This window comes from Nyctereutes procyonoides, unplaced genomic scaffold (assembly GCF_905146905.1).
Source record: "Nyctereutes procyonoides isolate TBG_1078 unplaced genomic scaffold, NYPRO_anot_genome, whole genome shotgun sequence".
NCBI classification, from domain to species: domain Eukaryota; kingdom Metazoa; phylum Chordata; class Mammalia; order Carnivora; family Canidae; genus Nyctereutes; species Nyctereutes procyonoides.
Window position 1 is genome coordinate 11,973,456 of NW_026575142.1, and position 262,117 is coordinate 12,235,572.

Sequence of the window (262,117 nt, forward strand, 5' to 3'; positions counted from 1 at the left end):
TTCCCAAACCAGGCAGACATTTATGTATCTGTACCTAACCTTGGAATGGAATGCTCATTTTGATAGAGAAGGTAAGCAGCTAGCAGTCCTCTGTTAAAAAAAGCTGGCTCTGATTTCACAGATCTCAAAATCGGTCATCCTCATGTTAGCTGACTATGTGGCAGCTAATGAGAAAAACAAATCGCTTTTACTTTCTACGAAAGACATTTGCATTTAGAACTTTTTTTTGACTCGTAAAAGGTTTATAAAGCATCCACTGAAACCATTCCACCTGCATTTTTCACCTAAAAGGGTCTCTATGAAATCTTACAGTAAATTTAATAACCCTCTTCAATAAACATGAGCTTTTATGAGTATGACATATCTAAATATGAGAATGGGAATAAAATCTGCATCAGTAATATTTTCAGTGGGGTAATATCCTACATATTAAGGGGGCGGAAGGCATGTACAGAGCAGAGTCCTGCATAAGAAAAAAAATAAATCTGCAAGTTTAAGAAAGCAACTGGTCAATGAACACTTGGGTGACTCATTAAGTTAAATGTGAAATGTCCTGATGTGTACAATATGGAGCTTCGTGATACTCGAACATTAATTAGCATCTTTCATTTTCAGCAAATGCACATTATAGAAATAACTTCAGAAATGGCCTTCAGGAATCACTCATACTGGCTTTTTCAGGAAAGAGGCCTTCACATGAAGTGTTTCCACATCCCCATCGCCTCTGCGGGGAACTTATGCTCTGGTGAGCTGCTGACACGAGCTCCACTGCCACACTAGCATCTCATAGCTCCTTTCACCAGGTAAGCTACCAAATTAGGCATGAGACTGGGACCCTTGTTTCTCCTCTTGCTGGTATGGATCAGTAAGGAAGACAGGAAAATGCTAGTGACTTTTTTATAGCTGCTATATAACAAGAGAATGAAATGTCACAACCCTGGAAACTGCACCTTTCTTAGTCCTATCAAAGCTCATCTAGCTCCCGCTGATGCTGAGACTTGCCCCTCACCTTCAACTTTGCCTTGTCAGCGAGTAGCAATTTAAAATTCAGCAATGCAGAGCGGTCCAAAAAGTCAAGACATCCTGACGAGGATTCAGTAGTTACTGGACATCCGCATGAGCTAAGGGCTTGGGCAAACCTTCAGAGAAGCCCAACCTTACCGTCTGGTTCCCATAGTCAGACCTGCTCTTCAGAAGTTGTATGTAATTGTTTCCTTGATAATTAATTCACACTTCTAACACCCCAAGGGATCGTGTTCTCAAGTACGATGACCATTTTTATACAAGTTTTTTTTTCAAATATTTAAATCATAACTTTTTAAAACCAAGATTTGCCTGTTTAAATTAAGGTTTGCTTTATAGTAGGATAGATAGACCGAGATTGATGAAACTCAAACAAAACCCCAGGTTCTCATTTGAGTCCTTATTTCTAGCTCCTCTTCCCCTCTCATATTTTTTTAACCAGAATTTCTAGCCAGAACCAAATGAAGGAAAGATGTCCAACAGCCCAAAAAGCTCTGCTTCCTCTGTTTTCTGAGTTCAAACTTCCTTTTTCAAATCATGAGATAATAAAGGCCAAAAAGCAGAAGGATTGTGAGTGGAAGAGCCAGAGGTCAAATAAGACCTCAGAAGGAAATAATTCAATTATGCTTTCACCTCTGCACCACGCTCATCCTTAACTCTCACTGCCCTGGACTCCACATCTCAGGACACAAGAGCACTCAGGAACCAAAGAAGGACCTTCTCCTTCCATTTTTTCATCTTCTATCAAGAACTTCAGACTAGAACCATCAGAATTGCCTGGCCAGCCTGCCCCTCCTGCTCAAGTTCCTTGTCCATGCATGAACCTCCTCCCCAGCTCTTGTTCGCCATATTGGTCACCTAAGGGGCTTGGAGGCAAGGGAACCTGAGTTTCATAGGATGCTCAGACAAAGCAGAGTTAGGCACTCTCAGAATGCCCAGGCCCTACCCTAAAATCTTCCCCGTAGCCCACCCCTGCACACATGTAAATAAATAAATAAAGCCCTTGCTGCAGACATAACCAATAGAAAGAAGGAAGATAAAAATTATCTTATAAAAAAGAAGACATTTTTCTTTTTTTTTTAAGATTTTGTTTATTTGAGATAACACAAGCAGTAGGAGGGGCAGAAGGAGGGGAGAAGTAGACTCCCCACTGAGCAGGGAGCCCTATGTGGGGGTGGATCCCAGGACCCTGAGATCATGACCTGAGCTGAAGGCAGATGCTTAACCAGTTGAGCCACCCAGGTGCCCCTCATCTCCTGCTTTTAAGAAAAAGAAGGAAGAGCCCTCCCTGCCCCAGCAAAAATAGACTAACCACCTCTTAAAACCAATGAGATCCTGCCACAACTTAAAACTCTTGTCCTTCTCCAATGAACTTTTGTTCAAAGCAACCCTCCCCAGTTTCCTCCTCTCCTCTAACAGGAAGTCCCTCTCCTTTGTTCTTAGGGTTTGCCTATGGATCACCATAGTTTGCTTGCCCCAAATTGCCCTTCCTCTGTTATTCCTGAACAAATTGATTTTGCAAGTAAAATAACTATTTTACTTTTAAAGTTGACAAGAGCAGCAACAAAGTAACAATTGGTCCAAAGGCTGACAAAGAAAACAGAAATGAATGAAAAAGGACCTCCAGTTAATCAACAAAATTAATCAAGTTAATGGACCAAAATAGATCGTTGTTCCTAAATAGCCAAAAAGTAGCGAAGCAGTACTTAAGCTTGATTTTAAAACTTATTTGTAGGGCTTTCAGACATGACTGCTGCCCACAGAGCACTGGAGGGTATCTGCTGGGATCCTTGCCAACCTGGACCACAAACCCAATCTCAGTGCCAGAGAGCTCCCAATGATCATTAAGACTTTTTCTAAGGCCTGCGTAGCTATGCCTACTAAATGTTCTATTCCCAAGAATCAATGAAGCCTACTGCTCCAAAAAACTGAATTTTAAAAGTACCAAATAAAATGAATGGGCTGATGATACAGAGAAAAGAAAACATTTAAGGATGAGCACAGAACACTGAGCTTCATCCTATACAGGGGAGGGGAGAGGGAAAGGTCGGTAAATATAGCATACAAATAATAGTTCTTGCAAATCATCTCCTAATTAATCCTCATCCAGACAAAATGTATTAGTTTAACCTTTTCATTCTGGGTTTCTCACAATATTTACAAACCACTGTCTCTCAACAGGAATGGGAAACACACCCATTCTGGAAGCTTTGGGACCAAGTGTATTCCTAGACGTGCTCCTGCAAGATGGGGTAAGAGGGTGCCTGCCCCTCTTCCTGCTGAGAACAGTGGCATCTGATCATACCATCAGAAACCACAATCCTATCACTTAGGACTATGGTCTGCATCTTCATTGCCAGAGTTACATGCACTTCATGGCAAAGGGTCTCAGGTTTTGTTTTGTTTTCAAATAACAGTAATATAATTTATCCTTCTCAAACAATGGAGCTGACCTCAATTAAAAAAAAAAAAAAAAAACAGGTCTCACTTAGATCCTGAATGAATAAAGAACATTCCAGAAAGTACCCAGAACTTTCAAAGCAGTATTCCAAATACATCATTTCTCAAGATAAGTATATTGATAATCAACTTAAGGCTTTGAAAAGCTCAATTTGGAAATGATGTAAGCAAGTGCAGCGCCTATGGCCTACCTAACACTATTACTGGAAAAGCCTATCCTGCTGAACTGACCCCACTCACTGTGAACCAGAATTACGGAAAATAAAGAAGTAGCCAGAGATTTTGCATCACATTTCCATGGTTCCAGATCCACTCCAGCCGGTATACAGGGGGCGGTGGTAGGGAGGAGAGAGGCTTAGGCAGCAGCCAGATTATCATCAAATGACCTGAAGAATTACAATGAATAACATTTATTAAATGCCTTCTGTGTGCCAGACACTTTTAAGTACATTATACTTTTAATCTGTTTAGCCTGCATGACAACCCATCAAGGTTTGTGCTGTTGCTATGCCAGTATTTAGATGAGGAAACTGAGGCACAGCAAGCTTCCATAATTCTCCTAAAGTCACACAGCTAGGGAAACTGGATTCCTCCAGAGCAGAGTTGATATTTCATTCACCACTATATCAAGTCAATACCTAATTGGTGTAGTTTGTAAAATGTGAGTTTGTTGAAAAAATCAGGCTGAATTGAACAGTTCAAAGAAGGGAGAGATCACCTGGGCCTACAGAAGGGAAAGGGGATCCTGGCCAACTATGCTATGAGCAAGAAGTGCGGTTTCCTACTCCTGGCCAGTATTTAGGGTTGCACATTTCTTAGATAGCCTTGAGTCTAGAGGTCAGCATGCTGGAGGTGCACATAAGCCTCCATCTCCTCTTGATAGTGCCCTTTCTTGAATGGCAGGTAACAATTACAAGTATTAAGCAATGTGTCCCGCTGCTGTGGATTTATGTATATTTAATTCAACAAAACAAAAATTTAATTCAACAAATAGTTATTGAGCATTTGAGCAAGGTGCTGCACTAGAGGCCACAGGTGACAAGACACTTGTTCCTGCCCAGCCAGAGCTTAAAATAGAAAGAAAAATGAACAGCTCCAACACCCCAGATACTTGTCCGGGTGGGACCCTGCACTTGATCCACATGTGGCAGACTGGATTCCAACCACACTTCCCACACACCTTCCCCCGAAGAGGAAGAAAAGGCTCCATGTGGCAGACCTTGGCACTGGAGAAGCCATGCAGATTAACAGGGAGCTGGCCAGAAGCCTGGGGTAGGAATTACAAATTACCCCAATTACCAACGTGCCTGTTGCCAGAGCTGAAGACTTTTGGACTCAGATTTCTACGGTGCGAGAGGCACCGGGACTCATGTCAACTTTCCGGTCACGCAACAGTGAAAAAGAGAAAAAACACGTCCATGCTGAAAGCCTTTTACAACAGCACAAGGCTGCAGCCATGGTTTGGAGAATTAGACCCTGTTACAGCAAATTGCTGCTGGGGCAATACACCACCCATTACTGGAGAAGCTCCCGCTACTCAAGGAACCCAAGAGGGCACTGAATTCTCACTTGAGGAAAGCTAATTTGAGAGGACAAAGAGAGGCAAGGTTATCAGCTGTCCTTGGGGAACAAATCAGAGCATCAAAGCTGGAATTGGAGAATGGTTCTGATTTGCAGAGGTCTCTGCCTCCTGTGGTCAGATTCTCAAAAAAAGCAGAGCCCTGAGAGAAAGAAGTAGGTTCACTCAGCTCTGGTTAAGGCTACCCCCTAGAACAAACCAGGGGCCAGACATAGGGGCAACACCCACCAGTGTGCCCTCAGGATAGGGTCAGGTCCCACGCAGGACAGATGAGAGTCCACGAGACCTAGCAGGTTACAGGTATCCTGTGCAAAACCAGAAGCATACATGCCTTCCGAGGACTGTGACGTGAAAGCCCTGATCTGTTTTGATGGAGAAGGAGGCATAGAAGTCTCAGTCCCTAATACCCCTGCCTAGAAGCCAGTGACACAGCCCTCGGCCCTCCATGAACCACTGAGAATGCCTTCTGATGAAGGGAAGGTCGTGCCTGCCCCTGGGGGTGGAAGAGGCTCAGCATGTGACTCCTGACAGTAGAAGAAAAGTGACAGCCTCTCCTAATACCTGAGATGACAAGCAGAGCCAGGAAGAAATACCCTCCAAAAGGGTCTCCAAGTTTTAAAAAGTCCTGCCCAGTCCCTTGGCATAAAGAAATACGAGTGAGCTGTGGATGTCACAAACAATTCTTGGCTTCTGTGGTACGATGGGGATAGATAATCTGGTCTTTATCCCCGGTTCCTGGCAGACAGTTTCTAAAACCTTTGGAATATCTGGGATGATAAGAGTTTCTTTTGTGTCCTGGAGATTGAATTAATCACCAATGACCAATGATTTAATCAATCATACCTACCTAATGAAACCTCCGTAAAAACCCCTAAGCCACAGAGTAGAAAGAGTTCTGGGTTGGTGAGCACTTGGAGGTGCTGGGGGTGGGGAGATGCCCCTAGAGAGGGCATGGAAGCTCCTCACCCCTTCTACACACCTTGCCGTATGTAGGTCTTCCATCTAGATGTTCCAGAGTTGTATATTTTTCCATAAATCAGTAATAGTAGGTAAAGCACTTTTCCTGAGTTCTTATAGAACTGTTGGAGCAAAGTATCAAACCCAGAGGGGGGTGGTGAGAATTCTTTGATGTACAGCCAGTCAATCAGAAGTTCAGGTGGCAGCCTGGGACCTGGGATCTGGGACTGGCTGAGGTGGGGCAGTCCAGGACTGAGCCCTTAACCCATGGGCTACCTCTAGGCAGTTAGCATCAGAACTGAATAAAATGGTAAAACACCTGATTGGTGTCCACAGAAGAACTGGAGAATTGCTTGGTGTGGAAAATATCCCATATTTTTGTTGTCAGAAGTGGCGTGAGTACAAACAGCTCAGCTCAGGATCTCCTCTTGCATATGCTTTAGAACATTTGCATAATAAATTAGCCAGAATGGAAATCTTGTTCTCATAGGAGAATATAAAAAGATGGTGAAAATGTCATCCTCTTAACAACTACTGAACAAGTCAGAGAAAGAGGCACCTATGTTGCAAATTTCCTGACAAGATTGCTTGGAACAGAAGCTGCTGGGCCCCTCTTCCCCAAACCCTTGGGACTGTTCTAAAAACAGAGGACATAGGTGTTGCTCAAGAGAAGTAGAGGAAAGATGAGAGAAGGAAGCTCAGAAGCAGTGGGGCACTGGATGACAGGAGGTAAAAGCACCAAGAGCTTTGTGAGGTGTTGATTTGGGAAGCGATTAAACTGGCCAAGGCTTTGAAGCAGCCAATGCACTCAAATGCAAGAGCCAGAGACAGAAGGATGGAGCTAGAAAGGGATGTTTGTGGGGAAGGGTGTTCTGTAAAACACAGAAATCCTGGGAGGGCAAAGGGGAAGGTGGCTGAGCCATAGATGTGAAGCCCCCAGCGCCAGGGAAGCCTTAGGCTTTCAGGGTGACCCATGCCTTTGTCTCCTCCTTGCTCACAGGGATGCTGCACGCACCCCCACCTCCCTCATTCCCTTTGCCCTTAGTACTTCCACTCTCTCACACTCTCCCTTCCCATTGTCCAGCTCACTGTCCCAGCCCAGTCAAAGCTAGTTCACAGCCTCTCATTCCCAAACATTCTCCTTTTTTTAAGAGAAGCCATTCACAGAGTCATCCAGATTTCCTGCTCTTGTTAGAGAATTTCTTCATAGGCATTCAAAGAGTACACGAATAAAGTCACTTTGCTCTATTCCAGCCAACTGACAATACCACACACCACACAAACAGCCTGGTCTACGATGCAACCTACCCACACAGGAGGATGTTCTGGTTTTGCAGTTAGTGTACATACTGAGCAGAGTAATTTAAAATAAAGAATTGGATGACTACATCTTAAAATTTGTCATTGTTAAAGAATTAAAGTGATTGGATAAGTGGACAGGACAAATGCATGCAAGATAATATTGACAGCATGTTGACGAATCAAACACCCAATCATCTTACCTGCCACGAGTGAGAATTTGGTTAAACATTTTGATGATGTACAGAATAGCTCATGGAGGGATTTGTTCCCAGGTAATTGGCAGGAACTGCAGCTCATTAAATTAGCTCTCATCTGACATGCCAAATGATACTCACAGTTGATCCGTTAGATCATCAGCAAGCAATTGTTTATCTCTCCTATAAGCCAGGATGACAAATAAGCAATTTTAGCCAAAAGGGTTAAGGCCAGTGCCAATCATTATTCACACAGCAATTTAACTGATTCTGTGGCAATCAATACCATGCGTTGAAAATGCAATACAGCAGTTTTTTCCACATCGTGGGACCCTTTATGTGAAAATTCTACCAGAATATAAACAAACAAAATACTAAATAAAGACAGGTCTCAAATGTAGTATTTGTCATCTGATTTTAAGGGAGTGGAGGAATCACTGAACCTGGAGGCATTTACCTTGGATGGTCGCATATAACCGAGCAGGTACACGAAGAGAGCTCCCACCCAGATTATTGGGGTAACCAGTAGAGAATCATGAAAGGCTGCAGGAGAGAAATGGCAGAGGCTGGTTTAATGCCTATGCCAAGCTTATCAGCCTCATCAGAAAACCTGGGATAATGATGGATAAAGCAGCTCCCAATGGCTACTTTTCCCTCTCCCTTTCCATGCACTTGAAATCAAGGTGTCCACTGGAGATTAGCTCAGGGAGGCTTCTGCACCACCACCATGTCTTCTTCAATTTGCTGAATGCCGTGGCTGCCTCTTGTCCCATAATAGATGCTATTTCCTTTTCTGACCAATCGTTCCCATCTTGCCTAAGGCTCTGACATTATGGCAAGAGTCTAAGCTGTTGGGACAGCATCTCCCCTCATGGAACAAATAACCAGAATAGAAAGGGTAACAAGGAAAGCTACTACAAATGAGGAGTTTAAAACCTCAGAACCGCAGCTTAGAAACTCAGTCATCACCATGCCACTTAGTGAGATAAGCACTAAGTGGGAATAAAAGCACTAAGATGGCTCAGTCCCAAGTCTCGATTTCCCTCTCACTGGAACATGCAGACTCGTACCTAGTTTGGGAATTATTTGGGTTTTTTGCTTCTTCTTCTTCTTACCTTGACTGAGAGTTGTGATCACTTAGCTACTTCACTCCTCATCTCCTATGGGACATTCAAGAAGCAGAAATTCAAGCCAACAACAGCCTCCTCAAATGTGGCCTGTACTGATAAAATATGCAGAGGAAAAGAGGATTAAAGCTGTTGGCTAATATGAGGTTTTAGGGGTGCTTCACTATTCCCATCCCCCGTGTTTTTTTTCCTTGTCCTCCCAATCAAGATAATCAAAATTTGATCATAAATCTTAGTTAAGAGCCCTCCTTATGTATCATATGTTCCAATAATTACTGTGCTAATCAAAAGCCCTGAGGAGAAAGTGGTACGATAGGTCTTTAAAGCAATATATGTAATTAATGTGGCCATAATATATATAATCTACATTCATAATTAAAATAATAAATACTATACACAGGGCTCTTTCTCTGGGATCTTGTCAGACACTCAATGACAAAGGCCTGTACTGAGTCCGTGGTAATGGTGCTATAGGAAAAAGCATGGGGACTCGCCAGATTCTCATCACAGGGAGAAGTTAGAGTGAGAGAGGGATAAAGTCAAAATCACCCCCAAGTCTCTGACCTACATAACTGAGTGGATGAGGCATCAAGATGGTCTGAGACAGGTTAGGGAGAGAAGTTTAGAGTATATTGAGTTTAAGATGCCAGTAGGACTTTCAGGTGGAGAGATCTAATAATCAGTTAAATATTTGGGCCTAGAGTTCAAGAGAGTTGCATAAGCTGGAAGGGCAGACTGGGAAGCTGGCAATACGTGGTTAATGCTGGAGCCATTAGCAGTGCATAAGATCTGAAGGGGGAGGCACATAAAGATAGAACAGGGCAAAAAGCGAACCTCTGCAGGCACTACATTTAAGGAGCCAACCAGGGAAAGCAGTCATCTGAAGGAGGCTGAAATGGGACCAGAAACTGGTGTTGGGGAAACCTCCAGAATCATCTAGAGATTTCATGACTTTCTGGGGAAAAAAATGTCAGGCCCCCTACCATTAATAAATATGTATCAATATGCAACATAATCAGACCTCAGCTACCCCATCCCCATCAATGGCCCCCTTTCTGTCCCTTCCTCTGCAAAAACCAAAGAAAGCATTTCAAAAATGGATGATCATGGTCTTTTTGTTTTTTTATCATTTTCTTATTCGTTTATTTTTTTTTAATAAATTAATTTTTATTGGTGGGATGATCATGGTCTTATGTTTCCATGAGTCAAATAAGAAAAAGAAAAAAATTCCACTGATTTTGGAAAAAAGGAAATTATTAGAAAACTCAAAGAATTCATTTCCAGGAAATAATGAAAATGAAACCCTAACTGCAACAGGCTTGGAAGTTAGAAGGAGAAGAGGAGGAGAAAGCAAAGTAGAGGGAGAGGTTTTTGTTCTTTCTGTTTTTCAGATTAAAGATCGAAGCATGTAGCATGTATATGGCCTTTGGGGAAGGTACAGGTGGGGTGGTTTCTTTTAGAAATAAATGACAGGGGCAGCCCCAGTGGTGCAGCGGTTTAGCGCCACCTGCAACCCAGGTCGTGATCCTGGAGACCTGGGATCGAGTCCCACGTCGGGCTCCCTGCAGGGAGCCTACTTCTCCCTCTGCCTGTGTCTCTGCCTCTCTCTCTCTCTCGCTCTGTATCTCTCATGAGTAAATAAAATAAAATCTTAAAAAAAAAAAGAAAAAGAAATCAGAGATCAGAGAGAGAGAGAGAAATTGAGATTTTCAAAAAAACCATTAGAAGGGGAGCAAAAGCAATGGATTAACCCTGGAAGGGAGAAGGCTACCTCTTCATGAGCACCTCCAGGCAAGTAAATATGATTGATAGAACCATACGGCAGCAGGAGAGGAGTTGTCCATGCTGTGAGGATTGGGAAAGAGAGAGTGAACCTGGGAGGATACAGATACTGCCTCGTGTTTCAAAGGGGCCTATTCATGTGGGGAATCCTACATCTACAACAACACCAAAGCAGGCAACTGCACAAGTACTACAGGTTGGGACGCAGGAGCAGAGATGACATGTGGTCAGGCTGAGTCACATCGGGGATTCACAAAGCCTATTTTGTAAAAGGACATGGCCCCACGAAAGAATATTAGCAAGAGAGAAGTGAACTGTCTAATAGGCAGGGCTGCTATCAGTCTTGCTACTGTTTCTTCTTTGCCTGAGACACGTCCTTGGGAGCTAGAGCTTAAGCAAGTTCCCTTTCTCTGTAAGTTGCTGCCAATGATACTTGCCACCTCTTATGCAAACGTGGTTCTCTTCTCTTCACATTCCCTCTCCACATGCCATCAACTCTCTTCTGTGTTCCAATGGTGAGGAGGATTATATGGACCACCATGGCTTTTTGACAGGCTACCAGGCTACAATGTACAACCAGAAAAAGTCTCCCCCACTGTGTAGAAATCATTGACTAGAACACTTCCTGTGTCACACCACCAAGCATCCCTCTGGCTGCAGCCACCTGGGTTTTACTGTCGAACTGTTTCAATTCCACTCTGTGTGGGCCAGACTCACAAACAGGAGCAGACCATCGATTGAGCCCTTAACAAATGTCTAATGGGTTCTCAGCCTAGTGCTAACAGTGGGATTAGCAAGGGAGCTTACAGAGACTGATTATTTCCTCATAGGCTTGGCCATAATCCAGCCTTCACCTGACTCTCTCCTCACCCAGCAACCTTTGAATACATTCAGTTTCTCAAGTATCTTAATAAGAAAAGATAATAATGAACACAAAATCAACTACTTAAAGGGCAGCCCCCTTCAAGTGAAATAATAAATTGGCATTGTGGTTTATGCATAATTTTTTAAGCGTAGCATCACAGCCATTTATTAAAGCTATGACATGACACTGGATATCTCCTTTTTCTCTTCCTTTCTCCCACAGTTGGACATTTGGGAGCCCTGCATCTTGGTCATAGACTGGAGATGAATACTTCTGAGCTCTGACATGGGAGAGAGCTATCCCTGTCCAAAGGCTGTGTGCATGGAAATGGTTTGAGGAGGTAATAAGGGGAGGGCATGTATTCTTTTTTTTTAAAAAGGTTTTATTTGTTTATTCATGTGACACAGAGAGAGGCAAAGACATAGGCAGAGGGAGAAGCAGCCTCCCTGTGGGGAGCCCAATGTGGGACTCGATCCCAGGACCCCAGGATCACTACCTGAGCTGAAGGCAGATGCTCAATCACAGAGCTACCCTGGCACCTGGGGAGGGCCTGCATTCTGAAAAGATAGCCCAGGAACACAGCAAATGAAAAATCCAAAGAGAATATCCAATGAATAGCTTATAGTTAGGCAGAGAGAGAAAATCAAATATGAAGGAAAAAAGGCAGAATATGGGTATTCTAGACAGGAGAAGAGGAGAAGAGACGAAACCCAAAACATAGCTCAAAGCCAATGAGAGGACAGCTTCTGGACCTTTCCTTTCAATAAGTTACCTGTAGTTTGGGTCATGGGATGCAAGGGTCATGTAAAGCAAGCAAGAAGGCAGCCTAGTTATCACATGTTTTACTTATGTATATTATCTATAATATTTACAACCCTAAAATGTAAAAAAAAAAAAGAATAAAACTCTTACCTATTTCCACTGTAGAAATGATAAAATTGAAGATAACCATTTAAGTAAGTGGCAGAGGCATGATTGATATTCACATCATCTGTCTGCCTTCAATAATACTGTGCTCTTACCACAATGCCAAGCTAACCATGGCTTCCTTAAAGCGCATCAGTCATCAGTATATGAAAAATTCTCTATATACTGAAACCTGTCCGTGTATCTGTAAACCTGAAAAGTTTAGCACCATACCCCAAATGGCTGTTATTCCACACAGACACCCTCTGCCTTTGAGGCATAGCCATATGGGGACATCTCTGCTATCAAGCAAACTCCAGTGGCTTTTCTAGGTACATCACCATGTTTTCACTGACCACCACAAGTGCAGAAACCCTGGCTTAGGACAACATATAAATAAGTTCAAAGCCAGGAGAGCTCATTTAAACCATTAACTTCAATTTGATCTGTAATATAGGCTGCTTCTCTAATTTTTACTTCTGATAAGGTGTGAATGAATCAGTATCAATACATCCCCAATAGTAGAAAATAAATCAAGAGAAATGCCAAATAAGCAGTGGTAGATAACAATCGTCTTTCTGTAGAGTAAAATATTTTACAATTATTATGCATTATTATCAGTTATTAATATGTATTACTGCCTAATTCATTAGGGTGGAAAAACTAATCAGAGCTCATTGGAAAGTATACTGGCAAAAACAAAAAAATCTTTGTCTTCCCTTGGTATTAACTAACAACTAATTTTGGTAAAGATCCTGGCTTTATTTTTTTTAAGATTTTATTATTTATTCATGAGAAACAGGGAGAGAGAGGCAGAGACACAGGCAGAGGGAGAAGCAAGCCCCACGCAGGGAGCTAGATGTGGGACTCGATCCCGGGTCTGCAGGATCACGCCCTGGGCAGAAGGCAGCGCTAAACTGCTGAGCTGCCGGGGCTGCCCAAGATCCTGGCTTTAAATGGGAAAGAAATTTGGTCTGTGAAAGTTATTCAATAAAAGATTATGAAGTTAAGGGATAATTCTGCAATTTGAAACCAACAGTCAATGTTATATATAATTATGAAACATTAGAGCATTTCTTATTGACAGCCAGTAGAGAACCACTAAAAGTTCTTAAGAAATATGATAGAGAATTCAAAATTTATGCCTTAATCATTTGAATTTTGCAGTAGCATCAAGTACGAATGAAAATAGAGAGAGGACTATGGAGGCAAGGATGCCAATTATGAATTTAAGTGTTGAGATTTCTGGGTAAGAATATAGAGGTCTTTCCTACAAACACCCCTCAGCCCCACCTCATGAGAACTACTACTATGACCTCAAAATATAAAACAACAGATAAAATAAGAAGAGAAAAAATCTTTAAAAGACATTGTTACCCTGAAAATCAGGCTAAATATCTCCATGGATGAGAAACAAGAGGCAAACTAAACTCATGGCGAGATATGAAGACAGAACATTTCCCAGGAGCAGAAGAGGACCAGGTCTGGGGTGGGGGGCTGCCCCCCACCCCCCTGCCCCGGCCAGGAGCATAGCCTGAAGCCCTGAGTCTGCAGTGTTTCCTCAGAACAACACCGTAAGCTGTTCATATCATGTGAGATCTGGTTCTGGACTCATCTCCAGAAGACAGCTACAAAATAATTAAACAGGAAAGGATGAGCTCAGGAAGAAAACAAACACAAATAAAATCCAGATATTTCCACCCAAAATGCATTTGCAAATGAAAACTTCAAAGGCCATAAAGAAAATTCACTCCACCAAAAACAATCAACAAACTCAAAGCACAAAAGAACTTGCTTTTGTTTTGGGAATGGAAATAATGGAGCATCTAAAAAATAAAACAAACATTTAAGAGCCTCAGAAATGTTCTATTTTAAAACAAGAGGACGTGGGCAGCCCCGGTGGCTCAGCGGTTTAGCACTGCCTTTAGTTCAGGGCGTGATCCTGGAGACCCGGGATGGAGTCCCACATTGGGCTCCCTGCACGGAGCCTGCTTCTCCCTCTGCCTGTGTCTCTGCCTCTCTCTCTGTGTCTCTCATGAATAAATAAAATCTTAAAAAATAAAATAAAATAAAGCAACAGGACATTATAAAATAAAAAAACGAGGTATCATTCAAGTACAAGGATATTTTTTAGAGATTTATTAGACATCCTGGAAATGAATATATCTGTTGCAATTTTATAAAACCCCTCAACAGGTGGGTAAATTCAACTAGTCTAGTCAAAAACTAGATAAAAGGGAACCCTGAGTGGCGCAGCAGTTTAGCGCCTGCCTTTGGCCCAGGGCGCGATCCTGGAGACCCGGGATCGAATCCCACGTCGGGCTCCCGGTGCTTGGAGCCTGCTTCTCCCTCTGCCTGTGTCTCTGCCTCTCTCTCTCTCTCTCTCTCTCTCTGTGACTATCATAAATAAATAAAAATTTAAAAAAAACTAGATAAAACTAGTGCAACAGCAGTTGAGGCTAGAAGTTGACAAATGCCCAGGGTGAGGTAATGGTGACAGGAACGTAAAAAAGAAAAAAACATTCAGAAAACAGAAATAACTAGGCTACATTGCTGTGGGGTGGTAGCTATTAAGATTTAATTCTGTCTCACCACCGAAATAGCCAAAGATCAACTGTGATGATGACCATTTAAAATTCTATTTGTGGGATCCCTGGGTGGCACAGCGGTTTGGCGCCTGCCTTTGGCCCAGGGCGCGATTCTGGAGACCCCGGATCAAATCCCACCTCAGGCTCCCAGTGCATGGAGCTTGCTTCTCCCTCTGCCTGTGTCTCTGCCTCTCTCTCTCCCTCTCTCTCTCGGTGACTATCATAAAAAATAAAAATAAAAATAAAAATAAATTGAAATTCTATTTGTGGAGCTCTGTTAATGCTGCTGGAATGCAGAAGGGGGTAAATAGTTGAGGATGAAGTCCTCAGTTCTGTCCATCACCCACCATCTAAAATAAAGTGGGTTTACAATAAAATACCATTCATATCTGTAACAATAAGAAACCTCTTTTTGAAGTTTTATTTAAGTAATCTCTACACCCAGTGTGGAGCTCAAACTCATGACCCTGAGATTAAGAGTCACCTGCTCTTTCAACTGATCCAGCCAGCTACTCCAAGAAATCTTTAAGGATCAAGTAAGTTCATCAGAACTCTCCTGATTATCTGATTGTTTTCTGCTTCAGTCTGATTAAGTAAATCTACAAATAGTTTGTCATAAGATATTTATTATCTATTTATACATGTATTATATCATATGTATTTATTACATAGATATTACTCTTATTTTCTTATAAAGTTTTTTAAAATATCCATTATGTCAATAAATTGATTACAGAGTGATGAGGGTTGAGACAATAAAAATTCCTAAAAAAAAAAAAACCTTAATAAAATTACACTTTATTTGAAAAGTGAAATTTTTCAGTAAGGATGTGATAGAAAATAAATTTATAATATTATGTTAAGACAAAATTTTAAAATAAGGTTGAATTACCCTGAAAAAACAATGTAACACATGATCTTAAAGAGAAACATTTTGCCAGGTCTACCACTAACAGTGTTTTTGCTGACCACCAACTCAACCTGATGCATACCCGGGGCACTCAGACTTTAGTCTCTAATATTATTATTTACTACAAAGAATCAAAGCCCCTTTCGGGGTGATGATTCTACATTCTGAGGCAGGAGAAAATCAGGACAGGCTTGGACCGTCCTGTTGCCGCCAGTCAGTAATTAGGGATGTTCTCAAGGGCATCAGAAACTGTGCTGAAAAGATAGAAGGGACAGTTTTCAAAGGCTCCCTGGCTGGTGCCCCCACTGAGTGTCAACCCAGAGGGTTCTCTGACTCTTACCAGGGAACTTTTTAGGGAGGGTTATCTGTACGGCCCGCCAAAGGACCCATCAAGGCATCCATGGCACCCGGACAACAGAGCCAGCATTTGGATGGCTGACCAATTACAGAGGAAGAGCAAGAACCAGTGGGAAGGACAGGATCAGCCTTGTTATGTGCATGCATGGGAATAGCAACTACAGTAAAGACTCTGAGTACTGGAGCTACAAGGAAATGGTTTTGGTCTCTTGTTCCTCCTTTGCCCCTACACCAGAGTAGTAAGAACATGCAACACACACACCCAAGCTGCTGGCATCCCAAAGCTAATCTGTACTGAAGGAAGATGAATGCTTAAGATGAAATAGGAGATTAAACTTTTTTAATTAAAGGGACTAAATTTTAATAACCAGAATGAGACTCTTTTAATAATTAAAAGTGATTGAGAAAGTTGAGAATCAGTGGGAGCTGTTATCAACGCAGCTCACTGTGCAGAAAATAGAAAGATAAAGCCCAGTATAGTAGTGATCAGAGTACGGAGCATCGTGATAGCAGTTTATATCTCAACAAATTGAAATTCTTGAATCATACCCCTTAAGATGTGTAATTTGAACACAAACACTAAGAAAGTGGAATAAAAGAAATTCACCTCCAGACACAAAAAAATCCTGGGACAACACATAAAATATAGCCCATTATTTAATAGCCCTTTATATTTAATAGTCATTTTTAGACAGTTTTGGTTTTTTTGTTTGTTTGTTTGTTTTTTAGTGAAAGCAGCTAATTGTGTCCTGTACTATTTCAAATAAATTGTTTACTATGGAGACTGTAACCTATTTTAAAAACATATGCAAAGTATCTTCATCTACAGTTAAGATAATAAGCAGAAATTAAAGTGTATACCCACACACTTAGCTCATAGAATAAAAATACCAGTCACTTTCCTATGTACCTGTGTCAATACATTCCGTCCTCTCACCCCCAACCTCAAAATGGCTAGGGCCAATAACTTATCTTAAAATATTGCCTTAGACATGTCCAGTTCTACTCAGTGTTGTACTGGTCCATTTCACTTTCTGAACAATGTGCTGAAACTCCATCACATGTGCTCCTTTAATTACAGAACATGGGTAGTAGCGCCCTAGCTCTATTTTAACATTAATTGTAATACTATGATTTTTCATTTGTTGCATCTTTCCACGGCATTTTGAGCCTTGATAAATCATAATTGACATAAATTAACCTCATATGATTAATGCAGACTTGCTGTTGAAAGTAAATGCGTAATTAGAATTTTTATACTAAATACAGATACACATTGTAAGCTCTTTGGAAATGTATTTCAAAATGCATATTGGCAGCAGGGTGGATGTTTGAATTTTACAGATATAAATGCAACCTTTAACTATGAGAAATTACCACAAAGTTTATGTATTGGATATATAATTAATAGACACATTTAAAATACTGTACTTGGAAAAAGCTTAATGCCTTGAGGGAAAAGGCACTAAAGGATTAAGCTGTGACTTGGTAGAAAAACTTGAAAAAGAAGAATGAAGGCTCCTGATTCAAGTGGTTCTCTCTACTCTGATAGATTGGCTAAGCCACAGAGCACCGGCCTTGGAGAGTCTGGTTTGATTTTTAAGTCTCTTGTTTATAACGTGGAAGCCTGAGCAAGACACATACCTGCCTCAAGCCTTGGTTTCAGTGCTTTTATAGGGGTCAAAAAGATGCCAGCACCCAGAATCATAAGAAAGGATTATCGTCATAATCACTGTATATAATATAGTCCCCCCTTGCATCTTAGCTACCAAAAGGTTTCTCAGGATAAAGAAAACTTAAGTCTGGAAAACTGTAGCCATGTATTAAACACTATACAGCAGGTATTGGGCCAAACTCTTTATGTGTGTCACCTCATTTGTCCCTTTACCACACCAGTGTTATCCCCATTTTACAGTTCAGGAAATCAAGATCCAAAAAGGGGAGTAACTTGTTTACAGAGTCACCCAGCTGGTAACCAGCGGGTGGACACCTGGGTTGACTCCATCTTCATGAACATCGGTACAGTTTTACCAGCCCCACTCATCATATGCAAACTCTTCATTCGTTATTAAGAACAAAATACTCAGTGCATTTAAACCTAGAAAGAATCCAGTCTATTCGAGGCATAGTCAGTCCCCTTGCTAAGCTACCACCCCCAGCAATGAGCAGGGTGGCCCGGACGGAGTCACCATCCCACTGGCTAGGCTCCCAGCCTCAGGGGTGGGAGCTCTCCTTCTTGTTCACCGCAGAGTCCCCTGGCAGATGGCAATGCTCATTGGGTAAATATGTCATGTTATAGCTGAATTCCTGGAAAACATGCACCATTGAAGAAAAATTCCTCTCTGGCTAGTCTTCATATTACTAACAGAAGAAGTGAAGTCTGGATGATGAGATGGAGCAGAATGTACTAGGCCCCCCCGCTGGCCCGGGAGCCTCAGAATGGAGGCATCCCGCAGCCGCCTCGGCTCAGCAGCCCGCATCTCCCACATGAAGACACGCCACAGGGAAGGGATCGATGAAGGGCCTCCTCCTCCGGGAGCCAAGGACATGGGCAAGAGAAGGAGCAATGAGAGAAGCCATTTGTCTTCCCCGTCCTAAGTGACCGGTGCTGCAATGGACTCTGTGCCCTGGGACGCGCAGGGGAAAAAATGTTCATTGCAGAGCCCAGATGCCAAAGTGAAGAAGGAATCGAGTACTTCCAGCCACCACATCTGGCTTTTTGGCCGGCTTTCCACTGTGCCGTGCTGATTCCCCCTGCACCTGCTGCTTAACTGTCTCACTAGTTACCGACGAACTAAGTTTTACCCACTTTGACCACACACTGCTCAGAACTTGGATAAACGTGCCACCGTTACATCGCTTTTCAAGCCACTGTAAGCCTTTCCATAGAAATCAATATCAAAACACTTTTAGCTGTAGGAGTTGAAAAAAAAGAAATTCTCTATTCTGGACTACTAGCAGCTAAGTACCCTGATCACGTACACATTAATGATTTTGAAAATCGAGATAAAACTCTATCTTGTCCTAAAGTAAGCACTCTCTTCCTGTAAATGAGCACAGGGTTCAAATGGTTAATCCAGTGGCTGTACAGTTAGGTAGGCCCTTAGGAAATTTAATCTACAAGGAGACTTCGTTAAAACACTCACCTTTAGCAGAGCTTTTTTTGCACATCAGAATAGTGAGATACATTTCATGGCTTTTCCCCTACACATTTTTATGCTGCACCTTTCAGCAAAAGCTTTTACAATGATATTAAACATTAACTCTGTATGGGTTAATCCCAAGACACAGCATCAGCCTTAAGGTTAATAGTCCTTTTAATTAAAGGATAAGTCAGTTATTGAACACAGAAGCTAATCACAAAAGGATTACCACTGAAAATGAACATAGTCTGTGCAATTAGTCTGATAATTAAGACTTAAGTACTGGACAGAGATCAAAGTGCTTGTAATATGCAATAAAGTTCCTAGAGTTGTAAGGATATTCAAAATGTTAGCTTGTGCTTTATTGCACCTTCCATTTATCGTGGACCCATGATAGCAGCAAACACATTTCCCCAGTGGATGTCAGCATGGGTAACTGCAACAGCTGTTACTACATAAGCCTGGTGTTTCTCACAATATGATTACTCTGTCAACGACGGCTGTAAAAGGTGGCATCTGCATTCATCAAACAGAGTTATCAATAAATGTAAAACCATACAACAATTAGAGATCTCAAAGGAAGAACAAATCCAACCAGAAAAAAAAATGTCAACCACACTCTTTAATTACGAAGATTGTTAATCAATAAAATGCCTTCATAACTTTTAGTTAAAATTTTATTTGAGCTGGATGTTTGGAGAATCTGATTCTTTGTTTTCATTACATTTAACAGTTGCTCTACAAAAATCCTCATGGCATCTGTGAGCGGCAGTCCCTTGGGGGACACTTTATATCTGTAATTGCATATTGTCACCTACAGAGGGTGTTAAGAATCCTTGTTAAATATAAAGGAAATAGTTAGGAGACATCTCACAGTAGCCATTATTATGGAGCAAATTACTAGGTAGAGCAATCCAGAAGCTGTCAAGAAAGGTTAGCAAAAAGGGGTGTGAGGAAATCAACCATTCAGCAATTCATCATGAACCAAAACTAGGTCTAAAATAAAACCGGCAAAAAGGTATTGGTTTTATGAAGTAAAAACATTGCCTTTGTTTATAGCAATGAATAAAGATTATAAGAGGCTACTGATGAAGAATGAAAAGATGAAATGATAAGAGACAAGTCAAGTTCTTTAATCACACTGATACTCAGGCAAGATATAAAGAGAACAAGTTAGAATTCCAAAGCTTTGTGCTGTTTACTTTATCTTTAATTTGCATTCATATTAAGATTCTGTGTCATTTATGTATCACCGGCCCCAGAGGTTGCCTGGTCAATTCCCATACCTTCATGTCAGTCACTTCAAGCTGAATATAGGCAGCTATGAATGTTTTTAAATGGTCTCTTTTTTTTATTTATAAGAAAAGAAAATTGATCTTGAATTTTTTTTCTCAGTTGAGTTTCCACTAGGATCTCATTGGCCCCTCAGTTCTGACTTATATAAATAAATGAGGTTGACTACTGCTTATTCCATTGCTGAAATCATTAGCAATCTTTCCTTTCACACCTTGGAATGCTGATAGGATATAGAGTTCGGGGCTCAGAGGTTCACTCTGGGCTTTCCTTCCTTAATCTCAGCTTGGTTTCCTGGATTCCCATATGAGTAAGAATGATTGTGAACCACAGCCAACCAATTCAACCCAGCGCCCTAGATGGCTGCCATCTCTAATTCAGAGATCAAAGCAGATAGAATGCACCTTCTGTAGGGGCCAAGAGCAGCCTGCCCCAAAATGGGCCACTTTGGCCAGACGATTATTTTGAGTTAAAAGCAATCAAAACTCAGCAGATTTAGGAAAAGCTCTTTACCTCCCCCACACCTGCCTAAATATACATTAGAAAAGACAGCCTGGCCCAAGAAGAGAGCTCTTCAAAGAGATTCCTTTTTACCTATGAAGCTGATCATTACAACAGGGCAACCTTTGTTTTCCAAACATCTCCTCTCACCTTCCTGCTAATGGCCTTCCTCCCCTTTATATCTCCAGACCCCTACCTCTCTTCTGAGCTCAGGATGATGACCTGTATACCTCATTTTGCTTGTCTTTGGAGATTCATGTCTGTATGGATTTCCCATACACAGGAGATTAAATTTTTTTTTCTCCTGTCAATCTATCTCAGGTAAATTTAATTCTAGGTCCAGATAGAAGAATCTTGGACAGAGAAAATTTTCTTCCTCCCCAATATTTCCATGTCTTTCTTCTCTCAGTAAAAGTTTAAGTGTAATCATCAGAGCACTGCTTGAAAGGTTGGTTGTGACCAACAGGTCCCCAGCCCAACTTTGGTTCCAGCCATTGAAAAGAAAAAACTTTGTAACTGGGGTGCAGGGGTGCAAGAGCACCTGGCCCCAGGGATCCCAGCCAGACCAAAATCAGCCACGTACTGCTGACAGAATTGAAAGACAGGGAGATGAGTGAGTGGTGGTGAAACAAGAAAGGAATTTATTTTAGCAAGACCAGCACTAGGGAGACAGCAGACTAACATCTAAAAGGCTATCTCCAAAGTTTAAAGAAACTTCTAGGTTTGTATAACGAAAATGGGAGGAGCACCTGGGTAGCTCAGTCAGTTAAGCATCTGCCTTCAGCTCAGGTCACTATCTGAGGGTCCTGAGATTGAGCCCCTGCTCTCTGCTCAGCGGGGATCCTGCTTCTCCCTCTCCCTCTGCCCCTCCCCCCAGCTCGTGTGTGCTCTCTCTCTTTCTCTCTCTCTCTCTCACTGTCTGTATCTAATAAATAAATCTTAAAAAAAAAAATGTGAGACATAGATTTGTGAGTATGTGCAGGTGGCCAGCAAAGGTCAGCTCGGTCATTGTCTTGGGGTCAATCACATTGGGTCTTGCTAGTGACCTTATTGCTTGAGGGTAGTTTTGGTTCCCATTGGGAAGTTTTGGTTGCAGAGCCTTTTGCCTGAGTTAAGAGATAAGCTGGAAAGAAGAACCTAATGACTTAGAAAGTACAGACTGAGGTCATGAGGGAGGTAGTTGAAGTCCTCTCTCACTATGATTACACTCATCATGAAATCAGAGTCACATCTTAGAGAAAGAAGAGGAAAATAATAGTACTTCATACTTAAATAATGCTTACCAGATGTCAGACACTGTTCTGAGTCTTTATAGATATTAACTCACTTAATCCTCAAAAAAACCCTAGGAAGGCAATTATTATTATCACACCAAGAGGTTAGGTCACTCGCCCATGTCACCTAGCACATAAGTGATGGAGCTGGAACTATGAATCCAGCTGTCTGGCTTCAGAGTCTATGTCCTTAATCTCGGTCTATACTGCTTTTTTAAAAAATAGCACTTAAAAAATAAAAATCAATAAAAAACAATAAATAATTTAAATTTTGTTTAAATTACCAAAATGTTCAAAAAATAAATACAAAAGAAAACAGCTCTGACTGGTCATCTGCTTTCAAGTTTATGCCTAATGTTTTATTTCTGTGTGCACAATTCTGCAATGTGAATTTTACAGATGAGGAAATTAAGACTCAAAGAGGAGAACTAAACCTGCCCAAAGTCACACAGTAAGCAATAATGTCCAGATTCAAGGTCAGTTCAGTTAGACTCTAAAAATCCATATTACTTTCCATGTTGTTGGAGTAAGATAATCACTGGATTTTAATTCTTCAAACATTCAATGATGAACAGGAGAGAGGGCTAGGGTGCCTTGCTGGCAAGAACATGAGACTCTTGATCCTGGACTAGTGAGTTCGATCCCCATGTTGAGTGTAGAGCTTACTTTTAAAAAAGAAAAAAGGGAAAAAAGGAAAGAAAAGTTTTTTTAGATGAGTAAGCTTTAAAGACACCTGTGTGGCTCAGTCCGTAAAGCATCTGACTCTTGGTTTCTGCTCAGGTCATGATCTGAGTCGAGAGATGGAGCCCCACATCCAGCTCCACACTCAGCCCAGAGTCTGCTTCAAATTCTCACTCCCTCTCTCTCTACCCCTCCCATCCATGCTCTCTCTCTCTCTCTCAAATAAACAAATAAATCTTTAGGGGAGGAAAAATAAAGATGTTCCCCAGGGCAGGAAGGATTGCCTTCAACCCTGACAGAAGACCCTGTTTCCACCGTTCTCAGGGATGAGTATTAGGGTGTAGCATTCATGGTGACATGTGCTCCTCCCTACCAGATTAGTAAAACAAAACAGGCAAGAAACAGGGATTTGCAAACAAGCAACCCAGGATGGGGAGGAGGCAGTGGGGGTAGGTGGGGAAGGCTGATGAAGTGAGAATATCAGGGTCTGCTGCACATCCGTAAAACCACAATACCTGTTCCCTCTCTCTCAAAGCTTGGAGATAGTGCCTCACACTCTCCCTAAACAACGGTCTCAGTAAGCATTTTCAACCTGACCGTGACTGCACTTCCCCATCTTTTTCTCCTGTAGCATTTGATTTTTTTCCTGTTTTTTACTCCTGTTATTCTCAGGCGTTAGATTTTCTTTTCCCCCTCATGTAGCCCACACTCTGGGCTGGGCAGCGACTTTGTGTAAGTTCACAAAAATGTGAGTTTCAGGGTTCACAGTAGGACCCTTGTTTTCTTTCCCAATGCTTAGCATGGCCGAGTGTGTCCTAGGCAGCAGTCAGAAACATCAATGGAAATGATACATGTTTATGAAAAATGCTTTGGGCATACTTTGAATTTTGTTCATACCTATAAACAAACCAGGGAGATACCCGGCACAAGTAATTTTAACCACTTAATCTCACCCATTGCATATAAATAGTAGTCATATTTGAACACCAAAGAGATGTTTCAAACCTTAAATGATATGTAAAAAGCACTGCAGACCCCCGAGTGTTATTTAATTTCTACATTTTGAGATGATTGAAAATGAACATGATTGAAATATGAAAGTCATATTTTTTAAAACTTTCATTTTGCAAAGGTTAATTGACAAGTAGTTTGAGCAGAGGGAATGAGCTGCAAGTAAGTTTCCAATTACCAGAACTGGGACATGGACTTGGGAGAATGTATGAAATATATAAATCTTGAAATGCTAACAGAACATCCATTTACTGGGCTGAGGAACGAGCAGCATAGATTTGAAGACATTATGGCTCACTTTATAAAGCTATAACTATCTATATAAAGATAAAATAAAATAAATATCTTGATTTTAATGTCAGAAAGAAATTCTTTAAAAATTTTCCATAGGAACCATCAATGACTAGTAAAACAAGACTCTTTTTTTCTATTAATGAAAACATTTGGGTACAGTAGCATGCCTGTGAATCTCTATATATTCATATATAGACACAGATATGTAAATTCACTGCCAAATAGATTAGCAAAATGCTAGTAGTGTGGCAATCTGGGGGAGAGTCTATCTTGTTGCAATTTTTAAATTTCTCAATCCATCAGTTAAATGTCGATTCAGGGCACAGACTCATATTTCCTTGTCAAATAAATTATGTCTTACATCAAAGACCACACAGATTCCTACTTAACAAAACAGGAGAATGTCTGAATAGACCATAAATGTGAAATATGAAAGAGAGCAAAATGAGACAGCCAATAAAATAAAAGATTTGTTAGTCAGCTAAAAACTATCTACAAAATGGTACTACCGACAATCAGAACTGGTGATTAAAGAAATATTCTTTAAAGCTGATGCTAATTTTTTTTTCCATGAGAAATGAGTTCTGGTGATAATGCAGAATGGTAAAATTGCTATGCATAAAAAGTTTTTAATTAGATAGCAAAGACTGTGATGGTGCATGTATCTTTTCTGCGCGGAAATTGAAACACCATGTACACATAACAGGAGAAAAGACCAAGAAATGTGCCAGGTCTTTAAGAAATAAGCCAGGTACTAAGTTATTATATAGTTGTAAACTCATGCGTCAATAATATTTGTTTTATCAACTTGACATTATTCCCTTTCAAAGTAATTTATAGCAATTAATTCTTATTTATAGATATGCTTTCTACTCTGGTTTCCACCCTCACCCCCAAAAGATGGTGTTGAAAAACCTGTTCCCATCTTGGAGCCACAACTAAAGATGTTATTTGGTGCAATGATTTTGGTAAACTAAATTGTCAGCAGTCCTTAGGTTGGAACTACCTTGAAATTCGACAGACTGTAATGAATTATAAGATAAATACATTATTTTTAACTTTTCTTTAAAAGGACTTCACTACGATACTGAATTTCTTAGATAAGCCTGACTTCCAAAGGATTTCAGAGGATTTGGCTTAACACTAAAATGAGGTAATGCAAAGAAAGTGCTTGCCACAGTGCCTAGCACGTGGGAAGCGCTCAAGGAAGTAGGAGCTCTATATAATTGAATGGACTCAATACATATTTCCAAGAAATTAGAGTCTTTTTTGTTCAGGGCTCCATCATGTATGGGTTCGCGTGCTAGAGCAAACCCATACATGGGTTTAATTTCTTAAAGTCCTGGAGGCTGGAAGTCAAAGATCTAGGTGTTAGCAAGATTGGTTTCTCCTGAGGCCTCCGTGTGCTTGGATCGTAGGTGGCCATTTCCCAGTCGTGTCCTCACATCATCTTTCCTCTTCGCACTGGCATCCCTGGTGTCTCTGTGTGGTCTTCTCTCTTGTAAGGACATCAGTCAGGTTGAATTGAGACTGATGCTAAAAGCCTCATTTTAACTTCATTGCCACTTTAAAGGCACTATCTCCAAATCCAGTCATATTCTGAGGCCCCTGAGGGTTAGGGGTTCAAGGTATGAATTTGTAGAGGATGCAGTTCTGTCCATAACAACACAATAAGATGAAGTATAAGCACCTCCCAACACTGGAGGAGCTGTTGGGATCCAAAGTGCCCAGAAGATGGGAAATCTAACAAGCAAGTATGGAGCAGAACGGCTGGGGAGGGTGGTGGCCCAGCACCTGCTCTGCACCTTCTTCTTGTCCTGGTACCATTTGCCTCCTCTCCTGCACCAGCGTCTGTGCAGCTTTGCATTTCTTCTACATCAACATCAAAGCATCTGAGCCCTGAGTCAGATGTTGGTTTCCTTAAATTAATACTTGATGAAAATGAGTAAAAGGCTTAGTCTTTGAAGAACCTCCTCCCCCTACCAGAGAGCCTAGATCTGCCTAGAGAAGCTCTGGTTAATTGAATAAGGGCTAAGGGGGTGAGTAGGGAAGATCCCCCACCACGGTTTAAACCACTTGCTCAGGATTCTTTATTGTCCCCCACTTGCTTCCTTCCTTTTTTTTTTTTGCAGGTGACTCTGTGCTCCCTGGATGAAGAAAAACCAAGTTATGGGGTGAAGAGGGGGTGGTTATTCCAAATAAGAACTAGGGGGCAGTGAGACAGCCAGTGGGAAAGTGAAAAGGGAAAGGGGAGGTCAGAGAGTGCCCTCTATTTAAAGGGACCTGAAGAAACTTGAAAAACAGATACTTGTCTTAGCACAAGCAGTGTTCTTTTATCCTTATTGTTTCATCCCATGCAAATGATAACTGCAATTTATGAGACCCTATTAATGTGCTATTCAGGAAAGAGTCTTCTTTCCTTCACAGGATGTTAGCATGAAGAAACAGTGTCATGGCATAAAATCATTTCCGTAGAATATGTAATTAGCTAGAGCGGAACCTTAAGGGAAGGGAGGAAAGATACCTCTCTTCCCTGTTTCCCTTCTCTCCAAGTTACAGGGAGGAGGGGGCTTGAATCTGAGAGTGTCTGTAATTTAAGCCCTGGGATAATGCCTAGTACAGTGCTCTACACTGTGTTCAATAAATAGATGTTGTCAACTGACAACCCCATTGTAGAGGAACATTTGTTTCTTTAGCCAAATTCACTGTATCTGCAGAGTTCCATTGTTCTTTGGGGCTCTCTCTTCCTTAAAATGATGGATTGCCAAGTAATAAAAATGTTTTCACCTTTATCTCCTCTACTCTCACCCCCTTTACTTCTTCTTTTATTGCCAGGCTCTGTGTCAGGTGATCCGTCCACCCATCTCTCATTGGCTTCCTGGTACCCAGCAGCTCAGAGCCATTCTGGTTTTAAAACTTTGGCAAATTTTTCATTATAATTGTTGAGGTTTGTCGGTTAGAGGAAATGTGGATTGTGTTTTAATTGTTCAGAAATAATAGCATTCTGACTGGCATGAGCCAGGAAAGTCTCCCCTGAGCAAAGACGCCCCAGCTGTGAAAAATTAAGAGGCAAACTAAGCCATAAAACCAGGAAGCTGAGAGGGGTAGAGCAGCCTAACACCAAGGGGTTACCATCTTTTTTTCCTAAATCGAAAGAGGTTATTTAGTCTTTTAAAACACTTTAGAGGGATCCCTGGGTGGCGCAGCGGTTTGGCGCCTGCCTTTGGCCCAGGGCGCGATCCTGGAGCCCCGGGATCGAATCCCATGTCGGGCTCCCGGTGCATGGAGCCTGCTTCTCCCTCTGCCTGTGTCTCTGCCTCTCTCTCTCTCTCTCTCTCTCTCTCTCTCTCTGTGTGTGTGTGTGTGTGTGACTATCATAAATAAATAAAAATTAAAAAAAAAATAAAACACTTTAGAAAATTAATGGTTTGGGTAAATAATGTTTTTTATCCAAAAAGAAAATGAGTGGTTTCCTCTTATCTCTCTATATACTATCAATTATCCTGGAGCTCTCTGTGACCCACATTTCTCTCCATCTACCAGTCAGAACCTAAATTCCATGCAACACCTGAGGAAAAGGCACTCACCCAAAGAATCACAAGTTGACATTTGTCTTCTCTGCATAATCACAGGTAGTGTGAATATGTTTCAGGCTAGTACCAGAGAGATACTGCACAGAAAGTTTTTTGAAGAACTTTGCAGCTCAGAATCTAATTTAATTAATGAAATGGGACCTATGTGATCATGGCATAAATATACCACATCTTCTTTATTCATTCACCTGCTGCTGAACACTTAGGTTGCTCTCTTATCTTGGTTATTGTAAAGCGCCTCACTTCATAAAACCTGAGAATTGAGGTCCAGACTTGGTGGAGAAAGGCTCAGAGAAGAGCTGCAGGATAATGGTCCTCACATGCCTGGATCATCACCGGATGCTTCCTGTCGGTGAGTTACACAGAATAAAACTGTGTAAACAGTGTGGAGTGGCTTGCTCCATTCTTCACTCTAAAGTGCCTTCTTAGTCTGGAGACTTTACTGACCCTTCACCACCTTCTAATAATAATGGTGCAGTTAACATTAGGGGTACATATATCTTTTCAAATTAGTGTCTTTGTTTCCTTCAGGTAATTCCCAAAAGGAGAGTTACTGGATCATATGGTATTTCTATTTTTAATTTTTTTTAAGTTTTTTTGAAGAACCTCCACACTGTTTTCCAAAGTGGCCACAGCAATTTATATTCCCACCAACAGTGCACAAGTGTTCCCTTTTCTCCACATCCTTACCAAAACCTGTTACTTCTTGTCTTTTTTATTTTATCCATTCTGACACTTGTGAAGGACGATGTGGTGTTGATTTGTATTTCCCTAATGATGAGTGACATTGAGCATCTTTTCATACATCTGTTAGCCATCTCTGTGTCTTGTTTGGGAAAATGTCTATTCAGATCCTCTACCCATTTTTTTAAAAGATTTTATTTATTTATTCATGAGAGACACCGAGAGAGGAAGAGACACAGGCAGAGGGAGAAGCAGGCTCCATGCAGGGAGCCCGACGTGAGACTCCATCCTGGGTCTCCAGGATCACGCCCTGGACTGAAGGCAGCGGCGCTAAACCGCTGAGCCACCCAGGCTGCCCCCTCTACCCATTTTTAAATCAGATTTTCTTTGTGCGTGTGGTGTTTAGTTGTATGAGTTTTTATATATTTTGGATATTAACCCTTTTCAGAAGTATTTGCAAATTTCTCCCATTTAGTAGGCTGCCTTTTTGTTTTATTGATGGTTTCCTTCGCCGTGCAAAAGTCTTTTTGGTTTGATGTAGAGCCATTATTTTTGTTCTTGTTTCTCTTGCCTGGAAGATAAATTTCCAAAAATAATATTGCTAAGGTTGATGGTCAGCATATTACTGTCTATGTTTTCTTTTAAGAGTTTTATAGTTTCACATCTCACATTTAGGTCTTTAATTCATTTTGAGTTTGTTTTTGTGGATGGTGTATGAAAGTGGTCGGATTTCGTTCCTTTGCATGTAGCAGTCTGGTTTTCCTAATTTATTGAAGAGACTATCTTTTCCCCATTGTATGTTCTTGCCTCTCTTGTCATGGATTAACTGATGGTATAAGTATGGGTTTGCTTCTGGGCTCTATATTTTGTTTCATCGATTTATGTGTCTATTTTCTGTGCCAATACCATACTGTTTGATCACCATAGCTTTGTATGATAGTTTGAAATCTGGGATTATGATACCTCCAGCTTTGTTCTTAAGATTGCTTTGGCTATTCATGATCTTTGATGGTCCCATAAAACTTTAGTATTATTCTAGTTCTGTGGGGATTGCAATGAATCTGTAGATTGCTTTGGGTAGTCTGGACATTTTAACAATATTAATTTTTCCAATCCATGAACATAGTATATTTCTCCATTTTTTTCATATTGTCTTCGGTTACTTTCATCAATGTCTTACAGTTTTCAGAGTCCATGTCTTTCACCTCCTTAGTTAAATTTATTCCTGGGCATTTTATTCTTTTTGATACAATTGTACATAGAATTGTTTAATTATTTTGTTTGCTAGTTTGTTGTTTAGTGTATAGAAACACAACGGATTTCTGTATGTTAATCTTGTATCTTGAAACTGTACTGAATTAATTTATTCTAATATATTTTGGGTGATATCTTTAGGGTTTTCTATGTGTACTATCACGTCATCTGCAAATAGTGACTGTTATTTCTTTCTTACCACTTTGGATGCCTTTTCTGTTTGATTGTATTGCTATGGCTAGGACTTCCAGTACTATGTTGAATAAAAGTAGTGAGAGTGAGATATCTTTGTCTTGTTCCTGATCTTAGAAAAAAAGCTTTGAGCTTTTCTTTTTTCTATTGAATATGCTATAACTATGGATTAATTATATTAACATTACTTTTTTAACAGTAATTCTACATTAAGTAAATGAAAATTTGGTTACCTTATTTGTAAAAGTATTGAAGCCTATTCTTGGAAACTCATTGGATGTAAAATGTCCTGAAATCAATATGTTATGAATATTTTGGCAGCAAAATTTAAGAATTCAATGTGCAAATTCTTACTTCCTACACCAGTGAGAAGGATTTACAATTTTATCTGACTAAAAAACAAGGTGATAGGTGATCCCTTTGGAGGATGAGGCAGCACATAAATAAAACAAAATAAATAGGTTATGAAGACTTCTAAAGAAACTTTAATTTAATAAAATAAGGTTTCAACTTTTTCCCTTTACAAATATTTAGTAAGAAATATGACTTGTGTGTCTTTTATTTCTAACAATCTATCTGCAGACTTTTTAGCATTACTTACAAAGAAAACCCACAAAAGAAGAAACTAAGTGGCTGACATTACATTGTCTTGGCAGTTATCTCTGATAAAGTGTTTAAGTGAGCTAAGCTACTATTTATTTTGAAAGCTTCAGTAAACACCTATCTTTGAAAAACTGAAAGCTTCAGGGAACACACATGTAACTTGAGGTGAGTTACATTTAAAAAGATGGAGAAGAGAGGAGGGCCTGAGTCAAGACCAGTCATCATAGAGTGTGAGCTTCAGAGCTGCAAGGGCTAGAGGAAATGCCTCTCCTTTTCCTGGGCTCCACCAACCCGGTGCTCACTGACACCTCTGTCCTAGCACACAGCTTGCTAAAGTCCAGCGACCTTTATTCTACTACTAGAGGAGCTCCTTGAGGAGAGATATCTTATTTCTTCTGTTATACAGCTGTCTAACGTGTCTTTTCAAACACATTCAGTAAACTGTGGATGAATAAATAACATGGCTCAATACTTTCTTGTTACAGACAACAAAAAAGAGATCAACAAAAAGACAATGACTTGTGTTAGAGTCACACAGTTGATTAGGATGGTGACTGGTATGGGGCTCTTGGGTGGCTCAGTCAGTTAAGCCTCTGCCTTCAGTTCAGGTCATGTTCCCAGGATCCTGGGATCAAGCCCCACATCTGGCTCTCTCCTCAATGGGAAGCATGCTTCTTCCTCTCCATCTGCCACTCCCTCTCCTAGTGCTCTGTTACTTGCTCTCTTTGTCAAGTAAATAAATATTTTTTAAAATATTTTTTTTAATGGGGACCAGATAAAAACACAGATCTTTCAAAATTCATGCTGTGGAAATCTTAACCAGGAAGTTGAATCAAAAGTAGGCCCAAAGTGCAGAAAATGGGTTGAATGTAGGTTGTGGCTCATGATAACTGATTGATTTATATAGCTTTTAATGAAGACATTGCCCTTAATATTATCAACATAATCTATTATCTTACTCCATGGAGATAACTAGCATGGAAGTCCAGTGATTTAGAGCATGGTGGATTTGAATTCCAGGTGGGACACTAGCTGTGTGGTTTTGCTAAATTCCTTGGTCTGATCTTCAGATCCATGCTCTCTGTAATGTGGATTGGAAAGTAGCTACCTCTTTGTTGTTCCAAGGAACAAACAGATAATACATATTTAAGAGCATAGAGCACAGGGTGTATCACATGCTTATCAACACAGCAGTAATTTGAAGTGCTTTGTAGGGATTCATTAAACCCTTGAATGAATGAATGAATGAATGAATGAACCCTTGAATGAATGAGAAAAAATGAGAAAAACATTCAAAATTTATTTAAAACCTGTATACCTGGGGCACCTGGGTGGCTCAGTGGTTGAACGTCTGCCTTTGGCTCAGATCCTGATCCTGGGGTCCTGGGATTAAGTCCCACATTGTGCTCCCCGTGGGCAACCTACTTCTCCCTCTGCCTCTCTCTGTGTGTCTCTCATGAATAAATAAATAGGGGATCCCTAGGTGGCGCAGCGGTTTGGCGCCTGCCTTTGGCCCAGGGCGCGATCCTGGAGACCCGGGATCGAATCCCATATCGGGCTCCCGGTGCATGGAGCCTGCTTCTCCCTCTGCCTATGTCTCTGCCTCTCTCTCTTTCTCTTTCTGTGACTATCATAAATAAATAAAAATTTAAAAAAAGTTGACATTTAAAAAAAAAAGAATAAATAAATAAATAAAATCTTTTTTTTATTGGTGTTCAATTTGCCAACATATAGCATATCCCCCAGTGCTCATCCTGTCAAGTGCCCCCCTCAGTGCCCATCACCCACACCCTGTCCCCCCACCCACCTCCCTTTCCACTATCCCTTGTTCTTTTCCCAATTAGGAGTATCTCATGTTCTGTCCCCCTCACTGATATTTCCCACTCATTTTCTCTCCTTTCCCCTTTAATCCCTTTCACTATTTTTTATATTCCCATATGAGTGAAACCGTATAATGATGTCCTTCTCCGATTGACTTTACTTCACTCAGCATAATACCCTCCAGTTCCATCCACATTGAAGCAAATGGTAGATATTTGTCGTTTCTAATGGCTCAGTAATATCCCATTGTATACATAGACCACATCTTGGCTATTGTGGACATTGCTGCTATAAACATTGGGGTGCAGGTGTTTCAGTTTTTCACTGCATCCGTATCTTTGGGGTAAATCCCCAGCAGTGCAATTACTGGGTCATAGGGTAGCTCTATTTTTAACTCTTTGAGGAACCTCCACAGTTTTCCAGAGTGGCTGTCCCAGTTCACATTCCCACCAACAGTGCAAGAGGGTTCCCCTTTCTCCACATCCTCTCCAACATTGTTGTTTCCTATCTTGTTAATTTTCCCCATTCTCACTGGTGTGAGGTGGTATCTCATTGTGGTTTTGATTTGTATTTTCCTGATGGCAAGTGATGCAGAGCATTTTCTCATGTGCTTGTTGGCCAAAATAAATAAAATCTTAAAAAAAAAACAAAAAAACAAACATGTAGGGATCCCTGGGTGGCTCAGCGGTTTAGTGCCTGCCTTTGGCCCAGGGCACAATCCTGGAGTCCTGGGATCAAGTCCTACATAGGACTCCCAGCATGCAGCCTGCTTCTCTCTCCTCCTGTGTCTCTGCCTCTCTCTCTCTCTCTCTCTCTCTCTGTCTATCATGAATAAATAAATAAATCTTTTTTAAAAAGTATACCTATTAATATAAATCTTAAAACATAGTTCATGCACATTTATATTTTTAAATAACTTCCATAGGTACAGTATATTACAGAAAGGGAAACAGTTCTGGAAAAAAGTACAAAACATTAAGATGGTTGTTTTGGGGTAGAGTAATTTTTATCTGTATTTGCATATATTTTCTACAATAAGCATGAATTAATTGTATAAAATAAATTTATTTTTAAGTATGAATATTTGGTTTTATCTGGCTTCAAATCATATTTAAGTCCTAAGATTACTGTACTTTCACACGTGAGCTACTGATAATGTCAAAGTTATTGGGATTTTCCTCCCAAATGCTGCTGAGGTTTTTGTTTTTCATTATTTTTATAGTGATTGATTCTACCTAATACCATGTGTCAGGTACTATTCCAAGTGCTTTATAAATATCAACTTAAGAAACAGCAATAATACCTTATTTGGGGAGAAAAGTATCTAGGGTAAAGGCAAGACAGACCTGGATTAAAATCTTTTTAAAGGACAGTCTAAATTCGGTCTTTTAAAACCAGATTAATGAAAAATGCAGGGCAAATACAAAATTCCTGCAAGCTATTCTATTCATATGTGCAGAGTAGCCACAAAAAAAGATCTAGTTAAGTATATTCTGTTAAGAGATTAATAATGATTTTCTAAATAATTTGGACATGGCTTTATAAGGCATTATTTCACAGGATCACCAAAAATTATGTAAACTACATAATAGGCACCTAACATAGCCTATGTTTTTCTCTAACCTAAGCTACAAATTGCTGTTCTCTAAGTGAAATTCAAGTACATAATTACAAATGTAATAATAAGATTGAAAAGTAGTTCTCATTATCTCCCCATCTTACTCTTCTCTGCAAGCACAAGGTCCCCATGAAGCCAGCAGGCAAGACTGGGTAGCTGTGAGGTCACAGAGGGGGCACAGCGGTGGGTAAGCCTCGAGCTGGTAGTCAACATGATATACCTCTAGAATCCGTATAATCACCCTGAATAACACAGGCACATCATGGTAATATATGATGAGCTATCATTTTCCCTTGCTGTTCCTTATGTAGCCGTGATGACCATAACTCAACAACAAATTTGTCATAGAACCTTCAGAGAAGGGGGGGAAGAATCAACGAGCTTGCATACGTCTGTTCTGGGAACATATGATTTTGTTCTAATATAAATCCAGATATATTCACAACCGTATTTGCTTCATGTGTAGAAATGGCTACTCTTAAATATCAGTGTTCCAAAGGCACCAAATGTGCCACTGCTGTCACCTAAATGTCAAGCAACAGAAAGGAGGCCTTGCCAGAGGAAGGCTGAAAACCTCTTAGCAACAGGGAGAACCATCATGAATCTCCCTGAGCTGGGCGTTGGGCGCTGCAGAAAAGCCAGTGGCCGCCGCCCCACCTGGGAGAGGTTAACTGCTTTCCAACCAGCTCCAATATTCATCTAATGCCAGAAGATGAGTTCATGTTTGAAGTTTTAAACCCTAAGCATTTTGATTGAGGAAACAACAGAGCCAGCCGCCTTTTTTCCTAATGCTCCCTGGGCGGGCGCTGGGAGGAGACCTATGCTGGCAGGGGCCGAGGGCTGCACTGGTAGCGGTTTTCACATGGAAAAGAAGGCAGCAGAGAATTATAAAACCACTTCATCCTGGCGGTAAAACAAAGGAGCTCTTCCAATGCCATATGAAAAAGCAGAAGGCCTGAGAGGATTTTTCTGAAATTTCTTTAGAAATCTCATGGACACCTGCTAGAAGATGTGTCAAAGTTCAAAGATCTCTGAGTCTGCAGAAGGGAGGGGCTCTGGAAGAAAACAACACTGATAAATAGAAAGAAAGCTGAATGGGTGTTTAGAATTCACCATACCTGATACCGACCCCTGTCATCCCATTACTGACGAGGGAACAGAGGTCCCGGGGCACCTGAGTGGCTCATTCGGTTAAGTGTCTGCCTTTGGCTCAGGTAATAATTCTGGGGTCCTGGGATCAAGCCCCACATCAGGCTCGCTCAGCAGAGAGTCTGCTTCTCTTTCTCCCTCTGCCCCTCCCCCTGCTTGTGCTCTGTCTCTGTCTCTCAAATAAAATCGTTAAAAAAAAAAAAGAGAAGAAAGAAAGAAAGAAAAGGAAACAGAGGTCCAGAAGAAGGACAGTGAGCTTTGGGCAGAGCCAGGATTAGGGACCTACTGGGTTTCTGTTGTAGCTTCCAGGACTCAACCTACAGACTCCTCCCTCAGTGTTGTACAATGGGCTGCATTACAATAGGGAAGGAACTGGAAGCCACTGGAAGTTTGAGCAAAGAAATGACCTGGTCCTCTCTGTGTTTTAGAAGACTGATTGGGTAGTCCCTATGTAAACTGGATTAAAAAATCAGCATTAGTACAGTATCACCTTAGTCCAGGTAGATGGGAACAGGAACCGAGGGAATAGGGTGGAAGGGGCAAGGTGTACATGCTCTTTTAAACCTGCCTGTCTTGTCTGCAGACCACAGGAAACCAGAACCAGTCATAGGCGCGGTCCCTGACGTAGTGCCTCATGCTTTATAGAAAGGACACTGTGTCTGCTGTGAAATGAACAGGTGAATCAAAGAGGTAGAAAAGACAGGAATCGCTGACTGACTGGATAAAAGGAAGGAAGAGAGTCAAAGATTACCTCTAAGTTTGTGGGTTCCATAGCTAAGAGAATGTTATGGAAGTGGGAGGAGAAATTGGTAACAGGAGCATCAGGGAGAAAATGGAGTATTGGGGCTACCCAAGATGGACCTGGACAAGGCTTCTTGAACTGCTGACCTAGAAGTGATTGGTGAAGCCCTAGGATAGATGAGAGTGCCCTGGAATGACAGAAGCAGACAAGGGCTGAAGCTGTCCGGGGGTCAGTCTGCACCTACAGGGTGACCCAGCTATGGTTTTTAAGACTCCTTGTTCTCCACACATGGTTGATAGAACAATGGTGTTGGCCACTGGCAACAACAAGACAATCTATCTTCAGACCTGAACTCAATGTCCATGTGAGATCTTCAAACAAGAAGACCCAAATGTGTGCTTATGGTACAATAAAAAAAAAAAATTTCAGCTTGAACTTTGAGCTTGTCCAGAAGTTTACAATCAAAAAAAACCTTAAAAAGTTTCTATTTTAGAATTTGTAGGGGCTCCTGGGTGGCTCAGTTGGTTAAGCATCTGCCTTCAGCTCAGGTTATAATCTCAGGGTCCTGGGAATTGAGCCCCACGTGGGGCTCCCTGCTCAGCAGGGAGTCTGCTTCTCCCTCTCCCTCTGCCACCCCCCCCATGCTCTCTCTCTCTCAGATAAATAAGATTTTTAGAAAAAAATTGTATAAATTTTTAGTCTCATGGTGAAGAAATGTTTAAATTTTGGAATATATGCCAGATTCAGGGGATGAGGGAGCATGATAATCTTCTCAATGATTGGACCAGGTGGCAGATGGGCCTTGACACCCCACTCCCCGCCACCCCACACACACATGCACCTCTAGGAATAGTTGTACGTATGCATTCTCTCTGGGGAGCCGTGGGGTGTAGTCACCTACACATGCATGCTGTGCCTGCTGTGGCCTCAATACTCTCTTCAGGGGTACCCTACAGCTTTTCTGCAACTTCCATCCACCTGCCTAATGAAACAGAGGCCAGACTTTTGAAATGGGCCTTTTATAATCGTGGTTATTACTTTCTAAGGTAGTAAAATCCTAGAACCATAAATATCAAAATTCAAAGACTGTTATATTTGAACACAGCCTTAGAAATGAGCTAGTTAAATCCCCTTGAGGAAACAGAACCAAGTCTGATCTTCCCTCTAAGGATAGAAGCGCTAGGTTTTTAGCCACAGCTGACAGTCTAGGATCTGAGGCTGAAAGTGAGGTTGAATGTGGACCTGGTCCTCCTGCTGGAGAATGTGCAGTCAAGAGGATGGCATGGGGCAAAGGAGCTTGAGAACCACACTCTCACAGTTGTCAGACACAAGAGCAAAGTTTCCAAATAGGAGCTGGGTCCTGGAGAAGGAGAGAGGGTAACTGGACAGTCAGTGGGGTACGGGGAGGTAAGGATAGTGCTTACAGACTCTTGTGGGTGAGGCCTTCTCCTCACATTAACCTGGGTCTGCCATGAGGACTGTCCTTTGAAGATAGATTTCCCCAACACCCTTATGGTCCTAGAGCTAATTCCCATCACTGATGGAAATAAGAGTTTTAGCATAAAGAGGGAAGAATACAGTAAGATCACAAGTATTAGGTTAAGCATATGGAACTATGTAATTATCATGAAGAATAGTATATTTATTTGCCAAAAAGAAAGTTGAATGTATCAACTTGTGCAGGATATATAAAGGTACCTAGCTCTCTTTTTTTCTATTTGCTCACTGACCTCTCTATCCACCTATGTTTTAAAAAAAAGTATTCATGCATTCATTAGTTCACTATTTACTCAACAAATATGTATTGTTTGCCTAATGTGTGATGGACACTAGGTATACATATATTTTCACAAAATTGCCTGGAGTTTTTGAAGAATAATATCAATCTACTAGCATAAATTCAGCCCATGGGACTCCTGGGTGGCTCAGTGGTTGAGCCTCTCTGCCTTCGGCTCAGGTCGTGATCCTGGGTCCTGGGATCGAGTCCTGCATCGGGCTCCACTGGGGAGCCTGCTTCTCCTTCTGCCTGTGTCTCTGCCTCTCTTTCTGTGTATCTCTCATGAATAAATAAATAAAATCTTTTAAAAACTAAGTGAATAAATTTAGCACATTCCAGCATTTACCCTTTCTAAAAGCAGCTCTACTTTCATGGGAGAGGAGTCACTTTACCTAAGCTGAGAGTATCTGTTCTTTGGGGGGAAAAGCCCAAAATAAAAAGCCTTCCATTGCTATATCACAGGCATTTCCTGGATAGTCTTCCTTCAAGTAAGCAACAATTTCTAATCTGCCCCTTAGGAATATTCAAAAATAGTCCCCCTCCCCCCAGCTTATCTTTGCTGCCCACAGGAGTTGTTCGTAATATCTCTATTTTTGCTGTTCAGTTTGCTTGCATTTTGACATTATTTAGGGTTTATACCATTAAATCTTCCCAGCCTTTATCCATACCAACTTCTTTCAACACTTAGCTAACCTGTGGATGGTGATGGGACATTAACTTATTCTCCACATGATCTCTACTACGGTGAGCAGCCAGTATTTTCTGCAAAAGGCATTTTCTCCAAACTGAAAGGAGAAGAAAGCTACCTCCAGCTTCCTGTGGGCCAAGTCCCCACGGAATTCTGGGAGGGAGAAAAAGGTTAATTGTGAACAGGTTCATGCATGTGTCACTTACAGCTCACCACTGGATCCCTTCAGTCTCACACCCTTTCAGCGGTAGCTTTAACACACTGAGACCAGACAGGAGTTTTTATTGCTCTCTTCAATAAGACACAGGGTGAGTTTAAAGAAGGCAATCTTTAAGATTTATCCCTGTGTTCTGGAATAAACGTTCAGTAATTCCTTTAATCCATGTTGCCATCTCCCCTGGCCTTTTGCTTCACTTTGGTCTTTTAACATCTCACCTTACTTTAATAGCAATTATCCAAATCCATATACTAATTCAATCTAACAAGAACGCTAGTAGCATGAACTTTGTATGGGCAAGGCAAGGCACTGGACCAGGCACTTATATTACACTTCATAATGATAATTGGATAGATTTTTTTCATAAGGAATTAGAGTCTTATAACATCCCTTAACACTTGTTGAAGCAGTAGGCATGAACTTGCAAATGTATGCTAGAAATAACATAAACTTAGTGAACAGAATCTGTAGAGGTAAAAGCCAGATTTTAAATAGAAGTATTTGGTCCCAAACTTCTTTATGTTTTTATCTATCCATCCATCTACCCATCTATCTCCACAGCAGTGTATATCTGTACATATATGCTTAAATATGCTTAGCTTTTTTTCTGAGAATTGTCATTGATTTTTCTACTTCAAAAGGCCCTACACATGCTCCATTTCTAGGACATTTTGGATTAGGGCAACAACATAACATTTCTTGAAATTTCACAAAATCTTTTATACCTATCCTCTTTTGAAATAAGTGTCAAAGAAATCTGAACATTTTGATACCTGAAAACAATGTGACTCTCTACCATCCTCAAAGTAAGTCGACAGAATCATTAGTCCTTATTTAAAAGCTTATCCAAAACCTAGGACCTCTACACATCATGTGGTTCATTCTACATCTGAAGTAATAGCCATCTTTAAAATCATACACTTAGTATAATTTTACAGCTCGAAGGCTTTTTAGCAATCCATTAGTTCATTATTTCTGAAAATTCCCTCCAAAAAAAAAATTCATGTACTTCAACTTGTTAATAGGTGTTTAGGGAAGTGGTTTCTGTGTTCAAATAAAGTTTGAAATGTCCTCTCTGGAGGTTCACAGCGCACGTTAGCATATTAAAGGCCTGGCGGACTTTTGTTTAAAAAAAAAAAAAACCTACTGATGGAAGGGGGTGGGGCTTTCATATTTTATTCTCTATATACTTATTACCTTATATAAAAATATATGGCATGCTAACTGAGAAAGAAATGAAGATCTAGATCTCAGAGGAAGTGGCGAAAGAGAAGAGAAATAGGGAAAGATTTGATCCAGTCCTGGTAGAGGACTGGCATTTAAGGATTAAGAGGTATGTCTGAAGAGCTCTGGTATAAAGTTTTGTAATGCGAGGTGCAGTATATCCCTTGCTGGTGTCCTTAAGAATCACATTATTGGGGCACCGGGGTGGCTCAATGGTTGAGCACCTGCCTTTGTCTCAGGTCATGATCCCAGGGTCCTGGGATCCAGTCCCATGTCGGGCTCCCTGCAGGGAGCCTGCTTCTCCCTCTGCCTGTGTCTCTGCCTCTCTCTGTGTCTCTCATGAATACATAAATAAAATCTTTAAAAAGAAGAAGAATCGCATTACTTGTCAGAGCAAGAGAATGAAGGAAGGAAAGGAAAGAGGGAGGGTGAGAAGAAGGAAGGGAAGGAGAGGAGGCAGGATAGAAGCATAGAGAAAGAGAGAAAGGAACTGTTTTAACTTTGTAAAGCCTTGTGTTTCCAAAACTGATCTGACTATAGAACTCTTTATGCAAAGAGTATCCATGAACGTTAGTGATGTGCTGGCAAATGTTTAAGGACTTTTGGGAAAGGGAGGGGCCTGATTTGTAGCATTTACCTGTTTCCATGATGTAAATTCTCACCATGGTCAATTTCAAGCTGCCAACATGGCATCCACCATTTCCCAAGCTTTGGGCCCCAGCATGGGACACTAGTGTTCCTTGGGACAGAGTTTGGAGATGCTGAGTTGGTGTACCTTCTTTCCTTCCCCCACCTCTCGCCTATAAATATACGCCTTAAAAATGAGCAGGGTAAAGCCTAGAGAGGTTATATGACTGTCGAAATTACACAGCTAATCATTTTTATTGGTATCTAAACTCTAATTTCTACACTCAGTGATGATTCCATGCTAGCTACGTAAAATTTTAACTATGTAAACAGGAAGTGCAGTACCATAGAGCCCACTGAGAAGGAAGACCCTTGCCTCAGAGATAGGACTTAAAAGTTTTCTGGGGCTCAGCTCCTCTGCTTGTTAGATCGTATAATTTGGATAATATGTGTGTATTACCAATACTTCCTAATTGTAATAAAACATGCAGGCTCATTTCTTCATAAATATTTTGAAATCCTTAGTCAAAAGAGGCTATATAACCATTTAAATGTTATTTTGAAGTCATTCATGTTTCATTCAAGTCTTGAAATCTTGTAGATCTGCCTGTCAAACTAGAGATTACTCTCCAAGATCGGAGGAAATACCCTACTTAGAGACCAAGGAAAAGTTACCTCTCATTTATCTGAGTATTTTTGTTGTTCAAACTTTTCCTCTCAAACCACAGTTCAGTTAATATATTTCTACTTGCCAAAGAAGGGTTTGTTGAGGTAAATGCTGTTAAAATACAGAATTATTTTTGATATATATTTACACATATTTATAAATAAATTTGATATTGTTTGTGGAAGGTGCTGCTACTTCCTTGGACTCAAAGATGAGAATACAAATTTGCTTGTATTGAGAATCATTATCCTTTGTGGCAGAGACATCCCTGTAAGCCCTTCTGTGAAAGGATTTGTTATGTAAATCCCAGGGTCTTCTCTGACTGGCTTTCACCAATCTTAGACAAGTCTCTTAAAACCTTAATTTCCTTATTATAAAAAGAATGGCATGATAGTAATCTAAACTTTATGGGGTAGCTGGTCTCAACTACAGAGATTTTGGGAAGTGATCATTAAGTCTGTGAATTTCACTTTGACTTTTGGCCGTTTTACAACATTTTGACTCTTTCCCAAAAAGCTTAGTGAGAAAAAGAAGTAGAACTAAAATTTGTTTCCTTTATCTGTGGATTGAAATCATTCAGATTCTGCTTGTGTCTCATTAGAGATGGGTGCCAAGAGTTGATGACAGTGAATCGTTGATATCTTGTAAATATAATAATGGATTTGTGTTGCCACTATATTTACTTAATAAGCAGCATCAATAAAAGGACAATTTTATAAACAAAGGCTTTACAAAATCCAATAAGCCACAGATACAAGATAAAAAGAAAAGAAGAAGTTTAATCAATAGCGGAAGGAATTAAAGGGTAAATGGAGCTGCCTGCTGATTGGGACACTTTCCTGGGTACCTCTGGCTGAACTGCTTTTTACACCCCCAAACAATGGAAATAATTAACATTCTTCTAAAATCCCTTCCAAAATGATGAATTTCTAATTTTTCAAAGAGTCTAATGAAATTCTGCAAACTTTCAGAGTTTTTAACTTGAAACCTTCCTCTATCTTCAAGTTTTTCTGTGGTTGCAGAATGATTGGTTCCTTAAACAATGCATATGAATCATTCAAGAAGACAATTTCCTGAGAGTTACATACATTACCTATTCCTAATACCTAAGGAATATTCTGAACAAGGTAGGTAACTGCAAGTGCCAATGAGTCCTCCTAGGATTGGTATTCTGTGATATTCATTGCTCCTTCCAAGTGAACTTAAGTTTGTCCAGCAGCTCCTGAGTGCAACTATTTTATGCGATTCTGGGGAAAATCCTGAAAATTATATGAAGATGAAGAAGAATTGTAATTAATATTTAAATAGAATTTTGCTATTTACCTAGTATTCTTCCCCATGTTGTCCCATTTAATCCTCACAGCCACCATAAGGTGTATTCCCATCTTATGGATAAAGGAGTTGAGGTTTTAAGAATTTGCCTTCTCCAGGTCAGTGGAAGCCTATGGGGGAAGTTTGGGACTCAAATACCAAATTCTGTGCACTTTCCACTATAGCACGTTAACTCTTAGAAATGAGCTCCACTTTTGCTTGTACTGTTCATTACTAATGTCAGTCAGTCCCCAATCCCAGGGAACCAGCAAAGGTCAAGTAAATATGTTATCTCTGCATATTAACAATAGGGCTCTGGGGCACGTGGGTGGCTTAGTCGCTAAGGCTATGTGTCTGCTTTCAGCTCAGGTCAAGATCCCAGGGTCCTGGAATCAAGCCCTGCATCAGGCTCCCTGCTTTTCCCTCTCTCTCTGCCCCTCCCTACTATCTCCCCTCCCCACTTTCGTTCTCTCTCTCTCTCTCTCTCAAATAAATAAATAAAATCTTTTAAAAACAAACAAACAAACACAATAGGGCTCTGACCTCCAGAGTCAGTAGTAATGAGGCCATATAGCAGAGAGCACTTCCTCTATAATCCGACGGTACAAGGTTGAAATTCTGGCTCCGATACTTAGCTGGGCAAGTTTCCCAATATCATAGAAGCTCAGTTTCCTCATCTGTACAATGGGGATAATGATAGCACCTATTTTATGGCATTGTTGTGAGGATTAAATGGGGTTAAATACAAAGAGCGCTTAGCATGTAGTAAGCACTGACTAAACACTAGTTTAAAAGAAATAGAGTTGTGTGGCTGTATGTTCCCCTTTGTTGACTAAAGGAATCCAGCAGACTTAAAATTTTGCCCATTCAGTGAAGGTAACAAATTGAAGACATATGAAAATGCCATTGTCAGTACCATCTCTAATATCAAAAACACTTCTGGTAAATAGTACTAGAGTATTAGAAAGTATAGAGTGGAAATTATATGGAAATAAAAATATGTATAAACTTCAATACATGAGATTTGAATTTAAACATAGGATCTCTAAGACTCCGGGCCAAAAATTCTATGACTCTATGATAATTTGGTACTAGTTATTTGTATGAGTTTACTGAAGATAATTCCTCAGTTTAGTTATCTCAGTTTTTTTTTTCTTTTAATGTCTTTTTTTTTCTTTTAATGTCTTAACATATACCTCGCCTAGTCAAGGCACACACAGAATGTCCACATAAGGCCCATCACTTGGGGCTTAACTGCTCACTCCTGTCTGCAGAAATGTAAAGGCCACCCCAGGCCACCAACTTAATTATATCCAGGATGCGCACCAGAGGTGAAAAGCCTCCTAGAACTGTTTTTCAATCATCATCTCTCCAACTGAGCCGGACCAGTGACACTAAAACCAGCAATTAAAAGCCTCGAGTTTAGAAATACATTCAGTTTCCCAAGTCCCCAAATGGCAAAGGTTAAGTGAATTATGTGGAGATAATTCGCCAAGGTCCCAAGGGAGGGTTCTGCTAACTTCAGATCGCTGGCCGTTTTGGTCTTATTTTTCCCTTCCAAACTGATCTGCTTCTTGCAGTGGTGCTGCCAATGTAAATATCAGAAAAATAAGAATAGTTGCAGATAGAGAAAATTAAAAAAACTTTCAATATGTTTTCTTGGGGGAAGCCATGTGATTAGCCCATTTAGCATGTTTGTAACACGGAAGGTTTTCTTCCTTTAGCTAATTTTCAAGAATAAATGTGAGTCAATTTACACTCACCTCATATTAAAAACATTTGAGATCTTTACTGTGTTGCTTTGCTACTTAAATTGGAGCATGTCGCCGGGGATCTTACTGTGGGAGACCATAATGGGACCCGCAACTCTCCTCCAGGCTGAATTAGAACCACCCATTACACCTCGAGTTGTGTGGTAACACCTCCACAGTGTTTCCAATTAACTTTGTAAGTTTTTAATCAGTGACCAATGCATCTTTGTAAATTCAATTTACCTTTTATTGCACCACTATAAAGCGTCTTGCAGCATTCCGGTACTTTGTGAACATTTTACTTGCTACTGACATAAGACAGCTATTGGACCTACAACAAAGGCTAAGCTTTATGAGTTACCTGAATTAGGATGGAGGTGAAGTAATTAAACCCCAAAGAGCAAGACGGGGGGAAACAGCTATGCCTTCACAATCCACACACACCAATACACAGGCAGGAACTCCCAAAGCAACTCAGAAGCTGAAACATTTGAGATTAAATCCCCAGGAACTCCCTTCTTTTATTATGAATTTTAACTCCTAATATGTTGACAGAAGTACATAAGTGAAAGGCTCAGGCACATTTTATTATTAAATCTATACTGCTATTTGTTTTTTCTTTAATCAGATTCAAATGCATCCTGTTAAAGAGCCATGGGTGATTAGATCATAAATCTGAATGACCTTGAAGATGATGAAGGAAATGCTTCTCTGTAAAGCGATCATCATGCTGCCAGCTTCATCAGTTACACATTTTTACAGGTGCAGAGAAAATGTTCAATTTCAGAGAGCCTGCAAGAATCACTCAGAATAAAATATTACTTTATAAGATCTCCAGATAATAAAGCAGATGAACTAATTGCACTACTGAAAAATACGCTATATAGTTTTTTGGTTTCTATTTTTGCTCCTAAAATAAGAAAATGGCAAAAAAAAAATTAGAGGAAGGATTAATATAATTCCTTGACCTCAAATATAGCTACTCTAGGATCCCAGCTTAGGTTTTGTTGTGTTTGAATATTACTAATGACACATTAACTCATTGCCCCTCACTGCAAATTATTAACTAATTGTGCATAATATGGTCATGAGACATATCTTTTGTTACATATTTAATCAAAAGTCTGCATTTTTATAAAGGCAGCAAATTTATGGATGACATTTATGGTTTTTTCCTTAAGTACTGAAGAATTCTTTTGTCTTATTTTTAGATTTATCACTCAACCATGAGACATTTGACATTCAAGACGTAGATCTGCATCTTGCTATTATCACATTGAAAATATTGTAAATGTTGTAATTTGTCAGAAGTTTTTTAGACACTGACATTATTCCTGTTCACTAATTGATTCATTTATTCATCAATTTATTTATTCATTAAATGCCTAATACCTACCTAAGATAAATAGTGCCTAAAAATGTGACCCTTCTCCTGCAGACCAAGGATTATAAATGCAAGAAAAATTTCAGACCCACATACACTTAATGTGTTGCTTATTTAGACTTTATTTGCTTTTCAGGTGTCTTTAAAAATCAGCCATGACCTAAAACTTCTCATTGAATCTGTACATTGTTACCATTTCTAAACCATGGGCTTGGCTTTCTTTGACCTTTTCTGAAGGGCATACTCTTTAAATACGGTTTTGATTCTTCTGTATCATAGATGATTTTGATAGCTTATGAATTCTTCATAATACATATACAAACCAGTCAAAATACAGCTTTGATTTCATTACCCTATTTTTTCCCATTCTTTATTATGTGCATTAAAGAAATAAGAAAATGCTTGACAGGTTACTATATAGCTACTTTAGAATGTAGGAATTAGATGTGAAAAGCACCCTTTTAAATTGCTGTACACCAATCATTAGTTTCTCACCATTTCTGCTGTGTGCTCAAAAATATATGACCAAAAAATATATATATATATGACCAGATACAGAAGAGGAGTTTCAACAGATAGTATTGAGTTTATGTTTTTACCCCACAGTATGATCTTTACCCAATCGAAGTAACATTCCAACAGCAGGGCTGCAACTGGAGGACAAATGGGCCCTGGCATGGCAGTCACATGATGGGGAAGCTTTCAAGGGGTTACTAAACTTTACCCCTCTTTGGCCTACCCCTAACAAAATCAGCCATGGGATGTTCAAAGGGGTGAAGAGAGAGATGTGGCTACCCAGAACTCAGGCCTTCATGATCATTTCCCAAGACATTCATCTGACACCCCAGAGTGACATCAGAACTTGCCTCAAAGATGAGGCACATCAGAGGTTAGACTGAAAAGCTTTGGAGAAGTGCCTTGGTATAGTGACTAAGCTACAAAAGGCTGCCACTAGTTAAGAGCTTGAAATATGCAGGCATGGAGTTTGTCACATCCACCCCCACATGGTGGATGGGGAAGCAGAGGCTTAGGAATTGATCAAGAGCTAACAAAACTTTGGAACTGGAATGCATACCCATGTTGCCTATGAATTTCAGGGCTATGGATGGTACTGCAGACAGTAAGAGTACCCATGCTCTTAACCACTGTGCCACCTCGCCCATCAGATGCCAGAATGTCATGCTATCTCTGAAGCCTAAATCCTCATTCTTTAAAATTTTAAATCTATGAATTATACCTTGAGTAACAAAATTTACATCCCAGAAACCCACCCTGATGCAAAAGCTGAATTATTACTATATTCTAGTGCTATTTCCTTTTACTTAATGCTGCCAGCTATGCCTGATGGAGACACTGTTGTACAGATACGTTGGAATTAAAGATCCCCTCTGGAATAGCAAGAGTCTGCCCTATTTTATTGCAAAACGTGGCTCTATTTTAGAAAAGTAGACTAATTGTCTTGCCTCCCACCCCCCCACCCAGCCATCACTGGATCGTTTCCATTTAAACCATCTTATAGCCAAAGCCACTTTATATCATTTAGGTTTAGCCCTTTAAATAAAAGGCTTCTAATATCTCTTGCATATGAAGGATTTTAGGGTATTGTATATGATATGCAAACTGTTTGCATTAAAATCTAAAACAAGATTTGTATATATTCCGTGTTATTTGGCCACATAGAACTCCAGCTCTTGAAGTAATTAGGGATCATTGGAAATTAGCATTTTGGATCCTACTCAGGGAGCATTTTAAAGATCAATGAACATCGGAGGCTTCCAAATTCCACATTCCGCATTCCACCCTCTCCACACCCAAAAGAAAGAAAGATTAAAAACAAATTCCTCGGGTATTGTCAGTTGTTCTCAGGCATTCTCCGCACACCCGCTCGCGGGATTGGCCGCAACAGCTCAATCAATAGTGAAGAGTAATGTAATCATTGCCGCCGCGTTTTCTGTAATTCCTCATTGTGGTAGCAACAGCATTTCAATAATATTCAGAGAGACTATTTATGGTGCTTAAGGTAAGAGGTTTGTGCCATGTGTAGAATATCAAAAAATTCAGTGCTAATATTTAACCCCTAATGAGAAACATTCTTAAGGAAAGAAACAGTTCAGCACTTCTTTTAATTCCTCTGTGCCGGGCAATAGTCAGAGGACACTGAGCCACAGGGCATTTGAATGGGAAAAATAGTACGTGATGACCATTAATTAATCGAGGACCAGCTGAATACAATATAGCATACCCCCACCATTAGAGATTACATGGCTGATAAATGAAAAATGAGGACGCCCACTATATACTGATACAAAAACTTCTCCAAGATATTTTTGTCTGCAAAGCACAACACTATCCTCCCGGATAGTGTATACAGGAGGCTATCTTTTATGTGTAAAGGAGAAAAATTAAGGATATACATATGTATTTACTTCTTTATAAATAAGGAAACTAAAAGCTGTATCTAAAACTGATAACATTTTTCATCTGGGTGTGTGTGTGGGGTTGGGGGTACTGGGGTGGATGAAAGACAGGAATGAGTAGAAGATGCTTATATATATTCATATATATGATTTTAAACATGTGAATAATTATTTGAGAAATTAAAAGTTGTATAAGTGGTATATGTATTATCAGCAGGGAATGAGTTTAATAAATATGGTATATTCATAGAGTGGAATATTATGTGGCCATAAAACAGGATAAGGAAGCTTTCTATCTACTGATTTAGAAAGATCCCTAGATGCATTATTGTGTTTAAAAGGAAATCCATATACAGAATAATGTCCTTAATATGCTACCATTTTTGTGGAAGGAGGATGAGTATTTGCTTGCATGTGATTAATTAGCTCTGAAGGTACACACAGGAAATAAATAGCGGTGATTGGTTGTGTGAGGGGAAACAACTGTGTGGTGTGACTTGAGGTTGGGAGACTCTTCATCGAATAGCCTTTCTATGCTTTTCTCTTCACCACTTGAATATATTATCTTTTTGTGATAATAAAATTCAGGCATTTATTTTTTAAATTGTAGTATTTAACTACAATTACTGCTTTTTCCTGAAGAAAGAAAAGAATTAATTAATAAATTTATCTTGGAATTAGAGAAAAGAAAACCAAGCTCTAATTCATCAAACTATCTCATTTGACAGACTACTAATCTAACCACTACCAAAGTACTAATATTTCTCCTCACTTTTCTCTATACTAATTTGACTGGAGTGTACTATCTTTGATTCAAATGTACCTTAATAAAATTAACTGGATTCATTTTTTTTCTAGACATGTAAATAAATGTCAGGCTTGTCTCCCATCCATCCCACCTCCCATTCCAGGAAGGGAGGACTAAATGGATTGAGACTGTGTAATTTAAATTTTACCTGGCTCATTATCACTTTCAAATAATTTATGCATTTTAAGCAGCTGCTTTTCTTCTCCTTATGTGTCAATCATGCAAATTAGCAACCCCTCAATGAAACTAGCCTATAATAAATCAATTTTTAAACTAAGTATTTCACAGGGTTATCTTTCCCTGTACAGATTTTAACAGCTGTAAAACACCAGCACTTCCAATTGGAAAGTCATGGAGAGATCATGAGCTTATAGTTAAACAAATCTGGGGTTTAATCTTGACTCTGACATTTATAAACTACATATCCTTGGACAAATCATTTAACCTCTTTAATCCTCAGTCTTCCTTATCTGTAAAATGGGAATGAGAAGGCCTATTCCCAGGGCTGTCATTTAAAAAGGCACATTAAATTGTTTAGTAGAATGCCTGATAGTAGAGTGGCCAATAGTCTTGGTTTGCCTGGGACTCTTTCCTTCAGTACTGCAAGTCCTACCCACTGGGAAACCCCTCAGTCCAGGGCAGATCTGGACAGCTCACCCAGTTGGTACAAAAGGAATATTCATTGTGAATTAAAATCTTGAGTGCACAGAGTAGGGAGGGCAATAGCACCCATAGTAGGTTGTTTTGTTTCTTGGGGAACTTCTGAGAGGAGGATACAAAAAGTCAGCTCTGAAACTTTTAGACAACAGAAGCACAAGATAGGCAAGGAAAGGTGAGTAGTGACTTGGGAGCCAGACGGCCTGAGTTTTATTTAGTTCTGGTTCTGGTTGAAGACCAACAGTGTGGCTTCAGTGCTACTGGGCTTTGGGTTCATCAGCTGTAAATGAGAACTTTAAACCAGCTCTTTCTTAGCTCTAAAAGTCTATTTTAGGAATAGTCAGAAATGCTCACGCGCTAGGAAAATATCTGAACATCAAAAGGCGATGGAAAAGCTCAATGTTCCTTGTCTTCGTCAGCCCCTCCCATGCTATGAGCGTGTATCAAGCATTGTCTACTATGTTGAGAACTTTCTGCTGGATAGGAACAAGGTGAATAAGATCCAGCCCCTGACCTACACTCACATAGGACCAAGTGAGCATTATTTTTACCTACTAGAATCTGAAGAATCTCTGGCAAGAAGTTGGTAACCAGGGTCTAAAGGTTAGGTAAAACAGGAATGGGCTGTAGATGGCAAGATACTGAGGGCAGAGGCAACAGTCTGAATGGAGGGGGAATGCTAGTAGGCTGGAATCCTAGTGCAGACTGTGGAGATAGGTCATGAGGTTTGCTGAGAGCAGAGAGTAAATACTCCAGAGAGCTGCTCTAGTAAAAGAGGGTCTTTGCAATACCACCCACTGCCAAGTGAGAAAGGAAATGGAGGCCTTGGGTAATGAGGAGGAGGAGAAAGAGATGAAAATCTAAAGTGGAACCAGAGCAAGGCCAAGGGAAGGTTTCTTTAGAAAAGAGGGGACATGGTTGCAAATACTTGACAAATTTGCAGCAGAGAGAACATATGTAGAAAAGTTCACTTTGGAAAGGAGCCGGGGGTTTTCTTCTTTCCTCATTTGGGCACGGGAATAAAAGAATACTCCAGAGAAGCCAAGCGGTGGTAGAATGGGTTTCCTGGCCTCAATCAACAGAATAAAATACCAGTCAATGCCACCATGCTAACCCTTTTAGTTGATTTAACTATCACCTCAATATGGTGAATTATCTTCGTGGGTACAGAACAAGGACAGTGGTGTTCAATTAACAGGATAATGTATTGGTTAACTGAAGGTTTATTGAAGGTTTCAAATAGAAATTATGCCTTTTTCCAACTAATGTTTTTTTGGATTTTATAAAAATCTATTGATCTATTCTCCTCTCCTGGCAATTAAAGCATAAAGGTGGGCAGCCTGGGTGGCTCAACAGTTTAGCGCCACCTTCCACCCAGGACGTGGTCCTGGAGGCCCAGGATCAAGTCCCACATCGGGCTTCCTGCATGGTGCCTGCTTCTCCCTCTGCCTGTGTCTCTGCCCCCCCCCCTCCCTCTCTCTCTCTCTCTCTGTGTCTCCCATGAATAAATAAATAAAATCTTTATTTAAAAAAAAGCATAAAGGTGGACTTAAAGATAGGACTTATTGGATTTTAATTTAAAAATTGTTAATTATAAAAAATACAAAGAGGAAAAATTCTCACATACCCCCCCAATCCAAATATTACTAATATTTTGGGGCCAGTATTTCCTCCTAGTTTTTTTCTAGGCATTTTTATTGTTATGGTATTATGCAAATTGTTAACATATATCACAGTGGGTCTTTTTTCACTTAACCAAAAAACCAAGAATTTTCTCATATTACTGCAAACTCTTACAAGAATTTGCTTACACTCATCATTTTAATATCTGTATTCCATGATAAGACTATACCATAAATTATCCAGCTACCCCTCTATTTGGACATTTGGGTTGTTTCTAATTTTTCACTATTATATGTAATGCAACAGCACACAACTGTATAAAGAAAAGAGATTTTCTAATTTATTTAGGATTATTTTCTTTACCTTGATTTCCCAGGAATAAATTTTTTGACCTCTTTTTTTTAGTATAGTTTACATATCATGGAAGTCACTCATTTAAAGGATACAGTTTTTTTTTCATATATTCACAAATATGTGCAACCATTACCACAGCCAGTTTTAGAGCATTTTTATTGCCCCCAAAAGAAATCCTATACTGTTTAGCTATCACCTCCCTACTCCTCACCCAACACCCACCTCTTACCAGCCCTAGGCGACCACTACTCTATTCTCTATCTGTATAGATTTCCCTGTTCTGGACATTCCATATGAATGGAATCATGTACTATGTGGTCTTTTACAACTGTCTTCTTTTACTTAGCATAATGTTTCCTTTTATAGCTGAGTAATATTCCATTATATGGATATACCACATTTTGTTTATCCATTCCTATAGTTAATGGACAATTGGGTTGTTTCCACTTTGAGCTACTGTGAGTAATGCCGCTATAAGCATTTGTGTACACATTTCTGCGTGTACCTATGCTTTCATTCTTTAGTGTATATACCTAGGAATGGAATTGCTAGATCATAGGTCTACATCACAGAAATATAGGTCACAGAAATATAAATTCCTGCCCAAGAGAGTTAAGATACATGTAAGTCTCTTAATATGTATCTCCAAGTTGCTTTTCAAAAAGCTTTGAATTAAGTTTAACTCTATGATTGAAGATCTTACTGTTATTCATGGTCGGTTCTCAGGAGTAATGATGTCCCAAAATAACAGCCTAGGACAGTGTTGTCCAATAAAAATATCATAAAACTCATTAGGTAATTTAAAATCTTCTAGTAGAAACATTTTTTTAAAAAGTAACAAGAAACAGGGGAGTGTGGGTGGTACAGTCAGTTAAGCATCTATCTGACTCTTGATTTCAGCTCAGGTCATGATCTCAGAGCCATGCGATTGAACCTCACCTCGGGTTCTGTGCTGAGCACCAAGCCTGCTTGGGTTTCTCTCTGCCTCTCCTTCTGCCTCTCCCCTTGCACACTCACATGCTCTCTCTCTTTCTCTCTCAAATAAGTCTTTAAAAAAGTAATAAGTGAAATTAATTTTAATAATATATTTTATTGAACTCAATATATCCAAAATATATCTTTTCAAACTATATATTTAAAAATTATTGCTAAGGTTTTTTTTCTTCTTTATTCACATTCAGTTTCTGAAATCTAACATGTGTTTTACACTTTACATCTCCATTTGTTTTTGTTTCTGGTTTGTTTTTGTTTTGTTTTGTTTTGAAATTTTATTTATTCATGAGAGACACAGAGAGGCAGAGATGCAGGCTCCCCACAAGGAGCCAGATGCAGGATTCAATCCTGAAACCAGGGTTCATGCCCTGAGACAAAGGCAGATGCTCAGTCTCTGAGCCACCCAGGCGTCCCTCACATCTCCATTTGAACTAGGCACATTTCCAGTGCTCAGTAGCCAGGTGTGGCTTAGTGGCTACTGTATGGAATAGCACAGGTCTAGGAATTTGGCTATCTTCTTTGGAAGGTGGCAGGCAGTTACTTTAAAAATATATCCTCATTTATGTCCCTTTGTTACCTTACTCTTTTTAATAAAAATGAAGCAGAAACAAAATTTAACTGACTAAAAATGCCTCCTAGATAAAAGAATGGCTCACTAAATACTGTTTTACTGCTTCATATTTCTACCTGTTGAGTAACAATGTATAATGGGTGAAAAAAAAAAAAAAGACAACTTTAAACGATACACTCCTTTATTCCAGCTTACTTGAACAGATCCTGGGGCTATTTTTGTTTCTAGAATCTACATTATGTTACTGAATGCTAAACACTGGTGCTAACATTCTCCTAAATTAATAAAAATTTCTTTTGTTGAGTCTTTAATGATGAAATGAACAGGAAAGAAGAAAAGCAAGAAATAGATTTGACTGTGCTATACTGATGAAAACCATGTTTTTCAAATTATTCTCACAATAAAAAGTATTTGATCTGAAATCCTATATAATCCCAGGATGCAACAATCCTTCTCTGTTGTATGGCAACTTCCTGCCATGCATAATTATTTTCCAAAAGCGTATCAGGTCAGAAATGAAGCAGAGAATGGGGGAAAGAGTCCATAGTGATCTTAGGCAGATTTTATTTTACTAGTAGGAATCAGTTGGATAGTTATTACCACCTGGCACTGCTAATGAGTCTAGTTGGGAAAACAAAGCAGCAAAGCATTCCACAGCAGACTGCACCGTGGTCCAGTTCTGGGGAGTCTTTTGGGGTCTGTTGAGCATCTGAAGATACATTTGAAGGTGTTTTGGCTGTTATAAAAATCAAATTCTTCATTCTTCAGTTTTAAAAGAAACCTTTTGCTTAGAAAGAATTATCAGTTGTGATTCATTGGTGCTTCTATAACCTAAATATCTTACTGTATTTATAAAATAACTTCTTATACCTCAAATATATCTTATACATTAAAAACAATTTATTTATAATAGTCTTGGAGGAAGTAGACCATCTCTTTCAAGAAAGTATTTCCACTACTAATTCAAATGGCCTCTAAGGAGCCTAAATAAAGAGACCCTATATTGTAGTCATTCAGTGCAGGAAGTCTGATGTCAGAGTCCTAGATTCAAATATGAGCTCCATTTACTATCCAAGTTATTTTTCTGTGCATAAGAGCCCCCTCCTGAAAATAGGAATAATGACAGCTATATTAAGGTTGAAGTGACATAATGTATAAATGGCACTTAACAGAAAGGCCATCACTTCTCTTTATTGTGGGTTTTAGGGGGGATTATTGATTTCATATACATCTTATGGATTCTAAGATATCACAGCAGAATAGAGAATAGCAAATAAAAAGTCAGGGAATATCAAAGAATCAAGCACCGATTATTATAGTATAAAATTGCTATGCTGTATTGAAGAAAGCATGGCTATTCCCCAGGCTGTGAGAACTAAGGAAAAGAGGACTGGAGCAATGGGCAGGGGAAGTAGTGGGAAACATGAACTTATTTACCAAGAAGATGTTTTACTAACACACTCCATATGTTGTTAACTAATTCACTACATATTTACTGAGCACTAAGTGTATGCAAAATACTATGCTTGGTATTGAGGTTACAAATATGAGATATGCCACCTGCCTTCCGTAATCTTTTTTTTTTTTTAATTTTATTTATTTATTCATGACAGACAGAGAGAGAGACACAGGCAAAGGGAGAAGCAGGCTAGGTTCAGGGGATCCCGGGTCTCCAGGATCACACCCCGGGCTGAAGGCAGCGCTAAACCTCTGGGCCACAGGGGCTGCCCTGCCTTCAGTAATCTTAAAGCCCAACAGAGTGTTGTCTTTATGACTGTATGTACCACCTTACCTTGTAGGTCGTCGCTGGCTTGTCAGCCCTGGCCTCTTGGTTATGAGCAGCAATGCTTTCTTATTCACATCTGTACCTCTGCATTGTTCACAGTGGCTGGCTCATAATAACTACTCAATAAACATTTGCTGAAGTGACTTCCTTAGCAAGAAGGAATCAATCATTATTGGATTTCCAGCTGTAATAGATAAACTCTTTGAAGGCAGAGACCCATGCTTGTAAATGTCCTCATTCTAAGAAAGGTGGGATTTTGATAGTAGTTACACCACTATTAAAGCATCATCATTAAAATGAGAGTCACTATGTAATATCATATTGCCAACAGGTTTCTTTAGTCACAAGTACAGAAAATACACAATTGCATTGCACTGTCATATCTAATCAAGGGAAATAAAGCAATAAAAATGTGCTCTGATATGTTTTTTTTTTTCTTGAAGTCTGGAAAATCTTTTATTTTTCAATGAGAGAACTGTAAATAAGCTTTTTGTTGAATCATAAATGCTGGGATTTCATCATTATTTTCCACTCAGATTACTTTATTCTTCTTTTTAAAATAAAATTTAGGGCAGCCCAGGTGGCTCAGCAGTTTAGCACCATCTTCAGCCCAGGGCGTGATCCTGGAGACCCAGGATCGAGTCCCACATCGGGCTCCCTGCATGGAGCCTGCTTCTCCCTCTGCCTGTGTCTCTGCCTCTCTCTCTCTCTGTGTCTCTATGAATAAATAACTAAAATATTTTTTAAAAATTTAGACAATGAAACACAAAGGAGGAAAGACAGATTATATCATATGTGTGTGTTCCAATTCTCATGTGAAAATAATGTAGTCAATGAGAACCATTCATAATACTGTTGCTGTGTATTTGATAAAATTATATTTTGAGGAGTACATCCTTTCTGATGCCCTGTGAAGTAAATTGTGCATTAGGATATTATTAACTTTGTTAGATTGTGCAAGTTTACAGCGATGTTTTGATGGGGTAAGTGGAGGCAAATTATAGATATTCCTAGTCTAATGAAGCTCATTATGATTGGCAGTCTGGAATCGAATGGTAATCTACAGCCGAATACAAACATGATGACTTTCCATTAATCTGTGATGGGTTTTTATTTCTTTATTATGAGCTAAATGTGTAAATTCAAAAGAATTAACAAAGCCATCTTGGCACGATTTAATTCTCAGGCTCCCTCTGCTGGTAGTAAAAGACAAATTTACAGAGAACTTAAGAATGAGAGTAGTATCACTATTTCCACAATTTTGCCTTTTACAGTAAAGCAAAATTTATTGTTAGGCACTTATGTAATAAAACCAAGTTTTTTGGTTTATGGCTAGCCAGTTTTCTCACTAAAGAATAAGCGATATTTTGTGGTTAAATTAATTCATATTTTCTTCACAGAAAATTGAACTATTTTGTATTTAAAATAAATATTTGCCAGAGTTATACAGATTAATTTATAACATCACTTATACAAATGATCACCAACAGCTTTCATAAGCAAACGGAACACTTAATAAAGACATACTGAAGATTTAGTAGCTACCCAAACTACTTTATCATCTCCTATATAAATCCTGTACAACATAAATCCACATCCCACATACCATCCAATAAAACAATTACTTTTTAGGCCATAAGATCTCAACATAACACATAAAAATACATTGCAATTTGGAAAAAATATATTTGACTTGCAATCCTCTATTTGTGTATACAGTGCTGTTTTAACTTTGAAAAGTATTTTCACATTTATCATCACATTTTATCCCAAAACCCTTGAGACAGAGCAGATATAATTATCCCTATTTTACAGACAAAGTAACTGAGGTCAAATAAGTTAAATGATTGGCCCCATTATGCACTAGTTAGCAGAAAAGAGGCTTCAGCTCTTCCAAAAGGGTCTGCAGGCCTCTCTCTTGAGAGCTATTTAATAAAAAGGCATCGAGAAAATTATCTAACTTGTCTAGTTTTTTATTAACCGTGTTGTCTTGAATTGCCTGTCCATATTTATGCTTCACAATCCCCTATTCAGATCACCTCTTAATGAACCCAAATCTTCTGAAAGCTATAGACAATTTTCAACTAAGGGTCCTGGCAAAGAAATAGAAGAGAGAAAACAGAACCAAGTGGGGACCAGTTTAGCATTATCCACTGGGTTGGTGCAAGTATTGGGAGAGGGCTGTGTTCTCCTGACCAAGTTCCAAGATCATCTGGGAAGTGATAAGAGTTAGGTGATTGTATAGAAATGTAACCTGGGTTCTAATTGGGTCAACCTCAAGATAAAAACAAATGAATACTCCAGTTCCCAGGAGTCACCCAGGCCTATAACGTAGAGTCTTTCAAAACCAAATCACGAACTTAGCTTTTTTTCCCCATGCATAAGTGAACAACCTTTTAGCAAAATTTAATGACAGAGTTGAGACCAAAGATTCTGGTCTAACAATCCTCAGTGAAATAGGTTTGATGGTTTCAGTTGAGTGCATATCATGAAAGCACTCTGGCACAATTGATAGGATGTTCATGAGGAGGTAATATACAGATCCACAGATTAAATTACTTTTCACCCCAAGAGATATTTATAGGGGCGATCTATCAAGGTTACAGAGAACAGCAGTGACATGACAGTGGAATGCTTAACCTAAGCTTATATGCTAGAACATAAAGACACCTGCAATTTTATCCTTGTTAACTACTACAATTGACAACTTTTCATTTAAAAAAATATTTTGGTTCAGAAGTCAGTCCTAAAGATTTATACTTGTTCTTCGAGTTGAATAAAAATGCAAAAATATATCTATTTTATTATAGAAAAGATACTACCTGCATCTTAAAAAAAAAGATATATAAAATTACTGTTTTCATAGCAAGAAAAAGTCAATTTATTTTATTATAGAATAGATGCTACTTCTATCTTCAAATAAGAAATAAAGACCAGAAATACAAAATTATTGTTTTTCATAGCCATAAAATCCATTCAATTGCAAAAAAAAAATATTTTTCTGAGTAGAAATTTCAGTAAGCATTTTGCCTCTAGAAAGCCTACCGTGAAATCAACTCAATTTCAACTACATTTCAATGTTAGGTAATACTGATGGATAGAATTGTCATCTTCTACCTCACAAATTCTACTTCACTAACTCTTAATTGGAATGAATCTGTTCCACCTGACCTTTAGATACACACATGTTCAAAATTGTGTTATTTTCTGGATCTTGTCAACAATTGAGAAAATAGACCTAACTGTGCTTTCAAAAAATATAATAACATTTTAACATTATCTCATATATCTGATTACTTCATTCTTCAGACTACAACAACCAAGGAAGCAGAAGAAAACAAAAAAAAAAAATCTAAGAAATAAAAATAAATCAGACCTAAGTTTATTCACTTTATTCGCAAGAAAGTTCCTTGGCACCTCTTTTATAGTCTATTTCCTCTTATTTTCTGTACATTCCAACAAGCTTGATTACCCGGGAAGAAAAGTATTGCTAGAGGTGGGCATATTGACATTAAGAACAGCATTTTATGTATACCAGATATAAGTCAAATTACCACTCACGTCCAGAGAAAGGATTGTAAAATTGTAAAACACACACCAATTCATGTCTAGTCTGTCATAATAGCAGAGAGCAAGATTGAAATGTATACTTATAATTTCTAATGCACAATAAGCTAAAGAGCCTATACTGCCTGCTAACCCTATAGCTTGGCTTCAGTGGGGCTATCACAGAGAGAGAGAGAGAGAGAGAGAGACCCCTGAGCAAGTTTACTCTAGGGAGGGGAGGCCAAATCTCTTCCTCCACACCTGAGTGCAAACACAGGTTCAGAGGCCCACAGAAGGGCCTCGCCAGGAGGGAACAACCAGAGTTGGCAGCTCATGTAACCCGCATTCACTTATCCATGCAAGGCCACTTCTACAGGGCCTCCATTGCAGTTTCTTCTGTTCTGCTTGTACTTTGACACAGGAAAGCTGCATCCCCACCCCTCCTGGGTAGCATCCAACAGGGGTGGAAGTGAAGGAAGATTTTCTCCTTTTGATATTGGAGCAGTCTGACAAGAGCTAGAAATAGAGACTCAGGTTTACATGTTTGATGACCAGTTGTCTTCCCAAAGTGATAAATCGTGGTTAAATCAGAAAGCCATATCAAATACCTTTTGCCAATCAACCTTTCAATACTGTGTATAGTCCCATTTTTCTCTCTATAAATATAACCTTGATTTGATGAAGTCATAGTTGCTGTGTTTCTTTGGTTCTCTAAATGTTGAGCCCAACAAAAATCGGACTATTCTACAAAAGACAGTATCATGAGAGAAGTTTCTAATTTGAGTGGATATCTTTGAGAATCTTCAAGCAAACATTTGGAAATGTTTGGTTAGACAATTTAGAGAATCTCCAAGTGATCATTTAAAACCAGGTCTCAACCTTCTTAAAAAAGATCCTTTGCTGCAAATCCTTGAACTTTTAGTATCTGCTGATTAGAAAGCTACATAGTGATGACAAGCCACTGTGCCAGGTTAACAATTTAATTTTAAATTAACTTGCATTTAATCATAACATCTCATATATTTGAAAGTTAGCAATACAAATATATAGGAGACACAAATTCAAGACCCACTCACACACCTTTCACAGTAACTCCAAGGGCTCTACAAACTAAGACCCACAGATTGGAAACTACTTCTTTAGAATGACTAAACTCATGAAAATATTAAGTAGCTGAAAGAACATCTGACCATTTTGAATGTGGGCAGGTTTTAATTTGGCAAGAATCTGGGGAAAAAAGATCAAATTAACTGTCTTTCCCCTCCTTTTTTAGATCAAGTGCATTTTGAATATGAATAGGATAAAGAAACAGAAAAACTGAATACTTGACTGTCATTGAGACCAAAGAGCCATTACATTTTAACACAGGAAGGGATGTCATTAAAAACCTATCCTTATGTGAGAAAAATATTTTGGTTCTTTTTTCCCCATTTTATATTTTATCCTAGGGGGGAAAAAAGGCAGAAACTTACAGAATGGGGCAGCCTGGGTGGCTCGGAGGTTTAGCACCGCCTTCGGCCCAGGGCCTGATCCTGGAGACCCGGGATCCTGGAGTCCCAAGTCGGGCTCCCTGCATGGAGCCTGCTTCTCCCTCTGCCTGGGTCTCTGCCTCTCTCTCTCTCTCTTTCTCTGTCTCTAATAAATAAATAAAATCTTTAAAAAAAAAGAAAGAAAGAAACTTACAGAATGATTAAATAGGAGAGTCTTGTAGTGAATAAGCACTGAGTTTTCAGAGCCAAGAAAAATGAATTTAACACCAGGTCTCAGCCCTAGCCAACCGTAGGATCTTGAGTTTCTTCACACTTATGTTTCATATGTAAAATAAGAATAGTACCTTCATTAGAGAAAATAATGATAAAGGTCGGACGAAGTAACTATAAAGTACTTGGTGCATATCGATATCTCAAAAAATGGTGGCCATTATTATGCTTAGAGAATTTTGCCTGTGAATGGATGCATAAGTGAGCTGTATCTTTAGAAAGCTAATATATTTTTAGTATATGTAAAGGAAGAACAAATTGCAAACAGACCTGAAAGCCAGAGGCCCAAAATGCAAAGAGAGTGCAGATAAGTAGCTATCCTTACTCTACTTAAGACAGCTCCAGGAGATGAGAGAAGGAATTTTTATCACTCTTTATTTTGTGCTTGGGCTCTTTGCTGAGGCCATGAGTACTAAATGGTGTCTACACTCTTGGTATTACAGGAACCACTTGCAGAAGAATTAAGCAATTCTCATACTTAAAAAAAAAAAAAAAAGCCCATAGACCTAGGAGAATGTTTGAGACAAGTATGGATTATGACAGAGACATAGTTTTCAGACCTTCTTGCTTACGTGAAATTTATAGATCTCATTTGTGAGAGGAAGCCAGGTTTCCATGTTTAAATAGGCGTATGTATCCCACTGCTAGATTTAGAGATTGTTTATTGTCAAAAAGGCTCTCAGATGGGCTCATATGCTGATACTGCAGTTTTTCTTTAATAGAATATTAATTGCTTTCCACTACTACCTAAAAACAATTGAAAAAAATATGAATCACAAATATGTTGTGGCTTTAAGCTAAAAGAGTTTCCACTTCATTTCTTTTAAGATTTTTTTTTTTTTTTAATTCATGAGAGACACACAGAGAGAGGCAGAGACACAGGCAGAGGAAGAAGCAGGCTCCCTACAGGGAGCCCAACTGGGACTTGATCCCAGGTCTCCAGGATCACACCCTGGGCTGAAGGCGACGCTAAACCCCTGAGCTACCCAGACTGCCCTCCACTTCCCATTTTTTATAACTCTGAATATTATGCATTTTTTTTTACCTTGACAATAAATAGGTATAAAAGTCTAGTTCTTCATATTTGGTGAGGAGATCTCAACTTAGAATTTCCTTTTTTCTTGTAACTTATTAAAATACTTAGGAGCCAAACATTTAGCTTCACTTGAAATAAGGATTGTAACATCAAGAAAGTACCCTTGGCCCTTCAGGGATTTTCTTGAAGTCTGCAGAAAATCATCCTGATAGCACCTGAAGGATCAGGAGGGGATAGTTCAATTACAGTTGGGAAGTGCTGCAAGGAAGATCTGCACATAATTCTCACAGTGCTCATTACCTCTGGCTTTCTGCCTTAGCAACTGCCATGTACTACATCAAGCGTGTAAATGTTCTATGCAGAATGTTTTTTTGTCACAGCCTTTGGGCTCCTGGAGCACAGACAGGGCTAAGAGAAAGTTAGCATAAAATATTTGGGATCCAGTTCCCTAACTTTTCAAAGTATTGAGGTTTTAATAGTAAGATATATGATTAATAAAAATATCTAAATGTACTATATAATAGTTTGGTTAAATCATACAACAGTTCTATGAAGGATATAAATACTGGTACCACCTTCACCTGAGTCTGTGTGATGGGTTGCTTCCCCGTATAAGGTTTAAGAATTCATACAAAGTCACCCACTACATAAGGCCCACGTATCCTAGTTCCTCTCTGCTTTCCTGAAGGCATATTAGGCCTAGGCATTGTTCTAGTAAATTCTCAGTTTCCCATTCAGGCGCCTATCATTCTTAAATCCATTCATCCTTTCCATAAGCACTTATTGAGCTCCTACTGTATGCCAGGCACTAAGTATACATATGTATATACTCCCTGCCATTGGGTAGGTTATAATCTGTGGGAGAGACAAAGATAAACAAATGAACACACAACTACAGATTGTGGTCCACACTGAAGGAAATAAGTAGCAAGGTGACAGTCAAACCTAGAGATCCTCTGTGGTGTAACATTCAAGCCACAGTCTGTAAGATGAGAAGAACCCAGAGCTTCCCAGGAGGTAGGAACAGTAGGAATGTGCTCAAGGATTCCTGGGTATTCCCAGAAGGCACAGAAGATCAGTGTGGCTGAGGCAGAGCAAGTGAGGAGCAGTCTGGGGGCAATCACAATGGAGAAGGGCTAGGGCCAGATCATGCAAGGTTTATTAATTCGGGTTTTCTGAATTGCAAGAAGCCTTTGAAAGGTCTTAAGCAAAGGAGTGGTATGTGTTTAAAAGACCTCTCTTTATGGGGCACCTAGGTAGCTCAGTTGGTTAAGCATCTGCCTTTGGCTGAGGTCATGATCTCAGGGTCCTTGCTCAGTGGGGAATCTGCTTCTCCTTCTCCCTCTTCCTTTGCCCCCCACCCCACCCACTTGTGCTCTGTCTCTGTCTCTCTCAAATAAATCTTTTTTAAAAAGGCCTCTCTTTGATTGTGTGCTAAATGGACTCAAGTTTGCCAATACTGGAAGTGGGAAGACAAGTAAGGAGGCATTTGCAATTGGCCATGCTTTTGAAGCAGCTCTCCTCATTTTGACTTCAAGAGATGCTGTAAATGCAAATGGAGGGCAAACTCTAAGGCAAGTAAGCACTGTGCTGCTAATCAAACTCTATGGAATATTAATAAGCATATCCATTTTTTAAAATTTCCTTGAGCATCAGATTTTCTGGAGAAAATTGGTGACCTTGAAGAGTTGTACAAAATGACAAAATTAATAAATATGAAGCATAAACATCATGTCTAGCAGAGTAGGTGCTCACAAAATTGTATCATTTTCCTAAAAATGGTACCTTATGACCCATAAATTCTCTGTTTTTAAAAATCATCAATATTTGCATTGATAAACTTGTTAGGACATCAAAATTACCTTGTTTGGGTCCTTCTTTCTTGCTTTTTCTTTTTCTTTTTTTTAAAGATTAATTTATTTATGATAGAGAGAGAGAGAGGCAGAGACACAGGCAGAGGGAGAAGCAGGTTCCATGCCAGGACCCCGATGTTAGACTCGATCCCAGGTCTCCAGGATCACGCCCTGGGCTAAAGGCAGGCGCCAAACCGCTGAGCCACCCAGGGATCCCCTCTTGCTTTTTCTGTTTCATCTCGGAGTACAGGTTGATTTTGCAAGAAAATGAATAGTCTACTTAATATATGAAAACCAACCAAGTCCTTAAAAATTCCAAGTATGTTCAATGCCATCCTAATAGTAGTTTATTTCTGGTTAACATCTAAGACACATTGACATCTTTGTATCTATACAAATGGAGGAAAAGATATTTCAAATATGAATTTGTATCCTATTTAAAATTCTGCTTCCAGACAGCCCAGGTGGCTCAGCGGTTTAGCGCCGCCTTCAGCCGGAGACGTGATCCTGGAGACCTGGGATCGAGTCCCACGTCGGGCTCCCTGCATGGAACCTGTTTCTCTCTCTGCCTGTGTCTCTGCCTCTCTCTGTCTCTCTCTGTGTCTCTCATGAATAAATAAATAAAATCTTTAAAAAATAAATAAAATAAAATTTCGCTTCCAGTTTTAATTATTCACTAAATCTGAATTATATTTTATAAGTCAGTACTTGTCATTTAATAACAGTATATTTGAACTTTACATAATGAAATCATAAATTAAATATTAGGAGTCAAGTAATATTTCCACTCACTAATATTTATAATTAAGATATTGATGTATCTACTTTCTTACACAATACACAAAAGTAAGTTCAAAATGGATTAAAGACTTAAATATGAGATCTGAAACCATAAAAATCCTAGAAGAGAATACAGGCTGTAATTTCTGTATGCCATAGCAATATCTTTCTAGATCTGTCTCCTGAGGCAAGGCAAGGAAAACAAAAGCAAAAATAAACTACATCAAAATAAAAACCTACTACACAAAAAGGAAATAGTCATACTGAATGGGGGAAGATATTTGCAAATGACATATCCGATACAGGGTTAGTATCCAAAATATATAAGGACTTGCATAACTCAACACCAAAAAAAACAAATAATTCTATTGAAAAATGAGCAGAAGATATGAACAGACATTTCTGTAAAGAAGACATACAGGTGGCCAACAGACACATGAAAAGATGTTCAGTGTCACTCATCATCAAGGAAATGCAAATCAAAACCACAATGAGATATTACTTCACACCTGTCAGAATAGCTAAAACCAAGAACACAAGAAACAAGTGTTGGTGAAGATGTGGAGAAAAAGGAGCCCTCGTGCACTGTTGCAAATTGGTGCAACCACTGTGGTTCCTCTAAAATTACGAACAGAATCACCATATGATCCAGTAATTCCACTACTGGGCATTTACCCAAAGAATACAAAAACACAATTTAAAAAGAGATATGCACCCCTACGTTTATTGCATCATATTTACAATGGTCAAATTATGGAAGCAGCCCAAGTGTCCATCGATTGATGAATGGATAAAGGAGATATATACATATATCTCACTATGAAATGTATATGTGATGGAATATTTAGCCATAATAAAGAATGAAATCATGCCATTTGCAACAACATGAATGGGCTTAGAGAGTGGAATACTGAATGAATTAAGTCAGAGAAAGACAAATACTCTATGATTTCACTCGTATGTGAAATTTAGGAAACAAAACAAGCGAACAAAGAAAAAAGATACAAACCAAAAAATGGACTCTTAACTGTAGAGAACAAGCTGCTGGTTACGAGGGGAAGTGTGTGGGGGGATGGGTAAAATAGGTAAAGGAGATTAAGAGTTAAGATTAAGAGCACTGAGTAATGTATAGAATTGCTGAATCATATGTCTTACATCTGAGACTAATAGAACACTGTATGTTAACTATCTTGGAATTAAAATTTTAAAAGTAAGTAAAACAAGCTTAGCACCAAAAAAGATAGCTATGTGTCTGTATTGGTAAATGATTATCCTTTGCAATAAAGAAATATGAACTGTATTCTGACTAACATTCTCCATGTTCTTTTTTTAAATATTTTATTTATTTATTCATGAGACACAGAGAGAGAGAGGGGGGGGGAGGGAGGTAAAAACACAGGCAGAGGGAGAAGCGGGCTCCATGTAGGGAGCCTGATGTGGGACTCGATCCCGGGACTCCAGGATCACGCCCTGGGCTGAAGGCAGACGCTGAACCACTGAGCCACCCAGGGATCCCGCAAAATAACCTTTCTATGAGTAATTTTACCAACATTCAGAGAACTAGAAACTTTGAAAGACTAAGCTGGCCATGCCTGTGACCACAGGACTAGTAATCCAGATCATGAAAGAAAACAGATAACAGAAAACATTTTGTCAAGAGAAACGCTTTCCTTAAGTTTTTGATAGCCTTTATTTTTTAGAGCAGTTTTAAGTTCACAACAAAACTGCGCAGAGCTCTCATTTATTGCTGGTGGGAATACAAAATGGCACATCCACTTTGGAAACTAGTTTGGCAGATTCAAACAAAACTAAACATACTTTTACCATATGATCTAGCAATTGCACTCCGCAGTATGTCCACACAAATACATGCACCCAGATGTTTCTAGCAGCCTTATTCACAAGTGTCGGAAATTGGAAGCAACCAAAATATCCTTCTGGAGGTGAGTTGGCCAAATAAACTGTGGAACATCCGGACAATGGAATATTATTCGATGCTAACAAGAAATGAGCTGTAAAGCCATGAAAAGACATGAAGAAAACTTAACTGTGCGTTGCTAAGCGAAAGAAGCCAATATGAAAAGGCTACTACCTATTGCATGACTCCAACTATACAACATTCGGGAAAAGACAAATCTATGGAGATGGTCAGACGATCAATGATTGCCAGGAACTAGGAAGAAGGGGAAGATGGATAAGCTGAGCACAGAGGGTTTTTTTAGGGCAGGGAAACTACTCTGTATGATACCATAATGATGGATCCATGCCACACGTTTGTCCAAACCCGTAGAATGTACGACACCAAGAGTGAGCCCTAAGGTGAAGAGCGGACTCTGGGGCCTAGTGCTGTGTCAGTGTAGGCCCGTCCATTGCAACAGATGTGCTTCCAGGCAGGGGTGATGATAACGAGGGAGGCTGTGAATGCATGGGAACTGGGGGTATATGGGAAATCTGTACCTCCTGCTCAGTTTTGCTGAGGAAGGTTTATAAGTGGGCTGCTCACAGTGTCTTGCCATTTGGTAATTGCTAACTTTGCTGAGTCCTTACTATGCGTCAGGCAGGTGTAGAGCCGGTCCTATTTAATCCTGAACATAGCCCTGTGAATTAGATGCTCTTATCGTCATCCTCCCCACTTTGCAGAGGAGGAAATGAGGCTTAGAGAGACTGAGCACCTTGCCAAAGGCCCCAGCGTCACAACGGACGGAGCCTGCACTTGTCGTCATCATGCCATGCTCTATTGGGCCGCTGAAGCTAGTGCTTTGTCACAAGGACATTGTAACATGTGGGTATGACTAATAACTAGGACGGGATAGGAAGACTATGGGCTGAAATTTCCTCTGAAGCTATTTATAAATAAGCTGTAAAGATCATATAGACTGCCACCAAGTGAGAGATCCGGGGACTAGCTTTGCATGAGTCACTTAGCATCCTCTGCCTACGGATCAAGAAACATTTGCACAAACCATGTTAGAGATGGTCCTTCTGTCAAGGAAAAAGGAGTTAAAAGTCTTCTGGTGGCAAACATTTAAATAGATGCTAATGATTTATGCTCTGACTTTAAAAAAAAGTGTCTTGCTACTTCATTATGCCTAAAATAAAGTAAAATATGACTTTTTCACTTTTTAGTGATTTATAGACTACCTCACACTGTGCCCTCACAGGGCACGTACAAAGGGAAGACTGAAATCATTAATAATGTAAACGACGCCCACATCTGGTTGATCCTCCCAGGTGAGTGAAGCGAAAGCCTGATTTAACAGATGGACACTGCACTGTTTCCTGATGGTAAAATCACCAGATGTTTAGAGATTCCAGAAGTACAAAGGCAGAAGGAAGTGTGTTAATGATGAGGTTTCTGGCACACCTTTGAATTTTCTTACTTTTAACACTGCATTTTCTTGCACATAGGGTATATGTGCACGAGTTGTGCCATTACCTGAATTTTAATTAAAATAGAATTTTACTCTAGAATATTTTATTCTAAAAATAAGGAACAAAGGAAATGGTCTTATAAACCATTGACAGACTATACCAAAGACTATTCAAAGTTTGAAAAAAATTAAATTGTTTTACTTCTGATGGATTATTTTTTGCAAAAGCCCTGGAAGGGGCCAGGGCCAAATATACAGACCCTTGTGGCAACGATTTGCCCAGTCCTCCCTGGCTCTGCCTCCCTGGCTGTGCAGGGCTCGGAGCCTCTGGCCCCGCCTGCAGGGGATCCATAGCCAGTTTGCCCCAGCACTTTACTAGGCTGTATCCATTATTTTTATTTAGATTTTATTTATTTATTTGTCAGAGAGAGAGAGAGAGAGAGCACAAGCAGGGGGAGCAGCAGGCAGAGAGAGAAGCAGGCTCCGCACTGAGCAAGGAGCCCAACTTGGGGCTTGATCCCAGGACCCTGGAATCATGACCTGAGTCGAAGGCAGACACTTAGCTGACTGAGCCACCCAGAGGCCCCTGTATCCATGATTTTCCTGACCCTGGCAGGAAGTTGAGTCCACCCTCACTCGAGAAAGGGAAAGTGTAGAGGCCACAATACTGAGGACCTGCCATGAGGATTTTGGTGCCAGCAGAGGCACAGGAGGAAGATTTTTTTCATGGTGAGGAAGTGCGTAAGAGCAAGGGCTATGCAGAGAGCAAGACTCGGGTTTGAGTTCTGACACCAACATTTACTAACCACGTGGACTTCTCTTCGGACCAGTTACTTAACCGCTCTCTGTCTTGGTTCTCAGTTTTCTCCTCTGTACAATGGGATTAGAATGCATACCTCATAAAACTGTATGGACGATCAGTGAGATAAAGGATGGAAACGCACTTTGCACACTACCCAGTAGAGCTGAGCCCCTAAATAAGAAGAAGCCAGAGAGAGAAAAACCGCACAGTGAATTTCTCTGTACACTGCCTCAGGCAACACACCCTTCCTCCCTTTTGCCTCAAGATGTTTCCATTGCCACGCCCGAGACAAACTAGTTTCAACTCATTTGGTCCAAACCTGTGTTGATCACTCCCATAATCAAAGCTCTGGGCCCTCCGCTCAGTAACGTGAATGTGGACAACAATGTCCCATTATCATCATCATCAAGCTTGCTAGTTATTCCCACCTTAAAAAAGAAATGATAATTCTGTAACGATCACTTCAATAGCAATCATGCAATATATCGATGTACCAAATCAACACCTTAAGTTTATGTAATATGTCAACCATATTTCAAGAAAGAAAAGGAAGGAAGGAAGAGAAAGAAGGAAAGAAACAGAAAAGGAAGTTTGTTCATTCCTTCATTCGGGGCTGTGGACTGGTCCCAATTGGAGCTTCTTCAGAAGGGGGAACAGGCTGAGGGACCCACCCGCAAGGCTCTCCGGTCATGATTCCTCTTTCAGATATTCAGAGGTTTGGTCTTCTGACTCCATCCTGATACAGAGACAAAGTACAAAACAACCCAAGTAGCCTTCTCTTCTCTAAGGATCTTTCACGTGTGCTCTGAGCGCGCGAGGCTGCCCTGGGGTTAAGCACTGGGCTATCAATTGATGGAAGGCAGAAGTACGCCCTGAAAGAGGCAGGCCAAGCCTCCCTTTTTCCTGTTCTCTCTCAAACTACCTGCTGGGTCACTGTTTAATTAGTGGGAAAACAGCGATTTCCAGAAATTATGGAGTCTTTCGTGTTCACAAGGATCTAGTTCCTTACGTGTTTTTCCCAGCAGTATATACAACCATTTCCTACTATTAAGTACTAGGCTGATCTGAATATTAACTATCTGCCAATTTCAACACACCTCTCCTATAAACATTTCCTTCCTGGGTAGAGAGGAAGCCCAAATGATGTGGCCCTATGTAGTTCTTTAACTTTCTTTTTTATGATTGGAGCAGAGCATCTGATTATTTCCAGGTGTTTCAGATTTTCTCATGGTCTCCTTGTTATTTCTCTCCTCTTTGAGCTCTTTTGGCAATGAATGTGACCATGAGGTCTAAAGCTATAAAGGATGTGTTCGCCACTTCCCTCTTATGTCTGTCTCTTTATTTAACCACAAGTTCACTGTCTTTATCCATGTTAATTCCCTGAGGTATTCACACAGCATTTGTGTTGACTGCCTTAATTTTGATCTTCTCTAATCATTCCCTGCCAGATGGTAGTTAAAGTTTAATGGTCCCTATAAAAATAGTTCCCTTTCTTCTTTCATCAGTCATGTGTGTTTACTTAGCTAACTGCTGGATGTTCAGAATGAACACAAAGTGACCACCAACAAAATGAATTCAACAAACACATTGGCTTAATACTTTTCATGGTAGCTAAAGATGTTGCCTGCCATTACCCACTCAGCCATTATCCTTACATTTTATTGTCTTTCCTTTTCTGTTTTTGTTAGTTTTCTTTCCTTTTTATCTCCCTTCTCAGGTTGTTTGATGGAAAGCCACAAGATTGTGAGGCCTGGCAGTCATCAGTATGCAACAATTAAAGTGTGTGGACATGTCCAGCTCCAATAGCATATAAGTGCTAGATAGATGACATCTGGCATATCTGGAGAGCTTTCCGTGCCACACCCGTAAGATGTGAGTGAGCATCGTTCTTTATGATTCAGATAAAGATGCTGAGGGAACTCGCAGAAGGCCACACAAGAGGCTAGGATAGAAACTTGCATTCTTTTTTTTTTTTTTTTTTTTTAAGAATTTTCTTTCTTTTTTTTTAAATTTTATTTATTTATTCATGAGACACACACACACACACACACGGGGGGGCGGGGGCAGAGACACAGGCAAAGGGAGAAGCAGGCTCCATGCAGGGAGCCCAATGTGGGACTCGATCCCTGGTCTCCGGGATCACACCCTGGGCTGAAGGCAGTGCTAAACTGCCGAGCCACCCAGGCTGCCCAAGTATTTCTAAGTAATCTCTACACCCAACATGGGGCTTGAACTCACAACCCCAAGATAAGAGTTGCACGTTCCTCCAATTGATCCAGCTGGGTGTCCTGAACTTGGCATTCTTAAGGAACAACAACAACAAAAAAAAAAAAAAAAAAAAAAAAAAAAAAACAGATAGATGTAACAAATTCATCTCTAAACAAAATAATATGCCCTTTGTGGGTTTTATGCATCCTACAAACATTCCTGAGCTGGCTAGTTCAGGAAAAGCAAGTAAATGAGGATATTTAGTATGCCATTTTTCAGACGAGGTAACTGAAATCAGTCACATTACATGACTCTTGCCAGGCCACACACACATCTCTAGAAGGATCCTGTCACTTAGATTTACATTAGATTTATTAAAATATGTAGGAGCTATTTAAAAAATAAATAAAACTAACCAAACAAAAGATTAACAGCATTTTTAGAGCAAGTGTTCTGGGTGACTTTATATATACACTCCACTTAAAGCCTATAAAATTTAGGACTCCAGGGCAGGAGTCTGCAAACTACAGCCCGAAGGCCAAATTCAGTACACTGCCTGTTTTTGTAAATAACGTTTTATTGGAACATAGTCACACCCATCCTTTTGCATATTGTTTATGACTGCTTTCACACTACAATGGCATTGTTGAGTGGTTTTAACAGAGACTATATGAACTGCAAAGCCTAAAATATTTACTATGTGGCCTTTTACTGAAAAAGTTTGCCAACCCCTGTTCTAGGTCTTTGAATTATGGCATTGCATGTCACTTTTACATAAATAATTTCTTGTTATGACTCAGAAATGTTATTTGGTGTTGTGGCTGAATGTATCTTCAAATGATCTGATTTTAAATAGCATTTCAAATGCAAAAGGATTCTAAAATCATCTACCAAAATGTATATTAATTGACCACCTTAAAGAGTTAAAAAGTGACAAATGTTCAACAACTTCTTGGTGATCTGAGAAGCAGTTAATCGCCACTGTACATTCTACAGGGGGTAGTAGTCTGGAATGTGAGCAAAAGATATGCCAACTATTACTCAAGGAAAAAAAAGTAAGTGTTAGTATCTGTCCGGTTCCATAATTTGGAGCAAGAACCATAATCCAACTGGGCTTTTGTTTCTTCATCTACGAATCAATGCCATGTATTAAATAATCTCTAGCATCACTTTCAGCACTAATGTTCTGTTGCCCATATTCTACTCAAAACTGTAGTGTACTCCACAAAGTGTAAGTGACCCTCTTTTCCCACTCCCTGCCTCTCTGCCAAAGGGGAAAAGAAAGTTTCTAGGCTCTCATAGGAGTATAGTTAGTCCCAATGGTTGTTTTTTTATTTTTAACTACAGGATATTAACCTATAGTGTTATATGAGTTTCAGGTGCACAGCATCGTGATTCAACAGTGCTATACATTACTCAGTGCTCATCATGATAAATATCCTCCTTAATCCTCATCACCTATTTCACCCATCCCCCCCCACCTTCCCTCTGGTAATCATCTGTTTGTTTTCTATAGTTAAGAGTCTGTTCTTTGGTTTGTCTCTTCTTCCCTTTGTTCGTTTGTTTTGTTTCTTAAATTCCACATATGAGTGAAATCATATGGTATTTGTCTTTCACTGACTTTTTTCGCTTAGCATTATACTCTCTAGGTCCATCCGTGTTGTTGCAAAGGCAAAATTTCATTCTTTTTATGGCTGAGTAATATTCCATTGGCTATATGTATTGTAAACAATGTTGTGATAAACATAGGGGTGCATATATCTTTTTGAATTAGTGCTTTCTTATTCTTTGGATAAATACCCAGCAGTAAAACTACATGGTCATATGGTGATTCTATTCTTATGTTTTGAGGAACCTCCATAGTGTTTCCCAAAATTGCTGCACCAGTTTGCATTTGCATCAACAATGTGTGAGGTTTCCTTTTCTCCATATCTTTGCCAGCACTGTTTTCTTGTGTTTTTGATTTTAGCCATCTTGACAGGTGTAAGATGATATCTCGTTGTGGTTTTGATGTGCATCACCCTGATGATGAGTGATGTTGAACATCATTTCATGTGTCTGTTGGCCATCTGGATGTCTTCTTTGGAGAAATGTCTGTTCATGTTTTCTGACCATTTTTAATTGGACTATTCTTTTGATAATGAGTTGTATAAGTTCCTTATATTTTTTAAATACTAACCTGTTTTGGGTGTGTCATTTGCAAATATCTTCCCATTTCATGTGATTGTTTCCTTTGCTGTGCAGAAGCTTTTTACTGTTTACTAATTTATCCTTGCTTTTGTTTCCCTTCCCTCAAGGGACATATCTAGAAAGATGTTACTATGGCTGATGTCAAAGAAATTACTGCCTATGCTCTCATCTAGGACTTTGATGGTTTCAGGTCTCATATTTAGGTCTTTAATCCATTTTTAATTTATTTTTGTGTATGGTTTAAGAAAATAGTTCCATTTCGTTATTTTGCAAGGTAGCTGTCCAGTTTTCCCAATACCATTTCTTGAAGAGACTTTTTCCCATGTATATTCTTGTCTTTGTCAAATATTAATTGGCCATTTAATCGGGGTTTATTTCTGGGCTCTCTAGTCTTTCCATTGATTTATGTTATATTTCTGTGCCAGTTCTATATTATTTTAATTACTACAGTTTTGGAATATATCTTGCTATATGGATTATAATATCTCCAGCTTTGTTCTTCAAGATTACTTTGTTCTTCAAGATTACTCAGGTTTTTTTGTGGTTTCATACAAATCTTAGGATTTGTATCTTTTCTCTTGTTGATGTGATGTATCACATTGATTTGTCCTAGTCTGTGAAAAATGCTTTTGGTATTTTGATAGAGACTGCATTGAATCTGTAGATTTCTTTGGGTAGTATGGACATTTTAACAATATGTGTTCTTCCAACCCATGAGCATGGAATGTCTTCCCATTTGTGTCATCTGCAAGTGCTTTCATCAATGTTTTAGAGTACAGGTCTTTCATATCTTTAGTAAGTTTATTCCTAGGTATTTTATTATTTTGGTGCAACTGTAAATGAGAATGTTTCTTAATTTTTCTTCCTGCTGATTGATAACTAGTATATAGAAATGCAATTGATTTCTGTATACTGATTTTATGTACTGCAACCTTACTGAATTCATTCATCAGTTCTAGCTGTTTTTTTGACAGAGTCTTTTGGGTTTTCTACAAATAGTGAAAGTTTTACTTCTTCCTTACTAATTTGTGGCTACGACTCCCATATAATATTGAATAAAAGTGGTGAGTGATGTATTTGGACATCCTTATCTTGTTCCTGATCTTAGGAGAAAAACTCTCAAGTGTTTCACCATTGAGTATGATATTAGCTGTGGGTTTTTCATATATAGCTTTATTATGTTGAGTATGTTACCTCTAAACCTACCTAGTTAAGGGTTTTTATCATGAATGGATCTTGTATTTTGCCAAATGCTTTTTCTACATCTATTTAAATGATCTAATGGTTTTTAAATTTTTTAAATTTATTCGACAGAGAGAGAAGGCACAAGCAGGTAGAGCAGCAGGCAGAGGGAGAAGGAGAAGCAGGCTCCCCACTGAGCAGAGAGCCTGATGTGAGGCTCGATCCCAAGACCCTGGGATCATGACCGGAACCAAAAGCAGATATTCAACCGACTGAGCCACCCAGGCACCCCTAACACCTAAATAAGCCACCCAGGCACCACCAGGCACCCCTAACCTAATGGGTCTTGCCCATTTTCTCTTGTAGATGTGATGTAGCACATTGATTGATTTACAAATAATGAACCATACTTGCATCCTTGGAATAAATCTCACTTTATTGTAAATAATGATATTTTTAATGTATTGTTGGATTTGGTTTGCTAATATTTTATTGAGGATTTTTCATGGATGTTCATCAGAGACATTAGCCTGTAATTCTCTTTTTCTTTATGTACTGTCTTTATCTGGTTTTGGTACCAGGGTAATACTGGCCTTATAAGAATGGATTTGGAAGCTCTCCTTCATCTTCTATTTTTTAGAATAGTTCAAGAAGAATAGGCATTAACTCTTCTTTAACTGTTTGGTACAATTCATCTGTGATGCTATCTGGTCCTAGATTCTGGTTTCTTGGGAGTTTTTTGGTTACTGATTCAAGTTATTGCTGGTAATCTGTTCAAGTTTTCTATTTCTTCCTGATTCAGTTTTAGGAGGTATTATATTATAATAATTATATTATGTACATTATATTTAGGAGAATTTATCCATTTCTTCTAGGTTGTCCAATTTGTTCATATAATTTTTCGTAATATTCTCTTACAATCCTTTGTATTTCTGTGGTGTCAGTTATTATTTCTCCTCTTTCATTTCTGATTTTGTTTATAGGAGTTCTCTCTCTCCCTCTCTTTTATGAGTCTTGGCAAAGGTTGATCAATTTCTGGATCTTTTTCAAGAACCAGCTTTGATTCTTTTCAAAGAACCAGCTTTTGGGTTCATTTATCTGTTCTAATGGGTTTTTTTAGTTTCTATTTCATTTATTTCTACTCTGATCTTATTATTTCCTTCCTTTTACTGATTTTGGGATGTGTTTGTTCTTTTTCTGGCTCCTTTGGATAGGTTAAGTTGTTTTATTTGAGATTTTTCTTGCCTCTTGAAGTGTGTCATTCAAAGCCACTATTTCTTTGTTAATTTTCTGTTTGGATGATCTGTTCATTGAAGTAATTGGGTATTAAAGTCCCCTACTATTATTGTATTTCTGTCGATTGCTTCCTTTATGTTTGTTATTAACTGCTTTGTGTATTTGGGTGCTCCCATGTTGGGTGCATAAATATTTACAATTGTTACATCTTCTTGTTGGGTTGTCTCCTTTATGATTATATAGTGTCCTTTTTTGTCTCTTGTTAAAGTCTTTGTTATATAGTCTATTTTGTCCAATATAAGTATTGCTACCCCAGCTTTCTTTTCACTTTCATATCCATTTGCATGATAAATACTTCTCCATCCCTTCACTTTCAATCTGCATGCATCTTTTTATTTTAAATTTTATTTATTTGCTGGGATCCCTGGGTGGCGCAGCGGTTTGGCGCCTGCCTTTGGCCCAGGGCGCGATCCTGGAGACCCGGGATCGAATCCCACATCGGGCTCCCGGTGCATGGAGCCTGCTTCTCCCTCTGCCTTGTCTCTGCCTCTCTCTCTCTGTATGACTATCATAAATAAATAATTTAAAAAAAATTTTATTTATTTGAGAGAAAGCTCTAGAGAGAGCATAAGCTGCACGGGGAGCAGAGGAAGAGGGAGAAACAGACTCTCCACTGAACATGGAGCCTGATGGGGGCTTGACCTCAGGACCCTGAGACCATGATCTGAGCCAAAGTCAGACATTTAACCAACTAAGTCACTCAGGCGCTCCTCGATCTATGTGTGTCTTTAAGTCCAAAATGAGTCTCTTGTAGGCAGCATATAAATGGGTCTTGCATTTTTATACATTCTATGACCCTTTGTCCTTTGATTGGAGAGTTTAATCCATTTACATTCAGAGTAATTATTAATAGGTATGTACTTATTGCCATTGTGTTACTTATTTCATGGTTGTTTTATAGATCTTCTCCGTTCCTTTTTTCTTTTGCTCTCTTCTCTCACAAGGAATTGGCTTTCTTTAGGGATATATTTGGATTCCTTTTTCTTTATTTTTATATATCTATTACTGACTTTGGATTTGTGGTTACCGTTCAGTTTGTATGTAACATCTTCTGCATATTGGGCAGTCTATATTAAGTTGACGGTCACTCAAGTTTGAACCTATTTTTTACTCCTCTTTCTCCCACATTTTAGGTATATGGTGTCACACTATACACTCTTTTCTTTTGTGAATCTCTTGGCTGATTTTTAGTTACTGCAATTAAAAAAAGAAAACCCTACCTACAAAAAGATTTGAATTTTAAATAACTTTGACCTGAATTTCAAGGGAAGGGGGATGAAGGAGAAATGATATTCTGAGGTAAAAAAATTTCAAGTACTTTCATGCCAGATATTTCAGCTATGACTAGAAAACGGAGGATGCCTTTTTGGACATGGGGAAGTGTATCCAACACAGGGCAAATTCAGTATCAACTTTCTAAGAAGATTTTGAAGGGGAAATTAAGAAATTTAACTGACAATTTAAAAGATTCTTTTTATATTTATACAATTTAAAAGATTCTTTTTATATTTATACCAATATTTATACCAATTTATACCAAGATTCTTTTAAAATTTATACCAATGCTGTTGTAGAGCAGCATGGAAAAATCAACATGAATTTTAAAAGTAAAATACAACACTTAAGAGAAATTTTGTTCTTGAGGAAAGAGCTTTAGATTTCATGGCCAGATGCCTTCTCTCCCCTTGTCCCCTCGCATAAAGGGTTGTAGACTATTCCTGGCCACTGAGGAGCCTTAACAGAAAAGTTGGAGAGACCTTTACCTTCAGAAAGTGAATTCTCATCTTCCAACATGAAAATTATCACTTTTACCTTTGAGTCAGTGTAGCAGAACTTATATTCAGACTTATTACCATGTATCATAACTTTTAACTAGTTTTGAGAAGTTTATTCCACTGATATGTGTACAAGCGAGCATTCAGAGTGGCTCAGATATATAAATTCCCAAGAGTATGTGTATCTTGTCCTGATGTTTCAATACATTACTGTGGGTAGAGTTCAAGACATCATACATCAACCAAATTATCTCAATGTTCCATTCTAAGCAAGGGAGAAAGTGGTAGGGGTGAGGAATGGAGTGGGAAATAAATAAAGAGGTTCTCCCCCTAACTCTTGGGTGACCTTAGTAAAATACAACATTAGGCCATGGTGTCTTTATTGTAAAGGAGAGGTTGGAACTACAGGCAGGCCCACATGTGCCACATGTGAAATTCTTAGTAAATTATAACTGTTGTGAAAATACTATTTGTTTTTCTTTAAGACTTTATTTATTTGACAGAGAACACAAGCAGGGGGAACAGCTGGCAAAGGGAGAGGGAAAAGAGGGCTCCTTGCCCAGCAGGGATGCCCAGGACCCTGAGATCATGACCCAAGCTGAAGACAGTCGCTTAACCAACTGAGCCACCCAGGCGCCCCTGAAAATGCTATTTATATTATCTTCCACTCACGATCCTATTTCTGGCTGTTGTAAAAACTTACCATACCTTCTAAATTTCCAAAATAGGAGAGACATTTACTATTATACTTAATCTAATTCCATATTTTAGTAAAGGGAACATTAACACCATGACCAGTGCAGATATCAGAAAAATAATTTGGAACACAATAAATGAAAAAAGAGAGAGATGATTACATATCTAAAGGAACTGCTGTAAAGAGGCTCAACAATAAGGCTTAAGAAACAAGGCACCTTAATTCTCTCTCAGGTAACAGTCACAGGTAGGCAGGCAGCCCCTTCCACATAGCCTGAGACTCTCTCAGTAGCTTCCAAAGCCACTTTGTTGCCATTCCAGCCATCAGGAGGGCAGATGCCTAGAAGTTCAGGACCAGGAATCAGTGAGAGGCAAGTTGCTCACATGGCCTCCATCTCCCTTCTGTTGGCATGAATTCCCCCCCACACCCACACCTAGCTGCAAGGGACGGCTAGGAAATGGGAAGGCTCATCCTAGCCTCATCTCCATTATTACGGATGAAGAGGAGAATGGATTTGAAAGGACAGATAATCCTTATGGCCACTGGAATGAAAGAAGCCTAAGGAGGCAAGTTAGTCTGTAACTCAATGTATAAAATGTATGTACAGATATATACATTTTAATATTTTTAAAGATATGGATAAAAATTCTAATGTAATAAAACAAGGTAAAATGGTGCTCATCCCCACATTGACAAATCTTAGAATTTATAAGTGGAAGACTCTAATTCTCTTCCCTCCCTTACCAGAGGGAACCACTTGTGAATTTAGTGAGAAGTCTTCCCTTCTTGTTCTTTTTAAATTTTGCTACATTTTAAATCAATAAACAATATGAAGAATAATTCTGTGTTACATAAAGTGGTACCACACTGTATCTATCATAATACAAATTATGGTCTTTAGATTTATCCATGTTAGGAATAAAAACTCAATTCCTTTATTTTGACAGCTTTATGGTATTTGTATGTGAGGATATGGCTTATTTCTGATCTTTTGTTATTACAAATATTGCTGCAATGAACTTCTTTGTGTACATGGGAGTCTTCTTTTGCTAGAATTGTATTGTTTAATAAAGTAGCTACTAGCCACATGTGGTTACTTACATTTAATTAAAATTAATCAAATAACATTAAATTTTTAACTTCTCAGCCACGGTAGCCACATTTCAAGTGGTCAGTAGCCACATGTGGCTAGTGGCCAGTGACTGGCTTACTGGATGGCATAGCCATCATCACAGAAATTTCTAATGGACAATACTGCTCTAAAATATATATACAGTAGAGGAATTGCTGAGTTTGTAAGGTATGCATATCCTCTGTTTTATTTTTTTTAAGTTTTTATTTATTTATTCATGAGAGACACAGAGAAACAGAGGCAGAGACATAGGCAGAGGGAGAAGCAGGGTCCCTGCAAGGAGCCCAAAGCAGGACTCAATCCCGGATCCCGGGACCACACCCTGGGCCAAAGGCAGACGCTCAACCGCTGAGCCACCCAGGCGTCCCACATAGCCTCTGTTTTAATAGATTTTACCAAAGTGCTTTCTATATGAGTCAAGATTCTTAGTTATAAGCAACAGAAAGTCATTATAGATTATGTAAACAAGGTAAATATTTTTTAAAGCATGTTAGATAGCTTACAGAATTTCAGGAAAGGCTTGTGAACTAACTTGAAAATAAACTATCTAATATCACACCATGGACTTGACCTAATGAGGACAATGGTACTCTGCTTAAAGGAACAGGTACTGCCCCCTTTTATTTCCAAGGTGACACATGCCGGATGTTGGCCTGTTTCTTGATCTATAATCATTGCTGCCTCCAAAGATTGTGTATAGGTACCATCCTGTTGGATATTACAAGATACAAAAAGGTTACACAACTGCATGATTTTGTCTAACTTTATGATGACATTTATGTGATTCCTTCTTGGCCATGACCAAGGCCAGAGTCCCTGTGATAAATTAATTTCATTTTATACCCTCCCTTCATCATTCTCTTCAGAGGCTCATGTACTTCAGAATTTACTTGTATTAATTCACCCCAATAAAAAAATCTTTCTTTTTTCTTCAGCTTCACATTTATCGTGCTTCTTAAAGTTAATTTTATCATCGGAGCTTCTGAAATTGCTGAAGCACAAGGATGAATGTCAGCGGTCAAGGGTTTTTAAATGAATTCTGACAAGACAGAAAAGGTCAAAGCAGATTTCAACATGTTCAAATGTGGTCCTGATTATAAAGATTTTTACAAAGAGTATTTAGGTTGTTCCTTAAAACGGCTGCAGTATTCTGCTATACTTGCTGGATTAAATTTTGTCTGGAACATTCCTCTGTCTTGGGCCCCCAACTTCTGCATTGCTCACTTGGTTTAGATGTCATTGTTTGTAAGAAGTGTTTCCAGATCCCCCAAGAGATAGTCAGTTGCCCCTCCTAACACCCTGTCCATTCTCAGTGGTTGTCTCCCTTACTGCATTTTTATTACACAGTATTGTAATTGCCTGTAAATTTGTGCATCTCTATCCTTCTCTGAAAGATCAGCTTCCGGGGGGGCAAAGACTGAACATAAAGTATTCCAGAGACTAGGACAGTGTCTACCTAAAAATATCTGCTATATTTTTATTAAATTAAGAGACATTCTTCAAAACCATTGCCTATACTCCATAAAAGTGTCGTGATCATGAAAGACTGAGACACTGTCCCAGGGTAGAGGAGATTAAGAAGGCCTGACTCTAATCCTATATTGGATCCTGAACCTGAAAAATAACCTTAATGGGACAATTGGCAAAATTTGAATAAGGTTGTTAGGTTAGGGGCTGCCAGGGGGCTCAGTCAGTTATGTCCCACTCTTGATTTCAGTTCAGATCATGAACTCAGGGTCATGGGATTGGGCCCTAGGTCAAGCCGTGTGTCTGGTGTCTGGCTCCATGCTCTGCAGGGAGTCTGCCTTTCTCCTTCTCCTTCTCCCTCTGCCCTTCTCCCTACCCACCCTCCCACGTGTGCTCTTTCTCCCTCTCTCTCTAAAATAAATAAGTCTTTTTTTTAATGTTGGTAAGTTAATTAATAGTATCAACATTAATTTCTTGGTTTTGATCATTGTACTGTGGTTTTGTAAGATGTTAACATTTGGGAAGCTGGATGAAGAGCTCATGAGAATTCTTTGATTCGTGCAATCCTCTTTTGTAAGCTGAAATTATTTCAAAATGGAAAGTTAAAAAATTTTTAAAGATTTTATTTATTTATTTGAGAGAGATAGAGCATGAGCAGGGAGGAGAGGGAGAAGCAGATTCCCCGCTGAACAGGGAGCCCGATGTGGGGCTCAATCCCAGGACCCTGAGATCATGACCTGAGGTGAAGGCAGACACTTAACCAACTGAGCCACCCAGGTGCCTCTAAACATTTTTTTAATAGGAAAAACATGAATCTGTTGACTCATGACTAAAAAGGGAGGAAGAGACTGGGAAGAGGAGGAGGGAAAAAAGGAATGAAAGCTAATGCCTCAAGTGCCGTGTTATTACCACATTCGTAGCAGTCTAATTAGGAGATGTTATTCATGACCACAAGCTACGTAATCCTTTCTTTACCATTTACTCCTGAGCTTTGTTCCATATGCTTTCACATTATTCAATAGGATTTAGCAAGCGCTGAGCGCCTGCTATGTGCCAAGCACATGTGAGAAGCACTTTGGATAGCTACAGTGTGGTAAGATGCCCACATTTCTCATCCTCAGAGAGAAACACAATCTACGGGGGAAACGGAAGCAGAAAAAACCCATGTGGCAATACAGTGAGGAACGCACAACTGTTCCCACGAGGACCAAATCAAGAGGCAAGACCACGAGGGCGTTAGGCTAAGTGAAATAAGTCAGACAACTAGTGTATGATCTCACTTACATGTGGAATCTAAAACAAACTCATATTTGATTGGTGGTCGCCAGATGCAGAGAGCAGGGATGTGGGCAAAATGGGTGAAGGTAGTCAAGAGGTACAAACCTCCAGTTATAAAATAAAGAACTCCTGGGGGTGTCATTTACAGTGTGGTTACTATAGTTGATAATACTGGATTACATATTTGAAAGTTACTAAGGTGAGTGTCCAGGTGGCACAGTCAGTTGAGCGTCGATTCTTCATTTCAGCTCAGGTCATGATCTCAGGGTCTTGGGATCGAGCGCCTAGTCGGGCTGAGTGGCTCCATACTCAACAGGGAGTCTGAGATTCTTCTCTCCCTCTCCCTCTCCCCCTTCCCCTACTCATGCTCGCACGTGTGCTCTCTTTCTAAAATAAATCTTTAAAAAAAAAAAACTTACTAAGAGAGTAGATCTTTTTCATTCTTTAAGCTTTTACTTAAATTCCAGTTAACATACAGTGTAATTTTACTTTTGGGTGCACAACATAGTGATTCAACACTTCCGTAGAACACCTGGTGCTTATCACAGGTGTCCTCCTTCATCCCTGTCACCTATTTAACCCATCCCCCACGCACCTCCCCTCTAGTAACTATCAGTTCGTTCTCTCTCTTTTTTTTTTTTTAAATAAAACCTTTTTTATTTATGATAGTCACAGAGAGAGAGAGGCAGAGACATAGGGAGAAGCAGGCTCCATGCACCGGGAGCCCAACGCGGGATTCGATCCCGGGTCTCCACGATCGCGCCCTGGGCCTAAGGCAGGCGCTAAACCGCTGCGCCACCCAGGGATCCCTAGTTTGTTCTCTATAGTTAAGAGTCTGTTTCTTGGAGAGTCTCTCTCTTTTTCTCTTCTCTTTGCTCATTTGTTCTATTTCTTAAATTCCACATATAAGTGAAATCATATGGTATTTGTCTTTCTCTGACTGACTTATTTCACTTAGCAGGATATTAAGAGAGTAGATCTTAAAATTTCTCATCATAAGAAAGAAAATATGTAACCATAGGTGGTGATGGATGTTAGCTAGACTTTGTGGTGATCATTTCACAACATATACAAATACCGAATCATTATGTTGTATACCTGAAGCTAATATAATGTTATATGTCAATTATATATCAATTAAAAAACAAGAAGAGGCAATAGAGAAAAGTGCTTACTTTCCTGGGAGGACAGACACTTCACAGAAGAGGTGATGCACCAGCTGGGTTTTGAAAAATAAATAGGATTTACCAGTAGATAAAACTGGAAAGAACATTCCAGGCAGAGCATGTATAAGATCTCAGACATGGGAAACAGCAAAGTGAGTTCAGCACAGCTGAAATGAAAAGTGCCCATAGAACAGATTCCTTTTTAGTAGCTTTATTAGGATATAATTCACATATCATAAAATTTATCAATTTAAAGGGTACACTTGAGTGGGTTTTAGTATAGTCACAAAGTTGTACAACCATCATCACTATCTAATTTTAGAACATTTCATCAGCCTCCAGTGAAGCACCATGGCCCTTAGCAGTTACTCCCCATTCCCCACCCCCAGCCCTAAGCAACTGTTAATCTACTTTCTGCCTCCATAGGATTTGCCTATTCTGGACATTTCATATTAAAGGAATCATATGATATATGGTCTTTTATGATTCTTCCATTTTGCCTAATGCTTTCAGGGTTCATCCATTTTGTGGCATGGCTCAGTAGTTCATTCCTTTTCATTGCCAAATAACATTCCAGTATATGGATGCGTCACATTTTGTTAATCCAATCCACAGTTGACGGACTATGGGATTATTCCCATTTTTTGGCTATTAAGAGTGCGGCTATAAACATTCCTGTACAAGTTTTTATGTGGACACACATTTCCATTTTTCTTGGGTACATACTCAGAAGTAGAATCGCTGGGTTATACAGTAACTCTATATGGTTACTTTTTGAAGAACTGCAAACTGTCTTCTACAGTGGTTGCCCCATTTTACATTTCCACTGGCAGTATATGAGGGTTCTGATTTCTTCACAATTCCACAACACTTGTTATTATCTATCTTTTTTATTATAGTCATCCTAGTGGTAGTGAAGTGGTGTATTAGCTTTCTAGGGCTGCTGCGATAAATTATCACATACTGAGTGATGTAAAATAACATATATTTATTATTTCACAGTGTTGGGGGCTAGAAGTCTGAAATCAAAACATCAGCAAGGTCATGCTCTCCTAAAAGCTTTAACGGAAAGCCATTCCATACCTTTCTCTTGGTTTTTTGTGTTGCCGGCAATGCTTAGCATTACTTGGCTTATATGCATGACTTTCATCTCTGACTCTATCATCACATGAAATTCCCCACTGTGTCTCTGGGTCTCTTCTGCAATCTTACTGGGACCGACCCTAATCCAGTATGACCTCATTCTGACTTGACTACGTCTGCAGACTCTATTTCCAAATAAAGTCATATTCCCAGATACTACAGTTAGGATTTCAACACATCTTTTTGGGGGACACAATTCAACCCACAACAAGTAGTATCTCATTGTGGCTCTGATTCACATTGCCCTAATGGCTAATGATATTTGGCGTCTTTTCATATGCTTATTAGCCATTTGTATACCTTCTTTGGAGAATTGTCTATTCAAATCCTTTGCTGGGACACCTGAGTGGCTCAGCAGTTTAGCGCCTTCCTTTGGCCCAGGGCATGATCCTGGAGTCCCAGGATCGAGTCCCATGTCGGGCTCCCTGCAAGAAGCCTGCTTCTCCCTCTGCCTATGACTCTGCCTCTCTGTCTGTCTCTCTTGCTCTCTCTCCCTGTGTCCCTCATGAATAAATAAATAAAATCTTAAAAAAAAAATCCTTTGCCAATTTTTAATTGAACTATTTGTCTTTTTATTCTTGAGTTGTGAAAGTTCTTTATATATTCAGGACCCTTATCAGATATATGATTTGCAAATGTGTTCTTACTTTGTGGGCTATCTTTTCACTTTTTGATAGTGTCCTTTGAAACACAAAAGTTTTTTACTTTGATGAAGTCAAATTTATCTTTTTTTTCTTCTGTTACTTGTGTAATAGCTAAGAAACTGTTAACTAATTCAAAGTCATGAAGATTTATGACTATGTTTTCTTCTAACAGCTTTGTAATGTTATTGATTAAATTTAGGTTTTGTATCTAATTAGAGCTAAATTGTGTATATGGCATGAGACATGCATCCAAATTCATTCTTTTGTATGGGAATATCCAGTTGTCCCAGCACTACTTGTTGAAAATAATATTCTTCCCCGTTGAATTGTCTGGGCACGCCTGCCGAAACATGAATTGATCATAAATGTACAAATTTGTTTCTGGATTCTCAATTCTATTCCATTAATCTATATGTCTGTCCTTATATTAGCAATACACTGGTGTGATTGCTATAGTTTTGAAATCAGGAAATGTGAATTGTCCAACTTTATTCCTATTTTTTAAAATTATTTTGGTTATTCTGAGTCTCTTTCATTTTCATATATATCTTAGGATCAGATTGTCATTTACGACAAAAAGTTAGCTGGAATTTTTATATGGATTTTGTTGAATCTAGAGATTAATTTGGGGAGTATTGTCATCTTAACAATACTAAGTCTTCCAATCCACATGCATGAATGTTTTCCTACCTATTGAAATATTCTTCAATTCCTTTCAACGTTTTGTGGTTTTCAAAGTGCAAATTTGACATTTGTTTTGTTAAATTTATTTTGAGTATTTTATTTTTTGATGCTATTAAAAATGAAAATGTTTTCTTAATTTCATTTTCAGATTGTTCATTGCTAGTATATGAAATAAAATTGATTTGTATACTAATCTCATGTCTTGCAACTTGCTGAATTCTTATGTTAGTTCTATTAGCTTTTTAGTGAATTCCATGGGATTTTCTATATATAAGATCATATTACCTGCATATTAAGATATTTTTACCTCTTCCTTTTCAGACTGGATGTCTTTTATTCCTTAATCGTGCTTAATTGCCTTAGAGCTTCTAGTACCATGTTAAGTAGAAGTGGAGAGAATAGATATTTTTGCCTTGTTTCTGCTCTTGGGGGAAGAGCATTCTGTCTTTCATCAAGTATAACATAATTGTGCATTCTTCATAGATCCCTTTAACAGGTTGAGGTAGTTTTCTTCTACTCTTAGTTTGTTGAGTGTTTTTGTCATGAAAGGTTGGCAAATTTTGTCAAATGCTTTTTTATGACTTTTGAGGTAGTCTTGTGGTTTTTGTCCTTTATTCAACTGAAATAGTATATTATATTCATTTATTTTTTTAAAGGTTAAGCCAACCTTGCATTCCTGGGGTAAGTACCATTTGATCATGTAATATAATTCCTTTTATATTTTGTTGCATTGAGTTTGGTAGTTTTGTTGAGGAATTTTACATGCATATCCATTAGGGATATTGAGCAGTAGTTTTCTTCTCTTACAATGTCTTTTTCTGGTTTGGGGATATGGGTAACGCTAGCTTCATAAAATGAGTTGGAATGTGTTCCCTCTACTTCTGTTTTTTGGAGGAGTTTACAGGATTGATATTAATTTTTCTCTTAAACTTGATGGAGTTTATCCGTGAAGCCATCTGATCCTTGGCTTTTCTTTATGGAAAGTTTTTTTTTTATTACTGATTCAGTCTCTTTACTTGTTGTATGTCTATTCAAGGTTTTCTATTTCCTCTTGAGTCTGTTTTAATAGTCTGTGTCTTTCTGAAAATTCATCCATTTCATCTACATTATATAATGTATATATACAATGTAGATTATATATTTGTTGGCATGTAATTGTTTATGGCATTTCCTTATAATCTTCTTGATTTTTTTTAATATCAGTAGTTACATTCCTTCTTTCATCCTGATGCTAGGAAGCTGAGTCTTCTCTATTTTTTACTTGGTTAGTTTAGGTAAAAAGTTGTCAATTTTGCTGATCATTTCAAAAGACCAACTTTTCAGTTCACTGATTTTTCTCTATTATTTTTCTATTCTTTAGTTCATTTATTTTTGCCCTCATCCTTATTATTTATTTCCTTCTCCTAGCTTAGGTTTAGTTTCTTCTTCCTTTTCAAAATGTCTTAAAGTGAAAGGTTACTTATTGAGCTCTTTCTTTTTAGTATAGTCAGTGAAGTAGTGAGGCACTCACATAGAGTACAAAATTTAAGAGCACTTTAAAAAGCTCAGTGATCTTTTTTTAACTTTCTTAGTACCCTCTATACTGTTTTCCAGAATGGCTGCACCAGTTTGCATTCTTACCAACAGAGCAAGAGGGTTCCAATTTCCCTACATCCTCACCAATGCTCGTTGTTTCTTGTGTTGTTGATTTTAGACATTCAGACAGGTGTGAGGTGATATCTCATTGTGGTTTTGATTTGTATTTCAAATAATGAATGATAATCAGTGATGCTAAGCATGTTTTCATGTGTCTGTTGGCCATCTGTGTCTTCTTTGGAGAAATGTCTATTTGTGTCTTCTGACCATTTTTTAACTGGATTATTTGTTTTTTGAGTATTGAGTTGTCTAAGTTCTTTATATATTTTGAATACTAACCCTTTATCAGATATGCCATTTGCAAACATCTCCCATTTGGTAGTTTGCCTTGTGGTTTTGTTGATTATTTCCTTCACGGTGCAGAAGCTTTTTATTTTGGTGAAGTCCCAATAGTTTACTTTTGCTTTTGTTTCCCTTGCTTCAGGAGACATATCTAAAAAGATGTTGCTGCAGCTGATGTCAAAGAAATTAATGCCTGTGTTCTCCTCTAGTGTTTTTATGGTTTCCTGTCTCACATTTAGGTTTTAATCCATTTTGAATTTATTTTTGTGTATGGTGTAAGAAAGTGGTCCAGTTTCATTCTTTTTGCATATTGCTGCCCAGTTTTCTCAGCACCATTTGTTGAACAAACGGTCTTTTTCCCACTGGATATTCTTTTTCCCATTGGATAATCTTTTGTCAAATATTAATTGACCATATGGTTGTGGGCTAGTTTCTGAGGTTTCTATTCTGTTCTACTGATCTCTGTGTTTAGTTTGTGCCAGTATTGTACTGTTTTGATCACCATAGCTTTGTAATGTAACAAAGTCTGAAATTGTGATGCCTGTAGCTTTGCTTTTCTTTTTCAAGATTTTTTTTGGCTACTCAGGGTCTTTTGTGGTTCCATACAAATTGTAGGATTGTTTGTTCTAGTTCTGTGAAAAATCCTATTGGCACTTTTATAGGGATTGCATTAAATGTGTAGATTGCTTTGGGTAGTATAGATGTTTTAACCATATCTGTGCTTCCAATCCATGAGCCTGCCATGTCTTTCCATTTCTTGGCATCATCTTAAATTTATTTCACCAGTATTTTGTTGTTGTTTGTTTTTTAAATAGGCTCCCCACCCAGCATTGGGCCCAAGGTGGGGCTTAAACTCATGACCCTGAGGTCAAGACCTGAGCTGAGATCAAGAGTCTAATGCTTAACTGACTGAGCCACCCAGGCACTCCTCATGAGCATTTTACAGTTTTCAGAGTACAGGTTTTTCACTCCTTTAGTTAGTTTTATTCCTAGATATCTTATTGTTTTTGGTGCAATTGTAAATGGGACTGATTCCTTAATTTCTCTTTCTGCTGCTTCATTATTATGTATAGAAATGCAACAGATTTCTGTATGTTGATTTTGTATCCTGGGACTTCACTGAATTCATTTATCAGTTCTAGCAGTTTTTTGATGGGGTCTTTTGGGTTTTCTATATAGAGATTCATGGTATATACATACGATAGAGTATTACTTAGCCATAAAAAGGAATGAAATCTTGCCATTTGTAATGACATAGATGAAGCTAGAGAGTGTCATACTAAGTGAAGTAAGTCAGTGAGAGAAAGGCCTATAGAAAACCATAAATGATTTCACTCATATGTGGAATTTAAGAAACAAAGCAAATGAGCAAAGGGAAAAGAAGAGAGAGAGGAATGCAAGAAACAGATTCTTAACTATAGACTTTCTGTATACAAGGTGGATTTATTCAAATAATTAGAAATTGTTCTAAGAGAACGTTTCTTTAAGGTTGTAGCAAAATAGTAATTTAGTCTATGAACTGCATACTATCCTGAGAAGTGTATTAAAAGTATACCTAGGGGATCCCTGGGTGGCTCAGTGGCTTAGCACCTGCTTTCAGCCCAGGGCGTGATCCTGGAGATGCGGGATCGAGTCCCACATTGGGCTCCCTGCATGGAACCTGCTTCTCCCTCTGCCTGTGTCTCTGCCTCTTTCTCTCTCTGTGTCTCTCATGAATAAATAAATAAAATCTTAAAAGAAAAGAATAGAAAAGTATACCTAGTGTGCTGAATACCTACTCATAAGACTCAAATGCGGGGATTCACAAGTTTTGAATAGATTGTCTTCCCAAGTTCCTTGTCTATTTCTGAGCTGTGTGCTCCATTCTTGGATCATATTTTCACAAAGGAATGATGATGCATTGCACATGCTAAACAAGTCCATAGGCTCAATCCCCAAATTCTATTTGAATATGGCCACAAATCCAACCTTGAAAATAAAAAGGAATGAAAAATTTCTTGCAAAATACTTATTACTAATAAAGTAAATAATACTTAATTTTTTAAAAGGGTTTTTTTTTCTTTAACTTCAAAACTTGCCCTCAAGAGAAAGTACTTGTTTATATACAGAAGTTGGAGAAATGGTCAATGTGGAAATTGTGAGGGATACTTCTAGACACTTTCAAAGACTTTAGAGGCTAATGAGGAATGTTAGTTGATTCTCATTTTTTTTGAAGATTTTATTTGTTTATTCATGAGAGACACACACAGGGAGGGAAAGAGAGAGGCAGAGACACAGGCAGAGGGAGAAGCAGGCTCCACGCAGAGAGCCCGACGTGGGACTCGATCCCGGGTCTCCAGGATCAGCCCCTGGGCTGAAGGCAGCGCTAAACCACTGAGCCACCTGGGCTTCCCTCTCTCTCATTTCTGAATTCATTTTTATTTGTGACTTTCCTCATCCAACCAAGTGGGGATAACTGATAAAAATAGTTTTCCATAGTCACAATTCATTATTCAGCTTTGCTTTAGATCTTACAGCCAGAGGTTCTTTTCCCTGGAATTTGGGGTACATAATGCTTCAGATCACTGACTCCCCTTTCAAGTCCACTTAACCCAATATAAAATCAAACCATAGTAAAGAGAGAGGGCTGCCTCTTCTCATTTTTCCTTGCACATTCATTCTCCCAGCCATAGGTTCCCATGTCCAAACACAGCATTGTCAGTATGCCTTCTTAAAAGAAAATAACATTTTTGCAGTTCTTATAAATCAAAGAGTTTCTGTCTCATGAATCAATGGATTTCTTTCTCAGTGTTTTACTTTTTATTTATTTTAAAAAGCTCAAGCAATTTTTAACCTAAACACCAATGTTTTAACTCGAAGTGCTCAAAGATCTCATAGCCCAGGTTTGATGATGGCCCAAATAAAATAATATATACACTTAGATTTATAATCAATGAAGTTGATTTATAATGTAATTGGAATTCTGTAGCAGAAACTTCCCCAGTACCAATCTAATTTTTTTAATAGGACTCTTCTATATTTTAAAAATCAAATCAGATACTTCAGAAAACTTATGATGGGGATGCCAAGCTCAGAGTGAAAACCTAAGGGAAAAAAGAACTTTTTTAAATCATAAAAAATAAATAAATTTTAAAATGTAAATAAATATAAAGAAAGCAAAAAAAGACCATAACATCTACAAACAAATAAATGCAGCTGATCCAAATCTTAGTTTTAAAGCACTGCACATGCAATCCTTAGGAATGGCTTCCAGCTCACCGAAGAGAGAGTGCTTCACTACATGCCAAATTACAGCACTAAGGCAGATTGAGGGAGAAATATAATCAACCATTTGTTGATTATTTATTTTTTTTAATCATGTCCTCAAGCATCTACAGATGTAAAGAAGCATGTGGCCTCAGGCTGGAGCTGTTTGCAAACAGCAGGATTGCCTGGCCCAAGAAATGGCACTTGCTGTGTGATGAAAGCTGCCCCTCTACAACCGTGTTTGGTTAGCACCTATGCCCTGCTGAAGTTGGCATAGCACATTCTTCATGGGCACGCTGCCAGCCTAACAGATGGGCATGAATGTAATCCTGCCAAAGAACCAGTGTGTGCAGTGAGCTCACAACTGTGGTTAGATTCCTTTCCAAGGATGTTGCATCTACTTAAGCTGCCCAGCAAAAAATTTATGACTTGCATATCTTCAAATGGCACTAATGAATATGTAAATTAATTTTTCAAATTAGTACTTCTCAAAGTGTGGTTCCCTGGACCAGCAGCTTTGGCACCATTCAGCAGACTACTGGAAATTCAAGTTCTTAGGCCCCACCTGAGACTTGTTGAATCAGAAATTCTGGGGGTGGAGCCCAGCAATCTGGGGTTTAACAAGACTCCCGGGGGATTCAAATGCACAACTCAAGTTTGAGAACCACCGCTCAAAACCACATTCTCAAACGTTTGAATTACTTGAGAAGTTTTTTTTTAACTTATTTTTATTTATTTATGATAGACATAGAGAGAGAGAGACAGAGACACAGGCAGAGGAGAGGGAGAAGCAGGTTCCATGCCAGGAGCCCGACGGGGGACCCGATCCCGGGACTCCAGGATCGCACCCTGGGCCAAAGGCAGGCGCGAAACCGCTGAGCCACCCAGGGATCCCCCGAGAAGTTTTTTTAAATACCGATGCCTATGTCTTAGGCCCAGAGATTCTAATATAGTTGGCATAGGGGGAAGCCTGGGCCTCAAGAGTTTTTAAATTTCCCCAGGTGATTCTAATGTGCAGCAAAGTTTGAGAAGAGTTGTTCTAACTACTCAGAATACCTCACAGAAGCATTGAGGAGTCCTTCAGACCTTGGCAAATGCAGGTAAGTCTTCATCAAAAGAGCATTTATACAGATCTTAGCCTAAATAATTCTTTGATTGGTCCCTTCACTTTATTTTAAGCCCTTAGATGTTTATGTAATCTGTGGTTTTAAGCAAAGCCCTATGTGTTCTGTGAGTCACTTTCAAGATGACTCTTCCTCACAGCACCATATTGAAGTTGCTCCAGATTTCAGATTTCAGTGTGCTCTTTCAATTTTATCTTGACATCTTCTAATGTAATATCCCCAAACTCTCACTACTGGTACCTCACACCTCTGTGTCTCTCAAATGCTGAAACTTCATCTTCTCAGCTAGGAGGATGCCTCATATCCAAAAATGTAGGCTTCAGTCTAAATTGAGATTTAAAAAAAAAAAAAAGCCCCTGTAAGTTTAAAACTTACCCATCACATTTGCAATAGTATAAGTATTTGACTAAGAAGGCAAGAGTAGAAAAACTTGAAATATCCAGCAATTTTCTGTGCTTTTACTCCCTATTTCACATGAAGGCGCACACAGACATGATCATAATTGCACATCCCAGCAGAGGAATGGAAGAGGCTGCTGGCGCCTGGAGTGTGAGAATGAGTATTAGGTGAAATGCCAGTTTCATGGTTCAGATGAAAGTCTTTGATTATTCCCCTATTTGTCTTGTCGTTCACATGACTCCTTGAAGGAGTTACTGCTTCCCTGTTTAGTGCTGCCCAAGGCCTGATAGCTCCCCTGTCCTTTCTGGATGAGGGCTGGCTGGGTCCTCCAGCCTCATGATGGAGCCAGCATGCATGACCATCAGTGAGAAGGCTTACACAGTATTCCTCATGCCCTGTGCTAATGTTTTCCTCTGTAAGGGACAGATGGAACTGTTTCTTGTTTTCAGTCCAATTTTGGCAGAGTAAATATAACTAACTTATATTTTCCCTTTATAAAGGATAGAAGTTATTTTTATGTCATTTCAAAACTTTATACAAAACTTTTGTAAAATGTTTTCTGGAAAGTTTAACTGCGAGAATGTAAATATGCTTCTAATAAAATAATAAGGTGAGAGAAAAAAAAAAAAAAGGAAGAGGCTGCTGGCCACCTAGCCACTATGAGGGCAAGAGATTAGGATCTCACACACACTAAATTCACTGTTAGAAAGCTCTGAATTGATGACAGTTCAAGTTCATGAATAAAATCTTAGGATTTCATCTTATGAGACAAATATTTGGTTTCCCTTCAACTTTTCAGCAACAAATCTATTGCAAAATGATGATGATAACCCTTTACTATTGACTTTGTTAAGGTCCCACTTAACACTGAAAAGAAAAAAGGGAAGTGATAGGTTGAATGCACCCAGCTTTTTTTTTTTTTTGTATTTTTTTATTGGAGTTTGATTTGCCAACATATAGCATAACACTCAGTGCTCATCCCATCAAGTGCTCCCCTCAGTGCCCATCACCCAGTCACCCCATCCCCCTGCCCACCTCCCCTTCCACTACCCCTTGTTCGTTTCCCAGAGTTAGGAGTCTCTCATGTTTTGTCTCCCTCTCTAATTTTTCCCACTCATTCTCTCTCCTTTCCCCTATAATCCCTTTCACTATTTTTTATATTCCCTGAATGAGTGAAACCATATAATGATTGTCCTTCTCCGACTGACTTACTTCACTTCCAGTTCCATCCACGTTGAAGCAAATGAGTGCACCCAGCTTCTTGTGGTGGTATCTTGGTTCTGCTCCCCCTACCAGCTGTGGGACCTGGGCAAGTAACTCAATCATGTTGTACTTCAATTTCCCTACACATCAAATGGAGAAATGATAGTTCCTATCTCATAGGATGGTTGAGGTTCCTACCTCATTGGGTAACTAATGTATAAAAGCCCAGCATAAACCCATATTAAGTGGTCACTATTCTCATTAACAGTAGTTACATGTAATGACAATGTTGTGTGGACCTATTACTAGCCCTCAGCCTCATTTTCCTTGCCTTAGTCTCACCTGGCTCCAACAGATGGACCTACTGAAGGTGTGATTATTCAACCATTCTAGCAGATGAACACAACAGAGCACAACAAAATCCAGGCATATGATAAGGCATGCTTTGCCCTCAGAGAACAAGGTTCTAGGCTGGGTTCAGCACAAAGCCCCTGGGTCCTGGGGTGGTATTCTGCCTTAATGGTTTTTAAATGAGCTGTCTCTACACATGGCCAACAAACACATGAGAAAATGTTCCGCATCATTTGCCATCAGGGAAATACAAATCAAAACCACAATGAGATACCACCTCACACCAGTGAGAATGGGGAAAATTAATAAGACAGGAAACAACAAATGTTGGAGAGGATGTGGAGAAAGGGGAACCCTCTTGCACTGTTGGTGGGAATGTGAACTGGGACAGCCACTCTGGAAAACTGTGTGGAGGTTCCTCAAAGAGTTAAAAATAGAGCTACCCTACGACACAGCAATTGCACTGCTGGGGATTTACCCCAAAGATACGGATGCAGTGAAAAACCGAAACACTCTGCACCCAAATGTTTATAGCAGCAATGTCCACAATAGCCAAACTGTGGAAGGAGCCTTGGTGTCCATCGACAGATGAATGGATAAAGAAGATGTGGTCTATGTATACAATGGGATATTACTGAGCCATTAGAAACATTTCTGGTTATACGCAGCCCAAGAATGCTACTAGCGTTTAGCCAGTGTTGCTACATGTCCTCAAATGAATGGAAACCAAAATGGCAATAGCAGCCACATTGAGAACAAAGAGCAGAACCATGTAGGCCCCAGTGTGTTGACTAGGCATAAAGCAGGTCACCAGAAGAGAGGCATAAGAACAAGAACTAAGAATGAGCACCAAAATAAAACTGAGGCCCATGGAAAGGTTGTTTATAAAGGGACACCCTTCAGATAAACATCTGTGAAGGGAAGGGGACTATCTTAGTCTATTTGTTATAACAAAACATCACCAATTGAGTGGCTTATAAACAAAAGAAATTTATTTCTCACAATCCTGGAATCTTGAAGTCCAAGATCAAGACACTAGCTTGGTAACCTTTTCTGGAAAGGAAACTCTGGTTCATAGCCAGCACCTTGTTGCTATGTCCTCAATATGGTAGAAGGGGCAAGAGAGCTCCGTGGGATCTCTTTTATAAGACCACTATTTCCATTCATGATGCCTTTATCCTAATGACCTAGTCACCTCCAAAATACCCCTTACCAATAACATCACCTTTTGGGGTTAAGATTTCTTTTCTTTTCTTTTTTTTTAGATTTTATTTATTTATTCATGAGAGAAACAGAGAGAGGCAGAGACATAGGCAGACTCCCCATGAGGAGCCTGATGTGGGACTCATACCCATGACCCCAGGATCACGACCCGAGCCAAAGGCAGACACTCAACCACTGAGCCACCCAGGTATCTCTGGGGTTGTGATTTCAACATACGAATCTGGGGGAGACACAAACATTTGGATCATACCAGAGGCAGAAGTAGATTGGACAGAAATCAAGCTGCCTCAGCTGACTCTACGGAAGTGCTGAAGCTAGAATGGTCCTGCAAAGTTGTCCTCAAGTTGAGCTGAGATGTCAGTGTCTTTATATCCCCCGTTAATCAATCACTGGACATGGGCTGCCCTGGAAAGGGTATAATCTTGGGCAAGACCATTCTCCTTGTTAGGTAACTGCTAAACAGGCTAACAACTGAAGGCTGTCTGCTGACCACACTCCTAATAGCTGGCTAATACGTTCCATTAAAAGAGAATCTGAATGGTGTGTGACAGGGATAGACAAAGTATGTAGAATAACGTGGAATCCTAGTGGTAAGTCCAACAACACTCTCTTCCAGGTCAGCTTTCAGCGTGAGTTCCCTGATCAAACATATTAGTCCCCACGTTCAGAATTTGGTTGATGGCCACTGACACAGGAAAATTGCATTTTCTCAGGACAATGCCCACTTAGCCTTACTTGGAATGGTCTGAAAGAGGGGATTGGTCAATAAAGCCATGGAATTTTTGCAGACTCTGCAGCAAGATACTGGTTGTCACATTCTCCGTTCTTGGGTGCTCAAGCCCAGGGTTAGGCGGTTAAAATGTTCAACCTTCTGGCTTAGTTTCACTCCACTGGTCTGCTAAAGAGAACCTAACATGGCTATGTGTAGGTGCTGCCTCTCTCTTTCTCTCATCAATCTTGCCTAAAAGGGACAAACAGTAGCCCCTACATAAATCTCTGTCATAGAAATTGAGTTGGTAGGAATAGGTTTTTGACACCAGTTCTGGTTTATTCAGTCGTCCAGACCTGCCTTGAATGCATTTGTTTGGCTGGGACTCTATCAATTCACCTAGTCTTGGTTGATCTATTTTTGCAGGGACCGTGTCCCTGATCCCTGCATGCTCACTAGGATCCTGTTTTCACCTGAACCAAAATGATGTCACCCATTGAGTTTCACCAGCATAGCTACTGCTCAGGAAGTCTTGCTGCAGCATCCCAGCTCACCTTATCTAATGCCTTAATTTGAGTTTTGTGATTTGGACTTCCGGTCCAGCTTCCTTGGAAATTAATGAGGTCAGTCCCCCAAACCCTTAAAAGCTTAAGTTTATTCCCATCTCCTCATAGGCCCACTGTTAAGGGTCCAGGATGACCACTGGCAAGGTATATATTCCATGACACTTTGAAGCCTCTTAGAAGGATGTTTCCAAAGTATAACTTTGAGGAGTCATATTGTTACAAAAATTCTATTTTAGCCATATACAGATGACAGACCTTAGCCCACAATCTCCTTGACTTCCTTTCTTCCCAGATCTTAGTCTTTACTCCCACAGATATGGTCATTTTACTTCAAACTTCAAGGAAGTATTCCTCTAAACATAGGAACCCCTTTGTTAGAACATGGCAAAAGATGGTAGCCCAACATCTCAGACTCCCTTGGGAGCCTCCCGCTCAGGTTTGGTTTCCTGTCTGGTTTGTGTTCCTTCTGCAGTTGACTACACACAATAAATAGTTTACACTTTCCAGGCTATTTGGGGTAACTCTGGCTCCCAATACTCTGGGCAGTGGTTTTGTCACTTTCAGGTTTGCTGCATAAATAATATCCTAACCATTTAATACTAATAGTATTTATTCAAAAAAGACTCTGCCCACATTCACAGAGACAGAAGGTAGAATGGCGGCGGCCAACGGTTGCAAAGAAGGGATGGTGGGTAGTATTTTTTAACAGATACTGGGACACCTGGCTGGTTCAGTCAGTAGAGCATGTGACTCTTGATCCTGGGGTTGTGAGTTCAAGCCCCATGTTGGCCATAGAGCTTACTTTAAAAAAATGGGTATCAAATTTGAGAAGATAGTGGTGATAGTGGCACAACAATGCAAATGGCCCTAATGCCCCTTACTCTACACTTAAAAATGGTTAAAGCAATAAATTTTGTTATGTATATTTTATCACAATTTTTTAAAGACTCAAAGCAGCAATATTATTCTTTCATCTTATCTAGTCAGTTGGTTTGGTAGCAAGGGAACAAATATTCACTCAAGTTTCCACAAGTAATGGCTGTTTATTGTAAGAGGCTGGAGCCAGGATCACATGGCAATCAGTGAACAGAGACCTGACTGGAAGAGAAACCCAAGGACCCTCAGGGGCAAGAGCTATGACTCTTCTCTCAAGTGCTCCACCACAAACATGCCTCAGCCTCTCCCTTCCCTGCTTCCTCCCACATGTCTTGCTACTTCTTGTACTAAAAACTGAATCCCTCTTCTCTGTCTTTTCTCCTTCTTCTAGCTTCTGCTTATTTATTGTCTCACTTTCATCAGAGTGTGGCTTCCTTATAACCCAGATTTGATCTGGGCTTCCATCCAACATTATATCCCCTCTATACATCCTTTCTTATCAGTCCTTTCTGATTCCCACCTCTTATTTTGTTTCCCAAATCAGGTTCCCATGAGTATGTCTGTGATTAGTGTGGTTGTCCCTCATCAAATAGAGCTTTTTGAGCCAGGCCACCCCACATGATGTCCCCAGCCTGCATTGTGGCTCTCTTCTAATACACATGAGACACAGACTTATATGGTGCAAAACACAACCACCTTCAATTGCCTCTTTGACAGAGGTGATAGGCAGAAAAGAAACTGTGATAGCCATGCCCAGTACAACCTCATTTCTATACCTTCTTTCCTTATGCTCTAGAATAATAACCACTTTCCAGGCAGAGTCACAGTAACTGCATCTGGGTCAGTGACATCTTTGGCATATATTTCAGGTGTATCTCTACTATGTGATGCAGCTAAAGACCACATGACTGACCTAGAGGTTATATCAGCACCAATACCTGCAGAAACCTCCCCTCCTCTAGGGATCACCAGTTGTACCCATATCAGAGAGCATGGCTCAGGTGAGTACTAAAATCAATCTAAAACACTTATCTTGGGATGCCTGGGTGGTGGCTCACTGGTTGAGCTCTGCCTTTGGCTCACGTCATCATCCCAGGGTCCTGAAGTTGAGTCCCACATCAGGCTCCCCACAGGGAGCCTGCTTCTCCCTCTGCCTATGTCTCTGGCTCTCTCAGTGTGTCTCTCAGGAATAAATAAATAAAATCTTTTTAAAAAATAAAACACTTAGCTTTATTGTATGACACATTTTACCCCTGCTAGTTAATGATTATGTTCCTGATTTGGGCATAACAATAATCCAAAAACTTCTTCGGACAAATATATCATTTTTAATCAGCAAACTATTTTTGGTTCTTGGTTATTAAATCTTACTAACATATCTAGCACATTTGGCCTATAGCGAATGCACTCATTATTAATGTTTTAAATAGCACATAATAGTTTATTGTGTGGGCAACATGCTAAGTGAGATATTCTGCAAAGTTGGAGATACAGAAGGCTATTTCTTGAGACATCAGATCTGGCTGGCTGGGTCCTGGAAAGCAGACTAAATTCATCAGCTGGCTCCACTCCAGCTCTGCAGGGCTTGAAGCTTCTGGGCAGGAAAACAGGCAGAAAAGCTGCATTGTGGGTGCCCCCAAGTGGGTACATTTTGATGTGCATGCTGAAGATTTTCTGGTCAGCTCTTCTCACATTAGGTCATGTCTGTGAAGTATTTTTAAGGACGATAAAAGCTATTAAAGTATATATGTTTTTCAGCATATGTATCTTACATATTATCAGCTGAAGCAATACTTAATGAATCAGATTATCACAAATCATTTATTTTCAAGCAAATATAAGAAAATTTTCAAGTTATGCTGCCTTTTAAAAGTGTGGGATAAAAAAATTAAAATAAAAATAAAAAAATAAAAGTGTGGGATAGAAAAAGGATGGACTTTAGTGTCAGACAAAACTTCACTTTGAACTCTTCGTCCCTAATAAATTGTGTATCCTTGGGCAATCCACTTACCCTCATTATTAAACTGGGAGTTAAGAGTATTTAAAAGGGGTTCCCTGGGTGGCTCAGCAGTTGAGCATCTGCCTTTGGCTCAGGGTAGGATCCCAGGGTCCAGGATCGAGTCCCACATGGGGCTCCTTGTGGGGACCCTGCTTCCACCTCTTCCTGTGCCTCTGTCTCTCTCTCTGTATCTCTTGTGAATAAATAAATAAAATCTTTTTTTTTAAAAAAAAAAGAGTATTTGAAAGAAACTTACCTGATGGAGCTATTTTATTTTTTTAAACTTTTTTTTAAAGATGTATTTATTTATTTATTTATTTATTTATTTATTTATTTGAGACACAGAGAGAGAGAGAGAAAGGCAGAGACACAGGCAGAGGGAGAAGCAGGCTCCATGCAGGGAGCCCAACGTGGGACTTGGTCCTGGGTCTCCAGGATCACGCCCTGCCCTGCGGCGCTAAACCACTGCACCACCCAGGGATTTAATGTGATACGGAGAGTGTCTAGCACATTATAAGTGTTTAATAAAGTATAATTTATCATTTTTTCCTGTAAACAATATTATTTGATTTATATATGCAAAGTAAAATATTTTTATTGAGATTATTTGAAATTCTAGGAGCTCCCAGAAACCTTTTCAATGAAATTCATCTCTTGCTTAAATTAGCAATTTATGACTTATGACTGAGAACTAAACAATGTGTATGATTATAGTAGTGAAAAAGTTGAGGTTAACCTCTAGTCCTTAAAATTGTCAATGTCATGAGAGACAAAGAAGGAATAAGAAATATTCTAGATTATAACAGGTTATGAGACACAACTAAGTGCAATATGTAATTCTGGACTGGATCCTTTATTAGAGGGACAAAATTCTATAAAGGACCTTACTGGGACAACTGATGAAATTAGAATGTGGACTTAAGATTGAATAAAAATATTTTATCATAGTTAAATTTCCTGAATTTGATAGGTAAATTGTGATGACAGAATCTATCTCCATGGTTGTATAGTTGACATATAACATTATATTTGTCTCAGGTGTATAGCATAATGATGTAATATTTGTATATAGAACATCTCATCTTATTCTTAAGAAATATACATAGAAATATTAAGGGGCATGATGCATGCAACCTACTCTCAAGTAGTTCAGAAAAATGTGTACTATGTGTGCATGCACGTATAGATAATAGATGTGTATGACTATAGACAACTCTATACATATGCTCTGTGTGTGCATATCTACAGACAGAATAAGAATAGGAAAAGGTATAGAAAATGGTAAAAATTGATGAATCAGGACAGAAGAATAATAGTTTTCTGCTCTCTTTTTGCAATATTTAAAGTTTAACAATCTAGGTTTAAATATTTTATACAAAAATTTGAGAAGATACTGAAGTAGTCCCCTCAAAAAATATCTGGTAGGAGCAGCTGAGTGGTCCAGTCGGTGAAGTGTCCGACTCTTGATTTTGGCTCAGGGTCATGATCTCAGCCTCTGCACTGAGCATGGAGTCTGCTTAAGATTGTCTCTCTCCCCTTCCTTCTGCCCCTCCCCTCTACTCTTTCTCTCTCCCTCTCCCTCTCTTGGAAAAAAAAAATCTGGTAACTAGTATTTGAGACAAACCCACGAAATTAATGCAAATTATTTGGCAAATTATGCTACATGTTAAAGGAACGTCTACTCTCTAAAGACCACTGGACTATATTAACTATTTTTTAAATTGAGAATTAAGGCATAAATGTTTTTCATGAGGAAGAAAAATTATGAGCTGTAAGAGCTCAAAGGGACCTCAGAAATCACCTGATCCAGGCTTCTTTCAAAAACAGAAAATCATTCAGATTTCCCTAAAGATACAGCACGTACTTTTAATCTACAGGATAAATCACTTGATATTCATTTCCTGATGATTTAAATGATATATAACTCATTATTCTGAAATCTATAAAGAGAAAGAATCAACTATTTATTCCGTCTTGTCTGTCCTAACTGTAATATAAGGAAATAAAAATAGATGATATGGGAAAACTCTTCTTTATAGAATAATTTGAGCTAATAAATGAATAAGAAATGATAGAAAAAGAATATTGTCATACTTCAATCCTAAGGAATAATGGATCTCAGAAGTAATCATAAATGACTGCTAAAATCATCAAGTAAAAAGCTGATGGGAAACTTTATAAACTTTATTGAGGCTGACCTCAATGATCAATTTTTTTTTTAAAGATTTTATTTATTTGAGGCATCCCTGGGTGGCGCAGCGGTTTGGTGCCTGCCTTTGGCCCAGGGCGCGATCCTGGAGACCCGGGATCGAATCCCACATCAGGCTCCCGGTGCATGGAGCCTGCTTCTCTCTCTGCCTATGTCTCTGCCTCTCTCTCTCTCTCTCTCTCTCTCTCTGTGACTATCATACATTAAAAAAAAAGATTTTATTTATTTGAGAGAGAAAGGGTGAGTGAGAGAGAGAGAGATCACAAGCAGGAGGAAGGGCAGAGAGAGAATCAGACTCCTCGCTGAGCAGGGAGCCCAACGCAGGACTAGATCTCAGGACCCTGGGACCATGACCTGAACCAAAGGCAAACGCCCAACCAACTGAGCCACTCAGGCACCCACATTGATCAATTTTTTTAATATCAGAAAAAAGACAGCCAGACATTATGTATCTCCTAAATGAGCACATAAGAAGTACCCAACACCACCTGTAAAAGATATTTTAAGAAGAATAAAAGCTGACCAAGCCTTTAGATCCATCTATCACTTTATGAACACGTTAAATGACACCATGAGGATAAAATTAGCAAAATCCAGAATGTGGAAAATTCTATATGCTAAACAACCAAGTTTCTTCAACTAATAAATCTGAAAGAAGAGTGAAGGAGAATCTACAGGTTAAAACAGACTTAAAAGACATTGTTTAACTAATTACAATGCATAGAACTTGTACAGATTCTTCACTTTAACCAACCAACTGTTAATATTATGAAATAATCAGGAATATCTGAACACTGGATGCATAATTTGGTGATATTGAGAAATTATTGTTAGATACTTAAGGTATAATAATGGTACTGTGCTTATGTTTTTCAGGAAAGAGTCCTTATAGAAACTCACACTTAAACATTCATAATTTAAATGTTAAGACTTCTGGGGGCACCTGGGTGGCTCAGTCAGTTAAGTGTCTGCCTTCAGCTTAGATCATGATCACAGTGTCTGGGGATCCCTCCCCACATAGGGCTCTGCTCAGTGGGGAGCTTGCTTCTCCCTCCCCCACTCCCCCTCCTTGTGCACTCTGTCAAATAAATGAATAAAATCTTTTAAAATGTTTTAAATGAATCTTTAAAAATAAATAAATGTTATGATATGACTTCTGAAATTTGTTTCAAAATCATATGGAGTAGACAGGGAAAGAAGTGGTTGAGAGGAAGAATAAAAGATATGAGAACCACCATGTGCTAACTGTTGAAGTTGGGTGATGGGTGGGAATCAATATACAATTCTCTTTACTTATGAATGTGTTTGAAATTTCCATTATAAAGCTTTAAGGATTTTTTAAAAAGATTTTATTTATTTATTCATGAGAGACAGAGAGAGAGAGAGAGGCAGAGACACAGGCAGAGGGAGAAGCAGGCTCCATGCAGGGAGCCCAACGTGGGGACTCGATCCTAGGACTCCAAGATCACACCCTGGGCAGAAGGCAGGAACTAAACCGCTGAACCACCCAGAGATCCCCTTAAGGATTATTTTTAAAAGATTGAAGTAGCTATGTGTTTACTGAAATTGAAATACTACTAATACATACATTTTTTGAAAAATCAAAATACAACTTGTTTGTTTTTTATTATGGAAAAATATATATGTAATTTACTATTTTAATCATTTTTAAAAGATTTTATTTGGGAGACACCCCCCATTTTAAACATTTTTAAGTGTATCATTTTTAAGCAACAGTAAGTACATTCACATGTTCTACAACCATCATCACTATCCATTTCCAGAACTTTTCAGCATCTGAAACAGAAACTCTGTACCCATTAAACAATAATTCCCCATTTTCCCTCCACTCAGCTCCTGCTAGCCTCTATCCTATTTTCTGTCTCTATAAATTTGAATATTCTAAATACAACATATGGGTGCCTGGGTGGCACAGTCAGCTAAGCACCTGCCCTTGTCGTGGGTCATGATCCCAGGGTCCCAGGGATGGAGCGACGTTGGGCTCTCTGCTCAGTGGGGAGCCTGCTTCTCCCTCACCTTCTGTGATTTCTCACTCTTGCTCTCTTTCAAATAAATAGATAAAATCTTTATTTTTTTTTAAAGATTTTATTTATTTATTCATAGAGACAGAGAGAGAGAGAGAGGCAGAGGCACAGGCAGAGGGAGAAGCAGGCTCCATGCAGGGAGCCTGACGCGGGACCCGATCCAGGGTCTCCAGGATCACGCCCTGGGCCGCAGGCGGCGCTAAACTGCTGTGCCACCTGGACTGCCCTAGATAAAATCTTTAAAAAATAAATAAGAATAGCACATAAATAGAATTGTACAATATTTATCCTTTGGCATTATTTCACTTAGCATGTTTCCAAGATTCATCCATGTTTTAGCACATATCAGAATTTCATTCCATCTTAAGGCTGAATAATATCCCATTGTGTGTGTATACTGCATTTTGCTTATCCATTCATTTATTGGTGGACATTTGTGTTGTTTCCTCCTTTTGGCTATTGTGAATAATGCTGCTGTGAACACTAGTGCACAAGTTGTCTGCTTGAGTACCTGCTTTCAATTCTTTTGAGCGTATACCTAGAAGTGGAATTGCTGATCATATAATTATCTGTTTAACTTTTTGAAGATCCATCACACTCTCTTCATCAACAGCTGCACCAAGTCGCATTCCTACCAGCAAAGCACAAGGAGTCTGGTTTTTCTACATTTTTGCCAACAGTTGTTATTTTCCTTTTTTAAAATAATAGCCATTCTAATAGATGTGAAGTTGTATGTCATTTGATTTGCATTTCCCTTGTGACTGGTGATGTTACACAACTTTTCACGTGCTTATTGACCATTTGTATATCTTGTTTGGAGAAACACCTATTCCTTTGTCCATTTTTAAATTGGGTTGTTTGGGATTTTTCATCGTGTAGTTGTAGGAGTTCTTTACATATTCTAGATATTAATCCCTTAACAAATATGTGATTTGTAAATAGTTTCTTCCATTTTGTGGGGTATCTTTTCACTCTCTTGACAGTGTCCTTTGATGCACAAAATTTTTAATTTGTATGAAGTCCAATTTACCTATTTTTTTCTCTTGTTGCCTGTGCTTTTGGTGCCATATGCACAAAATCATTGCCAAATCCAGTATCATAAAAATTTTCCCTTATGTTTTCTCCTAAAACTTTTATAGTTTTAGATCTTACATTTAGGTCTTTAATCCATTCTGAGTTAATGTTTGTACCTGTTATAAGGTTAAGAGTCCAACTATTTCACATTTAGTTATCAAATTTGCCCAATACTATTTGTTAAAAAAAAAAGAAGACATAAATTTTTATTAAAATTTTAAACTATATTCATACACTTTCATGTAAAAACATAGTGAAAGATCTGGATATATATATATATATATATATATATATATATATATATATAAATTATACCATCCTTTTTTTTTTTTTTTTTTGAAGTAGGTTCCACACCCAATGTGGAGCTCAAACTCATGACCCAGAGGTCAAGAATCACATGTTTTACCGAGTGAACCAACCAGGCACTCCTACACTATATTGTTAGTACTAATTACTTCTGGGAAGGAAAATAATTTGGGGAGGATAATATATAAGAGCTACAGTTTTTGCTCTATATAATTTTATATTTTTCAGATTATTTTGTTAAGTCTGTGTTCACATATTACTCACATAATTTTTAAAAGGTAGCTCTAGTGGGGTATTTTTCCTGTTTGTCTTTAAGAGAAAGTTGATTGGCTGTTGAAGCATGGGACAAGTAGGCCAATGGTTGATATTTGGCAAGCTAGAGGGCCAAATTAAATAAAAAAGGCTGAGGCTGAATTGCAGCATGGGAAGAAATTAGCAGATCTCAAGGGTAATGCTGTTTTTCCAGATAATCTGGCAGTAGCAAGAGCAAACAGAGACAGTTAAGAAGACTTGATCCTAATTCTTAACCTTCCACCTACCCCACAATCTCTCACCCTGATTTGTTTTGTTTTTAAGCTTCAGCTGTATTTGGATAGCATATATTTTGCTATTATATGTAAGGGGTAACTGAAGACTTAAGAGGTCTCTGTGAACTTTGCCAGACCAAAGCAGTCAAAAATACAAAGAACGTTTTATGTGATGGTTTTTGGAGGATGGGAAGTGGCCTGTTTTGGCTAGATCAGAGGGCTTTAATAGCAGACTGGCAAGAGGGCAGGGGGAAAAATGCTTTTATTTTTTATTTTTTTTAATGCTTTTAATTTTGCATTAGTTAGTATGTATTTTATTCTAGAGTTTTCTTTTTTTAAGATTTTATTTATTTATTCATTAAAGATCCAGTATCATAAAGATTTTCCCTTATGTTTTCTCCTAAAAGTTTTATGTTTTAGATCTTACATTTAGGTCTTTAATCCATTCTGAGTTAATGTTTGTACATGGTATAAGGTTAAGAGTCCAACTGTTTCACATGTAGTTATCAAATTTGCCCAATACTATTTGAGAGAGACAGACAGACAGACAGACAGAGGCAGAGACACAGACCTGGGCAGAGGGAGAAGCAGGCTCCATGCAGAGAGCCTGGGTCTCCAGGATCACGCCTCAGGCTGAAGGTGGCGCTAAACTGCTGAGCCACCTGGGCTGCCCTATTCTAGAGTTTTCACCAAAGAAATCTCTTTGGAAAATAGTCTCACAATTGTGTATAATAAATTAATAAAATGCTTGTTGAATGTATGACACATGAATCTGAAGAAGCAATGAAGACAAGTAGACTAGGTAAGAGTAGACTCACTAGTAAGACAGTGACCTAAATAGGATTTCAGTGGGGGAAGAAAAGAAAGGAATACATGGGACCTGCTGCCCAGTAAGTGCCTGTACAAGACCCCTGAATAGTCAAGAAATGTGAATATAGAAGCATATGACTTTTACACTCTAGTGAGCTATCAATGAAACTAATTCATCATTGGACTGACACTGCCTCACATTTCTTGGCCCTCCCTCTGTTTCCATTCTGACTAACACCCTATCGTTGATGACTCTCTTCTAGCTGCCCTCTTCCTACAGGGTTTTATACCCTAAGAGCAACATAGAGGCCAACCTAGAGAGATATTCCTAGCTCTTCTCCTAGAAGTCAGTGTGGTTCTAAAAATATTCCGTTGCTTTATGCTCAACAGCATTTCAGCAATATTATACATCAGCTTCTGGTATCTACCTGTCCAGAGATATCAGTCTTCCCTTCTGATACACTTCTGTCCATTTACCTGGCTCTTTTCCTATCCTCCCATATTTTGGGTGCCCTGAATGGACCTGGTCCTATGACCTAGCCAGCGAACTAGTCTAGTATACCTTCTATGCTCTTGGAGATCATGCCATTTGTCAGAGCACACCCCTGCTGCTGCTTATCTTCTTGGCCTTGTACTAAACTGAGATCTATTATGAATGACCCATCCCATACAATGCCAGGCAGTTCAGCTGCTTAATTCCAAAATTAAGTCCTCACCCCATCTTTGATTTGTCCCTCCAGGTTGATAACCTGTGACTGGAATCAGACAAGAATTTGACTATATTAGTTTCCTGTGGTTGCTACCACTGGGCCAACTACCACAAACACAAATTCTTTTCTGTTTTGGAGGGACAGAATGCTGAAATGGGTCTTACTGGGCTGCACAGAGTCATGATAATCTAAAAGTCAAAAGAAAATGAAGTATTACTTAGCATGGTACACTTGTACCATATGAAAACCCTATACTTCCCAAAATTGATGTAAGACCCTATATATATCACACAGCACTAGGACTAGGAATATGGCCCTTAAAGACTAGGGCTTGAATAGCAGAAAATTTTGACAAGCAAGAGTCCTCTCAAACATCTTGTTAGTGTTGCGAAACTTATCTCTTAACACTAAGCTGAATATCTGAATCCATTGAATACAGATGGATTTAACTTCTTGAAGGAGAATAGGACATATAATTGTAGTTGATTATCTTAAAAGTAGATGAAATTGACATAATGCCTTATAATCACAAAAAACTCTAGCCAAGATATAGATGAGGTATATGCACGTGCACACATATATAGTGCTTTAAAACAGAGATAGTCTGGGGCACCTGGACGACCCAGTCAGCTAAGTGCCCGACTGGTGATTTCACTGAGGTCATAAGCTCATGGGTTGGAAGATGGACCCCCAGGTTCTATGGGAAGTCTGCTTGAGATTCTCTCCCTCTGTGTCCTCTACCCACTCACTTGTGCATGCACATACACTCTAAAATAAATAAACTTTTTTAAAAAACTAAAACAGGGATAGCCTTCCATAGACAGATTAAAGTCATGTATAATTTAAAAAGCATGTGTCAGGCTATCTCCAAGCCCATCACCAAGAACTAAAAGTCAACATTTAATAATGCTTCCTTGGGACACCTGGCTGATTCAGTCAGTAGAGCATGTGACTCCTGATCTCAGGGTTATAAATTCAAGTCCCATGTTGCATATGGAGATTACTAAAAAATAAAATATTTAAAACATAATAATAATAATGCTTCCCTTTGGATTAATTAATGCAAATACCACAGACTGGATGATGTAATGCAGTCTATCAATGATTGTGAAATTTTTTAAAAGATTTTATTTCTTTATTCATGAGAGACACAGAGGCAGAGACATAGGCAGAGAGAGAAGCAGGCTCCCCAGGGAGATTCAATCCCAGGACACTGGGATCACAACCTCAGCCTAAGGCAGATGCTCAACCACTGAGCCATGAAAGGTGCCCAATGATTGTGAATTATCAAAACATTCCTAATTTATGGGTTTTAAAATGTTAAAGAAACTCCCACTTATGATAACTTCTCAAATAAATACAGTGGTATGTGAAGAAAAAGTTAACAGTTTCTCCCTTCCTTCCCCAACCTCATTGCTCAAAATTTACTGAGTCTCTATTAATGGGCCAACGGTGTGACTCTGTGGTTTATAGGAATGAACAAAATAAGGTCCTTGCAGCCATGGACTTAGAGACTGATGAGAAAGTCAAACAAATAATGGTAGTAGCATTCAGTGTTATAAAGAAATATAAAGATATGTAAGGGATTCAGAAAGGCCTCTCTTAAGAGGAGACTTGAGCAAAGACTTGAACAAAGTAGACTCCTGAACCAATTGAATATACAGCGGGGGATCCCTGGGTGGCGCAGCGGTTTGGCGCCTGCCTTTGGCCCAGGGCGTGATCCTGGAGACCCGGGATCGAATCCCACGTCGGTCTCCCGGTGCATGGAGCCTGCTTGTGTCTCTGCCTCTCTCTCTCTCTCTCTCTCTCTCTCTCTCTCTCTCTCTCTCTCTCTCTCTGTGACTATCATAAATAAATAAAAATTAAAAAAAAAGAATATACAGCGGGAGGTGGTCCATGCTAAAGAAACCAACGTGCAGCTCTCTGAGGTGGAATATGGTTGGCGTGTTGGAGGAATAGCAAAGAGACCAGCACACATAAAGTGGAGTGATCAAGGAGCTATCTTTTTATCCAACTATAGAAACTCTTTGTATCTACCCTATGTACTTACGTTATCAGGGATTCCTGGGTGGCGCAGTGGTTTACCGCCTGCCTTTGGCCCAGGGCGCAATCCTGGAGCTCCCGGTGCATGGAGCCTGCTTCTCCCTCCGCCTATGTTTCTGCCTTTCTCTCTCTCTCTCTTTCTCTCTGTGACTATCATAAATTAAAAAAAAAAAAAAAGAAATGTACTTATGATATCAGCTAGGCACAGTTTAATTTATCTATTTCACTAACTTTCAATTATGTAAGGATTTTTAAAACTTTACGTTCATAAATGGTTTGCATAGTTCCAAAGTCAAATCTACAAAGCAAAGTATATTCAAAGAAGTCTGGCTTCTATTATTATTCCCTCCAACCTATTTCTTCTCCCATGGGTAACCATCTATGAACCTTTTAGTTTTTAAATATAGGAAATATGTTTGTAATTACACTTCTTAGATGCATTAACTTTTTAGATGCATTGACATCCACCACCACCCCTGCCCTACCTACTTTCTGAGGTAAATGCTAGTATAGTGTAAAAATATGGAATATTTGAGTTTATGTGTTGTCCTTGCATAGGGACCATGTTAATCTTCTCTGTCATTATAATGCTGGTATATGTGCTGCTGAAGCAAGCACTAAAAGATTAATATTTTCCATGGATAAGGGTTCAGAAGCTGAACACTGCCTGGAGAGAGATGGCTTCAGTAGGTGCTGCCATGGAGAAACTTGCATAGTCACTTGTCACTATGAGGATACCAGGTGCTTGCAGAAGAACAAGTTTCTCTGAATGGACCAAAGGCAATGAAAAAAGAAGTGGAAGGGAACTGCAGACAGACATTGCCTACTTCACAACTTGCTTCAGTTTATGTTCCATTCCTGCCAATATTAAGTTGTATCAGAGAATGGATCAGTAAAGGGCTTTAATGTTTTGGTTTTTCAGTGAATTTATTAAGCACATGAGATTATAAACACAGAGTCCTTCAAAAGCAAATAAAAATGTTTGAACAAACTCATGTCACAAATCAAAAAATATTCTTCAGTTTCTCTTAGATTGAATTTTGCAATACTAGAAAGAAAAGGCATTCTAGAGGTCATCCTAATTTGTCCAAAGAGACTAATATCTTAGTCAAAAGAGAAAAAAAATATTTCATATTACTTTGTATATACTAAGCCCTTATATATTGAGCAAAAATTTATTGAGTGACTACCATGTTTAACACTCTCTTAGGTGCTATGGGAGACATAAATATGAATTAGACCTAATCCTTGCCCTTGAGAATCTTACCATCTGTGCCAGTTATTAACTTATGACTTCTCAGCTACAAATGCATCCTTCTTTGCTTTACTTCCTTATCTAGAGCTGGACCCTGCAGGCATTTCTGCTTTGATAACTAGCAAAATGTTAGGCTTTCCCAAGAGAGGGCAATGGAAAGATCCTGTAGGGGCAGAGCTGGAGGAAATGACTTTTCTTCTGGTCGGAGCCCATGGGTTGGTTTGCAAGAGAGGTCTGGTTATGTTCACTTCAGCAGTCTTCCTGGTTCGCTTGTGACTGGTGTCTCCAGCAAGTTTCTTCACCACAGTGGACTCTATGTGCCTGTGACAGCCATATCCTCTCCTCTAAATTTCTAAATTCTTCCTTTTTGTTCACTCTTCCTCAGCCAAGGGTAGTAGCTATTCTGACAGTTGTTAGAATCTACCCTATCCTTCTTAGTAGATACCTTTTATTGGTTAATAATCTTTACATTAAATTTTCTTTGTTCAAATTACTAAAATGGTTCTGTCTGCTAGTAGGTCCCTATCAGACATACCGTGGAATATGGAAAAAAGACAGATCCAAGTTAATGAAAATTCTGTCACGGCTATTTCTGCTGTAATCACAGATCAAAGACCAAAAAGCACCAGAGATGTAGATCCATAGCATTATATCTCAGTTTGTGTTGTGTTCAGCTGCATGTAATAGAAGACTGACTTCAGTGGCTTAAACAAATAGAGGCTTTTTCTTGTATAACATGGAATCCATAAATAGTTAATAGCAGCTCTAACTACTCAAAAAAAAAAGTTTAAGAACTCAATCTCTTTTGGTTTCCAACTTCTCCATCCTTAATGTTTGGTTTCTGTACTCATGGGTGCAAGATTGTTGCTTTACCACCAGACACCAGATCCATCTTCCAAGCAGAAAAAAAAAAAAGGGAAAAGTCAAAAAAAAAAGAAGAAGAAAAAGAAATGAGTCAGTTAGATCTATACGCTTTGCATGCATTCTTAGAGTCAATACCAAGTAACTTTAATTCATATATCACTGATCATTCTTAACTGTAAGGAAACTTGGGAAGTTCAGTATTTTTTAACCCTGAATGGGGTTCTGTAACTAAGAAAGAAAGGGAGAACATATGTTGGATAGGCAACTAGCTGTATCTGCCACAAATTAAGTGAAAAATGGGTAACTTACTTTATTATTAAAGTACAGTTGACCTACAATTTTATATTAGTTTCAGGTGTACAACATAGTGATTTGACAAGTCTATACATTCCTCAGGGCTCACCACAGTAAGTGTCGTCACCACCACAATGTCACCACACATTATTATGATATTATTGACTATATTCCCTATGCTATGCCTGATGGACAAGAGGTAACAAAGAGACTTGATCTCATAGCCACATACTTAATCATTTTCCTCTAATGTAAACACTCTTTGTATATTGTCAACTGTGACATAAAATTGTTTTTTTTCAATTACTAGCATGTTTTACCAGAAAAAAATGGAATAATATTTATTATATTAGTATATTGTTTTCATGTAATTCTTGAATATAAATTTCAGCCTGGACCTGAGTCAGGACCTCTGAAAGGTCATAAAGATATCTTTACTTTTAATTCCTGACTACATCTTTGGAAGCATTTAGTTAATAATTTGTTCCATTATACTAGATGGCATGAAAGCAACTAAATAATTAGCAAAGTAAAAAAATGAAGATTAAGGACAGATTTCTGCACCAGAAAGTGATTAGTCTAGGCAGACTTGGGAGTGTTAGGTTTTATATAAGGGATACCAAGAAACATTTTTCTTTCTTTTGTTTTTTATTAAAAATTTTTCTTTATTTGAGAGAGTGGTAATGTGAGCATGAGCAGGGAGGGACAGAAGGAGAAGGAGAAGCAGACTCCTTGCTGGGTAGGGAGCCTGATGCACGGCTCGATCCCAGGACCCTGGGATCATGACCTGAGACAAAGGTGGATGTTTAACCAACTGAGCCACCGAGGTGCCCCCCAAGAAATGTTTTCTACATGAATCACCCCATCTTTTTCATCCGTGCTCAAGTCTGTCTCAGTGAGGCACTTTCTAAACAGGCCAATCTCTTTTCTTAAGCTATTTCCCTTATCACACACCACACAACTTTGTCCTAAAACAGTTACTAATTTGTATTTTTCTCCATTTTTTTATATACCATAGTTAAATTTTTCATATACCCCAATTATAATGTAAACTCACTTTTTCTTGTATACTCACTATGTTCAAAGAGGAGACACAGTATTTATTTGGAGCTCATCTCGATTGAATGATCCTACAGAATTAGCACAGGTTTAGAGCTTTATTTTCATAAAAAAGACAAATTGATAGCAAATTAAGGCCAATAATATGAAACAAAATTTTTATTTTTTTAAAGATTTTATTTATTTGAGTGAAGGAGAGCATAAGCAGGGGGAGGGGCAGAGAAGAGGGAAAAATCCCCAACTTGCAGAGAGACCAACGTTGGGCTCGATCCCAGGACCCTGAGATCAGGACCTGATTCTGAAGGCAGACGCCTAACTGACTGAGCCACCCAGGCGCCCCTATATGAAACTAATTTTTTAATAATAAAAGCAAAATAGTTTTATAACAAAGCCCAGAATATTTTTAATTCACATTTCTGATTTTGATTTCCACAAATAATACATTTTTTAAAATCACACTGATGTGAAAAGGCTGGTGAAAACTTTACAGGGTGTTAAAATGAAAACTTTCAAAAGCAGACAAATCAAGCATCTTTCCATGTTTCCCAGTTAGAGCTGCCTTACAATTGTTTTAACAATAACAACCCTACTCCACCCCAAATTTCAAGGGAAGAGGAGTCAGTGCACAAGACATGTGCTTCTATCTGTTTTGCTCTGAGTTATGCCTGGAATTCTGAACTGAAACTGCCTACATTATGATGCTGCTGCCTCCTGATTATTTAAAAAAAAATGTTTACTTTAAAAAGTAAAAAAGGGGCACCTGGCTGACTCAGTTGGTGGAGCATGAAGCTCTTGATCTCAGAGTCATGGATTTGACGACCCATGTTTGACGTAGAGATTACTAAAAAAAAAAAAAAAAAAAAAAAAAAGCTGCTGCCTCCACATAGGTCTCAAAGGAAGAGTGGATATTTTGAGGAGAATATCTTCTGTCTCAGTTATCTTGCTGTGTAACAAACCATCCTAAAACTTAGTAGCATCAAACAATAACCTTTCATTGCTCTTGATTCTGTGGGTCAGGAATTTAGGCAAGGCTCACTTCTATTCCATGTAGTATTGGCCGGGAAGACTTGATTAAAGCTAGAGAACCCAACATGGCCTCATTCATGTATCCAGGGCACCTCAGTTCTCTTTTATGAGACTTTTTTTTTTTCTGTCCAGAAGGTTTCTTATCACTCATGTTGTCTAACTCATGTTTCCTGATATGATGTTTGGCTTCCAAGGAGAAAATGAAAACAAGGAGACCTCTTTCTAGTCCATAAGTCACACAGTGTCACTTCTCTGGGTTAAAGCAAGTCATAAGATTAGCCCAGATTTAAGAAGGGAAATAGACTCCATTGCTTGATGAGTGGCAAAGTCACATCACAATGTTGCATTTACATTGGGATAGGATTTTCCATACTTTTCTTTACCACCCCCCCCATTCCTTTCTTCTCCATGCCATCTTCACTCAGGTTTATCATATACTACCAAACTATGATGTCATCACTGAAGATGATCATGTACCAGGTGCCTGGGTGATTCAGTCAATTGAGCATCTGACTCTTGATTTTGGCTCAGGTTGTGTTCTAAAGGCCGTGAGATCCATCCCTCAATGGGCTCCAAGCTCAGTGTGGAGTCTGCTTGTCCCCCTCCTCCCACTTGCACTCCTGCTGGCACATGTGCATGTGCACACCCACTCTCTCTTTCAAATAAATGAATAAATAAAATATTATTTTTAAAAAAATGATTGTCTCTACTATTTAAGAAAAAAACGTAGACAGAACTGAATATTTCAAAAGAAGTCCCCGGTACATCTTTATGGTCTCACTTTACTCCTCTCAGAAGATGCCATTTTTCTTCAAACTTCTTCAGCACAAATATCTAGCCTCTGTCAACATGGGTTGGTGTCACTCAAGATCCACTTTGTTACACACACACACACACACACACACACAACCATTCTCACAGGTAACACCATCTGTTCTTTGAACATCTAATATTCTTTGTAAATATTTAAACTCTGATAGAATTGTCTCCTCTTCTAGGCCAGTTCACCTGCTTATTGACATACTAACAGTGAAAGCCTGGACTTAGACTGCACCTCTCCCTGTCATAGGTACCTAGCCCATGTGGAAGTGATCCTCTTAGGGATCCCAGCTTCTCTCCTGCCTCCTCTTCCTATTCAACAGTTACTGCTACTGATTCATGGCTGAAGAGAGAAGAACTTTCCTTAAACCATCTCTGTACACAAATCCAATTAGTATACTTTTTCACTTATAAAGATCTATTATTGAAGAATAGGATGTGTGGTGGTTAATTTTGGGTCAACTTGACTGGTCATGGGGTACTGATTCATGCTACTGATTCATGGCTGAAGAGAGAAGAACTTTCCTTAAACCATCTCTGTACACAAATCCAATTAGTATACTTTTTCACTTATAAAGATCTATTATTGAAGAATAGGATGTGTGGTGGTTAATTTTGGGTCAACTTGACTGGTCATGGGGTACTGATTCATGCTACTGATTCATGGCTGAAGAGAGAAGAACTTTCCTTAAACCATCTCTGTACACAAATCCAATTAGTATACTTTTTCACTTATAAAGATCTATTATTGAAGAATAGGATGTGTGGTGGTTAATTTTGGGTCAACTTGACTGGTCATGGGGTACCTAAATTTAATATTATCTCTGAGTGTTTCTGGATGAGACTAGCTTTTGAATCAGTGGACTCGGTAAAGAAGACTTTACCACCCAGTGTGGGTGGGCATCATCCAATCCATTGAAGGTCTGAATAGAATAAAAGGCAGAGGAAAGGCAGCCCGGGCGGCTCAGCAGTTTAGCACCGCCTTCAGCCCAGGGCCTGATCCTGGAGTCCTGGGATGGAGTCCCACGTCAGGCTCCCTACACAGAGCCTGCTTCTCCCTCTGCCTGTGTCTCTGCCTCTCTCTCTGTCTCTGTCTCTCATGAATAAATAAATAAAATCTTTTTAAAAAATTAAAAGACAGAGGAAGAAAGAATTTGTCCCTTTTTCCCCATCTCATTGTTGAGTTAGAACATCTCATCTCATCTCTGGGTTGATGAGACTGAGAATTACACTGTTTGCCTCCCTAGTTCTCAGGCCTTCCAACTTTGACTGAATTATATCACTGGCTTTCCTGGGTCTCCAGCTTGGAGGCAGCAGATCCTGGGGCTTCTCGGCTTCCATAGCCACATGTTCTAATTCTTCATAATAAAAAAACAGATAAATCAATAATTATTAGGCTATCTACTGGTTCTGGTTCTCTGGAGAATGCTGATGAACGCAGGACATTATTTAGTCTACTTTAGACATCACAGGACATTACATACTTCAGGTAAGAACTGAGTACTTGAGAAAATAATCTCTCTTCAAACTGCACATGTGAATTCAAGTGAATTATGTCTATTTTATGGGCTAAAGCTTGAGCCTAAAATGATTAGCTTTCACATGATTTTCAACCATTTGCATTCGAAGTTGGATCAGGGACAAATTCTTATTCATTCTTCATGTTTCAGCTCTGAGGGGTTCTCCCCAAGGTTGCCACTAGATAATACCACACCTTTGAGCTAACTAGAAAAAGGGTGATCTTCAGGGTAGGACGTAGTCCCATGCCGAGGCTCTAGGCCAAGTGGGTGGGATTTCAGTCCCCTGCTAGCCCTTCAACTGGGCATACTGGGTGCTTAATCATCCATGGTGACTGGTATCACTTCCAGTGGAACTACTAAGAACTACTAAGTAAAATGTACAGAATTTGCAGGTCTACCAGAAGTTCGGTAAAAGCCTTTTTTATTTTTATTTTTTTATTTTTTTCTGAGACATTTCTGTATTCATCAAGCAAAATGACTTGTCCAAAGTTACTAAAAAACCAGGTGTCAAAGTCGGGTAGGTCTTGAAAATACTCAGAGCTTCTTTAGTCCCGCCAAAGATACTCTTCCAAGCATAGAGCTGGAGGAAAAATTACCTCCCTCACTTTACCAAGAGGCAACTTTGTGCCCAAAAAGTCACAAAACTCGGGATCCCTGGGGGGCTCAGCGGTTGAGCACCTGCCTTGGGCCCAGGTGGCCCCGGGTCGGGGGATCGAGTCCCTGAGTCCCGCATGGGGTTCCCTGCAGGGAGCCTGCTTCTCTTCCCATGTCTCTGCCTCTGTGTGTGTTCCTCATGAATAAATAAATAAACTCTTAAAAAAAAGTCACAAAACTCTCTGATCAATTCATGTGCTCATTCCTTTGTCCCAGCAGTTCTCGGGCAGGTCCTCGGTTGCTCAAAGGAGAAGCCATACCTCTGGGATATTCTTCCAGATCCCTTTAGAGAAAGGTGCTCGCTTTGCTGGGGACCCTGACTTCTCTCTCTCTCTCTTTTTCTCCTTTTTTTAAATTTACTTATTTATGAGACACACACACACACACACACACACACACACACAGAGGCAGAGACAGGCAGAGGGAGAAGCAGGCTCCATGCAGGGAGCCCCACGCGGGACTCGATCCCAGGTCCCCAGGATCACACCCCGGGCCGAAGGCAGGCGCTAAACCGCTGGGCCACCAGGGCTGCCCCTTTTCTGTTTTTGGTTTTTCCTGGGCCCTGACTCCTTGTCAAGCAGAGCCTCAACTCCCTCCAGGCTCGCAGGGACAATGACCAGGAGAGGGGCCCTCTAGGGCAGCTCAGGTCACGGGGGAAACCAGCTGCTGTTGAGTCCTCTCTGCCGGGGCCGGGTTTCCGTTTATTCTTTTTTTTTTTTTTTTTTAAGATTTTATTTATTTATTAGAGATACAGAGAGGGAGAGAGAGAGAGGCCGAGACCCAGGCAGAGGGAGGAGCCCGACGCGGGACTCGAACCCGGGTCCCCAGGATCAGGCGGCGCTAACCGCGGAGCCCCGGGGCTGCCGGGTTTCCGCCGCCGCCAGCCCGCGCTGCTCGGCGCCCGCCGCTGTCCGCCCGAGCCGGTTACCAATAAAGTTGTTACAAAGTGACCTTGAGCGCGCGGCCCCCGCCCCGCCGCCCGCCTCCTCCATCCGGGTGCCGCGCCGCGGATAAGAGCCAGCCCGCGCCTGCGCGCCCGCGCCGCTCCTACGACCTCTGCCGCCGCCGCCGCCGCCGCCGCCGGGAAGGTAAGCGGAGGGCGCGAGGGCCGGGTCGGGCCGGGCGGAGCCGCGTCCGGGCGGGACCCCCTCCTTCCGCGGCCCCGGCGTGCCCGGGAGGCCCGGGAGGGCGCCGCGCCCTAAGCCCCTTGCCTCCGCCGCAGGGAAGCGCGACAGGAGCCCACGTCGCCGTCAGCCGGGCCCGCCAGCCGCGCCGCGCCGCGCCGAGGACCGCACCATGTTGGCCTGCGCCAAGCTCGCCTGCGCCCCCGCTCTGGTGCGTACCCGGGCGGGCCGTCCGCGTGGCTGAGCCGGCCGCTCCGCGCGGGCTCGCCCCCCGCCCGCCGCCCGCCGCCCGCCGCCCGCCCTCCTGGTAACCCGGGCAGCCCCCTCCCCGGGTGCGGCGGGGCCGCCGAGGCCTGCGGGCGGGCGCCGCCCGCTGGAGGTCAAGCCCTCGCGGCCCCGTGCCCGCGGCCCCTCCCCGCTGCCCGCGCCGCGCGGTCGGGGGGCTCCCCAGAGGCGGGCGCCCGAGGCCTAGGCGTCCCCGCACGTCCCCGCGCCCCGTCTGTAGGTCACACTCGCTGCTGCAGAGGGAGGGACTTCGCCTCGCCCCGCGGGGCGGAGGGAGGTGCTGGAGGAGCCCGGAGTCCAAGTCTTCCTGCCTCTGCCTTTTTTTCCATGAGCGTTTATGGAGGCTTTCGGGGAAGCGAGGGGTGGGGGCATTTGTCTGACACGATCAGGTCTCGGTTCCGAAGGGATTCTCCGTGACCTTAGTGGAGTGGACACTCAAGGGCAGCGACGCTGGGCTGCAGTGTGTGCTCCGCTCGGACGTGTCAGCGACGTTCTCCCCCATAGGGAGTCGCTGCAGCTGCTTTTTAGGTTTTACGATGAATGGACTTGTGGGAATGTCTCGGGAGCTGTGGGGCTCCTGTGACGCGCTGGGCTGTTTTAAATGACCAGCTTATAGCAACTCACTTGTTGCTCCCCTTAAACCTACCAGAGACGGTGCGGGGGTGCTCCTTGCGGTTTTTCTGATCCAAATGGTGGCATTACGGTAATTGAAATTTTAAAAATGCTTCCTTTTTAACCAGTTGCTTAGAAGTTTTGTTCGGGTTATTACAGATAGATGAAGTAGCACCCTTTAAACCTTAATTTAGCAACTTTAAAATGAAAGTCTTTCGTGCACTGAAAATAACCAAACAGCAAGATAGAACATACAGAAGTCAGGAGCTTTCTGATACTTTTTTTTTTTTTTTTTTTTTGTGCTTCTTTAGACCTCATGGTACAAAAAAGGGTTATTGAAATCTTATCTACTCTTAATATTTGGAATGGTTTTTTTTTTTTTTTCTTTAATAGATCCGAGCTGGATCCAGAGTTGCATACAGACCAATTTCTGCATCAGTGTTATATCGACCAGAGGCTAGGCCTGGAGAGGTAATAGCAGTAATAATAGAAATTAAGTAACCCCACCAAGTAAGTCTTATGGTTTTAATTAAAAGGGAGGAAACCTCACTAGTGAATGGTTTGAAGGCAGTCTTTTTCCACCCTTATATCCAAAATATAGTGCGGAGGATAAGCCAATGAAAGAAACTTGGCTGAGTTGGCTAAGCAATACAGTCGGTATATAAATATATATATACATGTATATATGTATATATATGTATGTATTTATAGTCTTGAGTTACCTGTATTTAAGATTATACTAGCTGCAGTTATTGAAAAGCCTACCCTATTAAAAAGCATATTCAAATACACTGTTTTCAACAACCTTATTAGACCTATTCTATGCTGCAATTATTCTAAGCTCTTGATTTTCCCATTGTGCCACACAGCCTCCCATTCAAAATCACAAAATACAGAAGCAGTTAACATTTGACAGTATAGTAATTAAAATAGCTGATTGTGACTACTGATTTAACCTTTGCCTTTATTTCCTTTTCTCTAGCGCTCTACGGTATTTAATGGGGCCCAGAATGGTGTGTCTCAGCGAATCCAAAGGGAGTTTCAGACCAGTGCAATCAGCAGAGACATTGATACTGCTGCCAAATTTATCGGTGCAGGTGCTGCAACAGTGGGAGTGGCTGGTTCTGGTGCTGGTATTGGAACAGTCTTTGGCAGCCTTATCATTGGTTATGCCAGGTACTTTCTATCACCAAATAAACTACTTTAAGAGCATGCTTAACATAGTTGGAAACTTAGAAAACTAGTGAAATAATAATAACTACTTTGTATTAAGTGCCTACTCTGTTTCTTGCCTTGTATTTTGAGGGTTTTGCATGCATGAGCTCACTTAACCCTCACAGTACCCCTTGGTGATATACTCCAGCTTATTTATGAAGAATGAGCAACACAGAAATTACACTGATTGCACAAGTAGCTAGTAAGTGTCAAATAAATTTTAATTCTAACTTGAGAGTCTACACTTTAAATTATTAAGCTATATTAGGACTGTAGTTAACCACAGTCTTTAAAAGTATCAATTTCCATTTTATTTAAGACCTTATTTCTAAACTGTCAGATTTTAAGTAGTATAGAACATACTTTCACAGGAATAGCAAGTACCTCTGAACCCTTCAAAATGGATGAGGACTAACCATTTATATTGACATACAGAAATCACTTCCTTACCTTTTCCCCCTATGATTAGGATTGAGGAGAAAGGAATATCAAACAGGCAGAAGCAAAAGAGATCTAGGCAAATACTTTTCCAGGACTTGCCAGTTTACAAAGATCTCATACTAGTAATTTGATTTTTTTTAACATTTACCAAACAATGGAATTCAAATAATATTTCAAAGTAACAATTATATGTGTTGTGTCTCTTTTAGAAACCCCTCGCTGAAGCAGCAGCTGTTTTCATATGCTATCCTGGGATTTGCCTTGTCTGAAGCTATGGGTCTCTTTTGTTTGATGGTTGCTTTCTTGATTTTGTTTGCCATGTAACAGAAATTACTGCTTGAAATGTTGGCATTCATATTAATTACGGATGTAATTCTGTGTATCTTACTGTGACTCCGTAAACTGTACTTTTGGTGTCATGGAAATGTACATTATTTCCAAGGTCATTTCATTAAAGATGAAAACTTTAGTTTTTGCTGTTATTTGTACCTACCTAAAGTTAGATCATCACAAAGAAGAATATGCATTCAGGCAGATGCTGTACAAATCAGAGGAAACCACAGCAGTTGCCCTGTTATGAAAAAGAGCCAGTTTATATGAGATTTCTTTTATACAGTATTCTGCACATTGTAATTTGTAGGGCTTTTGGTTACTTCTATAAAGAAGAAAAATATGTGTTTTCAGCTTCTGTGAGATACAATTAAACTAAGATAGTTAAGATGGTTTTGTGTTTTTAAGGCCTAATAGGAGTTTCGATACCTGGGAGCAGAATTACCTTCCAAGACTAACTTGGCTGGTCCTACACAGTTAATCTAAAAATAAATCCTGTCAGCTTTTTAGGAATTGAAGCCTTGTTAGACTATGTTTCGGGGTGGTTTTTGCTATTCAGTCTCAACATTAAGTAATTAAGTGTCTATAACAAAGTATTGAGTTTCTAGGAAGAAAATCTCATTAGCAGCTAGTTAACTATTAAGTGGCAAAGTCAGGATCCAGATTCAGACCTTCCTTAATTCCAAAGCCCTTACTTTTTTATTTTCTATGTTTATGTAAAGTATGAAAAAGGAAAAGCTCATTTGGGAGAAATTTTATTTTGGAAAAGCACAAAATTGAAGCATAATCTTAGCGTTGTAGGCTTGAAAAGAGGAAAGGTATGGTGGGTATGGAGTAGATGAGGATAAAAGAAGTGCAGAGCAACAGTAAGAACCCAGCTCCAGGTAGTACCATAAATTTGTATTGTTTTGTTAACCTAGTTTTATGACTCCTCAGCAATGTTAACACAAACTGATAGAGAATGGTGAGGGTTATCAAGACTGGTTACTGACAAAAAGAAATGACAGGTCAAAGGAGCTCTAAGCAGACAGCAAGCAAGCACATTTTTCAACAGCTACCCCATGAGCTTCAAACTCAGGAATGAGTAAAGCCACAATAGGAGGAGTGGTAAGTTGGAATAAAAGAGAGAGTTCAAGGGTATTGTGGGAAGCACCAGAAAGAGAGATTCTCACCTAGACAACAATTGTACTGTCCAAATCTATTTTAAGTATATTGGGACTCTATCGAAGGCTTGTAACTTCCAGAAGAAGGCTTGAACTGTAAACTGGGGTTAATGTAATTTCAGGTCTTCATAGAATAGCAGCTGCCACCCCTCAGCCCTAGGCCCAGGGCAGGCTGCTATGCACATCTTCCTGGAGCAGCTTCATACAGCTTTCTGGAGCCAGGGTAAGCAAAAAGAACCATGTCCTCCAAATGCTGGTTATCAGTGCTTTGATCACTGATTGCTACTTTTGATTACAGGAGTGTTGATAAAGAGGAGAGTGGCCATTGTTGCTGTACCTCCCCTCATTGTTGCAACTGCCTTCCCCTATAGTTGAAGTGACTTCAGGGAAAGGCATCCATTTCCCCCTTTTTTCTTTTTCCCCTTTTGGGGAACTGGATGCTAAAGACTAGGACATTTAAAAGTAACTGCATATATACTGGGAAAATTTGAAAGTGACCACTCATACCTAAGAAAAGGCTCAGAAAAGACCTGAAAAAAATATTAAGTTTAAATATCAACTAATCCTTGATACAGAGACAGTGTACAAACAAAAAATAATAATAAAATAAAAAATAAATCCTAAGGAAGGAGGGTAATCTGATTGCCAGAGATACCATATTATTCAGACGTCTAGTTTGCAACAAAAAAAATCACAAGATGTTCAAAAAACAGGAAAGTATGGCCCATTCAAAGGGAAAAGAAACAATCTTGCTAAAAAAGGCCTGATAGCAGATCTCCTAGACAAAGACTATTAAACAATCATCTTAAAGATGATCAAAGAACTAAAGAGAGTTTAAAATATGTACCAACTTACATCCTATAGAGCTGCAGTAATCAAAACAGTGTTAGTGGCATAAAGATAGAATAAACCAATGAAATAGGGGATCCCCAGGTGGCTCAGTGGTTTAGCGCCTGCCTTTGGGCCAGGCCTGATCCTGGACCCGGGATCGAGTCCCACGTCTGGCTCCCTGCATGGAGCCTGCTTCTTTCTCCCTCTGCCTCTCTCTCTCTCATAAATGAATTTTTTATAATATTTTTTTAAGATTTATTTATTTATTTATGATAGACACAGATAGAGAGGCAGAGACACAGGAGGAGGGAGAAGCAGGCTCCATGCCAGGACCCCAACGCAGGACTCAATCCGTGGATTCCAGGATCACGCCCTGGGCCAAAGGCAGGCACTAAACCGCTGAGCCACCCAGGGATCCCCTGAATAAATAAATTTTTTAAAAAAGTAAACCAATGAAATAGAATAGAAATAAATACTTGCATGTATAGTCCAATAATTTTTTTTTGAGATTCTATTTATTTACTCATGATAGAGAGGCAGGCTCCATGTAGGAAGCCAGATGTGGGACTCCATCCTGGGACTTCGGGATCACACCCTGAGCCAAAGGCAGGCCCACTCAACCACTGAGCCACCCAGGCATCCCTAGTCCAATAATTTTTGACAGGAGGGTCAAGACCATTCAATGGGGGAAATGATAGCCTTTTCAACAAATGGTGCCTGGAAAACTGGTTATTCACATGCAAAAGAATGAAGTTGGACCCTTAGCTAATAACAAAAGTTAACAAAAATGGATCAAAGACTTAAATGTAAGACCTAAAATTACAGAGCTTTTAGAAGAAAACAGGGCAAAACCTTCAGGACGCTGAATTTGGCAATGATTGCTTAGATACAACACCAAAGATACAGGGGAAAAAATTTTAGATAAATTGAATATGAAAGTTACAATATTGTGCAATAAAAGACACGGTCAACAGAGTAAAAAGACAACCCACAAAATGGAAGAAAATATTTGCAAATCCTGTATGTGATAAGGGATTAATATCCACAATATATGGAGAAGTCCTAAAACTCAACAATGAAAACAATTTAAAAATGGTCAAAGGACTTAGACATTTCTCTGAAGATATGCAAATGGCTGACAAGTACATGAAAAGATGCTCACTATTACTAATCATTAGGGAAATGTAAATCAAAGCTACAATGAGATACAACTTCACACCCTGCAGTATGGCAACTATAAAAGCAAAAGTGTTGGCGAGGATATAGGGGAATTGGAACCCTTGTGCACTGTTGGTAGAAATGTAAAATGGTACAACTGCTGTGGAAAACAGTATGGTGGTTCCTCAAAAATTTAAAGATAGAATTGCCATATGATCTAACAATTCCACTTAAAGGAGTATATACCCCAAAACCCGAAAGCAAGGTTTTGAAGAGATATTTGTACACTCGTGTTCTCAGCAGCATTAATATAGCTAAACTATGGAAGCAAACCAAGTATCCATTGATGATGGATGAATGGTATAAGCAAAATGTGGTATATACATGCAGTAGAATATTCTTTATTCTTAAAAAGGAAAGAAATTCTGATACAGACTACAATGTGGATGAACCCTGAGGACATTATGCTAAGTGAGACAAACCTTTCACGACATGACAAAATAGCGTATGATTCCACTTAGGTAGTTAGAGTAGTCAAAATCATAGAGATAAAAAGTAGAATTGTGGTTGTGAGGGGCTGGATGGAAAGAAGGGGGGGGCTTCTAGTTTAACAAGAAAAGTTTGTTTCACGAAATGAAAAGTTATAGACATGGATGGTAATGATGGTTGCATAACATTATGAATGTATTTTTTTTAAGTAATCTCTATACCTAACATGGGGCTCAAACTCACAACCCCATGATCAAGTCACATGCTTTTCCAACTGAGCCAGCCAGGTGCTCCTCATGAATGTATTTAATATCACTGAAAATATATATTTAAAATGGTTAAAATGGTAAATTTTGTTACATGTATTTTATGAAAATAAAATAGAGGGCTGCCCCGGTGGCGCAGCAGTTTAGTGCCACCTGCAGCCCAGGGTGTGATCCTGGGGACCTGGGATCGAGTCCCACATCGGGCTGCCTGCATGGAGCCTGCTTCTCCCTCTGCCTGTGTCTCTGCCCCCCGCCTCAATAAAAAAATAAATAATAAAAAAATAAAAATAAATAAATACATTAATTAATTAATTTTAAAAAATAGAATGGTCAAGGGCCCAGGAAGTACAATAAAGTTGAAGATCCATTTCAATAAGAGCCAATAAATAGTCAAGAAATATAAAGAACTTCAAAGTTCAAGCTCTTGGAGGTAAGGTAGGTCTAAGGAACTATAAAAATTTCCTGAGCAGCTAAAGTTAGTTGGAAATGAATGTCACTAAAGTTAAGTTTAAGGAACGATTATAGATAAATGGGAAATACCATTTGAGAACCAAAAAATATATATTCATGTTTCTGCTGTAAGTTTTAAATTCTATTTAGTAATTTTAGCCAGTGTGGTTTGGTTTGGATGTTAAATGTTTGGGAAAAGAAAATATCAGGGCAGCCCCGGTGGCGCAGCGGTTTAGCGCCGCCTGCAGCCCAGGGCGTGATCCTGGAGCCTCGGGATCAAGTCCCACGTCGGGCTCCCTGCATGGAGCCTGCTTCTCTCTCTGCCTCTCTCTCTCTCTGAATGAATGAATGAATAAATAAATAAATCTAATTAAAAAAAAAGAAAATATCAATACTATCCTCTGCAAAGCCTTTTAAATATGTGATTTCTATATCTGAAATTATGAGTTGTTGAAGTCTCTGCATGCTAAGCATATATTAATTTAGTACTTTTGTGGTATTACTCTATTGATAATAGGGACTTAAAACCTAAATACAAAGTCCATCAATTACTTGCCCAAGTCTTTATTTCTTAAGATTTTACTTGAGAGAGAGCAGGAGCAGTTGGGAGAGGAAGAAGCAGGGTCCCAGCTGAGCAGAGAGCCTGATGTAGGGCTCCATCCCAGGACCCCGGGATCATGACCTGAGCCGAAGACAGCTGCTTAACCAACTGACCCACCCAGGTGCCCCTGCCCAATTTTTTTTTTTTTAATTTATGATAGTCACAGAGAGAGAAAGAGAGAGAGGCAGAGACACAGGCAGAGGGAGAAGCAGGCTCCATGCACCGGGAGCCCGATGTGGGATTCGATCCCGGGTCTCCAGGATCGCGCCCTGGGCCAAAGGCAGGCACCAAACCGCTGCGCCACCCAGGGATCCCCCAATTCTTTACATTATTAGGGCCAATAATTTTTTTTCAGAGCTATTACCATCCTCCTCTGCCTCAACAAATATGGCAGTTGGACTCTGTCTCTGCCAATAGCAACATTATGCCTTAGCTTGCTCTGGTGTACAGAGAGTTAATAAGTAGTAGTCAAGACTTGTGATAGTATAGGATTTATAAGCAGTATCATTTTTACAGATTTTTTAAAAAGTAGATAGCATGAGTTTATACTCTTCTTTTCCCTCCACCCACCCATATCCTACTCTCTTCTCACACCACACATACACAGAAGCTCACCTGTACATTCTTTTATAGGCTTTCTGGCATTGTGTATATCACAATATACTACAGCATTGCTACTCAAAGTGAGGTCCGAGGATCATCAGTGTTGGCATCACTTGGGAGCTTGTCAGAGATATAGGTTCTAGAGCTTCACACACAATCTTCTGAATCAGAATCTGAATTTTAGCAAGGATTGCATGTGATTTGTATATACATTAAGTTTTGGGGGCAATGTACTAGAATACAATTCCCCATATGCCTTCACTCAGGATCCTTATCTTTTAAAAAGCTATCAACTCATTAATTGGGCAGCTCTCTGCCCCACCCCTTTTGGAATGTATTGCTAACCCAGTGATTCTGAAAGTGTGGTCTGAAAACTTCTGAGGGCCCTTAGAACCTTTCAGGGGGTTCACAAGGTCTTTGCTCTTCCACTTACGTAGCTGCATGAGGCTAGACTGTCATCAGAACTTCAGCCCAAACAACATATTGCAACAGATCAAGTACAGAAATAGATACAGCTACTATTAAGTGTGACACTCTTATTTACAAAAGTGAAAACAATGCCATTCTTCTATTTTTTTTGTAATATTTTTGTTTTGGAAAATATAGTTACTCTCCAAAAAAATGCTATTTATGTTAACATGGAGTGCATCGGCCAAAATAAAAAATTAGAACCACTGGTCTAATCTGTCAATGAGAAAACAGACTCCAATATAGCATTTCACTTGCAACTTTATAGAAACATCAGTTTTGTAAATTGAGGGTAACCCTCTATTCCTAGGTCACATCCTTTCAGCTATCAATCTATTTATAATCTCTAAAATCTCACATTCCTAGTAAGAATCTGCACTTCTTTTTCCTGAATGAAGCAAGTAATCTATCTCCTCTCAGATGTTTAGTAACTTAGAGCTGCTTTTTCAAGGGAGCTTAACTACTGAAAAGAAGAATTGACCTATCAATTGGGACTCACAAATCCAAGGGCTTTTGATTGTTCTATTCGCACGAGCTAACATCCTACAACTGATGTTGGCAGAGACTCCTAAGAGGACTAACCGTTGTTGGCAGTGGCTACTTTTAAAAAAAGTATTTAGTCAGCATTTCCCAGCCTTGGAGATTCCAGGATCTGCTCCTCTTACAGGAGAGTCCCAGGGTTTGCCTTCTCAAATAGTTTACACGGTTTGGCTGCATCTCTGAGATGCTGAACAGCTCAATATTATTCTCTCAAGACTTTTACCTAAAGTCTAGCTCAAAGTATTTATCTACCTCTCTAGAGATATCTAAAACATCTTTAGCTCTCAAGATCCCTAAAGTTGTACAAAAGGAGTAAGCTTATAATAATGTATATTATTGTATACATTATTGTATATTAAATGTATATTAAATGTTATCACATTTCTGCTTTGGGTCTCCATAGCGCTACTATTTAAATTATCTTACTGTTTATAAATGTGTTGTGACACCCCTCCTCTCTCACAAAAGTCTCCTTAGGACTGTGTCTTGTTTATAGTTGTAGCTGCAGGGCCAGAACAGTGCCTGGCATGTGCATGCTTAATAAATATTGATATTTTATGAGTAGTGAACTATATAGAAACGAAGCATTAGGTTAATAGTTAACCTAAGAGGCTGTCTCTAAGGTGCGAATGTAACTGGAAAGAGCAAGGTATTAGTCTAGGGCCTAGGAAGGTCCATATGACAAGGCCTTTCTTAGTTTCTGGCATAAGGAATTCATGGCTTTGGTATTATGTGGGCCACAGGTTGACAGACTAGTTATGGGGAGTCATCAAGGGTAGACACTGGAATGCCAGACAAAATTCTTTGCCCTAGGAGTGGTCCTGTCTACCTGTATTGGTAATTTAATAGTGTGTGGAAAGCTAAGTATGATGATGATAAACCCTTTTTCTAGTGAGTGGGGTAAGAAGTAGAAGGAGGCATTGATATGAAGGATGGAAAGTAGACCCTTAAATTCCATTCTCTCTCTTTGGACTGGTCTCACTGAAGCTGGCATAAGCTAATGTACAATTTGAAGATAAATAGAACTCTCTAATTTTTTCCCCATAATGCCATACATAATTAATTACAAACTCTTTTGAGACCCAAAGACGGGGTGGGAAGTGGACAAGGACCTTCCTTGTACTTGGAATGTTCTGAATGGAAATTTTCATAGTGAGACCAGATGCTGAAAGGTTAACTACAACATAGGCCATTTCAGGGATGTGCAGGAAAACACCAGGTTGTCAGAGGGAAGGAAAGATCTGCCAGGAGGCAGAAGCTACCAAAAAAATCAACTAAAATGTCTAGCGCCATGCTGTCCTCATCTCATCACTCTGTACTGGGCTGCATCTTGAGGATACCTGTGAAAATGTACAGGCTTTCTCTAAATCCAATCCAAATATAAGGAATGCTCTGGAGTATGCTGTTTTGTTAGCTACAAACTGAAACTACGTCTTACAAATTAAATCTTTCTTTTCACCCTATTTTTCATATATACATATCTGTAGATTTATATACTACATATAAGCATATATATACTGGAGCATGGTTTTAGTTGAATTCTGAAGAAACATTGCAGATTAATGGATTAACAACCACATAATAGCTTCTGAACAAGGTGGAAATTCCACATTCTGTGGCATTTGGAAGGTTTTGAGAGCATTCAGAGGCCTTCATTGTTTCTTGCAGTATGTAATAATGGACATTTCTGTGGTAGGAATAGTTTTCTTCAAATAGCCTCTTGTATCTAAGGGATACCAATTTTATTCAGAAGTCATGCTGGGTTCTTAAAGGAGATTTACCAGATCCTCACTAATTTTCTTAGGAGTCAAGTTGGCTAGATGCATGGAATGCTGAGAATGATGAGAAAGGCAAAGAAGGGATCCAGAACAAATTTCCCGCATTTGCAGAAGAGAAGATTGTAGAGAATTTTAGGGTTGTAGAGAATCTTAGGGCTATTAGAGGATATTGAGGAATGAGGAAAAAAAAATTGAAAAGCAAAGCATTTTATGAAGATATGGATAGTGAGACAAGTTCATGAGATCAGAACCAAAAATAAGAATTACATTCATTTTGTCTAAGCGGAATGTTATCTCCATTTGTGGAAAAGTTATAGTAAAGGAACTGTTGTGGAACTATGAATATGTAAAATAAGACACTTTCTAACCACCAGGTTGCCAACAAGCACATGGAACAGATTTACATCCTTTCCACCTGTTTCTTTCCTGTGATCTCCTTCATTTTTTCCCATTTGTTTACTTTTTAAAAAAGAAAAGTAGCTAAAACTGCTTTCTTGCAACAGAACAGAGTACTATTTATAATTCTAAATAATAATTCTCTCTTCTATGAGGACTCCTGAAAGATTTTCTTTAACATGTTCCTCAGGGTGCCTGGGTGGCTCATCAGTTCAGCATCTGCCTTCAGCTCAGATCATGATCTCAGGGTCTTGGAACTAAGCCCCACATTGGGCTCTCTGCTCAGCAGCAAGTCCGCTTCTCCATCTCCCTCTGATTTCTCTCTCTCTCTCTCTCTCTCTGATAAACAAAATCTTTAAAAACATAACATGTTCCTGTAGTCCAATATGTAGATATTTAGCTACTTGACAACAGACTGGAGAAGTAGGGATGAGGAGAAATTTAAAACTAAACCTACTGTCAATTGAAAATAATTCATTCACAACTGGAGAAAAGAATTTCAAATTTTTGATATAAGTGAATGGAAAATAATTGTTTTAAGAAAATCTAATTGATGTAAACTTTTTTTTAAAGATTATATTTGTTTATTCAGGAGAGACACAGAGAGAGAGAGAGAGAGAGAGAGAGAGAGAGAGAGAGGCAGAGACACAGGCAGAGGGAGAAGCAGGCTCCATGCAGGGAGCCCGAGGTGGGACTTGATCCCAGGTCTCCAGGATCAGGCCCTGGACTGAAGGCGGCGCTAAACCACTGAGCCACCTGGGCTGCCCGCAAACTTCTTTTGAAACGCCATAACATTTTAAAAAATATTTTATTTTAATTCAATTTGCCAACATATAGTATAACACCCAGTGTTCATCTCATCACGTGCCCTCTAGTGCCAGTCCCCCAGTTACCCCATCCCCCCACTTTCTTCCCTTCTGCAACCCTTTGTTTCCCAGAGTTAGTAATCTCTCATGGTTTGTCTTCCTCTCTAATTTTTCCCCACTCAGTTTCCCTCCTTTCCCTTATGTTCCCTTTCACTATTTCTTATATTCCACGTATTAGTGAAACCGTATGATGGTCTTTCTCCGATTGACTTAGCATAATACCCTCCAGTTCCATCTGCATCAGAGCAAATGGTAGGTATTCATCCTTTCTGATGGTTAATATTCCATTGTATATATAGACCACATCTTCTCTTCTTTTTTAAAGATTTTATTTATTTATTCATGAGAGACACACAGTGAGAGAGAGAGAGAGAGACAGAGATAGAGACACAGGCAGAGGGAGAAGCAGGCCCCATGCAGGGAGCCAGTTGTGGGCCTTGATCCAGGTCTCCGGGATCACGACCCGGCTGAAGGCAGCGCTAAACCGCTGAGCCACCAGGGCTGCCCTAGACCACATCTTCTTTATCCATCCGTCAGTGGACACCGAGGCTCCTTCCACAGTTTGGCTACTGTGGACATTGCTCCTATCTATGAACATTGGGGTGCAAGTGTCCTATCCTTTCATTACATCTGTATCTTTGGGCTAAATACCCAATAGTGAGATTGCTGGGTCATACGGTAGCTCTGTTTTTAACTTCTTGAGAACCTCCACACTGTTTTCTGAAGTGGCTGCACCAACTTGCATTCTCGAAATGCCAAAACATTAACAGTTCTTTTTCTCAGAGAATTAGGCATTTTGAGAGATGGAGTGAAGAAGTACCATTTTAGTGAATACATACTTGACTAAGTATGTCAAGGTAGGACAAAGTTTGACCTAACAACTTGTGATTTGTCAATTGCACATCCTGCCCATTATCATATTTAGTGTCAGTAATCTGACCTCCTGAGGTTTAACTGATACAATTTGTGCTATGTGACTCAAACACTACCACAATTCTAATACTAGATAGGACTAGTACTTTCATTTCATTTTGGGACGTGAATAGTGTTAATATTCTGGCTTCTTTTTGGTCTCTTGAATAATGAAATTAATTGTTTTTTTTAAAAAGATTTTATCTATTAAATTTAAAAAAAATTTTTTAAAGATTTATTTATTTATTCATGAGAGACAGAGAGAGAGAGAGAGAGAGAGAGGCAGAGACACAGGCTGAGAGAGAGAAGCAGGCTCCATGCAGGAAGCCTATGTGGGACTCAATTCTGGGTCTCCAGGATCACACCCTGGGCCAATGGCAGGCGCCAAACCACAGAGCCACCCGGGCTGCCCAGTGAAATTAGTATTAAAAGACGAGTGAGTTGGCTCACATACGTGTACACAGGCCAGAAACCTGCTAAAATGTTCAGTGCCATGAGAATTTCACTTTTATGCCAGATACCATTATTAAACTGCAAATTTATTAACTTTTCAAATACAGTATCCCACAAACGTCCAATAATTTCAGTTTAACTTTGACTTGGATGTTTGAGGGTACATTTTACATTAATACACAAACTTTACTCATAACTTGTCATAGACTAGAAGCCATATAATACATGAAAAACCAAGGCACTGAGAAAATCTAACTTTAAAAAAATCATTATAACAAATGTTTGCGGGAGCCCTTGATCATACTTTTCATTGTGTCCATTTATTGAACAATCAATATCCCCACACTTGATGTCGAAATATTTAAGTTATATAAAGAATCATAGAGCAACATTAAAAAGAAATATTTTCAGTACTATTCTTTGTGTTTTCATGAGTGTATCTGTGTCGATTGCAGAACAGTAAATATAGTATCTTTTGTCCCTCAGGTTAAATTAATCAAATGGTCTCCCTTCTCTAACTTTTTTAAACAGCTACTTTCAAAGCTTGACAGACATTTCTTTGTCATCATAGCAACCTAGTGAGCACTGGCTAGTATTATGAGAAGAGAGCCATTTCTAGTCCATATTCTAATTTGGTGTTCTGCGGTCCCCAGTAAACGTTACTAAGGAGTTGATGTTTTAAAAGTTTGAAATTATCTTCATTAAAGGTGATACGTTTAAAATCTGTAACTACTAAGTAAAGGGAAATTGATAGAATACACCTTCCTTTTTTTTTTTTTTTTTGAATACACCTTCCTAAGGAAGATTTTCTCTTGCAAGCAACTCCTTGAGCTGTTTCAACTTACAGTTATATAGTGGGGGGCGCTGCATTTCATATCCTTCCGGGTACCAGGCGTTCAGGAGCCGGAACAACCAATATCAGCGAAAGCTTCGTAAAATTTGAACAAATGCCATCCAAAGTAAAGGCTTTTTCATTTCTTTGTAAAACTTTTTTTTTTTTTTGAAAACTGCCTTTTTTTTTTTTTTTCTTTTCTTTTCTTTTTGCAAAACTGACTTCTCTTGGGACGCCCGGGTGGCTCAGCGGTTGAGCATCTGCCTTCAGCCCAGGGCGTGATCCTGGTGAGCCGGGATCGAGTCCCGCATCGGGCTCCCTGCATGGAACCTGCTTCTCCCTCTGCCTGTGTCTCTGCCTCTCTCTCCATCTCTTATACATAAATAAATAAAATCTTAAAAAACAAAAACAAAAACTGACTTCTCTTTCCCGCTTCAGGCGTGTGGAGGCCTTGCGGGGAGGGGCATTTTGCTGCAAACTCCGCCTCTCCCAAATCTCAGCTCAACGGAACCTCCCCGTCTCACATTTCAGGGCAGCAGAAAAGTGGGTCCGGGCGCGCGCCCGCCTCACGTTTTGCCCTCCTTCCTACCCAGGGCCAGGAAGGGACGGCAGCAGAAATACCGGGCTCCCGTGACGGAGCTCGGAGGCCTCCTCGCGCCTCCTCTCCCGCCACTCGCAGCCTCTTCCGTAGGTCCCCTCGTCCTCTGCGCGCATCGTCAAGCCCTTGGGCCACCCCGACATCCACCTGTTCCAGCATCCACCGCCCCGCCAGTCTCCAGCCCCAGCCAATCACAGCCTTCCGCAGGTTACGGAGACTCCTCCCCTCCGGCTCCTTAGGCCCCGCCCCCTTCCGGAACTGCTTCCCGCCCTCTGGGCTCCTTGTCCAATCGTCTGCGACTGAGTGGCCTTTGGTTCCCGCCCCCTCCAGCCCCTCCGTCCTCAGGTCCCGCCCCCTGCCGCTGAAGGCTGACGGCATCACCTGACCCGGAGGCGCTCGGAAGGCAAGAAGGGGCGTGTGCGTGGAGGGGAGGGGCACGAGAAGAAAGGGGGGATGCCGGGAGCGGGGCGGGGAGAAAGGGGTGTCAGCCGGATCTCGCGAGAGAGGACGGAAGCCTGTGGGAGCCCGTGGCCTTTAAAGTGCGGTTCAGCCCTTTCCTCCAGGGGTAGTTTGTAAACACGGCTGAGCTCGGGCCTCCCGGGCGGCCGCGAGAAGCATGAACTAGCGACCTGGGAAGGTGAGTAGCGCTGGGGGGAAGGCCGCAGGGCTGCGGCTGGAGGGAGAGGGAGAGAGAAGGCGCTAACATGGCGACGTCGCTCCGCGTAGTCCCCACCCCCCGCTTCCCATCACCTCGGGCGCTCCTGCCTCGGTGCCCGGCCCTCGGGGCGACCCAGGCCGTCCCGCCAGCTGCGCCGCCGGCGCGGCGTCGGCGGCGGGGAGCCCGGCCGGCCGGGCGGGCCCGTTATAGGGAACTGGCGTTCGTCGTTCCGGCCCCTCCCCGCTCGCGCGCTTTCCTAACCAAGAGGAAAAAGGAATAACGGCGCCTCTTAGACCCCTCCCCCCCGGTTCGCGTTCGCCTTCCCCTTCCCCGCTTAGGTCGGAGGTCTCAGGGCGCCCCCACGCCGCACCCCCGGGGGCGCAGGGAGACCCCCGCCTTCAGCCCTTGGATCTGCAGGGAGAGGGCCGGCTCGGGTCTCCCCGCCCAGGACTCGGGGGTGCGGGGACTGTGTGTGGGTGATGCTGGCGGGGAGGGGGGTCGGGGCCCCCGCCTGCGGCCGCACCGACGGCCTGGGCAGCCCGGGAGCTGGAAGTCCCCGCCGGTTCTGTCCTTTCTGCCCCCTCGCACTCCCGCCACCCCCCGCTTTTTCCCTGTGGGGCGGGGCTGAGGTGTGGGTGCAGATTGATTCTGGTATTTTCCCCCATTTTCTTTTTTCTTTTTTCTTTTTTTTAACCTCCCCGCACGGACTGCAGAGCCTCTGTAGGGTAAATAACCTGTGCCTTTTTTTTTTTTTTAATGCTCTAGGGACCAGGGCCGAGGGAGTGACTGTATGTGTGTGTCTGTATTTTTTGTGTTAGCTCGTTGAACCGACGCTAGAGGAAGGAGAAGGCGGAGGAGCTGGGGATCATTTGTGTCCTTAGGTAGTCTGAAATTGCTTTCGCTTGGGGAGCGGGGGGGGGGGGGGGAGTTGAAAACTGTTTGAGGCCAAGCGCAAAACTACCGTCAATATGGTAAAGGGATTACACCTGATGGACGACCTTCGCCCTGTTGACTGATAGTTAAATTATAATGTGAAAGTCCTCATTTCTTGGGGGTTTTAAATTATGGAGACGGTAACCGTGCGTTGACTTTAATATACACACTTGATGTCCAGACAAACCTGTACCTCTCTGAGTGCACTTTGTGTCCTGTGTGAAGAAACCACTGGCACTGTCAGTAAGTAATAGCCTTTCTAGGCGTCGTTTTTAAATAGCCATGTAACCTTGGTCCGTTGTACCAGAACTTGAAGGTAATAAGCTTGTTCAAAAGTCAGCCCTACACGGTTAAGTGACCTGAAAGGCAAACACAGTAGCAGTTCCATCTTGTGATTACATTTGTTACACTGATGTGAGGAATCCGCTGTAAACACTTTGCAGAACTGCAAGAGTATCTTTGTAAAGGATGTTTAAAAAAAAAAGAGATGCCCTCTTACAGATAAAGAATTAGTTAAGGATGTTCTTGAATCTTTAAGGTCATCAGTAATTGAATAACAATTAAAAATCTTGGTCTTTTTTTTAAGATTTTATTTATTAAAATTTTTTTTTTAATTAATGAGAGAGAGGGGGAGGCAGAGACAGAGGCAGAGGGAGAAGCAGGCTCCATGCAGGGAGCCCCATTTGGGACTCCATCCCGGGACCCCGGGGTCATGCCCCCATGCCAGAAGGCAGATGCTCAACCGCTGGGCCACCCGGGCGTCCCAAAAATCTTGGTCTTTGTAATTTATAAGAATCTTACAAATTTATGGTTGTTTGCTGCTTTCCGAAGACCTGTTTTATCTTGCTTCGAGAGGATTATGGCCATTAGATTTTTAATTATTTGAAATATATTGTGGTAATTTAGAACATAGATGTTTGTATTTGTCAATAAGGAAGGAGCTTTCAGGAACTGTGTGTGTTTTTAAGGTACATGTGTCTTCTGTAGATCTCATTGCATTTCCTGGAAATTCTTTTTAACCTTATAAGAATGTTTATTTCATCCTTGGGGCACTATATCATAATGTATTAAATATGTAATCCAGAAATTCCTGTATTTTCTTTACTTGGAGTATTTGTTTCATATTTTTAAACAGTACAAATTAAGATTATTATGTCAGCTCTTTAACATAATTTGGAGGGATGCTTTTTCTTGGTATTCAGGATTTAAAAGCTATCTGAATATCATTTTTAAAAATGTTATGTATGCTAGGGGCATCTGGGTGGCTCAGTTGGTTAGGTGTCTGCCTTCGCTTGGAGTCATGATCCCAAGGTTCTGGGATGGAGCCCCTCTGTCCCACTCCTTGCTCAGCAGGGAGCCTGCTTCTCCCTCTCCTTCTTGTTAGTGCTTGCTCTCTCCTCGCTCTCAAATAAAATCTTAAAAAAAAATGCTACACATCAAATGTCTACTACCTATAACTAGCATTAAGTCTCAAGAAATAATCTACATTTTTTCCTACCTAAATTGTATTTTGAAAAAGTTGGGTTTTAATGATTTAGATGTTCTCTGCTGATAAATTGTTAGATTATGTTAGATCAAATGTGTCGATCTTATCTGTGTCATTTTGAACAAATAATACAATCCCCCCCCCTTTTTTTGTATATTTTTTTATTGGAGTTCGATTTGCCAACATATAGTATAACACCCGGGCAGCCCCAGGTGGCTCAGCAGTTTAGCGCCGCCTTTAGCCCAGGGTGTGATCCTGGAGATCTGGGATCGAGCCCCATGTCGGGCTCCCTGCATGGAGCTTGCTTCTGTCTCTGCCCCTCTCTCTCTCTGTCTCTCATGAATAAAAAAATAAAATCTTTAAAACAAAACAAACAAAAAAACAACACCCAGTGCTCATCCCGTCAAGTGCCCCCCTCAGTGCCCGTCACCCAGTCACCCCATCCCCTCCACCACCTCTCCTTCCCCTACCCCTTGTTCATTCCCAGAGTTAGGAGTCTCTCATGTTCTGTCACCCTCTCTGATATTTCCCACTCGTTTTCTCTCCTTTCCCCTTTAATCCTTTTCCCTATTTTTTAATATTCCCCCAATGAATGAAACCATATAACGTTATCCTTCTCTGACAATCTCTCTTTTTAAAAACTCATTGAATAACAGTAATTGGATAGTCAACTGATCCTTAGAAATTAATACATTTAGTACTTGTTACGCTATTCACTGTTATTAAAATGTACTGTTTTAGTTTAACTTAGTTTTTCACACCTATTCCTTGAGACTAAGGACTTACTTAAAATGCTGCATGTTTTCTTAATGTAATTCTTAATGAGGGGTATAGTGATAATATTCACTTATTTACATCCAAGGGAAAACCCACAAAACATTTTATTTCTTTTGCTGTTTCTTGAGCTCAAGGTTAAAAAGTTAGAGTAAAATATAATTTCAGAAAATTTAAGGAAGTTTGTGGATTTTTAAGGCTAACAATAACTGGAATTACTTTACATATATTACTATAAATGTGTCATGTATTATATAATTATAGCTATGTATGTATTATATATACTTTTTCATTTATTCTTTTTAACGATCTTGAAACATTCATTTACATTTTTAAGTATGTTTAAGTGATGCTTTTTTTTTTTCTTGGCATTTTGGCAGTAGTGGTAGAGTGATTAAAAACATGTTTTTTTTTTAAGATTTTATTTATTTATTCATGAGAGACACACAGAGAGAGATAGAGAGAGACAGAGATAGAGACACAGGCAGAGGGAGAAGCAGGCTCCATGCAGGGATCCGGATGTGGGACTCGATCCTGGGTTTCCAGGATCAGGCCCTGGGTTGAAGGGGGCACTAAACTGCTGAGCCACCTGGGCTGCCCAAAACATTTTTTTGTAACAAGAAGGGATGTAAATAGAATGTTTTTGGGCTGAGGCTTATTCACCCATGGCTGCGTTCTGTATCTTAACAAAGATAGTGATTCTCATTTTTTTCTCTTTTAATACCCAAGGAATAGAAACAGTCCCAACAGTAGTAGTAGCTTATTACCACAGTGATTCTCAACAAGATTAGTAGGGGAAAACAGGGTGGGAATGTTTAAAATTGGCAAAAAGCCAATTGGCACAATACCAAGTGTATTTTGGTTATTTGACTAATAGTAGATCTCGTTATCTTGATAATACTACCTTAATTTACAAATTCCATAAATGTTCTTTAGTTTGCTTACCTGAACCTAAACCTTACCTTTATCATTCCAACTTCATAGCTTTGTTCTTCTAGTTTTGTAGGTTTTTTCTAATTCTTGTGTGTGGGCTAGTGTGTTTCTATTTATTGAACACTTAAAATAGTGTTACTAGAAATCAACTACAAGTTTGCCCTACTGACAAATAACTTTTCATTATTTTTGTTGCCTTCTAATTTTTGCATATAAATTATAGCTTCAAAATAAATTATAGCTTCGACAGAATTATATCATTAGAGACAGTTATGTTTTATTTTTATAGCTTTAACATTTCCCCATATTGTCTAACTTTTGTAATATATAGTGGTTACATGATAGTTTACCAATTGACCATTAAATTTTCCTCAATTTAAATGCCCAACGGGAAAATAATTTTCATTTTCTATTTTTATATTGAATTGAGCATCTCTGTGCTTAAATCTTTTTATTTATTTTTAATTGTTTCTGTAGGATACTAATCTCAGTTGAGATTACTAGGTCAGAGGATATAAATATTTTCTCTATTGCCAAATTTTTACCTCCCCAAAATGTTGAGCAAGTCTACACTGTCAAGAGAATCTGAGTGCACCAACTTTGGAGTTGTGCTGATTAATAAAGTAGGATTGCTTAATTAGAAATTATTAATGGAAATAAATTGCATTATTTAGCAGTTTTACTTAGTAGACCATATCAATTATTCAGTAGACCAATCTATAGTTATTTGCCTATGAGTGATCCATGTGCTGGGACAGATACTATATATATATATTTACTGTCATTTCACTATTTCTCATAAAGATTACTGAAACTTCTGACGGTCTGGTAACAGCAATTCTTAAATTTGATGTAGTTTTACATGGCTTTCATGTTGAATGTTTCATGCTAGTTTGCTTTAATATAAGAGCTACTCTCTGACCTATAGATTGATGAGTTATTAAAACTCATGATGACATTTATTTCCATATAGGTAATCTTTGAAATGAATGGGTATGTTATAGTCAAATTGACTTCATTGTTGTTTCCTTAGTGTCATCTTCTGGTACATAATATGTATATAATGTTTTAGGAGCTAGACTGTCATGGTTTATGTAGTGTTAGTTTCAGGTATATAGTTTAGTGATTCAGCACTTCCATACATAACCCTGTTCTCATTATAAATGACAAGTGCCTGCCTTAATCCCCATCACCTATTTAAATCCATTCTCCTCCAACCCCCCCCCCACCCGCCCTTTCTGTTAACCATCAGTTCTCTATAATTAAGAGTCTGTTTCTTGGTTTGTCTCTCTCACATTTCTGTTTGCTTATTTCTTTTGTTTCTTAAATTCCACATGTGAATAAAATCATATGGTATTTGTCTTTCTCTGACTTATTTCACTTAGCATAATATTCTCTGGTTCCATCTATATTATTGCAAATGGCAGGATTTCCTTCTTTTTTATGGCTGGGTAATATTCCGAGGGGTGTTTGTGTCTGTGTGTCTGTCTATATCACATCATCTTCATTCATTTATTGATGGACACTTGGGCTGCTTCTATTGTAAATAATGCTGCTATAAACTTACAGGTGCATGTATCTCTTTAAATTAGTGTCTTTGTATTCTTGGGGTAAATACCCATTAGTGCAATTGCTGGATCCTAAGGTAGTTCTATTTTTAGCTTTTTGAGGGACCTCCATACTGGTTTCCACAGTGGCTGCACCAGTTTGCAGTCCCACGAAGAGTGCACAGGTGTTCTCTTTTCACCACATCCTCACCAACACTTATTATTTCATGTGTTCTTGATTTTAGTCATTCTGACAGGTGTGAGGTGATACCTCATTGTAGTTTTGATTTTCATTTGCCTGATAAGTGACGATGAGCATCTTTTCATGTGTCTTTTGGCCATCCGTATGTCTTCCAATGTTCTTTTGAATTCTTTACGATTATTCAACTAATGTAACTGTACCATCAGTTCTCAATCACAGTTTTGAGAATCATTGTGTCTTTTATCATTTGTAAGGAAGGTTTTAAGATTATTGACATATGCTGGATTGAGGGCTACTCTTTTTATTTTTTTTTTTAAGATTTTATTTATTCATGAGAGACAGAGAGAGGCAGAGACATAGAGGAAGAAGCAGGCTCCTGGCAGGGAACCGGATGTGGGACTCGATCCCTGGACCTGGGATTATGCCCTGAGCTGAAGGCAGACGCTCAACCATTGAGCTACCCAGGCATCCCAAGGGTTATTCCTATAGTAATATTCTTTCACTTAATTTTGATACACTTTGAGAAGAGGAAAGAGAGAAGTTTACTAATGTTGTAGTGGGAATTATACATAACCTATACTGTATCTAATTTGTGCCCTCTTCATAATGAGAAATTGGTATCAATATACTCTTAATAGCAGTGATAGCTAGGACTTACTGTAATTCTTGGTGAGCTATGAATTTCTGTTTTCTTTTTACTTTTACAAAAGATAAGTTTTTAATAAGGAGTAAGTAGGGACGCATGGGTGGCTCAGCGGTTGAGTGCCTTTGGCTCAGGGTGTGATCCCAGTCTGGGGATGGAGTCCCACATTGGGCTCCCTGTGAGGAGCCTGCTTCTCCCTCTGCCTGTGTCTCTGCCTCTCTCTCTGGGTCTCTTGTGAATAAATAAATAAAATCTTGTAAAAAAAAAAAAAGTACTTATTGCTTTTTTTTTTTTTTATCTACCTTTAGAAAAATAATGCTATGGGCATTATTAGATAACCAAATCTAAAATGATATTATTAGTAAAAACTTGTATTAGCACTGTTTATGTTCATAACCATAAATCTGCAAGGTCTTGTACAGTTCTTTTTAAAGATTTATTTATTTTAGAGAGGGAGAGAGTGTGCAGGTGAGTAGAGGGAGGCAGAGGGGGAAAGAATCCTCAAGTAAACTCCCTGCTGAGTGTGGAGCCTGACATAGATCCTACCCTTGAGATCATGACCTGAGCCAAAACCAAGTCAGACACCTAACCAACCATCGGAGCCACCCAGGTGCCCCTATGTCTATTTCTAACGTTCTGTTGTAATTTTAAGCTGTTAAGACAATAACTTATCTTACATCACCCAGGGATTAGAGGTCTGGGAATAATTAAGACTCACTTAAAAAATGAAGTTTAACTTAAAACTGATATTTTTATTAAGGAATATTTCCGTATATGGGGCTGATCTCAGTATTCACATATTCACATTTTCATGTATACTGTATTGGGAAGCCTGAGGTGTTCTTTATGTCTGCCATCAACTTTGAGGAATTTTGTCAAAACACTTCTATACTCTTGGGAATTGGTGAGAAGTGTGAAGAACATGTCATGTCTGCTGTGAGTGGGGCAAAATTAAAAGCTGTTTTCCTCATTAAAGCTGGGCTTCTGTTTTTCTCACTTTTGAGGCATTTGATTTCCTTACATAGATGAACTAGACAGTATGGGATAACATCAAATTCATGGGTTAAAGATTAAAAACCTTTTATTTAAAAGTTAAACTAAACATGTAGTTCTCAGTTTGGGGCTTTAAAGAAGGTAGTAAGATTAGGATTGATTAGCATTAGGAAAATGTATACTTAATGTCAAAGTAAAATACAGTAAAACTTGTAATAAAATTAATAGATACCATGTAAGTGCCATATACTGTGCTATGTATTTTATATATAGTATTATCCCTTATTCTTTTTGACAACAGTGAAAGTGATGTATTATTTCTTGTGAACTAGGATCATAGTGAAATCACACCATTTAAATTTTTCCTAATACAGAAATTAAGGGGTGCCTGGGTGGCCCGGTCAGTCAAGCATCAGCTGTCAGCTCAGGTCATGTCATGATCCCAGGGTTCTGGGATCAAGCCCCACATCTGGCTCCCAGCTCAGCAGGGAGTCTGCTTCTTCTCCCTTTCCCTCCTCCCTAGCCCCTGGCTTGTGCTCTCACCCTCTCAAATAAATAGTCTAAAAAAAAAACCCAACTCTAAGATACCTTAACTTTGAAAGGGAGTATAGTCCTACTAGCTCATAGTTATAGATTTTCAAGCTCTTAGGTTTAAATTTTATTATGACCATCATGATGTTCCCAAGACTTCAGGATTGCGCTAGGATCACTTTTTGCATTTTGTGGCTCTAGACCAAGATACAAGAAGGAAATTACAGCACAGAGTTCTGTGTCTATAAGGTATTGTGGCCCTGAAACCTTATGACACAAGCCTGACCTCCTGGGTATCTTAACATTTTTGCTCATTCTATTTCCTATTCCTGCATCTCAATTTGCCGCATACTTTGCATCTTAAAGCAACACAAATTTATCTCACGGTTTTTGTAGGTCAGAAGTCCAGGTAGGCTCAGCTGGGGCTTCTGCTTAGGGTCTTACAAAGCCAAAATTTAATGTTGGCTGAGCTGTATTCCATGTTAAAATGTCTGGGTGATAATCCACTTCCAGGTTTATTCAAATTTTTGGCTGAATTCAGATCCCTTGTGGACTGATAACCGGGCTGGTATTTGCTCATGGAAGCTGAAAGGCTTTCAGTCCTGCCCACTCCAGTAATGTCAAGTCTCTCTCATGCTTCTAATTTCTGTGAATTATATGCTGCTGAATCTGACTCCAGACAAAGTTTTCTAAGATTTTATTTTTATTTATTCATGAGAGAGACAGAGAGAGAGGCAGAGACACAGGCAGAGGGAGAAGCAAGCTCCCTGCGGGGAGCCTGATGGGAGACTCAATCCCAGGACCCTGGAATCATGACCCAAGCAGAAGGAAGATGCTCAACCGCTGAGCCACCAAGGCGCCGGAAAGTTTTCTGTTCTTAAAGTCTCCTATAATTAGATTAGGCCCACTTGATAACCCAGGATAATCTTCCTGTTTTAGGATCTGTAATCTTTTTCTACTTCTTCAACATACTTTTATTTGAATCCAGTGGATTTTAATGTTTTATTGGTCAACTTACACTTCTCTGCAATAAATATAAATTGAACCTTTCTAAGTTTCTTATTGATTTCATGGAACTTTATTGGGACAGTGCATTTTGGGGCAATATTTTGAGAATGGAAGAAGCAATCATTACATGAAGAGTTTTTATTGTTCCTGTCATCACACTAAACAATATATATGAATTCAGAACATTCCTAAACACAGGGCAAAATGCCATTCTTAAAAACAAAGCTTTGCTTTAACAGGAATACTTATAAGACAGGCAAAGACACAAGCCTGAGGTTTAGTGGTGCCTGGATTAAGGGGTTTTAAGAAACTTTTAAAATAATCCCCTTGTTTTGTTCTATGGAGGTTTTACAACCTGGGGCAATGCATGGTAATGATATTTGGTTATGGGTGAGAAGTATGGGTTTCTTTTGAACTGTGGAAGAATGAGGATTTAAGGAAAGTAGGCAGATCATTCTTAGGAAAGCAAACATAGGGAAATTAAAGATATGGAAATTTTTTAAAACTTATCCTGCTTAGATGTCCCTTGGAATGCATTAGTGTACTTTAAGTAATACATACACCTGTTTGAACACTGCTTTGAGAAGACTGTCCTCTTCCTGCCTAGCTCCTATCCTCCCACAAGGCCAGAAGCCTACTACTTAGGATTCTCTACTATGCAGTTGCCCCTGAATATGTTAGACTCTTCTAAGTCCATGTCAAGAGAGACTTAGTTCCTTTCTCACACAAATATTTACTTTTTGAGCTCTGGTTTTTTGGGCACACTTCTCTGCTTTCCAAAATACCATTAGCAGTGTTTGCCTCCTCCAGGAGAGACCATACCTCTTACTCTCAGGTTAACTATATCCACATACAAACATACCTTAGAGATATGGCAGGTTTGGTTCCAGATTACCACAGTAAAGCAAATCAGATGAATCTTTTGGTTTCCTAGGACATATAAAATTTATGTTTCACTATGTTATAGCCTGTTAATTTTGTGCTAGTATTATATCTAAAAAAAATAGACTATAACTTAAAAATACTTTATTGCTTAAAGAAAAGCACTAACCATCATCTGAGTTTTCAGCCATTTGTAATCTTTTTGCTGGTGTAGGGTTTTGCCCTTGATGGCTGTTCACTGATCAGGTGGTGGTTGCTGAAGATTGGGGTGGCTATGGCAGTTTCTTTAAATGTGACATCAATAAAGTCATGGAACTTTCAAAGTTGAAGTCAGTCCTCTCAGACCCAGTCACTGCTTTATCAACTACTTTTATTAATATTCTAAGTTCTTTGCTATCATTTCAACAAGGAGTGGATTCCGTCTTAAGAAATCACTTACTTTGCTCATTCATAAGGCATCTCCTCGTCCATTAAGGTTTATCGTGAGATTGTAGCAATTCAGTCACATCTTTAGACTCCACTTCTAGTTCTCTTGCTGTTTCCACTGCGTCTGTAGTTACTTCCTCCACTGAAGTCTTAAACCCCTCAAAATATTCATAAGAGTTGGCATCAGCATCTTCTAAACTCCGGTTAATGATATTTTGAATCACAAATGCTCTTAATGGCATCTAGAATGATGCATCTTTCTAGAAGGTTTTCAATTTACTTTGTCTAGATCCATCAAAGGAATCACTATCTTCAGTAACTACAGTTCTACAAAATCTATTAAGGCTTGAAAGAACTACTCCTTGATCCATGGGTGGCAGAATAGGTGTGTTTAGCAGAATGAAAACGTTAATCTTATACATCTCCATCAGAGCTTGTGGGTGTCTAGTGCATTGTCAATGAGCAGTAACATTTGAAAGGAATCTTTTCCTGAACAGCAGTTATCAAGAGTGGGCTTAAAAAATTCAGTAAACCCTGTTGTAAAAAGATATGCTGTCATCCAGATTTTGTTCTTCCATTTACAGAGCACAGAGTAGACTGAACCTAATTACTAAGATTTTCAGAATGATCTAGGAGCATTGGCTTCAACTTAAAGTTACCAGCTGTGTTAGCCCCAAGCAAGAGAGCCTGAAGCTTTGAAACCAGGCGTGAACTTTTCTCTAGTTATGAAAGTCCTAAATGACATCTTCTTCCGAACTATGGCTGTTTCATCTACATTGAAAATCTATTGTTTAGTGTAGCCACTTTCATTAATGATGATCTTAGCTAGATATTCTAGGTAACTTGCTACAGTTTCTGTATTAGCAATTGCTGCTTCATCTTGTACTTAAAAAAAAAAAAAAAGTAATCTCTACACCCAATGTGGGGCTCAAACTCATGACCCCAAATCAGGAGTTGCATGCTCTACTGACAGAACTTATGCAGGTACCCCCTCACCTTATACTTTTATAATTATGAAGGTGGCTTCTTTCCTTAAACCTCATGAACCAATTCTGATAGCCTCCAACTTTTCCTCTGTAGCGTCCTCACCTCTCTCAGCCTTCTAAGAAAGAGAGTTAGGGCTTTAGTCTGGATTAGGTTTTAGCTTAAGGGAATGTTGTAGCAGGTTTGATCTTCTATTCAGACTACTAAAACGTTCAATTATAAAGCTGTTTCATTTATCATTTGCGTGTTCACTAGAATAGCACTTTTGATTTCCATCAAGTTGTTTACTTTTGCATTCACGGCTTGCATTCACTACCTGTGTGGTGCAGCTTTTGGCCTGTCTCAGCTTTCAACATGCCTTCCTCATTAAACTTAATCATTTCTGGCTTTTGGTTTAATGTGAGAGATATGCCCATCTTCCTTTCCCTTAAACATTTAGAGGCCAGTGTAGGATTATTAATTGGCCTAATTTCAATATTTTTGTGTCAGGGCACCGGGAGACCTAAAGAGAGGGAGAGATGGGGGAGGAGCTGGTAGGTGGAACATTAGTACATACCCAACGTTTCTCAGTTAAACTTTTATGTGGGTGTAGTCTGTGGCGCCCTAAAACAATTACAATAGTAACATCAGTGATCACAGATCACCATAACAAATAAAATAAGAATGAAAAAGTTTGAAATTTTCAAGAATTACCAAAATGTGACACAAAGACATGAAGCGAACAAATGCTGTTGGAAAGATGGCACTAAGAGTTGTTCAGTGCATTGAAGGTTGCCAAAAACCTTCAATTTATAAAAAGTGCACTATCTGTGAAGAATAATAAAGTGAAGCTTAGTAAGACAAGGTACACATGGGATGCCTGGATGGCTCAGCAACTGAGCTCTGCTTTTGGCTCAGGGCGTGATCCTGGAGTTCAGGGATCAAGTCCCACATTGGGCTCCCTGAGAGGAGCCTGCTTCTCTTTCTGCCTATGTCTCTACCTCTCTCTGTCTGTGTCTCTCATGAATAAGTAAATCTTTAAAAAAAACAAGGTACGCCTGTATAAGAAGTACATATACAGTAGCTAGGGTAGGGTAGCAGTGGTAAAAAAGAGAAGTTCTTTACATCTTTGTGTTGCAAGTTATAAAAAAAAAAAAAACCCAAAGATCATTGTTTAATGTCTTTCAAAGTCTGGATGGTAATCTGACATTGCATGCATAAAACATAAGCTGTATAGGCCAGGTACAGCTTGCTAGCTTAATCTTGTTGCCTTTCACTTGAAGTGAAGACTAGAAGTCCATCTTGCTGTTTTTCTAGGGTGTTAGTTCCTGGTCTTTTGTGAGCAACTGCTAAAATAAGAATACAACACTCCATAGGAAAATCTGAGGCCCTACTTAAAAATAAACATTTCCCTGAAAGAAACAATTTGCAGAAACTTATCTCTTACCTTTACACAGAGACATTTGTCCTTTGAATTGCTGCTCCATGTATAGTCCCTATTTTACATACATATAGCTAACTGTCCTGTTCAGGTCCCTTTCCCTTTAAAGAACAGTCTGTATAAAACAGAATTTTGATGCCAGCTTTGAAATGAGAACCTTTCCAGCTTCTAGTATTCTCATCAAAGTTTTAAACATGAAGACTGTTTTCAAGTCAACCTTATTCAAGGTAAAGTGCAATTCTTTCAACAGTCTGCAATAGGGACATCTTCCAAGTTCATACACAGACTAATAATGAGAAATCAGTCCTTAAATAATGGTAGAGGAAAGTCTACTTTCCCTTTAACATCTTGTTCCAAGGATTACTGCCTTTTCCTAATGGGAAAACTTGGTTTTCTGCCAGATTCTTATACATACTCAGTTTGGACACTCTGTTACTTAATATAATGGCCCCATGTTCTAGTTTCTGAGTTTTGTGGACTGCATATGTGAGTTTATCCTCCCAAACTACAACTTATTTAAGTTGTTTCCTTGCTTTTGCATTGGTGTTCTGGTCTTTAGGCTTCCCCTTTGCCCCTGTTACCTACAGATTGGCCTTTTATATTTAGAGAAGTTCTTTATGGACACTGGTTTGGCTCCTTGGTCACTGGCAGGACTTCTATTTTTGAAAGCATTCTTCAGGGGGATCCGTGGGTGGCTCAGTGGTTTAGCGCGCCATGCCTTTGGCCCAGGGCGTGATCCTGGAGTCCTGGGATCAAGTCCTGAGTTGGTGCATGGAGCCTGCACCTCTCTCTGCCTGTGTCTCTGCCTCTCTCTCTGTGTCTCTCATGAATAAATAAAATCTTAAAAAAAAAAAAAATGAAAGCATCCTTCACTGGATGGTAAGGCATTTCTACAGGGTACCCAACCATCTTACATTTTAAGATGAGAGAGTATGATGACAAATGTTGACCAATACTCATTTTCTTCTTTTTCTTTATTATAGGTGCTCCAATTTTTAACTGAGCATATGGTGAAATAAAAAATTTATTTCTCAGCTAGGTATAGCTGTTGTGACTTAAGTTCTGGTGTATGGAATGTAAATAGAAGTTTCCTGTGAGTTGTTGAAAAGTTTCCTTAAAAGGAAGCTATTGCTCATCTCCTCATTCTCCTTCCTGCTGTCTGATCAGCAGATGTTATGGTTAGACCTTAAGCAGTTATTTTAAACATGAAGGAGACACATGTTGAGGATGGCAAAACAAAATAGAAGGAGCTTGGGTTACTAATGATCATGGTTTGGGACTGCCTGTGCTTGTATGTGAGAGAAAGAAACTTTTGAATCTTTTAAACCATTGTTAATTTTGAGTTTTCTGTCCCTCATAGCTGAACCCAATCCAACTGATATAAGCATAAAAAAAAAATCAAGCTGTTTACAAATGAAAAGCATATTGAATTGGGCCCCCTGGATGGTATGTATGGTGTAGTACTGACACATGAAAAACTCTTTCATCTCCTCTTAAGAATTTTGATGCACTTCTGTGTCACCTTTTATCTGTGGCTACTTCTCCCTTCTATTAAAAAGCTTCATTTTTCTCCTTTCACCGAGATTCCGTTGCTGTACTTCCATCCTTAAAACTATTAGACCTCTAGGTGTCATTTTGCTAGGAGTTACAGGAGACCACAGGATAAACCTCTTCCTGGAGTGTTACAACTTTTGGAGGGAACCTTAATTTCTGTATCGTAAAATAATGAAATGGAAGGCAAACTTCACACACATTTTTTTAAAAGATTTTATTTATTTATGAGAGACACAGAGAGGCAGAGACATAGGCAGAGGGAGAGAGAAGTAGGCTCCCTGCAGAGAGCCCGATGCAGAACTCAGTCCCAGGACCCCAGGATCAGGACCTGAGCCAAAGGCAGACACTCAACCACTGAGCCACACAGGCATCCCTAATTTTTAACTATAAAGTAAACATTTAAAAATTTTTGTATCGAAGTTAAACTGTACAAGCCTATTTCTTTAGATCTCACAGAATAAGTTCACTCTCTTTTCTGCCTCTCCTTTGCCCTAGAGATACTTGGATGGAGACTTGAGAAGGACTGCTTACTTGATTAGAGCTGAGGGATTCCTGGCAACAGTGAATAAAGCTCATGGCCCACCAGTTAGAAAGGTAAGAGATTTTAAGCTTTTAATGCAAAGTGGTTTTGATTTTTGCAGTTGTCTCTCAAATATTGCTGAATTCAACAGATGCTTCTAGGTAGTATTCTCAGGATGCTAGTGCCCTACCTTCCTGATAGTGTTTTGTTAAAAAAATAAAAATAAAAGGAAAAAAATTGTTTTTAAATTGGAGGTTCACCAATTTGGAAATGAATTTTTGGAGCTAAAATGCATATCCACATATTATAAAAGCACGCTGAAGACTTTAAATTGTTTAATTTTTAACTCAGAGCCTCCTAAACTCAACTGACTAGAGAATTCTCTATAGCGAAGGGTCCCCATATGAAAGTCCCAATTCTAGAATTTTATGAAGGATAGTAACAAGAGTTACTCCTTGAAGTATTTTCTTTTCCTTCTTTTTTTTTTTTTTTAAGTAAGCTCTACACCCAGTTGGGATTTGAACTCATGACCTGAAGGTCAAGAGTCACATGCTCTACCGACTGAGCCAGCCAAATGCCCCAAAGTATTTTCTATATTCCAAAAATATTTTGAACAAAAAACACTGCCCATTTTAAGGCCGTATGCACTAAAATGTCAAAATTTATTGAATTTTGGATTGGATTAATTCATAAACTTAGTTCCAAGATTACTCACACTGATCAGAAATATTAATAGGAAGTTATGTAGTTCTCAAATATACCTTTATGGAACATTTTCTGTGTGTCAGCCACAGTGTGGTGATGTTAGAGTTACAAAATACAGTGGTTTCTGGTCGCAAGCCATTTATAGTTTGAGGATATAGCTTCTAAAAATAGAAGGAAAATATTGATGTAATAAATGTGATCTGGCATAGAAAATTTTTAAAAAACATGGTTGTCAGTTCATGACAAATTTTTAAAAAACATGGTTGTATAGTAAGATATACAAGCAGATTAGTGCATGCTGTTACACCTGAATCTGAAGATTCAGATAAAAAAAAATCTGTAAATATGTACTTCTAATCTTGACAAAATTTAGAAAATAAATTTTGAAATTTATTTCCTAAACAAATTTGAAATTTATTTGAAATTAGAAAAATACAACATATTTGAAAAAGTAAAAATATATTCTTTTAAATTAAAAAAATTTTTTTCTTAATTTAAATTCTTTTTTTTTTTTTAAGATTTTATTTATTTATTCATGAGAGGGACAGAGAGAGAGGCATAGACATAGGTAGAGGTTGAAGCAGGCTCCATGCAGGGAGCCCGACGTGGGACTCGTTCTTGTTCTTGGGACTCTCGTTCTCGCCTTGAGTCAAAGGCAGGCAGGCAGGCAGGCGTTCAACTGCTGAGCCACCGAGGCTTCCCTCTTTTTTTTTTTTTTAATAAATTAATTTTTTATTGGTGTTCAATTTACCAACATACAGAATAACACCCAGTGCTCGTCCCGTCAAGTGTCCCCCTCAGTGCCTGTCACCCACTCACCCCCACCCCCCGCCCTCCTCCCCTTCCACCACCCCTAGTTCATTTCCCAGGCTTCCCTCTTAATTTAAATTCAATTAACATATAATGTATTGTTAGTTTCAGAAATAGGGTTCAGTGATTCTTCATATATAATACCCAGTGCTCATTACTTCAAGTGCCTTCCTTAATGCCCAGCATCTGATTACCCCATCTCCTGATTCTCCTCCCCTCCAGCAATCCTCAGATTGTTTCCTGTGATTAAGAGTCTCTTACGGTTTGTCTTCTCTCTGATTTTATCTTTATTTTTTCTCTCTTCCCCATGATCCTCTCTTGTTTTTTAAATTCCACAGAGTGAGATGATATAATTGTTTTTCTCTTATTTCCCTCTAGTTTTATCCATGTCCTTGCAAATGGCAAGATTTCATTTTTGTGATGGCTGAGTAGTATTCCGTTGTGTGTATGTGTGTGTGTGTGTGTATCGCATCTTCTTTATCCATTTATCTGTTGATGGACAGCTGGGCTCTTTCCATAGTTTGGCTATTGTGGACGTTGCTGCTATAAACATTGGGGTGCAGGTGTCCCTTTGGATCACAACATTTATATCTTTGGGGTAAATACTTAGTAGTGCAATTGCTGGGTCGTAGGGTAGTTCTGTTTTCAAATGAAAAAGTAAAAATTTGTAAGCAGGAAATTCTTTGAGGAGGAAAGGATGGCAAACTTCTTGCACACTGATATTTATATGTTGAATAATTTTTGAGCTACTTGACCAACTTAAATGTTCAAATCCTGATTTGGTTAGAAATATTTTCCATAAAACGTAAATTCCAGGGGCACCTGGGTGGCTCAGTCGGCTAAATGTCCAACTTTTGATTTCAGCTCAGGTCATGATCTCAGGGTTGTGGGATTGAGCCCCATGTCTGGCTGTGTGTGCTCAGTAAGGAGTTTACTTCTCTCTCTTCTCTTTCCTTTGCCACTATCCCCACTTGTGTGCGTGCCCCCCCCCCCAAGAGTCTATCCTACCCTGTTGCATGTACTCAATAAGTATTTATTAACTAAACTACTAAGTAAATGAATGATCTGAATTTCAGGGTAGAGGGTGGATAGAGGTGAGCAGTGTTTACTAAGAGAGATGTATAAATGGGAAGTGAGAGCATTCTAGGCTGAGATAGAGCTGATTAAAAGCCTGCATGGAAAAAAAAAAAAAAACCTGCATGAAACTAGACCCAAGGGATTAAGGAGTAGTATAAGACCAGAGTAGAAGTCAGGGGTCAGTCCCTGCATTGGTCTGGAGTCAATGTTATGGATTTGAGGCCTTATCCTAAACATTTTTTCCTTAACTAGTACTTTCCTCTCATTTTGATGGATACTGCTGATAACGCAAATTATCATTCTCTTTTCTGAATTTAGCAGTATTTTTTACTGGCTTTCTTATGTATAGTGTTGTCCTCTAGTCCATTCTCCACACTTCTGTTAGATCTTGCAAAAATTCCTCTTTATCTAGTTAATCAACATAAAATCTTCCCATTTTTTACAGCAGGATTAAGCGGACTTTTTTTAAAGGGCTAGATGGTGAATATTTTAGACTTTATAGGGGCCACATATGGTTCCTGTTGCTTATTCTCCTCCCACTCCCGCCCATATAAAAATGTGAAAAACTTGCTTAGCTCAACATTTTGACACAGGCTTATATTTATAACCTCAGAGTAGCAGTGGGATGGGGGTGGTGAGGGTGGAATCCAGACTCCTTGTCAGGGTAATAAAGGCTGTTCAAGATTTGCTTCTCTTTCTGGACTTCTCTCTCTTCCTTTTAACCTTATATCCTATGCTTCAGCTGTCAGAAGTTCTTAGAGATCCCTCAATGTACTCTGCTTCATTGTGATTCTACATGTTTACTGTCTTCTCTGCTGAAAACATCATCCCTGACTGGCTGAGGCCTCTACCTTTGAGGCTACACTCAGGCATTACTTCCTTCAGTAGTAGCCCTCCCAGACCCTCTCTTCACATTTGACTATGTACTTGTTTTAGTTAGGGGTTGGAAAATTAATCAGATAAATTCATGTTTAAAAAAAAAAGCTCATACTCAGAATACCGAAGACTTGCATAATTCAGTCACAGAAAGCATAGGGATCACAGAAACTACTTTTCTTCTTGGCTGCATAGTTTCTCATGTCTATTTTTCTGTGCCTACTCCCTTTCTGGTTTTCATTAATTTCTTCTCAGTATGAACAGGATAGTAAATGTCCACCAGTCCGGAGTATGATTTGGAATCTCTGCTGCTTACCTCTGTTTAGCTGATTTTTTTTCTTTTTCAAATTTCTTGAAGAGATCATCTGATTGGCTTAACTTGGTGAGATGTCTCCCCTGGTTTACCTGAAGTAGGTATGTCAGGGTCATGGATATTATAGGATTGCCCTTCCCTGGTAATCAGGCTTTCTAAGAGGGAAATATGGGTGCTGAAGAGAGATGACTAGCTCCAATATACTCCTTAATCTTAACCCCCTATGCTCCCATTGTGCCTGTATATATCTTTACTTATTTTTTTTTAAGATTTTATTTATTTATTCATGAGAGACACAGAGAGGCAGAGACATAGACAGAGGGAGAAGCAGGCCCTATGTCAGGAGCCCGATGTGGGACTTGATTCTGGGTCCCCAGGATCATGACCTGAGCTGAAGGCAGATGCTTAACCGCTGAGCCACCCAGGTGTCCCATATCTTTATTATTATTTGTATATCACTGAATTATACTTATTTGTCCTTACTAATCTGATTTTTGAGGGCAAGGCATAAGGTACAAAATAGGCAGTCAGGTGTTTTCCAAATACATCTTATAAAATAGTTGTATTAGAAATGTTTGAGAATGTTATATGTTGTATGTAACATTTAGTGTTATCCATATTTTAGAAATCTGCTTTGAAACTTGAGTACATGCTTTAAAGGTAAGAAATTATGACATTTATAGTTATATAGCTAACTACAGGATCAGTAAAATTAACATTTTAGAATCCAGAGATTTTTGGGGTGCCTCACTGGCTCAGTCAGAAGAGCATGTGACTTTTGATTTCCGGAGTTGTGAGTTTGAGCCCACATGAGGCGTATAGATTACCAGTTAAATACAAAAACTTAAAAAATTTCTTTTTAATTAAAGAATCTAGAAAATTTTCAAATTGGTCACCAGAAATTGACTTGCTTCTTCCCTTTTTTTTTTTTTAAGATTTTATTTTTAAGTAATCTCTATACCCAACGTGGGGCTTGAACTCACAACCCCGAGAGAGTTATATGCTCCACCCACCAAGCCAGCCAGGCAACCCACTCCCTCCCATTTTTAAAGCTTTATTTACCCATCCTATTTTCTGTGAAGTGAACTGGTTTCTTTCTTACTTTTTTTTTTTTTTTTAAGATTTTATTTATTCATGAGAGACAGAGAGGCAGAGACACAGGCAGAGGGAGAAGCAGGCTCCTTGCAGGGAATCCAACGCGGGACTTGATACAGGGTTTCCAGGATCACGCCCTGGGCTGAAGGCGGCACTAAACTGCTGAGCCACCCAGGCTGCCCCATTCGGGTTTTTGATAGAGATTGAAGAAAAGCAAATATTTTTATTAGCTGAATCATGCCATTTTAAATTCTGATATAATGAACTAAAGAATCATCTTATCTTGGTTAACGTATTTTATATTAAAAAAAAGGAACCAATAGAATAAATAATTGATATTATCTCGTAAGTTTTTATTCAGGTATGGTCATTGTTCTATCATGATTCTGTTTGCTCTTAACCTTGCAGCAGAAGTGATTTTTCTCCTCTGACATCTCATAACATGGAAGTTATAAACCAGAAACAAGCAGAGAATCATTAGAGAACCCATGCTTTGTAGTATCTTTCTCATAACTACTCTTAAACACTAAATGACACTAATTATATAATGGTTATATAGTCCATTATTATAGTGCAAATTACTATAATATAAACTCCTTTTGTAAGTTTCTCCATTTTTAATTTTATAGTTCAGAACCTTTTAAGAGTGAGTTGCCAGCGTGATGTCCCATTACCCCTAAATACTTTATTTTCTGCAATAAGACCTTTTCCTACAAAACCACAATACAGCCCTGAAAATCAAGAAATTAACATTCATGTATTGCTACCATCTAATCTGCAAATCACATTTAAGTTTGCCAGTTGTTCCAATATGTCCTTTTATAGCAAAAGAGTTCAGTCTAGAATTCACATTACAGTTAGTTGTCATGTCTCATTCATCTTTTTTTTTTTTTATAGAATTTTTTTATTTTTATTTATTTATGATAGTCACACAGAGAGAGAGAGAGAGAGAGAGGCAGAGACACAGGCAGAGGGAGAAGCAGGCTCCATGCACTGGGAGCCCGATGTGGGATTCGATCCCGGGTCTCCAGGATCGCGCCCTGGGCCAAAGGCAGGCGCTAAATCGCTGCGCCACCCAGGGATCCCTCATTCATCTTTTTAAATCTGAAATAGTTCTTCAATCTTCCCTTGAGTTTGATGACGAGCACTTTAGAAGATTAAAGGCCAGTTATTTTGAAGAGTTTACCTCAATTTGGGGTTGTGTAATATTTTTCATAATTAGATTTAGGTTTATGTATCTTGACAGGACTCTCATAGAAGTGATGCTGTGTCCTACTTGTTGCATCCTATTGGGAGTACATGATATTGGTTTTCCTTGTAGTTTTGTTAACTTGCGTCCTTTGAGTAAGGTGATATTTGCCAGACTCTTATAATTAAAATACATTTTATCAGGAGATACTTTGAGAGGATATAGATATCTTATTGAATGTTGAATTCTTTTATATCAATGTGGATTAACGAAATCCTATTTTATTCGCAGTATGATTCACTACTATGATCATTTCTTTTTTCTTTTCTTTTCTTTTTTTTTTTTAACTATCATTTCTTTTGATTCTCAAATTGTTTCAGATCCGGCCACTTTATGGCCAGATTCTTAGCTGGGTCCTTCTTTATTTTCTTGCACAAGATACTCAAGGCCCATCCTGTACTTGCCCTTCCCTATCCCTGGAATCAGACAATTCTTGAAGGAGCCCAGGTACCTTTTGATAGAGAATGGTATTTAGACATCAAGATCTGGGTGCCTAGTGGGTATATTACTTTGCAGGTATTGGTGTACCAGACCCCCTTCAGTAGACACAGCTAGTATAATTAACTTCACCTGTGGTATGAATTTACCTTTACCCAATACATCCTTGATATATCTACTTATTCTCTCAGTCCCTGTGTGTGTATTTAATGACTCACCTGTTGCCACCAGGCCCACTCCTCCTCCCCAACTACATGTTCTCCAGCCTGGGCCCTGTTTTCCTGTGCTGGACTAGTACCATCTCTGTTCCTCACCTCATGTAGTTGCCGTATTAGACTTCCCTCCAGCCACTCTGCATTCCCATGGACAGTTTTCTCACTGTGCCACTTTGCACTGGTTTGCTCCCCAATACCCTAAGCTGCTTTTCAGGAAGACATATTTATATTTATATTTTTTTAAGATTTCATTTAGTCATGAGAGAGAGAGGCAGAGACATAGGCAGAGGCAGGCTCCCCAAGAGGAGCCTGATGCGGGGCTGGATCCCAGGACCCCAGGATCATGACCTGAGCCAAAGGCAGATGCTTAACCACTGAGCCACCCAGGCGGCACCCCCTTATATATGTTTTTTATGGAGGCTTGGCTTTTAATTAATTAATTTAAGCTATAAGAAATGGTTTGCTAGTTAATTTCTCCCATTTTCTTCTTGTCATTGTTACTAGAAGTCTTGTTCTTTACTATTTTCTTATTGGCATCTCGTGTGATTTTATTTGATAATCGGTCTGTTGAATAATTCTTAAAGTCCTGAAGGGTCTTTCTATACTACTTTTTAAAAGGTGGTTTATATAAAATTTCTGTATGGTTGGTAGGCATAGAATAACAAGGCTTAACAGTTGATATACATAGTGTATGGCAAGGTATACCAGCTGGCAGACACAGTATGACATTAAAAATGTTCTTGTCCCATTTTTTACCTTGAGTAAGTCACCCTTTGGCACCTCTTATGCAGGTTAGGTAGTTAGGACTACATCAAGAATACAATAAGGTACATGATCAGAAATCCATGTGATAAGAAATCCTATTTATATTCAAGAGAGAATTTTAGATTAAAATTTTATTTTTACAGAATGGGCAAAGGAAGCATATCAGAACTACAAATGACCATTATACATACGAAAAAGTTTAATAACCTTATTAGGGTGTCAAGATTTGCAACTTTAAAATTAGGGTCTTGGGATCCCTGGGTGGCGCAGCAGTTTGGCGCCTGCCTTTGGCCCAGGGCGCGATCCTGGATACCCAGGATCGAATCCCATGTCGGGCTCCCGGTGCATGGAGCCTGCTTCTCCCTCTGCCTGTGTCTCTGCCTCTCTCTCTCTCTCTCTCTCTCTCTCTCTCTCTCTCTGTGACTATCATAAATAAATAAAAAATTTTAAAAAAATAAATAAAATTAGGGTCTTTTTTCAGTAATCTGACAAAAAATGTTAATATTAATTTTTAGTATGGGTGTTGAGAAATGAGCTCTTTCTGTACAATATTGGTAAAGTAGAAGTCAATACTACATATTGAAGGGCAGTTAACAATGTAAATCAAAAGTCTTAAAAATATGCCTTCACTTTCCCATAGTAATTTTTTGTTGGTTTTCTTTTTTGTTTTTTTTAATTAAGCAGAAATTTGCTTAATTTGCTTGGATGAATTTCCAAGTTCATCGAAAGTTATTGCAAACACAGAATATCCTTTTAAAAGTGTCCCAAATTAAATCAAAGACACATCATCAAAGTAAAAGTACTTGTGACATTAAGAATTCATTTAGGTTGGGGCACCTGGGTGGTGCGGTGGGTTAAACCTTAGACTTGTGCTTTCAGCTCAGGTCATAATCAGGGTTGTGGGATCCATGCTCAGTGTGGAGTCAGCTTGAGATCCTCCCTCCCGTCCCTGGCCCCTCCCACTTGTATGGATGCTCGCCGGAATGCGCTCACACACGCACTCTCTCTCAAAAATATTTTAAAAATTTTAAATTGTATTTTTACAATTATTTTTAATCATTTACAGTGTTCTCAAGATCACATTTAAACATTTTTTTTAAAGATAGGAAATAGGGATGCCTGGGTGGCTCAGCGGTTGAGTGTCTGCCTTTGGCTCAGGGCATGATCCTGGAGTCCAAGGACTGAGTCCCACGTCTGGCTCCCTGCATGGAGCCTGCTTTTCCCTCTGCCTGTGTCTCTGCCTTTCTCTCTCTCTCTCTCTGTCTCTCATGAATAAATAAATAAAATCTTAAAAAAAAATAAAGATAGGAAATAATGTAGTATATTTATTTTTTAAAGGATGACCACAACTGTAAAATAGAGGAACTTAAGACAACATGTCTGTTTCAACAGGCATTCTAAACCCGATATGACATGAATCTTCCCAAAAAAGTTTGCTAAGAAACAGCTCCCATGTTAGTGTTAAAAATAAAACAATCTTCTCATTTAGAAAAATCAAGATGAAGGAATGCCTGGGTGGCTCAGTGGTTGAGCGAGTGCCTTCCCGGGGTCATGTTCCACATCCAGCTCCTTGCAAGGAGCCTGCTTCTCCCTCTGCTTATGTTTCTGCTTTTCTCTCTGTGTCTCTAATGAATTGGATAAATAAAATCTTTAAAAAAAAATTTAAAAATCAGGACATCATTTGATTATAAAACCTATTCTTCCCCCAGTTGTAAAAATGCTTATCTTCATTTAGAAACTGTAAATTCATGAGAAAAGTTTTTCTATGGTATAAAAATCTCTGGACCAACAAATTTCAAATATTCAGTTTTTTAACAAAAATGTTTTCCTTCCCAAAATGTAAACATTTAGTAAATAAAACAAATATTATATTCCACGTATAGAAATACTGCGTTTGGTGGTAACATTTTTGTTTGTCTTATATATAAAAGCGCTTTACCAAAAGAATCAGGTCATTATTATTTAAAGCTTACTCCTTCTCTTAGTTTTCTTATCTGAGTAGAAACTCATCAATTTCTGTAGAATTTTGACTACAGGACCAGACCACAGGAAAGGTCTAAAATATCTAAAAGTCATTTGGCTGGAGAAAAGTGTTTTCTTGAGATATGGAAGTAGTCATTCATCACTTTGCACTTAAGTGCATTCCTCAGTGGACTACTTCCCTAAAAGCCTTTAGAATAAGGCACAGGATCTAGGCTCCTGAAAGGGTTTGCTTCCAGCTGGAACACCTAGCAGCGGGACGTCCTTGTAGGCATTCTGCATGCAGTACTGCTACAGCCCTGCAGCCACGTGGGGGCCTTGGTCCTTTCCATGCCGGCCTCCAGCTTGACCTGCTCCACCAGGCCACCACTGCAGAGCATTCACACTGGCCTCAGAAGACATGACAGAGGTGCTGACCTCCTTGACATAGTCATTTCATTTCATTTCTAGAAATTCTTCTGTGAAAATTATAGATACTGCACAAAGATTTATTATCAAGGATATATTTTTTCTTAAGATTTTATTTATTTGAGAGAGGAAGTATGCATGAGTGGAGCATGTTGTGGGGGCAAGGTGCAGGGGGAGAGGGAGAAGCAGACTCCCCATGGGGCAGGGAGCCCAATGCTGGGCTCCACCTCAGGGTCATGACCTGAGCCAAAGGCAGACACTTAACCGACTAAGCCACCACAGCACCCCTGTTGCCAAGGATATTTATTGATGATAAAAATTCACTAATAGAGAATTAGTAATAAATATGTTATAACCGTATGATAGAGTAATATATAGCCATTAAAAATGGCATCTAATTTTTTTAATTAAATATTTTATTTATTCATGATAGACACAGAGAGAAACACACACGCGCGCGCGCAAGGGGAGCCTGACGCGGGACTCGATCCCGGGTCTCTAGGGTCAGGCCCCAGGCTGAAGGCGGCACTCAACCCTTGTGCCACCGGGAGTCCCAGTTCTCATATTTCATATTCTTACTATTTAATGATGTGGCAGGATTTAGAGAGTTGCATTTTAAAGAAAGTTGCGACATTGCTCTTAACAGTGTGTAAAGCTGCATATCTCCATGCAGTGATAAGACTTGCAATACTCTGTGAAATGTCAAACAGTAGGTGGTGGGATTTTAGATGATGTTTATTTTTTTCTTTTTGCTCTTCTGTATTTTTATGGAAGCAAACTTAAAGTTCCTTACTACGTCTTACGTAGTTCAATAGGTAGAATTTAGTTCATATTATCAGGAAATACATGACCTCCTTCTGAATCCTGAACTTCTGCCTTAAAGGTTTTTTAGAATTATGTAAGACTGATCATTTATGTGGGATACCTAATGGTGGAAATTGCTCTATTTTTTTTTTTAAGATTTATTTATTTATGATAGACACACAGAGAGAGAGGCAGAGACACAGGAGGAGGGAGAAGCAGGCTCCATGCCCGGAGCCCAATGCGGGACTCAATCCTGGGACTCCAGGATTACACCCCGGGCCAAAAGCAGGCACCACACCGCTGAGCCACCCAGGGATCCTGCTCTGGCTATTTGTAACAAACAATTCAAAGTATACCTTAAAGTTTGGGTCCTAAAATAAAATGCCTTAGAACAATGAAATAGAGAAACATTTTGGGGAGAACATATACATGTTTACATGTGGAATTGTCTTAGAAACCTGGAAAGAAGTCTGTACTGCATGTTTGATTAGCTGGTGTGAACTCCCTCACTGTCCTGGAATTTTTTTTTTTTTTCCTGGAAATTTCTTGAAGACAGGTACCTACCTTAGTTCACTGCTACATTCCTGGCATCTGGCAGAATGCCAAGCCCGAAGGGACACTCAGATATTTGCTAATTGAAAGAAGAAAAGAGGAAACTGATGGTGGTAGATCATGAGGGCAAGGAAGATAAAGGACTGTTAGAAGAAGAGTTAAGAGTGAAATTAGAGAACACAAAGGACTTTTAAATTTTGCCTAGAACCCTCTTGTGTATTCCTCATGATAGTGATTCTCCTACTGGTATTGGTTTGGATGCTTGGCAGAGTGGTGTGGTATATTAACAATTCTCTGTCTATAGTCATTGACTTCTCCAACAGTTTATTCTTGAACAGAGCCTCTTTTCAACCTTGTTGTAAGCCTAGGGATGCCTGGGTGGCTCAGTCACTTAAGTATTTGTATTCAGTTCAGGTCATGATCCCAGGGTCCTGGGATTAAACCCCTCATCAGGCTCCCCGTTCCTGCTTTACCCCACCCCCTGCTTGTGTGCACCCGTACTCTCTCTCAAATAAATAAAATCTTCATTTTAAAAAAGAGAGATAAGCCTAGATGTAGAGGCTTGAGATTCAGTTTAAGGAAGAGATAGCATTTAAGCCTCCCAAAACAAGTATCATCATTTATGTCTCAAGGTGCTTCAACTGTTGTATTTACAACTACCTCAGCTAGGTTTTAGAAAATAGTAATAAGGAATGGGAATTTTTATTGGTTAGCTAGGAAATGGGCTGATGTGTAGGTAAGGAACTGCTTTTGTAGGGAAAGGGGGCAGTTGTGGGGGAGTGGAAAAGATAAGAGAGAAACGGGTACCAAGGGCTAATTCCCTCAGAAGGAATTTCTAGAATGCCTTCTAGAAAACCAAACTTACCAGTTTGGTCCTTGCACTACCTGTGTATTCTCATAGTATGTTAACTCTTATTCTTACCAAAGGAATTGAAATTATATTTCTGTAGTACTCTTTCTCCTGCCAGACTGAAAGTCTCTTAAGGGTAGGGACTGTTGTTTCATCTTTGTGTCTTGGGTTATATTTGGTATTTAAATGTTTCTTACCTGAATTTAAATTTTGCTTCGATTTTTCATAGCAATATGAACTACATTTTCTTACCAGTTTTAGAAGAGTTTTTTGAGGTAAACTGATTTTGACTTGTTCATATCATATGGCTGTTTATTCATTCTTTAATATTTAATGAATACATGCTACTGTGGAGTAGGCACTGTTTTAGGTAGTTAACCCAAAAGATAAGTTCCTTGCCCTCATTAAGCTCACATCTATAGGTAACAACAGAAGAACAGAAGTATAACCTTCATAGATTTCCTTTGGTTTATTCGAGTATTCTTCACCTTCTTTTCATAGACAGCATGGCAAAGTTAAATGTGAATGGAAGAATAGAACCCAGATACAAGGAATAGAACCAGATACAAGTTTTTCCTGGAAACCAGGGAAAAAACCTTCTGTCTCCTATACCAGCTCACCCTTAACTCTAAGACTCAGAACTGTGGCTATTTATACATTTCCCAAATTGTCCAGAGCAATACCACATGTATAAGCAAAATTATGAAAATTTTTTGTCTATGCATCATTATCTTATTTGAATAAACATATAGTTACTCTTCACCACAGGATGGAGTTTTAGTGAATGTAAGATGAGGTATTAGGAGAATTATGTATGTATATATGTATGTTTGTATGTAATCTCTAAACCCAATGTGGAGCTAAGACTTGTAACCCCGAGAGTCACATGCTCTTTGGACATAGCCAGCCAGGTGCCCCTAGCAGTTTTTAAAATGGGCACTAACCTGGATAGTTTCAACACGTACTTATTCTTAAGCTCATATTCAGGGGCACCTGCGTGGCTCAGTTGGTTAAGCATCCAACTCAGTTTTGGCTCAGGTCCTGATCTCATGGGTCATGAAATCAAGGCCCACATCAGGCCCTGCACTCACTGAGAGTCTGCTTGGATCTTGTCTCCCTCTGCCTCTCTCTCTCTCTCTCTCTCTCTCTCTCTCTCTCTCTCAAATATTAAAAAAATAAACTAATATCAAATAAACAAGTTATAAGGGTATGGAAGAGGGAGATACTTACATAGATCAACTATATTTTGGGACGATTAGATTTTGATAAATTAGACTGAGAGCTTGATCACCTCCGACTATATTTTAAGAAGTTAAAAACTTTCCAGATCTCTGAAATGCTGGATCTCCTCTTTCTCATCAGACTTCAAAGGTCAGGATTTTTACTTTAAACCATAGTCCAAAGGACTGAATTTAATGTTTTTTCTCCTTTTATCCTTTGTGATTGAGTTGGATATATACATATCTGTGTTTAAGGCATTTATATGGGTATTCATATTGTAGGAGCAGTATTTTTACTCTTTATAAAGATTCTTTTTTTTTTAAGGTTTTGTTTATTTATTCATGAGAGGCACACAGAGAGGGAGAGAGAGAGAGGCAGAGACACAGGCAGAGGGAGGAGCGGGCTCCCTGCAGGGAGCCCGACATGGTACTAGATCCGGGTCTCCAGGATCAGGCCTTGGGCTGAAGGCAGCGCTAACCACTGAACCACCAGGGCTGCCCTGTAAAGATTCTTTTTTTTTTTTTCCCCCTGTAAAGATTCTTAATAGTGACAAGGTTTGGGGTTGACAGTGTTAAAAAGAGTATAATTATTCAGGTTTTTTTATTTCCTGTGTTTCAAGCAGTGTTTCAAAACTATTTTAACAGTGTGAAACCACTTTGTTTTTTAGTATCCTTGCCATGAAACAGAGGACGTGATAAGTTGCTCAACTTATGAAATTCAAGTTACATGTGAATTCTGCCAGGTATGTATGCGGTATTTGGAATGGTTAGCCATTTTTCATATTTTAGATTATAAAAATTCTCAGTTATTTCTAGATAAATATTTCAGCATTTTTTCCATAAATTTAAAACAAATCTCTGTATATTAGTTTAGCTGATACTCCCATTATGTCTTTTTTTTTTTTTTAAGATTTTATTTACTTATTTGAAAGACAGAAAGCGCAAACCAGGGGAGGGGCAGAGGCAGAGGGCGAGGGTGAGGGAGAAGCTGAGCGGGAAGCCTGACTCACGGTGCTTGATCCCAGGACCCTGAGACCAAGACCTGAGCCCAAGGGCAGCCCGGTGGCTCAGCGGCTTAGCGCCACCTTCAGCCCAGGGCGTGACCCCGGGGTCCCGGGATCGAGTCCTATGTCGGGCTCCCTGCATGGAGCCTGCTTCTCCCTCTGCCTGTGTCTCTGCCTCTCTCTCTCTGTCTCTCATGAATAAATAAGTAAAATCTTAAAAAAAAAAAAAAAAAAAAAAACAAGAAAAAGACCCGAGCCAAAGGCAGGCACCAACTGAGCCACCCAGGTGCCCCTATTATGTCTTCAAATTATCAAACAGAGCATGAAAACACACTTAACTATATCAAACAAACATATTTTAGGGTTTGATTTCTAGAGTTTTAAATAACTAGTCCCATGAGATGTTCTATGAAAAAGCATTTTGAATAGCAAACAGATGTGACAAAAATGCCATATGCTAGGTGCTCATCTAGTCATTTCACTTGAACATATTAAAGGTGCTGAAAAGTCCGACAAAAAAAAAATACTCCACATTTCCCAAATTTGTTTGATTTTATACCTTTTTTTCTGTATAGCTATTGTCATCCCTGTTGAAAATGCTTTGGGAAACATTGCTTTGAAGGATTAGCAAGCCAGTGTTGAAAAAGGAACAATGTTACCTGATTTTTAGTTGAATCAAATACAGTTGTTGTATATAATTTCTAGAAAGAAAGCCAAGACAAAATTAAAACCTAAAAGTTGTTGGAAGAAGTGACTGGGTGCTTTATTTTTTATTTTTATTTTTTTAAAGATTTTACTTATTTATTCATGTGAGACAGAGAAAGAAGCAGAGACACAGGCAGAGGGAGAAGCAAGCTCTCCACAGGAGCCCTATCTGGGACTCGATCCTGGACCCCAGGATTACGCCCTGAGTCAAAGGCAGACACTCAACCACCGAGCCACCCAGGCATCCTGACTGGGGACTTTAAATCAAATATAGGAAAATAATCTTAACTCAAAAATTTCATTATAGTTATTTTGTTCAAATCAGGATCCAGAAAGGATTTACATTGGTTAGGGTTTTTTTTTTTTTTTTTTTTTTTAAGATTTTATTTATTTGAGAGAGAACACACAAGTGGTGGGGGGTGGGGAAGGGAAAGAAAAGTAGACTCCCCGCTGAGCAGGGAGCATGACACTGGCTCAGCTGGTTCTGGGATCATGACCTGAGCCAAAGGCAGCCACTTTACTGACTGAGCTTACCCAGGTGCCTCTGGTTAGTATGTTTATTAAATCTCCTTTAATTTGTAACAGTTTCCACTTACCTCCTCTCTTCTTTTGTTCTCCATCCTATTTATTTGTTGAAGTGACCAAGTCTTTTTCCTATAGAATTTGGCTGACTGCATCCAGATAGTGTTGATGGTTTTTCTACCCCTATATTTCCTGTAGCTGAATCTAGGGATGCCTAATTAAATTTAGGTTTGACTTCCCACTGTGTCCACACACATATACTACCCCTACCCCTGCCCAAGAAGATTTCTCATGCTTTCTCTTATGTCATATCAGATGGCACATAATGTCTAACTGTCCCACTCTTAATGATGTTAATTTAAGATTGACCTATGAGTTCACTATAAACCATTATAAAGTTCCCAATCACCTTTTTTCCTAATGTTTTTATTCGACATTGGTGATAGTGGCCTAGATACATTATTTCATTGGGTATTAAAGTGGTGATTTTTAAATTATTTCTTTCTTCACTTAAACTGCTGAATAAGAATGATTTAGCCTGATAAGCCAGGCTTCCTGACTTTTTTTTTTTACTTTTTTTTCTATAGTGTAAAATTTTCGTGTTATGTGTATTTGTCTACTCATTGTAAAAAGATGGAAGGAAATATGGCTAAAATGTCAGTAAAAGTATTTTATTTCACATTGAAATGTAAAAGGTAATAACCTTAGTGAAAATCATATAATATTACATTTTAAATGATTCTTTGTTTAAAAATCTGTACTTTCAAACATTAAGCTATCTCTTAATGTTTTATTATAGGCAGTACAAGGACCTGTGGAATATGAGTGATGACAAACCCTTTCTATGCACTGCCCCTGGATGTGGACAGGTAATATATAAGTTACTTTAAATCATTTTGTAACTTCTCATTAAACCTGATGATAGTTTATGTTGTCACTAAAAAGATTCTCCTATGACTTTTTTATAAAATTTTGAAGTTAGAATGTAAAAAATAACCCAGAAAAATTTTGAGAAGAAATTCTTTTTCCTCAATAGCATATTTGAGTTTTTAAAGACACAATCTAATAGGGAGAAAAAAAATTCGAAGTCTTAAAACAGAAAGATGGATACCTAGACAAAATCCAGGGCTTAACAGTATCTTCATTTGACCATTATTGTTTGAAAATCATTGTAAATTACTTAATTGGAAATCAGATACACATTATCTTGTTTGAAAATTCTTTTACTTACTAACTCTTATGAAATTAACTAATATTTACTTCTGACAGTATCACTAATGCAGTAATGTTCTTAATGTACCTAAGTCTAACATCTTTAGAGCAGGTATGAAAGCATTTGCAGGAAATAATCTTCCTACATTATATCAAAAAATATTTCAATGTTTGTAACAGGCCATTAAATTATTAATAATACTGTTGTAATAATTCTAACTTTAAAATAATTATAGACACCAAGAAATGAAAGAATAAACGTAATGTGTAGCCAAATTATAGAGTACTTAAATATTCAAACTATAAATCATAAATAAGCATTAGTGTTTCATTGGTTATTTATTTTTAAATATTTTATTTATTATTTGAGAGAAAAAGAGTGAGAATGCACAAGTGGGGGGAGAGGGAGAACCAGAGGAAGAGGGAAAGCAAGACTCCCCACTGAATGGGGAGCCCAACTCAGGGCTTGATCCCAGGACTCTGGGAACAGGACCTGAGCCAAAGACAGATACTTTACTAACTGAGCCACCCAGATGCCCCTTATTTGTTTTCTTTAGTTGGTGTTTTGGATTGAGGTATAATTGATATACAATGAACTGCACATATTTATAATATATAATTTAGTTTTAACATGTATATGCTCATAAAACCATAATCCATAATTAAGATAGAGAACATACTCATCATCCCAAAAGTTTTGTTATGCCCAGTTGTTATCCCTCCTGCCTTTGTAAACCACTACTCTGCCATATGTCCTTACAGATCAGTTTGCATTTTGTAGAATTTTATATGAATAGAGTTCTACCATATGTACTTTTGTCTGGCTTCTTTTGTTCCTTATAATTAACTTGTAATTTCCCCATGTTATTTGACGAGTAGTTCATTCCTTTTCGTTGAGGAGTAATACTTCACTATTCTACAATTGTGGACATTTCCCTTATTTCCAGTTTTTACTTTATTACAAATAAAGCTGGTATAACTATTTGTGTACAAGTCTTTGGTGTGGATGCACGCTTTCTTTTTTCTTGGGTAAATGCATAGGAATGAAATAAATGGTGGGATCATTTGTTAGATATATGTTTACTTTTTAGAAATTGTCAAACTGTTTCCCGAAATGGATGTACCACTTTACATTTCCACCAAGAGTGTATAAAGAGGTCTTGTGCCATATTTGCCTACGTTTGGTGCTGTCAGTCTTCTAATTTTAACCGTTTTCATTGTGTGTATACTGATATATCATGTGGTTTTAATTTGCATTTCTTTGATGAAAAGATGAGCACTTTTTCATGTGCTGATTGATCATTTGCATTATTTTTTGTGACCTATCTTTTCAAATCTTTTGCTGTTTTTAAAACTCAGATTGTCTTTCTTTATTAACTTGTAGTTCTTTATATGTCTTGGATACCAGTTCAGTTTCAAAAAGTTCTCCAAGTCTGTGGTTTGCATCTTAATTTTCATGATAAGTGCGTCTGATGAGCAGATCTAATTCTAAAGAAGTCTAATGTATTAATTTTTTTTTCTTCTATGGTTGTTTTCTGTGACTAAGAAATCTATGCCTACCTTTAAGTCACAAAGGCACTCTCCTTGGTTTTATCTGAAAGTTTTTTTCATTTAGGCCTCTGTCTCATCTTGAATTACTTTTTGTGTGTGTGTGTGTGTGTGTGTGTATTTATATGTATATATACGTATATATGTATATATACTCGTGTGAGGTAGGATTTGAAGCTCATTTTTGTCCCATGTGGTTTTTCAGATATTCCACCATCATTTATTGAAAAGATTTTTCTTTCTCCATTAATTTGCTTCAGCTCCTTTATTAAAAATCAAATCATTGGGATCCCTGGGTGGCGCAGCGGTTTGGCGCCTGTCTTTGGCCCCGGGGCGCGATCCTGGAGACCCGGGATCGAATCCCACATCGGGCTCCCGGTGCATGGAGCCTGCTTCTCCCTCTGCCTGTGTCTCTGCCTCTCTCTCTCTGTGACTATCATAAGTAAATAAAAAAAAAAAAAACAAATCATGGTATAAGTGTAGGTCTATTTCTGCGGTTTCTTCTCTGTTCCATTCATCCGTCTGTCAGCTTTTATGCTAGTACCACAATGGTTACTCTAGCTGTATAGTAATGTTTCCAGTCAGGTGAGGTAATAAGTTTATCAATTTAGTTCTCCTTTGTGAGATTGTTCTGAATAGTCTCTTAATTTTAGTCATTACAGTGAGGATATAGTGGTATCTCATTTTGATCTTAATTTTCATGATATATCCAAAGATGTTGAATGAGGGTAAAGGTAGGAAGTTACCGGGATTAGTGCTATTTCGATAGGTTGGTCAGGGAATGCCTTTGATAAGGTGACATTTGGATTAAGATGTGAAAATGTAGGAGCAGACTTTTGGAGGAAACATTTTTTCAGACTGAAGGAACAATAAAGGTTCAAAGGAGGGAATGGTTTGGGTGTGTTTAAAAACAGAAGGACAGCTATTGTGGCTGGAGTATATAGTGACCAACAAAGATAAGGGTAAGAGATTGTCTCGGGTAGAGTAAGAGTCCATACCCTGTAAAGCTTTGTAGACTGTGATCAAGTGTGTGGGCTTTATTCACATAAGGTGAGAAGCCATTACTGAACTAAGAGTGGAAATGGAGAGTAGAAACTGAGACCTGTCAGGCAAGAGGTAATGGTGGCTTTGCTCGGTACTAAGAGTGGACAATATAGAGAAATAGACTGATTTGACATATATTTTGGAGATATATTTGATACTCATTTTTCTATAAATTCAAGAAAGGTTAAAAAAAATACTTCCCAGAATTTTTTGTGAATAGTATTTCCTATGAAATTGAAAGTTCAAAGAAGAATTGATTTTTAGAATCACCAATTTGGTAGTGGTAGTACAAGTTACTTTTTGTCATGAGTATTGACATTATTCTAAATTTGAATTTTAGCTTTAATGCACACAGTTGACATAAAATTTCAGATAGATTTTAAATTTTTTTAAAACTTTGAGAATGTTATTTTGGAGAGAGACCTATAGAAATCAGTGCAAACAAAGAATTTTAACTGTTGACTTTTGCTATTAAAAATGTTTTTATATGCCTCAGTCACTATTATGTATTTTACAGAAAGTTCTGTTGATGGATTTGTTTTAAAGTTACGGTCCATTGAATTTGGTGAACGAGACAAAGCAAGATAATTGAATGAAAGATTATATTGGACCTCTTCTATTTTATTGGTAGTATCTTTGTTTTCAGTGATGCTTTCATTGAAAATCACTTCTTTGGTAGAATGTTTATACATTATAAACTTTTACAAACGAGATATTTTATTTAGTCTAAAGTTTCACTGGAGGTGTGTAAATGTGTGTGTGTTACTTCCTAATGTTGAATAAATTTCCTTCAAACTAGTAAAAGAAGCAGTAAGAGCCTGGTGGCTTTATAACTTAGTTGTATCTATTTAGTCTGTTAAATAGGAAAAAATATATATATCATGGATGTGAATGCATGTATTAAATGCAGAATGACTGACTTCTTAGGAAGTTAGTTCTGGGGGATCCCTGGGTGGCGCAGCGATTTGGCGCCTGCCTTTGGCCCAGGGCGCGATCCTGGAGACCCGGGATCGAATCCCGCGTCGGGCTCCCGGTGCATGGAGCCTGCTTCTCCCTCTGCCTGTGTCTCTGCTTCTCTCTCTCTCTCTCTCTCTCTCTCTCTCTCTCTCTCTCTCTCTCTCTGTGTGTGACTATCATAAATAAATAAATAAATAAAGTAAGTAAGTAAGTAAGTAAGTTAGTTAGTTAGTTAGTTAGTTCCGGTGAGTGCTCAAGCGTTAGAAACAGATTTCTCAGATATCAGAGCTTAAATTCATTATAAAAGCGATTGGTTTACCTCCCTCCCATCTGTCAAGTTACCCTCCCCCCCCCTTTTTTTTTTAACTTTTTAAGAGAGATGGTTATCCTGTCCTACCTTTGACTGCCTTTCCCATTGTTTACTCAGCTGTATACTCAGAGTCTTGTTTAACAAAATACTGTGTACATCTGTAACAGTTGGCATTGGACATGTGCCGTACATTGCCTAGAAGAAATAAATTATGAATTTAATGTATTATTAAAAGTATAGTATCATTATATTTTTCTACAAAATTTATTTTTAAAATGAACTTTTTAATTTGGCTCAGAAAGCAATTCAAATAGATTCTGCAAAAATTTTATCTTGGCATGTAGCAGTAGCTATTTTATAAGCATTTGTTGAAAAAATAACTTCATTCATTTATCTATCTATCTATATCTTTTCCTGGTGACTGCCTTTTGACAAGATGGCCTTTGATTTTTTTAAGTTTCTTGTTACAGGTAAATAAATTAACTCAGTTGACAGCTAAGGTTAAACTCATCTATGATGAAGTGCCAGTTTCAGTGTATTTTATCCATGTACATCAATAATATATCAAAAATCTCTTAAGTAGTATTTTGGTAAATTTGATCTGTAGGTTATATATGAGACTTTGTAAATTCATATTTCTTGCATTCCCTCTTATAATATTCACATGATCCTAAGTGATTTTTTTTTTAGGGTCCTTATAGCTGTTCCTTTTCACTTAGGATCAATCTTGGTACCATTTTTTACATGTTTTGTACAATTTGTACAATTGTCTATGTGGTTGTTCTTTAATTTGGATATTTATGGTCAGACCATTCCAAGCAGAGAATAGTAGTAGAATAAATTCCTAAGAGATAATTTTCCGGGTTACTAATTATGTCCTCTCCCAAAATGCATTTATTCACAAATGTTCAATTACTACCTCCTACATTGTTAGGTTCTTTGGACATAAAGTGAATCTGGCTTTAAGATACTTTTAGTGTAGAATTTAATATACATATATTTAAAACTCTAATGGAAACTAATGATATAATGCCTACATTATTCTGTAAACTCTACACATATGTCCATTCTCTAAGAGCTGTTACTCAACAGTCTTATAAAAGACAACTACTTTTTATTCCAAATTTGGGAGGGATTCTTATAATGATAAAGCAGTAGGAAGATAGCACTTGAGTGGGAAAGAGCTTGATTATTCTAAAATGAACTTTTGTTATCATATTGGTGGTTCTTTCTTTGTTGGATTATAAGAAGCATTTTTTATAATGTGGTAACATAACCTGATTTACTTCTTAATTTGTCCAGGAATAATATTTCCACAAAAGGAGGAATTTGTTGTTGTTTTTTTTTTTTTAAGATTTATTTTAAGAGCATGTGCATGAGCTGAGGAAGGGGCAGAGGGCGGGGGAGAAAGAGAAACTCTCAAGCAGACTCACCCCACTGAGTGCAAGCCATAAAACACGGGATTCAATCTTACGACCCTGAGATTGTGACCTGAGCCAAAATCAAGAGTTGGATACTTAACTGACTGAACCATGCAGCCACCCCAGGAATCCCATTATGATAGTTTAGGGAGAACCAAGTTCAAATATTTTATAATTTTAACATCCCCATTTATAAAGATGGTAGGGTAGAGAACTTATATATCTTAATTTGGCATTTTATAATTATTGCTCTGAAATAAAATGTAAGTGCTCCTTATTTTCAGTTATAATTGTTGCTTGATAAGGAGCATCCTCATAAAAGTTGATGTCCAGACATAATTTTATTTTAAAATGAACTGCTTTGTATTGGTTGCTATTTCTTTGCTGGATTATAACCAAAGCATTCTTTTTTTTTTAATGTGGTAACATAAAGAACCTGCTTTACTTCTTAATTTTGTCCAGGAGTAATATTTTTATGAGAGAACTCTCATTTTAAAAGTGGTAAGTAACCTGAAGTCTGTGTAAATACAGTACTTTCTTCAAAAATCACTGAACCATGAAATATATATTTCTATGACATGGCAAGATCACTAGTGGTCTATTTTTAGTGTCCAGATGAAATTTATATGAAGTTTCTTTGCCTCAGGTTTTATTTTTAAATGCTCTTAAATGAGTAATGTGACTTAATAATACATTAGTATTGCTTATTCTTGGGTAATGGGTTTTTCTGATTATTTGAAGTCTTGTATGTTTATCTATACTAACAATAGATTCTTTTATAGTTAACAAACTATTTCATTGTTAATGGTGGTTTTACATGTTGTGGAAATGAATTTCCTTATCATTTTACTTTATTTGATCAAATTGAAAATCTTAACTATATTTTAAAACTTTTTGCCACAGCGTTTTACCAACGAGGATCATTTGGCTGTCCATAAACATAAACATGAGATGACACTGAAATTTGGTCCAGCACGTAATGACAGTGTCATTGTGGCTGGTTAGTATATGCTTTTATTAATAGCTTATATACATATTTCACCTGGAATGTGCACAATTTTTGTGTATTCTCTGTAAGTAATATAGTCTGGTGATACTCCAGTTACTTCATTTACAGTAAATGTTGGCAACATGTATTTTACCCATTACATTTCCATGTTTCCTTCTGACCATTCATTTCACTTTTCTGTGTGGTTTTCAAATGTAGATTTCAATGTTTTGTGGAAGTTAATTAGAACCCCGGGAGCATTTATAGCATCTTCAAAGTTTACATTTAATTGATAATTGAATTAATGTGATGATTAGTCAATGTTTCTTGTAGATTTTTACACCTGGTTTGCAATGCTGTGGGAAGATAGGAAATGATCAAGCTCCTCCTGTTGGAGAAAGATCAATTAGCAGACTTGTTCACTAGAATTTTGTTTATATTTCTTTTGGGACTAAAACATCTGTGTTAGTAAAAATACTCTCAATAAAGGGGCCTAAATTCAGTCAGTGCTTTTTTGTGTGTGTTTGATCCTATGAACATACAGTATCATAAGCAGATGATTATCTTTCATAGTATGTGAAAAGAGAAAATTCATGCTTCTTTATTGTCTTCTCGTGCTTTATATTAGTCGCCCCTTTTTTGATATTTAAATATATATAAATACACATCTATGTATATGGACACATACAAAATATGCATAGGTTTACTGCATTTTTTATATTTTATAGGTATTGTTATAAGAAAACGTTTTCTATAAAACTTAATATATTTATATAAATTTCAGAACCTATCATGGCATAACCACAGAGTTACATAAGTATTCAAAATCAACCCTAAATATTTTCTCTTCTGAAGTTTGGGTTATACTTTTTATAAGTCTGGAAATAATCCTGAAATCTGAGTATTATTAGTATTTTGAAATTATTACCCAACATAATAGATTAAATTGTCATATGCAATGCTTTGGAGAGATAATGAGGCAAAAGGTTTTTCCTGTTCTTTCAGTATCATAATTTTTGTAATAAAAATTTTTGAGGGAACAAAAAGTTGGTTATTTGTCAAAAACTAAGAAAAATGAAAGAGCATATTCAGCGTATCTTTAATTCCATAAGTAAAAGGAAGCAAAGAAGAATGAGGTATGCATTTCTTTTGAATATTGTACATCAGCTATTAAGAGCTGATACCAAAAAAAAAAAAAGCAAAGTAACAACAACCTGGACAGTTCACTCTCCTAGGCATGAGGGTCTTTGCTTGTCTGAAACTTAACTGCCATAGAGCAATTATCTGTAACTTTTCAACTCAAAAATATTTTGAGATTGGCTTAAAGAAATTTCCTATTGGTTTACCTTTATTACAGTGAAAAAAAAATAGAACACATTCAACACAGCACTTGACGATTTTTTTACTAACGTGTTAGTAAAAGTTAGTGATTTAACATTACTGTATAAGTATAATGCATGATGTGTGTGGTATATATTTGATGATCAATTGCCATAAGCCACTGCATGATTAAGCAATTGTGCCTATATTGACTTTTTTTTCTCACACCTAGTCATTCCAGTAATCACTGATAACAGTGTTTTATTCATATGTATTTTATTTTTAAGACTTTTCTCTCCCTTTACCACACTAGCCTTTTGTTGAGCTGAGATAGACAAACCCTTTGATTGTGAACAGAAGAGACAAATTTATATTTAATTTACTAATTCAGCTATAATGGATTTAGGCTAATATGTGTACTCTGAACCATTACTATAATACAATTTTAGAAGTCTTTTGAGAGTTAGTGGGTATATATGTTATAGACTAATAGGTAAAATGATGACACAAGATAGTCCCTTTAGTAATTTAGGTAATACTAATAGTGTTTAAGATAGGCTTACATTATATCCAGTGTGTATGACAAGTAGGTCATTTTAGTGTTAAATATATTTATATGTAATAAGCATATTAGTACTCTACATATATGTGGGGCAAAGATGAAACAATAAGTAATGCCCATTCTGGGGACATATATTTAACAAATATATGAATTTTAATTTTACAAAATCTTAAACTGCGAATCATCCTTATACTTTTATTTAGCTTAGGCTAGATTCCTGATAAAACCTAACTTGATGCCCTAAAATACATAAAATGTGAATAGAATTTTAATGTTCTATTAAACATTATGCTTAATATGTTTGAAGCTCTGGTCAGTATGAATAAATAGCCTGGAAAGTTATAAGACCAAGGAGAAATCCATAAAAATACTATTTTTCATTCAACATGGATCTTAATTGACATTTATTCCATCACCAGTACATGTGTTAATGTACATTGCATGAGTACATATTCAAGTATAGTTAAAGTACTTCACGTTGTGAGAAAGTAGAGTTGACTATTCCTCTACTGCCTAGAAATTAAGGTAGAGCATTCCATAAATATGTAACTCTTACATAGCTCCTTGTTCCAACCTTGAAAAATGTATTAAAATAGAAAATTGGCTTCTATGGATAGTGATAAGGAGGATTTTGTTTTGGTTTGTTTTTGTTTTAGGGCTCTTGTTTTAACCTTCTTTTTCTTCCTCGTAGTATTTTGGGCTACCTACTAAAAATTCCATTTTATCTTAAGCTTGCTTTCATAATAGATTGTGAACACTAGTGGAAGGGCTGAGCTAGAGTGAATATACATGCTCTTGTCCTAGTTTTCTCCAGATTGCATGTATTTTAAACAATCATTTTTAATAATGTAAACTTTTAAAAATTCTTATTGCCTTAATAATGATAATAGTTGATCTGAGTAGAAGTTGCTTAGGTCACTCTACTCAGAAGGTCTGGACTAAGGAACAAGAAGGACTTTTTTCATACTTCTATGGTTCATAAAGTTGGAGAAAATATCTTGAATTGCAACAAAAACTTAACCAAATTTTGTTTGCTTTAAAGGAAGAGGTCCTTCCAAAGAGAGAATTAACAGCTGACTGAACCAGTCCTGCTAATTCGTTAACTTACTAGCTATATTTGAGAGTCCTGCATATTTAAATCTATGTGATTGCTTCTGACATTTATTTCAGATCAGACCCCTACACCAACAAGATTCTTGAAAAACTGTGAAGAAGTGGGTTTATTTAATGAGTTGGCAAGTCCATTTGAGAATGAATTCAAGAAAGCCTCAGAAGACGACATTAAAAAAGTATGTTAACCATGAAATTAAAAGAGTACTTCTAACAAAGTAGTAATCATAGCTTATACTTCTTGCTTTCCTACTTTAGATATACTGACTGGCATTTTTGAACTTCTGATATTTTCTTTAATGTTTGCATTTTAGATGCCTCTAGATTTATCCCCTCTTGCAACACCTATCATAAGAAGCAAAATTGAGGAGCCCTCTGTTGTAGAAACAACTCACCAGGATAGTCCTTTACCTCACCCAGAGTCTACTACCAGTGATGAAAAGGTTAGAAATTTGTATTTTGGGTAGAAATGCAAACTTAGTGTAAAAAAAAAAAAACAGCACCCTCAAGTGAAGTTTAATGTTTCATTTACATAAAATGTGAATGTGATAAGTTATACATAATTAAGTATTAGGTTGTAATAGCCTTATTTGTGAAAGCCTGGGAATACTCAGGAATTTCAGGGAAAGAAAACATCACCTTTATAGATAATTTGTTTTTTATTACATGCAGAAAAATAATAGGGGAAACAGTCATTTTAGATAAAATTTATTTTTTTAAAGGCTACATGAATTTATAAAGTGAAGTTAATTTTTCTGGGTTTTTCTATTTTATTCTTCTCTGCTTTTAAATAGTGACAGCTTTTTATTTACAACTAAAATTCTTGAACCAAGGTTATTTAGGCTTTTTAAGAGCTAAAGGAGTAGTTTACTCATTCTCTACAAGGAATCTTTGGTACTACCAACTAAGATGATGATACTGTCTCTGGTACCAGCCTTTTGTAGATGGTTTAGGGCCTCATTTCTGGATCTTGAATACCTTGGTAACTTAGGACCCCCTGAGCTATAGTGTGTGTTATGTGACTATTACTGTGGGGTTTTCTTTTCTTTCTTTCTTTCTTTTTTTTTTTTTTTTTAGAGGTGGAGAGGGAGAGGAGTGGGGTGGGGCACAGGGAGAGAGAATCTTAAGCAGTCTCCAATCCCAGCACAGAAACCGACACGGAGCTCTATCTCACAACCTTGAGATCATGATCTGAGCTGAAATCTTTAAGAGTTGAATGCTTAACCAGCTGAGCTACCCAGGTCTCCATGGGTATTTCTTGATCACTTTTTGTTCATAAGCATGTATAATGAATACATGGGGTACTACGTGTGGCACAATTAAGAGGCAATGACAATGGCAATTAAGAGGAAATATAATGAACACTTTCCCATGTCATTAGAAAAATTTTTAATGGTTGTACTTTATCATTATTTTAATGTATTATCTTGTTCTTTTTGTATACTATGTTATTCTAAAACTGTAAATGAATTAATGGACTTCTGTCATGACAGGATCTAGAAGTAAGGTAGAAAAAGTAACTTTCTACGTAAGAATAAATGCTTTGACCTAAGAGGTTTCGTGGGTTGTTTTCCTCATTTCCTAATTATAAAGTGAGTTTCATTATAAATACTTTAATACAGAAAAATAAGAAGAAAACCAAAATCTTGTTAGCCCATAACTGAGTGATAAGAATTACCAGTATTTTGAAACAGTTTTCATAGATACATGCAAACATTATACAAATACACATACATAAGTGAGTAATTAGAATTCACATATATAAGTGAATATATATGTACATATATATGTGAATAATTAAATGGATACAAAGAAAAATTCAAAAACCGTAGTTTACTTTTTAAAAAATTTTTAATAAATAATTAATTAATTAAAAATTTTATTTGAGAGAGAGCACAGCTTGGGGGGTGGCAGAGGGAGAAGCAAACTTCTCGCTGGGCAGTTTACTTCCTAATTTAAAATAACATTAAAAAAAATAGGGCAGCCTGGTGGCTCAGCGGTTTAGCACCACCTTCAGCCCAGGGCATGATCCTGGGGTTCCAGGATTGAGTCTCACGTCGGGCTCCCTGCGTGGAGCCTGCTTCTCCCTCTGCCTGTGTCTCTGCCTCTCTCTTTCTCTGTGTCTCTCATAAATAAATAAAATCTTTAAAAATAAATAAATAAAATAAAATAACATTAAAAAATATTTTTATAGGCAGCCTGATCCTAGTTTACTTTTGTAGTATAATGAACACTTTCCCATGTCATTAGAAAAATTTTTAATGGTTGCACTTTATCATTATCTTAATGTATTATCCTGTTCTTTTTGAACATAAAGATCGTTTCCACATAATCACAGTTAATAGAAAATGCTGTTAACTCTGTGATATAAATATCTTTTTTTCTAAAGAGCTTTCCAGTTCCTCCACACTCAACAGTTTTTCCCTCTTCATTGCTATTTTAGATCTTTCTAGGGTAATCCTTCTTCCTGCATTCCTGTCTATAGGTCTATAGCCTCTCTCTGGACAGGGCATAGTTGTGCCAACTTGTAAAAGTCTGTTCTGGGCCGCCTTCTCTTGTCTTTCTCACTTTTCTTCCTAGGTGATCTCATCTACACCCATAAATTTAAAAAACCAGCTACATGCTGTTGACTCTCAAACTTATGTCAACTAAGATATCTTCTGGATTTCCATACTCATTTACAGCTCCCATCTTGACATTTCTTTTTCTATGTCTAATAGACATCTTAAATTTAATATATCTAAGTCAGAGCTCTTGATTCTTTCCATAGTTTTCTCTATCTCAGTAAATTTTCTCTCCATCCCATCTGGTTGCTCAAACCAAGAATCCTTAGTGCCGTCTTTTTCTTTCTTTCTTTTCTTTCTTTCTTTCTTTCTTTCTTTCTTTCTTTCTTTCTTTCTTTCTTTCTTTTCTTTCTTTCTTTCTTTCTTTCTTTCTTTCTTTTTTTGTTCTTTCTTTTTTTTTTTTTTTTAAGATTTTATTTGTTTGAGAAAGCACAAGTGGGGGAAGAAGGGGAGGAATGAGCAGACTCCTCACTGAGTGGAGAGCCTGATGCAGGGCATAATTCCAGGACCCCCAGATCATGACAGAAGCCAAAGTCAGATGCTCAACCAACTGAGCCACTCAAGGGCCTCCCTTCTTTTTCTTTACACCAAAGCAACAGCAAATCTTCTTAGACATCAGATCTACCTTCTGAAATATCCTCAATTTATCTTCAGTCTTCAGTGTTACCACCTTACTCTAAGCCATCATCATCTTTTACTTGGATTAGTAACAATTATCTTCTAATTGGATTTGCTGCTTCCATCTCCAATATTCTATAGATGGCTTTGTTTTTAACACATTATAGTCACTTTTCTGCTTAAAATCTTTCAGTGGTTTGCCATTACATTTAAGATAACTAAATATTCTTAAGGGTGCCTAGGTGGTACAGTCTGCTGGATGTCCAGCTCTTGGTTTAGGCTCATCTCAGGATCGTAGGATCAAGTCCAGTGTTGGGCTCTGCAGTCAGTGTAGAGTCTGCTGAAGATTCTCTCTCCCTCTCCCTCTGCATCTCCCCATTCATGGGTGCATTCTCTCTCTCTCAAATAAATCTTTAAAACAAAAAAAAGACTAATACTCCTTAAGTCCTCGTTGATCTGAGCTTATCTGCTCATCCAGCTTTCACCTCATGCCACTGTGTTACATTCATCAAATATTCTAAGTTATTTCCTACCTCGAAGACATTACTCTTAGTACTGCTTCCCTCTCCCCTTGCTTGTTATTTTTTCAGTATCCATTCAGTCAGCACCATTTTTTTTTTTTTGCAAAGAAGCTCACCTTGCTCTCTGAAGTAGCCAACTCTAACCTTCCCTCAGTTAATCTTTCATGATCTATTATGCTGTAGTATTACTCTGTAACATATTATTATCTGAAATTTTCTTCTTTTACTTATTTATTGTCTCTTCCCCTAGCCCTTTGAAGGTATGCTATAAATTCTCAAACCTGTTGAATAAATGAAGTTCCAATAGTACTAGTTGATCTTTCTTCCAAGGGGCTTAATAAGATTTGGTAATAGGCAGCATAAAGACCCATTCTAAGAACACAATAGACCCAATTTTTACTCTAACTACTTAAGAAGTTCTATGTAAAGCCCTTAATCTCTTCCTAATCTGTGAAACTGGGGGGAAAAACCCTCTTTAAGATCCTGACTAACAGATTCTGTGTTTTCCTCTAATTAATTAATTTTTAAAGATTTTATTTATTCATGAGCAGCAGAGAGAAAGGCAGATACACAGGCAGAGGGAGAAGCAGGCTCCATGCAGGGAGCCCAACATGGGACTTGATTCCAGGTCTCCAGGATTAAGCCCTGGGCCCAAGGTGGCGCTAAACTGCTGAGCCACCCAGGTTGCCCTGTGTTTTCCTTTAATTTAGAAAGATTTCACTCTAGTAATTATTTATTTTACATTCAGGATGTTAATCAGTATTCCTTACCCTTTTGATATTGGGAAATTATCAGGAGTGGGGGATAGTAATAGCTACCTGAAATTAACAAACATTTGTATTGTGTTAAAATTTTTTTAACCATTTCTATTACTGAATTTGTATCAACCATAAACCCAGTCTCCCTGGACCTGTTTCCTGTTTTTACAGTATAATGATGAAGTAGGACTAGGCAATCTCTCTGGATTTTAAGCTCTACAATTCCATGTGAATAGATTATATTTTTACTTTTCACAGAAATTCTCATGGAATCATAGCCAAGTTGCCCAGCCTATTTCTGGATTGATAGGAAAACAAGTTGTACTGAAAACAAAACAAAACAAAAAACCACTCTGATGTCTTTAAATTAAAATATGAACGTTGCATTTGAAAAGCTTTATAGCTACTTCCAAAATTTTCTTTATATTTAAGTTATTTAAATAAAGTTAACATGAAAGTACTTTGGGGGAGGATATTTATCCTGTGGACACTTTTCAAAGTGTGTTATATTCTGTTCACTCTAACGTCATGGATTGACTTACATTTTTAAATCCTACTCTTTCTCTATCTCATTATTAAATAGGAGGTACCATTGGCACAAACTGCACAGCCCACATCAGCTATCGTTCGTCCAGCATCATTACAGGTTCCCAACGTGCTGCTTACAAGTTCTGACTCAAGTGTAATTATTCAGCAAGCAGTACCTTCACCAACCTCAAGTACTGTAATCACCCAGGCACCATCCTCCAACAGACCAATCGTGTAAGTGATAATTTGGGCTAGTCATTAAACTGTTTATGAATTAAGTTTTTCTTGTCACAGTTTTTCTTAAGACATTTAATTATTCAAATTGTAGCCTTAGGGGTATGTGTGGGTATGTGTTAATTATATTCTGCATGCTTTGATTTTTGGAAAGTATTTGGGTTGTCTTTTTTTCTTCATATTATCTAATAGATTAGAAAACAAATATATAAAATTTAATTGGGGGAGTGGGGAACAACAGAGAGAGGAGGAGAGAATCTAAACTCTCACAACCCTGAGATGATGACCTGAGCCAAAATCTAGGAGTCAGACACTTAACAAAATGAGCCACTCAGGCACCCCAACTAAAATTTAGTTTTAAAAACAAATCAACTTTATGAATTTAAGGCGGTCTCTTATTTTCAGTTCTTAACACATATCCCTCGAGCTTTCTTTGTTTTGTTATTAAGATTTTATTTTAAAGTAATGTTGACATTCAGTGTGGGGCTCAAACTCATAATCCCATGATCAAGAGTTGGCATGCTCCACCAACTGGGCCAGTCAGGTGCCCCTCAAGAGCTTCTGATAAGAATTTTTCTCATTTAACATTGGAGCTTGTCCTAAGTAAATCCATTAACTTTTCCTATTTTTCCCCTGTTGTTTTTCCACAATGCTTTATGTATTATACATTTAAGATGCAATTAAAAATAGTAAAAATTTGCAATTTGCTTTGTGATGGTTAGAAAATATTTTTAAAATATATTTTTAAAAAATAGTAAAAATACTCATATTTTTAGAGATGACTAATAAGGATTTCTTATCTTTAATTTTCCTTCTTCTATTTTTCTTAGTCCTGTACCAGGCCCATTTCCTCTTCTGTTGCATCTTCCTAATGGACAGACCATGCCTGTTGCTATTCCTGCATCAATTACAAGTTCTAATGTGCATGTTCCAGCTGCAGTCCCAGTAAGTTTGAGATTTAGACTAAATCTTTTCTTCATACCAAACTGATCTTTGTAATCAGAAAATACACTTACGGATGCTTGATTGGTTTATGAAACTGAATGCAACAAAATACTTAGTAATAGTTAGTAGTATTTACTCCCCTTTTAGTGGTAGCATATACCAGTAAAGGGAAACATAATTGACTAGAAAATGTTTTTCTATCTTCCAAAATTTTTTTTCCCTTAAATTGTTAATATTAAGAAATTTATCCTTATTTAACCTATTTCAATTTGACTAGTTCATAGAATTAAAATATTAACACATAGTTCTATTCTTTAATAAGATATTTATACTAGAACACATGTCCAGTAACTCCATGATACTTCGATTATTGTAGGAATTGTTTATAAGAACACTCTCTGAACTTTTATGGTCAAGTTGGGTTTACAGAATTCCTTTGCTGGCCCAGGCATGTGAAAATCTAAACAGTCTAAAACAGTAGATAGTCCTTCAGTTTGCTAATGCAAATGTCTCAGAGAAATTGACCATTTGAAGGGTAAATCAGCATGTAAGATCCAAAAGAGAAGTTTCTTGAGCATGTTAAATATAAATATATAAATTTTGAAAGTCATAGGCAAGTTAAACACCTACTTGTAATACTTAATAATATAGAGAATATTTAAATGCACATTCTTTTGAGTAAGAAATACTTTTTCTTTCTCACTTTTCATATAACAATTTTATTCAAACTCTTCTTCAAATGTGTCTTCAGTGTTCAGGTTTTCATCATTAAGATCACTTTTTAGGGCAGCCCTGGTGGTGCAGCGGTTTGGCGCCTCCTGCAGCCCAGGGCGTGATCCTGGAGACCCAGGATCGAGTCCCACGTCGGGCTCCCTGCATAGAGCCTGCTTCTCCCTCTGCCTGTGTCTCTGCCTCTCTCTGTGTATCTCTCATGAATAAATGAATAAAATCTTAAAAAAAAAAAAAAAGAAAAGCATTTTTTAAAACACCTACCACAGTTTTTTCAAAACACTTTTTGTTTTCACCTAAGTAATTTCAACATAACACTTTCTGAATGTATATCTTCCTAGAAATCTTACCCAAGCCCTAATACTCCTTCATATGATAAAAAAGACAGTTTTTTTTCTTTTACCTTACAGATATTTATTTCTGATCAGTACAATATAATCATTTATTGTATAGCTTAAAAAAATTTTTTTTTTCAAGATTTTATTTGAGAAAGAGAGCAGAAACATGAGCAGGGAGACGGGCAGAGGCAGAGGGAGAGAAGCAGGTTTCCCACTGAGCAGGGAGCCCGATGTGGGGCTGGATCCCAGGACCTGTGGGATCATGACCTGAGCTGAAGGCAGACGCTTAACTAAGCCACCCAGGTGCCTTTAAAAATTATTTTTAAAAGTCTATTTACAATAACTTCTAACATTTTGGTGAGATTAGACCCCCAGGAAAATTATTAAAATTAATATGAAATATTTTTTATTAATACATTCTTCCAAGTGGCCTTGCTAAGTATTGAAAATTAGCACTGATTGGCATAATTATAAGATGAGGTATCATCTTCAGACAGAACCTTGCTGTTCAAAATGCATTATTTGAGTGACTTTATAAGGACTCAGATATTAGGTGACTACTTCCTATTTTTCTAGGATATTTTTGAAGGGGGAAACATTCTTTCCCTTGAATTTGAGATTACATAGTTATCCTGTTAAATATAATTATGATAAAACTAAAATGCGAGGAGAGCTACTGTAGCTATATAATAACTAATTACCAGTGTTAATATTAGTTTTTTTTAATAAAATAATTTTTTATTGGTGTTCAATTTACCAACATACAGAATAACACCCAGTGCTCATCCCGTCAAGTGAATATTAGTTTTTTCTAAAAAGGTATGCAAAATGAAAAAAATCTGTTCCACATTATTTCTAGAGAAATTATTTGAGGTAACCAGGTTCTTTCTTTGTCATTATGTGCATATTAATATACAAACGAATCTTTATGTATTTTAGAAATTGCATTAGAAGAGCAAAATTCATTGTGGAGTTATTTGCCTACTTGTCACAAGTTTTGACATTTTTTTCCTTTCACATTCAAAATGTCAGTATGACAGATCTTTGGGAAATTTTGCATCAGTTTAAAAATTATGAGTTTCTGTAAGAAGAAACGATTAAAAAAAAGACATTGAAAATTAGAGGTTGGAGAACCAAGTGTCTCAGAAATTGACAAGTTTTAAAGGATAAATCAGGACAGAAGATCAATAAAGATTTACAGCTTTCTGGTTCTGAACTCTCAAATTTTTATAGCCGTTGTGCAGATATAGCACAATCATTTTGAATATACTCTCTAGCAATTATTTTTCAATATATTTTAGCTTGTTCGACCAGTCACCATGGTGCCTAGTGTTCCAGGAATTCCAGGTCCTTCCTCCCCTCAACCAGTACAGTCAGAAGCAAAAATGGTAAGCAAGATTTACTTGTTCTGTACATTTCTTGAGCCTGTTTTGAATTAGTTTTTCCATTAAAGCCTGCTTCAAATATACAAGATAGATCACATTTTATAAAATTTGGAATGCATCACACTTTAGAAGAACCAGAAAATGTAGAGACTAGTTAGTGGTACCTTAAATGGATGGATTTGGGAGTAAAGTTCTAGCTCTTGGAATTGGTTTGGTTTTTGCCTGTAGCTTTTTAAACAAAATCTCCCCCTGGTGGTGGCTGGGAATATTACAGCTGAAACTAGATGTAATCATCTGAAGGCAGTACAGATGGTTTTATAAACAGTGACACAAAGTATAGAACAAAGTTAAGAATTCTGAAATCATATACAAGTTAGCAAATGTTACACATAATATACAAAGAAAAAACATAGTTTTTTCTTTTTTTAAATATTTTATTTATTCATGAGAGACACAGAGGCAGACATAGGCAGAGGGAGGAGAGGTAGGCTCCATGCAGGAGCCCGATCTGGGACTTGATCCGGGAACTCAGGGATCATCACATCCTGACCTGAAGGCAGACACTCAACCACTGAGCCACCCAGGCATCCCAAAAAAACCATAGTTTGGGGTTGTGTATTGACACTAAGAAATTGGTGTTGTTTAAGGGATGAGCTATAGATTAGGAGTGAGGAGACGTGTTTTAATTTTAATCCTAGCTCTGCTATTTACTACTCTTAAGCCATTTTGACTTTGAGGAGACTATTTCCTTATCTGTAAGATAAAGAGATTAAACTTTGATTTTTAGAGTTTCTCTTAGCTCAGATTCCATAAACATGCTAAATTCCTTGGTAAAAAACCTAAAGGTGCTGTTGATTTTGTTTTGTTTTGTTTTTTAATCCATGTAATTCTCCCTTCAATATCCTAACTTACTTTAGGGCTAATTCTTAACATCAATTAGTGACTCTACATTCTTAGAAAATCAGTAGTTATTAGACACCTGTTGTCTATGGGCACTGTAATAACAATATAAAATTACATGTTTAAAAGCCATTATATAATATATTGCAAAGCTTTAAGCTTTTACCTCTGTTTTCCATTATTGCAAATAATCAGTCTGAAATTGGCATGTGATGACTTTGCCAGTAAAACTTACACACCATCTAAATGAACAGTGGTTGAAAAGTATGAAAATTAGCTGGTCGTTGATTGGGGGGAGAGAACTTTTGAAAACCCAAAAGGGAATTTTTTTTTGCATAACAGCATTGGCTCAAAGCTTGGGAAATACAAGATGAATCCTCTTCACTTGATAGCAAAACAGCTTCATGGGGAATGTTTTATACATTTCCTACTATAGACATACTGTACTAGTGAAAAATTCAATTAGTGAGAACTGAGTGGAGTAGTAGGAATTAAAGAGATCTGTTGTACACTGTATCTAAAAATATATTTACATATTCAGTGGACTTTTTTTTTTTTTTTGGACTTTTTTTCCTAACAAATTAATTCAAAAGGAACAATTCAAATTTAAAGAAATACTTTTGGCTACAAGAAGAGTAGGCTATATTTGTAGAAACTATTACATTTAATACTTCCTTGAGTAACTTTTAGGTTATCAGGAAATTAAAAAGAATAAAAATGTTTTGTGTGCTTATATGTTAGAAAAAAAATCAAAGCTATAACTTTAATAAATTTATATATGGAAAACAATCATTGGTTGAAGGCCCAAAAAATAGCATGGGGAGTCACAGATTGCCACACTTAAATTTAACAATCCAATTAAATTTATTAGAATTTTGCTAATGTTAAAATAGCCATATTTAGGTGATGGCCTATTTTAATTGAAGTGGTAAATAAGATTGTACTTTTTAATTAAATAGAAAGACTCAGAAATTAGTCTTTCCTTCCCCACCCCCCCAACTTTCCATTATGGAAAATTTCCAACATATACAAAGTAAACAGTATGGTATAATGAGCCCTCATGTACCCATCTCCAACTTCAATTATTAGGAATATAACTGCCATTCTTATTTTATCTATGCCTCAGACCGTTCCCTACCCAACTCCATTCTTCTTCTTTTTCTTTTTTTTTAAGATTTTATTCGTGAGAGAGAGAGAGAGAGAGAGAGAGAGAGAGACTGATGTGGGACTCGATCCCAGGACTTTAGAATCACGCCCTGGGCCAAAGGCAGGCATTAGACCACTGAGTCAGCCAGGCATTCCCTCCATTATTCTTTTAATAGGCTTTTCTTAATGTAAAATTTATATACATTGAATTGAACCAACTTTAATTTTGATATATAAGTGCATTAATGTAACTCACACTACTATCATGGTATAGAAGATTAACATCTACCCAGGAAGTTTATTTTCCTCCCTAGTCAGTACAACTTCCCAATTGTTCTGATCTTTGTCGCCAGCAATTGATTCCTTTTGTATGAAATTCTAGAGCTAATATATACTCTTCTGTCCAGCCAACCATATGTCTATGGGACTTACCCATGTGGTTGAATATATCATTGTTTGCTTCTTTTTATTACTGAGTAATACTCCATTGTGCAAATATACCACAATTTCTTTATCCGTTCTCTTGTTGATGGACACATGAATGGTTTTCAGTGTTGAGCTTTATGAACAAAGAGGCTATACACATTCTTGTATAACTCTTAATGTGGATGTTTATTTTCATTTGGTATGTCTACTGAAGAGTGCAATTGCTGAGTAAGAGGATAGTTACACATTTAACTTCATAAGAAAACTGCCAGATCCTTTGCCAGACGTCTACATTCTCACAAGTAGAGTATGGGAATTCAAGTTGATCCCACATTTTTGCCAGCATTTGGTTTTATCTGTCATTTTAATTGTAGACATTTTTAGGAGTTTATAGCAATATCATATGGTTTTAATTTGCATTTCTGATTTTTCCAGATGCTTTTGTGATATCTTACTGCTGATTTTTTAAATTGGGTTGTCTCTTGTTATCATGTTATAGGAATTCTTTAGATATAATAAATATAAAACTTTTGTGACATACAGATATTTTCTCTTAGTCTGTAGCCTGCCTTTATTTTTCTTAATAGTATATTTGTACTATCGCTGATTGCTACTTTTATCTCTAATACTTCCTTTCTCTTAATCAGGTTTAATTTGCCTATGTTTTTTGGCTTGAAGTGGAAGCTTAGATTTTATTGATTAGATCTGTTTGCCTTTCCTATATAGGCACTTAAAGCTATAAATTTTTCTATTCACAAATTTTGATTTGCTATATTTAATTATTTTCTAATACGTGATTTCTTCTTTGAGCTATGGGTTATAAAAAAGTATATTGTATAATTTCCAAATATCTGGAGGCTTTTTTTTTTTATCTTACTGATTTCTGTTTTAATTACATCGTGATTTGGGAACTTAACCACCTTTGGTATACTTGATTGCCCTGTTTTCTAATATATCATACCTGTTTGGCTCATTTCTATCCAGATAACATGAACTGGTAACAATTTTGTTACCAATTTGTTACCAATTGCCTGGTATGCTAAGGGAATTCTGATTAATTGGGGTTTTTTTGGTGGTGGTTATACAGAAATTACATTTCACCTTTGGTTTTATATTTTTATCAAATATTACTAGTCTATTTTCTCTTAGTAACATAAAATGAACATTGTTGACTATTTAAGAATTTTCATTGCTTGCATGCCATCATCAACTATACTTACATATTGTTATAAATACAAAACCAGTCTACCAACATTAGGAAATAACCTGAAAATAGTTTGGTTTTTGTGTTTTGATTCATGTTCATATATTTGGTCTCAGCCTCTATAACAATTATTTCTTTCTATTGTTATTTATTTAACAAACATTTCTTAGGTACTAAAAAACTTAGCAGTTTAAATTTAAACTTAGTTTAAATTTAAATTTTGAAAATTTTCTTGCAAATGATTCTGGTGAACATAGAAAGTCTTCTTACCTTTTAAGGCCATTACTTATATTTTTCAACAGTTAGGATTATATCATATCAATGAGATTGTTTTTTCTGGGTTTTGGTGCCCATGTGCACAAAAACCATTATGTAGAGACTACTTTTTTTTTTTTTTGAGGTTTTATTTATTCATGAGAGCATGGGGGTGGGGGGAGAGGCAGAGGCCCAAGGCAGAGGGAGAAGCAGGCTCCATGCAGGGAGCCCGATGTGGGACTCGATCCTGGAACTCGAGGATCACCCCTGGGCCGAAGGCAGGCACTAAACCGCTGCGCCACCCAGGGATCCCCGGAGGGACTTTTTTTTTTTTTTTGGAGGGACTACTTTAAAAAAAAAAAAACAAAAAACAAAAAAAACACTAGATTTATTAAAGTTACAAATTCAAAAATTTAATTCTTCCCTGAATTCTCAAGGCCAGTTTACAAATCCAATTATATAATGATTGCTTTTAAAGGTCTTCAAATACAATTAATCTAAAACATTCTAAACTTCATTTGAGACTTAATAAATCCTATAGGTAACTCAGTTGTCTAACAAACTTCCCTAAATACTTTAATAACTTCAAAGGTTAATTAAACTTATAGTGAGGTTTGGTTTTCCTAAATTGTCTAGTATTAGAAGATTGGTAAAGCTTTTAGCTTTTTTAGCTTTTCCAACTGACAAGACTAAATTGATCTCTTAAACATTTTAAAATGAAATTCAAAGGTAACCTGTTAAACTCTGTGGCAAGTTATTTTAATTACTTTTAGGACATAAAATACCAAATAGCTACAGTTTTTTTCTAAATTAAAATGTCAGTGTCATTAATTTACAGTGTTAAGTTCCTGTGGGCTAAAAAAAGACTTACCAAATGAGGAAATAATTGTATCATCCCTGAAGAAAGTTGAGACTCGATTCAGATCCCAGTGTATGTGTAGGTTTCTTAATGACCTATGCAGGACTAGATAAATGATCACAGGACATGACTGTTCTCCATCAATGATAAGACTCCAAATCCATACTCTCCAAATGAGTGGTTTCCATCCAGCTCATATCTCTTAGATTCATGTTACACATTAAATAATTTTTCTCTTTGTCAGTCTGCTTGCTACCCTTCCTTAGTAAAACTTAAAATTGTTTTCTTTCGTGCTTCAGTTGGATTTTGCTTTGTTGTTGTTTTCAAATCTTTGAAAATTATTTAAACATCCTTCTTATTTGATTCTTCATCTCTCCTAAGGATTTATTTGACCTATGTCATCATAATCTCTCAATGCCATGCTAAATAGTGTACTAGTGATTCTGCTAAAATGACATGTGGTTCCAAAGATGTCATATACAAACCTAATGGTAACCACAAATCAAAAACCAGTAATAGATTGGAAAAAAAAGAAATCCAAGTATATCATTAAAAAAAGCCAACTTATGGTGAGAGAAGAGAGCAAGGGAGAAAGAAACAAGATCTACAAAAACAAAACAAATGACAGAAGGCCAGTAAATACATACCTATCAGTAATTACTACCTATCAGTAATTACTCTGAATGTAAATGGACTAAACGCTCCAATCAAAAGAAATAGGGTGACAGAATGGATAAAAAAAAACAAGACAAATGTGGCTTTGAGTGATACATTAGACCGTATGTTTTAATAGGCATATTCAAAATATTCCATCCTAAAATAGCAGAATACAAACTTTTCAAGTACACTTGGAGCAGAATAGATCATATATTAGGTCACAAAATAAGTCTCAACAAGTTCAAAAAGATCAGTTATACTGTGCATCTTTTCATCCACATTGTAGTGAAACTAGAAATCAACCAGTAGGAAAAACCTGAAAAGAGAACAAATAAAACATGCTACTAAACAACAAATGAGTCAATCAACAAACCAAAGGGAAAGTCAGAAAATAAATGGAGACAAATGAAAATGAAAAGTCGGGCAGCCCCGGTGGCACAGCAGTTTAGCGCCACCTGCAGCCCAGGGTGTGATCCTGGAGACCCAGGATCGGGTCCCACGTCGGGCTTCCTGCATGGAGCCTGCTTTCTCCCTCTGCCTGTGTCTCTGCCTCTCTCCTTCTCTGAATAAATAAATAAATCCTTAAAAAAAAAAAAAAAACTGGTCCAAAATCTTTGGGAAGCAACAGAAGCAATTCTAAGAGGAAAGTTTAAAGCAATACTGGTCTGTGAAGAAGCAAGAAAAATCTCAAATAACCTAATCTTATGCCTAAAGGAGCTAGAAAAATAACAAAACTCATTAGAAGAAAGGAAATTATAAAGCTTAAAGCCAAAATAAATGACAAAGAATATATAAAAAATAATGAAATCAGGAGCTGGTTCTTTGAAAAGATTAACAAAATTGATAAATCTATAGCCAGACTCATCAAAAAAAAAAAGGTGGGGAGGGACTCAAACAGAATCAGGAGCAAAAGAGGAGACATAAACTACAGAAATACAAAGGACTGTAAGAAAAAAAAAGATTTTATTTTTTTTATCTTTATTTTTAAAAGATTTTTTAAATCTTTATTTTTTAAAGATTTCATTTACTTATTCAGGAGAGACATACAGAGAGACAGGCAGAGGGAGGAGCAGGCTCCATGCATGGAGCCCGATGTGGGACTCGATCCCAGGTCCCCAGGATCATGCTTTGAGCTGAAGGAGGTGCTAAACCTCTGAACCACCAGGGCTTCCCCGATTGTAAGAATATTATGAAAAATTATGTGTTAACAAACTGGGCAACCTAAAAGAAATGGATAAATTCCTAGAAATGTGTAACTTCCCAAAAATGAATCAGGAAGAAACAAAATTTGAACGGATTACCAGCAATGAAGTTGAATCACTAATCAAATAACTTCCAACAAACAAAAGTCCAGGACAGATGGCTTCACAGATGAATTCTGCCAAACGTTTAAGGAAGAATTAAAACCTATTCTTCTTAAACTTTATCCAAAAAATAAAAGAGGAAGGAAACTTCCAAATTCATTCTAGGAAGCCAGTATCACACTGCTACCAAAACCAGATAGACACCACAAAAAAAGAACAAGTCACTATCTCTGATGAACAAAAATCCTCAACAAAATATTAGCAAACCAAATCCAACAATACATTAAAAAAGTTATTCAGGGGCACCTGGGTGGTTCAGTGGTTGAGCGTCTGCCTTTGGCTCAGGTCATGATCCTGGGGTCCTGGGATCAAGTTCTGCCTCCCTCTGCCTATGTCTCTGCCTGTCTCTGTGTGTCTCTCATGAATGAATAAATAAATAATCTTTAAAAAAGTCATTCACCACGATCAAGTGGGATTTATTCTAGGGATGCAAGGGTGATGTAATGTTTACAAATCAATCAACATGACACATTACATAAATAAGAGAAAGGATAAAAACCATATGATCTTTTCAACAGATGCAGAAAAAGTATATGACAAAGTACAACATCCATTCATGATAAACACCCAACAAAGTAGGCTTAGAGGGAACATACCTTAACATAATACAGCCCTTATATGAAAAATCCACAGCTAACATCATAATGGTGAAAACAGCTTTTCCGCTAAGGTCAGGAACAAGATAAGTTTTATTTGACACAGTACTAGAAGTCCTAGTCACAGCAGTCAGACAAGAGAAAGGAAGAAAAGGCATCCAGAATAGTAAGGAAGAAGTAAATCTTTCACTATTTGCTGATGACATGGTCCTATATATAGAAAACCCTAAAGACTTCACCAAAAAACTACTAGAACTGGTGAATTAAGTTCGCAGGATACAAAATCAACATACAAAAATTGGTTTCATTTCTATAAAGTAACGAGCAGCAGAAAGGGAAGGAAATTAAGAAAATCCCTTTTACAATTACACAAAAAATAATAAAATAGCTAAGAATCTATTTAACCAAAATGGTGAAAGACCTGTACTCTGAAAACTATAAAGCATTGAAGAAATTGAAGATGATGCAAACAAATGGAAAAACATTCCATGCTTGTGGACTGGAAGAACAATATGGTAAAAATGTCTATGCTGCCCAAAGCGATCTGCAGATTTAATGCAATCTGTATCAAAATAGCAATAGCAATTTTCACAAGACTACAACAGACAATCCTAAAATTTGTATGAAACCACAGAAGACCCCAAAAAGCCAAAGCAATCTTTAAAGAGAACAAAACTGGAGGTGTCACAATTCCAGATTTCAAGTTATATCATAAAGCTGTAGTAATCAAAAAGTATGGTACTGGCACAAAAATAGACACACAGATCAATGGAACAGAATGGAGAGCTCAGAAGTAAACCCACAATTATATAGTAAATTAATCTTCAACATTGGAGGCATTGGAAAAAAAGTCTTTTCAACAAATGGTGTTAGCAGAGTAGACCAGTTTCTTACATCATACACGAAAAGTAAACTCAAAATGGATTAAGGATTTTTTTTTAAGATTTTATTTATTCATGAGAGAGAGAGAGAGGCAGAGACATAGGCAAAGGGAGAAGCAGGCTCCATTCAGGGAGTCCAATGTAGGATTCGATCCCAGGACTCCAGGATCACGGCCTGAGCTGAAGGCAGATGCCCAACTACTGAGCCACTCAGGCGTCCCTGGTTAAGGATCGTAATGTGAGCCCTGAAGCCATAAAAATCCTAGAAGAGAGCACAAGAAGTAATTTCTCTGATATTGGCTGTAATGACATGTTTCTAGGTATGTCTCCTGAAGTGGGAGAAACAAAAGCAAATTAAACTATTGAAACTATATCAAAATCTAAAGCTTCTACACAGCAAAAGAAACAACAAAACAAAAAACGTACTGAACGGGAGAAAATATTTGCAAACAATATATCCAATAAAGGTGTAGTATTCAAAATAAATCAAGAATTTACACAATACCAAAAACCCCCACAAATAATCCAATTAAAAAATGAGCAGAAGACATGAACAGACATTTCTCCAAAGAAGACATCCAGATGGCCAAACAAACACATGAAAGGATGCTTAACATCACTCATCATCAGGGAAATGCAAATCAAAACCACAGTGAGATACCACCTCACACCTGACAGAACGGCTAAAACCCAAAACTCAAGAAACAAGTTGGCGAGGATGTGGGGAAAAGGGAAACCTCATACATTATTGGCAGGAATGCAAACTGGTGCAGCCCCTGTGGAAGACCGTATGGAGGTTCCTCAAAAAAATAAAAATAGAACTATACTATGACCCAGGATAATCTCACAACTGGGCATTTACCCAAAGAATACAGAAACCCTAATTCAAAAGGATATGCACCCCTGTGTTTATTGCAGTATTATTGTTACAATAGCCAGATTATGGAAGCAGCCTAAGTGTCCAATAGACGAATGGATAAAGAAGTAATATATATACATACATACATGTGTATGTATATATGTATACACACACACACAATGGAATATTATTCTACCATAAAAAAGAATGAACTCTTACCTTTTCCAACAGCGTGAAGGATCTAGAGGATATAATACTAAGCAATATAAGCCAGTCAGAGAAAGACAAATACCATTTGATCTCACCCATATGTGGAATTTAAGAAACAAAACAAAAAAGACAAACCCAAAACAGACGCTTAACTACAAAGAACAGATTGATGGTTACCAGTGAGAAGGGGGTGAGGTGGTGAAATAGATGAAGGGGATAAGAGTGCACTTACCTAGATGAGCACTAAGCTATATATGGAATTGTTGAATCACTATATTGTACACCTGAAATGAATATACTACTTTCTATTAACTACATTGAAATTAGATGAAATATAGTGGAAGATACCTTAAAAAATAAATGTAGGAGAAATGGCATTGGAATACCTAAGAATGACTAGCACGCTATAGCTAAAGAGAAACTTATTTGTATCCCAAGATAGCCAGGGATGTTTTTGTGGGGCCCTGATTTTCAGATGCCTAGGGCTCATGGGGAGACCGATATGCATTGTCTATGTCTACTATAAATATTGAAATGGATCCCCCCCCCCTTTTTTTTTTTGTTAAAGAAATTCCTCCTGAGCAAGCTTTTTTGTTTTTGGAACACTAAGTCTTTGTAAAAGTGAGAATGTGCCAAGAAAAAGAAGTGTAGGTAGGGGTCCACAAATATAAGATTATCTAGTATTTTTAAATTTTAGTACTACAGAAAGATTCCTAGGATCTACAGTCTTCCACAGAATTTCAGTGGACTTCACACTAAATTTAGGTTTAGGAATTTTGTCATTAAGCACATAAACCATAGTTAACTTTCCATCTGTGTTACTCTTCTAATAAAACAACTTTCTTATGTATTATTTGTAATCAAAAAGTAACTTGTATGAATAAGAAAATATTAATCATCTAAGAGTATTGTTCAGATTTAATAAAGTATTTATGTAGCATTCTCCACAGTCGTTCCTTTAAGTCTTGTGTGACAAACAGAAATATCCTTGCACACGGTGGGTAGCCAGTAGGTTTTCTGCGGGGGGTTTCTACTGAGAGCTGACAGAGGGCATCTTGGCAAATGTTCAGAAACCTACATTAACTTAGTTGGGCCCTGCATGGAACCTCATGTTCAGCAGAATTCTTCTGACCTGCCTCTGCATGCCAGGCTAATCAGCAAACACCTAATGAGCCCACTCCAAAGAAACAGACTCTCTCCCAACCTACTTCATTTTCATATGTTCTCTGGGGGTGGGGAGACAAGACTTCATGAGGACTGATGATGCTGCAAAGACCACAATAATGATAATTAACTTGCTGAATTTAGAAGATTATGCTGTTAATTAGTTGCAAAATAAAGATAAGTAATAGAGCAGCAGATGGTAGGATAACACCCAGGAGAAGGAGGGTTATTACTCTGATGAGCTTTTGTGGCACATATGAAATATGGATCTGACTTTTTCATAAATTGTTTCTAGAGAACATTATGTTTTTTCTTTGAACTATGATGGAGTAGTTTGTTCCTACTAAGTTCTGACAGATGTGATAAAATTTGTTTTCAGGAGTGTGAAATATAACCTAGAATTTGAATAGCAAATTATTTTTAGCAGATTACTTCTTAAAAATGAGTAAGTAATATTGGTCAGCACAACTAACTATTGATCCTTTGACACAGTTTATACCTAAGAAAAAAGTTTTCGATATAGTTCTTGAATTTTACATTGCTAAAAGTTAATTCCAAACATTAAAACACTAGTCTGCTTAGAAATACAGTAATAAAGATATTTAGTTTTCTTTCAAACAATGCCTCTAGTTTAAAATTAAAATTATACTTAAGTTTTATTTTACATGTTGGAGAATACATTTTGGATCTTAACTAAATTTCTCTGAATACTCAATCTTTTTATTATATTAAATTTCTGTATTGAGAGAAATGAACTGACCAATGTCTGATACTCTTCTTATTGATTGCTAACATACTTAGAGTACTTAATATAGGCAAAAGCTTTAGTTAGGCAAAACTTTTGTTTAAGATATATTCAATGAATTCGGAGTAAACAGATAGAATACCGGGGTCCCCTGCTCTTCTTCTCACATACTCTTTGATTTGGAGAAGTAACTTCATTCAGTCTTTGGACCTTAGTTAGCCTATCTCTAAGCTGGTGATTGTATTAATTGATCATTATTATATCTTCTAGTTCCAAAATACCTGTGGTATTTATATATGTTTTCATTAATATTTTTGACCCATGCTATTTGTCATTTTTTAAGATGTCTCTAACAAATATATATGGGTGGATTATAGATATCCTTATATTAATTATAAAATTTTTATGAATTCTATTTAGTGACTTTTTTTCACCTAGCCCATTCTGAATTTTTTAGCATACATGTATTTTTTTTACTGCTCTTTAAAATAAATATACACACACACACACAGTTCAGAGCAGTGTTAATTAACCCTTGAAAATCTTTCTTCTTAAATTTTGTACCCAGTGACACACTTTCTAAGTCAGACCCATTGTAATCAATGTAACAGCACGAAGCAAACATTAGAGCTTCCTCACTAGGTGAGTACTGTATACACTAGGGCAGTCAAGAGAGGATAATGAATGAATACTGATGCTGCTTTTAAGTGCTCTATAAGGTAGTAACTTTCCCTACTAAAGATTATTCAAGAGAGTGATGTTTATGTACTTCAGACTCCCCTATGTGCAGTTACTGTATTTCATTAATTCTAAGAGTTAAGCTCTTCACTATAAAACTTTAAATGCTCTTCAGTTCTATGATGTTTTCTACCTAAGGACTTAAAAGTGTTTTATCAACACATAACTTACCAAGCTTCACATCTCAACCACTACTTATATTTATACACATTTTATACCCAGAAATGAAAGCCTATAGCCTAATAGTGTAGACTATTTATTGAACTTTGATGTATAACACTGTTTTTAAAAGATACAGTTACGCAGACTGACTACCTTCCCTGATTTTCCTCCTTTGTTCTGTTTATATTTACCTGTACTTTCAAACCATTGTCTTTTTTTTTTTTTAAGATTTTATTTATTCAGGAGAGACAGAGAGAGGCAGAGATGTGGAGAGACAGGCAGAGGGAGAGGCAGGCCCCCTACAGGGAGCCTGATGTGGGACATGATCCCAGGACCTCAGAATCACGACCTGAGCCAAAGGCAGACGTTCAACCCCTGAGCCACCCAGGCATCCCTAAACTCTTGTCTTTCTATTTTGAGCTCTTTGACCACTTAGTCTAAGTAGTCCTGTTGGTTGTAGCCAACTACTTTGGCCCATTATCAAACTTTAGTTTAATCCATCCATGTCCATATTAACCCAGCAGTTACGGGTGTCTCAATTTCTTGTGTCTTAGCCACTAATGTGACCTTGGGAAAATGATCTCATGTTTCCTAATCTGTAAAGTAGGGACACCGTCCTCGTTGAAACTCCTTGGAAAAGTACCAATAACATGGATGAATTTCAAGTGTATTATGCTAAAAGAAAGAAGCCAAATTCAAAAGGCTGTAATACTGTATAATTCCATTTATATGATGTCCTAGAAAAAACAAAACTTTTGGGATCTGAAAGCAGATAAGTGGTTTCTTAGGGCCTGGGGGTGGGAGGAGGCTTTGACAAGAAAGGAGTGTGAGGGAATTTGGGGGGATAATAGCACTGTTCTGTATCCTGATTGTAGAGGGTGGTTACACAATTGTATGCACTTGTTAAAACTCAAAGAACTGTGTACAAAAAAGATTTCATTTTACCAGATGTAAAATGAAATAAATATGTAACTTATACTTCAGTAAACTTTTTTTTTTTTTAAGATTTATTTGTTTGAGAGAGAGAAGGAAGACATGAGTGAGGGGAGAGGCAGAAGGAGAAGCTGACTCCCCACTGAGCAGGGAGTCCGACAAAGCCCAACTTGGGGGCTCTATCCCAGGACCTTGGGATCATGACCTGAGCTGAAAGCAGACACTTAACTGACTGAGCCACCCAGGTGCCCCAGTAAACTTGTTTTTTAAACTACTGACTTGTTTTTAAAATGATACGTAGGGATCCCTGGGTGACACAGCGGTTTGGCGCCTGCCTTTGGCCCAGGGCGCGATCCTGGAGACCTGGGATCGAGTCCCGCGTCGGGCTCCCGGTGCATGGAGCCTGCTTCTCCCTCTGCCTGTGACTCTGCCTCTCTCTCATCTTTCTCTGTGTGACTATCATAAATAAATTTAAAAAAAAAATTAAAAAAAATAAAAATATGATACGTAGTATCTATAATGAAAGCAGTATAGAGAAAATGTCCATTAACACTTGTCTAGGTATAATTATTGCCTTGGGAAGTTTTAGTGACCTTTTCATGTATGCTTTAGTTTTTAAGGGGTCTGGATCTCTTTTTTTTTTTTTAATTTTTATTTATTTACGATAGTCACAGAGAGACAGAGAGAGAGGCAGAGACACAGGCAGAGGGAGAAGCAGGCTCCATGCACCGGGAGCCTGACATGGGATTCGATCCCGGGTCTCCAGGATCGCGCCCTGGGCCAAAGGCAGGCGCTAAACCGCTGCGCCACCCAGGGATCCCGGGGTCTGGATCTCTTACAGATGGAAAGGAGATATGCATAGAGAAAAACAAAGATATTAGAAATTTAAAGACAGTTGTACAGTTTTCTAAGTTGCTCTTAATTCAAGTAAATGAAGGCAGTTGTACTAAAATCATCTGGAGGCCTCTTTTTTTTTAAATATTTTTTTTAATTTTTATTTATTTTATGATAGTCACAGAGAGAGAGAGAGAGAGAGAGAGAGAGAGAGAGGCAGAGACACAGGCAGAGGGAGAAGCAGGCTCCATGTACCAGGAGCCCGACGTGGGATCCGATCCGGGGTCTCCAGGATCGGGCCCTGGGCCAAAGGCAGGCGCCAAACCGCTGCGCCACCCAGGGATCCCTGGAGGCCTCTTTAAAAGCACTTGTCTCTGGAACTTTATTTTGAGCTCAAAGACTACATTTCAGTTACGAAAACAATATCAACAATCATAGTCCTAGATCTCTCAAGTCCCTTTGATTTCTAAGACAGTATGGTTATCTTGTGCTAAGTATTTCATATTTATGTATTTTTAATAATAAAACTACCCCAAATATCACTTGTGCCATTTTTGTCAGAGAATCCAATTTATGTCACTTAACAAATACATCTGTTACTTGGCCATGTAGCAAATCAATCAGTGTACCAGTTGCTTAAACCGGGTGCAAAGAAAGGACAGTCTCTATTCTTGAAAGACCTTACTATCTGGTTGAGGAGCTCAGACACATATACATTTTTGCTGGTAGAATAATAAGTTTTATGCAAATTGTACCTTTATTAAGAGGTAGCCATAAATGTTTAGGACCTCATTCTAACACTAGATCGATCGTTCATACTCTGACAGTGGGTCAAGTGCAATTCAGTTAATGACAAATGGAACCTAGTAGAGGGGATAGACTTGGAACTAAATCTGCTTACTGGAGACAGGGAAGACCTAAGGGAGGTGAACCTAGCTGTAGACTCTAGGAGGTTCATTCTGACTTTATTATTTTTAATAAATTAATTTTTTATTGGTGTTCAATTTACCAACATACAGAATAACACCCAGTGCTCATCCCGTCAAGTGTCCCCCCTTAGTGCCCGTCACCCATTCATCCCCACCCCCCCGCCCTCCTCCCCTTCCACCATCCCTAGTTCATTTCCCAGAGTTAGGAGTCTTTATGTTCTGTCTCCCTTTCTGATATTTCCCACACATTTCTTCTCCCTTCCCTTATATTCTGACTTTAATATAGTGGCCTAAAAAATGCAACATCAGGTCATTATCCAAATAGGCACTGACATCAGACCATCAAGCAGAGATTAATTGGTCCCAAATTTGGAAGAGATTTAGGCTTAAGAATCTAAGCAGAGCCTGAGAAGATGGAGATACAGGAATGAGGTGGGAGAAAATAGGTAAAAGTGTACATAATTAACTTATGTTGCTTATTTTAGTTGAGCAGAACTAGTTATTTTCAGTCAACAGTGTTTTTGTTTTTCACTCTTCTTAAAATTGATTAGGAACAGCAAAGTGTAAAATCCTCTAGTACCAGACAGAAAAACTCAAGAAAGCTCCCCCAAGTGTTTGTCTTACTATTGGTATCAAATGTATTCACGCATTCCTTAACTTTTTTGTTAACCAAAGAGTATGCTGGGAGTTGAATTTGAATGGAAAGCGGGGGAACTTTTTTTTTAAATTGGTGTTTGCATTTCAGAGATTAAAAGCTGCTTTGACCCAGCAACATCCTCCAGTTACCAATGGTGATACTGTCAAAGGTCATGGTAGCGGATTGGTTAGAACTCAGTCAGAGGAATCTCGACCACAGTCATTACAACAGCCAGCTACATCCACTACAGAAACACCGGTATGTGTGTTGTTTTTATCATTCATGCTCTGTTATCATCCTTTAAAAACCAAATACAGTGTAATTTAAATGACTATTTTAATATATTTTGAAAAAAAATATTTCTGGTCATAATTCAAAAGTGTACCAAAAACCTTTGGAAAAGATAATTCAGTGTAAAAGTATTGATACCAAAAATAGATAAAATTGTCAAGTTGCTGATTAGAACACCCTATAAATGCTTCTGTAGGTGTCCATGTGTGTTAGCCTGACATGACATCGACACTTTTTAAATCATTTTTTTCCTGTTGATTGTATTCAACGAGTAATGTTTACATGGTGTGTATTTATTACATTACTAACATAAATCAATGATACTTGAATTAAAATTTGAGAAACATCACCAAAGGAGCAGAGATATATATGCTTTTATGGAAACTGTTAATACTAGAGGTCCTTTTCATTTATCTCTGGTTTGTGACTGTGTATCAGATAACTGATATGTCTATTTTGTCTACACTGCATTTCTACATGGCAGGGTTACTGTATTAAGTGTTTTAGAACTATATTTAGAACTTTCAAGATAAAAGATACAGATACTTAAAGAATATTACCACTGGCATTAAACAGCAAAACTTTGCAATTAAAGAAACAGGTAAATCACAAGTTTTAGATTACCTCATAATTGTAACTTTTTAAATAACTGTATTTTACCTTCACAGATCTTAGAATAAAGTGGAATGTAGTTGTGGTAGTCATCTACTAAACAATTTAGGGACCAAGAGAGAAGGAAAATAAGTGTATTATTTTTAATGTCATAATTCAGAGATAATTCATGTTTTCTGAATTTCTTCATATGGTCTGCAAGCTATATGTGTGGTTTTTACATCTTTAAAAGTTTATTTAAAATAAATGATATGTATTTTCTTGAAATGAATATATAATTTATTTTCTTACACTAACTCTATAGTTTATCTGGATCTCACTTTTATTTATATCCTTAAACTGTATTAGATGGAAGCTTCATGAAGGCAGGACTTTATCTGTTAACTATTATATCACTAGTTTCTAAGACAGTTCCTGTGTTCTTTTTAATAATGTGGAATGAATGAATCGGTGGAAGGAGGGAAAGGGAGAGGACTATATGCTTTTTAGTAGCCTTAATCCTTGTTAGTTGTAAAAATGTACAAATGTAACTCTTTATTGGTTTCTGCTTATAATACTTGTGATTAGCCTTTGCTGTAATAACTGAGTTGTCAATTTTTTAAAAAACTGTTCTTTCCTATTCAGCCAAATGAGTAAAAGAAAAAAACCTGCTATTATCAATAAGTTAAGAGGATGAAGAAAAGAAAATATTTCAAGGTTGCCATTCTTGAAGCAAGCCATAGAAATATTTTTCTAAAAGATTAACTTGCAATTATGTACGTAAAAGAACTGGTCTAATTTAATACTTAATCTTTATTACAATTAAAATAAAGTATAAATTAAATTACCCTCAGAATTTTTAATGCTAGCTATTTGGAAAAGGAATTAGATGAGAATGTATGTCTTTTGGAGTTTGTAGAGTGAGAAGTAGTTTGATGATTTCCTTGCAGAACTTATGTTGAGCTTATATATAAGGCTTTTGCTTATTATGTAGATTAGAAGATAGAAGTCTTATTTATTCACACTATTTTGGAATATAATTATACATAAACGATTGTCTTCAGGCTTCCTTGGGTCATGAGCCTGTGATCACAAAGTGCCATTTCCTTTGCACTGTTTCCAAGGGTTCATTTCCTACATCCCAAGTTCAAGTGTTCTGTGGCATAATTTTGGGATTTGAGAGAGGCTTGGAAATACTTGCTGTTCTATAATCCCAGATACTAGATAATATTACCAGTGACCGAAAACTGTCTCTGGCTGATCCGAGATAACTAGGCTGATCTGTTGAAAGGCAAAGGGAAGCAATTAAAATTAAAATCTGGACACCTGTGGGATTCTACACACCAGGAAAATGAGCATCAATAATCACATGTCCCTGAACCTAAATTTTAAAAACTGAAGAAAAGCTGAGTATACCAAAATATGTACATACTATATAGTTCCCTCCTACCTGCAGTTTAGCTTTCTGCAGTTTCAGTTGTTCACAGTCAACTGTGGTCCAGAAGGAGAGGATTCTCCTTTTGACAGATTGTTAGAAGGGTCACTAGTAACCTAGCACTATGTCATAATGCCTTTATCAGTCACTTTACTTCACATCGTGACATAGGCATGTTACTTCCTACCGTCACAGGAAGAAGGGTGTGGGTACAGGACAGTATTTTAAAAGCAAAAGAGACCACATTCACATGACTTTTATTAGAGTATATTGTTATAATTGTTCTATTTTATTATAAGTTATTGTTGATCTCTTACTATTTGATCTCTTACTGTACATAATTTATAAATTAAGCTTTATAATAGGAATATATGCATAGGAAGAAACATGGTATATATTGGGTTCGGTACTATCCATGGTTTCAGGGATCCACGGGAGTCTTGGAACATACATATTCCCTACTGATAAGGGGGCACTACTGTATTTCTCAATTTTAGAGAAACTAGTTTTTAAGAGAAAATTTTACGATTTTTACTTTTAAAGTTTTACTTCAAAAATAGCAAGTAAATGGTTTCTCATAGTGAATTTAAATAAATTATTAAATTTTTTACTTTAGTACCTTATAATTTTTCAAAGGATTATATAATACCGTAATGTTAAAAAGTACACTTGGAAAAATTTAAGATCTATGCATGTTCATTTATGTTGCATTTTCAACTTATTATTTCTATATAAATGAAAATGTTATACAAACTTTAAATATATTCACTATGATAGTGAATTAGAATCTTATTTTAGCAGTGCTTATTTATTTCAAGGAATTTGTTAAAGCACAGGGTGATTTTCATGTCACCCCAAAATGTTGATATATTCAGTGAGACTTAGAAAACAAAGTTAGTAGCTCTTTTCTTTGGCCATCCTTTACTGTGCCTGTGTTCTCACTGGATACAAACATAAAAAACTTCCATTTGTGTTTACTGTAGGCTTCTCCAGCTCACACAACTCCACAGACCCAAAATACAAGTGGTCGTCGAAGAAGAGCAGCTAATGAAGATCCTGATGAAAAAAGGAGGAAATTTCTAGAGCGAAATAGAGCAGCAGCTTCAAGATGCCGACAAAAAAGGAAAGTGTGGGTTCAGTCTTTAGAGAAGAAAGCAGAAGACTTGAGTTCATTAAATGGTCAACTGCAGGTATGGTGCATACATATATATTTTGTCTAATTTTAATAATTGTGAACTTAGTTCTTCCCTGTTTTTCCCATTTAGCCATCTAGACATTTTAGCACACAATATTGGGTATGTATGGGATCTGTAGTGAAGCATAGTTTTATAAAACTATTTGAATACTGAGGTGGAGTAATACAAAACTTGCAACACTGATACAATGAGGAAATACTAAATAAAAGTTTTCACTTGTGTGCTACAAAAGTAACAAAACTGTTTGGCTTAAACTTTGTAAAGTTCTGGTGTATAAAGTTCAAACAAAGAATCTTAAAATTTAAAATATGGCTGGTGTTTCACTTTTCTAATTTGTTTGGTCTCTATCACAACTGTAAAGTTGCTTCGGTAACATTTTAAAGTTCTTTGGTTCTTTGAATTATAAATTTTGTTGTGTTTATTTGGAGTGAATATAGTGCTTGGGAAAAGTGTCAGATTAATAGTTTTGGAAACTGAAGAGCTCTAATCATCCACAGAACAGGTAGAATATAGCCAATGGCAGTAGAAATGATTTCATAATGTCGTGCAAATGCACCTCAGGTTTCTTAGGAACATAATGGGATATACAGATTTTAAGGCTCCTTCTTGTTCAGTCTTTGCTAAGATTTCCAGTGATTATGTCAGATAGCATGAAGTCTATTTTCTTCATTCTGATTTTTCTTCCTTCCTTTTATTTTTACTGTTTGGTTTAAAGATTTATTTATTTTAGTGCAAGAGGGGAGAGAGAGAGCGCGCGCGCAAGCGCGCGCGCGCACACACACACACACACACACACACACACACGAGTGGGGGAGGGGAGGGAGGGGGGCAGGGGGAGGGGAGGAGGAGGAAAGAAGCTGAGCCAAAAATCAAGAATAGGAGGCTTAACAGAGCAGGCCATCTAGGCGCCCTCATTTTTTTGTGGGTTTTTTGTTTTGTTTTTTGCTTTTCTTAAAGATTTTATTTAGGAGATAAAGACAGAACATGAGCAAGGAAGAAAGGCAGATCGAGAAGCGGACTCCCCGTTGAGTGGGAAGTCCAACTGGGGCTCCATCCTAGGGCCCTGAGAGCATGACTCAAGCAGAAGGCAGTTGCTTAACTGAACCGAGGCGCCCTCTTTTTGTTCTGTTAATGTTGTGAATATTCTCAGGAAGATCTTGTGAACCAGTTGATGAGCATTAACTAGAAAATTGATGTTAATGAATTGTAGTTGTTACTGGCCAGTCTTCTGAGTAAGCCATCCCCAGAGAAAAACAGATCTTTCCGTATAATTATGATTGATGTTAAAACTTGCTCTTTTTTAAAATCTATCTTTAAATATGTCACCAATATAAATGTCTGTTTCAATTCTTAGGAAAAAGTTTTTAACATAAGACACAGCACTTAACCTAGTGTAAATTTTATAAAAAATTGTTTCATGTGTGAGACAATCCTTTTTTAAGATTCTATATTGTGCTTTAGATATTTGATGCATGAGTTCTAGAACAAATGTCTTGCAAAATTTATTTTTAGTCATTTTAACCATTTAGAAAAAATTTATTTTATTTTTTTTAGAAAAAATTTAAACATGATTTATCATATCAGAGACTTGAAATAAATACATACGAGGTATCTTAATATTGTATTATCATCTGATAAATTCTTATTCAAGAACTATTTTTATAACTTTGTAGAAAAAAACTTGATTTTTTTCCTCTTAAATACAATGAAATAGGTTATAGTTACTAACTTATTTATATTCTTAAAAAATGGCTATTCTTTGCCAAGTTTCTCTTAAAATATGACGTCTTGTCATTTAAATTTTCAGATACTCCTGTTACAGTCACAAAATGATTTAGCTCTTTTTCTCTTTTCTGTTCTTAACAAAATTATTCTTCTGAATAGCTTGGCTATTTTTTAGTTGTCATTCTTTGTTAGCCTCATTTGTCTTATCCATAGAATATACCTGTTGATCCTACTTCTCTGAGAATTTTTTGCATAAATCAATTGAATTAGAATGAGTGCAAGTATTTTTAAATACATAAATTTTAAGTCTTAAATTTTTCAATATTTTCCTTTGTGATTTGGCTTATTGTCATTTTTAAGAAGTTTAAAAAGGTTGAAAACTGTACAATGGTATAGAAATGTACAGTATCATTTACAGAGTAGTCTTCAACTTTAGATTGGGCCAGTTTTCTGCCTTGACCTAAGGTATAGCAGTATTAACAGCTTTCACAAGATATTGTTATTTCCTTAATTGCAGCCCATTACCAATAGCAACAGGACTTTGTTATTTCAGAAAACCCTGGAAAATTCAGTATTCAAGATAAATGTAATCTTTGTTTCATTCATCTCATGTTTTTTCCACCAAACTATGATTAAATGTCATTATTGTAAAGTATATTTACATTTTTGTGTTTCCTAATCTGGGTAGAAATTTCTTGATTGGAGGAATAAAGGAAAGATTTATCCTTGAGGTAAAGGTTAACAAATGCATAATTTTCAAAGCATGAAACTTTCAAATAGAAGTCAAATTCAAGGGCGGCCTGGGTGGCTCAGCGGTTTAGTGCCACCTTCAGCCCAGGGCCTGAACCTGGAGACCCGGGATCGAGTCCCACCTCAGGCTCCCTTCATGGAGCCTGCTTCTCCCTCTGCCTCTCTCTCTCTGTGTCTCTCATGAATAAATAAATGAAATCTAAAAAAAAAAGTCAAATTCAAGAAATTCCTAAATTAAGCTCTAAAGTTGAATGTAATGTTAATACCTCAAATTATAAACAAAATTAAAATCCATTATTTATTTTTTTTTAATTTTATTTTTTAGCACCAGGGGAAGGGAAGAGGGAGAAGCAGAAGCAGACTCCATGCTGAGTGGGAGAGCCCAACATAGGGCTCAGTCCCAGGACCCTGAGATCATGACTTAAGCCAAAGGCAGACACTTAACAGACTGAGCCACTCAGGCTCCAAAATCCGTATTTTTAATCAAAAACACTAAGTGATGATGGAATCATGGTTAGATAAGAAAGTGTTATTAATTTTGGAACTGTGTATCAGAATGTGAAGATAGGTGATGAAATGATGTGTTATCAGGGATGTTCTCTTTTTTTTTTTTTTTAAGATATTGTTTATTGGGGATCCCTGGGTGGCGCAGCGGTTTGGCGCCTGCCTTTGGCCCAGGGCGCGATCCTGGAGACCCGGGATCGAATCCCACGTCGGGCTCCCGGTGCATGGAGCCTGCTTCTCCCTCTGCCTGTGTCTCTGCCTCTCTCTCTCTCTCTCTGTGACTATCATAAATAAATAAAAATTAAAAAAAAAAAAGATATTGTTTATTGATAGAGACCGTGAGCATGGGGGGAGGGGCAGAAGGAGAGGGATGGGCAGACTCCTCCCTGAGCACAGAGCCTAATATGGGCCTTAAACCCAGGACCCTGAGGTCACGACCTGAGCCAAAATCAAGAGTCGGATGCTTAATAGACTGAGCCACACAGGTATCCTCTAACAGGATATTCTTTAAAATATTTCTGTAAAAAAAAAAAAAAAGAATGATGTTCATATCATGTACTAACCTGGGAAATTACCTATAATATATTGTTAGGGGTAAAAGGAAAGTTGTTGAGAACAGCCCAAATGTCTATCAGTGGAAGAATGAATAAATTATGGTATATGCATACAATAGAATATTCAGCCATAAAAAGGAGTGAATGTGGATGAACATGCTAGAATATGGATGAAGCTCTGAACATTTTGCTTAAATGAAGCCAGAAAAAAGACCTATGACTCCATTTATATGAAATACAAAGAAGAGGGTTGCCTGGGTGGCTCATTCTGACATGTCCAACTCTTGATGTCAGCTCAGATCATGATCTGAGGGTAGTGAGATCAAGCCCCCCGCATCAGGCTCCGCTTGGGTGTGGAGCGTGCTTAAGATTCTCTCTCTCTCTCTCTCTCTCTCTAAGGAAAAAGAAAGAAAAAGAAATATCTAGAATAGAAATCCATAGAGACAAATGCAGTTTAGTGGTTGCAGGGGTGGCAGGGGGAGGTGATTAGAAAATAGGGAGAAACTGGTTAATGGGTGAGGAGTTTTACTTTGGACTGACAGAAGTATTTTATAACCAGATTGAGGGAGGTGGCTGTACAACATTGTAAATGTACTGAACACCACTGAACTGAATTGTTTACTTTAAAATGGTTAATTCGGGATCCCTGGGTGGCGCAGCGGTTTGGCGCCTGCCTTTGGCCCAGGGCGCGATCCTGGAGACCCAGGATCGAATCCCACATCGGGCTTCCGGTACATGGAGCCTGCTTCTCCCTCTGCCTGTGTCTCTGCCTCTCTCTCTCTCTCTGTGACTATCATAAATAAATAAAAATTAAAAAAAATATAAATAAAAAAATAAAATGGTTAATTCTAGCTCACAGCAATGTCACCTCAATAAATTACTCAAAAAAATAGTTGTACGCTAAAATAGCACAGCTCTTTTTCATTAATAAAGGGTTTATAATTAGATGGATAAATGTGTAAATATGAAAATCTATATAGGAATGAATCCCTAAATCGAATTTTGGAATGACATGTAGCAGGAGTAAGTGAAGAGGCTTTTGAGGGCATGAATAGTTTAGGAAGAAAGTGTGCTTCAATTATGACTTTCTCTATTGTTTAGGTGGATATATGATTCTTATTTTTTGTTTTTTAGTTATCAAATTAAACAGTTTTAAAAAGTGACAGATTCTTGTTTTCAGAGTATAAAGAGTTAACATGCTTATGATAGATTCAGGGAGGAAAATTTCAGTCTGCCAACAGCAAAACCATTAACTGTGAAGAACAGAATGACTTGTAAAGCAAATTGAATGTCAGTGAAATAATTAAACTCTACTTTATGTGAAAACATTCATCAATTCTACATTTCCTTAATAATCCTTTATGTGACATAGGCTTAGCTGATCGTATAGTGGGCAGTAATGACCCATGGTTACTTATATATTATAGATAAATCATAACGAGTGTTGAGGTGTAACTGTTCATCTTTTTACCAAATACATATTGGGTTTTATTTATTTATTTTTTAAGATCTTATTTGTTTATTCGTGAGAGACACAGAAAGAGGCAGAGACATAGACAGAGGGAGAAGCAGGCTCCATGCAGGGAGCCTGATGTGGGACTCAATCTCGGGTCTCCGGGATCAGGCCTTGCGCTGAAGGCAGGCGCTCAAACGCTGAGCCACCCAGGTGTCCCCATATTGAGTTTTAAAGAACATTAATTATTCAACTTTCTTGCCCCACTCACTGATTTTGATTATATTTTGACTTTCTAAAATTGTTGCTAAAAAGACAGTTGCATCAAATTGCATCAGAGACATGGTAATCTAGACCAAAACTGGGATACTGTTGGTTATAAATTATTTTTTCAAGGTAGTACATGATTTTATTGTCTTTTACTTGAAAAAGTTTTCACCTCTTTATGGCTTTTTCAGTTATACTCATTTTGGAATTTTGTTTTCAGCTTACAATTTCAGCATGTTTCCTTTGTGATCAAAGGTAGATTCTTTACTAACCGTAGCTCCTTAACGGTTGGTCTGTATATAAAACTTAGGAGTTTTTGTTGTGGATAATATGTGTAGAGTAGAAGCTCAATAAATTAAAAAAATAGAAGCATTCCCTCATAGCCGGATACGTGAGGAGTTTTCACTCATAAGTTAATGATACAGAAAAAGTTTGGTTATTGCTCTATTGATTCAAAAGGGAATAGGATCAAATCTTTTATTTCTGATACCCAAACCATATTTTATTTCAGTATTTATCACTTGAAATAAAAAGGAATGGTGACAATTGGAAGATGCTACACCGGTTTTAATTCCTGAAGAAAAAAAAAAGTATTCTGTGCTATTACAGCCTTCCTTCTTTTCCCTGATTTTTAACTATGTTCTAGAGGGAGAATGGGTAATAGTGATGCTACTTATACTTGATGCATTTTCTTTTTTTTTTTTCTTTTTTTTTTTTTTTGATGCATTTTCTTATGAGCCTGAGACCTAGTACTTCTTTATACTAGGCCTTACTAAAGATCTTTGAGCCTTTACTTCCCCATCTGTCATATTCATAGAATAAGTACTATTATGAAGATCAAATGAGAGAGAGGGTATAGAGAAGTTTGTTATAACTACACTATGCAAATGCTAGCTATTTATTCTGTCATTAAGCATCTATTGTGTGCAGGGCATGTTATTAGACACAGGAGATACAACAGTGACAAAGACATTGTCCTTGCACTTACAGAATTTGTGGTCTAGCAGAGGAGACAGACATGAAACAAAGTCTGAAAATACTCTAAAGAGAGTAAGAGAAGAGTCCATTTGGCAAAGTATTTCCAAAATATTAAGAACCCAGTTATCTCTTTTTCTATTGTTACAGACATAAATTAAATGTTTTGTTCTCAAGTGTAAGATTTTTACATCCATGACAATCCTTGGAATTGTGTGATGGGAATCTTGATACCTCATCATTGATTTTTGGAAAGACCTAACATAAAGAAAACTGTACCAGTGAGAAACTCCCCAAAGAAGAAATTATCCAATATTATTTCTTTATTTTGGGGGGTAGTAGTTCAACTAGAAAATCAAAGATCATAAATTTTTGGAATACCAGGTCCTCAGTCTATGGCCAAGTATCCATGAAAAGCTTTCATCGATTAATCAATTGGCTAATCTGTCATGATTTTATCAGCCTAATCTTCACATAAACTGTAAAAAAAAAAAAAAAACTGTTCGTTAGTACATAATTAACCTTTGAGATGGAATCGAGCAATGATACAGACATTGCCAAAGTAATTTACATTTCATTTTAGACTAGCATTAACAATTTTTTCAGCATCTGCTTTATTTTACCACAAATATTTTACTTTGGCAAAATAAATCATAATATCGTTTATGCTGAATGTCTAGAATATATAGGAGACAGGGCATTTGTGATTTTTAAAATTCTATAATTGAGAGGATACTGTAAAATATGCCAGTTTTCATTTTATGTCTGAGGAAATGAATATTGTAAGCTATGTTGGTGAGATTGTTGGTTTAAATAATGAAATTAGGACCTCTGACTGGTTTTATATACTTAAGCAATTTCACCTTCTTTGGACTTTTTCCCCCACCCTCATGGACGTAGATTTACATGGTTCTAAAATATAACTATGTACTCAGTCTGTGCTAGGCTGTGTGCTGTAGTCTAGGGATACAAAAAGCAAGATAATCCCTGTTCTTGAGAAATTCCCAATCTGGCAGAGGTAGCAAACAAATTACAGTCCTGTGTAGTAAATACTCCATAAGTGTACACACATATATGCATATGGGTCTGGGGACAAGATGAATGAAAAAATTACCAAGATGAGATAAAGAAGAAAACTTCTCTTTTTTTTTTAACTTTTCTTGATAATGACAGCAATGTGTATTTATAAAACTTCAATATGTATAGGTCAGAATGATTAAATATTGATTTTTTTCATAGGTTCAAACTAATGTGAATCTGGTCACAGGTACCAGATTATAAGATAATATTACTGTGGACTAAAAATACATACCCAGTCCTATTTCATATCACAGAAATTAATAAGAGAAACTTGTTAGGAATCTCAAAATCAAGCTGACGCAGCAGAGAGGGAGTAATTTGGGATTTATATTAGATTATTCATAACATGGTTTCTCATCTTTGATGTCACTAATAAAGAGCTATAATTAGTGATACATTAATGACTGTAGTCTTCCATAGAAATAGCTGCTTTTTTTCTAAACAGCGTATTTTTTAAAGCAAAACTCTAAACTCTAAAAATTTCCGTCTATATTTTTGATCACTACACACCCATTCTTGTCTCAAATACAATATTGTGAACAGAATTTGACCTTTTTTTAATGTTTAGAGTTACTGTGAGCATCACTTTTTGTTCTGTGCTTTAATACATTGTTGTATTTTGTTGTTATAGGGGTGCAAGGAACTCTTTGAACCAATAGACTTGCTTAACTTTTATTCTCTGAATTTTTATGTTTCTGTCATTGACCACTTAAGGGGACCTAATGAAACTAGTCTGCTAAATTATTTTATATTCAGCTTTCTTGTTAAGAGACAAAGGGATGGAAAACAAAGTGCCTGAGCTTTTACAAAAGTATATATGCTTGTTGTATTTCTTTATTTAATTTTGGATTCATAGATGAAATTTGAATACTCAAAGTTAATGTAAGTCCAGGTGAGTAGAGGTGTTTGTAAATTAAGCATTTTTAACCATTTATTAATTCATATTATTTCTAACTTTTTTAAAAGAGTTTTTTATTTGAGTGAGAGAGAGAGACTGCACATAAGCAGGGAGAGGGGCAGAGGGAGAAACAGGCTCCCCACTAAGCAGGGAGCCTGATGCGGCGCTTCATCTTAGGACTCCCAGATCATGACCTGAGCCAAAGGCAGATGCTTAACCAACTGAGCCACCTAGGTGCCCCTTAATTCTAACTCTTGAGTATTGGTAATTATCATTAATTTCTGCATCATTAATATTTAGGGGTAACCAAAAGGAATCAAAGGGAATCTCTTAATTTGGAACTTTTATACAGAATATACCAGATTAATATGCATCCAAAACAAAGGCTGAAATGCTCATCTTTTAGTAAGGACTAGGACAGGGGTGCCTGGGTGGCTTAGTTAGTTAGGTATCCACCTCTTGGTCTCAGCTTGGGTTGTGATCCTCAAGGTCATGGGATCGAGCTCCATGCTGGGTTCCACACTCAGTGCCAGAATCCTTGGGATTCTCTACCCTCTCTCTCCCTCTTCCTCTGCTCCTCTCCTCACTTGTGCGCGCTCTCTCTCTCTCTCTCTCTCTCTCTCTCTCTCTCTCTAAAATAAATGAATAAATAAAAAAAATTTAAAAAAGTAAAAGACTAGGACAAATCACCATTTATCAGATTTAAATTTAGATGTGTACAAATTACCTAGATCAAGGGCAACTAAGCCATTTCAATAATACATCTCCTTTCATTGGTTCCGTGTCTGAGACAGTAAGTACTTTTATGCATTTTAGGTATCCATGATTATTTGGTTATTGTGATTTCCCCTGTGGAGCTTTTCATAGTTTCTGGAAAACTAGAAACTTGCTTCATTGAGTTTCTAGGATAAATTTTTCATTTTCAAGTACATAGAGTCAGTGAAAATTCATTCTGACTCCCTTGATGTTTCTAATTTTTCAAATAATCAAAAGAGCATGCAACGTAAGTAAAGTATCTTCTACAGGTAACCTGTAATACATAAGCAGTCCCAAGGCAAATGGTAATGTAAAAAACTTTGAAGTACGTTATCCAGTCATGTTGTTACCTCATTTAAATTTTTATGGAAGTTTTTTGTACAAATGCTAAAATATGAAAACTGATGTGTACTGAACAAACCTATTTAAGCAGTATATTTTGTTTATTCCTTGATATTCTGTTAAAGATATCCAATGTTCTTAATTTTCACTTGTTATAAACAGTAAGAAATGTTTAGTCTGATGCTGTTAAGGTACATAAGTTGTTTCTTTTCTAGAGTGAAGTCACCCTGCTGAGAAATGAAGTGGCACAGCTGAAACAGCTTCTTCTGGCTCATAAAGATTGCCCTGTAACCGCCATGCAGAAGAAATCTGGCTATCATAGTGAGTAATGTTCCATTACCTATAGCCTTAGGCTACATGAGTGAAATACTGCCAGAGCGAACAAGCTACCATTTAAAAAACAGACTGGAGTATAATATTTAATATTAAATATTAGAACTTCTGCAAGATTATTATGGAATGGGTAATATACTTTTTAGAATCTAGAGAGTTTTTGAGTTTTCCTATTTCTAGCTTTTTTTCTGAGGATTATTATACATCAACAAAACAGGTTAATAATTTAAAATAAACTGTTAAGTACTGATGGTATTTTATCTTCCAGAGTAACATTTTGTCTTAGAGTGAAACACTACTTCTGTTCCAGCCTCCATTCAGTAATGTTTTTAAAAATTAAAACTATCTTCATTTAATAATACATAGTACCCAGTTCCAGTATCAGATCCTTTTGTTCTTTCTTAAGTCTCAGCATTGTGCCATTTTTATTGTGAATCTTTATATTGAGTCCTTTAGTCATAAAAATGCTAAAATAGAACACTATTTAAATTATCTTTTTCATTTTCTCTTACATGTTTTCCCCAAAATGAGATTCTTCTGTTTTCAGCATTTTAGAGGTTAATTGTGCTTTTTCCGTCTTGTAATGTCCTTCTTTTTTGTTAAGATGCACAATATTGGAGCCAGCTGTTACTCTTGAATAAATGGCCAATTTTGTCCATCGTACACAAATTTGTAACAAATAACAGAGCTGGGATGCATTAGGCAACATTCATAATATATAACCCACAGCTTTCGTTTTTATGATTTAGTGATATTTCAGGATATTTGTAAATGTGAAGATTGTTTCAACCATATGTATCCACTTCATTTTAATTTGCCAGTGTCAGTAATTCAAAAGAAAGAAACATTTTGTATTGGATGCAAACAGTTCCTCAGGTGCTCACGATAAAACTTAATGGCCACCATCTTTACTTGTAGTCATTGTAAGCAGTTTCATCAAAATGGGCAATATTTTTTAATTTAAAAGATTCAGTAGATTTAGCAACTCTCTATTGCCATATATATTTAGAACATTGATTTTTGTCAGTTTTGAGCAAATAAATCTCAGTCCTTTGATATCTAGTCATTTTCACGGGATAGTGAAACACATTGTGAAGTAAATTGGACCCATATAGAAATGTTTGAGGTTTGTATTAACAATGATTGCTGCGGGGATGAGGCCATTATGGCTCCCATCTGATTTAACAACATAATTTCCTATAGAAGCTACTGAGTTCAGCATTATGCATATATGATTTTCTTAACAAGAGAGCTCTCTTGAATAGTTCAAAAAGAAATATACAACTGAATCTATAAAATTAGAAGGAAAATGAATTCTTCAGTTACATCCAACTAAAAATTTATCTCATCTGCAGTTTTTTAGTCTTAGATAATCTCAACAGTTTTATCTCTGTAATCAAGGCAGCATATGCTCAGGAAAGGCAAGCCAATTTTTCATTTTAAGTAATAATTTATAAAGATATTTTTAAGGTCTAGATGTATGGATTTATGTGCCATACATACCCTTAGAATACACTGAAAGTCTAGATTAATAAATTTTTAGGGAATATATATTATGGCTAGATTGTATGGGCTATAAGAAATGAATAAGATATTTTTGATATTTGAAGTTATTCCTACATTTTTTCTGTCTAGTCATCTAGACAAACTGACTAAAGTAAAAGTGTAGTTTTAGCATAAAATTAGTTCCTTCAGCTCTTGGGGAGATAATTGGGTTTTGTAGAGATTTTAAAGTAATTTCTCAATTTTGAAGTCTTAGAAGAAAAATATGACTTCTCTGTTTAGTGGTCAAGGTAGATAAAGTGAATATTTAAATCTTGGAGAAAATGTGGGGAGATTCACAAATATCTAACACTATTCATGTAGCACACAGCTGTTGCTAATGGTGTTGAATTGTAATAGTTAATACTTTTAAAGCATTTGTGGAATTGAGGTTTTATAAAAATTAAGGAATATTATAAAATCCTTCAGGTAAAGGTGACAGTATAAAAGCATACACATAGGGTCTCAGTTCTAATACTCAAAGTCCCTATCTTATAGGATGAAAGGGGAAAACCATGACAGTTGGTCACCTTAACAATCAGATATAGTATAAAATGTGAATGAAAATAGGAATAAATTTTTAATGTTTGGATTCTATGAAGAATGAGCACAAGAGTGATCTTATTACTACCATTAATTCATATTTTGTAGATCTCTGGGCATTATTAAAATGGTTTTATACTTGTTTCCATAACCATAAGTAGGAAGGAAAGCTTTTTGGGCCTAAATGTAATTGAGAATTTATATTTTCATTAATGAAAATATGTATGAACATTAGGTAGAAAACTTCATAGAGTGAATTGTCAAACAGTTGGGGGTTTTGTAGTTTTAAGTAGGGCTGAAAATGGCTCTTAGAGTGCAGTAAGATCTGGTATCTTTTTAGTGCTTATTATTAAACTAGTGATTTTTCTCTCCTCACCTCTAGAAGTAGACAAAGGTGCGGGTATATCACATTAGAAAGATATTTTGTATACTGATGCTTTGTACAGCCTAAAGATTTGCTTTACCTAATTCTTAAAGTCTGGAGGTAAGCACTTATCATTACAATTTACTGTTTCATTTTGAGTCCTTGCCTCCACTGTGTATTTATATTTACTTATACCTTTTGTCACAGATCAGCCTCTTTATTTTTGAAACCTGGTGTATCCCCTAGAACTTAACATTGAGAGAAAGGTCAGTTTGTTTCCTGTTGAAGAAGAGTGGTGAAATAAAGAGAACTTTTTTTTTTTTTTTTTTTTTTTAGTATTCTTTTCAGTCATTGCCAGGGTTTGGGTTTCTTTGAACACATAACTATTGTATTGGCTGTTTAAGTGAAATATAAATATTTTAGAACCTTTGTTATTGTTTCATCAGAAAAGTATCCTTTCTGCTTTATATAATTTTAAAAGGATTATTGTGATTTTTTTATTGTATCTTGAAGTCAAGCTTTTATGTTGAGGTGTGATTTTGCATTTATAGCAGATTTATAGAGAAGATGGGATTCTAATTAATACATTTTAAAAACTGCTTTCCAAAAATACGTCGATTTGAGGCAAACTTGTCAAAATTCTGTAAGTACTGTATTTCAGAAAACTCTCAAAATGAGGAATTTTATTTGAACTAAAGTTAAGCTGGCCAGGTTCTTCCCCCTTTGCCTTCTGCATTACAGATCATGGGATAAGTCCTGTTGCATAGGATCCACAGTCTTTTTAATGCTTAACTTTTAGAATAGGCACCTGTGCAGTAAGCAGGCCAGTATGCATTGTGAGATTTGGTAGAAAGCCTGCTTGTGACTTTAAAGCACTAAATAAACATTTTAATGCCAAGTGAAAAGTACAAAGGAATACATCCAGTATGGTACAGTTTTCAGGATGTTCAAAGATAAAGCCAAATGCTATTGTGTAGGAACACACACCCATTTGATAAAGCTTCAAACCAAAACTAAGTGAGTGGTTAACTATCAGAATGGTGATTACTTTTGATGAGAGGATTCTCTAGGAAGCATCATTGTTACTGGCAGTGTTCTCTTAAGTTTGGCACTGGGTTTATAGTTACTGGTTCGTGTTATCATTGTATCTCATGAGTTACATACACTATAACTACTTGGGTGTTGTACATATCAAATTTTTCACTAAATGAAATAACTGGATTCTATCCTGTTAAAATGAGAAAGGTGTAGGAAATTCATTGTTCAAGCCTAAAAGTTGGTAGTTTTTTATAAATACTTAAGCCCTTTTCTGAATATCTTTTCCATTGCAGTGTCTAGAGTTTTATATAGTTTTTTATTAGAACCTCAATTAATTCATGCAGCTATAACAGCTGGTGGCATTTAGATGCTAAATATTGCTTATTCTCATGTGGATGCATCATTAGAATCAGGTGTTGTAATCACCCATTGCTACAGTAGATGGAGAGTCAGCCAGAATAAATATAGTTCTGGAGATGCAGAGGGAATAATTTGAAAATGTAATTTGTATGTAAGAATTTATTTTGTTTATGCATGTGGTTATAATTTTTTTATCTTTCAATAAGAATAGCATGTAGGCAAACACACTGGTTTTGTTAGATGTGTTACTTGATAAGTGTTTGATTATATCTGTAAGAGGCTGTCTCTTAAATTCCTACCTGATTTTCTTAACACTATTTAGCAAATGCTTCAGCTCTGTTCGGTGAAGCACTGGGCATACAGATGCCTCCGTGTGTCTGGTTGTACCTTCATCTGACCTGTTGTGGTGAAATTGCCTGCTTCCTTCCTTGCAGCCACCTTTCATTTACTTAGTTCCAGTCATTCTACTTTAACTCAATAACCAATTTTTGCAAAAGCCTAACTTTTCACTCTGTATATTGACAAACTGTTGACACATTCCTAGAGATGTTTTTAAGAAACAGTAACTTTTCTTTTTTCCACTCAGCCGCCGATAAAGATGATAGTTCAGAAGACCTGTCAGTGCCAAGTAGTCCACATACAGAAGCTATACAGCATAGTTCTGTCAGCACATCCAATGGAGTCAGTTCAACCTCCAAGGCCGAAGCTGTGGCCACCTCAGTCCTCACGCAGATGGCGGACCAGAGTACAGAGCCTGCGCTTTCGCAGATTGTTATGGCTCCTGCCTCCCAGTCACAGCCCTCAGGAAGTTGATTAGAAACCTGCAGTGCAGCAGTTTTAGATACTCATTAGTGACTTCAAAGGGAAATCAAGGAAAGACCAGTTTCCATTTATGCGAAATCTGTGGTTGTAAATTTTTTTTTTTTTTTTTACTTGAAATTAAATTTGGCTCTAAAGTTGGTGTAGCAGCAGTTGATGATAGACTGAACAACGGTTTTTAGTCTCTGGAAAAAGACTGATTTTGCTTTTTTTTTTATAAATATTGTTAGATTTATTAATTTTCTGTGCTCAATGTGTAAATTGTATTATAATTCATTGTGGTTTATTTCACTTTTAATTTGGTGGTGTTTTAATAAATGGGGGTGTTACTGAATCTCTTCCCACTTCCATTTCTTTTGACCACCTCTTAATCCTCAGCTGTGATGGTAGTATTGTTTATCATTTATACCAAAGTTCTGCATAGTCCCTATTGACTTTGTAATAATAACAAGGTCATAAAGCACTAGCAAGAGAAAGATAGAGATTTGCTTTTAATCTTTTTGCCTTTTATTTTGCACATTATGCAAAAGGAATAACATTAGCGAACACTTTTTTTAAGTGGGTGAAACATGGTGAGAGATGGTGCTTTTATGCACACTCTGAAACTAAATCAAGATCATTAATCGTGCGTTTTCTTTTAAGATTTTAAGTAGACATGAATTTTGGAATCCTTTATCATTTCAAAATGACTATTTTTCAAGTCTTAAATTCAGTATTTTAGACCGTATGTTTTGAGGCTAATAAAATACGAAATTACATAATCTATGATACAGGGTTATCCGATATAATAATTTTTTGAAATTAGGTTTGGTTTTGGTTTCCTTTTTTTGCAGATTTCAGGTTACAAACTGAGAAGTTTATGCATAATCAAGTATGGTATGGTTGCCAGAAAAAGCCTAAAAATTACTTAGAAAATTTAAGACTGTTTACCCCCCATTGTCTTGTACTTGCAAGCTAACTTGTACTTATTCTTGTGAAAGCACTGTCATCTTTTAGTAGCAAATTTTGATAACGTTTCTCGTGGGAAAAAAATCAGTATCTATCTTTAGAACAATGTAATTATAATGTGAGAAGCAAGAGTGAATGAGAGAGAGTGTATGAATGTGTGTGTATGTATGTTTCTTTCAATAGTTTATGCCAGCAGTCTTTGCTTGAATGTTTAACGATGCCTTCAGTGTGATGCTGGCCAATAGATGATTGCAATTTAAAATGTCATTACTGTGCAGGCTTGGATAACTAACATTCCATGATGTAGTTTGTTTCTGATGAGATGATTGTAGGTACACTTTCCTCATTATCCAATCATCTGTGGGATACTGAGTTTTCTAATGTGCCATTATCTATTTTTATTCTGCAGTTATGTTCAAAATACAGTACAATATTTTAAAATAGACTAAATTGTTAAAAATAAAGTAGTAGATGTGTGTAAGAAAACTTTGTAAAATAGTTGAGTCCTACCCAGTAGCAACTTCTGGCATTCAAGCAGGATTCCATTATGTAAATATCTGTAATGCATTTATAATAAGTTGTGTAGTTTGTTCTGCATCTATACTACACTATTTACGAACGTCTCAGTGCCATCTCCTAATGAGACTGACATTTAAAAAACCTATATCGAAGATCCTTGATAATTCAAGGAAATATCCCACCTGCCTAAGTTCCAAACTGGGAAACATTCAAATTATACAAATGACATTTCAGGACTTTTAAGTATGAAGATAATAGGATTTTTATTGTTTGGCTTATTAAAAGTGAGCGTTTTTAGTTGATAATTCTACTTCTAAATTTTTTTTAATTTTTAACTGATTTTATAATTTTAAAGTAATGAATTTCTAATCGTGATTTTGCCATAGTTATGCTAAGGAGTTGATCTCAAAGGCACAAAATATGAATTCTGCAAGAAGGCTATTTTTTATTGTAGTTTGAATGGGTTAGGAAAAGCCTCAATTTTTCACTCTCCTAAGTCCTTCAGTACATTTTTCTTTCATTTTATTATTTATGCAAGTTAAAGTTTTTTGGTAACAGGAATTCTTGCAACTGTAAAATAAAACTACATAGGTGTAAGAAGTCATGTAAACGGTTAATGAACTTTTATCAAGGTTAGCAAAACTTTCATTGTAAATCAGTCTGTACTCAGCAAATAAAAATCATTATTAGTTGTATAAACACAAATTCCATTTTGACTTTCAGGATGTCACACTACTTCTGTACCTAGCATTTTGAGTCCTTATATTTGCAATGTTACACAAACTGTACTACTTTCTTTTATGTGCAGTTTGCATGAGTAAACCATCAGAGAATAAATTCTATCTTTAAATTATGTTCATAATTTGCTTGTCCTTACCTATCTTTCATAAAGTAACATCACCTGATAATGACACGGGTTTTTTTTTTCCTTCAGGACATTTATTACCTGAGAAGAACCAGGTAGTCTCTTTCTGTGATAAAATTCATTCCTTCTCAAAAATTTTTCAACCTCAAGGTGCTCAGGCCTTGTTCTTCTCTGCATTCATTCCTTAAACCTCATTCATATACAGTAAACCTTTAATGATCCCCAGCCTGGAACATTCCCTCAACTACAGCCACACACAAATACACCAGCCTTTGGCATCTCTTGGCAACTGCCTAACAAAAGATCTTAAATATAACATGTCCAACTTGTATGTCAAATGCAGTTCAGTGTAACATGTCCAGCACTGATTCTTCATCATCCCTCACCTTCTCTTCAAGTACGCTTCTCCAGCCGTCTTTCATAAGGCACAGATGACAGCTCCATTCTTCCAGTTGCTTAAGCCAGGACAACTCTGTTGTCATCCTTGATTCCTCTTTTCTCGCATATCCTACCTCCAGGCTATCAGGACATGCTATTGGCTTCACCTTCAGAACAATCCATAATTCAACCACTTCTCACCCTGCACAGTGCTATCATCTTGATCCGTGCACTCATTATTCCTCACGCATGTTACTGTATTTGCCTTGTAATTGTCTCCTTACTTCCACCCTTCCTACTGCAGCCCATCCTCAGTACAACAGCTACAAAAGCACATTTGTGTTCTCCAAATATGACTCAACTTTTAGCATGTCTCTACTCCAAGTCCTGGAGCCCACTCCTCATTGTACTCTCAGAGCTGGAGTCCTTAAAGTGGCCTGCAACATGATTTGCTCACCGACCCCCGTGCTGTTATATCTCTGAACTCTTGTACAACATTGTTTTATTCAGGGAATGAGTGCTAACTTGGTGTGTTGCTCATTATTCTAGGCACTTGGGATACACCAGTAGCCCAAACACAAAAATCCCTGCCTTTGTGGAGAGCTACATTCTAAAGAGGGTGGGTGGGAAGGTGTTGGGGAAACACAATTAACATACCAAGTACATTGTATATTATGTTAGAAGTGGTCAGGGCTAAGTGAAGAAATAGGCTAGAGAGCACAAGAAGTGGTATTTCAGTCTTTTTCAGATTGAGCCAATCTGAAAGAAATGCAAAAAAAAAAAAATCACATGGCAATTTTTTACTTTAAGGTACACATTCTAACAAATGTACATAATCTGGATTACGTGAGATTAGATTTCATGAAGACAATCTGATGTACTTCTCTAACAAAATTTGGTGAAATTTTAAAAGGTCAAACTCACATTTGCATTGATTTGTTTCAGAGGACAGGAAAGATAATCTTGTCTCTGGTGTATACTTACTGTTAAATGTAGTTTTATTAACTCTGCATCTCAGACTATATATAGTGTTTAATGTTTGACATTAAGAATTGTGAGAATGTAACTATGGGAGAACCCTGTTTACTCCTAGGCCTTCATTTATGTAATACACACATGCACAGAAACACAGGAAAAAATGCCTAGAGAACACAGTTATCAGGGCAATTAATTCTAAAAGACATTTAGAAGAAAAATATTTTCAATCTGACATTTCTAGATACCTTGACCATAGGATAATGGTTACTTTTGAAGGAAAGTTATACTATTTTGTGTCTGATGTAGTTATGGAAAATCATTTCTTCTTTAAACTATTAATACAAATTCTCACTTTTTAAAAAAAAGTACAAGTCTTTCCAGTCTAATAATTGAGACATGGGTGTTCATTGAGGCAAAATATTAAGATCTTAGAGAGTTAACATCCTTCTATGTGGAGAAAAGCACACATAAAATTTAGAATAAAGACCTTTCTGGAAAAAGCATCCTACCATTTAAATGGTGAGTTGCCAATTATATATATTGCCATAGAAAAAGCACAATCAGGGATCCCTGGGTGGCGCAGCGGTTTAGCGCCTGCCTTTGGCCCAGGGCGTGATCCTGGAGACCCGGGATCGAATCCCATATCGGGCTCCCGGTGCATGGAGCCTGCTCCTCCCTCTGCCTATGTCTCTGCCTCTCTCTCTCTGTGACTATCATAAATAAATTTAAAAAAAAAATTTAAAAAAAAAAAGGAAAAGCACAATCAGTGAAAATGTTTCAAAACTAAAAGATATATTCTAAAAGGCCATGTGACACTGGAACCTACAATAAAAGAAAATATAGTTTTATTGTATTGTAGCATTCCAAAGCACCAAATCTAAAGTTAATTGTAAAATATCAAATATGTCATGGCACTCTGAAAGGGTTTTGTTATTCAGCAGTGGGCCAGTGGGCTGCATCTTTTTTCTCAAACATGAAAATTTTTCCAGTGGCTTTTTGAGAAGGGGAAGTCATTAGTATAACCTGGTCATCGTCACAGTGCTTTCCCTTGCCTCTTTATTTTGTATTAAATTTTACGTTTAAGACCATTCCTTGAGCTAGACTTTAACAAAATAGTTGCCATGGCTTTATTATGCATTATCTCAATTATTTGACAAAATATTTGAGTCTAAATCTCATTTTTAACTTGTCACGTCAAAGGTTGGTTTACTTTATTCACTAATCCTAGGTTTTGCTTTCTGTGAAAGTAGACACAGCACCACCACCCAAAAAAGAATGTTCTCCCCAAAGAGGACCTTTTAAAATTACATTTGCTGATTTTTTTAAAAGCATGTAAATTAGAAAGAGATGCGATTTTCTATAGCCTGACACAAAATCTAAGCAATAATTATTTAATGGGGTTTACTTAGCAGAATTTAAGATGATAGTTATTTGTTGTAAATTTCTCCACTGGGAACAAGTGCATTATGTTTATGAGGAAATGAAATTTGTCAATACATTTATGTTCAAAAGTAAACCCTTTTGCGTTACCCATTATTACTGTATTGTTTCATGTTTTTCTACTAGTAATCTTTTAATTTAAACATGTAGCTAAGTTCCTTTGTCCATTTTGATAAATTGTACTTGTTAAAATTGTCATAGGGTCTAACTAACATCAGTGAAAAAATGGGGGTGATATAACTATCCTAGCATTAATTAATTTGGACATTTAAAAAATTAATCCAATAACTATTGACTTTCCCCAACTGCTAAATTTTTAGGAAAGTACTTCTTTTACATCTCAATTTATTCAGCTCAGCTAATGGTTTCGGAGGTGACTTCCAGCACCATGAGGCAATCTGCTAATGCATAAACATCCTTGTCAACAGCTTAAGTTAACACATTACAAGCAAAGCTCTTAAAATATTTTCCATAATATTAAAGGTAGAATAAAACTGGCTGCAGTTCTTTTTTATGGACTAGAGTGTATTTGTGACAAGGTAACATTAGATAACAATTTTGAACAGATGTTTCCATTATCATTTTCATTAATAAGTGTCCTATTTGTAGAAGCTGTATGAGTGCCTCAAAAATAGCTGTTGTTGAAACTGACATTGTTTTGTAATATAAGAACTTGCATAAAAGACATCTGTACGCTTGCTGTAATCAGAGGCATATATAAAATCGTATTAATTTAAAAATATTTTACCCTCTCAGAATTCTCCCCCACCCCAATCTTTTACCAGAATTTCTTTTTTAAGATATATTTACTGGGGGCACCTGGGTGGCTCAGTGGTTGAGCATCTGCCTTTGGTTCAGGCCGTAATCCTGGGGTCCTGGGATCCAGTCCCGCATCAGGCTCTCCACAGGGAGCCTGCTTCTCCCTCTGCCTGTGTCTCTGCCTCTCTCTCTCTGTGTCTCTCATGAATAAAATCTTTTTTAAAAAAAGATTTTATTTGAGAGAGCAAGTGAGTGGGGTGGGGGTGGAGGGTGGCGCAGAGGGAGAGGATCTCAAGCAGACTCCATGCTCAGCACAGAGCCCAGTACAGGGCTCGATCTCATGGCCTTCTATGACCTGTGCTGAAATCACTGTGCTGAAATCAAAGAGTCAGATGCTCAACTGACTGAGCTACCCAGGTGCCCCTTCACTAGAATTTCTAACATAAAAAAATATTTTAGGTTTCTCTTGCTGGTGGAAGTACTTATGAGCATTGATTGGCCCACTAAATGACAGGCCATGGAAGAGAAGAATTTGGCTGTTAAGTACTAGTGAACACCTGTTTTGTACTGAGGTGTTGGACTACAGGGACCATAGTAGAAATAAAGACCAGGATCCTACCTTCAAGTAGGATCCATTTGGAAAAACAGCATACTTGTTACACATATGATAGGAAATAATCACAGTGTACAACTTACGAAACAGGTTTTTGTAAGTTCAGAAAAGGAGACAGACCACATTAGATTTGAGCTTCACCTTAAATTATGAATGAGGTTGAGGTTGAAAGAAGAAAGGAATGACAAGAGGTTAGAGAAATATGTTCACACGACAATGGAGAAACCGGAAAAAGATTGGGAATGAGAAATACTGCGTGGCTAGAATAGGTCAAGATTATAGAGGCCTTCAAAGTTGACTGGGACATTTCAAAAAAGGGACATGAGAAAAGTGGATTAAGGAACAGACAATAATAGGCTGGCCCACATGAAAATCAGCTACCAAGTTGCAGTAATTCAGGCATGAGTTGTAATAAGGACTAGGGAAGAAGGGCCAATGGGTAGCAAAAGGAATAGGTCTAAGAAATAGTTTGCAAGAAATACCTATAGAATATATAGACTAAAAGATGATGAAAAGCAAAAGAGGAAGACTCCCGTTTTTCAAGCTTAAAAGATGAGAATGGTGGAAGAATAAGTTGGGAAAGGGAGCTAATTTGGGCAGGACAGGAGATTAGTATTTTGGAGATTAAATACAAATGTCCAGACTCCACCAAAAAGCTACTAAAAGCAATTAATTCAGTATGGTCACAGGATACAAAATCAACATACAGAAATTATTGCATTTCTATACCCTAATAAGTAGCAGAAAACAATTCCATCTCTAATTGCACCAAAAAGAGTAAAGTACCTAGGAATAAACTCAACCAAGGAGGTGAAAGACCTGTACTCTGGAAACTATAAAACATCAGTGAAAGTAATTGAAGATGACACAAACAAATGGAAAGATACTTCATGCTTATGGACTGGTTGGACAAGTACTGTTAACATACTGCCCCAAATAATCTACAGGTCTAATGCAATCCCTTTCAAAATACCAACAGCATTGTTCACAGAACTAGAACAAATAATACTAAAATTTGTATGGAACACACACACACACAAAAAACCCAAATAGCCAAAGCAATCTTGAAAAAGAACAAAACTGAAGATACCACAATCTCAGATTTCAAGAAATACTATCAGGCTATAGTAATCAAAACAATATAGTGTTGGTACAAAAATAGACACACAGGTAGAGAACCCAGAAATAAACCCACAGTTATTTGGTTAATCTACAACAAAAGAGGCAAGAATATACAAGTGGGGAAGAAAACAGTCTCTTCACCAAATGGTGTTCAGAAAATTGGATTGGATAGCTGCACGCAAAAGAATGAAACTGGACCACCTTCTCACACTATATACAAAAATAGACTCAAAATGGATTAAAGCCCTAAATGAGAGACCTAAAGCCATAAAAATCCTAGAAGAGAGCATAAACAGTAATTTCTCTGACATCAGCCATAGCAACATTTTTCTAGATAAGTCTTCTAAGTCGAAGGAAACAAAGCAAAAATAAACTGTTGAGAATGAATCAAAATGAAATGCTGCACCGCAAAGGAAACAAGACAACCTACTGAATGGGAGAAGATATTCGCAAATGAGATATCTGATAAGAGGATAATACCAAAAATACATGAAGAACTTCTACAACTCAACACCCAAAAGGCAAATAATCCATTTAAAAAACAGGCAGAAGACGTGAACAGACATTTCTCCAAAGAAGACATCCGGATGGCCAACAGACACCTGAGAAGATGCTCAACATCACTCATCATGCAAATCAAAACCACACTGAGATAGCACCTCACACCTGTCAGAATAAAAAAATCAAAAACACAAGAATCAAAACAAGTGTTGCCAAAAAATGTGGAGGAAAAAGAACCCTTTTGCACTTCTGGTGGGAAGGCAAACTATGGAACACAGTATGGAAGTTCCGTAAAAAGTTGAAGTAGGTTATGATCCAGTAATTCCACTACTGGGTACTTACCCAAAGAATATGAAAACACTAATTCAAAAAGACATGCACCCCTATGTTTATCGCAGCATTGTTTACAATAACGAAGTCATGGAAGCAACCCAAGTCATTGATGATAGGTGAATGGATGGAGTGAAGTTGTGTGTGTGTAGAATAGAATAGAATATTACTCAGCTGTAAAAAAAAAAAAAAATGAAATCTTTTGCAGCATCCATTTGCAACAACATGGATGGACCTAGAGGGTATAATGCTAAGTGTAATAAGTCCGTGCGAAAGACAAATACCATATGATTTCACTCGTGGAATTTGAGAAAACAAATCGGCAAAGAAAAAACAGACTTAAATATAGAGAACTGGTGGTTACCAGAGAGGAGGTGGGGGTGGGGGTTGAAATAGGTGAAGGGGATTAAGAGCACACTCTCAGGGATGAGCAGTAATATATAGAATTGTTGAATCACCATATGGTACAACTGAAACTAATAAAACACTAAATTATACTGAATTTTTAAAAATGTAAATATCCGGGCAGCCCTAGTGGTGAAGCGGTTTAGCGCCGTCTGCAGCCTGGGGTGCGATCCTGGAGACCCGGGATCAAGTCCCACGTCAGGCTTCCTGTATGGAGCCTGCTTCTCCCTCTGCCTGTGTCTCTGCCCCTCTCTCCCTCTGTCTCTATGAATAAATAAAATCTTTAAAAAAAAATGTAAATATCCAAGAAGCACATAAAAATGTAATAGTACCTTCCAGTGAGTATATTGTTGACTAGGGTACCTCCATTTATCTCATTCAATCATTATCCCAACCCTATGATAGTACTACGGTTTTACTAAGAAAAAAGAATTGACAGCAAATTTAGAAGTTGATTGTTAAAATCCTGAGACTGAATTAATTATCTTGAATTATTTGAAAGACAAGATGTAATGGGAGACAGGTGGAAGATCAAGTCTTGAATATTACCATATGATTATAAGAGAGAGAGAACCCAGATAGTATAATAACTCGTTTCTGTGGTGCTCTACAATATATTACATACTTTTATAGATACTAACTTATTAGAACCTCTGAATCCTATGAGGATAGCATTATCTCACTTTATTATATATTTTTTTAAGATTTATTTATTTTGGAGAAAGAAAGTGTGTATGGGGGGAAGGGCAAAGAGAGGAGCGAGAGAATCCCAAGCAGGTTCCTCACTGAGTGTGGAACCCGACACGGGGCTCAATCCCACGACCCTGGGATCACAACCAAGAGTCGAATGCTCGACCAGCTGAGCCACCCAGGCGCCCCATCTTCATTTTAAATAAGAAATCAACCTCAAGGGATCCCTGGGTGGTGCAGGGGTTTGGCGCCTGCCTTTGGCCCAGGGCGCGATCCTGGAGACCCAGGATCGAATCCCACGTCGGGCTCCCTGCATGGAGCCTGCTTCTCCCTCCGCCTATGTCTCTGCCTCTCTGTCTCTCTCTCTGTGACTATCATTAAAAAAAAAAAAAAAAAAAAAAAGAAAAAGAAAAAAGAAATCAACCTCAAAAGTTGTTATTTAATCTGCCACACGGCCAGTAAGTGGCAGGATCAGTATATACACCCATCTCCTAATCCCAAATAAAAGTGTGTTTTCCACCACAGACACGAGAAGCAAAATTTAAAACAAGTGATTTACATGCAACAAAAATGTCAAAGGTCGTGAAGATGAAAATTGCCACTTAATTTAGCAATGAGATTTTTTTTTTTAAACCTATGCGACAGTACAATGGTTTGAGCAAGTGACAATAGGCACTTGGATTTTACCTCCCATCAGGGGATGGCAGAGAAGTACTGGGCTTTCTGATTTTTGAAACTACACCCTTATATTAAAGGAATACCTTGGAAGCACAAAGACAAAAGAAAACTTGTTATTGCCTGTGTTCCTTGGGGGGGCCCCAGGTGGCTCAGTCAGTTAAGCATCTGCCTTCTGCTCAGGTCATGATCTCAAGGTCCTGAGATCAAGCCCCACTGCTCAGCGAGGAGCCTGTTCCTCTCTCCCCCTCTGCCCGCTGCTTCCCCTGCTCATGCTTGTTTGTTGTCAAATAAATACAATCTTAAAGTCTCCCCTGAAAAATGGAACACCCCTGCTCTGTGCAGTTGAGTTCCATTGTTTCCATGTGCACCATCCACATGATCTATGAAATCAAGCTGAAAAATTAACAGGATAATTTCGGGGACAAATGAAAAATTTCTACAAGTGAACATTCCTGCAATCCAGGTCATACTCAAGTGTCGTATCAGGAAAAAATTGCCTAACTAAAAATAAGTGTATGTTGGAACAAATGAACAAAACTGCCACAAAATAGGATTAGCAAACAACAGGAGGATTAGAGCACCAAGAACTTGAGCTAATAAAACAATAATCTGAAAGAAAATACACGTTAAAATGACTAAGGAATAAAAGAACTCAAAACTGTAAGAAAATGAGACACTATGAAATATGAACAGGGAGATTTGAAAAATAATCACTAGAAAGTTTACCAGTGAAAAATATACATATTGAAATTAAAAGGCAAGTATGCTAAGTGTAGACTAGAAGCAGAGAATAGTAAACTCAAATTAGACCTGAAGAAATTGGGGATCCCTGGGTGGCACAGTGGTTTAGCGCCCGCCTTTGGCCCAGGGCACAATCCTGGAGACCAGGGATCGAGTCCCACGTCGGGCTCCCTGCATGGAGCCTCTCTCTCTGCCTCTCTCTCTCTCTGTGTGTCTATCATGAATAAATAAATAAAATCTTAAAAAAGAAATCATACAATGTGTGAAGAGATAAAGAAGGAAATAGAAGTGAGTCAGAGTAGATTAAGAAGCTTCTATGTGTGTCTAATAGGGATTCTAGAAGAAAAGAACTAAAAGAATGGGAGAAATTATATTCAGAGATCATGACTAGAGATTATCTACAATAAAGACGTGAATCCTCAAAATCAAGAAACAGTTTCCATAAGTCTAAATCTCTACCTGGACAAACCACACTAATACTTTAGAACACCAAAGACAAAGAGACCATCTTAAAAGCAGGGCAACAGAGGAACAAGAACCAAAAAATGCAAATGGATTTGTAATGGACGTCAGAAGAAAACGGGAATAATATCTTTAAAGTGCTGAAGAATCCTTGCCAAATGTTAACACAGGAGTATTTTCTCTACTTGATGGTGTTTTGAAGCCACCCTCAACCCAAAAAAGTTCATTTTAAAAATTGAAAAACACTGAGAGATAACAGACCAGAATTCTATCATTTGACTGTTATTTAGGAGTGCAAGATCTTGAAAACCCAAGATGTCAAAGCCTGAGAGTTCCTGCTAAAATAGGACCATAGAGTGTGTAGCTGGAATTTCATAAACTTAAATAGGAAGAAAAGAAAGGTTGAAAATGAACTAACAATCTAAAGTTATGAAAACAATAACAAAGAACACAAAAAAACGATAAAGGAAAATGCCAGTGGAAATGGATTTTTTTTTTTTTAAATGAGAGTAGTTACAACGCTCACAGTTGGCTTTTGAAGAAGGAACGGAGGAAAAGACAAACCCCTGGGGAAGAAATATTTTAAAAATCGAAAGAAAGGGTTATGGTTAGTGTGCTTTTCCTTATATAAGATTCTACTTCAATAAACTTTTTAAATTGTAACAAAAAAATAACAATGTTGAGAAGGGATTAAATTTAGCAGAGACATAAAATAGCAGAATAACAACTCCATAACAATAACCTAAAAACCTGATAAAGAGATAATTTTTCAGAAAATGTAATTCAAAAATTCAAATCTAGGTGGAGATTAAACTCCATGCCACTGAACAACCAGTTGGCCAAAGAAGAAATCAAAAGAGAAACATTTTGGGATCCCTGGGTGGCGCAGCGGTTTGGCGCCTGCCTTTGGCCCAGGGCGCGATCCTGGAGACCCGGGATCGAATCCCATGTCGGGCTCCCGGTGCATGGAGCCTGCTTCTCCCTCTGCCTGTGTCTCTGCCTCTCTCTCTAGCTCTGTCTCTGTGTGACTATCGTAAATAAATAAAAATTAAAAAAAAAAAAAAGAAACATTTTGAGACAAACTAAAATGGAAAATGCAATGCAGCAAAACATGGGACACAGCAAAAGCAGTCCTAAGAGAGAAGTTAATTCTGATAAATGCTTGCATCAACAAACAAGAAAAGTCTCGAATAAACAATGTAACTTTACACCTCAAGGAACTAGAAAAAGAACAAAGGAAAGCCACATTTAGTAGAAGGAACTAAATAACAAAGATCAGAATGGAAATAAATGGGGGCCCCTGGGTGGCTCAGTTGGTTAAATGTCTGCCTTTGGCTCAGGTCATGATCCCAGGGTCCTGGGATGGAGCCCCACATCCTCGGGCTCCCTGTTGAGCAGGGAGTCTGCTCCCTCTCCCTCTGCCACTCCCCACTGCTCTTTCTCTTTCTCTGTTAAATAAAATCTTTTTAAAAATGAATAGAAATATATTAAATAGACACTAAAAAGACAATAGAAAAGAACAATGAAACTACGAGCTGGTTCTTTGAGGAGATAACATTGACAAAGCTTTACTTAGACTCACCAAGAAAAAAAAAGATTCAAAATTCGTAATAAAGAAGATGCAACAACTAGTACCACAGAAATACAAAGGATCAAAAAAGTCCCCTATGAACAATTATATGCTAACAAATTGACAACATAGAAGGAAGAGATAAATTCCTAAAAACATTAAACTTACCAAGACTGAATCAGGAAGAAATATGAAATCTGAAGAGACCAGTTATAAGTAGGGAGACTTAATTAGTAATCAATAACCTCACAACAAAAGTCCAAAACCAAATTGGCAAATTCTACAAAACATTAAAAGACAATAACACTCCTCACATTCTTCCAAAAAATAGAAGAGGGGGAACACTTCCCAACTCATTTTGCAAGGCCAGCATTATTCTGATGCCAAGACCAGACAAGGATGCCACAAGAAAATACAGTCCCAATATCCTTTATGAACATAGATTCAAAATCTTCAACAAAATATTAGCAAACCAAACTCAGCAAAACATTAAAAGAATCACACAGGGGCACTTGGGTGACTCAGTGAAGCATCTGACTCTTGATTTCAGTTCAGGTCATGATCTCAGGGTCCCAAGATCAAGTCCCACGTTGGGCCTCACATTCAGCATGGGGTCTGCTTATCCCTCTCCCTCTACTCCTTCCCCTGCTCTCACATTTGCACTCTCCCATAAATAAAAATAAAATCTGAAAAAAAAAAAGAATCATACATCATGATCAAATGATATTTATACCAGGGATGCAAGTGTGGCTCATTGTCTGCAAACCAATCAGTGTGAGATACCACATTAACAAGATGAAGGTTAAAAATCCTATCACCATCTCAAAAGACACAGAAAAAGCATTTGACAAAATTAAACATCCATTTATGATAAAACCTCTCAACAAAGTGAATATATAGGAAACGTACCTTGACATGGTAAAAGTCATATATGACAAGGGCACAACTAACATCATACTCAGGAGTGAAAAGCTACAAGCTTTTCCTGTAAGATCAAGAACAAGGTAAAGAGGCCTAGTTTTGCTCTTTCATTCAACATAGTACTGGAAATCCTAGCCAGAGCAAGTAGGCAAGACAAAGAAAATGAATCCAAATTGCAAAGGAAGAAATAAAATTGTCACTATTTACAGGTGAGCCCTAGAAAACCCTAAAGACTCCACCAAAACAACAACAAAACTGTTAGAACTAATAATTGAAATCAGTAAAGTTGCAGTATATAAAATGAATACAGAAAGATCTGTTGCATTTCTATACACTAATAATGAAGAAAGAGAATGTAAGAAAGTTATCCCATTTATCATTGCATCAAAAAGAATAAAATACCTAGGAATAAATTTAACCAAGGAGGCAAAGAACCTATCTGAAAACTATACAATATTGATGAAAGAAAGTGAAGAAGACACAGATAAATGGAAAGAGACTGAAAGAATTAAATTGTTAAAATGTCCTGATATTGTTGAAATGTCCATACTGCCTAAAGTAATCTATAGACTCACTGCAATCCCTATCAAAATTCCACAGGAATAGAAAAAAATAATTCTAAAATTTGTATGGAACCACAAAAGACCCCAATTAGCTAAAGCAATCCGGAGAAAGAAGAGCAAAGCTGGGGCATCATTCTCCTTGATTTCAAACTACATTACAAAGCTATAATAATCAAAACAGTATGATTGGCATAAAAACAGACACAGATCAATGGAAGAGAAGGGAGAGCCAGAAATACAGTCACACAAATAAGGTCAATTAATTTACACAAGGGAGCCAAGAATATACAATGGGGAAAGGACAGTCTCTTCAAGAAATGGTGTGGGAAGAGCTGGAGAGCCACATGCGAAAGAATGAAACTGAACAATATCTTAAACCATTCACTAAAATTAACTCCTAAAACTCTTAGGAGAAAACATAGGCAGTAAGCTCTTTGACCTCAGTCTTGGTGATGAGTGTTTGGATTTGACATCAAAGCAAAGGCAGCAAAAGCAAAAATAAACAAGTGGGCCTACATCAAACTGAAAGGTTTCTGTACAGCAAAGTAAACCCTCAACAAAATGAGAAGGCAGTCTATGGAATGGGAAAGAATATTTGCAAATCATATGTCTGGTCGGGAGAAATAGCAAAAATATATCAAGAACTCATACCAAGCAAGTATAAGGTCTCCTACTCAATAGCAAAAACCCAAAATCTGATATAAAAATGGCAGAGGAAACATATTTTTTTCAAAGAAGACCTACAGACAGCCAATATCACAAATCAGCAAGGAAATACAAATTAAAACCACAATGAGGTATCACTTTAGAATGGATATTATCAGAAAAATAAGTGTTGATGAGAACATGGAGAAAAGGGAACCCTTGTGCGCTGTTGGGAATGTACATTGGGGTGGCTATTGTGGAACAGTATAGAGGGTCCTCGAAACAACAACAACAAACAGAAATATCATATGGTCCACAATTCCACTTCTGAGTATTTATCCAAAGAAAATTAAAATACTAACTTGAAAAAATATATGCCCCCTCATGTTCATTACAGCATTGCCTAGAAGAGCCAATATATGGAAACTACTTAAGTGTTCACAGATGGATGAGTGTGTATGTATATCCAATGTACACACACACACACACACACACACACACACACACTGGAGTACTATTATAAAGAAGGAAATCTTGCCATTTGTGACAACATGGATGACCCTTGAGGGCATTATGCTAAATGAAATAGGTCAGATAGACCTAGACTAATACTGTATGATCTCACTTTTATGTACAATCTTAAAAAATAAAATCAAAACAGAAAAACCTCCTGAGAATAGATTGATGGTTGCCAGATTTGGGGGTGTGGGGAGATGGGCAAAATGGGTGCAAGGGGTCAAAATGTATAAACTCCGTATCCAGTGAGGGTAGAATGTACAGCATGGTGACTATATTTAATAGTATTGTACTGCGTATTTGAAAGTTGCTTAGAGGATAAATATTCAAAGTTCTTAGCCTAAGAAAAAATTTTTATAACCATGTGTGGTGATGGATGTTAACTAGACTTACTGTGGTGATCACTTTGCAATATATACAAATATTAAATCACTATGTTGTACGACTAAAACTAATATGTTAAATGTCAATGGTAATTCAATAAAACAGATAATTGGGTAAAGGATGCATTCATTTTTCTATTTGTACAACAAATTACCACCGACTTATCAGCTTACAACGATACTTATTTGTTATCTCAGTTTTTTTTTTTTTTAGGCCAGAAGTCTGGGCGTTGACAGAACTGGCTTCTCTGTCACAGGCTGAAATCAAGGTGTTGGCTGGGCCGGTAATCTCAATCGAGGCTCTATATCCTCTCCCAAGCTCACTGCTTATTTACAGAATTCGGTCTCTCTCTCTCTTTTTTTAAGGTTTTATTTATTTATTCACGAGACAGAGAGAGAGAGAGAGAGGCAGAGACACAGGCAGAGGGAGAAGCAGGCTCCATGCAGGGAGCCCGACGTGGGACTTGATCCCGGGTCTCCAGGATCACACCCTGGGCTGAAGGCGGCACTAAACCACTGAGCCAACCTGGGCTGCCCCAGAATTCAGTTTCGTAGAGTTGCAGGACTGAGATCACTCAAACACCATGACCAAATTCCTGTCCCCTTATGTTACTTCTCATGAGGCTGTTTGTAATCTTAAATAATTGCAAATCCTTACAGCAAGAGCACATTTACTTGACTAACATTTGAAAGAAATGGCCAGTGATTTGATGCCCTAAACTGCCACTGTGGCGATTTTCTCTTGTGTTCATCATGCTTCCGAGGTCCATTCTTTCATTTGAGTGAAATAGAAATACTCCTTTGGACAGAGGAGAGATACCGACCCAGTACTACATCATCCTCCTTCAAGACAAACCAAAATAAGCAACTCATCTCAAAATATAGAACTTCTTTCTAAAACTTAGAACAACTTTGTATCTTCCTAAAGGGAAAGTCTATTAGAAAAATTGTGTTTAGAAGGAGAGCCATAGTTAGGATTTTTTTTTTTTTAGGAATTTTTTTTTTAAGATTCTATTAATTTGAGAGAGAGAGAGAGAGAGAGACCACATGAGTGAGGAGAGGGGCAGACAGCAGAGGGAGAAGCAGACCCCCCCTACTGAGCAGCAGTCCCGATGCTGGACTCGATCCCAGGATCCTGGGATCATGACCTGAACCAAGGGCAGACATCAACTGACTGAACAACCCAGGCACCCCCAGATTAGGAATTTTAAAAAATAATTTCAAGATCTTAAGATCAGGTGTATCTAACTCTGAATTAGATTATATTTATGTTCTACTTGAACAACAAGCAGAAGCCATTAAGAAATTCACTACAAAATCATTGCATGGGAACCCAATGAATATTAAACAAGCATTAAAATCATGATTTATGTTCTAATTAAAACCATGTAAAAAGATGCATAGGGTAAGATGAAATAAGTATATTTTAAACGAAAATAAAACTAGTGCTTCTGCTTTCCTCATTAACTTTTTGTTTTTAATATTGGAATTCTAGGTTTATTATCGTTGGGGAGAACTTCAGGATGGCAGATAGAGCTAATGTGGAATACAACTCTGTCTCTTCCCCATACATAAAAATAGGTATATAATATTTGTGTGTGTGTGTGTGTGTGTGTGTTTAATTTTAGAGAGCATGTGACAATGGGGAGGGCACAGGGAGGGGAGGGAGAGAAAGGATCCTAAGCAGGCTCCACACCCAGAGCGAGCCCAATATAGGGCTCAATCTCATAACCCTGAGATCATGACCTGAGCTGAAATCAAGAAATTTTTTAAAATAATTTCAAGGGATCCCTGGGTGGCGCAGCGGTTTAGCGCCTGCCTTTGGCCCAGGGCGCGATCCTGGAGACCCAGGATCGAATCCCACGTCAGGTTCCCTGCATGGAGCCTGCTTCTCCCTCTGCCTATGTCTCTGCCTCTCTCTCTCTCTCTGTGACTATCATAAATAAATAAAAAATAATAATAATTTCAAGATCTGAAGATCAGGTCTATCTATCAAGAGTTGGATGCTTAACTGACTGGGCCACCCAGGAGCCCCAATATTTGAAATATTTTATTTTATTTTTGAAATATTTTAATACATAGCCAAGCTAAAGTGCAAAAAGAGTGTCACAGAAGAGTTGGATTTGCAGTTGGTGTCCTTTGGAGCTCACCTGACATTATATAGCAGACGTTTAATATACCTTGCCATCAGGAGGGCTGGTGTAGGGAGGGTGGCCAGTGACCATCAGAGAGTCCATGTGGCCTCTTAGCTTTCCCATCATCTTGAGCGCTCTTTGGACTCTATGCCGTTGCCATAGGCAGTTGGCTGAGCCCTCGTGCTCTGGGTCTGCAGTCACCTGCCATCACCCTTGCCAAAGAGGCTCCAGCCCAGGACCTCATCACCAGCCCACCTCCTGCTACAAGAAGAGGAAGGGGCTCAGGTAAAGTGTGTGCAGCCCTGAGCCAGAGCTTCTCCTATAGCCAGATTTTGCTCTTTGCTCATTTGGGCAGCAGGGGGGAGGGGGAGTGGGAGGTGTAGATTTGATCATTGATTTAGAAAGAGCTATTTAAACTGGGTAAGAGTAGGTTTGGGTACACTGGAGGGAAAGCCCCAAGTCCATCAGGCTGGGGTTTGGCGTAGAGTCCTGGGGTAAATGTTCGGTTCTCAAAGTCCTTGGTTTTGTTTCTTGCCAACTGCTTCCAAAGTGCGCACTCGTCCAGCGTCTGCTGTGGGATCGCAGGGGCATCGTTGTCAGTGAGATTAGGTGAGGAGTTAGCATAAATGTGGAATACATTGGGTGAGTCCCTCTGTTTGTTTCCCCAGGGGCCATAGGATCAGGTGTTTTGTTTCGTGGAAATCTAGAAGGGACTGGGGAAAGCAGACTGAGCTGTCATAGGTGCTCCAACCTGAGAAAGAGTGGATGCTGTGGGGTGAGGGAGTTGGGTGACATGAGATGATGGATAATGGGGCTCATTTGGGAGAGGGACAGGCTTTGGGAGGCAGTAAAGATGCTTGGAGTCGGAGGGAAGCTATGAGGTCCCTGCCCTGTCACCCCTACTCCTCAGCAAAGTCAAAGAGCATCACAAAATGTGGAATGTTCGGAGTTCTTAGAACAACAGAGAAGGGATGGAGGAACCTCACTGTGGGTCTAGTCTACACCTGAACCAAACAGAAGGGGGAAAGCAAACAAGAGAGCCTGCACAGCTGCAATATGTTATTTAGCATTTTCAAGCAAAGATATCAACGATTCTAAAAGAAAAAATGTAGGCCGCGTAGGTGGTTCAGTCAGTTAAGCATCTGCCTTCAGCTTGGGTTGTGAGGTCCTGGGATCGAGTCCCACGCCTAGCTCCCTGCTCAGTGGGGAATCTGCTTCTCCCTCTGCCCCTGCTGCCCCCCCATCCTCTCTCTCTCTGTCTGAAATAAATAAAATAAAGAAAAAGAAAAGAAAAAATGCACTTAATTTCTGATTTTTATCAAGTGTTCTATACCAAAAACTTTACATTAAAAAAAAAATTGTTCACCATGACAATCTTGGGAGACAGATACTGGCGTTAGGGGCAGAAGAGCCTCAGTTTAGAGGCTTGTCCAAGGTCGTGGTGAGTAGCAGAATTCAGGTTCCAACCCAGGTTGGACACAGAGGGAAAGGGCGTCTTTGGGTTGATGCATAAAATCCTAGTTGCCATTTCTAGTGAGAGAAAAATGTTTTTATTTTACTTAAATAGTTCATTCTAGCTTGGAGCACTTTCATCGGAGATCCGTAATTTTGGTTTCTAATAAAGTTCGCCGAAACCAAGAGCCAGATGCTCCACCAACTAAGCCACCCAGACACCCCATTTTTAATGAAATAATGAAATTGCAGAAGACTTAGTATGTCTACCTTAGGAGTGGTAGGCACTATTAAATAAGGAGGTAAAAAAAAAAAAAAAAGCTAATCAATATTTTTTATGTAAAAGGGAATTTGATTTTTTAAGTACAAAATTTTCATTTAAAAGGAAGATATAGCGGTTGCTTGATTAGCTTTTCTCATCAAAAAAAAAAAATAAAAAAAAAAAAAGAAGATATAAAATTATAAACACAAAGTGATCTCTCCACCAGGCAACATTCATGCTTCTCTTCCACATAGGGCTTGGCCCCCTGCATCATCCCACTCCCTGGATCCTTTCAAGGGGGGGAAAAAGAGAGACCTACTCATTTCCATTCCATTTAAAGACAAAGCGACAGTGTGCAACACTTTGGAAGCACAGTTTCCATTTATACCATAGCTAGTCTAGAAAACTGGAGTTAGTGGGAAGGTAAATAGGGCTGAAATGCAGCTGGCAGCATGTTTACTTTTCAGTACATTTTCCTTCTGGGAGGAATCAAATGAAAATTTTACTTTTGAATTAATTGAACAAAACACCACCTAGTGGTAGGTAGGTAGACATATTTTGAAAGTCCAGAGAACTTAAGTTTCTTGTAGAAAATTTGGACTCCATTCACTATTGGTTTATTTTACCAGGTAACTTTAGTTTAATATTAAAACATTAAAGAGCTTACATAGTTGGGGTTTGGGGCAGGCTTATGACTGTAAAAACCTGGACAGATGAAACCCTGTCGCACCAAATATCATTGAATGCTCCTTGCTTTATGCATGGGTTCCAATAGAGTGTTCATAGCCAATGAGATAAACACAGTCTCCACTTTGAAGCCCCCCAAAATATCCTCCCCACATTTAAAATGTTGCATTTTCAAAGCTAGCATGTGATGACAATTTGCCTTCTTGGGTGATCAAGGAGCCCTGCGGTGCCCCCTCTCTGTATGGACCCCGACCCCCCGTGTCACCGCCACCCTTCCTTCTCTAGCCCTTTATCCATGTGCCATCTCTCTGAAGGCAATGGCCCTGCCCATGACCTCACAGATGAAAGGGAAGCCAGGGGCTGAGAAGGCACCCAACTCCCCACCCCTGAGTCTACACACTTAGGTACAGCTGGGCCCACTTGGTCTCCTCCCGTCCTGCTGTGGGAGCCCGGCCTGATGCTCACATCTACATCTGGGCATCTGGGCTCAGGCCGCCCCAGGATGGCCCTCCCTCTGTGCTCCCCACTTTCCCCCCCACTGACTCCCCAGGCTGCGGCCTGCGACGATGGGACGTCTCTCCCGTCCTATAGACAGACAAACCTCACACTTCCTCAGTGACTGCCTCTGCTTTTAGCCCTATTCCCTTCCTTGCAGGTTGCTGGCCCTTCCTGCCTCCAGCCACGGCCTGCCTGCCTCAGTGGGCTGGAATCTGGGCTCCCAGGGCCCCCCTGCAGCATTTGCTCAAGCACTCGGTCCTTCCTTACTGGAGGGATTTCCTGCCTCAACTTCTCTAATGTCACACTCCCCTGCTTTCCCCTGTCCCTCTCACCCTTTACGCCTCATCTGCTCCCCCTCGGAACACTGGCATGCCTTGGAGACGGCCTTCGACTCTTCCAGACGTTCTCCTGGGAGTTTAACCCACCCCTGGCCTAATTTACTGGTGGACTGGAGTCTGCAACCTCTTAGTACCTCTCCCATATACAACCACCTCGTCGTTCCACATATCTAGAACATTCTTGTCATTGTCCATTGATACTCCGCCTTGTAAAATGGAATTGAGGAGTCAGTGTGTGTGTGCAAAAGCCAGAACTGTGCTGCGTATTACACTGAGCACTTTACCTGAATTATCTCACTGAAGGCCCCAAACAAATTCATGAGTAAACTTCTATTTATTTTCTCTATTTTGCTGATTATAACCGAGGCTCGGGGCAGATAAATAATTTTCCCAGGGTCACACAGGAAGTGACAGAGCTAAGGTTCTGTACCGGGGTAACGTGTAATATTAAGTGATAGGCTTTTCCTTTCTTGACCCTAACCCTCTCCCCCAACCATCAAGCAGAACAGTTTTCTAAGGGCATGAGTGACCGAGGACTGATGGATCCAGTTTGTTTGTTTGTTTGTTTGTTTATTTTTAATTTTTATTTTTATTTTTATTTTTATTTTTATTTTTTTTGATGGATCCAGTTTAGAACAAGGAAGTTATAGCTCGGTTTTAACTTTCAAAACTGGCCTTTTACAGCCGCGTGTAGAAGAGCTAGTCACAGGTTTCCACCGCAAGAGTGAAGCACTTGAATGCGGCGAGGATTCTCGTGACGGGTCCAAACACTGAGAATTAAATTTGGAAACTGAATCACAGAGCATAGGAAGAGCTCCTGAGAAGACCACTGCAGAATGGGGCATAAAGGTCATGCTTTCTGGGTTAGGAAGGAACTTGGAGAGATTGGGATGGAGGGGGCGAGTACTCAACACATGTGAGGGTCTGTTCCTTGACCCCCACTTTGGGGCCAAAATTCTGATGTTAGGGGGTGATGATGGCTGGCAGATAGATTTGGAGAAACTCAAAGCAGATGGCCTTGTTTCCTGATTTCCAGGACATGGGGAAAAACAAAAAGAAGGTGCTAAGCCTCCTAGAGATGCCTTGTTTAGGATGGTGCCAGAACAATATGATCTCGGGAAGCGGGTTAGCAGTGGATGGCAGGACTGTCTGCAGGGCAGCTTCACCGGGGCCCAGACCCTCCAGAATAGGACAAGGAATCCAGCTGGGAGGACTTGGACTGCGAAGAAGGGGCCCGGAAGTGCTGAGAGACTTGAGAGCCTGGAAAAGTGGCAGGGTCACTCTGGGCAGGACCCACCAATGGCACACGGCCAGGGGGCGCCAGGCCACACGGCAGACAAGACCTCAAAGGATACCGACCAAGACAGGATGACAGTTTAGGGACTGGGCCATCCTTCCTCGGTGCCATTATGAAATTTGAGCCTTGTCCTGAGCCCAAATGTCACTTGGGAAGAGCAAGGTGGAGGCAGGCAAACCCCCTGAAAGGTGGACACTCCACCAAAGGAAGCTGGAGACTTAGCAGAGACTGGTGCTCAGGAGAGAGGCATCTAGGCGAGCGCGGACGAAGAATTCTAGGCCCAGAACCGTCGGCCGCGAGAAAGTCCCCCAGGTCACGTGTCCTCTGGAGCTGTCCTTGTTTTTCTGCTTTGTCCTTGCAGTGACCATCACCGGAAGGCTGGTGGCCAACGGTCCTGGACATGGTTGGAGTGGGAGTCTCACCACGGCTGCTCATATTAAATTAGCAAAGTTTTCCTCATTTTATTCTTTGGAAGACTGGAGATCAAGAATCCCTTTGGCGGTAGGAAGAAATAAAATTTAAAAGCTACTTAATTTGAAACGTGGATTGGGAGAGTGTGTCTTTGAGTGTTTCTGGCTGTAACCAAACAGCTCGGGGGAAGGTACAGGGAACTGGCTGCTCCTCTCAGCGTCCACTGAGTTCTTGCCTGAAACCCTACGTCCCTCTTCGAGCTTACGTTCTGGAGGATCCTTGCTCAATGCCTCATCGCCGTAAGCAACCTGTGTGTGGCTATTCCTCAAGACCCAAAGGCATGGGAGTGAGGAGAACACAAAACCAGTAGTAGGCTGAGCAAGTCCTGAGGACTGGAGCCTCGGGTGCTGAGCAGACACCAGGCCCGTCCTCCCACTTGCGTCCCCACCGTCTTCTTTGTCCAGTGAGTCCTGACTCTGCTCAGGACTCAGGCATCTGTGCACTTCAGGGAACTCTGCACACACACACACACACACACACACACACACACACACTCACACACACACCCCAGAGCCATCGCTGTAATCCCAGGCCCTTTGGCAGCGGCGGCCTAATTTCTATTCAGTAATGTAAATTAGGGGAGGTCCCGGGAGAGTTGGGGAGGGCATCTGTACTGGCTGGGGCTGCTGGATGGCCGAAACGACGACATTTATCGTCTCATCGAAGTCCAAAATCAAGGTGGTGGGCAGGGCTGGGTCCTTGTGAAGGATGTGAGGACGCGTCGGGCCGGGCTTCTCTCCTCCCCTCAGAGGTGGCCGTCTTCATGTTCACATGTTCTCCCTGTGTCTTCACATGATCTTCCCTCAGCGCGTTTCTCCCTGTCCAGACTCCCCCCCCCTTCTACAAGGGGGGTCATATTGAATTAGGTCCCATTGTAACCTGATTACCTCTCAAGACTGAACCTCCAAATAAGGTCACAGTCTGAGGTCCTGGGGGTTAGGACTTCAACACGGGAACTTTGAAGGGACACAGTTCCACCCATAACAGCGTTTCTTCCAGGCTTCGGACATCGTGGAGTCTTGTGCACCAGGCTGCCTTGTCGTTTTATTACGTCCCTTGGTAGGATCTGAAGCTTCTGTCCCTCTAACCCACAAGTGTGGGCTGATAACTAAGGGACGTCACCTTCATGCTGAGATCTCAGCTCGGCTTCCATGGCCCCACCGTGGGCCATCCTGACCGAAAACTCCCCCCCCCCACCTTTGGAACTCCCTGCTCAAACATCCTTCTCTTTGGCCTTAAGCTCTTAGTCCTTCCTCCCTGCGTATTTCCCATCAGCCCCTCCTCCCCTGCCTCCACTGTCTCTTCTAAGATGCCATGCCTGTCATTTCAATCACACTCTTTCCAAGATTTTTAAGCTCATGTTCTTGAACTTCTGCTGCCCTGCGTGGCAAAGCCCCAACTCCATCCTGGTTGCCTGCTTGTCGCCCTGTGCTGACATCAGCCTGGGGAGCACGACCAGGACTTCAGGACCACCAGTGTTTGCTGACCACCCGATGACATCCTTAATCCTTCTTCCCATAATTATGTAAGTAATTCCAGTCCTCTCCTTTTGTGAACAAAAGCCTTCCCCTGACTTCGTGTCTCTACTGTCACCCTACTACACCTCCCCTTCTTAATCAGACAATTTTAAAGGGCTTCCTTCCATGCGCCCCTCCAGTCTGGCCTTAATCGATGCCCTTCCACTGATTCTGTATTGCCAAGATTTCCAGCTGCCCTCGTGGTGCCACATCTAATGAATGTTTTCCACCCTTTATTACACTTGGCATATCGGGAGCATGCCATGCCACTGGCCATCGCTTCTTCCTAAGATATAATCTCTTCTTTTGACTTCTAGATCACTGTACTCTCCTTGTTTTTCCTCCACCTCTCTTAGACTTCTTGATAGGTTTTTATTCTTATAATCCCCAAATGTCTCTTCCAGAACCTTTCTTCTTTTTCTACTCTAGACACTCTCCCTGGATGATCATTCCCACTCCTAATGGCTCCAGGTACATCTATACACTGATAATTCCGCAACTCTATCTCTAGCTCAATCTCTGTCCTGAGCTCTAGACTCAGATTTTCAACTGCCTGATGAAGACCTCCACTTGGGCATTACCCAGGCGCCCTAGAATTATGCTCATCAACTGAACCCATCATCCTCCCTCATAAAGTCTGTTCTTCTCATTTCTCCTGTTTCAATAGATGGCACCCCCTTGGCGTAATGACTCTAAAAGCAGATCAGTTAGGTTTGCAGCACAACCCCACTACCTTCTAGTTGGTAACCTTGGGCAAGTTACTTAACTTCTTTGTGTCTTGCTTCTCTAATTCCTAAAATATGAGTAATGATATTTCCTCCATGTGAAGATCGCGGTGAGTTTAAATGCACATAAGACACTACGAACCATTCCTGGCATATGCTGCATCCCAGGGAATTTTAGCTGTTGATACAATTGCCCACATAAGAGGCCTGGGACTCAATCTTCACGTCTACAGCTCATGCACTTGAATCTATTCATGAGGAGTGAAAGGGAGGGAGTTATCAAAAGTAAAAGTGACTGCATTTCCGCAGCCACTACCTTCATTCAAGCAGGAATCACCAGGGAAGCCCAGCTCCTGCACCATCAGGCCCAGCAACCCCGGGGAAGGTTTGCAGTACTGTCCTGCGGATATTTGGTGTCCCTGGGATCTGGGGGAAGGAGCCCAAGTCTCCCAGAAGGGAGGAGTGGACAGCGAGCTCTAAGGTGGCCAGAGGAGACCAAGAAGAGAAACTGGTCCTGACTAGCTAGCTGATGAGGTCACACATTAGCTCAGGGCCTTGCTGTCCCAGTGAATAATTTCTCAGTGGCCCCTTCATAGTTATGTTACTGCCCAAGAGTTCAAGTGGCAGGTGGCAGCATCTGGTTGTCTGGGCCCAGGGCCCCAGAGGCCTGTGCCAACTCCCAGGGCATGGAGTCCACTTCAGGTTCTGGAGTGGGAAGGAGGCCCTTCCCCACCAACGCTGGAGGCATGGAAGACTCACCCAACATAGAAAGTTTGGGTGCTGGGTGGACAACGGAACTAACGAGCATCCGCTGCAGTGAAAGTGGTGCAATGGGAGCATCAGAAACAAAACTGAGGGAGCCTGGGGGGCTCAGTGGTTGAGCGTCTGCCTTCCGCCCGGTGGTGATCCTGAGGCCCGGGATCGAGGCCCGCATCGGGGTCCCCGGGGGAGCCGGCCTGGAGGGGGGCCTGCTTCTCCCCCTGTGTCTCGGCCTCTCTCTGCGTGTGTCTTGGGAATAAATAAATAAAATCTTTTTTAAAAGAAAGACAGAAAACGCAGTGATTCCCGGAGCCAGAACTGCCTGGGCTGCCTCCCTCCAGGCTGACCGGTCTGGGAAATGCAGGGACGTCACTGGCGGGGGTGGGAACGGGCGGGGGGGGGGGGGGGAGCGCTCTGGGTCCCTGCGGTGCCGGTGCCGGGGTTCCGGCTGCCAGGCCCGGCCGCGTCTGCGAGGCTGGGGCGGGGGGGGGGGGGTTGACCCGGGGGGTGGCCCGTGCTCCCCGCCGCCTCCCGGCCCGCGCGCTCGGGGACGGGCGTGGGCAGCGGGGTCCGCCGGCTCCTTCACCGCCTCCCGCCTCCCGCCTCCCGCCTCCCGCCTCCCGCCTCCCGGGCCGCCCTTCTCCCCTCCTGCCCGGTCCGGCCCTGCCTCCTCCTGCCGCCGCCGCCGCTGCTGCCCGCGTCACTGGGACAAGCCCAGCCCAACCCGCTTTCTTAGAAATAGTTTGATGCAGTTTTTTAAGATTTTATTTATTTACTTATCTATCTATCCATTTATCTATTTATTTATCTATCTATCCATCTATTTATCTATTTATCCTATTTATCCATCTGTTTATCTATTCATCTATTTATCTATCCATTATCTATTTATCCATCTATTTATCTATTCATCTATTTATGTATCCATCTATCCATTTATCTATCTATCCATCTATTTATCTATCTATTTATCCATCTATTTATCCATCTATTCATATATTTATCTATCTATCCATCTATTTATCTATTTATCCTGTCTATTTATCTATCTATCCATCTATTTATCTATTTATCTATTTATTTATCTATCTATTCATCTATTTATCCATCTATTCATCTATTTATCTATCTATCCATCTATTTATCTATTTATCTATTTATTTATCTATCTATCTATTCATCTATTTATCCATCTATTCATCTATTTATTTATCTATCCATCTATTTATCTATTTATTTATCCATCTATTTATCTATTTATTTATTTATCAATCTATCTATCTATCCATCTATCTATCTATTTATTTACTCATGAGAGACACAGAGAAAGAAGCAGAGACATAGATGTGCAGGACTCAATCCCAGCACCCCGGGATTACACCCTGAGCTGAAAGCAGATGCTCAACCCCTGAACCATCCAGGTGCCCCTGACTGTGTGATCTACAAAAAAAAAAAAAAAAAAAAAAAAAAAAAAAGAAAAGAAAAGAAAAGAAAGAAAAAAAAATTTGAGGCTTGACTATATCAAGTAAAATAGATCTTAAGTGTAGAGCTTGGAGAGGTTTTATGGATTTACGTACTCGGGTAACCACCACCCAGGTCTAGATACACTGGTGATTGGACTTGAGTGTGTGAGTCAATTGGAGCAAATTCCTCCCGATGTGGGGCTGGGGGGTGGGTGGGGAAGAGAAGCAGTGGTTCTCAAATGTTATCGAGCATCAGAATCAGCTGGAGGACTTGTTAAAACGGATTGCTGGGCTTCACCCCAGAGTTTATGATTCAGTACGTCTGGGGTGGGCTGAGAATTTGCAGGCCTAACAAGTTCCCAGGTGATGCTGAGCTTTCGTTTAGGGCCGCACTTAGAGAACTCTTGGGCTCAGGAATTGCCAGGACAAGTTAGGTAAGCTGCTTGGTATTTATAACCATACAAAGAAGAAAAGCCCATTAGCAGAACAGTTTTAATTAAAATGTTTCAGCCAGGTATTTGGCTGATGGTCTTTAGACTCTGGCCTTCTATTGTCTGTTCCAGAACTCTGGTGATCCAGTCTGTTTCTCGCAAAGGGATCAACAAAGTTACAAGCGTAGATTGGATCAGTACAAGCTCAGAGAGCTCAAAAGGATCAGTAGGCTTTTAAAAACGAGAAGACCCATTTTACTCTTTTAGAGTCAGAGGAGTGGTATTTATAAATTGTTTTGAGATCCTCAGAGGATTAACCAGTCAGCACCTATTGTTAGGACACTTTAAACATTTTTAAAAGGAGCACTGTGGCATAATAAGAAATATATATTTGGCTTTTGTCCCCACTTCCTGACACACAGCTCCTCAAACCCTCGGAATTTCTAGAGAGTTCCAAGTGTCTTTTGTATGCTCATGAGATGATTGGTATCTGGAGCAGAGTGGGGGCTAGATAGCTTCAGGATGGGTACTCGTTGACCAAGACATAATTGGAGGGTTGGGACTTTTTATCTCTACCAGTCCCCCTTGCCTCATCCCTGACCTCTGAGATGGGGAAGGGACTGGAGACTGAGTTTAATCACCAATGGCCAATGATTTCATCAATCATGCCTACATAATTAGACCTTCATAAAAACCCCTAAACCATGGAGTTCAGAGAGTTTGCAGGTTGGTGAACACGTCAGGGCACTGGGAGGGTGGCCCTCCAGAGAGGGCATGGAAGCCCCTTCCCACATCTTTCCCTGTGCATCTCTTATAGTTGGCTGTCTTGAGTTGCATCCTTTATGATAAACCAGTAATAGTGAAGTGCTTTTCTAGGTTCTGTGAGCCACTCTACCAAATTATCAAACCTGAGGAGGGGATCATTGGAACCCCCAGCTGATAGCTGGTTGGTTGGTCAGAAGTACAGGTGACCATCTCAGACTTTTGGCTGGGCAGTCCTATAAGGTCTGTGCTACCAGGAGTTAGCATCAGAACTGAGTTGTAGAACATCTAGATGTTGTCTAGAGATTTGGAAGATCAATTGATGATATGGAAAGAAGACCCCCCACATTTGGTGTCAGAAGAGTTGCGAGTAAAAACAGCTCAAGCACATTTTTTTTTAATTTTTATTTATTTATGATAGTCACACACAGAGAGAGAGGCAGAGACACAGGCAGAGGGAGAAGCAGGCTCCATGCACTGGGAGCCCGACGTGGGATTCGATCCCGGGTCTCCAGGATCGCGCCCCGGGCCAAAGGCAGGCGCCAAACCGCTGCGCCACCCAGGGATCCCATCAAGCACATTTAATAAATGTAAAACTAACCACATAAAATGTGCATTTTTCATTTTTATATTCAATTTCTGAATCTAGAAAGTTTTTTCATAACTTTCTTTCCAAATATTCCAGATTTTTTTTATAATGATTATATATTACTTTAATCAGAAAAATCAGAAAAAACATGTTCCAAAACAAAAACAAAATTTCCAGGAAAAGCAACAATAGAGGCCTGAGAAGTTTCGATTGTTGCCTCTCTTTGGGTAAACAGCTATATTTAATTAAGAATTTCTGTATTGCAAGATATTTATTTTTCATCTATCTAACATCTATCTATCTATCTATCTATCTATCTATCTATCTATCATCTATCTATCTATCTATCTATCATCTCAAAGTGTCCACGGGCTGTTTCTCACTGTTATTTAGTCTACAATGTATAAGAAATAGGTTCTTAAAAAAAATAGACTTTTAAACAATAGTCTTAATCTTCTACTTTCCTATATTTTTCTCTTTTTAAAAAGCAGCATGAAGGGGCCCTGGGTAACTCAGTGGTTGGGCGTCTGTCTGCCTTCGGCTCAGGTCATGATCCCAGGGCCCAGGGAGCTGCACTGGGCTCCCTGCTCAGTGGAGAATCTGCTTCTCCCTCTCCCTCTCCTCCTCCTCCTGCTCATGCTCTCTCTCTCTCTCAGGTAAATAAAATCTCTAAAAAACAAAAAGCAGCATGGAGAGGTTGGAGCAGTGTTTGGAAAGGATGGATGGGAAGGAAGGTGTTTTGTGTTTTTTTTTAAAGAAACAGTGAAAAAGTTCACTGTGGAATAAACATTCATTCAGGCCCCCCTGATTTATTTTAATTCCTTTGTGTTTACTTAGCGTAGGCTCTGCTGGCCAGTGATCGTCCTGTGAGCAAGCATTCTGGAACCTCTTTGGAAAGAAATGTACTTGCAAGACAAGATTTGCCCATCAACCCTATCTTCCGTGCCTCCAGGGCTGAGAGGGAAGTGACCAAAATGAAAAAACCACAGGCAGATGGATCACAAGGCTTCATCTTAACACCACACCAGGACGCAACCAGTGCTGGACTCTGCGTTCCTCAGAGGCTGTGACCACAGGTAAAAAGCAATAGTGAATGTAGATTCCACACTAACCACCAGGGCACAATCCTGAAGATGGGATGGGCTGGAGGCAATCAGCCCCTGGGTGTGTGTGTGTGTGTGTGTGTGTGTGTGTGTGTGGCAACCATGGCTCTTCATGGCTCTCAAAAGGCCCCATTGGGCAAAAGGTGACCAACATATGCAGCTCCTACTGTTTTTCAAAGTTGCAGTTCATGGATCAAGTATTTGGTTGACCCTCTTTAAATCTAAAAAAGCAAACAAAACAAAAAAAAAAACAAGTAGAATCATGTATTTTTAGAGTGTGAAATGAAAAGGAGCAGTCCTGGATGATCCATCCCTCCTACAATTCTTTGCTCATGCCCCTAAACTCATGGTCACCCAGCTCCTCTCGGGGTCAGGGGCTTGCAGCTTTGCAAGGCAGCCCTCACTACCACCAGACAGCTCTCCTGGGAAGGAGCACATCCCCGTGCTGGGCTGGGTCTGCCCCCTGGGGCCTTCCACCCTGGGCTTCTGGAGCTTGTCGGATGGAGGCCGCCACAGGACGGTATCTGAGGATGGTCTTCTCTGGGTCTCCGGTCATTCAGAGCAAGCATTTTGAAGGCTCTCAACTGTTTTCAGATTACATGTTTGCTACCTCCCTGCCTTGCCTCTCCCGCCCCACAGGCTCTTGAGCCTGCCCAAGTGCTGGGTGGGTCCTCTCCGTGATGAGCGGAGGGCCCAAGGGGTATAATCTTCTTTAATTGACACTACTGCTAGCAACTCGGTCTAATCTTTGGAAGCTTTATGATAGCCTTGCCATTCTACGACTTCTAGATGAACCTGTAGTCAGCTAACGTGCCCCTCCCCAAACTCAGAATCTTTATTACGTGAACTTCTATTAAGCCACCTGATGTTCCACTATTTGAGCCAGAGTATGGGTCTTTATATGTGCCTGGTTAAAGAGTAAAAAACTGATTCTCAGGGAAAGTAGGCATTTCATCTAAGACTCCATGACTCGTAAGTAAGGGTTTAGCACATCATTCCGTGATTGCATATCAAAGTCTTTTTCAGTCTTGACTCTCTCATCCAAAAAAGTATCCATATCACAAAACAAGAATTAAACACACACACACATACACATACACACACCCCAGCCTTGCATGCATCAGGCATTATTTAAGTGCTTTTTATAAATTAACTAATGGAAGCCTCATAACTTTATGAGGTTGGTCCTATCATTATCCACATTTGACGGTTAAGAAGGTTTAAGACACAGAGAAATTAATGAATTGCCCAAGGTCACATTGCTGATAAATGGCAGAGCTAAGATTCACACCCAGGCAGCCTGGCCTCGGAAGTGGTCTGCCTCGCAAAGCAACATTTACAGTTTCCTCTTGTTTACAGCTTTATAAAAATGTGTCTGATTTTAAGAATGTGATAGTTGATTTACTCAGCATTGCTGATTTCCAGGCCTCACGTGTGGCTCTGGGTATCCATGTAGGACAGACAAGGGGACTGTTGAGCATAGGGCGATTTTCAATCACTGATAACTGATTTATCAGTTTTAAGTGATAGAAACCTGATTCCCAACTAGATTAAGCTTAAAAGGGGAGGTTTATTGGCTCATGTATCCAAAATAGAAGAGGAACAGATCTTGGTTTAGAGGCGATAGGATCTAGAAGCAAAGATGCTGTAGTTAGGGTGTGGGTGGGGTTTGTTGCCTGAAGAGGTGAGGGAAAGCCTGCCAGGCAGAGGTAAACAAGAACCACCTATAGAAGAGGGACCCTGGTCTTTGGTTACCAGCAACAGGCCTATTCTAGTACCTGTAGGATAAAAGAAATGTATTAGAAGGCATAGGGTGGTTTTTAGAATCATAAAATCAGCTAAAGAACCAGATTCATGGGGAACCTGGTGGTTCAGTGGTTGAGCATCTGCCTTCAACTCAGGTCGTGATCCTGGGGTCCTGGGATCGAGTCCCACATTGGGCTTCTTGCAGGGGGTCTGCTTCTCCCTCTTCCTGTGTCTCTGCCTCTCCCGGTATCTCTGTTGAATAAATAAATAAAATCTTTAAAAAAAAAAGAACCAAATTCACCAGGAACAATAAATAAGGCAGCTTGAGGGAACCCAAGTGGCATGAGATTAACTGATAGGCATCTTTCCTAAAATGAATGAGCACCAGTATTTCCGCCCCCATGTATCTTCACTCAAAATTAGTGAGCTACCTCTGCACACCTATTAGAGGGGCTAAAATGAAAAAGACTGGTCATACCAAGTGTTGACGAGTGTGTGCAGAAATATGAGCTCTCACATGTTGTCAGTGGGAATGTAAAATTGCACAAACTCTTTCCAAAACAGTTTAGTTATTTCTCAAAAAGTTAAGTGTGCATTTATCATCTGACCCAAACATTCTACTTCTAGGTGTTTACCTAAGAGAAATAGAAGCATGTGTGTATACTAACGGGTGTACATGAATGTCCACATCACTTTGTTCACTATAGCCCCCGAGGGGAAACAACCCAAATGCCCATCAAAAGTCAATGAATAAACCCGTATATGCACATGTTGGGATACTACTCAGCAATAAAAAGGAATGAACTCTTGGGATTCCTGGGTGGCTTAGTGGTTTAGCACCTGCCTTCGGCCCAGGGCATGATCCTGGAGACTCGGGATCGAGTCCCACATGGGGCTCCCTGCATGGAGCCTGCTTCTCCCTCTACCTGTGTCTCTGCCTCTCTCTCTCTCTCTGTGTCTCTCATGAATAAATAAAATCCTTTAAAAAAAAAAAAAAGAACGAACTCTTGATGCACACAACACAATAAATGAATCTAAAATAATTATGCTGAGTGAAAGGAGCCAGTCAGGAGGTTACATAATGTATGATTCAATTTGTGTAAAATTCTAGGAAGCGCAAACAAATCTATCAGGACAGAAAGGAGATGAATAGTTTTCTGGGGAGAGCAGCTTAGAAAAAGAAATTAGAAAGGAGAACAAGAAAACTTTTCGAGGTGATAGATATGTTTATTATCTTGACTGTGATGATGGTTTCATGGCCATATGCCTATGTCTCATTGTTGCAGAGCATATAAATACATAGTTTGTCATATGTCAGTCATACCTCAAAGAAGCTGTTAAAAATGTTCTCTACAAAGTCTCCACTAAAGATTTAAAGAAAGAAATGATAATTTTCCTCTCCTGATCACCACTATTGGAGAAACTATTAAATGTATTTTAATTTCTTAACGTGTCTTTGGTAGGTTAGTCTTTGGAGTATTGGCTCCAGTGGGTGTGGAATGCCCGGGGGGAAGACAGCATTTAGTTCATGGTTTCATACATCGCCACACACTTCCTTTTTTTATTTATTCATGAGAGACACACAGAGAGAGGGAGAGACACAGGCAGAGGGAGAAGCAGACTCCCTGTGGGGAGCCCAATGCAGGACTCGATCCCAGGACCCTGGGATCACACCCTGAGCTGAAGGCAGATGCTCAACTGCTGAGCCACCCAGGGATCCCAGTCCCACACACTTCTACACAGAAAACTTATAAATTAGTAAATCAAAAATTTTATTTTGTAGAAACATTAGAAATCATCTAGTTCAATTGTAATAATTAATAAGTGAAGAAAATTGAGAGTCAGAGAAATCATTTGCCTACAGTTATTTGGCCAGTTTTAAAAAATCGTGGTGTAATTACTTAATTAAAAAATTGGGGCAGCCAGGGTGGCTCAGCAGTTTAGCGCCACCTTCAGCCCAGGGCATGATCCTGGAGACCCGGGATCCAGTCCCAAGTCGGGCTCCCTGCATGGAGCCTGCTTTTGTCTCTGCCTGTGTCTCTGTCTCTGTCTCTCTCTCTCTCTCTGTGTCTCTCATGAATAAATAAAATCTTTAAAAAAAATGATCACACTGGGCAAATGAAAAGCCCCCTCAAAATAATTACTAACAACAATCTGGACAGATTATTTTATTTTGTTTGGTTGGTTGGTTTCGGCCTCTTCAATAATGTCCGTGACGTATCCAGTCTGGAGACACTCCCTCCCCATAGGAAAGAGCTGGAAAGACGTGGAGTCCCTTGGCTGATAATGCCTTTCTGAATTCAGCTGTTTCTCCACCAAGGTTTGGACACGGATTCCTCAAACACGGTGGCCTGGTGGTAGCTCCCATCTTCTTTGTGTCAATGAACCAGTAGGGACAGTAATCATGTTTGTCTGATTCCACCATTTGGCCTTTAAATTTTTTTTTCTTTATCTGAGTATAGTGGACACACATGGTTACTTTAGTTTAGGTGTACACCGTAGTGAGTCAGCTTCTCTGTAGGTTATGCTCTGCCCGTGGCAAGTGTAGCTACCACCTGTCACCATATGATACTTTCACAGTATCATCAACTATAATCCCTATGCTGTGCCTTTTGTTCTCATGACTTATTTATCCCATAACTAGAAGCCTATATCTCCCACTGCCATTCACTCATTATACCCATCCCCACCCCCTTCTCCCTGGCAACCATGAATTTGCCCTCTGTATTTATAGGTCTGATTCTGCTTTTTGTTTGTTTATTCATTTTTGGTTAGAGTCCACATTTAAGTGGAATCATATGGTATTTGTCTTTCTCACTCTGACTTATTTCACTTAGTATAATGCCCTTTAGGTCCTTCCATATTGTCACAAATGGTAAGATCCCATCCTTTCCTATGGCTAATATTCCATTGTGTCTTCTTTACCCAATCATCTATTGATGGACAGTAGTTTGCTTCCATATCTTGGCCTTTGTAAACAATGTGCAATAAACACAGGGATGCCTATATCTTTTCAAAATAGTGTCTTCATTTTCTTTGGGTAAGCACCTAGTAGTAGGATTATGGGACCATATGGGGTAACTATTTTTAATTTTCTGAGGAAGCTCCATACTGTTTTCCGCAGCAGCTGCACCAGTTTGCATTCCCAGCAATAGTGCACGAGGGTTCCCTTTTCTCCACCTCCTTGCTAGCACTTATTTCTTGTCTTTTTTTATTTTACCCAATCTGACAGGTGTGAGGTGATATCTCACTGTTGTTTTGATTTGTATTTCCCTGATGATCAGTGATATGGAACATATTTTCCTGTGTCTGTTTGCCATATGCATGTCTTCTTTGGAAAAATGTCTGTTCAAAAAAAAAAGAGAAAGAAAAAAAAGAAAAATGTCTGTTCAGGTCCCCTACTCATGTTTAAATCAGATTGTGTGTGCGTGTGTGTATGTGTGCGTGTGTGTTCCTTTGGCATGTTTTTTAATTTGTAAAGAACAACAATAACAACAAAACAAAACCAAGAGAAGTTTCCAACAATTAGATCAACATTATTTAAAAAGCGGTATTCATCGAAAGACTTTAAAAAATCTATCTAGTACATTTCAATAACAATTTTGGCACAACTTTAGCTTTTTTCCTAATTACGTTTTGCAGACAAGTGGCTAACCATTTGCAATATAAAATAAAATGATACTTCTGAAGCATACCCCCACACAAAACTTGTTTTCAGAAGTATGGAAAATGTAAAGTACTAGTACATGGAAGTACTAGACTAAACAATGGAGGAATGTGAGTTATACCTCCTTTGTGGTATATGTTCAGTGCATGTTCTCTATGCCCTTTGAGAACTCCCCTTTCTCCACGTGCCCCCACCCCACAAGATGAGCCCTTTAGAGTCTGTGATTCCAACACTCCCTGGACACAGCTTATGTTTTTGGATTAGAGGCAGGGGTGCAATAGGCCAATATATGGGTGGACTGTGGGAATGAGCTTCTCTTTCCCATGGGTTAAAATTGAGGTAAAGGGATGCTGGTCCACTCGTCAGTGGTGCCAGAACTGGGGTGGCCACAATGTGGATGAACAGTATATCAGAGAAGAAGAGGGAAGAGTGAAGTGGGTGCTCAGAGAGAAGCAGAGGGGAGAAGTGAAGAGAAGGAAGCAGGTGAGAATGAAGCAGCTCTGAGAAATGGGAAAGACACTTTGGCTCCAGGTAGGGTTTTATTTCTGGGTTCCAGAATCTCATGTGGCCTGGTTAAATCTCCTGCCTCCAGGTTCCACTTTAGATTTCAAGTATCATAATTAATTTCCCTTTCGTTCAACTAGCTTCTATGCCTGGCAAATTAAAAAACCCTAAACTGAAGCAATCATCCTGGCAAAATTCTCAGTAGGCTATCACAAGCAGAACCCCTAACAGAAAATTTCTCTGAAAAGAAAAAAAAAAAAAGTCTGTCCTCATAAAAATTAAAGATTTCTCTAAGAAAATCACACACAGGATTAAATTAGAAGAAGATTTGGGGACAGAGAACTACCTCTATGACAGACTAGGAGCTACATTGTTCCTGTCATTGGAAATCCACTGCGACAGGTAAATATGCTACGGGCAACATCAGCAAAGATCTCAAAATAGACCATTTCCAATAGAAGAAATACAAACAACCGATTTATATATAAAATGTTCAAGTCCAAAAAAAAAAAAAAAACCTAATCCAACAATGATGAAATAGTGTTTTTGGTGTAGCAGGGTAGGCAGGCGGCCTCCTAACTGGGCCCCACTTCCAATATTGCCTTCACTGTGGTTTTTTTGAACACAGCGGCCAGAGGGCGCCTCTTGAATCGTGAGACCAAGTCACACCTTTATGCCACCCCTGCGTCTGGTTCCCGTCTTGGCTAGAGAAGTCCATCCCCCCCAGGACCGCGAAGCAGCCCCCATCACCTCACCAACCGCATCTCCCACTCCAGCCGGCTGCCAGGCTGTGGCCCTTTGAACACACGAGGTGTGATTCAGGCTCTAGAACCTGCTCAAAATGCTCTTCCCCCAGAGAGCCTCACGCTGTTCCTTTAACTCTTTCAAGTCTTTGCTGGCAAGTCACCATCTCAGGGAGGGGTTTCTGATCCCTTGTGCTGACGGTGGGCCCCCCTCTCCCCCTGAGCGCCCACCTCCCTCCCTGCTGGACGTGGAGCCTTTACCACCTTCTGGTCCACAGGGGGCTTATTCACCTACTTCCTTCATTGCCTGTCTCTTCATCCCGAGAACCCGGCTCCCCCAGGGCACGGATTTGCCCCTAGCCCTTAGCACGCAGCCCTGCCTATAGCAGGTGCTCAGAACCCACTTGCTGAATGAATGAATGAACTTTAAAAAGCATACGATCAGTGTTGGGCCAGGTGTGGGAAGTGGGCACTTTCACACACTGTCCATGAGGATGTAAACTGGTGCAATGTTTCTGAAGGATGAGGTGGCAATAGGGGCCAAACGCTTAAAGATGTGTATCTCTTGTAGAACATTAATTTTACATCTAGAAATTTATCATAAGAAGGGGCGCCTGGAAAAAAAAAGGAGGGGCGCCTGGGTGGCTCAGTGGTTGAATATCCGCCTTTGGCTCGGGTCGTGATCCTGGGGTCCTGGGATCGAGTCCTGCGTCAGGCTCCCTGCAAGGAGCCTGCTTCTCCCTCTGCCTGTGTCTCTGCCTCTCTCTCTGGGTCTCCCATGAATAATGAATAAAATCTTAAAAACAAAAAGCATAATAGGGGATCCTTGGGTGGCTCAGCAGTTTAGTACCTGCCTTCAGCCCAGGATGTGATCCTGGAGTCCCGGGATCGAGTCCCACATCGGGCCCCCTGCATGGAGCCTGCTTCTCCCTCTGCCTGTGTCTCTGCCTCTCTCTCCGTGTCTCTCATGAATAAAAGAAATTTGTCATAAGGAAATAATATATTAGTTAGAACCTTTTTGCTTACAAAAAATAAGAAGCCACTTAGGCCAGTTTAAGTAATAATGGTGAAGTGATTTAATACAAAGGTACATTATAAGCTGCATTACAAAGGAAGAAAGGGAGAATGCATTATGATTATGTGGGACGTCTAGACATCTCTGTCCCCCCCCCCACTGTCCCCAGGACACCGTCGGAGACAGAGTTTTGCACACAGAAGGCTTAGTGGCCAGTGCTCTTTGAACCAATACTATAAGAGCATGAGGAAAGGAGGACTGGGAAGAAGGCAAAGCCGACCTGTGACACCAATGCCACAGTCAGTGGCACGGGGAGCTCCGGAGTTGTCCCATGTGGAGGAAAGGAGCCAGGCTTTTATACCCACATACCAAACAGTCTTCACACGTAGGTTGCCCCTACAGAGGATGGATGGGTGACCTTGGCCCAGGCAACTCCTTCAGCCCAAGGGTCGGGCCTGGAAAGTGACCCAGCTGTGAGCCATTAGCAACACACATTCCTGGCATCTGGGAGAAGGGACCCCTCATCCCGATGGGAGGACCTGGACAGTGCTCCACAGCGTGTCCCCTACCTATGGAATTTTTTTTTAAATTTATTTATGATAGTCACAGAGAGAGAGAGAGAGAGGCAGAGACACAGGCAGAGGGAGAAGCAGGCTCCATGCACCGGGAGCCCGACGTGGGACTCGATCCCTGGTCTCCAGGATCGCGCCCTGGACCAAAGGCAGGCGCTAAACCTCTGCGCCACCCAGGGATCCCTCTACCTATGGAATTTAAAGAAAGCTTTGAAAAAAAAATTTAAAAAAATAAAGAAAGCTTTGTTCTTCCAAGCCTTAGAATAATTGGAACCAGACACCTGGATGTCAACAGGCCCTCTCTCTCACCTTTACTGTTTTTTTTCTTTTCTTTTCTTTTCTTTTTTTTTACCTTTACTGTTTTTGATGCGCCTCCTTCACTCTGGACTGTTTTCCCTTTCTTGTTCCACGTGGTCAAAGGCTGTTTCCAGCAGCCCCCAATTTAGCCATTATGGCTCCATCCTCAGCGACTAACCCAGGAAGGCCCAGCTCGGTCCGTGTCCACTCACTGACCCACCAACGACTATGGGAGGGGGGAAATGCAGGATACAAACATGTTGTACCATTTCGATTCGAGGAGGCAGAAAAATGGACAAACCCAGGCCTGCATGTGCCATATCGATAGAGTCAGGAAAAAACCCTTAAAGAATATAAAGTGAAATGTTAAGGGTGGTTCTTTTTTAATGGTGGTGGTAGAATTAACAACGGTTTCTCTCTCCTCTTTTTCTTTTTAAAGTTGTATTTATTTATTATTAAGAGACAGAGAGAGACAGAGACAGAGACACAGGCAAAGGGAAGAGCAGGCTCCATGCAGGGAGCCCTACGTGGGACTCGATCCCGGGTCTCCAGGATCACACCTTGGGCTGAAGGGGGTGCTAAACCGCTGAGCCACCCAGACTGCCCTCTCTCTGCTTTTTCTTTTTGCATGGGTGTAGAAAAATATTTTTGTAACTGAAAATAGTTTTTAGAGGCACCTGGGTGGCTCAGTTAAGCATCTGACTCGTAAGTTTGGCTCAGGTCACTGTCTCAGGGTCCTGGGATCGAGCCCCACATAGGGCTCCAGGCTCAGTGCAGAGTTTGTTTGTCCCTCTCCCTCTGCCCTTCCTCACCTTGTTTTCTCTCTCTCCTTCTTTTTTTTTTTAATTTTTATTTATTTATGATAGTCACAGAGAGAGAGAGAGAGAGAGAGGCAGAGACACAGGCAAAGGGAGAAGCAGGCTCCATGTACCGGGAGCCCGACGTGGGATTCGATCCCGGGTCTCCAGGATCGCGCCTTGGGCCAAAGGCAGGCGCCAAACCGCTGCACCACCCAGGGATCCCTCTCTCTCTCTTCTTCTAAGATAGGTAGATGATAGATAGATAGATGATAGATAGATGATAGCTATATAGGAAAATATCTTTTTTTAAAAAAGTAAATAGTTTTTAAAAGGAAGAAGTAGGCACCTGTCTCTGGCCCTTTACATAAAAAGGGCCACTAGTCATAAGGTATAGAAAGACTATTCATATAAAGTAGATTTTCCAGCAACTGGAGTGAAAAAAAAAACTGACTTGACTTTGCAAAGCTTATTCCACTAAGCTGCAAACAAACTAAACATGGAAAAACCACTATCAGTAGTTACAATTAACCTTCTTACATCTCAGCACTCCTTAATCCTCTGTCAAGTGATCACACTCTAAGCAAATAGAACAAACCTTCTATTTGCTTTTGCCAAAATGTAACCCATTGATGAAAATGTTGTCAATACCAGAGCATGGTACCCCCTAGGAGGTCCAGCACACAGCCTATTTGGGGTCACTCTATTGGCTTTTATATTTACATTAATATAGTCAGCTGATGTTTACTGCGTAACTATGCGCTGCAAAATATAAAGAAATACATGGGGCGCCTGGGTGGCTCAGTGGGTTAAATATCTGACTCTTGGTTTCAGCTCAGGTCATGATCTCAGGGTGGTGAGATTGAGCCCCATGTTGAGCTCTGTGCTTAGCAGAGTCAGCTCTCTCTCTCTCAGATAGATATCTAGATAGATAGATAGATGATAGATAGATAGATAGATAGAATCTTTAAAAAAAAAAAAGAAAAGAAAAACACAACAGAACCCTACTCATAATCAGCTAAGGATCCAGTAGGTAGAAAGAGATAGAATGCATGTGTGTGTATGTTATTCACAAATATACATTCACAAGTATATATGTTATATATGTATGTGTGTATATACACACTCAAATAATTAATTATAATAAATTGTAAAATATATTTAGATCCATACCTGTACATGAAGGGGACAGCGTTCTCTGGGAATTAAAAGGATTGGTGACTTCTGGGTGGGCCACTTCAAGGAGAATTTCAGTGTCAGTGACTGGGGCTCTCAGCTGAACAATATCATTATACATTCATTTGTTTGGATGGTTTTGTCTGTTTTAACCAAGCATCTGTATGAGCGTATCCCTATACTGCCATGGTCTCTGCACAGGCTTAAAAACTAAAAGGAGGCCAGAAAGAAGAACTGGTATTAAATATTTTCAATTAAATGAAACTCTAACTCCAGTTGTAGGGGAGGAAAAAGAAAGGTGAAGTTTTAAGACCCCTGGGGGGCACTGGGAGGGTGGAAAGGACTTTAGAATGTTGGATGGTGTCAAGCCTGACTTTCTCACTCAGAGATGCCTGGATCTGACCCTGATTACTAGAAGACAGGCAAGCACCAGTTCTTCCCTGAAGGAGATTTGTCCTGCTTTTTAAAAAAAAAAAAAAATGGCTGGAGAAATGAATTAGCTGTTTCGTTCCATTAAGTAATGGGATAAAAATGCATGTTGAATGGTAGAAAGCCTAATGTTTCCCATCATAGTTGGAGAGGCAAAAAAAAAAAAAAAAAAAAGGCTTTTAGGATTAAAAGGAGACTTTGCTTCAATTTGCAGGGATGAACTAAATGCACTAATGTGCCTGGGATGAAAGGGGGGAGGGGGAGGATGGGGGTGGGGGAGGGGGAAGGGGTGGGGGTTGGGGAGGACCTGGAAGAGAGCTGTTTCACATTATGAATGTTTTCTTCTTTTTGCTGGGACCAGTGCTCTACTTCACCCCATCTGTCTCTGGGGGTTATCTTTCTCCAACTCACATTGTTCTCCAGAGGAAACACAGGAAACACAGGAAGACAGACCCTGAGACAGCTGGTTTCCCTTCACAGCTCCAGAGGTACTAGGCGCCTACAACATTTTTAAAGCCTGGGAATCAGACTAATCCAGAAAATAGGGAGCACTGGGCGGCCTGGGTGGCTCAGCGGTTTGGCGCCTGCCTTGGGCTCAGGGCCTGATCCTGGATCCTGGGTCCCAGGATCGAGTCCCACATGGGGCTCCCTGAATGGAGCCTGCTTCTCCCTCTGCCTGTGTCTCTGCCTCTCTCTTTGTGTCTCTCATGAGTAAATAAATAAAATCTTTTTTTTTTTAAGATTTATTTATTTATTCATTCAGAGAGAGCGAGAGAGAGGCAGAGACACAGGCAGAGGGAGAAGCAGGCTCCATGCAGAAAGCCCGATGTGGGACTCGATCCCGGGTCTCCAGGATCACACCCCGGGCTGCAGGCAGCGCTAAACTGCTGCACCACCCTGGGCTGCCCCAATAAATAAAATCTTAAAAAAAAAAAAAAAAAGAGAAAAGAAGGAGCATTAATGAAGTCTCTCGTGGATAGAATAAACACTCAATAGGGAGTTACTTATTCTACCTCAGATGAAAAACTTTCAATCTTACTTGTAAATTGTAAAATACATTTCATCCTGACCCTCATCGGCTCCAGAACCTACCTCTTTTGACCACTTGTAATTCGGGTGAGCAACGTTTAGGTGTCCTGGTGGCACTGACAGTCGGGGCCAGGCAGGTTTTAAGGACCTCTTTTCCTTCTTCTTATCTCTACTGCTTAGCCGGCTGCCTCCCACAGGTCGCCTTCACCCAGAGAGGTTTCAGGGCAGGCTGTCTCCAGGCACTTTAAAAATTTACCCCCCGTTCCTCCAATTATATGATGTTCCTTTCATTTGGTCTGCCCAAAACATATGAAAAACTTCTATCAAAGCACTTTGTAAACTCTTGAGTTCCTAATAGGTGTTTTGGATGTACACGCTGTTTGCTTTATTAATTGGACTCCGTGTCTTTGTGTATCTGAGCTCCTGGCACATCATCATCATCATCAATAAATGTTTTGCCAAATGAAAACATGTGTAATTTCTAAACTGGATTAAAATTGGAGCATCAGCTCTAAACTCAATTTTTTTAATAGCAAAATATTTATTTATGGCATTAGGCTAACTTTTATCATAAAGGGTCCTCAACAAGCAAACTATACCAATGTGTATGAATATGTTAATGATAACAATTGATCTCTGGGTAGACCTTTTTCTAGAGAATGGTGGTGTGCTCTAGTTAACCAACTGTTGGAGCTCTGAGGTGGAAGTCCTGAACTCTAAGATCCCCCTTGCCCCATAAGGTTGCTGTGAGGTTCAAATGACAAGATGTATGCAAAGCATATCACACAGTTGCCACACTCATTTTAAGCTGGGAGCAAAATTCGCTAGAATTTTGTCTTGACCATCTTTGTCACCTTCTTTCTTTCTTTCTTTCTTTCTTTCTTTCTTTCTTTCTTCCTTCCTTCCTTCCTTCCTTCCTTTCCTTTCTTTCTTTCTTCTTTCTTTCTTTCTTTCATTTATTTATTCATGGGAGACACAGAGAGAGAGCAGGGACACAGGCAGAGGGAGAAGCAGGCTCCATGTGGGGAACCCAATATGGGACTCGATCCAGAAACTCTGGGATCAGGCCCTGAGCCACCCAGGCATTACACCATCTCACTTTCTAATAAAAAGGCCAAATTTCTGTGTGTGTGTGTGTGTGTGTGTGTGTGTGTGTGTGTTTCAGAATCAAGGTTAATGGACAGAGACTAGAACTGAGAGGCAGGAGGATGGAGAGCAAGATTCTTGCCTGCTATACCAGTTCCTGAATCTTCCAAATAGTGAGGAATTTAGGTGCCAGGTGAAGGTTAAGGAGAGTAAACAGAAACAGAGAGACCAGTGTGCACCATAGGGAATAGGGTTGGGGGAGAGTGCAGGAAGGCCATATACTGAGGGCTGGGAGAGAATTTCGGAAGCTTCAGAGCGCTCTGCTCCAAAACGGTTGTGGGATATAAGAAAAGGGGAAAGGGAGTTTCAAGAAGTGTTCCTGGGAGGGATGCAGTAGATACCCTATAATATTCTTCATGAAATGCGAATAGAGGCTATAGCTCTTTTTTAGTTACTTTGGTCAGATAGACTCTTGCTCAGAATGCAGCTGTAGGCCATTTGGGGTCTTGGAGTAGATATGTCTTAGGATTAACTCTATCATTTTTAGCCTATTATTAACATAAGTGAATATTTACCCATCCCTGAATATTGTTTATATGAAAATAAACCCTACTGGTTCATCACATATGACCAGAATTAGAATCCCAGTTGAGGCTCAGCTGGAAATCCTAAAACATGCAGAAAGTAATTTTCCTGATGTTGAATCCACTGTATATTTTGAAAGAGATTTAAATTATTTGAAACTGGAAAATTGATGACAAAACACGTGGCTAACCTAATGAAAAAAGTCCAACTGTTTCGTTGGCACTACATAATAGTATAAGCACATTTTGCAAAATAATCAATTACAATTTTTGTTTCCTACAGGTTGTGTCAGTGATGTCACCATGCTTATAAGTAGTCTGGGAAGCAAATATATATGAAGTTCAAGAGTCGGGCATTGCTTTTATATATGGGAAAAGATGGACTAATGAGGAGAGGACTTGTTGGCATAAGACTAGGTGCTTACTGTCAGAGAAAATCAGGCTTTTTACTGAATATTGAGGAAGGTAATCCTCATAGAGAGAGGAAGAAGTACCATATTTATTACATGTCCACTCTGTGCTTTATTTAATCCCCAGAGTGACCCTAAAAGGCAAACATGTGTGAGTTGCCTGCCCAGCCCCTTCTTTCCCCTCCAAGCTCTGTATTGGGTTTTCTTTAAGGAATTCACCTCAGCCAAGGGTTAATTCACTCAGTTTTGGGTAACCTGTGATTGACCTCTACTCACCCCTTCTCTCTGGCCACAGCAATGACTCATGGATGAGCATGTATTCCAACTCAGGCCAATGAGGGTGAGATACTCCAGGACTCCCATTTCCTTTGGATGGAGAGGTAAGACTGTATAATGTCTAGGACCCCTGAAGCCATTTTGCTACCACAAGGGGAGAGTCTGGAAGATGCCATGAATGGTGGGGATTCTGTGTTCTATAAAGACAGTGAGGGGCACCTGGGTGGCTCAGTGGTTGAGTATCTGCCTTCTGCTCAAAGTGTGATTCCCCAGGGTCCTGGGATCAAGTCCCACATCAGACTCCCTACAGGGAGCCTGCTTCTCTCTCTGTCCCTGTCTGCCTCTCTGTGTGTCTCTCATGAAAAAATAAATAAAATCTTTTTTAAAAAGTGACATTGCACGGCTGAATCAGCCTTCCCTATAACTCACTTTGACTGTGGGTTTGTCCGTGTCAGGGCCAATAAATTTCCTTTGTTTGTTTGAGCTGATTGGAATTAAATTTTCCGTCAACTGCAATCAAAATGTTGTAAACCAAGTGATGCAGAGAGTACCTCTATTTTTCAGAGGAGGAAACTGGAGTCCTAAAAAATTTAAATCTGTCTCCAGTCACATAGATAGTGAGAGGTGAAGCCTACATTTGACGCCAGATCTTTCTCTCTCTCTCTCTATTTAATTATTTATTTATTTACTTATTTTTAATTTTATTTATTTGTTCAAAGAGAGAGAGAGAGAGAGGCAGAGACACAGGCAGAGGGAGAAGCAGGCTCCGTGTAGGGAGCCTGGCATGTGACTCGATCCGGGGTCCCCAGGATCAGGCCAACCACTGAGCCACCCAGGGATCCCCCCCACCCCGCTTTTTAAAGATTTTATTTATTTATTCATGAGAGACTGCTGAGCCACCCGGGCTGCTCCTCTCTTTTTAAAAAAGATTACTTATTTATTTGAGAAGAGAGAGTGCACAAGGGTGGGGGGTGGGGTGGGGTGGGGGGTGCTGAGGGAGATGGAGAATCCCAAGCAGACTCTGTGCTGAGCACTGACCCCAATGTGGGCTGGATCTCAAGGTCCTGCAATCATGACCTGAACCTAAATTTAGGGTTGGACATTTAACCAGCTGAACTACCCAGGCACCCCTGAAGCCAGATCTTTCTGACCAGCGTCTTTCAAGATGTACTGTGGCACTGGAGAAGTTCCAGGGAGGTAGCAGATGAAAACTTCCCACTCTCAAAACCAGATTCAGTCAAATCCAGTGTTTTATAAGCTATGTGTTTTATAGGCTATGTTTCCACTCAGTAGTAAGAGGAAATGTTCAAAATGTTCAAAATGTTCAAAAAACTTTTTCCATCATGCTTGGTTTCTAAGCTGTAGAAAGGTCCACTCTAGTGCTAGCCCTTTCTTCCCTTTATAGCTAGTATTCTTTTTTTTTTTTTTTTAAGATTTTATTTAGAGAGAGAATGAGAGATAGCATGAACAGGGGAAGGAGCAGAGGGGAGAGAGAGAAGCAGACTCTCCACTGAGCAGGGAGCCTGCTGGGGACTCGATCCCAGGACCTCAGGAGCATCACCTGAGTCAAAGGCAGACGTTTGACCGACTCAGCCATCCAGGTGCCCCTATAGCTAGTATTCTTTATTCCCAATTCTATATAAGTTAGACTCATTTTCCCAGGATATCAGAGATATTGAGTGACATTTCCTGGAACCGTTTAAAGATGAGGCTCTCTCAAAGTTCAGACCAGAATTCTTAGTGCTTGATAACAATTGCAGGGCTTGAAGTAAG

The 262,117-nt window shown here is 38.8% G+C and overlaps 2 protein-coding genes, 1 non-coding gene and 1 pseudogene across 9 annotated transcripts; 2 read left to right on the top strand and 2 right to left on the bottom strand.

Moving 5' to 3' along the window:
- Nucleotides 1-108,622: 108,622 nt before the first annotated feature.
- LOC129499010 (U6 spliceosomal RNA) lies at nt 108,623-108,724 on the bottom strand. Its single transcript, XR_008662277.1, has one exon. It is a non-coding gene; the product is annotated as a U6 spliceosomal RNA (small nuclear RNA).
- A 7,868-nt stretch (nt 108,725-116,592) lies between these two features.
- Nucleotides 116,593-119,743, top strand: ATP5MC3 (ATP synthase membrane subunit c locus 3). Its single transcript, XM_055307653.1, has 5 exons — nt 116,593-116,685; nt 116,820-116,932; nt 118,012-118,089; nt 118,601-118,794; nt 119,484-119,743. The coding sequence occupies exons 2-5, from the start codon at nt 116,894-116,896 to the stop codon at nt 119,596-119,598; spliced, it is 426 nt and encodes a 141-aa protein (XP_055163628.1). The 5' UTR covers nt 116,593-116,685; nt 116,820-116,893; the 3' UTR covers nt 119,599-119,743.
- Nucleotides 119,744-132,501: 12,758 nt separating this feature from the next.
- ATF2 (activating transcription factor 2) lies at nt 132,502-231,868 on the top strand. Of its 7 annotated transcripts, none has more exons than XM_055308031.1 (14): nt 132,502-132,645; nt 147,478-147,576; nt 161,528-161,602; nt 163,890-163,959; nt 170,486-170,582; nt 173,623-173,741; nt 173,877-174,005; nt 178,607-178,785; nt 179,616-179,730; nt 182,099-182,185; nt 197,790-197,939; nt 200,982-201,188; nt 210,714-210,819; nt 231,739-231,868. In XM_055308031.1, the coding sequence occupies exons 3-14, from the start codon at nt 161,571-161,573 to the stop codon at nt 231,756-231,758; spliced, it is 1,311 nt and encodes a 436-aa protein (XP_055164006.1). In that variant the 5' UTR covers nt 132,502-132,645; nt 147,478-147,576; nt 161,528-161,570; the 3' UTR covers nt 231,759-231,868. The 7 variants fall into 7 exon arrangements, with proteins under 7 accessions (XP_055164006.1, XP_055164001.1, XP_055164003.1 ...); XM_055308026.1 differs by lacking the exon at nt 231,739-231,868 and adding an exon at nt 215,265-220,721; XM_055308028.1 differs by lacking the exons at nt 173,877-174,005; nt 231,739-231,868 and adding an exon at nt 215,265-220,721.
- LOC129498597 (guanine nucleotide-binding protein G(I)/G(S)/G(O) subunit gamma-10-like) lies at nt 157,218-157,427 on the bottom strand (annotated as a pseudogene).
- Nucleotides 231,869-262,117: the final 30,249 nt, after the last annotated feature.

Bases quoted from the DNA above. Each gene is read 5' to 3' on its own strand.
- ATF2 (XM_055308026.1), top strand. From the start codon at position 161,571: ATGAAATTCAAGTTACATGTGAATTCTGCCAG. The intron at 163,960-170,485 runs GTAATATATAAG...TTTTTGCCACAG, and splicing joins CTGCCCCTGGATGTGGACAG to CGTTTTACCAACGAGGATCA. The intron at 174,006-178,606 runs GTTAGAAATTTG...ATTATTAAATAG, and splicing joins CTACTACCAGTGATGAAAAG to GAGGTACCATTGGCACAAAC.
- ATP5MC3 (XM_055307653.1), top strand. From the start codon at position 116,894: ATGTTGGCCTGCGCCAAGCTCGCCTGCGCCCCCGCTCTG. The intron at 116,933-118,011 runs GTGCGTACCCGG...TTTCTTTAATAG, and splicing joins TCGCCTGCGCCCCCGCTCTG to ATCCGAGCTGGATCCAGAGT. The intron at 118,795-119,483 runs GTACTTTCTATC...TGTCTCTTTTAG, and splicing joins CTTATCATTGGTTATGCCAG to AAACCCCTCGCTGAAGCAGC.